The sequence below is a fragment of the Peromyscus eremicus genome, unplaced genomic scaffold (assembly GCF_949786415.1).
Source record: "Peromyscus eremicus unplaced genomic scaffold, PerEre_H2_v1 PerEre#2#unplaced_182, whole genome shotgun sequence".
Lineage (NCBI taxonomy): Eukaryota > Metazoa > Chordata > Mammalia > Rodentia > Cricetidae > Peromyscus > Peromyscus eremicus.
This window is the reverse complement of record NW_026734419.1, coordinates 136,991-404,828: the sequence shown is the minus strand read 5'-3', so window position 1 is coordinate 404,828 and position 267,838 is coordinate 136,991. Positions and strand designations below refer to the sequence as shown.

The 267,838-nt window shown below is 41.2% G+C and overlaps 1 protein-coding gene across 10 annotated transcripts; it reads right to left on the bottom strand.

Moving 5' to 3' along the window:
• Positions 1–41,823: 41,823 nt before the first annotated feature.
• On the bottom strand, positions 41,824–228,078 carry LOC131901657 (POTE ankyrin domain family member A-like). 10 transcript variants are annotated; one of them, XM_059252768.1, is made up of 22 exons: positions 227,775–228,078; positions 130,763–130,877; positions 130,431–130,604; positions 126,260–126,366; positions 125,279–125,416; positions 123,255–123,313; positions 116,785–116,815; positions 114,252–114,324; positions 107,736–107,823; positions 105,857–105,939; positions 103,928–103,985; positions 101,843–101,871; positions 101,690–101,759; positions 98,597–98,625; positions 98,446–98,506; positions 96,982–97,010; positions 96,832–96,892; positions 95,112–95,206; positions 85,509–85,614; positions 84,900–84,976; positions 80,751–80,849; positions 79,643–79,774 (listed from the first exon to the last, which is right to left on the bottom strand). In XM_059252768.1, exons 2-21 carry the CDS (start codon positions 130,781–130,783, stop codon positions 80,775–80,777), a joined length of 1,464 nt encoding a protein of 487 aa, XP_059108751.1. In that variant the 5' UTR covers positions 130,784–130,877; positions 227,775–228,078; the 3' UTR covers positions 79,643–79,774; positions 80,751–80,774. The 10 variants fall into 10 exon arrangements, with proteins under 10 accessions (XP_059108750.1, XP_059108747.1, XP_059108751.1 ...); XM_059252759.1 differs by lacking the exon at positions 227,775–228,078 and adding an exon at positions 144,465–144,881 and having other exon boundaries at positions 98,446–98,503; XM_059252762.1 differs by lacking the exon at positions 227,775–228,078 and adding an exon at positions 144,465–144,880 and having other exon boundaries at positions 98,446–98,503; positions 101,699–101,759.
• Positions 228,079–267,838: the final 39,760 nt, after the last annotated feature.

Sequence of the window (267,838 nt, the reverse complement as noted above, 5' to 3'; positions counted from 1 at the left end):
ACTTTGTTGAGTGCAACACATTTCTCTCTCTCCTGAGCTGGTTCCATTCTCCATCAGCAGCTCTCCTCTGCAGGTATCCCATGACACTGGCATCTCTAACATTGGGTTCTCCAAGGAAATCCAGGCTTCAACTTCCCAGCTTCACACAATGGCCTCTCTCCTAGGCCTCCATTCAGGGACATCCTGACACATGCCATTTCTTCTATCCTTAACTCTAAAGCCAGAACCACATGGCCAAATCTGCCAAGATCTGCTGCTTACTGGAGCTGGAACATGACCCACTTGTTCAATTGAAATCTTTCCTGGCTTTCTGTCCTTCACTGCCTAAGCTTGGCTCTTCTGAAACTGGGTCTCTAGACCAGACTGGCCTAAAACTCAGAGATCAGCCACTTGCAAAGATCAAGATCACTTATTCTGCATATCTAGTATGTTATTACTCCACTCTACAAAATTTAAAAATTATTTCCTAGTGTCTTTGGATATCCAGTACCCACTGGCCACCACTCTTTTCATAATTTGTGACAGTCATTAAGCTAAATCATCGTATTTAATCCTTTAAAATTTATGGAATCCAGATGTCCACCTCATTTTCTTGGCAAGGCTATTTCCACTCAGAAAGAGACCCCAAGTCCTGTGCACTCCCCATACCTCCAGGTTCTGCTTGCCTCTGCAGTCGGTGCCCTTGGTGACTCTCCACTGTGCTCTGGTGACTTCTGTCCTGATAGTGAAGTCAAGGACCACCCTGTACACTGTTTATTGATAAGACAGTCAACACATGCCACTGTGGTGAGAATTCTCTGCGGGATGCAATTCTCTAGGTAGAAGGCTGCTTTCTGCGAAGATGGACAGCAAATATGAAAGAGAAGTGAGAGTATTTTCTTGGCTATCTGTGTAAACACCATGTTAACAACTGAGAAGGATATATTTTTCTCTGTTTTTTGAGTCTAAATTATCACACATTCTTGACATTCATAAACATATACATAAATATTCTTTAAGACAAAGACAAGCATCTTTCCTTGAACCAGGCTATTTGGTTCTCTCCTTCTAAGATGACTTAAGGTTTCCAAAATAAATCAACAGAAATACAAAGTAATATTTAGCATACATGGCATAATAACCCTGAAATCTCATGCTGTGGGTCTTCCACTAGGTTAGGCTGAAATGCCAAGCAGGGGTTTTTTTAAGTGTATTTTTCTCCACTGCCACAGGGTGGCAGATTTGTCCTTAAAGACGGAGCTTCTTTACAAACATTCGCTAAATTTTTTTTCCTTTCCATGACTAATAGAAGCTAGAAGTCACTGGGAATGGTGTCTTCCTTTTCCTCTCTTTGGTTGGGTCCCCTGGTGACAATATTCTCTGGTTTCTTTCTGAGCAGCAGGCCTTCAGGTGAGGACGTGATGGCTTCCTGTGTGCTGAATCTGGACCTCCAGGAGACAGGAGAAATCAGCCTTGCCTCCCTTTCCTGGTAGGACTGATCATCCTCGGGGCCAGCCGGGGCATGTGGCTCCTGCCCTGTGACCTTGTGAATGCATGGTCTCTTTTGAATGACATCTCTATGAATGCTCAAACCGCAGAGATCAATCTGACATCTGTCTTCTCTCTTCATGTTCCCTATTTATACTAATAATCCTTAAATTCCCAGCCTTTTACTTCCCAGATAAGAGACCAACATTTATCTACACCCCTACCCCCAGGTCCACTTTTTCACAGGACAATAGAGAAAGGTCTCATTCCCAGTGCTCATAATCACTGCAGCCAAGTACCCATTTGCCACCTGGTGGTCGCTTTCTTCTCTTTGATACTATTCAGAGTCACCATGAAAACAAACCTCTGAGCTGTCTGTGAGAAATGTTTTAAATTAGGTTAATTAAAGTGGAAAGACCCATCCTAAATGTAGGCAGCACCTCCCCATGAGCTAGGGTCCCGGGGTGACCTAAAAGAGAAGCAACTGAATGCATGCATTCCTGTCTCTCTGCTTCCAGTCTGCAGGTGTCATGTGACCAGTTAGCTTCTCTGACTTCTCTGCCAGGACAGACCATACTGCTTGCAGTGTAAGCTGGAATTAATCTGCACCCCCTTAATTTGCACTTGTAATGTATTTATCACATCAACCAGAACTATTGTGACTGTACAAGAGCTAATGGTCTTAACATTTTAGACAAATTCCATGATGTCCCCCAAGTGTAGAATAATGTTGTATCAAAATTCTATCTAGAATTATATTTGCATATTAGAAAACATAAATCTAGGATCTGCTTGGCTGAATGTGTCTTGACTTACTTTCTCCTCTATTTGGTGAACACGTATAAAGTATTTTAGCACCAACATGTACATATTTTCTTTAAAATTAATTTACTGTATTTGAGGTCATTGAGTTTAGTACAAAGAACGGTTTGTACTGACTCCTAGGTCCAGGCAGAGGTCAATGTAATTCTGTGGTCATGGGTCAGGCTAGGTGCTTAAAAACCAGTTGAGACAGTTGAGATAGCCTTTACATATAGCCAGCAGGGACACACACACACACACACACACACACACACACACACACACACACGGGATGGGCGGGGATGGGACACACACAGCCTGATACTGTTTGTTACATCATTACTAACTCCCACTGAGGCAAGCTTCGTGGTGACGAAAGTTTATTACATTCAAAAAATGAGTCTCTGTTTAATGTAGCTTAAAAACCATTCAGCAGTGTTATAAGAACGTTCAGTTCAGATGGAAATGCCTGTCATACTGAATCTTGTATAATTTAGATAATGTTATAAAATTCTGAGTAAAATATACATTAATTCAGTGAATTAATACTAGATATTAAATTAAAAATCTAATGTAAATTTATTCCATCTGTCTTCTGAGAAGTTCTTTATTAGATTTTCATAAAGATTAAAATTAATTAGGTTCATAATGAAAGGATATTATGTGCTTGTGCGCCCTTCCTCTCATTACAACTTTTCCAAAAACCTCTGTGCGCAGAGCTGAAGGTGCAGACTTATAAAAACCAAGATTAAAAAACAACGCAGTGACATCATATGTTTCCAGAGAACTCTATCTTTGTGCCTATATTGAAGCGCATGAACACATGTGTGTATGTATACATTTGTTTTTTCAAGGACTTGTATCCAATGCTCCTTTAAAAGTTTTTAAGTTTTATGCCGGGCGGTGGTGGCGCACGCCTTTAATCCCAGCACTTGGGAGGCAGAGCCAGGCGGATCTCTGTGAGTTCGAGGCCAGCTTGGGCTACCAAGTGAGTTCCAGGAAAGGCGCAAAGCTACACAGAGAAACCCTGTCTCAAAAAAACAAAAAAAAAAAAAAAGTTTTTAAGTTTAAGATGTCATGGTCATTTTTCCAGATTAGCCTATGACCTAATTTGGTTTCCTGTTGCTGTGACGAAACACTGACCAAACACAATTTTGGAAGAAAAGAGTTTATTTGGCTGCTTGCAGGTTACAGTGCGTCATCAAGGGAAGCCAGGACAGGAAATTGGAGGCAAAAACTGAAGCAGAAGCTGTGGAGGAATGCTGCTGACAGGCTTACCCTCAGGCTCTAGGTCAGCTGGCTTCTTTATATATCCCAGGACCCAAGGCCTAGGGGTGTGGTATAGCCCTGTCAGGTTGGGCTTTCTTACACCAATTAGCAATTAAGAAGTGCCCTATAGACATGGCCATAGGCTAATCTGGAGGTAATTCCTCCATTGTTATTTCCTCTTCCCAGGTGTGTCAAATTGACACCAAGATTAGCCATTGTATTATAGAACCCTACCTAAATCCACTTTCTTGCTAAAAGCCCTTGGGACTACATGTACTTTAAAAGTCAAGATTGGGGGTAGTGTGGCCCCCAAAGAGCTGAGGTGGATATTATTATAGCATTTCTAACTGAGTCTTGGGGAGCACATGCTAATCAAAACCTTTAACATTGGTCTATAGGGACCTGAAGAAAGACACACTAAACAGAAAAAAGAAGATTATGAGTGACCGTGTCTGGGAAGCCGGCTTTATCTCCAGGCAAATCTGTGGCTAAGTCTCAGGTGGGGTGTGTATCATTGTAACTCTTTGCCTTCCTTTGGTGCAGAGCACTGGGCTGGATGAAGCCACTGGGTGAAGAAAAGTCAGTAGAATCTGGCATCCTGATGGTGTCAGAAGCGGCACAGCTCTCAGGGCAGGCGAAGGTCTCTGGGATGGTGGTTTTCTGTATCCTCTGATGACTGAGATACAAACCAGGCCCAGAGCTGCATTCGGCTTTGGGATCAAGCCCTGCCGTGGAGGCAGCACATCACATGCAGCCATCCTGTACTCCTGGGAGAACTTTCCTGAGATGCTAAAAGATTTGCTGAGTCCGCTGAAGAAGGCCGGCATGGGAATTCTCTGCCAGGCCAGAGGAGAAGTAGAGGGAACATGAAGCAGGGTATGCTGTGGCATCCCAGCCTGTAGAAACAAGCCCGGTGATGCAGCCTGCGCATGCGCCTTTCAGGGATCTGGTGGAACAAGAAAGTGCTGCCTCTGGATAGATTCCCATTCTCTGAAAGACTTTGAAAAACCTTTTGTGATTCATACATCGTGGTCATGAGAAGGTAGGGTTTCTTTGCAATCTCGTGCTGAATGGAATGAAACACATTTTATTTTTTAAATATTATATATTAATTTATTTTCTGAAAGGACCAAGCAGATGCCATAACAAGCTGCTCAGTCTTCTCTTAGAGATCAGGCCTCAATTTCAGTTTCCTGAGACTTGAGCAAGCAGTTTCTGGGAGGGCTATGAACAAAAGACATAGTCCTTGAAGTAGCTCCCTTTCTGCACGTACTCTGACTGCTCAAAGTTCAGCCAGTTGTTTACTCTCTGGGGCCCCTCACCAACTTAGAGTTATGTGCAGTACGTGCTTGACCAGCCAGCCCCCATGGTGGCTCAAGGACAAAGCCTGGGACTTGTGCTGGACTGCCCCCAAAGTAATAAATTGTAACCACCAACCAGTAAATTCAAAGGTTACATACCCTCACCCAATTAAAAGAGAACAGAGATAAAAATAAACCAATCCGAGTTGCACCCATGCAAAACTCCCCCAACCCCCCTGAAGGGCTTGTGGATTTTGCCTTTAAAAAGCTAGCCACACAAAGAAAAAGCAAGTTCCTCCTGGCCTCACGACTACGAGTGAGTGCTTTGGATCGAGCTTCCCTGCCCGCGGCTTGTAAACAAACAGAAATAAACCATGCTGTTGCATTCTGAACCTAAGGTCTGTGGTGAAGTCTTTGGGGTCCCTATCTGGGCATAACATTTTCTATGTGTATGTGCATGTGTTGTTCATGCTTGTGGAGGCCAGAGGACAATTTGCGGGAGTCGGTTCTCTCCTTCCACCATCTGGGTCTCAAAGAATCAAACTCAGGGCATCAGGTTTGGTTGACAAGCCTCTTTGCTAAGCCATCTCAGTGGCTGAGACAAGACATTCTTTTAAAAGCAATTCCATCTCTTTACTCTCATTAAATATCAGGTGGGTAAAGAATACCAAAGGCTGCATGGACTGTGTCCCAGGACAGGGGCATGGCCTTTAATTCCCCATGTAGGTTGGACAGTGGAGCCTCAAATGTCTCAGATGTGTATATATCTATGCACACAGTACATGAAGAGACTTCAAATGAACGTTCTGGAGGTTTGGGGCACTCTTCACTCAGTGACTTTTGCTGTTCCTGTGATACAGTGTACCAATGGAAGAAGAAAGGGTTGTCTGTACTCGTAGTTGGAGGGTGCAGTTTATCACAGTGGAGAAATCGGGAGGCCAGAGCTTGAAGCAGTTCATCATGATGCGGCCTCAGTCAGAGTCGAAGACAGATGAGTGTTCATGCTCAGAGAGCTTTCTTTCCACACAGTCCAGGAGCTTAGTCCAAGGAATAGTCCTCCACACCTAGGGTGAGTCTTCTCTCTCAATTAACATAACCTAGACAATCCCTTACAGGCCTGGCAGAGGCTTGCCTCACAGGTGAGTCTATGTCCTGTCAAGTAGACAACCCCTATAAAACCACATCAATAGACTATTTTATTGCATTGGTATGCTCTTACATTTTTATAGTTTATTCAACAACAACAAAACCCAAGATACTTAATAAAAATGAGTAAACAACAGATTACTCTAAAATCCATATAGGATGAAACAGAGATACCCATTTGAAACCAGAAGCGGAAATTAACTCCAGGTTTTCCCACACCTGAATCTTAGCTCATCTTAAAATTGATCCATTTCTGGGACAGTCTCCTGCTTTTCTCAGGGTTGCTGTAACATTGTTTGGACGGTGGTTTCTAGACCATTAAGGCATTCCTCAAACATTTCTGAGTCTTCCTAAGTGTTAAGCTTGCTAGTTCATAGGGCGTATAGGACAGCCCTGTAGCTGTGAATCTGTGAAGTCAATATCATTTCCAACCTCCTTTACTGACCACACCTTCACTGTCAAACGGTGGTTTCTCAGAGAAAAGGCAATGGAACCCTGGTTTAAAAAAAAAAAAAAAAAAAAAAAAGGAGCCAAGTCATGACTCTTCTGTCCAGAACTGGGGGTTCCTGTCTCATCTTGTAAAAACCAATCTTTCACTGGTTGTCAAGTCCCTGCCAGATCTGACTTGCCTCTGTTTCTGTTTCCCCACCCTCCTGTCTTGAAGCTCCCATGGGGCTCCAGTCACACAGGCCTCATCGTTCTGGGCCAGGTGACTCAGAGTGTTTGCATTTACCATATCCTCTGCCTGGAAAACCCCTCTACATATTCACACACCTGGGTTCTCATGCCCTCCAAGAAGAGGTTCAGCCGCCACCTTCCTGGTGAAGCTTTCATCATGCCACTAAAAATGTCAAATGACACCAACAGCACTCTTGATCCCCACCTATAAATTTTGATGTTGCATATTGCCTGAGCCTTTCTTCTTGTATGTAAGCCCCGTGAGGCCTTTTTTGGTCAAGTTGTTGCTCACTGCTGTAGTTTCAGTATAGACTTGAATGCATGCGTGTAGGAGGGACACCCCAGCATGAGTGTTTGTTGAATGAGAGATAGGCAAAGAGTAGCATCTAAGTTGAACGAAGTATGTACTTGAATGGAAAAAAGGAAAAGGATACATGACTGCTCCTAGGTATGTATGGAGGAGAAGGTTTATTGTAGATATGTGGGAGAGCATAGCCAGAGGCTAGAACATCCGGGAGAGCCCAGAATGGACATGACCAGACTGAGGTGGGTCATGTGAGGAGATGGAGGAGGGGAAGGGAGAGAGGAAAGAGGGGAACCAGATGCAGCAGCCAGGAGGCCCAAAGGTACACAGATAGCACTCAACCAAAATGATTGGATTAAGGAAGGGTAGCTAGGAGAAGGGCAGCCTAGCCCCAGGGCTGGAGAAGGTCAGGGTAGGGGGCCTGGTATGCCAACCAGGAAGACCCTTTAACAGATAGGGACTGAGGGATACAGGGAGAACCTGGTGGTCAAGTCTATTTTGATATAGGTATAGGCACCTCAGCCGTTTGTCCCAGGTTTGAAACCTAGCAGTACTGAGGAGCACAAAGGAGTGAGTTGACGTTACATGACATGGGAAAGACCAGATGTGACATTTGAGAATGCTATTGGCTGTCTCTGTGGAGATGCTGAGGAAACTGTCACACATGCGCTTTGGGGGGAAATCTTGAGATGTTCATGCATCATTGATAGATTTAGGACTCACTGTATTAAGAAAGGCTGAGGTTAGCGAGGACTTAGAATAGACTGCAGAAGATCCCTTAGACTAGACATGGGCCATGTGAACATCAAGGCAGGCTGAGGATGCTCAAGGACACCAGGCCAGATAAACACACTCAAGACTGAGTGCCATCTTCAGATCCTAAAACCTGAAGACGCTGGAAGAAACCTTGAAAACAAATGCAGGGAGGAGAAACACCTTAGGTGTCTAGAAGCGACAAGAGGCAGACCAATGTGAAGAAGCCAAGCAGAGGAGAAAAGTGGGGTGCAACTGCTAAAACAGTGTGGAAATTCGCTGAGAGGACGAGCATGGCAGAAGGAATCTATGAGAAGGAAGTCAGTGTGTTTACTGTTTCTGTTCTAAAGTGACCTAGTGCAGCAGGAGGAGACAGCATAGCATGGCCACCAGCAGCCTGAGACTAGGGTTAGGTTTCTGTCAGAAACTGGAAAGCTGCAGGCATTGTTACCACAAATACCTCTTCTCCTTCCTCCTCCTCTGCCATTTCTCCTACACCCGTGTAATTCTTCAGTAGCAATATGATGCCACATCACTTATCCTTTCTCTGGGGACATGTCTATGAACCCGTCTTCAGGCTCTCTGACCACTGCACTGCCTGTCTGTAGTATGCTAGTGAGTCTACATCAGTGGTGTTTTATATTCTAGGTTGCCTTAACCATCAGCCCTCTCACCCTTGAGCCTCACTCAGAGTGTCCATCATCCCTCTGGTGTCCACTTGCTCTGGAGCTGTTCTTGATGTTCCAGTAGTTCTCCTAGTAAGTAATCAATTTGACCTTCCCTGCCTCTGTGTTTTGAAGACTGTCAGGGAAAGAGGGAATCACGGTTTTAACAGAAGCATCAAGAGCTCAGATACACAGTACATGGTGCTGCCCTGCAGATGTGTTTAAACTTAGAACAGGCACAGGAAGAAAACTATTAACAAACGGCCTGCACACAAGAACAATGGCATATAAACATTCCAAGAGATAGGTTTAACTCTGAGTTGTGGTCATCAGTAAGGTCAACATGTTGTCTCAACTTCAACTTGACACCGGAAGTCATTGAGGCTGTCAGCCACACTGCTAGACCAGAAGAGAGGATAACTGTGATGAGCAGGAATCAGTTCAAGAAACAAAGTCAGAGCTGGTGTGAGGTGGCGCACACCTTTGATTCCAGCACGCCTCAAGAAGAGGCAAGCGGATCTCTGTGAGTTCAAGGCCAGCCTGACCTACATATCAAGTTCCAGGCCAGCCAGGGCTACACAGTGAGACCCTTTCTCAAAGAAAAGAACAAGGAAACGAAGCAGGAATGAAGCATGCTCCAGGCATGGATGCGAGGGTGATTCCTTTCAGACATTTACTTTTGAGTGAAATATCTAATATGAGTCCTTCAGACCTTTAAGTAAAAAATATGATGGGGCCAGGTGGCTTGTCTATTTCTCACTTTCCCCTCCATCATAGGTGGATGTTTAGAGGAACTTCTGAATTTCAGGACACTACTAAAATTTATAAGAAAATCCTGATTCGTGCACAGTTAAATGCCTTTGAGCGGTAATTTAATATTCTTGTGATTATGACTTGGCTACATGCATTCACAGTTCTTTGTAAACTACAGAGTTACAAATACTAGTTCCTGTCTGGATCAAACAACATGAGTGTGGGTTTAACTCTTTGTAAAAATTCAGTTTGGAAGGAAGAGGCTATCTGCCTTTTAAACTATGAACAGTTGCCCATCCTTTTCTGACCACTGGGGGTCACTGCTACATTGTAAATATATTTCATAATTCCTGGGCAAAAGTAATTAGTTTCATAATTAGGACACTACAATTTATACATTGTGATTACTTGAAAATAAAAATGTTATTTTTGAGTAATTTTACTCAAAAATTTGAGTATGGTAATTTCAGGAGTTTTGTCCTTAAAATGGAGTATTATGAAATTCATATTAATATTGACATGCAAATATTCATCTATAAAGTGGAATTTTTATTATCAAAGCCTGTGTTCCTTAATATTTATAGGTCAACAGTAAAATTTCTTTCCATGGAATATCTTTGCAAAAGAGGACGGACCCTAAAAGGTAACAGAAATCAGTAAGAAGTGGAACATATTATCAAAGTTAGTGGCAAATGTTATTCTGAGCATTTTGCAGTCATTCAGACAATTGGCTTTTGTAAGACATCTGCATCCTCCAGAAATTATATCCTCAGAGTCTAAGCAAGGGGAAGCAGCCCAGGGGAAATTAGGTGAACAGCACATGTCTAGTGTACTGTTACCAGACAGCTGAAATGTACATGCATGTGTGCATGCAAACGACACACACAGAATTACATGCATGCACATACAACATTATCTGACTTTTAGCAATGACTTCCTGTTCAGAATGTTGTGGAATCTCAGTTCACCCTCTTGAGAAGCTAGAAAATTTCCTTTTTCATATCCAGCGCCAAATACCTGGCTCAGAGACCGGAGGCCTTCCCTGCTGTAGGAGAGCAGAAGGCAGGGCAACAGGTTGGGATGTGGCTCCCAGAAGCTCAGATGCTCAAAGTCCAGCCATAGCTGACTTTTTCTCTAACCTAGGGGAAGGACCTCATGAATCTTCTAGATTTCATATTTCCCAGATGTGTGACATCTCAGGAGCCTCCCCTCTCCTTCTGGAGGGGATATTTCAGCTCGAGGTAAATTACTAGGCAGAGCCCATGTTAGGCCATTTACATGGTCATATCTGGCACCCTCCCTTTCTACATGAAACCCAGCAGAAACGGGCTTTCTTGGCCAACTGACTTCTTTCATATGTTAGCCTTGATGTAGCTCATCCTGGTCTCTAGTTTCCTGTCACATGCCTACAAGCTGTAACTGACAGGCTATCACCCCAGAAGCCCCTATTGGGACAAGGGTGAAACCTAAGAAACAGGTGTTGAGAAGTCTGTGGCAGAGGTGTCCATGATGCTCAAATGTCTGACTTAAATGCAAAAGGACAAGGACAGAAAACAGTGAGTAAGCTAGCCTACTGCCCCAGGAGTGGAGGCCATGAACAGAACAAAAGAAGAGCAGCGTGTGTACAGAATACCCCACGAAGCACAGCTGGAGTATTCCTTGTGTTTCTAATGTTGAAAAAATTCAGTGTTTTGAATTACAATAATTGCTTTAAGCACATTTCCAGATTCGCAGTGATGCGTCTTTTGTACGACAAATGGAACATAATGTTGGGCAAAGATGAGTGGACTCCCCAAACTGCCCGGTGTCTTAAAAGCTGCTGACATTCTGGATTTTCAAATTTTGTGTGACTAGTATGATTTTCTCATGGAAATTTTATTCTTTTATTATTTTTAACAAATTCTCAGAGAGATGTTTAAAAACATGCAATTAAAATATAAAATTTAAAAACATTTTCTGAATCATGTTCTCGCTTTGTGTTCAGGCCATCGGAGTTGGCCCCAACAAGTCACCTGTCCTCAATGAGTCCATTAAAAACACAGTTGATAACGAAAAGCAGAAAAAGGGGGATTTGTTCCTTGTAGCCACATTGGGGGAAGGAACAAAGAGGTTCAGTGAGGTCTGAGTGTAAACAGAGGGGAAGAGGAGCATAGCTAAGGTGACCCATCCTGATCAAGATGACTGTCATCACTGGCCTGACTATGAAATCTCTTTCCAGTGATAAACTCCCTTTTGCCCTTTCTTTCTCTCACAGTAGGAGTCCTAGGGAAATTCCTTCAGAAGATCTCTACACAAGATGGTGACTCTGAGCCCTCCATGTCCGTGTCCATGGCTAGTGAACCTAGTCCAGCCCAGTTTTGATTGGGTTTGTATCAGACGGGTGTCAGGTCAGTTTTCTCATCAAAAGAGTGTGTATTAGTTTCGATGTTGCTGTGTCTCTGTTTCCTGCTTCAAATGAGTCTCTTAATGATAAAAGGAAAACAATAACATGGATATCTCTATACAATAAGTATAGAAACTTTAAATTGCATCGGCAATAGAGAGAATCAAGCAGAAGAACATCAGGGCTGGGAATCAAGGTGGGCATATTATTATATTAAGGCATTAATAAATTAAATGTAATGGACACATCATTCAAGATCTCTGGGATGCTGCTATTCAGATATTGCACTTGTTAATTTTCTGTTTCTGTGATAAAACACCATGACCAGAAGCATCTTACAGAATGAAGAGTGTATTTGGGCTTCTAGATCCAAAGGCATGGGAGTCTATCATGGTGGGGAGACTTAGCACAAATGGCCCACATGGGGGCAGGAAAAGGAAGCTTAGAGGTTCCATCTCAACCACACTCAGGAAGCAGAGAGCAAACACAAGGGCAGAGACTATGACCATTCAAGGCCTGTCTCCAGGGACAGATGTCATCTATTAAGGCTCCATCTCCCTGATATTCCACATCCTCCCCAATTAGTACCGCCATCTGGGATCAAGTGTTCAATTATCTAAACCTGTGGGGGACATTCTTGTTCAAAAACACCTCAGAGACTAAATATAAATATCTGGCATTGAAGATAGAGTGGAGATAATCAGAGCATAAAAATCAAGTTCTGTGAAACAATAGCAGAAATTTCCTCATATCTAAGGAAATTTATGAACCAGCTCTACAGAAGACATTTAGAACCACAACAGCCATGGCTGGATAACTTCTCCACATTGTATTGTAAAGACATTAAGCAGGGAAGAGGAGCTTGGACCTGCCTCATCTGAACATACCAGGTTCTACTGACTCCCCAGGGGAGACTTTGCTTTGGAGGAGGTGGGAATGGGAGAGTGGGTTGTGAGGGAGGACAGGTGTAGATGTAACCAACCGTCTTATTAAATAAGAAACACAGAACCGATTCAGAGAAGAAAGCCAAGAGGTCGGAGCTAAGAGCCTCACCCTTCCTGCTTCAGCGATCCTCTTCAGCCAAGAGAGCTCTCCAAAAAAGGGACCTACTTCCTGTGTGTATGTCTTTATACAATCTAGCTGTTCTGCCTTCTCATTGGTTGTAAAGCCATGCCTCGTCCCTGCCTGTCTGTAAAGACTTCCAGGTCTTCTATGGTTGGGATTGAGATTAAAGGCATGTGTCTCCAATGCTGGTTGTATTCTTTTACACAAAGAGATCTACCTAGCTCTGTCTACCAAGTGCTGGGATTAAAGGCATGTGCCACTACCGCCACACACTTGATATGGCTCTAATAGCTCTGATCCCTGGGCAAATTTATTTATTAACATACAATTAAAATCATATTTCAGTACAAGTAAAATACCACCATATTTCCCCTTGTCTATTTTAATAAAAAGGAAAAAAGAAAAAGGTTATAACTAACAAAAGAAAAACTATATACAAAAGTACAAGAACTATATACAATATATACAAGTAATAAATGTCTAAACAATGTCTAGTCCATTTGTACTTGACAAATTCAGAGAAAATAATTTCATTATCTATCCTATTTTGGTAAGTCCAAAATGTATCTAATTCACTTTCTATCCTAATTAATCTTCAGCTATAACTAACTAACCTTAAACTACAACTAACTAATCTTCAACTCCCTCAGAGACCCAAGAAAGAGTGCTCCTTTCTCAAAAGCAGAATGTGTTTCTTGTAAGGCGAGCTAGTGTTGGCTTCTGCTTCATAAATGGAGTTGAATCACATGCAATTTCTGGTCCTAAGACCAAGAGTTGTTTTCTGGTAAGGAAAGTCACTATTGCGCTACCATTGCCATACACAGTACAAATAGCACTCGCTTCTGTTCCCAGCAAATATAGTGTTTTGGACGGAAGAGAAGCTACTCTTCCTGTCAGTTTCCTAAGCAGACGTGAACTAGATATGGCCCATGTGTGTAGGAAGTACAGTTCTTTTGTTCTGAACAAGGTCACTGTTCTGGCTGTATACGAAACACAGTAGAGTGGAAGAGTGCTCCTTTCTCAAAAGCCGAGTGTGTTTCTTGTAAGGCGAGGCAGTGTTGGTTTCCCCTTCATAACTTGAGTTAAATCACAAGAAGTTTCTGGTCATACGAGCAAGAGTTGTTTTCAGGTAAGGAAAGTCACTGTTGCGCTCCCATTGCCATACACACGGCAAATAACACTCGCGTCTGTTCCTAGCAAGTGCAGTGTTTCGGATGAAAGAGAAGCTACTGTTCCTGTCAGTTTCCTAAGCCAAGTTGAACTAGATATGGCCCGTGTGTGTAGGAAGCCCAGTTCTTTTTTTTATGAGCAACCTCACTGTTCTGGCTGTATAGGACACAGTAGAGTAGAAGAGTGCTCCTTTCTCAAAAGCAGAGTGTGTTTCTTGTAAGGCGAGCTAGTGTTGGTTTCCCCTTCATAAACAGATATGAATCACATGCAGTTTGTGGTCCTACGAGCAAGAGATGTTTTCTGGTAAGGAAAGTCACTTTTGCGCTCCCATTGACACACACAGTGCAAAGAGCACTTGCGTCTCTTCCCAGCAAGTACAGTGTATTGGACGAAAGAGAAGCAACTGTTCTTGTCAGTTTCCTAAGCAGTGTTGAACTCGATATGGCCCGTGTGTGTAGGAAACACAGTTCTTTTGTTCTGAGCAAGCTCACTGTTCTGGCTGAATAGGAACCAGAGTAGAGTAGAAGAGTGCTCCTTTCTCAAAAGCAGAGTGTGTTTTTTGTAAGGCAAGGTAGTGTTGGTTTCCCCTTCATATCCTGAGTTAAATCACAAGAAGTATCTGGTCGAATGAGCAAGAGTTGTTTTCTAGTAAGGAAAGTCACTGTTGTGCTCCCATTGCCATACACAGTGCAAATAGCACTGGCGTCTGTTACCAGCAAACGCAGCATATAGAACGGAAGAGAAGCTACTGTTCTTGTCAGTTTCCTGAGCAGAGTTCAACTAGATATGGCCTGTGTGTGTAGGAAGCCCAGTTCTTTTTTTATGAGCAAGCTCACTGTTCTGGCTGTACACCAAACACAGTAGACTGGAAGAGTGCTCCTTTCTCAAAAGCAGAGTGTGTTTCTTGTAAGGCGAGCTAGTGTTGGTTTCCCTTTCATAAACAGATTTGAATCACATGTAGTTTGTGGTCCTACGAGCAAGAGTTGTTTTCTGGTAAGGAAAGTCACTTTTGCTCTCCCATTGACACACAGTGCAAAGAGCACTTGCGTCTCTTCCCAGCAAGTACAGTGTATTGGACGGGAGAGAAGCTAGTGTTCTTGTCAGTTTCCTAAGCAGAGTTGGACTCGATATGGCCCGTGTGTAGGAAGCACAGTTCATTTGTTCTGAGCAAGCTCACTGTTCTGGCTGTATAGGAACCACAGTAGAGTAGAATAGTGCTCCTTTCTCAAAAGCAGAGTATGGTTCTTGTAAGGCGAGCTAGTGTTGGTTTCCCCTTCATAAACGGAGTTTAATCAAATGCCATTTCTGATCCTACCAGCAAGAGTTGTTTTCTGGTAAGGAGAGTCACTATTGTGCTCCCATTGCCATATCCTGTGCAAACAGCACTCGTGTCTGTTCTGAGCAAGTGCAGTGTTTTGGATGGAAGAGAAGCTACTGTTCTTGGCAGTTTCTTAAGCAGAGTTGAACTAGATATGGCCTGTGTGTGTAGGAAGCACAGTTCTTTTTTTCTGAGCAAGCTCATTGTTCTGGCTCTATAGGAAACACAGTAGAGAAGAAGAGTGCTCCTTTCTCAAAAGCAGAGTGTGTTTCTTGTAAGGCAAGCTAGTGTTGGTTTCAGCATCATAAACAGAGTTGAATCACATGCAGTTTCCGGTCTTACGAGCAAGAGCTGTTTTGTGGTAAGGAAAGTCACTATTGCGCTCCAATTGCCATACACACTGCAAATAGCACTCGCATCTGTTCCCAGCAAGTGCAATGTATTGGACGGAAGAGAAGCTACTGTTCTTGTCAGTTTGCTAAGCAGAGTTAAACTTGATATGTCCCGTGTGTGTAGGAAAAACAGTTCTTTTGTTCGGAGCAAGGTCACTGTTCTGGCTGTATAGGAAACACAGTAGAGTAGAAGAGTGCTCTTTTCTCAAAAGCAGAGTGTGTTTCTTGTAAGGCGAGCTAGTGTTGGTTTCCCCTTCATAAATGGTTTTGAATCACTTGCAGTTTCTGATCCTACGCGCAAGAGTTGTTTTCTGGTAAATAAAGTCACTCTTGTGCTTTCATTGCAATACACAGTGCAAATAGCACTCGTGTCTGTTCCCAAGAAGTGCAGTGTATTGGACAGAAGAGAAGGTACTGTTCTTGTCAGTTTGCTAAGCAGAGTTGAACTAGATAAGGCACGTGTGTGTAGAAAGCACAGTTCTTTTGTTCTGAGCAACCTCACGGTTCTGATCGTGTAGGAAACACAGTAGAGCGGAAGACTGCTCCTTTCTCAAAAGCAGAGTGTGTTTATTCTAAGATGAGCTAGTGTTGGTTTCCACTTTCATAGTTGGAGTTGAATCACTTGCAGTTTATGATCCTACAAGCAAGAGGTGTTTTCTGGTAAGGAAAGTCACTATTGTGTTCCCATTGCCTTGCACAGTGCAAATATCACTCGCGTCTGTTCCCAGCAATTGCAGTGTATTGGACGGAAGAGAAGCTACTGTTCTTGTCAGTTTCCTAAGCAGAGTTGAACTAGATATGGCCCGTGTGTGCAGTAAGCACAGTTCTTTTTTTCTGAGTAAGCTCTCTGTTCTGGCTGTATAGGAAACACAGTAGAGTAGAAGAGTGCTCCTTTCTCAAAAGCAGAGCTTGTTTCTTCTAAGACAAGCTACTGTTGGTTTCCCCATCATAAACAGAGTTAATTATAGGCAGTTTTGGTCCTATGAGCAAAAGTTGTATTCTGGTAAGAAAAGGAACAGTTGCGTTCCTTTGGCCACACTCAGTGCAAATAGCACTCGCATCTGTTCCCAGCAAGTGCAATGTATTGGATAGAAGAAAAGCTACTGTTCTTGTCAGTTTGCTAAGCAGAGTTGAACTTGATATGTTCCGTGTGTTTAGGAAGCAAAGTTCTTTGTTCTGAGCTAGCTCACTGTTCTGGCTGTACACCAAACACAGTAGAGTAGAAGACTGCTCCTTTCTCAAAAGCAGAGTGTGTTTCTCGTAAGGTGAGATAGTGTTGGTTTCCCCTTCATAAACAGAGTTGAATCACATGCAGTTTCTGCTCCTATGAGCAGGAGATGTTTTCTGGTAAGGAAAGTCACTATTGCACTCCCATTGCCATACACAGTGTAAATAACACTTGTGTCTGTTCCCAGCAATTACAGTGTGTTGGTCGGAAGAAAAGCTTCGGTTCTTTTCAGTTTCCTAAGCAGAGTTGAACTAGATATGGCCCGTGTGTGTATTAAGCCCAGTCCTTTTGTTCTGAGAAACTTCACTGTTCTGGCTGCATAGGAAACACAGTAGAGTAGAAGAGTGCTTCTTTCTCAAAAGCAGAGTGTGTTTCTTGTAAGACGAGCTAGTGTTGGTTTCCCCTTCATAAACGGAGTTAAATTACAGGCAGTTTCAGGTCCTCTGATCAAGAGTTGTTTTCTGGTAGGAAAAGTTACTGTTGTTCTCTCATTGCCATACACTGTGCAAATAGGACTTGCATCTGTTCTTAACAATTGCAGTGTATTTGAAGGAAGAGAAGCTACTCTTCTTGTCAGTTTCCTAAGCAGAGTTGAACTATATATGACCCGTGTGTGTAGGAAGCTCAGTTCTTTAGTTCTGAGCAAGCTCACTATTCTGGCTCTATAGGAAACAAAGTAGAATAGAAGAGTGCTCCTATTTCAAAAGCAGAGTGTGTTTCTTTCAAGTGAGCTAGTGTTGGTTTCCCCTTCATAAACAGAGTTGAATCACATGCAGTTTCTGGTCCTATGAGAAAAAGTTGTTTTCTTGTTAAGAAAGTCACTATTGCGCTCCCATTGCCTTACACAGTGCAAATAGCTCTCGCGTCTTTTCCCAGTAAGTGCAGTGTATTGGATGGAAGAGAAGCTACAGTTCTTGTAGGATTCCTAAGCAGAGTTTAACAAGATATGGCCCGTGTGTGCAGGAAGCACAGTTCTTTTGTTTCTGAGAAAGCTCACTGTTCTGGCTCTACAGGAAACACAGAAGAGTAAAAGAGTGCTCCTATCTCAAAAGCAGAGTTTGTTTCTTTTAAGGTGAACTAGAGTTTGTTTACCCTTCATAAAAAGAGTTGAATCACATTCAGTTACTGGTGCTAAGAGCAAGAGGTATTTTCTCATAAGGAAAGTCGCTATTGCGCTCCCATTGCTAAACACAGTGCAAATAGCACTCGCATCTGATCCCAGCAAGTGCAGTGTATTGGACGGAAGAGAAGCTACTGTTCTTGTCAGTTTCCTAAGCAGAGTTCAACTAGATTGGCCCATGAGTGTAGGAAGCACAGTTCTTTTCTTCTAGGCAAGTTCACTGTTCTGGCTCTATAGGAAACACAGTAGAGTAGATGAGTGCTCCTTTCTCAAAAGCAGAGTGTGTTTCATGTAAAGCGAGCTGGTGTTGTTTTCACCTTTGTAAACAGAGTGAAATCACATATAGTTTCTGGTCCTACGAGCAAGAGTTGTTTTCTGGTGAGGAAATTCACTATTGTGCTCCCATTGCCATACACCATGCAAATAGCACTCGCGTATTTTCCCAGCAAGTGCAGTGTATTGGACGGAAAAGAAGCTACTGTTCTTGTCAGTTTCCTAAGCAGAGTTGAACTAGATATGGCCGTGTGTGTAGGAAGTACAGTTCTTTTGTTCTGAGCAAGCTCACTGTTCTGGTTCCATAGAAATTACAGTAGAGAAGAAGAATGTTCTTTTCTCAAAAGCAGACTTTTATCTTGTAAGGCAAGCTAGTGTTGGTTTCCCCTTCATAAACGGAGTTGAATCACATGCAGTTTCTGATCCTATGAGCAAAAGTTGTTGTCTGGTAAGGAAAGTTACTATTGTGCTCCCATTGCCATACACGTTGCAAATAGCACTCGCGTTTGTTCCCAACAAGTACAGTGTATTGGATGGAAGAGAAGCTACTGTTCTTGTCAGTTTCCTAAGCAGAGTTGAACTAGATATGGCCCGTGTGAGTAGGAATCACAGTTCTTTTGTTCTGAGCAAGCTCACTGTTCTGGCTGTATATGAAACACAGTAGAGTAGAAGCATGCTCCTTTCTCAAAAGCAGAGTTTGTTTCTTGTAAGACAAGCTACTGTTGGTTTCCCTTTCATAAACGGAGTTAAATCACAGGCAGTTTTCGTCCTACGTGTAAGAGTTGTATTCTGGTAAGTAAAGTCACAATTGTGTTCCTGTGGCCATGCTCAGAGCAAATAGCACTCGCGTCTGTTCCCAGCAAGTGCAGTGTATTGGATGGAAGAGAAGCTACTGTTCTTGTCAGTTTCCTAAGCAGAGTTAAGCTTGATATGGCCCGTGTGTGTAGGAAGCAAAGTTCTTTGGTCTGAGCCAGCTCACTGTTCTGGCTGTAAAGGAAACACAGTAGAGTAGAAGAGTGCTCCTTTCTCAAAAGCAGAGTGTGTTTCTTGTAAGGCGAGCTAGTGTTTGTTTCTCATTCATAAACTGAGTTGAATTACATGCAGTTTCTGATCCTATGGGCAAGAGTTGTTATCTGGTAAAGAAAGTCACTATTGCGCTCCCATTGCCATACAGGGTGCAAGTAGCACTCGCGTCTGTTCCCAACAAGCACAGTGTATTGGATGGAAGAGAAGCTAGTGTTCTTGTCAGTTTCCTAAGCAGAGATGAACTAGATATGGCCCGTGTTTGTAGAAGCACAGTTCTTTTATTCTGAGCAAGCTCACTGTTCTGGTAGTGTAGGAAACACAGTAGAGCAGAAGAGTGCTCCGTTCTCAAAAGCAGAGTGTGTTTCTACTAAGGTGAGCTAGTCTTGGTTTCCCCTTCATAAACGGAGTTGAATCACATGTAGTTTCAGGTCCTAAGAGCAACAGATCTTTTCTGGTAAGGAAATTCACTATTGCGCTCCCATTGCCATACACAGTGCAAATTGCACTTGTGTCTCTTCCCAGCAAGTGCAGTGTATTGGACAGAAGAAAACCTACTGTTTTTGTCATTTTTCTAAGCAGAGTTGATATAGATATGGCCCGTGTGTGTAGGAAGTACTGGTCTTTGGTTCTGAGCAAGCTCATTTTTCAGGCCCTATAGGAAACACAGTAGAGTAATTGAGTGCTCCTTCCTCAAAAGCAGAGTGTGCTTCTCAGAAGGCGAGCTAGTGTTGAATTCCCTTTCATAAACGGAGTTGAATCACATGCAGTTTCTAGTGCTGTGGGCAACAGTTTCTTTCTGGTAAGGAAAGTCACTGTTGTGCTCCTATTGCCATACACAGTGCAAATAGCACTCGTGTCTGTTCCCAGCAAGTGCAGTGTATTGGACAGAAGAGAAGCTACTGTTTTTGTTAGTTTCCTAAGCAGAGTTGAACTAGATATGGCCTATGTGTGTAGGAAGCTAAGTATTTTGTTCTGAGCAAGCTCACTGTTCTGGCTCTATTGGAAACATAGTAGCATAGAAGAGTCTCTTTTCTCAAAAGCAGAGTGTGTATCTTGTAAGGCGAGCTAGTGCTGAATTCCCATTCATTAAGGGAGGTGAATCACATGCAGTTTCTTTTCCTATGAGCAACAGTTCTTTTCTGGTAAGGAAAGAAACTATTGTGCTCCCATTGACATGCACAGTGCAATTAGCACTCGCGTCTGTTCCCAGCATGTGCAGTGTATTGGATGGAAAAGCAGCTACTGTTCTTGTCAGTTTCCTAATTAGAGTTGAAGTAGATATGGCCCGTGTTTGTCGGAAGTACACTTCATTTATTCTGAGCAAGCTCACTGTTCTGTTTCTATAGGAAACACAGTAGAGTAGAAGAGTTCTCCTAAATCAAAAGCAGAGTTTGTATCTCGTAGGCAAGCTAGTGTTGAATAACCCTTCATATACGGAGTTGAGTCACATTCAGTTTCTGGTCCTATGAGCAACAGTTCTTTTCTGGTAAGGAAAGTCACTATCGTGCTCCCATTGCCATACACAGTGCAAATAGCACTCGTGTCTGTTCCATCAAATGCAGTGTATTGCACGGAAGAGAAGCAACTATTTTTGTCAGTTTCCTAAGCAGATTTGAACTAGATATGGCCCGTGTGTGGAGGAAGCCCAGTTCTTTTGTTCTGAGCAAGCTCACTGTTCTGGCCATATAGCAAACACAGTAGAGTAAATGAGTGCTCCTTCCTCAAAAGCAGAGTGTATTTCTCATAAGTCAAGCTAGTGTTGAATTCCCCTACATAAACTGATTTCAATCACATGCAATTTCTATTTTAAGAGCAACGGTTCTTGGCCGGGCGGTGGTGGCACACGCCTTTAATCCCAGCACTCGGGAGGCAGAGCCAGGCGGATCTCTGTGAGTTCGAGGCCAGCCTGGGCTACCAAGTGAGTTCCAGGAAAAGGCACAAAGCTACACAGAGAAACCCTGTCTCAAAAAACCAAAAAAAAAAAAAAAAGAGCAACAGTTCTTTTCTGGTAAGGAAAGTCACTGTTGCGCTCCCATTGCCATACACAGTACAAAAAGCACTCGTGTCTGTTCACAGCAAGAGCAATGTGTTGGATGGAAGAGAAGCTACTGTTCTTGTCAGTTTCCTAAGCAGAGTTGAACTAGATATGCCCCATGTGTGTAGAAAGCACAGGTCTTTTGTTCTGAGAAAGCACACTATTGTGGCCCAATAGGAAACACAATAGAGTAGAAGAGTGCTCCTTTCTCAAAAGCAGAGTGTGTTTCTCATAAAGCTAGCTGGTGCTGAATTCCCATTGATAAACAGAGTTGAGTCCCATGCAGTTTCTGTTCCTACGAGCAACAGTTCCTTTTTGGTAAGGAAAGTCACTATTGAGTCCTATTGAGATAAACACTGCAAATAGCACTTGTGTCTGTTCCCAGCAATTGCAGTACATTAGACAGAAGAGAAGCTACTGTTCTTGACAGTTTTCTAAGCAGAATTGAACAAGATATGGCCTGTGTGTATAGGAAGTACAGTTCTTTTGTTCTAAGAAAGCTCAGTGTTCTGTCTCTATTTGAAACCCAGTAGAGTAGAAGTGTGCTCCTTTCTCAAAAGCAGAGTTTGTTTCTCATAAGGTGAGCTAGTGTTGAATTCCTCTTCATAAACAGAGTTGAATCCCATGCAGTTTCTGTTTTACGTGCAGCAGTTGCTTTCTGGTAAGGAAAGTCACTATTGAGCTCCATTGCCAAACACAGTTCAAATAGCACTCGTGTCTGTTCCAAGCAAGTGCAGTGTATTGGAAGGAAGAGACCCTACTATTCTAGTCAGTTTCCTAATCAGAGTTGAACTAGATATGGCCCGTGTGTGTAGCAAGTACAGTTCATTTTTTCTGAGCAAGCTCACTGTTCTGGATCTACAGCTAACACAGTAGAGTAGAAGAGTGCTCCTTTCTCAAAAGCAGAGAGTGTTTCCCCTTCATAAACGGAGTTGTATCACATTCATATTCTGGTCCTCAGGCAGCAGTTCTTTTCTGGTAAGGAAAGTCACTATTGTGCTCCCAATGCCATACACAGGGCAAATAGCACTCGTGTCAGTTCCCACCAAGTGCAGTGTATTGGACGGAATAAAAGCTACTGTTCTTGTTGAACTAGATTTGGCCCATGTGTGTAGGAGGCACAGTTCTTCTGTTTTGAGCAAGCTCACTGTTCTGGCTCTATAGGAATCACAGTAGACAAGAAGAGTGCTCTTTTCTCAAAAGCAGAGTATGTTTCTCGTAAGGAGAGGTAGTGTTGAATTCGCCTTCATAAACGGAGTTGTACCACATGCAGGTTCTGGTCCTATGATCAGCAGTTCTTTTCCGGTAAGGAAAGTCACTACTGTGTTCCCATTTACATACACAGTTCAAATAGCACTCGCGTCTGTTCCCAGCCAGTGCAGTGTATTGGACAGAAGAGAAGCTACTGTTCTTGTCAGTTTCCTAAGCAGAGGTGTACTTATTATGGCCCATGTGTACGAAGCCCAGTTCTTTTGTTCTTAGTAAGCTCATGTTCTGCCTCAATTTGGACACAGTAGAGTAGAAGAGTGATCTTTTCTTAAGAGCAGAGTATATTTCTTGTTAGCCAACCCAGTGTTGAATTCCTCTTCATAAAACTAATGGAATCTCATGCAGCCTCCTATCCTACTAGCAACAGTTCTTTTTGGGGTAGGAAAGTTACTATTGTGCTCCCTTTGAGACACAGTAGAAATGTCACTAGTGTCTGTTCCCAGAAAGTACAGTGCATTGGATGGAAGAGAAACTACTGCTGTCCTCAGTTTCCTAAGCAGAGTTGAACTAGATATGGCCCGTGTGTTTAGGAAGCACAATTCTTTTGTTCTGAGTAAACTCACTCTTCTGGACATATAGGAAACACAGTAGAGTAGAACAGTGCTCCTTTCTCAAAAGCAGAGTGTGTTCCTCATTAGGCAACCTAGTATTGAATTCCCCTTCATAAACAGGGTTGAATCACATGCAGTCTCTTATGTTATGAGCACCAGTTCTTCTCACGTGAAGAAAGTCACTATCGGGCTCCCAATGAGATACACATGAGAAATGGCACTCGTGTCCTTTGCCAGCAAGTACAGCACATTGGATGGAGAGAAGCTACAGTTGTGCTACATTTCCTAAGAAGAGTTGAATTAATATGGCCATGTGTTTAGGATGCACCGTTCTTTTCTACTGAGGAAGTTCATTGCTCTGGAAACATCAGAAACACATTGGAGTAGAAGAGTACTGTTTTCTCAAATGCAGAGTATGTTTCTTGTTAGGCAATGCAGTGTTGAATTCCCCTTCATAAACGGATTGAAATCAATCACATGCAATCTCTTTTCCTACGAGCAACAGTTCTTTTCGGGTAAGGAAAGTCACTATTGGATTCCCTTTGAAATACCCAGAGGAAATGGCACTCGCATCTATTCCCAGCAAGTACAGTGCAATGGATGGAAGAGAAGCTACTGTTGTGCTCAGTTTCTTATGCAGAGCAGAACTAGATATGGCTCTTGTGTGTTTGAAGCCCAGTTCTTTTGTTCTGAGTAAGCTCACTGTTCTGGCTCTAGAGAAACAAAGTAGAATAGAAGAGTGCTCTTTTCTCAAAAGCAGAGTGTGTTTCTCGTTAGGCAACCCAGTGTTGAATTCCCCTTCAAAAAAGGAGTTGAATCAAATGCAGTCATGTAACCTATGAGCAACAGTTCCTTTCGGGTAAGGAAAGTCACTATTGGGCCCCATTGAGTTACCTAGTGAAAATGGCACTCGCACCTGTTCCCAGCAACTACATTGCTCTGGACGGAAGAGAAGCTACTGTTGTGCTCAGTTTCCATAGCAGAGTTGAACTAGATATGGCCCATGTGTGTAGGAAGCACAGTTCTATTGTTCTTAGTAAGCTCACTATTTTGGCTCTATAGGAAACACAATAGAGTAGAAGAGTGCTCTTTTCTCAAAAGCAGAGTGGGTTTCTTGTTAGGCAACCCAGTGTTGAATTCAGCTTCATGAACAGAGTTGAATTACATGCAGTCTCTTATCCTAAGAGCAACAGTTCTTTATGAGTAAGGAGAGTCACTATTGTGCTCCTTTTGAGATACACAGTCAAAGTGGCACTCCTGTTGTTCACAGCAAATACAGTGCGTATAATGGAAGAGAAGCTACTGTTGTGCTCAGTTTCCTAAGCAGAGTTGAAATAGACATTGCCCGTGTGTTGGAAGCACAGTTCTTTTGTTCTGAGAAATCTCAGTGTTCTGGCTCTATAGGAAACACAGTTAAGTAGAAGAGTGCTCTTTTCTCAAAAGCTGCTAGAGTTTCTTGTAAGAGAACTCTATGTTATTTTCCCTTTAACAAACGGAGTTGAATCACATGCTGTCTCTTTTCCTACCATCAACAGTTTTTTTGGGGGTACGGAAATTCACTATTGGGCTCCCATTGAGATTCACAGTACAAATAGTACCAGCATCTGTTCCCAGCATGCACAGTGCATTGGAAGTTAGAGAAGCTACAGTTCCTCTGAGTTTCTTAAGCAAAGTTGAACAAGATATGCTCCTTTGTATAGGAAGCACAGTTCTTTTGTTCTGAGTAAGCTCACTTTCTGCCTCTATAGGGAACACAGTAGAGTAGAAGAGTGCTCTTTACTAAAGAGCAGAGTGTGTTTCTCATTAGGCAACCCAGTGTTGAATTCCCCTTCATAAACAGAGTTGAATCACATGCAGTCTCCTATCATATGAGCAACACTACTTTTCGGGTAAGGAAAGTCACTATTGTGCTCCCATGGAGACACACAGTGGAAATGGTACTCGAGTCTGTTCCAAGCAAGTACAGTGAACTGGATGGAAGAGAAGCTTTTTTTCTGCTGTTTCCTGAGAAGAGTTGAACTAGATATGGCCTGTGTGTGTGTAGGAAGCACAGTACTATTGTTCTGAGTAAGCTTTCTGTTCTGACTGAATAGAAAACACAGAAGAGTATAAGATTGCTCTTTTCTGAAAAGCAGAGTTTGTTTTTCATTAAGCAACTCAGTGGTGAATTCCCCTTCTTAAAGGGAGTTGAAACACATGCAGTCTCTTATCCTAAGAGCAACAGTTCTTTTCGTGTAAGGAAAGTCACTATTGGGCTCCCATTGAGATACTCAGAAAATGGCACTCGCGTCTGTTAATCGCAAATACAGTGCATTGGATAGAAGAGAAGCTAGTGCTGTCCTCAGTTTCCTAATCAGAGTTGAACTAGATATGGTCTGTATGTTTAGCACCCACAGTTCATTTGTTCTGAGCAAGCTCACTGTTCTGGCTCTATAGGAAACACAGTAGAGTAGAAGAGTCCTCTTTTCTCAAAAGCAGAGTGTGTTTCTCCTGAAAAAACCCAGTTTTGAATTACCCTTCATAAACGGAGTTGAATCACATGGAATCTCTTATCCTACCAGCAACAGTCCTTTTCGCATAAGTAAAGTCACTATTAGAATCCCATTGAGATACAGAGTTGAAATGGCACTCGCGTCTGTTTCCAGAAGGTAGAGTGCATTGGATGGAATAGATGCTACTGTTGTGCTCAGTATCCTAAGCAGAGTTGAACTAGATATGTCCCATGTGTTTATGAAGCAAAGTTCTGTTCTGGGAAAACTCACTGTTCTGCCTCAATAGGAAACACAGTAGAGTAGAAGAGTGCTCTTTTCTCACAAGCAACATGTGTTTCTTGTTAGACAACCCAATGTTGAATTCCCCTTCAAAAAAAAAAAGTTGAAACACATGCAGTCTCTTATCCTATGAGCAACAGTTCCCTTTGGGTAAGGAAAATCACTATTGGGCTCTTTTTGAGATACACAGGGGAAATGGCACTCGTGTCTGTTCCTAGGAAGTACAGTGCATTAAACAGAAGAGAAGCTACTATTGTGCTCAGTTTCGTAAGCAGAGTTGAACTATGTATGGACCGTGTGTGTAGGAAGCACAGTTCTATTGTTCTGAGTAGTCTCACTGTTCTGGCTGTAGAGGAAAAACACTAGAGTAGAAGAGTATTCTTTTGTCAAAAGCAGAATGTTTTTCTCGTTAGGCAACCCAGTGTTGAATTTTCCTTCAAAAAAGGAGTTGAATCACATGCAGTCTCTTATCCTATGAGCAACAGTTGTTTTCGGGTAAGGAAGTCACTTTTGGGCTCCCATTGCCATACACAGTGGAAATGGCACTCGTGTCTGTTTCCAGCTAGTACAGTGCATTGGATGGAGGAGAAGCTACTATTGTGCTCAGTATCCTAAGTAGAGTTGAACTAGATATGGCCTGTGTGTGTAGGAAGGACAGTTCTTTTGTTCTAAGTAAGCTCAGTGTTCTGGCTGTTTAGGAAACACAGTAGAGTAGAAGAGTGCTCTTTCCTCAAAAGTAGAATGTGTTTCTCCTTAAGCACCTGGTGTTGAATTCCTCTTCATAAACCGAGTTGTGCTGTGGGATGTTCTGTATGTCAAATGTGTTGCTGATTGGTCAATAAATAAAACACTGATGGGCCATTGGCTATGCAGGAAGAAGTATAGGCGGGACAAAGAGGAGAATAAAGCTGGGAAGTGGAAGGCTGAGTCAGAGACACTGCCAGCCGCCACAATGACAAACAGCATGTGAAGATGCCGGTAAGTCACTAGCCACGTGGCAAGGTATAGATTTATAGAGATGGGTTAATTTGAGCTGTAGGAACAGTTAGCAAGAAGCCTGCCACGGCCATACAGTTTGTAACCAATATAAGTCTCTGTGTTTACTTGGTTGGGTCTGAGTGGCTGTGGGACTGGCAGGTGAGAGAGATTTGTCCTGACTGTGGGTCAGGCAGGAAAACTCTAGCTACAGAGTTGTATCACATGCAGTCTCTTATCATAGGAGCCACAGTTCTTTTCGGTTAAGGAAAGTCACTATTGGGCTCCAATTGACATACACAGTGGAAAAGGCACTTGCATCTGTTCCCAGCAAGTACATTGCATTGGATGGAAGAAAAGCTAGTGTTGTGCTCAGTTTCCTAAGCAGAGTTGAACTAGATATGGCCCATGTGTGTGTGTAGTAAGCACAGTTCTTTTGTTCTGAGTAAGTTCACTGTTCTGTCTGTTGAGGAAACACAGTGGAGTAGAAGATTGCTCCTTTCTCAAAATCAGAGTGTGTTTCTCATAAGGCAATCTAGGGTTCAATTCCCCTTTATAAATAGAGTTGAATCACATGCAGTCTCTGGTCCTATCATCAAATTTTTTTTGAATAAGGAAAGACACCATTGGGCTCCCATTGGGATGGATAGACAGTGGAAATGGCACTTGTGTCTGTTCAGAGCACATAAAGTGCATTGGATGGAAGAGAGTTATTTGTGCTCAGTTTCTAAGCAGATTTGAACTACATATGGCCTGTGTATGTAGGAAGCACAGTTCATTTGTTCTGATTAAGCTCACTGTTCTGACGCTATAGGAAACACAGTAGAGTAGAAGAGTGCTCTTTTCTCAAAAGCAGAGTGTGTTTCTCATTATTCAACCCAGTGTTGAATTCCCCTTCAAAAAAGAGTTGAATCACATGCAGTATCTTATCCTATGAGCAACAGTTCTTTTCGGGTAAGGAAAGTCACTATTGGGCTCCCTTTGAGATACACAGTATAATTGGCACTCGCGTCTGTTCCCAGCAAGTACAGCATATTGTATGGAATAGAAACTACAGTTTTGCTAAGTTTCCTATGCAGAGTTGAACTTGATATGGCCCATGTTTACGAAGCCCAATTCTTTTGTTCTTAGTAAGCTCATGTTCTGCCTCAATGGGACACAGTAGAATAGAAGAGTGCTCTTTTCTTAAGAGCATAGTATGTTTCTTGTTAGCCAACCCAGTGTTGAATTCCTCTTCATAAAACTAATGGAATCTTATGCAGTCTCCTATCCTACTAGCAACAGTTCTTTTTGGGTTAGGAAAGTCACTATTGTGCTCCCGTTGAGACACAGTAGAAATGTCACTAGTGTCTGTTCCCAGAAAGTACAGTGCATTGGATGGAAGAGAAACTACTGCTGTCCTCAGTTTCCTAAGCAGAGTTGAACTAGATATGGCCCGTGTGTTTAGGAAGCACAATTCTTTTGTTCTGAGCAAGCTCACTGTTTTGGCTTTATAGGAAACACAGTAGAGTAGAACAATGCTCCTTTCTCAAAAGCAGAGTGTGTTCCTCATTAGGCAACCTAGTATTGAATTCCCCTTCATAAACAGGGTTGAATCACATGCAATCTCTTATCCTCTGAGTAACAGTTCTTTTCGGGTAAGGAAAGTCACTATTGGGCTCCCTTTGAAATACCCAGAGGAAATGGCACTCGCGTCTGTTCCCAGCAAGTACAGTGCAATGGATGGAAGAGAAGCTACTGTTGTGCTCAGTTTCTTATGCAGAGCCTAGTTCTTTTGTTCTGAGTAAGCTCACTGTTCTGGCTCTAGAGGAAACACAGTAGAATAGAAGAGTGCTCTTTTCTCAAAAGCAGAGTGTGTTTCTCATTAGGCAACCCAGTGTTGAATTCCCCTTCAAAAAAGGAGTTGAATCAAATGCAGTCATGTAACCTATGGGCAACAGTTCCTTTCGGGTAAGGAAAGTCACTATTGGGCCCCATTGAGATACACAGCGGAAATGGCACTCGCACCTGTTCCCAGCAACTATATTGCATTGGACAGAAGAGAAGCTACTGTTGTGCTCAGTTTCCATAGCAGAGTTGAACTAGATATGGCCCATGTGTGTAGGAAGCACAGTTCTATTGTTCTTAGTAAGCTCACTATTTTGGCTCTATAGGAAACACAGTAGAGTAGAAGAGTGCTCTTTTCTCAAAAGCAGAGTGGGTTTCTTGTTAGGCAACCCAGTGTTGAATTCAGTTTTATGAACGGAGTCGAATCACATGCAATCTCTTATCCTAAGAGCAACAGTTCTTTTCGTGTAAGGAAAGTCACTATTGGGCTCCCATTGAGATACTCAGAAGAAATGGCACTCGTGTCTGTTAATTGCAAGTACAGTGCATTGGATAGAATAGAAGCTAGTGCTGTCCTCAGTTTCCTAATCAGAGTTGAACTAGATATGGTCTGTATGTTTAGCACCCACAGTTTATTTGTTCTGAGCAAGCTCACTGTTCTGCCTCAATAGGAAACACAGTAGAGTAGAAGAGTGCTCTTTTCTCAAAAGCAACGTGTGTTTCTCGTTAGGCGACCAGATGTTGAATTCCCCTTCAAAAAAGGAGTTGAATCACATGCAGTCTCTTATCCTATGTGCAACAGTTCTCTTCGGCTAAGGAAAATCACTATTGGGCTCTTTTTGAGATACACAGGGGAAATGGCACTCGTGCCTGTTCCTGGGAAGTACAGTGCATTAAATAGAAGAGAAGCTACTGTTGTGCTCAGTTTTGTAAGCAGAGTTGAACTATGTATGGACCGTGTGTGTAGGAAACACAATTCTATTGTTCTGAGCAGTCTCACTGTTCTGGCTGTAGAGGAAAAACACTAGAGTAGAAGAGTATTCTTTTGTCAAAAGCAGAATATTTTTCTCGTTAGGCAACCCAGTGTTGAATTTCACTTCAAAAAAGGAGTTGAATCACATGCAGTCTCTTATCCTATGAGCAACAGTTGTTTTGGGGTAAGGAAGTCACTTTTGGGCTCCCATTGCCATACACAGTGGAAATGGCACTCATGCCTGTTCCCAGCAAGTACAGTGCAATGGATGGAAGAGAAGCTACTATTGTGCTCAGTTTCTTATGCAGAGCAGAACTAGATATGGCTCTTGTGTGTTTGAAGCCCAGTTCTTTTGTTCTGAGTAAGCTCACTGTTCTGGCTCTAGAGGAAACACAGTAGAATAGAAGAGTGCTCTTTTCTCAAAAGCAGAGTGTGTTTCTCATTAGGCAACCCAGTGTTGAATTCCCCTTCAAAAGAGGAGTTGAATCAAATGCAGTCATTTAACATATGAGCAACAGTTCCTTTCGGGTAAGGAAAGTCACTATTGGGCCCCATTGAGATACACAGCAGAAATGGCACTCGTACCTGTTCCCAGCAACTCCATTGCTTTGGACAGAAGAGAAGCTACTGCTGTGTTCATTTTCCAGAGAAGAGTTGAACTAGATATGGCCTATGTGTGTAGGAAGCACAGTTCTTTTTTCTTAGTAAGCTCACTGTTCTGGCTCTATAGGTAACACAATAGAGTAGAAGAGTGCTCTTTTCTCAAAAGCAGAGTGGGTTTCTTGTTAGGCAACCCAGTGTTGAATTCAGCTTCATGAACGTAGTTGAATCAATTGCAGTCTCTTATCCTACGTGCAACACTTTTTTTTGCGTAAGGAAACTCACTATTGTGCTCCCTTTGAGATACACAGTGAAAGTGGCACTCCTGTTGTTCACAGCAAATACAGTGCATATAATGGAAGAGAAGCTACTGTTGTGCTCAGTTTCTGAAGCAGAGTTGAATTAGATATGGCCTGTGTGGGTAGGAAGCATAGTTCTTTTGTTCTGAGAAATCTCAGTGTTCTGGCTCTATAGGAAACACAGTTAAGTAGAAGAGTGCTCTTTTCTCAAAAGCTGCTAGAGTTTCTTGTAAGAGAACTCTATGTTATTTTCCCCTTAATAAACGGAGCTGAATCACATGCTGTCTCTTTTCCTACCATCAACAGTTTTTTTTTTCAGGTAAGGAAATTCACTATTGGACTCCCATTGAGATTCACAGTACAAATAGTACCGGCATCTGTTCCCAGCATGTACAGTGCATTGGAAGTAAGAGAAGCTACAGTTCTTCTGAGTTTCTTAAGCAAAGGTGAACTAGATATGCTCCTTTGTATAGGAAGCACAGTTCTTTTGTTCTGAGTAAGCTCACTGTTCTGCCTCTATAGGGAACACAGTAGAGTAGAAGAGTGCATTTTACTCAAGAGCAGAGTGTGTTTCTAGTTAGGCAACCCACTGTTGAATTCCCCTTCATAAACGGAGTTGAATCACATGAAGTCTCTTATCCTACGAGCAACAATTCTTTTAGAGTAAGGAAAGTCACTATTTATTTCCACTTGAGATATACAGTGGAAATGGACTTGTGTCTGTTCCCAGCTGTCTTGTCAGTTTCCTAAGCAGTGTTGAACTAGATACGGCCCGTGTTTGTATGAAGCACAATTCTATTGTTCTGTGAAAACTCAATGTCTGGCTGTTTAAGAAACACAGTCGAGTGGAAGAGTGCTCCTTTCTCAAAAGCAGAATGTGTTTCTTGTGAGGTAACTCAATGCTAATTTCCCATTCATAAACGGAGTTGAATCACATGCTGTCTCTTGTCTGAGAATCAACAATTCTTTTTGAATAATGAAAGCCACTATTGGGCTCCCACTGAGATACACAGTGAAAACAGCCCTGCCTCTGTTTCCTGGAGGTACAGTGTATTGGATGTAGGAGAAGGTGTGGTTTTTCTCATTTTCCTAATCAGAGTGTAACTAGATATGTCTCGTGTGTGTTGGAAGCACACTTTTTCTGTTTTGAGCAGCTCACTATTCTGGCTCTATAGGAAACACAGTAGAGTAGAAGAGTGCTCTTTACTTGAGAGCAGAGTGTGTTTCTTGTTAGGCAACCCAGTGTTGAATTTCCCTTCAAAAAAGGAGTTGAATCAAATGCAGTTATTTAACCTCTGAGCAACAGTTGCTTTCGGATAAGGAAAGTCACTATTGGGCCCCATTGAGATACACAGTGGAAATGGTACTTGCATCTGTTCCCAGCAACTACAGTGCATTGGTGTAAGAAAAACTACAGTTCTTCTCAGTTTACTAAGCTGAGTTGAACTAGATATGGCCCTTGAGTGTAGAAAGCAAAGTTGTTTTGTTCTGAGCAAGCTAAATGTTCTGGGTTTGTAGTTAACACAGTAGTGTAGAAGAGTCCTCCTTTCTCAAAAGCTGCATGTGTTTCTTGTAAGGGAACTCTATGTTAGCTTCCCCTTCATAAACAGATTTGAATCCCATGCTGTCTCTTGTCCTAAGAACAAGAGTTCTTTTCCCATTAGGAAAGTCACTATTGGGTTCCCATTGACATACATAGTTAATCACGCCCGTGTCTGATCACAACAACTACAGTTCATTGGATGTAATGTAATCTATGGGTCTTCTCATTTTTGTAAGCAGAGTTGAACTAGGTATAACTCGTGTGTATAGGAAGCACAGTTCTTTTGTTCTGAGCAAGCTTACTGTTCTGGCTCTGTAGTCAATGCAGTAGAGTAGAAGAGTGATCCTTTCACAAGCACAGATTGTGTTTGTCGTAAGGCAACTGAGTGTTAATTTCCCCTTCATAAATGAAGTTGATTCACATGCTGTCTCTTGTCGTACCAGCAACAGTTCTTTTCGGGTTAGGGAAGTCACTATTGGGCTCCCATTGAGACACAGTGCAATAGCACCCTCGTCTGTTCCAAGCAGGTACATTTCATTGTATGTAACAGAAGCTACCATTCTTCTCAGTTTGCTAAGCAGAGTTAAACTAGATATGGTGCGTGTTTTTAGGAAGCACAGTACTTTTTTCTGAGAAGCTCACTGTTTTGGCTCTATAGGAAACATAGTTGAGTGGAAGAGTGTCCTCTTCTCCAAAGTTGAGTGTGTTCCTTTGTAAGAGAACTCAATGTTAACTTCCCCTCCTTAAACAGATTTGAATCCCATGCTGTCTCTTGTCCTAAGAGCAACAGTTCTTTTGTGTAAGGAAAGTCACTGTTGGGTTCTCATTGACATACACAGAGCAAATACCACCTGAGTCTGTTCACAACAACTACAGTGCATTGGATGTAACTTAATCTATGGTTTTTCTCATTTTCCTAAGCAGTGTTGAACTAGATATGGCCCATGTGTATAGGAAGCACAATTCTTTTGTTCTTAGCAAGCTCCCAGTTCTCGCTCTTTAGGAAATGCAGTGGACTAGAAGAGTGATCCTTTCTCAAGAGCAGAGTGTGTTTCTTGTAAGGCAACTGAATGTTGATTTCCCCTTCATAAATGGAGTTGAATCACATGCTGTTTCCTGTCCTACCAGCAACAGTTCTTTTCGGGTAAAAAAAAGTCACTATTGTGCTCCCATTGCCATACACAGTGCAAATAGCAGCTGCATCTGTTCCCAGCATATATAGTGCATTGGATGTAAGAGAAGCTACTGTTCTTCTCAGTTTCCTAAACAGAGTTCAACTAGATATGGCCCGTATTTTTAGGAAGCTCAGTTGTGATATTGTTTTCCGCAAATATTGTGTTTGCTAATAAACTTATCTGGGGTCAGACACAGTGCAGCCACAATATTAAACATAAAGTATAGGCAGTGGTAGCACCTGCCTGTAATTCAAGCATTCCAGAGGCAGAAAGCCATGTGTTCCATGATACAGACAGGCATGGTGACTCATCATGCCTTTAATCCCAGAAAGCAAGCCTTTAATCCCAGGGAGTGGTGGTAGAAAGCAGAAAGGTGTATAAGGCCTGAGGACCAGAAACTAGAAGCATTTGGCTGGTCAATCATTTGACTTGTTAAGCATTCAGACTTTTGAGTAGCAATTCAGCTGAGACCCATTCTGGATGAGGACTCAGAGGCCTCCAGTCTGAGGAAACAAGATCAGCTGAGAAGTTGGCCAGGTGAGGGTAGCTGTGGTTTGTTCTGTCTCTCTGATCTTCCAGTGTTCACCCCAATAACTGGCCTCAGATTTGTTTTTATTAATAACACCTCCTATGATTCCTGCAACACCAATTAATTTTTTTAAAAAATTTTTATTTTGCAATACAATTAAGTTCTACATACAGGCACAGATTCCCTTGTTCTCCCCCCTCCCGCTCCCCTCACCTTCCCCCCAGCCCACCCCCCATTCCAATCTCCTCCAGGGCAAAGCCTTCCCCACAGACTGAGATCAACCTGGTGGACTCAGTCCAAGTAGGTCCAGTCCCCTCCTTCCAGGCTGAGCCATGCGACCCTGCATAGGCCCAGGTTTCAAACAGCCGACTCATGCAATGAGCACAGGACCCAGTGCCACTGCCTGGATGCCTCCCAAACAGATCAGGCCAATCAACTGTCTCACCCACTCAGAGGGCCTGATCCAGTTGGTGACCCCTCAGCCATTGGTTCATATTTCATGTGTTTCCGTTTGTTTGGCTATTTGTCTCTGTGCTTTATCCGACCTTGGTCTCAATAATTCTCGCTCATATAAACCCTCCTCATTCTCGCTAATTGGACTCCCAGAGATCCACCTGGGGCCTAGTCATGGATCTCTGCCTCCAGATCCATCAGTAGTTGGATGAGGTTTCTAGCACGACAATTAGGGTGTTTGGCCATCCCATCACCAGAGTAGGTCAGTTCGGACTGTCTCTCGACCATTGCCAGCAGTCTGTTGTGGGGGTATCTTTGTGGATTTCTGTGGGCCTCTCTAGCACTTTGTTTCTTCCTATTCTCATGTGGTCTTCATTTACCATGGTCTCCTATTCCTTGTTCTCCCTCTCTGTTTTTGATCCAGCTGGGATCTCCCACTCACCCAAGCTCTCTTTCCCTCCACCCTCGCCCTTCACTACCCCCACTCGTGTCCAGGCTGTTCATGTAGATCTCATTCCATTTCTCTGTCATTGGGCGATCCCTGTGTCTTTCTTGGGGTCCTGTTTTCCAGGTAGCCTGCCTGGTGATGTGAGTAGCAGTCCAGTCATCCTTGTTCCACATCTAGTATCCTGTTATGAGTGAGTACATACCATGTTTGTCTTTCTGAGTCTGGGATACCTCACTCAGGATGATTTTTTCTAGGTCCATCCATTTGTCTGCAAACCTCATGATGTCATTGTTTTTCTCTGCTGAGTAGTATTCCATTGTGTATATGTACCACATTTTGTTTATCCATTCTTCAGTTGAAGGGCATCTAGGTTGTTTCCATGTTCTGGCTATTACAAACAATGCTGATATGAACATAGCTGAACAAGTGCTCTTGTGGTGTGGTTGAGCATTCCTTGGGTATAAGCCCAAGAGTGGTATAGCTGGATCTTGGGGGAGATGGATTCCCAATTTTCTAAGAAAGCGCCATATTGATTTCCAAAGTGAACACCAATTAATTTTGTTCTGAGCAAGCTTACTGTTCTGGCTCTATAGGAAACACAGAAGTGTGCTCATTCCTCAAAAGCGGAGGGTGTCTTTTTTAAGGCAACTAGGTGTTAATTTCCTCTTCATAAACAGAGTTGAGTCACATGCTGTCTCCTGTCCTATGAGCAACGGTTCTTTTTGGGTAAAGAAAGTCACTTTTGGGCTCCCTTTAAGATTCACAGTACAAACAGCACCATGTCTGTTCATTGCAAGTACAGAGCATTGGATATAAGAGAAGCTATGGTTCTTCTCAGTTTCCTAAGCAGAGTTAAAATAGATATGGCCAGTGTTTTTAGGAAGCATAGAACTTTTGTTCTAAGCAAGCTCACTATTATGGCTCTATAGGAAACACAGTAGAATGGAAGTGCGCTCCTTTCTCAAAAGCAGAGTGTGTTTCTTGTGTGGTAACTCAGCGTAAATTTCCCCTTCATAAACGAAGTTGAATCACATGCTGTCCTATGAGCAAAAGTTCTTTTTAAATTAGGAAAGCCACTATTGGGCTCCCATTGAGATACACAGTGAAAACAGAACCCGCGTTTGTTCCCAGAAAGTACAATGCATTGGATGTAAGAGAAGGTACGATTCTTGTCAGTTTCCTAAGCAGACTGTAACTAGATATGGCCGGCGTGTTGGAAGCACAATTCTTCTGTTCTGAGCAAGCTCACTGTTCTAGCTCTATAGAAAAAACAGTAGAGTATAAGAGAGCTCTTTTCTCAAAAGCAGAGTGTGTTTCTTGTAAGGAAGCTCAGTGTTAACTTCCCCTTCATAAACGGATTTGAATCCCCTGCTGTCTCTTGCCCTATGAGCAACAGCTCTTTTCTGGTAAGGAAAGTCACTATTGGGTACCCATAAACATACACAGAGCAAATAATACCCACGTCTGGTCCCAACAACTACAGTGCATTGGATGTAAGTTAATCTAAACTAGATATGTCCCGTGTGTATTGGAAGAACAGTTCTTTTGTTCTGAGAAAGCTCACTGTTCTGGCTCTATAGGAAATGCAGTAGAGTAGAAGAGTGATCCTTTCTCAAGCACAGATTGTGTTTCTTGTGAGGTAAATCAGTGTTAATTTCCACTTCATAAATGGAATTGAATCACACGCTGTTTCCTGTCCTAGTAGCAGCAGTTCTTTTCGAGTAAGGAAAGTCACTATTGGACTCCTATTGAAATATACAGTGCAAACAGCACCCATTTCTGTTCATAGCAAGTACAGAGCATTTGATGTAAGAGAAGCTACTGTTGTTCTCATTTCTTAAGCAGAGTTAAACTAGATAGATCCATGTTCTTAGGAAGCACAGTACTTTTGTTTTGAGCAAGCTTACTATTCTGGCTCTGTAGGAAACACAGTAGAATAAAAGAGTGCTCCTTTCTCAAAAGCAGAGGGTGTTTCTTATAAGGCTACTCGGGGTTAATTATCCCTTCATAAACAGAGTTGAATCACATGCTGTCTCTTGTCCTAAGAGCAAATGTTCTTTTCTGGTAAGGAAAGTCACTATAGGGCTTCCTTTGAGATACACAGGGCAAATGGCCCTCTCATCTGTTCCCAGCAATTACAGTGTATTGGATGTAAGAGAAGCTACTGTTCTGCTCAGGTTCCTAAGCAGAGTTGAACTAGATGTGGCCATTGTGTAGGAAGCACAGTTCTTTTGTTCTGAACAACCTCATTGTTCTGGCTATAGAGTGTGGGAGCCCGTTCTCGGGTTCCTCGTGGCTTTACCCAGCAGGTCCGCATAAAGGATGATTAGACCATGGCCCTAAGTGCAGGTGTCTGGGATGGTCTGCACTTGGCTGTGCTGGGGGAGGAGGTCTTTTGCTCCACCCCTTGGCGTCTCTATAAAACCCTGGGGGCAGAGACAGTCAGGGCCCATTGGAATAGGTTCCAGGCCCTCTCGAGGCTATCCTTTATTTTCTATCTGTTTATCTCCACGATATTCTCCGCAATAAATCCTTCTATCTAATATTTCCTGCTGCTCGCACCCAAGAAAACTCTGGGGAACTGTGGGGGTGGTTGGGTAAACACCCCACAGAATGGCGCCATGAACAGGGACTAAAGAATAAAGAAAAAAAGGGACTAAAAAAAGGGGGACTAAAAAAAGGGGGACTAAAAAAAGGGGGACTAAAAAAAGGGGGGACTAAATACAAATGAACAGGGACTAAAGACAAAGTAATAGTTTTATTACAGAGTTTTTGGCAAAAGTGCCGAGTTCAGCCCTGCCAGTGGATAAGGCATGCCGGTGTTATGGAATATATATATTTTTTATATATATTGAGAGGCAGGGGTTTTATCCTCGAGAGAAAAAGAAAGCGGACTGGAAGGATGTCCGATGCTGCAGCGAAATTCTCTTCTGTCAAAATTTTCTATCTTCTATCCCTTTCTTAATTTCTATCTGTGAAAAATAAGTATAAGATATAGCGTAGTAATAGTGTAGGAAAAACTTAGAAGTGTAAGATTATGTAGAAAAAAATAAGGCAACAAGACAGAAAAACTCTACAATTTTCTAACTTTGGTGGCTATAAACGCAAACTGGGAAAAATCTTTCTTTGGGCTTTATGAGTAGTAAAAAAGCTCTTCTCTGAGCTTTTGGGGAAGAAAAAGTTTCCTATGGAAGCTTCTTGACCTGGGGACAGCTGAAATGCTAAATCCAAGTGGCAGGAGAAAATGCTTTCTCCCTGAGGCAAAAATGGGGGTGTAAAGCCAAAAAGTTTAAAGTTGGGAAGTTTTGGGAAAAGTTGGTCTTTCTCCTGGGGAAAAAATCTTTCTCAAACTATAAAGCTTTTCTTGGAAAATTTGGGGGAAAAATCTCTTTAAAAAAGGCTTCATCTTTCTCAAATGCTCTCAAACTTAAAAACTAAAGCCTTTAACTTTCTCTCAGAAGGGCAAAAACTAGAATCACCTGAAGATATTAGTATGGGGACCACCTGAGATTAGCTCAAAGGGAAAACAACAAACCTCTTAAGACAGCAAAACCTAAGTTCTCTTTCAAGCTTTAAAAATCCTCCCTGCAATGCAGGAGGCAGGGACAAGTTTCTAAAAACCTCTTCTAAGCTCTGTCTCTTCAAGCTAGTAAAAGACAGTGGGTCAGAGTCCCCTGAGGGAAATGCTTGGGAGAGTGTGGGTAAAGAGCCCAAAAGGGCCGGAAACCTTACCTGAGAAAAGCAAAAAGCCAAGCTTTTCAGTTACAGCCAAGCTGAGGCATCAAGGGTTTTGTTTCTGAGTGAGCGTTTCAGAATAAAAAGGTACTCCTAATTGTCCTAATGCAAAGATCCCCTGAAGCAGTGCAAACTGTTAGCATTGTATCCTAGCTTCTGACCAAAAACCCAGAGGCGACTGGCCAGTATCTCTGAGTTGGAATGCATTTCGGGGATACTAGGGTTCTTGCAGTTGCAAACTTCCTGGAGCACAGAGCTGAGGCAGGAAGGTGCAGGACCCAGGGGAAGATTGCTAATGAACAAACAAAACTAAAGCCAGTGGGAACAGCACAGTTGTCTGCTTTCCTACAAGTCCCGGGTTGATAGGTCCACAACTGCAAAAAGAAATCTGAAAAAAGCTTTTCTATCAAAGTAAGGACCTTTCTGGGAAAACAGTAAAGCTGAACTGTGTCTGAAGCAGTTGTGCTGCTGAGTCAGAATGCTGTCTGAGGAAAGAGCCCAGCCAGGGCAGAACAGAACTAGTAAAGCTTTCTTTTCTGTCAGAGAAAGCACCTCTTTGAGAAAAGCTTTGTTTCAACTAACTCCCGATCAGATGAGGGAGTATAGCCCTAAGGGGTGATTGCCTCTGGCATAAGCTCTGTCCTTGAGCACCCAGACAAACACAACCTACTGGGGGACTGGACCAGGTGAAGGCCTGATGAAGCAAAACACCTGTCCTAATGGGAGTTTAGAAATGGCAAAAACCTCCCTTGTTAGATTTTCAGTCTGTACGCAAACCACACAAACCCCAAAAACAGAAACGGACTAAAGCCCCTACCTTCGGTAGCAGGGAAAGCCGCCACTGTAGTGTCGGAAACTTTCTGGGGTAGAGGGGATAAACTGAGACCAAACTGGGAACTGTCTGGGAGAAATACTCTGAAGAAACAGAGAAGGAACATAATCCTCCCCAGAAAATATATGACCTGAAAAAGCTGCTAGAATTTGAGGTGGATTCAGGGGGAGAAAAAAAGCCCCTACCTCCAAAGGCAGCTAACAGAGGAACAGAGCCACAGACAGATACCTGAAGCTCTGCATCTGGGGAAGGAAGGAACAAGCAAAATGAGATAGATCAGTGGGAGAAAATCTCTCTGAAGGAGCTATGGAAAAGCTGTTGTAAATGATCTTGTTTTTCACTGACTGGCTAAGACAAACACAAGCCCCTAGGAAAGTTGCTATCAGAAATGCCAGCCTCAATGCCAGCTAACGAGGCAGGTGCGGTTCTGATTTGGGGCCAGTGTCTGATGAAGGAGAGACATCTGTTATAGCCAGCTGAGGAGAGACCAGGAATCTCCCAACGTGCCATAGCTGAAAATGTAAAATGCTTGTTCAAATCTCCCATTGCAAAAGCAAAAAACTTTGTTCAAACCTCCCAGGCAAGAATTTGTAAGCAAGTCTGGTAAAAGAGAACCAGTTGACTCTCAGACCCAAAAAGAACTATGGGAAATGACTGAGATAAGGGACCGATATGGGACTGATCTTATTATGGACTGATATAAGGGAAATGCATTCTGGGAAAGGTAGTTTTTCTGCTAAAGATGGCGACATTGCCCTGAAACACTTTTGTCAGCTCGAAAATACGTTCATGATAAACTTAAAATACAGCTTTTAAAAGAATAAGGAGGAAAATCATCTAAGAGTTTAAGTGTCAGTTCCAATGAAAAATTGAAAGGATACGGAACTAGGTGCTTCACGGTTTGGGGCTCCTTGGTAAAATGACTTGTTTACCCTAATAGCTGTGCAAATTTTTACGGTAGTTGGATGACAAAAAGCTACCTTTAAGATCAAACAAGCCACTTTAAAATCCTTAAAACAAGAGAAAGCAGTTTATACACTGAACATTGTCTTAGATATGAAGGAGACTTACGTGAAATTAAAAACTCTTTACCTTTTGAACAAACTGCCTGCAATGAGTGATTCCTTTGCAAATCTAATAAGGAGACAAGGAAACAGGCATTCAAAGAAATGACTGCTTTATAGATGGGAACAAACTTCAGAAAATCTAGCTGTCTTACAAAAGAGTTGCTTCACCTGAAAGTTCCTTATAAAAAAATCAATGCTAAATATTACAACTGCTAATAACAGGAGTTAAAGCTAATGAAGAGAAAATACTAAATACAGTTCGGAGCTGTGCCGCTTTTGGCTTTACTAGCTCCTTTGGAAAAATACTTTATATCACCTAATAGCTGTGCGGTATTTGGCAAAGACCTTACAGCAGCTAAATACGGTAATTTCACCCTCAGTGTGAAGTGAAGTTTTTCCGTAGAACAAACCAAAAGTACTGCTGTAATAGAAACGTTTGTCTGAATTGAAGCACTTAGGGGAACTATTATGAATTTGGGTGAAGGGACAGCCTCTAGTTAAAAACCATTTACCACTGACAGTGCATCTCTGCCGGTCCGGAACGGCTGAGAGAACTGGCAACTTTGGAGTGTGGCATCATCCTGGGAAGGTTATAGTCCCCTAGCAACAACTATCACAATTCTATAACAACACTCACTAAATCCCAGTGCTTTATAACAAAGCTGACTATAAACTCTAAAATTTAGAAATGATGTACGTACTTCCTGTCTAGTTAAGAGAATCTGTCTAATAGAGATAGTACTAATAATTAAGAGTAAGAAATAGAAAAAGATGAAAATAAGATATGTGAGTTTGTAAAAATTCTCTTGTTAGATCTGTGTTAAGAAATCTTTAGGTGTTTGCTAAGTTAAATATATGCTAATAGTAGCCCTGTGTAAGTTTGTAAAATAGATCTATAGAGTTCCTTTAAGAAAATAAGCTTGCAAGAAATATCGAAGGTAGTCTTAAGACGTGTAGTAATAAGCTTGTAAGAAGTAAAGATACCCAAGAGTGGTATAGCTGGATCTTGGGGGGGGTAGTGAAGGGCGAGGGTCGAGGGAAAGAGAGCTTGGGTGAGTGGGAGATCCCAGCTGGATCAAAAACAGAGAGGGAGAACAAGGAATAGGAGACCATGGTAAATGAAGACCACATGAGAATAGGAAGAAACAAAGTGCTAGAGAGGCCCACAGAAATCCAAAAAGATACCCCCACAACAGACTGCTGGCAATGGTCGAGAGACAATCCGAACTGACCTACTCTGGTGATGGGATGGCCAAACACCCTAATTGTCGTGCTAGAAACCTCATCCAACTACTGATGGATCTGGAGGCAGAGATCCATGACTAGGATCCAGGTGGATCTCTGGGAGTCCAATTAGCGAGAATGAGGAGGGTTTATATGAGCGAGAATTGTTGAGACCAAGGTCGGATAAAGCACAGAGACAAATAGCCAAACAAACGGAAACACATGAAATATGAACCAATGGCTGAGGGGTCACCAACTGGATCAGGCCCTCTGAGTGGGTGAGACAGTTGATTGGCCTGATCTGTTTGGGAGGCATCCAGGCAGTGGCACTGGGTCCTGTGCTCATTGCATGAGTCGGCTGTTTGAAACCTGGGGCCTATGCAGGGTCCCTTGGCTCGGCCTGGGAGGAGGGGACTGGACCTACCTGGACTGAGTCCACCAGGTTGATCTCAGTCTGTGGGGAAGGCTTTGCCCTGGAGGAGATTGGAATGGGGGGCGGGCTGGGGGGGAAGGTGAGGGGAGCGGGAGGGGGGAGAACAAGGGAATCTGTGGCTGATATGTAGAACTGAATTGTATTGCAAAATAAAAATTAAAAAAAAAAGAAATGAAATGAATAGTAGAGATTTCATTGCAATGGGACAATTTTGAGTTTACTTATAGTAATGACCTAGGAACTGTTTTCTGGAATTGGGTTAAAAATGGAACTGTTTAAATGAAGAAATTTATTATTTCTACCTAGAATCAAGATACAGTTTTGTGTATGCGTATATGCTGGTTTTTCATGTATTCCGTGTTAAGAACGCAATTGTTTTGTGGAACTGTTTATGTAAAAATGGAATTACATACAGAACTGGTTTTGTGTTACAAATGAAACTGTTTAAATTGAAAAGTTTGGGTTTTCTAACTAGGCTTGAGATTTTGCTTAAATTATAAAGAAAGGGGGAAGAGTTAATATTCCTTAGTCTAATTTCAAAAGTTGTTTGAGGGATTAATGTCATGTTTTTGTTAGTAAGAAATGCAAATGGGGTATATTAAGAGACTACTTTTAAAGTGTAAAGAGTTTTATTAAGAAACTGCTTTTGGATGTTTTGCTAAGTTTTCAAAGTGTTAATGGTTATATTGAGAAGATTGCTTTTCAGTATGGGTTTGTAGGAATTGTATGAGTTTGGGTTCTTCTAACTAGGTTTTAGATTTTGTTTAAAAAATTATAAAGAAAAGGAGGAGTTATGAGGTTGAATTATGTTTGCAGAAATTATATTTACCCTATTGATATTAATGCACCCTAGTTTTGTGGAGTTAAGGAATATTTAAGTTTGATATGAATACATCAAAGTTTTTCCTATGTTCTGTTAGCAAGAAAATTCAAATGATTGAGTTAAAGTTGTAAGACGGAGAAAATTGTTAACTATATTTAGCACCATTTATGCTAATTCAAATGGCTCTGTTAAGAGTTTGCTTTGAATTGTAAGACTGAGAGAATTGTGGCTATGTATAGCAATGTTTATGTTAACCTGTTAATGGTAATGATGAAGCTAAGGGATTCTTTAAGTTTGTAGTCACCTTAAGAGTTTTTGGCTTAGAAAGGGCTTGAGGCAGCTAAGACTGCTGTAGTCACCTTGGAACTAATTCAAAAGAGAAATGCCATCTATATCATCCTCTACTCCCATACTGGGAGGTGTAACAGCTTGGAGATTGCTGTAAGCCATTAATAGTTATTTTTTATATATTAAGAAAGGGGGACCTGTGAGAGCCCGTTCTCGGGTTCCTCGTGGCTTTACCCAGCAGGTCCGCATAAAGGATGATTAGACCACGGGCCTAAGTGCAGGTGTCTGGGATGGTCTGCACTTGGCTGTGCTGGGGGAGGAGGTCTTTTGCTCCACCCCTTGGCGTCTCTATAAAAACCCTGGGGCAGAGACAGTCAGGGCCCATTGGAATAGGTTCCAGGCCCTCTCGAGGCTATCCTTTATTTTCTATCTGTTTATCTCCGAGATATTCTCCGCAATAAATCCTTCTATCTAATATTTCCTGCTGCTCGCACTCAAGAAAACTCTGGGGAACTGTGGGGGTGGTTGGGTAAACGCCCCACAATAGAGGAAACATAATAGAGTACAAGAGTGCTCTTTTCTCAAAAGCAGAGTGTGTTCCATGTAAGGAAACTCTGTTTTGAATTCCCATTCATAAATGGAGTTGAATCACATGCTGTGTGTGTAGGAAGAAGACTTTTTTTGTTCTGAGCATGCTTACTATTCTGGCTCTATAGGAAACACAGTAGAGTAGAAGAGTGCTCCTTTCTCAAAGGGCAGGTTGTTTCTTGTAAGCTAACTCAGTGTTGAATTCTCCTTCATAATAGGAGTTGAATCCCATGCTGTCTCTTCTTCTAAAAGCAACAGTTGTTTTCAGGTAATTGAAGTCACTATTGGGCACCTATTGAGAAACTTATTGGAAAAACCACTTTCTTCTTTTCCCAGCAAGTACAATGCATTGGAAGTAAGAGAAGCTACTGTTCTAGATATGACCCTTGTGTGTAGGACGATCAGTTCTTTGTTCTGAGCAAACTCACTGTTCTTGTGGTATAGGAACACAGTATATTAGAAGAGTGCTCCTTTCTCAAAGGTAGAGTGTCTTTCTTGGAAGACAACTCAGTGTTGAAATCCCCTAGTAAAAGAATTGAATCACATGCTGTCTTGTCCTAAGAGCAATAGTTCTTTTTGGGTAAGGAAAGTCACTATTGGGCTCCCATTGTGCTACACAGTGGAAATAGCACTCGCTTCTATTTCCAGCAAGTACACACATTGAATATAAGAGAAGCTACCATTCTTCTCAGTTTCCTAAGCAGAGTAATACTAAATATGACCTGTGTGTTTAGGAAGCACTGGTATTTTGTTGTGAACAATCACACTCTCATGGATTTATAGGAAACACAGTAGAGTACAACCGTGCTCCTTTCTCAAAAGCAGAGTGTTTCTTGTTAGGCTACTCAGAGTTGAATTTCCCTTCACAAACAGATTTAAATTACATGCTGTCTCTTATCCTATGAGCAACATTTTTTTTCTGGTAAGGAAAGTCAGTGTTGGGTTTCCATTGAGATACACCGTGGAATTAGCACAAACGTCTGTTTGTAGCAAGTACAGTGCATTGGATGAAAGAGAACCTCCAGTTCTTCTTAGTTTCCTCAACAGGGTTGAACTAGATATGGCCCGTGTGTGTAGGAAGGATAGTTCTTTTGTTCTGAGCAAGCTCAGTGTTCTGGCTCTTAGGAAACACAGTAGCATAGAGGAGTGCTCCTTTCAAAAGCAGAGTGTGTTTCTTGTAAGGCAACTCCGTGTAGAATTCCCCTCACAAGCCGATATGAATCACATGCTGTCTCTTGTCCTACAACTACAGTTCTTTTCGGGTAAAGACAGTCACTATTGTGCCCCCATTGAGATACACACTGGAAATAGCACCCGCTTCTGTTCCTAGCAAGTACAGTGCATTCGATGGAAGACTAGCTACTGTTCTTCTCAGTTTCCTGAGCGGAGTTGAACTAGATGTGGCCTTGTGTGTAGGAAGCACAGTTCATTTGTTCTGAGCTCACTGTTCTGGCTATATAGGAAACACAAGAGAGTAGAAGAGTGCTCCTTTCTCAAAAGCTGAGTGTATTTCTTGTAAGTGTACTCCTTGTTTAATTCCCCTTCACAAACAGATTTGAATCACATTTTGTCTCTTGTCCTATGAGTAACAGTCCTTTTTGGGTAAGCAAAGTCACTATTAAGCTCCCATTGATATACACAGTGGAAATAACTCCCGTGTCTGTTCCCAGCAAGTACAGTGCACTGGATGTAAGAGAAGTTGGTGTTCTTCTCAGGTTCCTAAGCACAGTTGAGCTTGATATGGCCCGTGTTTTAGGAAGCACACTTCTTTGGTTCTGAGCCAGGTCACTGTACTGGCTCTATAGGAAACAGAGTAGAGTAGAAGAGTGCTCCTTTCTCAAAAGCAGAGTGTGTCTTTTAAGGTAACCCAGTGTTTAATTCCCCTTCATAAATGGAGTTGAATCATATTCTGTCTCTTTTCCTACAAACAACTGTTCTTTTTGGGTAGGGAAATTGACTATTGGGCTCCCATTGAGATACACAGTGGAATTAGCACCCACGTCTGTTCACAGCAACTACAATGCTTTGGATGTAAGAGAAGCTACTGTTCTTGTCAGTTTCCTAAACAGAGTTGAATTAGATATGGCCAGTGTGGGTAGGAAGCCCAGTTTCTTTGTTCTGAGCAAGCTCACTATTCTGACTGTATAGGAAACACTATGGTGATATTTTATTTGTCCTGAAATATGAAATTATTTGTATGTTAATAAATAAAATTGCCTGGGGATCAGAGCTAATAGCAAGCAATAGCATAAGTTGGATGGTGGTGGTGCATGCCTTTAATCCCAGCACTTGGGAAGCAGAGCTAGGCGGATCTCTGTGTGTTCAAGTATACAGCCAACATGGAGACACACAGCTTTAATGTCAATACCAACCATAGAAGACCTGGAGGTCTGTCCAGACAGGCAGTGATGAGGAGCACATGTGGTTAGGTTTTCAACCAATGAGAAGGCAGAACAGAATGTCTATAATAAGACAAGCGCACAGGAAATTGTTCACTTGCTGAGGACAGCGGCAGCAGTGAAGGGTAAGGTTTTAACTTTTAGCTATGGCTCTGACCTCTTCCTTTCAACTATATATTTTGCTCTGTGTTTCTTATTTAACAAGTCAGTTACATCTACAAAACAGAGCAGAGTAGAAGACTGCTGCTTTCTCAAAAGCAGAGTGTGTTTCTTGTAAGACACCTTAGTGTTGAATTCCCCTTCATAAATGGAGTTGAATCACATGCTGTCTCTTGTTTTTCCAGCAACAGTTCTTTTCGGGTAAGGAAAGTAACTATTGGGCTCTGATTGAGATACCCAGTAGAATTAGCACCTGTGTCTCTTCTCAGCATCTATAGTGCATTGGATGTAAGAGAAGCTACTGTTCTTCTCAGTTTCCTAAGAAGAGTTGAACTAGATGCGGTCCATGTGAGTAGGAAGCACAGTTCATTTTTTCTGAGCAAGCTCACTCTTTTGGCTCTATAGGAAACACAGTAGAGTAGAAGAGTGTTCCTTTCTCAAAAGCAGAGTGTGTATCTTGTAAGGCAATTCAGTGTTGAATTCCCCTTCACAAATGGAGTTGAATCACATGCTGTCTATTGTCCTATGAGCAACAGTTCTTTGCGGATAAGGAAAGTCACTACTGGGCTCACTTTGAGATACACAGTGGAAATAGCACTTGCGTCTTTTCCCAGAAAGTATAGTGCATTGGATGTAAGAGAAGCTACTGTTCTTCTCAGTTTCCTAAGCAGAGTTGAATTAGATATGGCCCATGTGTATAGGTAGCACAGTTCTTTTGTTCTGAGCAAGCTCACTGTTCTGACTCTATAGGAAATACTATGGTGATATTTTATTTGTACTCAAATGTGATTTTATTTGTATATAATAAATAAAGTTGCTTGGGGGTCACAGCTAATCGCAAACCATACCAGAAGCTGTGCGGTGGTGGTGCATCCCTTTAATCCCAGCACTTGGGGGCCAGAGCTAGACGGATCTCCGTGTGTTCAAGGATACAGCCAACAAGCAGACACATGCCTTTAATCTCAATTAAAGTTGGCAAGTGCCAACTATAGAAGACCTGGAAGTCTGTAAGGGAGGCTGTGTCAAGGAGGTCATGTGGTTAGGTTTTCAACCAATGAAAAAGCACTGTGTATGGCAATGGGAGCCCAAAAGTGACCTCCTTACCCGAAGAGAACTGTTGCACATAGGATAAGAGACTGCATGTGATTCAACTCCTTTTTTGAAGGGGAATTCAACATCTGGTCGCCTAACGAGAAACACACTTTGCTTTTGAGAAAAGAGCACTCTTCTACTCTACTGTGTTTCCTATTGAGGCAGAACAGTGAGCTTGCTCAGAACAAATGAACTGTGGGTGCTAAACATACAGACCATATCTAGTTCAACTCTGATTAGGAAACTGAGGACAGCACTAGCTTCTATTCTATCCAATGCACTGTACTTGCAATTAACAGACATGAGTGCCATTTCTTCTGAGTATCTCAATGGGAGCCCAATAGTGACTTTCCTTACACGAAAAGAACTGTTGCTCTTAGGATAAGAGATTGCATGTGATTCGACTCCGTTCATGAAACTGAATTCAACACTGGGTTTCCTAACAAGAAACCCACTCTGCTTTTGAGAAAAGAGCACTCTTCTACTCTACTGTGTTTCCTATAGAGCCAAAATAGTGAGCTTACTAAGAACAATAGAACTGTGCTTCCTACACACATGGGCCATATCTAGTTCAACTCTGCTATGGAAACTGAGCACAACAGTAGCTTCTCTTCTGTCCAATGCAATATAGTTGCTGGGAACAGGTGCGAGTGCCATTTCCGCTGTGTATCTCAATGGGGCCCAATAGTGACTTTCCTTACCCGAAAGGAACTGTTGCCCATAGGTTACATGACTGCATTTGATTCAACTCCTTTTTTGAAGGGGAATTCAACACTGGGTTGCCTAATGAGAAACACACTCTGCTTTTGAGAAAAGAGCACTCTTCTATTCTACTGTGTTTCCTCTAGAGCCAGAACAGTGAGCTTACTCAGAACAAAAGAACTAGGCTCTGCATAAGAAACTGAGCACAACAGTAGCTTCTCTTCCATCCATTGCACTGTACTTGCTGGGAACAGACGCGAGTGCCATTTCCTCTGGGTATTTCAAAGGGAGCCCAATAGTGACTTTCCTTACCCGAAAAGAACTGTTACTCAGAGGATAAGAGATTGCATGTGATTCAACCCTGTTTATGAAGGGGAATTCAATACTAGGTTGCCTAATGAGGAACACACTCTGCTTTTGAGAAAGGAGCATTGTTCTACTCTACTGTGTTTCCTATAAAGCCAAAACAGTGAGCTTGCTCAGAACAAAAGAATTGTGCTTCCTAAACACACGGGCCATATCTAGTTCAACTCTGCTTAGGAAACTGAGTACAGCAGTAGTTTCTCTTCCATCCAATGCACTGTACTTTCTGGGAACAGACACTAGTGACATTTCTACTGTGTCTCAACGGGAGCACAATAGTGACTTTCCTAACCCAAAAAGAACTGTTGCTAGTAGGATAGGAGACTGCATAAGATTCCATTAGTTTTATGAAGAGGAATTCAACACTGGGTTGGCTAACGAGAAACATACTCTGCTCTTAAGAAAAGAGCACTCTTCTATTCTACTGTGTCCCATTGAGGCAGAACATGAGCTTACTAAGAACAAAAGAATTGGGCTTCGTAAACATGGGCCATATCAAGTTCAACTCTGCATAGGAAACTTAGCAAAACTGTAGTTTCCATTCCATACAATATGCTGTACTTGCTGGGAACAGACGCAAGTGCCAATTATACTGTGTATCTCAAAGGGAGCCCAATAGTGACTTTCCTTACCCGAAAAGAACTGTTGCTCATAGGATAAGATACTGCATGTGATTCAACTCTTTTTTGAAGGGGAATTCAACACTGGGTTGAATAATGAGAAACACACTCTGCTTTTGAGAAAAGAGCACTCTTCTACTCTACTGTGTTTCCTATAGCGTCAGAACAGTGAGCTTAATCAGAACAAATGAACTGTGCTTCCTACATACACAGGCCATATGTAGTTCAAATCTGCTTAGAAACTGAGCACAAATAACTCTCTTCCATCCAATGCACTTTATGTGCTCTGAACAGACGCAAGTGCCATTTCCACTGTCTATCCATCCCAATGGGAGCCCAATGGTGTCTTTCCTTATTCAAAAAAAATTTGATGATAGGACCAAAGACTGCATGTGATTCAACTCTATTTATAAAGGGGAATTGAACCCTAGATTGCCTTATGAGAAACACACTCTGATTTTGAGAAAGGAGCAATCTTCTACTCCACTGTGTTTCCTCAACAGACAGAACAGTGAACTTACTCAGAACAAAAGAACTGTGCTTACTACACACACACATGGGCCATATCTAGTTCAACTCTGCTTAGGAAACTGAGCACAACACTAGCTTTTCTTCCATCCAATGCAATGTACTTGCTGGGAACAGATGCAAGTGCCTTTTCCACTGTGTATGTCAATTGGAGCCCAATAGTGACTTTCCTTAACCGAAAAGAACTGTGGCTCCTATGATAAGAGACTGCATGTGATACAACTCTGTAGCTAGAGTTTTCCTGCCTGACCCACAGTCAGGACAAATCTCTCTCACCTGCCAGTCCCACAGCCACTCAGACCCAACCAAGTAAACACAGAGACTTATATTGGTTACAAACTGTATGGCCGTGGCAGGCTTCTTGCTAACTGTTCCTACAGCTCAAATTAACCCATCTCTATAAATCTATACCTTGCCACGTGGCTAGTGACTTACCGGCATCTTCACATGCTGTTTGTCATTGTGGCGGCTGGCAGTGTCTCTGACTCAGCCTTCCACTTCCCAGCTTTATTCTCCTCTTTGTCCCGCCTATACTTCTTCCTGCATAGCCAATGGCCCATCAGTGTTTTATTTATTGACCAATCAGCAACACATTTGACATACAGAACATCCCACAGCACAACTCGGTTTATGAAGAGGAATTCAACACCAGGTGCTTAAGGAGAAACACATTCTACTTTTGAGGAAAGAGCACTCTTCTACTCTACTGTGTTTCCTAAACAGCCAGAACACTGAGCTTACTTAGAACAAAAGAACTGTCCTTCCTACACACACAGGCCATATCTAGTTCAACTCTACTTAGGATACTGAGCACAATAGTAGCTTCTCCTCCATCCAATGCACTGTACTAGCTGGAAACAGACACGAGTGCCATTTCCACTGTGTATGGCAATGGGAGCCCAAAAGTGACTTCCTTACCCGAAAACAACTGTTGCTCATAGGATAAGAGACTGCATGTGATTCAACTCCTTTTTTGAAGGAAAATTCAACACTGGGTTGCCTAACGAGAAAAACATTCTGCTTTTGACAAAAGAATACTCTTCTACTCTAGTGTTTTTCCTCTACAGCCAGAACAGTGAGACTACTCAGAACAATAGAACTGTGCTTCCTACACACACGGTCCATACATAGTTCAACTCTGCTTACGAAACTGAGCACAATAGTAGCTTCTCTTCTGTTTAATGCACTGTACTTCCTAGGAACAGACACGAGTGCCATTTCCCCTGTGTATCTCAAAAAGAGCCCAATAGTGATTTTCCTTACCCAAAGGGAACTGTTGCTCATAGGATAAGAGACTGCATGTGTTTCAACTTTTTTTTTTTTGAAGGGGAATTCAACATTGGGTTGTCTAACAAGAAACACATGTTGCTTGTGAGAAAAGAGCACTCTTCTACTCTACTGTGTTTCCTATTGAGGCAGAACAGTGAGTTTTCCCAGAACAGAACTTTGCTTCATAAACACATGGGACATATCTAGTTCAACTCTGCTTAGGATACTGAGCACAACAGTAGCATCTATTCCATCCAATGCACTCTACCTTCTGGAAACAGACGCGAGTGCCATTTCAACTCTGTATCTCAATGGGATTCTAATAGTGACTTTACTTATGCGAAAAGGACTGTTGCTGGTAGGATAAGAGATTCCATGTGATTCAACTCCGTTTATGAAGGGTAATTCAAAACTGGGTTTTTTCAGGAGAAACACACTCTGCTTTTGAGAAAAGAGGACTCTTCTACTCTACTGTGTTTCCTATAGAGCCAGAACAGTGAGCTTGCTCAGAACAAATGAACTGTGGGTGCTAAACATACAGACCATATCTAGTTCAACTCTGATTAGGAAACTGAGGACAGCACTAGCTTCTCTTCTATCCAATGCACTGTATTTGCGATTAACAGACGCGAGTGCCATTTTCTGAGTATCTCAATGGGAGCCCAATAGTGACTTTCCTTACACGAAAAGAACTGTTGCTCTTAGGATAAGAGACTGCATGTGTTTCAACTCCCTTTAAGAAGGGGAATTCACCACTGAGTTGCTTAATGAAAAACAAACTCTGCTTTTCAGAAAAGAGCAATCTTATACTCTTCTGTGTTTTCTATTCAGTCAGAACAGAAAGCTTACTCAGAACAATAGTACTGTGCTTCCTACACACACACAGGCCATATCTAGTTCAACTCTTCTCAGGAAACAGCAGAAAAAAAGCTTCTCTTCCATCCAGTTCACTGTACTTGCTTGGAACAGACTCGAGTACCATTTCCACTGTGTGTCTCCATGGGAGCACAATAGTGACTTTCCTTACCCGAAAAGTAGTGTTGCTCATATGATAGGAGACTGCATGTGATTCAACTCTGTTTATGAAGGGGAATTCAACACTGGGTTGCCTAATGAGAAACACACTCTGCTCTTTAGTAAAGAGCACTCTTCTACTCTACTGTGTTCCCTATAGAGGCAGAAAGTGAGCTTACTCAGAACAAAAGAACTGTGCTTCCTATACAAAGGAGCATATCTTGTTCAACTTTGCTTAAGAAACTCAGAGGAACTGTAGCTTCTCTAACTTCCAATGCACTGTGCATGCTGGGAACAGATGCTGGTACTATTTGTACTGTGAATCTCAATGGGAGCCCAATAGTGAATTTCCGTACCCCCAAAAAAACTGTTGATGGTAGGAAAAGAGACAGCATGTGATTCAACTCCGTTTGTTAAAGGGAAAATAACATAGAGTTCTCTTACAAGAAACTCTAGCAGCTTTTGAGAAAAGAGCACTCTTCTACTTAACTGTGTTTCCTATAGAGCCAGAACACTGAGATTTCTCAGAACAAAAGAACTGTGCTTCCAACACACGGGCAATGTCTATTTCAACTCTGCTTAGGAAACTGAGCACAACAGTAGCTTCTCTTCCATTATACGCACTGTATTTGCTGTGAACAACAGGAGTGCCACTTTGACTGTGTATCTCAAAAGGAGCACAATAGTGACTCTCCTTACTCATAAAGAACTGTTGCTCTTAGGATAAGAGACTGCATGTAATTCAACTCTGTTCATGAAGCTGAATTCAACACTGGGTTGCCTAACAAGAAACCCACTCTGCTTTTGAGAAAAGAGCACTCTTCTACTCTATTGTGTTTCCTATAGAGCCAAAATAGTGAGCTTACTAAGAACAATAGAACTGTGCTTCCTACACACATGGGCCATATCTAGTTCAACTCTGCTATGGAAACTGAGCACAACAGTAGCTTCTCTTCCGTCCAGAGCAATGTAGTTGCTGGGAACAGGTGCGAGTGCCATTTTCACTAGGTAACTCAATGGGGCCCAATAGTGACTTTCCTTACCCGAAAGGAACTGTTGCTCATAGGTTACATGACTGCATTTGATTCAACTCCTTTTTTGAAGGGGAATTCAACACTGGGTTGCCTAACGAGAAACACACTCTGCTTTTGAGAAAAGAGCACTCTTCTATTCTACTTTGTTTCTCTAGAGCCAGAACAGTGAGCTTACTCAGAACAAAAGAACTGGGCTTCAAACACACAAGAGCCATATCTAGTTCTGCTCTGCATAAGAAACTGAGCACAACAGTAGCTTCTCTTCCATCCATTGCACTGTACTTGCTGGGAATAGATGCGAGTGCCATTTCCTCTGGGTATTTCAAAGGGAATCCAATAGTGACTTTCCTTACCCGAAAAGAACTGTTGCTCGTAGGAAAAGAGATTGCATGTGATTGATTTCAATCCGTTTATGAAGGGGAATTCAACACTGCATTGCCTAACAAGAAACATACTCTGCATTTGAGAAAACAGTACTCTTCTACTCCAATGTGTTTCTGATGTTTCCAGAGCAATGAACTTCCTCAGTAGAAAAGAACGGTGCATCCTAAACACATGGCCATATTAATTCAACTCTTCTTAGGAAATGTAGCACAACTGTAGCTTCTCTCCATCCAATGTGCTGTACTTGCTGGCAAAGGACACGAGTGCCATTTCTCATGTGTATCTCATTGGGAGCCCGATAGTGACTTTCTTCACGTGAGAAGAACTGGTGCTCATAACATAAGAGACTGCATGTGATTCAACCCTGTTTATGAAGGGGAATTCAATACTAGGTTGCCTAATGAGGAACACACTCTGCTTTTGAGAAAGGAGCACTGTTCTACTCTACTGTGTTTCCTATATGTCCAGAAGAGTGAGTTTACTCAGAACAAAAGAATTGTGCTTCCTAAACACACGGGCCATATCTAGTTCAACTCTGCTTAGGAAACTGAGGACAGCAGTAGTTTCTCTTCCATCCAATGCACTGTACTTTCTGGGAACAGACACTAGTGACATTTCTACTGTGTCTCAAAGGGAGCACAATAGTAACTTTCCTACCCCAAAAAGAACTGTTGCTAGTAGGATAGGAGGCTGCATGAGATTCCATTAGTTTTATGAAGAGGAATTCAACACTGGGTTGGCTAACAAGAAATATACTCTGCTCTTAAGAAAAGATCACTCTTCTACTCTACTGTGTCCAAATTGAGGCAGAACATGAGCTTACTAAGAACAAAAGAACTGGGCTTCGTACACATGGGCCATAATAAGTACACCTCTGCTTAGGAAACTGACAAGAACAGTAGCTTCTCTTCTGTCCAATACACTGCACTGGCTGGGAACAGACGCGAGTGCTATTTGAACTGTGTATGTAAATGGGAACACAGTAGTGACTTTCCTTACCGGAAAAGAACTGCTGATCATAGGACCAGAACCTGCATGTGGTACAACTCCGTTTATGAAGGCGAATTCAACACTACCTCTCCTTACGAGAAACATACTCTGCTTTTGAGAAAAGAGCACTCTTCTTGTCTACTGTGATTCCTATAGAGCCAGAACAGTGAGCTTGCTCAAAACAGAAGAACTGTGCCTCCTACACACATGGGCCAAATCTAGTTCAACAAGAACAGTAGCTTTTATTCCGTCCAATACACTGCACTTGGTGGGAACTGACACGAGTGCTATTTGCCCTGTGTATGGCATTGGGAGCACAATAGTGACTTTCCTTACCAGAAAAGAACTGCTGCCTGAGGACCAGAATATGAATGTGATACAACTCTGTTTATGAAGGGGAAACACTCTCTGCTTTTGAGAAAGGAGCACTCTTCTACTCTACTGTGTTAGCTGTAGATCCAGAACAGTGAGCTTGCTCAGAAAAAATGAACTGTACTTGCTACACACACGGGCCATATCTAGTTCAACTCTGATTAGGAAACTGACTAGAATAGTAGGGTCTCTTCCTTCCAATACACTGCACTTGCTTGGAACAGACACGAGTGCTATTTGAACTGTGTTTGGCAATGGAGCTCAATAGTGACTTTCCTTACCAGAAAGCAACTGCTGCACGTAAAACAGAAACTGCATGGGATTCAACTCTGTTTATGAAGAGGAATTCAACACTAGCTCACCTTATGAGAAACAAACTCTGCTTTTGAGAAAGGAGCACACTTCTACTCTACTGGGTTTCAAATAGAGACAGAACACTGAGCTTTCTTAGAACAAAAGAACTGTACTTCCTATACACACGGGCCATATCTTGTTCAATTCTGCTTAGAAAACTGTCAAGAACAGTAGCTTCTCTTCTGTCTAATGTACTGCAATTGCTGGGAACAGACACAAGTGCTATTTGCAGTGTTTATCTCAATAGGACTCAATAGTGACTTTCCTTACCAAAAAGGAACTGTTGCTCGTAGGAACAGAAACTGCATGGGACTCAACTCTGTTTATCAATGGGAATTCAGCACCAGCTAGCTTTATGAGAAACACACTCTGCTTTTGAGAAAGGAGCACTCTTCTACTCTATTGTGTTTCCTATTGGGCCACAATAGTGTGCTTTCTCAGAACAAAAGACCTGTGCTTTCTACACACATGGGGCATATCTAGTTCAACTCTGCTTAGGAAACTGACAAGAACAGTAGCTTCTCTTCCATCCAACACATTGCTCTTGCTGTGAACAGACACGAGTGCTTTTTGTACTGTGTATGGCAATGGGAGCGCAACAGTGACTTTCCTTACCAGAAAAGAACTGTTGCTCTTTTTTTTTTTTTTTTTTTTGGTTTTTTGAGACAGGGTTTCTCTGTGTAGCTTTGTGCCTTTTCCTGGAACTCACTTGGTAGCCCAGGCTGGCCTCGAACTCACAGAGATCCGCCTGGCTCTGCCTCCCGAGTGCTGGGATTAAAGGCGTGTGCCACCACCGCCCGGCCAAGAACCGTTGCTCTTAAAATAGAAATTGCATGTGATTGAAATCAGTTTATGTAGGGGAATTCAACACTAGCTTGACTTATGAGAAATACACTCTGCTTTTGAGGAAGGAGCACTCATTTACTCTACTGTGTTTGCTATATGGCCAGAACAGTGAGCTTGCTCAGAACAAAAGAACTGGGCTTCCTCCACACACGGGCCATATCTAGTTCAAATCTGCTTAGGAAACTGACAAAAATAGTTGCTTCTCTTCCGTGCAATACACTGCATTTGATGGAACAGACACGAGTGCTATTTGCACTGTGTATGGCAATGGGAGCACGATAGTGACTTTCCTTACCAGAAAAGAACTGTTGCTCATAGGACCAGAAACTGAATGTGACTCAACTCCGTATATGAAGGGTTATTCAACACTAGCTTGCCTACGAGATACAAACTCTGCTTTTGATTTAGGAGAACTCTTCTACTCTACTGTGTTTCCTATAGAAACAGAACAGTGAGCTTGCTCAGAATAAATGAAGTGTACTTCCGACAAACACGGGCCATATCTACTTCAACTCTAATTAGGAAACTGACAAGAACAGTAGCTGCTTTTCCATCCAATACACTGCACATGCTGGGAACAGACGCGAGTGCTAATTGCACTGTGCATGTCAATGGGAGCACAATAGTTTCTTTCCTTACCAGAAAAGAACTGTTGCTCATAGGAAAAGAAACTGCATGTGATTCACCTCCCTTAATGAATGGGAATTCAGCACTAGCTCACCTTACAAGATACACACTCTGCTTTTGAGAAAAGAGACTCTTCTATGCTACTATGTTTCCAATAGAGCCAGAACAGTGAGCTTGCTCAGAACAAAATACTTAGCTTCCTACACACATAGGCCATATCTAGTTCAACTCTGCTTAGGAAACTAACAAAAACAGTAGCTTCTCTTCTGTCCAATACACTGCACTTGCTGGGAACAGACACGAGTGCTATTTGCACTGTGTATGGCAATAGGAGCACAACAGTGACTTTCCTTACCAGAAAGAAACTGTTGCCCACAGCACTAGAAACTGCATGTGATTCAACTCCGTTTATGAAAGGGAATTCAACACTAGCTCGCCTTCTGAGAAGCACACTCTGCTTTTGAGGAAGGAGCACTCAATTACTCTACTGTGTTTCCTATAGGGCCTGAAAAATGAGCTTGCTCAGAACCAAAGACCAGTACTTCCTACACACACGGGCCATATCTATATCAACTCTGCTTAGAAAAATGACAAAAACAGTAGCTTTTCTTCTGTCCAATACACTGCACTTGCTGGGAAGAGACACAAGTGCAATTTGCACTGTGTATGGCAATGGGAGCGCAATAGTGAATTTCCTTACCAGAAAAGATCTGTTGCTCTTAGGACCTGAAACTACATGTGATTCAACTCCGTTTATGAAGGGGAAACCAAGACTAGCTCACCTTAGTAGAAACACACTCTGCTTTTGAGAACGGAGCAGTCTTCTGCTCTACTGTGTTTCCTACACTACCAGAACAGTGAGCTTGCTCAGAATAAAAGAACTGTGCTTCTACAAACACGGGCCATATCTAGTTCATCTCTGCTTAGGAAACTGACAAGAACACTAGCTTCTCTTCCATCCAATACACTGTGCTTGTTGGGAACAGACGCGAGTGCTACTTGCACCCTGTATGGCAATGGGAGCGCAATAGTGACTTTCTTTACCAGATAACAACTCTTGCCCATAGGATCAGAAACTGCATGTAATTCAACTCAGTTTATGAATGAGAAACAAACACTAGCTCGCCTTACAAGAAACACACTCTGCTTTTGAGAAAGGAGCACTCTTCTACTCTACTGTGTTTCCTTTACAGCCAGAACAGTGAGCTGGCTCAGACCAAAGAACTTTGCTTCCTACACACACGGGCCATATCAAGCTTAACTCTGCTTAGGAAACTGACAAGAACAGTAGCTTCTCTTCCATCCAATACACTGCACTTGCTGGGAACAGACGCGAGTGCTATTTGCTCTGAGCATGGCCACAGGAACACAATTGTGACTTTACTTACCAGAATACAACTCTTACACGTAGGACGAAAACTGCCTGTGATTTAACTCCGTTTATGAAAGGGAAACCAACAGTAGCTTGTCTTACAAGAAACAAACTCTGCTTTTGAGAAAGGAGCATGCTTCTACTCTACTGTGTTTCATATACAGCCAGAACAGTGAGCTTGCTCAGAACAAAAGAACTGTGATTCCTACTCACACGGGCCATATCTAGTTCAACTCTGCTTAGGAAACTGACAAGAACAGTAGCTTCTCTTCCATCCAATACACTGTACTTGTTGGGAACAAACGCGAGTGCTATTTGCAACGTGTATGGCAATGGGAGCACAATAGTAACTTTCCTTACCAGACAACAACTTTTGCTCATAGGATCAGAAACTGCATGTGATTCAACTCCGTTTATGAAGGGGAAACCAACACTAGCTTGCCTTACAAGATAAAAGTCTGCTTTTGAGAAAAGAACATTCTTCTTCTCTACTGTAATTTCTATGGAACCAGAACAGTGAGCTTGCTCAGAACAAAAGAACTGTACTTCCTACACACACGGCCATATCTAGTTCAACTCTGCTTAGGAAACTGACAAGAACAGTAGCTTCTTTTCCGTCCAATACACTGCACTTGCTGGGAAAATACGCGAGTGCTATTTGCATGGTGTATGGCAATGGGAGCACAATAGTGAATTTCCTCACCAGAAAACAACTCTTGCTCGTAGGACCAGAAACTATATGTGATTTCACTCTGTTTACAAAGGTGAAAACAACACCAGCTCGCTTTACATGAAACACACTCTGCTTTTGAGAAAGGAGCACTCATCTACTCTACTGTGTTTCCTATAGAGCCAGAACAGTGAACTTGCCTAGAAGAAAAGAACTGTGCTTCCTACACTCATGGGCCAATCTAGTTGAACTCTGCTTAGGAAACTGACAAGAACAGTAGCTTCTCTTCCGTCCAATACACTGCACTTGCTGGGATCAGATGCGAGTGCTATTTGCACTGTGTTTAGCAATGGGAGCGCAATAGCGACTTTCCTTATGAGAAAATACCTCTTGCTCTTAGCACCAGTAACTGAATGTGATTCAACTCTTTTTATGAAGGGTAAACAAACTCTAGTTCACCTTAAAAGAAACAAACTCTGCTTTTGAGATAGGAGCACTCTTTTACTCTTCTGTGTTTCCTGTAGAGCCAGAACAGTGAGCTTTCTCAGAAACAAAAGAACTGTGCTTCCTGCACACACGGGCCATATCTTGTTAAACTCTGCTTAGGAATCCTACAAGAACTGTAGCTTCTCTTCCATCCAATACACTGCACTTACTGGGAAAAGACGCGAGAGCTATTTGCACTGTGTAAGGCAATGGGAGCGCAATAGTGACTTTCTTAACAAGAAAACAACTTTTTCTCATAGGACCAGAAACTGCATGTGATTCAACTCTGTTTATGAAGGGGAAACCAACACTAGCTCACTTGAAAGAAACACACTCTGCTTTTGAAATAGGAGCACTCTTCTATTCTACTTTGTTTCCTATAGAGCCAGAATAGTGAGCTTGCTCAGAACTAAAGAACTGAGCTTCCTACACACACGGGTCATATATAGTTCAACTCTGCTTAGGAAACTGACAAGAAGAGTAGCTTCTCTTCCTTCAAATACACTGCAATTGTTAAGAACAGATGCAAGTCCTATTTGCACAGTGTATGGCAATGAGAGAACAACAGTAACTTTTCCTACCAGAAAACAACTCTTGATCAGAGGACCTGAAACTGCCTGTAATTTAACTCCGTTTATGAAGGGGAAACCAACACTAGCTCGTCTTACAAGAAACACACTCTGCTTTTGAGAAAGAAGCACTCTTCTACTCTACTGTGTTTCCTATGCAGCCAGAACAGTGAAGTTTCTCAGAACAAAAGGACTGGGCTTAATACACACACGGGCCATATCTAGTTCAACTCTGCTTAGGAAACTGAAAAGAACCGAAGCTTTTCTTCCGACCAACACACTGTAATTGCTGGGAACAGACACAAGTGTTATTTACACTGTGTATGGCAATGGGAGTGCAATAGTGACTTTCCTTACCAGAAAACATCTCTTGCTCATAGGAGCAGAAACTGCATGTGATTCAACTCTGTTTATGAAGGGGAAACCAACACTATCTCACCTTACGAGAAACACACTCTGCTTTTGAGAAAGGAGCAGTCTTCTACTCTACTGTGTTTCCTTTACAGCCAGAACAGTGAGCTAGCTCAGAACAAAGAACTTTGCTTCCTAAACACACGGAACATATCAAGTTCAACTCTGCTTAGCAAACTGACAAGAACAGTAGCTTTTCTTCTATCCAATACATTGCACTTGCTGGGAACAGATGCGAGTGCTATTTGCACTGAGTGTGGCCAAAGGAACGCAACTGTTCCTTTTCTTACCAGAATACAACTTTTGCTCATAGGACCAAAACTGCCTATAATTAACTCTGTTTATGAAGGGGAAACCAACAGTAGCTTGTCTTAGAAGAAACAAGCTCTGCTTTTGAGAAAGGAGCACTCTTCTACTCTACTGTGTTTCCTATACAGCCAGAACAGAGAGCTTACTCAGAAAAAAAGAACTGTGCTTACTGCACACACGGGCCATATCTAGTTCAACTCTGCTTAGGAAACTGACAAGAACAGTAGCTTCTCTTCCGTCCAATACACTGCAATTGCTGGGAACAGACGCGAGTGATATTTGCACTGTGCAAGGCAATGGGAACACAATAGTGACTTTCCTTACCAGAAAACACCTCTTGCTTGTAGGATCATAAACTGCAAGTGATTCAACTCCAACTATGAAAGTGGAAACCAACACTAGCTCATCTTAGAATAAACACACTCTGCTTTTGAGAAAGGAGCAGTCTTCCGCTCTACTGTGTTTCCTACACGATCAGAACCGTGAGGTTGCTCAGAACAAAAGAACTGTGCTTTCTACACACACGTGCCTTATCTAGTTCAACTCTGCTTAGCAAACTGACAAGAACAGTACCTTCTCTTCTGTCCAATACACTGCAATTCTTGGGAACAGACACGAGTGCTATTTGCACTGTGTATTGCAATGAAAGCACAAGAGTGACTTTATTTACCAGAAAACAACTCTTGCGCGTAGGATCAGAAACTGCAAGTGATTCAAAACCATTTATGAAGGGGAAACCAACACTAGTTCGCCTTACAAGAAACACACTCTGCTTTTGAGAAAAGAGCACTCTTCTACTCTACTGTGTTTCCTATACAGCCAGAACAGTGACCTTGCTCCGAACAAAAGAACTGTTTTTCCTACACACACGGGACATATCAAGTTTAACTCTGCTTAGCAAACTGACAAGAACAGTAGCTTCTCTTCCGTCCAATACATTGCACTTGCTGGGAACAGATGCGAGTGCTATTTGCAGTGTGTATGGCAATTGGAGCGCAATAGTGACTTTCCTTACCACAAAACAGCTCTTGCTCGTAAGACCGGAAACTGCATGTGATTCAACTCTGTTTATGATGCTGAAACCAACACTAGCTTGCCTTACAAGAAACACACTCTGCTTTTGAGAAAGGAGCACTCTTCTTCTCTACTGTGTTTCCTGTAGAGCCAGAACAATGAGCTTGCTCAGAAAAAAAGAACTGTGCTTCCTACACACACAGGCCATATCTAGTTCAACTCTGCTTAAGAAACTGCCAAGAACAGTAGCTTCTCTTCCATCCAAAACACTGCACTTGCTCAGAACAGACACGAGTGCTGTTTGCACAGGATATGGCAATGGGAGCACAATAGTGACTCTCCTTACCAGAAAACAACTCTTGCTGGTAGGATCAGAAATGGCATTTGATTAAACTCCGTTTATGAAGGGGAAACCAACACTAGCTCGCCTTACAAGAACCATACTCTGCTTTTGAGAAAGGAGCACTATTCTACTCTACTGTGGTTCCTATACAGCCAGAACAGTGAGCTTGCTCAGAACAAATGAACTGTGCTTCCTACACACGGGCCATATCGAGTCCAACTCTGCTTAGGAAACTGACAAGAACACTAGCTTCTCTCCCGTCCAATACACTGTACTTGCTGGGAAGAGACGCAAGTGCTCTTTGCACTGTGTGTCAATGGGAGAGCAAAAGTGACTTTCCTTACCAGAAAACAACTCTTGCTCGTAGGACCACAAACTACATGTGATTCAAATCTGTTTATGAAAGGGAAACCAACACTAGCTCGCCTTACAAGAAACACACTCTGCTTTTGAGAAAGGAGCACTCTTCCAGTCTACTGTGTTTGGTGTACAGCCAGAACAGTGAGCTTGCTCATAAAAAAAGAACTGGGCTTCCTACACACACAGGCCATATCTAGTTGAACTCTGCTCAGGAAACTGACAAGAACAGTAGCTTCTCTTCCGTTCTATATGCTGCGTTTGCTGGTAACAGATGCCAGTGCTATTTGCACTGTGTATGGCAATGGGAGCACAACAGTGACTTTCCTTACTAGAAAACAACTCTTGCTCATTCGACCAGATACTTCTTGTGATTTAACTCAGGATATGAAGGGGAAACCAACACTACCTTGCCTTACAAAAAACACACTCTGCTTTTGAGAAAGGAGCACTCTTCTACTCTACTCTGGTTCCTATTCAGCCAGAACAGTGAGCTTGCTCAGAACAAAAGAACTGTGTTTCCTACACACACGGGCCATATCGAGTTCAACACTGCTTAGGAAACTGACAAGAACAGTTGCTTCTCTTTCGTCCAATACACTGTACTTGCTGGGAAGAGACGCAAGTGCTCTTTGCACTGTGTGTGTCAATGGGAGCGCAAAAGTGACTTTCCTTACCAGAAAACATCTCTTGCTCGTAGGACCACAAACTGCATGTGATTCATATCCGTTTATGAAGGGGAAACCAACACTAGCTCGCCTTACAAGAAACACACTCTGCTTTTGAGAAAGGAGCACTCTTCTACTCTACTGTGTCCTATACAGCCAGAACAGTGAGGTTGCTCATAAAAAAAAGAACTGGGCTTCCTACACACACGGGCCATATCTAGTTCAACTTGGCTTAGGAAACTGACAGGAACAGTAGCTTCTCTTTCATCCGAAACACTGCACTTGCTAGGAACAGACGCGAGTGTTATTTGCCGTGTGTATGGCAATGGGAGCGCAACAGTGACTTTCCTTACCTGAAAACAACTCTTGCTCGTATGACCAGAAACTTCTTGTGATTTAACTCAAGTTATGAAGGGGAAACCAACACTGCCTCGCCTTACAAGAAACACACTCGGCTTTTGAGAAAGGAGCACTCTTCCACTCTACTGTGTTTCGTATACAGCCAGAACAGTGACCTTGTTCAGAACAAAAGAACTGTACTTCCTACACACATGGGCCATATCTAGTTCACGTCTGCTTAGGAAACTGACAGGAAGAGTAGCTTCTCTTCCGTCCAAAACACTATATTTGCTGGGAACAGAAGCGAGTGCTATTTGTACTGTGTATGGCAATGGTAGCGCAATAGTGACTTTCCTTACCAGAAAACAACTCTTGGTCTTAGGACCAGAAATTGCATGTGATTCAACTCCATTTATGAAGCAGAAGCCAACACTAGCTCGCCTTACAAGAAACACATTCTGCTTTTGAGAAAGGAGCACTCTTTCTTGGGTCTCTGAGGGAGTTGAAGATTAGTTAGTTGTAGTTTAAGGTTAGTTAGTTATAGCTGAAGATTAATTAGGATAGAAAGTGAATTAGATACATTTTGGACTTACCAAAATAGGATAGATAATGAAATTATTTTCTCTGAATTTGTCAAGTACAAATGGACTAGACATTGTTTAGACATTTATTACTTGTATATATTGTATATAGTTCTTGTACTTTTGTATATAGTTTTTCTTTTGTTAGTTATAACCTTTTTCTTTTTTCCTTTTTATTAAAATAGACAAGGGGAAATATGGTGGTATTTTACTTGCACTGAAATATGATTTTAATTGTATGTTAATAAATAAATTTGCCCAGGGATCAGAGCTATTAGAGCCATATCAAGTGTGTGGCGGTAGTGGCACATGCCTTTAATCCCAGCACTTGGTAGACAGAGCTAGGTAGATCTCTTTGTGTAAAAGAATACAACCAGCATTGGAGACACATGCCTTTAATCTCAATCCCAACCATAGAAGACCTGGAAGTCTTTACAGACAGGCAGGGACGAGGCATGGCTTTACAACCAATGAGAAGGCAGAACAGCTAGATTGTATAAAGACATACACACAGGAAGTAGGTCCCTTTTTTGGAGAGCTCTCTTGGCTGAAGAGGATCGCTGAAGCAGGAAGGGTGAGGCTCTTAGCTCCGACCTCTTGGCTTTCTTCTCTGAATCGGTTCTGTGTTTCTTATTTAATAAGACGGTTGGTTACATCTACACCTGTCCTCCCTCACAACCCACTCTCCCATTCCCACCTCCTCCAAAGCAAAGTCTCCCCTGGGGAGTCAGTAGAACCTGGTATGTTCAGATGAGGCAGGTCCAAGCTCCTCTTCCCTGCTTAATGTCTTTACAATACAATGTGGAGAAGTTATCCAGCCATGGCTGTTGTGGTTCTAAATGTCTTCTGTAGAGCTGGTTCATAAATTTCCTTAGATATGAGGAAATTTCTGCTATTGTTTCACAGAACTTGATTTTTATGCTCTGATTATCTCCACTCTATCTTCAATGCCAGATATTTATATTTAGTCTCTGAGGTGTTTTTGAACAAGAATGTCCCCCACAGGTTTAGATAATTGAACACTTGATCCCAGATGGCGGTACTAATTGGGGAGGATGTGGAATATCAGGGAGATGGAGCCTTAATAGATGACATCTGTCCCTGGAGACAGGCCTTGAATGGTCATAGTCTCTGCCCTTGTGTTTGCTCTCTGCTTCCTGAGTGTGGTTGAGATGGAACCTCTAAGCTTCCTTTTCCTGCCCCCATGTGGGCCATTTGTGCTAAGTCTCCCCACCATGATAGACTCCCATGCCTTTGGATCTAGAAGCCCAAATACACTCTTCATTCTGTAAGATGCTTCTGGTCATGGTGTTTTATCACAGAAACAGAAAATTAACAAGTGCAATATCTGAATAGCAGCATCCCAGAGATCTTGAATGATGTGTCCATTACATTTAATTTATTAATGCCTTAATATAATAATATGCCCACCTTGATTCCCAGCCCTGATGTTCTTCTGCTTGATTCTCTCTATTGCCGATGCAATTTAAAGTTTCTATACTTATTGTATAGAGATATCCATGTTATTGTTTTCCTTTTATCATTAAGAGACTCATTTGAAGCAGGAAACAGAGACACAGCAACATCGAAACTAATACACACTCTTTTGATGAGAAAACTGACCTGACACCCGTCTGATACAAACCCAATCAAAACTGGGCTGGACTAGGTTCACTAGCCATGGACACGGACATGGAGGGCTCAGAGTCACCATCTTGTGTAGAGATCTTCTGAAGGAATTTCCCTAGGACTCCTACTGTGAGAGAAAGAAAGGGCAAAAGGGAGTTTATCACTGGAAAGAGATTTCATAGTCAGGCCAGTGATGACAGTCATCTTGATCAGGATGGGTCACCTTAGCTATGCTCCTCTTCCCCTCTGTTTACACTCAGACCTCACTGAACCTCTTTGTTCCTTCCCCCAATGTGGCTACAAGGAACAAATCCCCCTTTTTCTGCTTTTCGTTATCAACTGTGTTTTTAATGGACTCATTGAGGACAGGTGACTTGTTGGGGCCAACTCCGATGGCCTGAACACAAAGCGAGAACATGATTCAGAAAATGTTTTTAAATTTTATATTTTAATTGCATGTTTTTAAACATCTCTCTGAGAATTTGTTAAAAATAATAAAAGAATAAAATTTCCATGAGAAAATCATACTAGTCACACAAAATTTGAAAATCCAGAATGTCAGCAGCTTTTAAGACACCGGGCAGTTTGGGGAGTCCACTCATCTTTGCCCAACATTATGTTCCATTTGTCGTACAAAAGACGCATCACTGCGAATCTGGAAATGTGCTTAAAGCAATTATTGTAATTCAAAACACTGAATTTTTTCAACATTAGAAACACAAGGAATACTCCAGCTGTGCTTCGTGGGGTATTCTGTACACACGCTGCTCTTCTTTTGTTCTGTTCATGGCCTCCACTCCTGGGGCAGTAGGCTAGCTTACTCACTGTTTTCTGTCCTTGTCCTTTTGCATTTAAGTCAGACATTTGAGCATCATGGACACCTCTGCCACAGACTTCTCAACACCTGTTTCTTAGGTTTCACCCTTGTCCCAATAGGGGCTTCTGGGGTGATAGCCTGTCAGTTACAGCTTGTAGGCATGTGACAGGAAACTAGAGACCAGGATGAGCTACATCAAGGCTAACATATGAAAGAAGTCAGTTGGCCAAGAAAGCCCGTTTCTGCTGGGTTTCATGTAGAAAGGGAGGGTGCCAGATATGACCATGTAAATGGCCTAACATGGGCTCTGCCTAGTAATTTACCTCGAGCTGAAATATCCCCTCCAGAAGGAGAGGGGAGGCTCCTGAGATGTCACACATCTGGGAAATATGAAATCTAGAAGATTCATGAGGTCCTTCCCCTAGGTTAGAGAAAAAGTCAGCTATGGCTGGACTTTGAGCATCTGAGCTTCTGGGAGCCACATCCCAACCTGTTGCCCTGCCTTCTGCTCTCCTACAGCAGGGAAGGCCTCTGGTCTCTGAGCCAGGTATTTGGCGCTGGATATGAAAAAGGAAATTTTCTAGCTTCTCAAGAGGGTGAACTGAGATTCCACAACATTCTGAACAGGAAGTCATTGCTAAAAGTCAGATAATGTTGTATGTGCATGCATGTAATTCTGTGTGTGTCGTTTGCATGCACACATGCATGTACATTTCAGCTGTCTGGTAACAGTACACTAGACATGTGCTGTTCACCTAATTTCCCCTGGGCTGCTTCCCCTTGCTTAGACTCTGAGGATATAATTTCTGGAGGATGCAGATGTCTTACAAAAGCCAATTGTCTGAATGACTGCAAAATGCTCAGAATAACATTTGCCACTAACTTTGATAATATGTTCCACTTCTTACTGATTTCTGTTACCTTTTAGGGTCCGTCCTCTTTTGCAAAGATATTCCATGGAAAGAAATTTTACTGTTGACCTATAAATATTAAGGAACACAGGCTTTGATAATAAAAATTCCACTTTATAGATGAATATTTGCATGTCAATATTAATATGAATTTCATAATACTCCATTTTAAGGACAAAACTCCTGAAATTACCATACTCAAATTTTTGAGTAAAATTACTCAAAAATAACATTTTTATTTTCAAGTAATCACAATGTATAAATTGTAGTGTCCTAATTATGAAACTAATTACTTTTGCCCAGGAATTATGAAATATATTTACAATGTAGCAGTGACCCCCAGTGGTCAGAAAAGGATGGGCAACTGTTCATAGTTTAAAAGGCAGATAGCCTCTTCCTTCCAAACTGAATTTTTACAAAGAGTTAAACCCACACTCATGTTGTTTGATCCAGACAGGAACTAGTATTTGTAACTCTGTAGTTTACAAAGAACTGTGAATGCATGTAGCCAAGTCATAATCACAAGAATATTAAATTACCGCTCAAAGGCATTTAACTGTGCACGAATCAGGATTTTCTTATAAATTTTAGTAGTGTCCTGAAATTCAGAAGTTCCTCTAAACATCCACCTATGATGGAGGGGAAAGTGAGAAATAGACAAGCCACCTGGCCCCATCATATTTTTTACTTAAAGGTCTGAAGGACTCATATTAGATATTTCACTCAAAAGTAAATGTCTGAAAGGAATCACCCTCGCATCCATGCCTGGAGCATGCTTCATTCCTGCTTCGTTTCCTTGTTCTTTTCTTTGAGAAAGGGTCTCACTGTGTAGCCCTGGCTGGCCTGGAACTTGATATGTAGGTCAGGCTGGCCTTGAACTCACAGAGATCCGCTTGCCTCTTCTTGAGGCGTGCTGGAATCAAAGGTGTGCGCCACCTCACACCAGCTCTGACTTTGTTTCTTGAACTGATTCCTGCTCATCACAGTTATCCTCTCTTCTGGTCTAGCAGTGTGGCTGACAGCCTCAATGACTTCCGGTGTCAAGTTGAAGTTGAGACAACATGTTGACCTTACTGATGACCACAACTCAGAGTTAAACCTATCTCTTGGAATGTTTATATGCCATTGTTCTTGTGTGCAGGCCGTTTGTTAATAGTTTTCTTCCTGTGCCTGTTCTAAGTTTAAACACTTCTGCAGGGCAGCACCATGTACTGTGTATCTGAGCTCTTGATGCTTCTGTTAAAACCGTGATTCCCTCTTTCCCTGACAGTCTTCAAAACACAGAGGCAGGGAAGGTCAAATTGATTACTTACTAGGAGAACTACTGGAACATCAAGAACAGCTCCAGAGCAAGTGGACGCCAGAGGGATGATGGACACTCTGAGTGAGGCTCAAGGGTGAGAGGGCTGATGGTTAAGGCAACCTAGAATATAAAACACCACTGATGTAGACTCACTAGCATACTACAGACAGGCAGTGCAGTGGTCAGAGAGCCTGAAGACGGGTTCATAGACATGTCCCCAGAGAAAGGATAAGTGATGTGGCATCATATTGCTACTGAAGAATTACACAGGTGTAGGAGAAATGGCAGAGGAGGAGGAAGGAGAAGAGGTATTTGTGGTAACAATGCCTGCAGCTTTCCAGTTTCTGACAGAAACCTAACCCTAGTCTCAGGCTGCTGGTGGCCATGCTATGCTGTCTCCTCCTGCTGCTCTAGGTCACTTAAGAACAGAAACAGTTAACACACTGACTTCCTTCTCATAGATTCCTTCTGCCATGCTCGTCCTCTCTGCGAATTTCCACACTGTTTTAGCAGTTGCACCCCACTTTTCTCCTCTGCTTGGCTTCTTCACATTGGTCTGCCTTTTGTCGCTTCTAGACACCTAAGGTGTTTCTCCTCCCTGCATTTGTTTTCAAGGTTTCTTCCAGCGTCTTCAGGTTTTAGGATCTGAAGATGGCACTCAGTCTTGAGTGTGTTTATCTGGCCTGGTGTCCTTGAGCATCCTCAGCCTGCCTTGATGTTCACATGGCCCATGTCTAGTCTAAGGGATCTTCTGCAGTCTATTCTAAGTCCTCTCGGACCTCACCCTTTCTTAATAGAGTGAGTCCTAAATCTATCAATGATGCATGAACATCTCAAGATTTCCCCCCAAAGCGCATGTGTGACAGTTTCCTCAGCATCTCCACAGAGACAGCCAATAGCATTCTCAAATGTCACATCTGGTCTTTCCCGTGTCACATAACGTCAACTCACTCCTTTGTGCTCCTCAGTACTGCTAGGTTTCAAACCTGGGACAAATGGCTGAGGTGCCTATACCTATATCAAAATAGACTTGACCACCAGGTTCTCCCTGCATCCTTCAGTCCCTATCTGTTAAAGGGTCTTCCTGGCTGGCATACCCAGCCCCCTACCCTGACCTTCTCCAGCCCTGGGGCTAGGCTGCCCTTCTCCTAGCTACCCTTCCTTAATCCAATCATTTTGGTTGAGTGCTATCTGTGTACCTTTGGGCCTCCTGGCTGCTGCACCTGGTTCCCCTCTTTCCTCTCTCCCTTCCCCTCCTCCATCTCCTCACATGACCCACCTCAGTCTGGTCATGTCCATTCTGGGCTCTCCTGGATGTTCTAGCCTCTGGCTATGCTCTCCCACATATCTACAATAAACCTTCTCCTCCATACATACCTAGGAGCAGTCATGTATCCTTTTCCTTTTTTTCCATTCAAGTACATACTTCATTCAACTTAGATGCTACTCTTTGTCTATCCCTCATTCAACAAACACTCATGCTCGGGTGTCCCTCCTACATGCATGCATTCAAGTCTATACTGAAACTACAGCAGTGAGCAACAACTTGACCAAAAAAGGCTTCACGGGGCTTACATACAAGAAGGTAGGCCCAGGCAATATGCAACATCAAAATTTATAGGTGGGGATCAAGAGTGCTGTGGGTGTCATTTGACATTTTTAGTGGCATGATGAAAGCTTCACCAGGAAGGTGGCGGCTGAACCTCTTCTTGGAGGGCATGAGAACCCAGGTGTGTGAATATGTAGAGGGGTTTTCCAGGCAGAGGATATGGTAAATGCAAACACTCTGAGTCACCTGGCCCAGAACGATGAGGCCTGTGTGACTGGAGCCCCATGGGAGCTTCAAGACAGGAGGGTGGGGAAACAGAAACAGAGGCAAGTCAGATCTGGCAGGGACTTGACAACCAGTGAAAGATTGGTTTTTACAAGATGAGACGGGAAGCCCCAGTTCTGGACAGAAGAGTCATGACTTGGCTCCTTTTTTTTTTTTTTAAACCAGGGTTCCATTGCCTTTTCTCTGAGAAACCACCTTTTGAAAGTGAAGGTGTGGTCACTAAAGGAGGTTGGAAATGATATTGACTTCACAGATTCACAGCTACAGGGCTGTCCTATACGCCCTATGAACTAGCAAGCTTAACACTTGGGAAGACTCAGAAACGTTTGAGGAATGCCTTAATGGTCTAGAAACCACTGTCCAAACAATGTTACAGCAACCCTGAGAAAAGCAGGGGACTGTCCCAGAAATGGATCAATTTTAAGATGAGCTAAGATTCGGGTGTGGGAAAACCTGGAGTAAATTTCAGCTTCTGCTTTCAAATGGGTATCTCTATTTCATCCTACATGGATTTTAGAGTAATCTGTCGTTTACTCATTTTTATTAAGTATCTTGGGTTTTGTTGCTGTTGAATAAACTATAAAAATGTAAGAGCATACCAATGCAATAAAATAGTCTATTGATGTGGTTTTATAGGGGTTGTCTACTTGACAGGACATAGACTCACCTGTGAGGCAAGCCTCTGCCAGGCCTGTAAGGGATTGTCTAGGTTATGTTAATTGAGAGGGAAGACTCACCCTAGGTGTGGAGGACTATTCCTTGGACTAAGCTCCTGGACTGTGTGGAAAGAAAGCTCTCTGAGCATGAACACTCATCTGTCTTCGTGCTCTGACTGAGGCCGCAACATGATGAACTGCTTCAAGCTCTGGCCTCCCGATTTCTCCACTGTGATAAACTGCACCCTCCAACTTTGAGAGCAGACAACCCTTTCTTCTTCCATTGGTACACTGTATCACAGGAACAGCAAAAGTCACTGAGTGAAGAGTGCCCCAAACCTCCAGAACGTTCATTTGAAGTCTCTTCATGTACTGTGTGCATAGATATATACACATCTGAGACATTTGAGGCTCCACTGCCCAACCTACATGGGGAATTAAAGGCCATGCCCCTGTCCTGGGACACAGTCCATGCAGCCTTTGGTATTCTTTACCCACCTGATATTTAATGAGAGTAAAGAGATGGAATTGCTTTTAAAAGAATGTCTTGTCTCAGCCACTGAGATGGCTTAGCAAAGAGGCTTGTCAACCAAACCTGATGCCCTGAGTTTGATTCTTTGAGACCCAGATGGTGGAAGGAGAGAACCGACTCCCGCAAATTGTCCTCTGGCCTCCACAAGCATGAACAACACATGCACATACACATAGAAAATGTTATGCCCAGATAGGGACCCCAAAGACTTCACCACAGACCTTAGGTTCAGAATGCAACAGCATGGTTTATTTCTGTTTGTTTACAAGCTGCGGGCAGGGAAGCTCGATCCAAAGCACTCACTCGTAGTCGTGAGGCCAGGAGGAACTTGCTTTTTCTTTGTGTGGCTAGCTTTTTAAAGGCAAAATCCACAAGCCCTTCAGGGGGGTTGGGGGAGTTTTGCACGGGTGCAACTCGGATTGGTTTATTTTTATCTCTGTTCTCTTTTAATTGGGTGAGGGTATGTAACCTTTGAATTTACTGGTTGGTGGTTACAATTTATTACTTTGGGGGCAGTCCAGCACAAGTCCCAGGCTTTGTCCTTGAGCCACCATGGGGGCTGGCTGGTCAAGCACGTACTGCACATAACTCTAAGTTGGTGAGGGGCCCCAGAGAGTAAACAACTGGCTGAACTTTGAGCAGTCAGAGTACGTGCAGAAAGGGAGCTACTTCAAGGACTATGTCTTTTGTTCATAGCCCTCCCAGAAACTGCTTGCTCAAGTCTCAGGAAACTGAAATTGAGGCCTGATCTCTGAGAGAAGACTGAGCAGCTTGTTATGGCATCTGCTTGGTCCTTTCAGAAAATAAATTAATATATAATATTTAAAAAATAAAATGTGTTTCATTCCATTCAGCACGAGATTGCAAAGAAACCCTACCTTCTCATGACCACGATGTATGAATCACAAAAGGTTTTTCAAAGTCTTTCAGAGAATGGGAATCTATCCAGAGGCAGCACTTTCTTGTTCCACCAGATCCCTGAAAGGCGCATGCGCAGGCTGCATCACCGGGCTTGTTTCTACAGGCTGGGATGCCACAGCATACCCTGCTTCATGTTCCCTCTGCTTCTCCTCTGGCCTGGCAGAGAATTCCCATGCCGGCCTTCTTCAGCGGACTCAGCAAATCTTTTAGCATCTCAGGAAAGTTCTCCCAGGAGTACAGGATGGCTGCATGTGATGTGCTACCTCCACGGCAGGGTTTGATCCCAAAGCGGAATGCAGCTCTGGGCCTGGTTTGTATCTCAGTCATCAGAGGATACAGAAAACCACCATCCCACAGACCTTCGCCTGCCCTGAGAGCTGTGCCGCTTCTGACACCATCAGGATGCCAGATTCTACTGACTTTTCTTCACCCAGTGGCTTCATCCAGCCCAGTGCTCTGCACCAAAGGAAGGCAAAGAGTTACAATGATACACACCCCACCTGAGACTTAGCCACAGATTTGCCTGGAGATAAAGCCGGCTTCCCAGACACGGTCACTCATAATCTTCTTTTTTCTGTTTAGTGTGTCTTTCTTCAGGTCCCTATAGACCAATGTTAAAGGTTTTGATTAGCATGTGCTCCCCAAGACTCAGTTAGAAATGCTATAATAATATCCACCTCAGCTCTTTGGGGGCCACACTACCCCCAATCTTGACTTTTAAAGTACATGTAGTCCCAAGGGCTTTTAGCAAGAAAGTGGATTTAGGTAGGGTTCTATAATACAATGGCTAATCTTGGTGTCAATTTGACACACCTGGGAAGAGGAAATAACAATGGAGGAATTACCTCCAGATTAGCCTATGGCCATGTCTATAGGGCACTTCTTAATTGCTAATTGGTGTAAGAAAGCCCAACCTGACAGGGCTATACCACACCCCTAGGCCTTGGGTCCTGGGATATATAAAGAAGCCAGCTGACCTAGAGCCTGAGGGTAAGCCTGTCAGCAGCATTCCTCCACAGCTTCTGCTTCAGTTTTTGCCTCCAATTTCCTGTCCTGGCTTCCCTTGATGATGCACTGTAACCTGCAAGCAGCCAAATAAACTCTTTTCTTCCAAAATTGTGTTTGGTCAGTGTTTCGTCACAGCAACAGGAAACCAAATTAGGTCATAGGCTAATCTGGAAAAATGACCATGACATCTTAAACTTAAAAACTTTTTTTTTTTTTTTTTTTTTTGAGACAGGGTTTCTCTGTGTAGCTTTGCGCCTTTCCTAGAACTCACTTGGTAGCCCAAGCTGGCCTCGAACTCACAGAGATCCGCCTGGCTCTGCCTCCCAAGTGCTGGGATTAAAGGCGTGCGCCACCACCGCCCGGCATAAAACTTAAAAACTTTTAAAGGAGCATTGGATACAAGTCCTTGAAAAAACAAATGTATACATACACACATATGTTCATGCGCTTCAATATAGGCACAAAGATAGAGCTCTCTGGAAACATATGATGTCACTGCGTTGTTTTTTAATCTTGGTTTTTATAAGTCTGCACCTTCAGCTCTGCGCACAGAGGTTTTTGGAAAAGTTGTAATGAGAGGAAGGGCGCACAAGCACATAATATCCTTTCATTATGAACCTAATTAATTTTAATCTTTATGAAAATCTAATAAAGAACTTCTCAGAAGACAGATGGAATAAATTTACATTAGATTTTTAATTTAATATCTAGTATTAATTCACTGAATTAATGTATATTTTACTCAGAATTTTATAACATTATCTAAATTATACAAGATTCAGTATGACAGGCATTTCCATCTGAACTGAACGTTCTTATAACACTGCTGAATGGTTTTTAAGCTACATTAAACAGAGACTCATTTTTTGAATGTAATAAACTTTCGTCACCACGAAGCTTGCCTCAGTGGGAGTTAGTAATGATGTAACAAACAGTATCAGGCTGTGTGTGTCCCATCCCCGCCCATCCCGTGTGTGTGTGTGTGTGTGTGTGTGTGTGTGTGTGTGTGTGTGTGTGTGTGTCCCTGCCGGCTATATGTAAAGGCTATCTCAACTGTCTCAACTGGTTTTTAAGCACCTAGCCTGACCCATGACCACAGAATTACATTGACCTCTGCCTGGACCTAGGAGTCAGTACAAACCGTTCTTTGTACTAAACTCAATGACCTCAAATACAGTAAATTAATTTTAAAGAAAATATGTACATGTTGGTGCTAAAATACTTTATACGTGTTCACCAAATAGAGGAGAAAGTAAGTCAAGACACATTCAGCCAAGCAGATCCTAGATTTATGTTTTCTAATATGCAAATATAATTCTAGATAGAATTTTGATACAACATTATTCTACACTTGGGGGACATCATGGAATTTGTCTAAAATGTTAAGACCATTAGCTCTTGTACAGTCACAATAGTTCTGGTTGATGTGATAAATACATTACAAGTGCAAATTAAGGGGGTGCAGATTAATTCCAGCTTACACTGCAAGCAGTATGGTCTGTCCTGGCAGAGAAGTCAGAGAAGCTAACTGGTCACATGACACCTGCAGACTGGAAGCAGAGAGACAGGAATGCATGCATTCAGTTGCTTCTCTTTTAGGTCACCCCGGGACCCTAGCTCATGGGGAGGTGCTGCCTACATTTAGGATGGGTCTTTCCACTTTAATTAACCTAATTTAAAACATTTCTCACAGACAGCTCAGAGGTTTGTTTTCATGGTGACTCTGAATAGTATCAAAGAGAAGAAAGCGACCACCAGGTGGCAAATGGGTACTTGGCTGCAGTGATTATGAGCACTGGGAATGAGACCTTTCTCTATTGTCCTGTGAAAAAGTGGACCTGGGGGTAGGGGTGTAGATAAATGTTGGTCTCTTATCTGGGAAGTAAAAGGCTGGGAATTTAAGGATTATTAGTATAAATAGGGAACATGAAGAGAGAAGACAGATGTCAGATTGATCTCTGCGGTTTGAGCATTCATAGAGATGTCATTCAAAAGAGACCATGCATTCACAAGGTCACAGGGCAGGAGCCACATGCCCCGGCTGGCCCCGAGGATGATCAGTCCTACCAGGAAAGGGAGGCAAGGCTGATTTCTCCTGTCTCCTGGAGGTCCAGATTCAGCACACAGGAAGCCATCACGTCCTCACCTGAAGGCCTGCTGCTCAGAAAGAAACCAGAGAATATTGTCACCAGGGGACCCAACCAAAGAGAGGAAAAGGAAGACACCATTCCCAGTGACTTCTAGCTTCTATTAGTCATGGAAAGGAAAAAAAATTTAGCGAATGTTTGTAAAGAAGCTCCGTCTTTAAGGACAAATCTGCCACCCTGTGGCAGTGGAGAAAAATACACTTAAAAAAACCCCTGCTTGGCATTTCAGCCTAACCTAGTGGAAGACCCACAGCATGAGATTTCAGGGTTATTATGCCATGTATGCTAAATATTACTTTGTATTTCTGTTGATTTATTTTGGAAACCTTAAGTCATCTTAGAAGGAGAGAACCAAATAGCCTGGTTCAAGGAAAGATGCTTGTCTTTGTCTTAAAGAATATTTATGTATATGTTTATGAATGTCAAGAATGTGTGATAATTTAGACTCAAAAAACAGAGAAAAATATATCCTTCTCAGTTGTTAACATGGTGTTTACACAGATAGCCAAGAAAATACTCTCACTTCTCTTTCATATTTGCTGTCCATCTTCGCAGAAAGCAGCCTTCTACCTAGAGAATTGCATCCCGCAGAGAATTCTCACCACAGTGGCATGTGTTGACTGTCTTATCAATAAACAGTGTACAGGGTGGTCCTTGACTTCACTATCAGGACAGAAGTCACCAGAGCACAGTGGAGAGTCACCAAGGGCACCGACTGCAGAGGCAAGCAGAACCTGGAGGTATGGGGAGTGCACAGGACTTGGGGTCTCTTTCTGAGTGGAAATAGCCTTGCCAAGAAAATGAGGTGGACATCTGGATTCCATAAATTTTAAAGGATTAAATACGATGATTTAGCTTAATGACTGTCACAAATTATGAAAAGAGTGGTGGCCAGTGGGTACTGGATATCCAAAGACACTAGGAAATAATTTTTAAATTTTGTAGAGTGGAGTAATAACATACTAGATATGCAGAATAAGTGATCTTGATCTTTGCAAGTGGCTGATCTCTGAGTTTTAGGCCAGTCTGGTCTAGAGACCCAGTTTCAGAAGAGCCAAGCTTAGGCAGTGAAGGACAGAAAGCCAGGAAAGATTTCAATTGAACAAGTGGGTCATGTTCCAGCTCCAGTAAGCAGCAGATCTTGGCAGATTTGGCCATGTGGTTCTGGCTTTAGAGTTAAGGATAGAAGAAATGGCATGTGTCAGGATGTCCCTGAATGGAGGCCTAGGAGAGAGGCCATTGTGTGAAGCTGGGAAGTTGAAGCCTGGATTTCCTTGGAGAACCCAATGTTAGAGATGCCAGTGTCATGGGATACCTGCAGAGGAGAGCTGCTGATGGAGAATGGAACCAGCTCAGGAGAGAGAGAAATGTGTTGCACTCAACAAAGTTGAACAGAGTTGGACATCTGAAGAACTTTCTAACATCAGACATTGAAATGCAGCATTTGGAGTTTGTCTGGCTGATTTTCAGTCTTGCTTTGATCCAGTTTTCCTCATTATGCTCCCTTCACTACATTTTGGAATGTTAATGTACGTCCGGTGCTATTATATGTTGGAAGTATGTGATCTGGTTGTTTTATTTTGATTTTATAGGGGATTACATTTAAGAGACTTATGAATTTCAGAAAAGTCCTTGAACTTTGGACTTTAAAACATTGTTGAGATAATGATAGACAATGGAGACTTTTGAAGTTGACTGTATTCATTTTGCATTATGATATTTTTACAAGTTTATGGGTACAGGGGAGTGGAATGTGGTAGTTTGAATGTAACTGACCCCCATAGTTTCATAGGGAGTGACTATTAGGAGGTATGGTTTAGTTGGAGCGGACATGACCTTTTTTGAGCAAATGTGTCACTGTGAGTGTGGGCTTTGAGGTTTCCCATGCTCAGGACACCACTGAGTGTCTTAGTTGACTTCCCACTGCCTGCAAGTTATAGGATTCTCAGCTACTGCTCCAGCACCATGTCTGTCTGCATGCTGCCATGCTCGCCATCATGATGATAATGCAGTGAACTTCTGAAAGTGTAAATGAGCTCCATCAATTAAATGTTGTCCTTCTAAGAGTTGCTGTGATCATGGTGTCTCTTTACAGCCGTGAAAACCCTAACTAAGGCAAATATGCATGAGGGTGAGGTCTAAAGTGCCATGGACATGCTAGGATGCTGGAGATGCAAGGAATGTGGGATGTATGTAAGCACTCTCACATTTAAAAAGTGGAATGAGCCTGAGAGAGGCCAGATGTACTGCAGGAGTTAAGGCTGAAAAGGGCCTCTCTATGTCCTTTGGAGTTCATTTCTTGTAATCATATTCCCCACTTTCTTGTGCTGGAGCTGCAAGCTTTGGTATTTTTCTCACTTGTATTTGGTCTCGCTCTTTTTAAGACTTTTGTGTACCATTACCTACACTTTCCTTTTAGAATGCTGGTCTTTAATTTGTGACTTTGTATGTTTAAAGACTCAATATTCATTCTGATTTTGCAAAGGATTAAAGCTTTGAGACTCAGAAGAGCCTTTGGATTTCAGACTTTTGTACATTGTTTGAATTGTGAATCACATGGGGACATTCCAAGTTGCACTAAATGCAGTTTACATTATGAGAAATTCATGAGCCTTATGTATGGAATATTCTTATTTATTTGTGAAGTGTCTTCCAGAGAGCCACCCAATAAATTCCTTCCCCAAAAATAGAGGTGCATTTTTTTTTAAAAGTTGTGGGATCTTTAAAAGTTAAGGAATGCCCTGTACAGTAGATCGCTAGAGCCACCCCTTTGAGGGATTATCCTCAATCTTTAGTTTCAGAAGTACTCAGCTAGGTCAACCATAACCGGAACATCTGCCGCCTCACAGTTCAGCCACCTTCCACTGATTTCCTACACCATGCCTTCTTCATTCACATGGACTTAAACTCTCTAAAGTGATGTGCCAAAACCATGCTTTGTTTCTCAAATGGTGTTTGTCACACGACTTAAAGAAGTAATATAGTATCATGGAACAGACAACATTTCATAGTAAATTTTCTTTCTCCTCCTGTCCTTTTCACCAATGAAAGAATGAATTCTACTGAGCAAATGTTGTCCAAAATAAATTCCCATCAGGGCTTGGTTCTGAGGCTTAAAGTATCTTAAAAACAAATATTGACATATCACATATATTTTTTTCACATATAAGACTGTTTTTGAAACAGAAAATTCCTGCATTTATATTTATCTCAAACTATAAATAATGACAGAGAAAAGTGTTCCAATGCAGCAGTTTAACTAAAGCAGTGCTTCAGTCTTGATGGACAGGGAAGGAGCTTGGCCCTGTCTCAACTTGGCATATCATGCTTTGTTGACTCCCATGGGAGGCTTCATCCTTTCTGAGGAGTGAGTTGGGGAATAGAAATGAGGTTGGGGAGGGAATAGGATGAGAGAGGAAGGGGTGTGTGTGGGAACTGTGGTTGATATGTAAAATAAACAAAAAATTTAATGAAAGAAATGCAAAAAACAAAGTGACAAGAGAGTGACCAATATTTGCTGATTGCCTTGCATGGGACACTCAACAGTCAACAGAAAAGGCTTCAGTAGGTTTTATTTTACCCAGAATCACTGGAATGGCAGTAAAAAAGACATTGCAAAAGCAATTAGGATAGCTACTATACATAAAAGGAAGAAGTGTCAGAAAGGGTGTGAGAAATTGTAACCTTTGTGCATTGCTGATAGGTATGGAGAGTGATGTAGGAGCTGGGGGATACAGTATGGCGCCTCCTCACAAACCTAAATGGGGAATTACCATATGATTTTTTTCATATATATTTATATTTACTTCACATCTATATTTATTCCCCAAAAAATTTCATGTCAGGCTTCAGATACTCATGTACTTCTGAGAAAACACACCTCTGCATTGCTCATTATGATTGAAAGATACCAAGAAGAAATCCATTCATGGGTAAAAGAATAAACAATGGATAAACTAAAAAAACTAAAACAGTGCTCATTTACATAAAGAAGGTATGGATGAACCATCAATGACCATCATCAAATACTGTATAGCTGCATTAGTAACTAGAAGAGCTAAAGGGAAATATAGCAATCAAATGGACTCAAACAACTTTGAATGGGTAATTAAATTATCATTTAATTATTATTAATTATTAATTATTCAATAACTTTGTACATTCAAAAATGATATCTTCTAAAAATATATTACAAAGCACATAAACATATATACATATAAACATATATACATATATACACATATACATGAACTATTTACATCAAGGGAAGGAAGGTAAATATAAAATAAACACTGAAGATAGCATAACATATTAACATAATATAACATAATCTAGTAAAACAAGATAAACATATGGAAATAAAAACTGAAGATAATATAATAGTGTAATATAGTATAACATAATAAAACAAAATAAATAGGTGAAGATAACACTGAAGATTATGTAATATAATACTATATTATTCTAAAACATAAAATAAAAATGTGCTTTTTCTTGAAGCAATTATTGGAGAAGAGACAGATTTTCTCCTGAGTTGTCTTATTGTGGATGGTCGGAGAAGTTGTCAGGCAATTGTCGTAGGCTTGTCCAAGTTCTAGGATGAGAATAATTCATTTTAAATACACAGTGCTCTCTTCTGCTTTATAAACTATATGGTGAAAAGAGCTAGTTAGAGCATTCATAAAATGCATTTCTAGAACATGTGTGCCAACAGAGACGTTTTTGTAAAGTTCACCTTTCATCCATCATGAACATTCCATTGAATACTTCACTTTCACGACAGATCGATATGCTCTATGACATTTGTGAACCTTAATGCTAACACCTAACTCTAACCTTAAATCTACTCTAACTATATAACAGGAAGCCTAATCTTAAAACTCAACCGAGCCTTAAACTCTAAATTGGGTCCTAGCTCTAGTATGTAACAACAGTGAGGAAAACATGGAAGATGGTTAGGAATACCTTTTCTTCTTATGAATGAAACCTTTGTGTTAGAAATCGCTTTATGTTCTTTTTACATTTTCAACACCATACTATTCCTTTTCTAAAGAATTTATTCTCTCCCTGACCACCAGACACACTGCCCCATTTTCCTCCTTTATGTCCAGTATTTGAAACTGTTCATATTCTTTAGCTCCCAGCTTTCTCTCTTCAGCTTTATTTCCTAATATTCCTGAACTTTTGAAATGTGACCAAAACATACACACACACATTCTAGATATCTATCTATCTATCTATCTATCTATCTATCTATCTATCTATCTTACTATCTATATATTCTATCTAAATAACTGTATATATATATGTGTGTGTATATATATATATGTATATATATATATATGTATATATATATATATATATATATATATATATATATATATATATATGCGATTGATGACAATCTTGATTTAGCCAGTTGTTGACTCATGAGATAATCATTCCATTGACAGTTAACTCTTTTTATCCCCCATGGTTCACTGAAATACTTATACTCCTGAGCTGGAAAACTGAGTATATATTTTAGATAAACATTCTTTCTAATACATTTAAAAAAATATAACTCTTACCATCACTTTTTTAAGTTTTCTCTTCTATTTCTTGTAGTGGGAAGAAGAGCTCCGTTTTTTGGTGAAACATGCACAAAAGCATGCTCTTATAGCATCAATCTGAAAGAGATTATGTAAAATAAGGAGTTTTTAAACTGAAAATTAAAACAATGTCACCAAAGATTTGAACCATCCATTCAACTAAAAATGGCAACTATGGCTGATTGCATATTTTACGTACATTCACAATTTTAGAATAAGTTACAATAGTATGAGAATTAAGTACTAGGACTCCTTCAGAAAGGGAGGGACTCTGAGTTCTAGGCTTAGGCTACCTCTGATGTTCCAGAAACTCCAGAACCAGATGAAAGATTCTGACTTCCCTTTAGGGCCACATAAGATACCCATGAACTTTGTCCTGGGGCCTGACTTGCATGATCTCCTACAACAACATAAGGCCCAGGGATTTTCCTCCAGAATCCCAGGCAGTATGACTTCCTACACCAAGTGAGGGACCCTACCTTCTAGATATTAGGCCCACTGATGAAGTAGGCAAACTCCATGACCAGTTGAGAGGCTCTCACTGCTCTGATTCAACCTATGTATTCTGCTCGGGACCATTCCCACAGGTGGCTAGGTTTCACCTGCCAGGCACCACCTGTATTGACACATGAACCCTGCTCTAGGCTTAAACAGAGGCTGACTCCCAGAAGAAGGATATCCTTCAAGTCACAAACATATTTAAAAATCTCCTTTGCATGTAATTCTAAAATCTAAAAGAAATGGATGTATTTCTAGATTCATTGTATGTAATGAAATTAAGTCAGGAGGAATGAGATATATATATGCACTATTGAGATTGAAGAAGGAACAAAATACTTTTCAACTAAAAACTGACCAGGACCAGATGGAGTATTTGCAGAATTTTACTGAATACCAAAGAAAAATGAATATCATTGCTACTCAGATCATTTCATGAAATAGTAAAACAAAGGATTTCTCCAAAATTTTTATGATGCCAATAATACCTTGATACCCAAACTAGAGAAAGATTCATACAAAAAGAATTAAAACCACAGACTGATTTTCATGATGAGAACAGATACAAAACTTCTAAATGTGAGATTGACAAGCTGGGGTTTGAGAAATGCCCCAGCATTGACAAGCAATGCCTATTCTTCCAGAGGACCCACTTTCAATGCCCAGCATCCACACCATATCTCACAGCTATCTGTAACTCCAGTTCCAGGGAATTGGATGCTCTTTTCTGGCCTCTGAGTATACCAAGCACACATATCATGCACAAGAATACATGTAGACAAATAAACATATATATAAAATTAAAAATGATATTGGCAAAGAGAATTTAAGACCATAACAAAAAGATTATCCATGATGGCCCTTTTGGTTTCATCCAAGAATGCAGGGTAAGAAAAATGTATGTAAATCAATCAATACAACAAATCAAATAAATGGAATAAAGAAATTCACATGATCATCCCAATATATGCATGAACGACCACTAACACAATTGAACATTTGGACCTTAATGATAAAAGTCAGGAGAGGCTAGGTATGGGTAGAGAATATGTCACAATTATACAAGCAATAAACAACAAGCCTACCATCTACATATTCTAAAATGGAGAAAAATATTAATCTAACCATAATGATGAGAAAAAAAAGGCAATCATTGTTCACTGTCTCTATTCTTTTTAATAAAGAGCTGAAGTTCTAGACAGACCCAATAAGGTAAGAAGGATATTAAAGCATACAAAGTGTGAGAGAACTCAGAATGCCCCTACTTAAGGATGGTAGGATTTTATCAGATGTAAAAGGGTTGAGGCTCCACAAAAAGTCTTACAGCTGATAAACACTACAACAAATTAGCATTTCACAAATTTAACACCAAAATCAGTGATAACAAACTGAATAAAAAAATCAATGAAAGAATCCCACTCACCTGCCCTAGGATATAGAATCAACCTTGATAGCCATCAGCAGATGAATGGATAAGGAAAATGTGGTATATACACACAATGGAATATTACTCAATAAAGAAAAATAAAATAGTAAAAATTGCAAGTAAATTAATAGAACTAGAAGAAGTTTTACTCAATGAGGACAGCTAGGATTAAAAAAGCAAATGTGATATGCTGTCCTCATGTGTAGATATTAGACTTTTGTATGTTCAAATAGGATTACACGAGGAAACCTAGAAATTAGACGTGGTCTATTATAGATGGACCCATTGAAAGGGAGGTAGTAAAATATATGTAAAATTAAGTCAGAGAAGGAGAATACTGGATGTTGACAGTTTCAATCATGGAAGGATTGGAGGATAAAGGACAGAATGATGAGTGCCAAATAAAAATGAAGGTCTATGAATAAAGCCTTATAGGAACCAAGATCTTGCAGATTAAGTAAAATATAATTTAAGGGGAGGTAGAACACAGGTGACAAGAAATAACACTGGAGCAATAAGTACTCTGGGCTAAGGTTTAAGTGGCAATGAAGGTAGACGAGTAAGTCAAAGCAGGGACTAAGGTGTAACTGAACATAAACTAAGGCTGTATGAAGGCTTGTGGAAGCGACTAGTTGGTCAAATAGTTTAAAAGACATACTAAAAAGAGTTAGTTCAGAGGTACCTGGAATGTGTTGACTTATCTCATAAGACATGAGATTTACATTGAAACTCCAAAACAAGGGACAGCATACCTCCCTTTGAGTTGTCTGTCAAGTAGGCCTCCATGTCATCCAAAATAACAATCTATTTCTACACATTCTGGTTGTTTGTCATAACTAAATGGTAAGACTCTTTGTTGAAGATACCACACAGTCTGGTTGCAGGGCATTTAGAATTCAATCCCTAGCAGACAAGGAATTTCTGCCTTTCATCATAATAAAAGTTGTAATTCCAGCCACTGGTCATGAAATACATCAAGAGTCTGTCCAGTCTTGGACCTTTCCTATGACAACAGTGACCAGCCAGGCAAGCTGTCCACAATGGTTGGGTGGTAGTTATGTAAATAACCAACCTTGTTAGGAATGGATGGGAGACCTGCACCAAGCAATGGATTAAATGCCTGATGCTGTAAACCTTGTCAAAAGCTTATGTCTGGAATAGTCATAAGCTAGTTCAGGAGAATCAACTAGTGCTATTATTACTTACATTTATACTCATAGGTTTGTTCTGCTCTCATTGTTGGTCATATGATATTTTTTTCAGAGGGTAATGGTTAATGTTAATATTAACTAGTTAACATGATAAGGATAAGCCAGTGTGAAGGTTCATCTGCAGATGGGTCATTTGCATTGACCTTCCACTACTGAAAGCTCAAGAAACAATGAGGAAGAATGGTCTGAAAACAATGTAAGAGTTTGAATCTGGAAAGAAGTACACTGAAATGTTCTTTTGGGGACATGGCATAACGGATGCACAGATCAACTCAGAACAGTTGTGTCTTACACTAGACTTGCACAAGCTCAAGCCAGTCAAGATGCCAGCATGAGTGAGGAAACATCTCTCAAGGCCCCAGCACTAGATGAGGAGCAATTGGCCATGGCTGGTTGTGAAAGGAGGAGATTAATTTATCTGTGGGCTGTGGCTTAGGACAGATTGCTCATGTCCCAGAAAGTGTCTTCACACACATTCACAGATGGTCAGCCCTACTTGGACTCAGTGGGCTATTAATAGTAATTTTAAGAGCCAGGCAGTGGTGGCACACACCTTTAATTCCAGCACTCAGGAGGCAGAGACAGGCGGATCTCTGTGAGTTCGAGGCCAGCCTGGTTTACAGAGCAAGTTCCAGGATAGGTGCAAAGCTACACAGAGAAACACTGTCTCAGAAAACAAAAACAAAAGTTAATTTTAGGAGACATTAAGCAAAGAAGAGGAAGAAGAAGAAGAAGAAGAAGAAGGAGGAGGAGGAGGAGGAGGAGGAGGAGGAGGAGGAGGAGGAGGAGGAGGATGAGTTCCACCAGCACAAGATGGAAGGAGTCAGTGGTGAATGTAGTTTTCAAAGAATAAATAATAAGAATACTTAAAAAAAACATTTACGTTCTATGTATTAATTCTAGAAGACATACTAAATTTAACCTTATTTGGCCTATGGAACATTACTGTGGAAACAGCATAAATGTGCAATGTAAACTGAAGTATATACTTACAAATGGCCGCTTAGTTTTTCTAGCACTGTGCTGCTTCTGCTCTTCTAAGGCATGCTCTTGGTCTTCCATGACAGATGCTGTTAAGAAGTGCACATATTTCACTAAGCAAAGTACAGTGAACATTTAGGGGAAAAGCTGTCCATTGCTATAATGAAGGCACATTAGGGATGATAAAATATTTATTTTCGTTTTCCCAAGCAATAGTTTGAATTAAGTATAAACTGCAGTGGAAATATTTAACTTTTCTTCTCTGCTTAATAAAGGATCTCTCTCCAAAACATGTGTCTGGGTGTGGTTTTTCTCTGAACAGAGGTTTAGGAAGCAGCCCCCACTGAATGGGAGTTCCCTTCACTTATATATTCAGATTGATCTCATATATTTCTGAAGATAAAGCAAATGAAATATGGACACCTGAGAGGTGGGAACAAGGACTCTGTCTTTGGCAAACAAAATCTTATCTGTTGCTCAGATTTGATAATGTGTGTGTTATTACCATTCTACTAATCCTTTTGCTTCCTATATGTGTAGTTGTCTGTCTATTACAGATAGTGTTCTGTTCTATACACAATCATTCTATAGAACAAGTATATTTTAAAATGTAGTACTTACTTCTCTCTTGATGCATTATTACATTTTTTTCTGCATCATTGTCCATTTTGGATGAGTTGGGACCTGTTGTAGAAGATTCCTGTGGTCCATTAGGGTCAGACACACTCTATCAAAAGGAGTATTGGTAACATATGTTAGAAAGGTCTTATTTGATTTCTAAGAGCATACTTGAATTCCTAATTTTATGACACGTGTACTTGAAATTCTATGTAGTATATATTGAAGACAAAGACATTTTAATAGCAAATCTATTGCGCACAGTAAAGTTTAAATCTATCCTTCATTTTTCATGGCACTTCACTATGTAAGAGGTACAAAGAAAAAAGGAAACACATTCAGAGGATTTGACCTGATGCACAATATTAACAAAACAAAAGCAACTACTTTTATATAAGAACTGTTAATGCTATTTATATTCCCAAATGAATTTGGAGGATATTTATAAAATAAAGAATTGCCTACCCTATTATCAGGAAAATTTCTTTGGACAGTGTGGTACTTTGAATGCAAATGGGCCCCATAAGCTTATAGGAAGTGTCACTATCAGAAGGTTTGGCCTTGTTGGAGGTGGTGTGACCTTGTTGGGGGAAGTTTGTCTCTGTGGGGGCCATTTGAGGTCTCCTGTGCTCAAGTTACACCCAGAGTAGACACAGGCTCTTTTACTGCTTGCTGATCAGGATGAGAACTCTCAGCTCCTTATCCAAGACCATGTCTGCCTGCATGCTGCCATGTCCCACCATGATGATGGTGGACAAAACCTGTGAAACAGGAATCCATCCCAATGAAATGGTTCCCTAATAGGAGTAGCCATGGTCATGGTATCTCTTCCCAGCAATAGAAACCATAACTAATACAAACAGTATTGATTTCTATTCTCCTATTTCTCTCCCTTTAATTTTGTTCTCCTGATTTATTGCTCCAGCTAATAGATTGAGCACAACATTGAAAAGGATTCAAGATGATAGACAAACCTGTCTCTTATCACCTCAATGCACTCATGTTTTCTTCCATTGAGGATGATGTTGGCTCTGAGTTTCTCCTTATATAATTGTTATTGTGTTGAGGTATTGTCCTTCTTGTCTTACACTCTCTGGACTGTTATCATGATGGTATATTGGATTTTGGCAAGGGCCTTATCTACATGTATTGAGAAGATTAGGTGACTTTTTGTCTAAGTCTGTTTCTGTGCTTTGTTAAATCTGTTGACTTGTGCATCTCTGAGACAAAAACAACTTGTTCATGGTGGATCATTGTACCTAGAGTTTTTCTTCCTGGCCCACAGTCAGGACAAATCTCTCTCACCTGCCAGTCATACAGATGCTAAGACCCAACCAAGTAAACACAGAGTCTTATATTGCTTACAAACTGCATGGCCATACCAGGCTTCTTGCTAACTGTCTTACAGCTTAAATTAATCCATTTCTATAAATCTATACCTTGCCACATGGCTCATGGCTTACCGGCATCTTCACATGCTGTTTGTCATCGTGGCGGCTGGCAGTGTCTCTGACTCAGCCTTCCACTTCCCAGCTTTATTCTCCTCCTTGTCCTGCCTATACTTCCTCCTGCCCGACTACTGGCCAATCAGTGTTTTATTTAGCAACCAATCAGAGCAACACATTTGCCATACAGAACATCCCGTAGCACTTCCTCTTTTCTTTCTTTTTTTTTTTTTTTTCAAAAAGGAAGGTTTTAACCTTAACAAAATAAAATTACATATATTTTGGGAATTTGGGTGTAGCTTCTCTTACTACTTCCTGCTGGAGGGGGCACTGTATCTTATGGAGATACAAAGAAAATTTTAGGATTATGGAATAGCCCATGAGGGTGTATCGTCTGAGCCAGTTGCCTTCAAACCATTCTGGATGTTGGATCATTTGGGCCATGGTGTCATCGGAGACCTTTCAGGGGGTCTTGGCTGGTCAAACCTGATATATCTTTTTTTTTTTTTTTTTAATTTTTATTTTGCAATACAATTCAGTTCTACATATCAGCCACAGATTCCCTTGTTCTCCCCCCTCCCGCCCCCCTCACCTTCCCCCCAGCCCGCCCCCCATTCCAATCTCCTCCAGGGCAAAGCCTTCCCCACAGACTGAGATCAACCTGGTGGACTCAGTCCAGGTAGGTCCAGTCCCCTCCTCCCATGCTGAGCCAAGGGACCCTGCATAGGCCCCAGGTTTCAAACAGCCAACTCATGCAATGAGCACAGGACCCGGTCCCACTGCCTGGATGCCTCCCAAACAGATCAGGCCAATCAACTGTCTCACCCACTCAGAGGGCCTGATCCAGTTGGTGACCCCTCAGCCATTGGTTCATATTTCATGTGTTTCCGTTTGTTTGGCTATTTGTCTCTGTGCTTTATCCGACCTTGGTCTCAACAATTCTCTCTCATATAAACCCTCCTCATTCTCGCTAATTGGACTCCCAGAGATCCACCTGGGGCCTAGTCATGGATCTCTGCCTCCAGGTCCATCAGTAGTTGGATGAGGTTTCTAGCACGACAATTAGGGTGTTTGGCCATCCCATCACCAGAGTAGGTCAGTTCGGATTGTCGCTCGACCATTGCCAGCAGTCTGTTGTGGGGGTATCTTTGTGGATTTCTGTGGGCCTCTCTAGCACTTTGTTTCTTCCTATTCTCATGTGGTCTTCATTTACCATGGTCTCCTATTCCTTGTTCTCCCTCTCTGTTTTTGATCCAGCTGGGATCTCCCACTCACCCAAGCTCTCTTTCCCTCGACCCTCGCCCTTCACTACCCCCACTCCTGTCCAGGCTGTTCATGTAGATCTCATTCCATTTCTCTGTCGTTGGGCGATCCCTGTGTCTTTCTTGGGGTCCTGTTTTCCAGGTAGCCTGCCTGGTGATGTGAGTAGCAGTCCAGTCATCCTTGTTCCACATCTAGTATCCTGTTATGAGTGAGTACATACCATGTTTGTCTTTCTGAGTCTGGGATACCTCACTCAGGATGATTTTTTCTAGATCCATCCATTTGTCTGCAAACCTCATGATGTCATTGTTTTTCTCTGCTGAGTAGTATTCCATTGTGTATATGTACCACATTTTGTTTATCCATTCTTCAGTTGAAGGGCATCTAGGTTGTTTCCATGTTCTGGCTATTACAAACAACGCTGATATGAACATAGCTGAACAAGTGCTCTTGTGGTGTGGTTGAGCATTCCTTGGGTATATGCCCAAGAGTGGTATAGCTGGATCTTGGGGGAGATGGATTCCCAATTTTCTAAGAAATCGCCATATTGATTTCCAAAGTGGTTGTACAAGCTTGCATTCCCACCAGCAGTGGAGGAGAGTTCCCCTAGCTCCACATCCTCTCCAGCATAAGGTGTCTTCAGTGTTTTTGATCTTAGCCATTCTGACAGGCGTAAGGTGGTATCTCAGAGTTGTTTTGATTTGCATTTCCCTGATGATTAGGGATGTTGAGCAATTCCTTAAATGTCTTTCAGCCATTTGAGTTTCCTCTGTTGAGAATTCTCTGTTTAGTTCTATAGCCCATTTCTTAATTGGACTGTTGGGCATTTTGATGTCTAATTTCTTGAGTTCCTTATATATTCTGGATATCAGTCCTCTGTCAGATGTGGGATTGGTGAAGATCTTTTCCCATTCTGTAGGCTGTCGCTTTGCTTTGTTGACCGTTTCCTTTGCCCTACAAAAGCTTCTCAGTTTCAAGAGGTCCCACTGATTGATTGTTTCTCTCAGTGTCTGTGCTACTGGTGTTCTATTTAGAAAGTGGTCTCCTATGCCAATGTGTTCAAGACTACTTCCTACTTTCTCTTCTAGCAGGTTCAGAGTAGCTGGATTTATGTTGAGGTCCTTGATCCACTTGGACTTAAGTTTTGTGCACGGTGATAGATATGGATCTATTTGCAGCCTTCTACATGTTGATATCCAGTTTTGCCAGCACCATTTGTTGAAGATGCTTTCTTTTTTCCATTGTGCACTTTTGGCTTCTTTGTCAAAAATTATTTGTTCATAGGTGTGCGGATTAATATCAGGGTCTTCAATTCGATTCCATTGGTCCACATGTCGCAAACCTGATATATCTTAATCTGGAACAAATCCATAGCCTCTGGCTTTCTGTGGGAACAAAAGCAGAGCCTCCTTTCCAAAGCAACACATCCTTACATCCAAATTTTGAAGTCAAGGTATCTTTAAAATATACATATTGGTTTAACTCAACGTCTTTTACAATCAAATGTTTTTCTGCAGTTAAAAATCCCAAAGACAACACAATCCAGATTCTCTGTGTAATATTCATCTTTACGTGGCTTATTTTTTATATTAATTTTATTGTCTCTTTAAAGACTTTATTTTTTAAAACTATGTATTTGTTTCTATAACTGTATATATCACCTTTTTTGTCTCTTTCAAGCCTAAGTATATTTTACACACATTGTAAACTATTACATCTGAATCTGTCTTATTGTGAATCTATTGCTTTAAATTGCAGCATTTGTAAGACTGAAACGGTGCTATGGCTGCTGGCTCTGCCCACCTCAGTTTCCCAACATGGTGGTGGTACATTTACTGCCAGCTCTGGGAGCTATCATGGTTCCATACTTTCATCCAAGCAGCGTGTAGCCCAGAAACCTCTTTTTTTGTTTTGTACTAGCAAAGGCTAAATCCACCATGCAGCTTAGTGTGCCACTTGCAGAGGCCTCATTCCTGCCATACTGCAGGTCGAGTGCGCACATCAGGAACCCACAAGTAGCTCAAATGGGCAGGTGCTGCTCATTTGAGAGAGACTATTAGGAAGCTATTTTTAGCTCCATTTTAGAATCTTTTCTCAGGTTTTAGGTGGAAACTCTTGCCAACTTGTTGGGCGCCATTTGTAGCTAGAGTTTTCCTGCCTGGCCCACAATCAGGACAAATCTGTCTCACCTGCCAGTCCCACAGCCGCTCAGACCCAACCAAGTAAACACAGAGACTTATATTGCTTACAAACTGTATGGCCATACCAGGCTTCTTGCTAACTGTTCTTACAGCTTAAATTAATCCATTTCTATAAATCTATACCTTGCCACATGGCTCATGGCTTACCGGCATCTTCACATGCTGTTTGTCATCGTGGCGGCTGGCAGTGTCTCTGACTCAGCCTTCCACTTCCCAGCTTTATTCTCCTCCTTGTCCTGCCTATACTTCCTCCTGCCTGACTACTGGCCAATCAGTGTTTTATTTAGCAAGCAATCAGAGCAACACATTTGCCATACAGAACATCCCACAGCAGATCATCATTTTGGTGTGTGTCTATTTTAGCTTTGAAAGTTATTTTATTGAGTATTTTTGAATCTCTATTCAAAGGCTCTTGTAAATTCTGTTGGTTGCTCTCCTGATCTGTAATATCCAGGGCTTAATATCACAGCATATAGTAAATATTCCCTACATGTGAATTACAACTTTTTGGTTTTATTTTAAATTTATTTATTTATTTCACATCCCAACCACAGCTTTCCACCCCACCTCTACTTCCTGTGTCTCTTCCTACACTGTCCCCCATGCACTACTCAGTTTCTATTCATAAAAAGGCAGGCTTCCCATGAATATCAACAAAACATGGCATAACAAGTTCCAGTAAGACTAAGCACAAATGCTTGCTTTAAGGCTGGGCAAGGGACCCAAGTATGAAGAATAGATCCCTAAAGCCAGCAAAACAATTAGAGAAAAGTTCTGCTTTCACTTTTAAGAGTACTACAAGAAGGAAGATCTACCCAACTGCCACTTATATGCAGCGGGCCTAGGTCAGTCCATGAAGGCACTCTGGATGTCATTTCAGTCTCAATGAGCTCCTATGAGGCCAGGTTAGTGGATTCTGTGGGTTTTCATGTGATGTCCTTGACCCCTCTGACTCCTATAATCCTTCCTCCCATTATTCAGCAGGATTCCCCCAGGCTAGGCCTAAATTTTGGTTGCAGGTCTCTGTATCTGTTTCCTTCAGGTGTTGGGTGAAGCCTGTCTGATGACAATTGAGCTAGGGCACAATCAAGTTTGTATTCTGGCTCTGGGTACCTCACTCAGGATGTTTTTTTCCAGTTCCACACATTTGCCTGCAAATTTCTTTCCTTTTTCTTTTTTTGGTTTGATTTTGGTTTTTGTTTGTTTTTGATTCTTTCATTTATTTATTTGTTTGTTTGTTTGTTTTACATCCTAACCACAGTTTCTGCTCTCTCTTCACCTGCCTTTCAGTCCCTCACCTCCATTCACTTTCTGTTCCCACCCCCCATCAACTCCTCCTCCCTTTTGTTTAAGAAAGGGCAAATTTTCCATGAGTATCAACAAAGCATTGCATATCAACATGGCATGCCAGTTTAATGATGTCAGTTTTTTAACAGATGAGTAATACTCCATTATGTAAATGTACCACATTTTCTATATCTTTTCTTGTGTTGTTGGACATCTAGCTTGTATTGAGGTCTGGTCTGTTATGAAAAAAGTAACTCTGATCACAGTTGTGTAAGAGTCCTTGTGGTATGATTAAGTGTGCCTTGGAATATACCCAAGATTGTTATAGCTGCGTCTGGAGGTAGATGGATTCTCAATTTTTTGAGAAATCCCCATAGTGATGTCCAAAGTGGTTGTACAAGTTTCCACTTCCACCACCAAGAGAGAAGTGTTCCTGTTGCTCCACATCCTTTCCATCACGAGCTGTCACTTTGGTTTTAGGTCTTAGCCATCTTGATAGGTGTAAGATGGACTCTATTGTAACTGTTTCTTGGCCATTTGAGATTCTTCTACAGAGAATTCTCTGATTAGATCTGTGTCCTGTTTTTAATTGAGTTATTTGGTTTATTGATGTGTAATTTCCTGAGTGTTTGTTTATATATTTTGGAACTATTTTCTCTTTTAGAAGTGAGGTTGGTGAAGATCTTATCTCATTCTGTAGGCTGTCATTTTTTTTTCCATTGATGGTGCCCTTTGCCTTAGAAAAGATTTTCAGTTTCTTGAGGCTCCATTTGTTAATTATTGACCTCTGTGTCTGCTCTGCTGGTATTCTATTCAAAAAGTTGTCTCATGTGCCAATGGATTCAAGATTATTTCCCATTTTCTCTTTTATCAGGTTCAGTGTAACTAGATTTATGTTGAGGTCTTTGATCCACCTGGACTTGAGTTTTGTGCAGGATGATACATAGGAATCTATTTGCATTCTTCTACATGTCAACGTTCAGTTATAGCAGCACCATTTGTTGAAGATGCTTTCTTTTTTCCACTGTATTATTTTGGATTCTTGGTTGAAATTCAATATCCATACATTTATGGATTTACCACTGAGTCTTTGAGTCCATTCCAATCAAATACTGGAGCATTATGGAGACATTATGGAGACATTATGACTCACATGGACCCAACAGATCTCCTGAGACCATTTCATCCAAACACAAATGAAAACATTTCTCAGCACCTCATGGAACACTCTCCAAACTGACAACATATTCAGTCACAAAGCAAGTTTTGTCAGATACAAATAAATTGAAACACACTCCCTGCATCCTATCAAACCACATGGATTAAAGTTGAATTTCAACAACAACAGAAACAAGAGAAAGTCTAAAAATTCATGGAAACAGAACAACTCTCCAGTGAATTACCACTGGGTCAAGGCAGAGATAAGAAAGAAATTAAAGACTTCCTCAAATTCAATAAAAGTTAATGCACAACATATTCACATGTATGAAACACATTGCAAGGGTTGTTAAAAGGAAAGTTCATAGCACCAACTGCCTTCATAATGAATTTTGAGAGATCTCATTTTAGAGACTTAAGAGAACACCTGAAAGCTCTGCAACAAGCACACCAAGAGGAGTAGACTGCAGGAAATAACTGAACTGAGGGCACAAACCAATAAAATAGGAAGAACTTATCTAATGAATTCAATTTAGAGGATAGCACTTTCACACCGTCCATTACAGAAACAGACTCAAAAACAAATAGCACATGATTATGTCATTAGATACAGAAAGGGTCTTTGACAATATTGATCGTCACTTTATGATAAAAATCTCAGAGAGTCTAAGAATGAAAAGGACATATTTCTGCATAATAAAGCCAATAAAAAGCAAACACACAACTAACATATTATTAACACTCAAATCATTCCTTCTAAAATCAGGAACCTGACAAGGATGACCACGCTTCCTCCTTCTGTTCAATATAGTACTAGAAGTCTTAACTAGAAGAGTAAGACAAGACAAGATACATTAAAGGAACCAAGAGGTGAAAATATTTTCATTTGTAATAATATGATTCTATAAAAAAACATATTTTGCCCAGAAAACTCCAATGGCTGATAAATACATTTAGCAAAGTAACAGGTTTTAATCTGAGCCTCCAAATCAGTAGCCTACCTAAAAATACTGCACATATTGAGAATAAAATCAAGAAAACCATGCTATTCCAAATAATCTCAAAGTGTAATGAATTAGGATAAATGTCACCAAAAAGTGAAACTTCAACAATGAAAGCAGTAAGAAAGTGAAAATAAGAAACTGAAGATATTTCGATAACTTGCAAAGACCTTCTGTGATCACTATTGTAGGGTTAATATTGTGAAACTGGTCATTCTAATAAAAGCGATATATGAACACCACATGATCCACATAAAATTTCCAGTTCAATGTTCATAGAAAATGAAAAAAAAATTTTAAATCCCAAACGGAAACCCAAAAGACCAAGAATAGCTGAAACAATTTTGAACCATGAAACAAAAACAAAGCAAACTAAAAAGAACAAAAACAAAAACTTATGGAAGCATCACCATTCCAGATTTCAAGTTACGATAACCAATTGAAGTAATAAATAGAGTATGGCAGTGGTCCCCAAACAAACATTGATTGGTGGTAGAAAACTAATGACCCACATATAAGCCCACAGTCCTGCAGTCTCTTAATTTTTGTAAAAGAGGCCAACGATTCACATTGTAGAAAACAAATGGTGCCAGTCACATTGGACAGATTGGACTATAGGTGGATGAATGAAGTTAGAGCCTTATCTCTCACCCTGCATAAAACTCAGCTTCCAATGATCCAGGTATCTCAACACAAGGCCCAAATGTTACAGATTAATGATTAATTCTTTGGTATAGCTAAATACTTTCTGAGCAGGTCACTGGTACAGACACTATAAACAAGTAATTACCAAAGTAATAAATGGGATCCCATGAAACTAAAAATCTTCTGTGCAGCAAAGGACACCATAAAGTGATTGACAAGGCAGCATGGAAGAATGGTTAAAAGTCTTTACACATTGTACACATGAGAGAGGGTATGTAGAATATAAAGAATGCATTGTTACTTCAAAAACCGATCCATGATATTCACATTGAGTCTTGTCTTTACCCTGGTGTGTAAATACATTAAAAATAGAGCAATTACAATTATCAGAAATTTACTTACTATACATCAAAGGAAATATTTAGCAATGTCATGGGATTCTAAGAATACTTTGTAATTAAGAATAGATTAAATGTTTTCATTTTATTACTCGATTATTAATTTTTTGACTGAATAACGTGGTTTAAAATGTAGCATGTGAGTCTATGGCAAAGTCATTGAAGCAAACAATAGGAAATGAGAAATTTAAATTTAAATTTTACGTACAAATTCTTGATTTTCTGCACTCTTATCAAAACTTCTCTCATTTTCCACTTTAAATTCTGTTATTTCTTCTTCTAGTTCTTCTGAAAATATTATATCTTTTACATAAAAAATAAGAACAACAATTAGGCAAAATAATACTCTATAAAAATAGAAATAATGTAAAGTTAGGGTTTTATTTTTTATATGTTATTTCAATTAACTACATGGTATAGGTGTATATTTACATCCTCAAGAAAACTTGTAATTGTAGACAAATCAACACTTGGACAGGTACTACATATTGGCCAGTTTTGAGTCATACATGCTTCATATGATTTGTCAGGAAACTCATAAATGACCTATATGCTTACATCCACATATGAAGGAACTGTGGAAAATAACATTTTCATCCTGTAAACTATCCTTGCCTTGCAAGAGTAACTTAAGTAACTCACTGTTCACTTCCCCCAAATGGTACTTGGTTTACCACACATTTTTCTGTGAACAGGATAACATGCTTTTGCTCTGCACTGAAACTGCTCCTTTTTTTTTTTTTTTTTGGTTTTTCGAGACAGGGTTTCTCTGTGTAGCTTTGGAGCCTTTCCTGGAACTCGCTCTGTAGACCAGGCTGGTGTCGAACTCACAGAAATCTGCCTGCCTCTGCCTCCCAAGTGCTGGGATTAAAGGCACCACCGCCCGACAAATTGCTCTTTTATGACCCACTTTATCACATGGAGTCATTTTGTACTGTACATCCTTCTTTTCCCAAGAAAAATGGGTATTGCTGTAGCTACCCTAGCTTAAGATAATGCTTAAACTCTTCTTTTGGACTTCAACATGAACCCACTTTGTTACAGTTGTATCCGTTTTTTCTCCTTGACATGTAGGAACTATATTAAAGGTTATTCTAAGATCGGAAGATCTCATTTGCTTTTGTTTCCCGTTTTCTTTTAATTACTTTGTGTGATTCTGATAGGTTTTGACTTTTAAGTTTTGAAAGTAAGTAAGCCATGGCAGACATGGTTTCTTTACTGATATAAACACAGAGAGATGAGTTTCAGACTATAGAGTACAGAGAAATGAAAAGGTGTAAAAGCAAACAAGATGTGCATATAAGTAATGAGATTTTCAGTGACTGAACTGCCATATGCAAGTGTTCCTTAATTTATTGAAATAGATTATAGATATGGTTTGAAAATGCCATTCCTATTCTTTGTAAATCAATTACAATGCTCTGCAGATGGAGGAAGGCAGTGCACTATGAGTTATAAACAACACAAAAATTGATTTTCTTTTCTGAAGAGGTGGTACATTGCTGTTTGTCCAGCCCAGAACAGAATCTCTGAGCTCAACATGTCTCTGCCCTGACCTTTCAGGGAGCTTTACTATAGGTGTGCGTTTTGAGACCTAGGTGTCCAGAAATGATGTTCAAACTTAAGGGAAGTCACATTAGTCTCATGATTGACTTATAGAAATCACTAACAAACAGGGAATTTGCACACTGGAAAGGTTAAGGTGAGTGAACCTGGGTATTAAACATTGAAGCTGTGCTTACATTTACTAATAATTCATATTGTCCTTGTGAATGTTTTTGAAGCATGTCTGCCACTAGTGAGATGGCATTGCTTATGTCAAACCCTATCATCACCATCATCAAGATATAATGGGCATCAGGAAGTCTGTGTGCATTTGAAATGTAATAAAATAAACTGATCAGAAGAATATGACATACGAAATTTACCTGGTTGAGATTGGTGTGGTAGAGACTCAGGTTTGGAGACTGGACGTGAATAATCCCTCAGCTGAATGGATTTTCAAATGAGATACTTAATTAATGTTTTGGAATTCAATAAATATTAATCATTTAATATAAATTTTAAAAGTAATTTACCTCTGAGTGAGGACATTTTTCAGCCCACACTAAAAGAAAAAGGATAAATTTATTAATCTCCTACACAATGGGAACTACAAAAGTAACTTTATATAGGCTTTGGATGGCAGTGAGTTCTTATTCCCTTCTTCCTAAATAAACACCTATTAGTTTACTGGTTAGGACAACAGCTGACAGAAATGACTGAAACATTCTAAAAGCAATCTATAGATTCAATGTAATCCTCATCAAAACTACAACATAATTAGTCAGAGAAATTGAAAAAAAAAAATAACCACACCAGCATGAAGAAGCCTTTCAGCTCCACATAGAAATAAAAACAAATGAACAAAGAAAAAACCCTGGAGAGAGGTAAAACAAACCCCAATACAAAAAGAGTTGGAGAAACCACCACCCCAGATTTCATGATTTTTACAGGTCTAGAGTAATAAAAACATCATGGTTTTAGCATCACAGTATATGTGTTGATCAATGAAATCAAACTGAACACCAAACGTAAGTCCACACACCTATGGACACTATTTTTGATAAAGAAACTAGAAAGACACGCTGGAAAAAAACAGCTTTAATACATGGTGCTCACCAAACTTTATGGCTTCAAGAAGAATGCACAGAGAACTGTATTTCTAACCCTGAATAAAACTCAACTCCAAGTGGATCAAGGATCTCAAAATGAGACCAGAGACCCTGAGTAAGACAGAAGACAAAGTGTGTAATAGGCTTGAACTGACTGGTACAGGAAAAACACTTTCTGAATAGGACACCTGTGGCACAGGCACTAAGACCTACATTTAATAAATGGGACCACATGAAGCTAAAAGCTTCTTTATGGCAAGATATGTATACCAGTTATGGGATTTTAAATAATCACTCCACCATATGATAGTGTTATTGAAATAAATTATAGATATGAATTCTAAATACATTTCCTATTTCTTGTTACTAAATTACAGTGCAGTACAGATGAAGGTAAGATATACATTATAAATTCTAGAACAAAACAAAACTTGATTTTATTTCCTGAAGATGTGGTATACTGCTGGCTGTCCAGTGCAGAACAGAATCTCTGAGTTCACATATGTTTTTGCTTTGCCCTTTCTGGTAACTTTGAGTACGACAGGTGTTCATTCTGAGACCCAGGTATCAAGAAATCATAGACATTGGAGAAATCTCATTATTCTCACGATCGACTTCTATAAGTAACTAATAAACAGAGAGCTTGCACACTGGAAAGGATAAGGCCTTAGATCATGAGTATTAAATATTAAAGCTGAGCTTATTTTGCAAATTTTTTATATTTCCAATGTAATATATTTTCCAGCATGTATGCCACTATCAGATGGCATTGCGTATGTCAAAGTCTAACATCACCATCATCAAGATATAATTGGCATCAGGAAGACTGTGTGCTTTTGAAATTTATTAAAATACCTTGATCAGGAGAATGTGACTTACAAAATTTACCTGCTTGAGATTGCTGTGTTTCAGACTTGGGTTTGGAAATTCGATGAGAATAATCCCTCTGCTGAATGGATTTTAAAATGAGATATTTAATCAATATTTTGGACTTCAATCAAGATGTAATTATTCAATATTACTATTAAAAAGCATTTACCTCTGGGTGTGGACATTTTTCAGCCCAAACTGAAAGAGAAAAATGTAGAGTCAGTCTCATGCACAATGAGATCACCAAAACTACCTTTATGTAGGCTTCAGATGGCAGTGAGATTTCATTCCCTTCTTTCATAATAAACTCCTATTATTTTACTGCTTAGGACAAAAACTGACATAAATATACCGAAACTTAGCAAAGCAACTTAAAGATTCAGTGCAAGAGCCATCAAAATTCTAATATAATTTGTCAGAAAAATTGAAAAAAAGAAAAACCAACCACAACAGCGTCTAAACACCTTTCAGGTTCATATGGAAATCCAAAAAATAAAAATAAAAAAATAAAAAACCAAACAAAAGAATGGAGAGACTCCACCAGCTCAGATTGTCCCCGTTCTCCTAGGCGCAGTTACAGGCCAGCAGGCAACACTCCTGCAGGCAGGTCTGATTCCCACCACCCCATCAGATCCTTTAATCACAAGTCCTACTCTGTCCCTCTAAGCCTACCCACTGCACCAAGACTGCAGCTGCTCCCTGAGACACACACTCTGCTAGCTCCAATTGAACCAAGAGATGAATCACTGCTCTTCCAGCCGGTCACCCAGCCTCTAGGCCTTAGGCCCAGGGGCACAACCCATGCCCCCATTCCCCTACCCATTGCAGCCCCAATTTCAGGCCAGTTGGAAAGTCTCCTGCAGGCAGAACTAACTACCTCCACTCCACATAAAACTCTGTTATCTACAAGTCCCACTTGCTCTCCCAAATCCACCCATCCCCCAAGACCATAGCTGTTCCCTGAGACACAGACTTGGCTGGCTCCCATTGGACCAAGAGGTGACTTACTGTACTCCCAGCCGGTCACCCTGCTTCAGAGGCACAACCCAAGGCCCCTTACCCCCACCCATTGCAGCCCCAGTTGTAGGCCAGCAGGCAAGACTCCTGCAGCGAGGTAACCCAGGCTCAGAAAGACAAACATGATATGTAATCACTCATCAGTGGATACCAGATGTAAAGAAAAAAAATAATCAGACTACAACCCACAGCTCCAAAAAAGCTAGGAAACGAGGAGCCTAAGAGGGACACATGGATTGCCATGGGAAGGAGAATCAGAGGAGATCTCCATGAGTAAGGTGGGGATGGGGGGCAATAAAGGGGATGGGATAGAGGAAGAGAACATGAGGGCATGATGGGATGGCTGAGCTGGGAGAGAGACAGAGTGGGAGAGCAATGAAAGAGATATCTTGATAGAGGGAGACATTATGGGGTAAGGGAGAAACCTGGTGCTAGGGAAATTTCTAGGAATCCACAAGGATGACCCCAGATTAGAAGACTGGCAATAGTGGATAGGGTGCCTGAACTGGCCTACCCTGGCATTCAGATTGGTGAATTCCCTAACTGTCATCAATCATAGAGCCTTCATCCAGTAATTGATGGAAGCAGATGCAGAGATCCACAACCAAGCACCAGGCTGAGCTCTGGGAGTCCAGTAGAGGAGAGGGAAGAGGATTCTATGAACAAGGGGGGCGGGGTCAAGATTTGTAGGGAAATCTACAGAGACAACTAAACCATGTTTGTAGGAACTCAGGAACTTTAGACCAACAGCTGTGGAACCAGCATGGGACTGGACTAGGCCCTCTGCATATGGGAGACAGTTGTGTAGCTTGGTCTGTTTGAAGGCCCCCCGGTAATGGGATCAGGATCTATACCTGGTGCATGTGCTGGCAATCTGGAGCCCATTACCTATAGTGGGATGCCTTGCTCAGCCTTGCTGCAGTGTGGAGGTGCTTGATCCTGCCTCAACTGAATGTACCAGGATTTGCTGACTCCCCATGGGAGACCTAACACTTTTGGAGGAGGGGCTGGGGGTATACTGGAGGGGAGTCGGAAGAGGGATGAGAGGGGGATCTGTGGTTGGTATGTAAAATAAAATTTTAAATAAAAAAAAAAGAGCAAAATAATGAAAGACAACACTGAATAGAGATAAAAGGATACTTAATATGAAAAGAGGATGGAGAAACCACTATCTTAGAGTTCATGTTTTGTTACAGAGGTAGACTAATAAAAACAGCATGGTTCTAGCATCACAATAGACATGTTGATCAATGAAATCAAACTAAACACCAAATGGAGGTCCACACACCAATGGACACATGATTTTTCATATAGAAACCGGAAGTATACACTGGGTAAAAAACATCTTCCACACATGGTAATGAACTAATCTTGATTGCTGCATGGAGAAAACTGCACAGAGATCTGTATTTACTACCCTAAATAAAAACTTAATTCCAAATGAATCAAGGATCTCTAAATAAGACCAGAGACACTGAATATAACAGAAGAGAAAGTGTGTAATAGGCTTGAACTCATTGGTACAGGAAAAGACTTTTTGAATAGGACACCTGTAGCACAGGCACTAAGACCCACACTTAATAAATGGGACCACATGAAGCTGAAAGTTTCCTATGGCAAGATATCTATGTAAGCTTTGGGATTGTCAATGACTGCTCCACTATATGATAGTGTATGCTGTGTTATTGAAATAGATTGTAGATAAGAATTCTAAATGCATTTCCTATTCCTTGTAATTAAATTACAATGCACTATGAGTGAAGTGAAGCAGTGTACTATGAGTTCAGGAGCAACACAAAAATTGATTTTCTTTCCTGAAGATATTGTACATTGCTGTTTGTCCAGTCCAGATCAGAATCTCTGAGCTCAAATAAGTTTCTGCCTTGTCCTTACAGATAGCTATGTGTGTGGGTGTGCATTCTGAGATCCATCAAGAAATTATGGTCACACACTGGGGCAGTCTCAATAGTCTCATGATTGACTTCTACAAGTCACTAATAAACAGAGATTGCACACTGGAAATGATAAGGCAGTCCAACATGAGTATTAAACATTGAAGCTGAGCTGACATTTCTAAATGTTTTATGTTGTCAATGTAATAATTTTGAAGCATGTATGCCACTAGTGAGTTGGCATTGCTTATGACAAAACCTTCCAACATTATAGTCAAGATATAATTGGCATCAGGAAGACTGTGTGTACTTGAAATGTAGTAGAATAAATTGATCAGGAGAAAGTGACTTACAAAATTTACCTGTTTGAGACTGCTGTGTTTCAGGCTTGGATCTGGAGACTAGATGACAATCATCCCTCAGCTATTTTGAAAAGAGACATTTAATCAATATTTTGGATTTCAACAATATATAATTATTCAATATAAATATTAAAAGGCATTTACCTCTGGATGCGGACATTTTTCAGCCCAAACTGAAAGAAAAAGAAAGTATAGTCAATCTTATGCACAATGAGAATTCCAAACCTACCTTTATGAAGGCTTCAGAGGGCAATGAGTTCTAGTCCCTTCTTTCAAAATAAACATCTATTATTTTACTGGTTAGGAAAGTAGCTGACAAGAAATATACTGAAATATATCAAAAGAAATCTATAGATTCAATTTAATTCCCATCAAAATTCAGAGGAATTTAAAAAACAACCACAACAGCATCAAAAAGCCTTTCAGGTTCATATGGAAATACAAAAAAATCTTGGATAGATTTAAGAAGATTCTCAGTACTAAAATACACTGGAGAAATCACTATCCCAGATTGCATGTTTTGTTACAGAACTAGAGTAATAAAAACATCATGATTCTATCATCAAAATAGACATGTTGATCAATGAAATCAAATTAATGTCAAAACACCTATGAATACATGATTTTTCATAAGGAAACTAGAAATACACACTGGATAAAAAAATAGCCTCCATACATGGAGATTACCAAACTTCATGGATACATGAAGGAAAATACACATAGGAGTATTTATTACCCTGAACAAAACTCAACTCCAAATGGATCATGAATCTCAAAATAAGACTAGATACCCTGAATATGACAGAAGAAAAAGTTTTTAACAGGCTTGAACTCACTGGTACAGGAAAGACTTCTGAACAGAACACCTGCAATACAGCACTAAGACCCAAATTTAGTAAATGGGACCACATGAAACCGAAAGTTTCTTTATGGCAAAGGACACCATCATCAGGCTACATAATAGGAAAAGAACTTAATCATTCAAACCTCTAATGTACAGTTAGTATCTAAAATACATAAAGAAGAAAAATTGGACTCCCAGGAAACAACTAACCCAGTGATAATGGTGTTCGGGAATACAAAGACAATTTTTAAAAGATAAAACACAAACTGCTGACAAACTTTTAAAGAAATGCTCATCATCTTTCTTTATCAGGAGAATGCAAACCAAAAGTACTTTGAGATTTTATTTTTCTCCTGTCCCAAAGGGCAAAGTTCAATTAAGCAGATGACAACTCATGCTTGTGAGGATATGACAAAAATGGAACACTTGCTCATTACTGATGAGAATGTAAACTTTTACAGCCATTAAGGAAATGACTCTGACATTTTCTCAGGAAGCTGGCTACTAATCCTTCTCTAAAGCCACCTATACATCTATCTGGCATATACCCAAAGGACTCTATATCCTACTACAATAAATACCTGCTCATACATGCTCATTATTGACTATTTACAATAGCCAGATTTAGGAAACAGTTTAGATGTCCTTTAACTGGCAAATATATAATGAAAATATGGTGAACTTACACGATGGGGTGTTTTGCTTCTATCAAAAAAAGGAAATTTACATATAAGTGTAGGAAGCTAGAAAAAAATCATCATCAATGAGGAGACCCAGATCCAAAAGTCAAATACTGTATAATTTCCCTTATATGTGAGTGTTAGCATTTAAGTCTTCAACATGTATGCTAAAATCCATAGACTCTGCATCCAGTAAGGGACTGCTTGCGAGGATCATTCAAGTAAAGGGAAATAGAATATATAATTGTAAAGAGACAGTGGGGGGAAGGGCGATGCAAGTGAGAGGTTAAGGTAGGAATATGGGGATGGACAATTTACTAAAGTCCACGTGAAAAACCATATGGAAACATACTACTGTAGAAGATTTCTAAATACATATGCATATAAAATAAATCCAAATGGAGTCTCCAAATAAAAGAGGAGATAAAGCCCCAATTAGACATCTTTTGCTAAACATGAAACCTTCAGTTATACCTAGTTGAGTCAATGGACAAAGGGGCACTTTAGGTATCTCAGGTAGAAGAGAACTCAGAGATCCTTCTGGGAGTATCTCAGTTTTACACATCGCTCATGCTTTTTAACATATGGGGCTTATTACCACTTTTGTTGTCTTTTATTTAAGTGTAAATTTATTCAGTGATTTCTTTTGGTAGCACAACATACCAGCATTTGTCTTACATAAAGTCTCTTCATGATGACTCTTACCTTGAATTATTTCATTTTCTTCTAGACCATTTCCTATGTTGGATGACTGGGCAGCTTTCTGCAGTGGATTAGGGTAAAAGACACTCCGTCACGTGATATTAGTAGTGTAATTTCAAAAGGTCTCATTTTCTATTTCTGAACATATCATGATATTGGACTTTAAGAAAATTGTTCATGAGAATATATGCAGTATATATCAAAAACCATGGTATTTGAATGGAGAATCTTATATACACAGTCAAGTTTAAGTCTTTCATTTCCCAATTACATACAAGAAATATAGAATAGAGGAAAAACATCCATAGACAGAGTAATGCCTGATGTGTATGTATCAATAAAAGTAATTATTTTATATTACAATGCATAAAACTAATTTGTTCTTCTTAGTAAAGTTGGAGGATGTTAATGACACAAATGTTCACATCTTTAGTAAGGCCATTCCTCTAGGACACGATTAATATTAATCATGAGGTGTTATACAATGACGTTATTTGTGTGGTTAGGCTTGATAGGAGATATGTATTATGTTAAAAAGCATTCATGTTATATCATGCTGATTGTGTAGTGAAGAAGGCAGAATGTGCTTAATTTCGGTAAAAGTGAACAAACAAAACTGACTTATTTTGTTAATTTCTTATAGATGGTAAATCTGGATCAAAATGATAAGCAGACAAGTTATTTCCTATGTTACCTTTAGACAATAACATTAGACCATTATGCAGTTTTAATATTTTGCAAATGTTTCTCAATGAACAGAAATCTTCCCCAAACACCATTTCACATTCTTTGCATGTTTAATAGAATAAACAAATCTTGCTTTCTCGTCATTCAAGAATTTTAAAAGTTATGAGAATATGTTGTCCACTATTCTATATGTACAGTAATGCCATCCTATTTGACAGTTACTGAGTGGACACTCCCTCATCTTCTAAAACATGTTAGGCTTCATACTTTGATCTCTGATGACAAAATACCATTCTCACTCCTACCCTGTATTAACGACAATCTTACCTAAATATCTCTCTGTACCATATGTTTTCTTTATGACAAAATGCACCTATCTGAACTAAAACAGTTGCTTTTTACTTGTTTTGTGTTCTATTACTATAGCATATTAGGCTTCCCTCTGAAATTCTCAGTTCTTGATTTCTCAACATAGAGTAGATATTGACTATACAGATTTATGTAGGTTTAAAATATTAAAAATGTCTTCAGAACATACTCATACTTCAGTAAGTACCTAACATTGTGTAAAAGGGAAACTATAGTGTCTTTAATCTATTTGAATTCTCTATATTAACTCAACTCCCAATATATATATTAATTAAGCATATTGGACAATAATGTGGAAATAATTAATTTTCTTCATTGAATTGAGCAAAATAGTTGAGTTTTTCCTTCACAACGAAGCCTCTTTTATGGAATCAAAAATTCTTTCTGTTGGCAGATTAGTTGATTATATGTCCATATTATCTTCTCAAATGAGGACCTTGAAATAACCCAATGACCATAAGGAAAAAATTTCTCCTTGACATAACTGAGTATAATCATCACATAACAAATTTAGTTTCTGCAGGAAGAATCAACTTTATGAAATAAATCCAACTCTGAAGTCACAATTTTATATCATCCACTATTTTAAATAGAGAGCCATAAGATTCTCCAGCTACGTAAAGAGCTTAACATAAAGCACAAGTAATAATCACATAATTATTTACTAAATTACTTATAAAAGACAATGATTAGCTGTGTGACTGGATTCTAAGAATACCCTGTGTTTTATAATAGGTAAAAGACTTTCACTTCAATGTTAAATCATCATTGATGGACTGAATATAGTAGCCTGAAGTGTAGTTTCTTTTGACCTATGGTAAGATCATCAAACCAAACAGCAGTAAGTGAGAAATTTAAATTTAAATAGTTACATACCAACTTTTGATAGTCTTCATTCTTATTATAAGCATTTTCATTTTCCAGTTTTAAATCCGGTATTGTTTCTAATTCTAGTTCTTCTGACATATCCACATATTTTATTTAAAAAATAAATATAACAATTAGATACACAATTTTCTATGACAATAGACTGAAATACATTCATAATTAGAATTTAGAAAAAATTTACTCTTATCAAATATTTCAATTAAATGTACTTTATACATGAATATTTACATGCTTAGATAAATGCCCAAGTTGTAGAAATACCTGTATATCACTTGTACAGAAACTGCATGTTGCCAGCTTCAAGACATCCAAATACTTGACTAATTCATCTAGTAGTAACACACCTCTCATAAATGACCAAGCTCTCTAAAATCTACATTTTCAGACGTCATCCATTTTTCAGAACATTTATCATGTGCTCACACCCACAAGCACATTCAAAAATGTACAAATTAAAGAAATTGGAGAAGGATTATGAAATAATTTTTTTATTGAAACTGGCAAAATAGTTTTAGTTGTAAGGCCCTATTGCTCAAGACTCCACACTTTAGACACAGAATTTGGAGTAATTTAGCTGGACCTGACATAGAAACCTGCTCTCCTACTATGAGAACATGCTATGCAAAGTGCCAAGGGAGATAAGCAATCAGTAATCCCACCACCAAGATGTTGAAAGGCCTGGCAAGATAACGCTCATGGTAGGATAGCGACACTTTTATTTTTGGGGTAACCAACAGCTGTCCTATCGGTCCGGAGACCCACTCAATGAGAAATTCATTCCTGGTACTGGGAAACTAATCAACTATCCATGGATGGAGAAATCATAAACACTAGGAGTCATCAATTACTCCCGTTTTCTTATAACAGTATACTTACTGTGTTCTAAATATGGTTTTTATAGTCACGGTTATACCACAGAAGAATGTAGCTGTCATTTCTTCTCAAAGAATTTACTTTACACAGTACATAAAAGTATTACAGTATATACAATTAATCAGACTCCAAGGAGTGACCATAATATGCCGCAACTCCACTTACAAAGTCCTAAATCTAAGGATCAGGAAAAATAGCAAGAATTGGGTAGATAGATTGTAAAATCAAAGTACCAGCACTCTTGAAGCTACACAGCATCTTCTATGCATGACTTAGATATTGCTACCACGAAATTTCAAAAGTATGATATCTGAAAAGACACCTGTATAAGGACAACACTTGATGAAATGCTACTGTGGGTGAAGTGAATCTCACAATGCACAACCCCTAGATGAAGATCTGTAGGCAATCAGTGACTGATAAACAAAGACAAATCAGGTGATTTTCCAGAGATGAGCTCATCCTAGTAGGATAATAGGTTGTGCAATTCCAGTGATCAGTCCTAAACACATGTACATACAAGCAACACACTAAACAAATACACACAAGCATGCATGCACTTACACACACTCACACACGCACAGAGACACAAACACGCATGCACACACATATTCACGTGCGTACGCACACACACACACACACACACACACACAAACATAGTGTGTCTTTACTAATAGTATAGAAGTCACACACATAGTTACTAAGGACTTGAGCACAGGAAATGTTGTAGGAATAGCCAGACACCTGAAAATGATGTAAATATAGTACACAAGCATGAAATTATCAAAAGCTAAATAAAATAAAAGGCAACTCTTTTACTGACATTCTTATTTCAAACTTTGGATGAAAGTTTTTCTTGTCTACCATTACATTTTTACTTTTGTTTGATTTAATATGTATTACGTGGGTTATTTTATTTGGCTAAGGTATTTGTTGCCATGTTTTAAGCAAACCTCTCTGCCAAGTGATCTTACAAGTTAAGCATGTGCATTACCTTCTTGTTCTTCTACGTTTTCATATTGTTTGGAAGCTATTGGTAAGTCATCCACACCAATTTTCAGACTATTCTCAGGAATATCTTGCTAAAATAATGAAAATAATAATGAGAATATAGTTGAATTTCCTATTTTGAATTCAACTAAACTTAAAAATAGGATAGAATATTTTCATAGATAACCTTTTGCATGCTCTTGAGATCAACCTGTCTTTTTACCCCATACAGTCACATATTCTAAAATCAAGCCTTGTAGCAGAAATAGAAAAAGATCATCTGCAGAATTCAATAAAGAACTAAACTCATAATATGAAACTTACATTCCTCACCAAAAATTAAACAGTTAAAGGATACATTTAAGTAATAACTGTTAATGTGCTTGCCATATCAAAGTATTTGATTTAAAAATCAATTCCTTGAGAAAATCAATTTAATATTATAATAAGGCCCTTTGATTAGTATGAAAATACAAACTATGCCAGGTGGAAAAGAATTGAAATATTTTAGAATCAGTTTTGTTTATGAAAAGAAGGATGTACAAAAAATAGTTTTGTTAAAATCTTAGATAGAGAGAAAATAGTTTCATAAAATTAAAAAGCAATTAGTGATTCTTCTTTGTTTATATAATGCATGTAATTATTCAATGAAATCTTAAACTCTTTCACAGTAAAAAATGGGTATCATTAGAGCATAACAAGCATTAACATGAAGGGAAGCATCAGAACATTCATTCTATGTCTGGAATGTTCCTGGTGCTTATTTATACTTGAAATAGTAGAGAGGTCCTTATGCAATTACACACTCGGCATTTTTAGTCATTTACTTGTGAGATAGGTAAGAAAATTTAAAGTTCACATAGATTCACTATTCTCTAAATGGCATAACACTAATGGTTATCACTTCATATTTAAGTCATATGAACTGGTAGTTTTAATTCAGAAAGATTCTGTGATGAAACATCAATGTCATTATGTCAGTTGGATTTGTAAGTCTTCAAATACTGTTGAAATATATGTCAGTCTGGTCCCAACATTCATAAAACACATGAAGAAAGGAATAAAAAGCCCTATTGACTATATGCTGAAATCCACATTTGAAGAATTTATGTATAGCTTATCACAATAAGACTCGAAGGACTGGGTGTGTGGTTGAGTGGTAAAGAATTTGCCTTGCATTCATTAATTTCATAGTTGATGTAATAAACGAAAAAACAAAAAAGAAAACTACAAAACTCTAATCACAAGTGATTTAGGACACCCAGAAACAGGAAGCCTAACCTCAGAGTGATTTTGGAGTTTAAATGAGTAATGAAACCATTGTGTAGACATCCTTTAAAATTTGAAGTGTTACATTATGATGCAAAGAATTTCAGGTTACTTTTAAAGATTTTGAGTGCAAAAATAAGATGAAATTGAAATTTTGCCTTTAGCATTGGTTATCAAAAACCTTATTCTAGAACTTGCTACAATTAGGGGGAAACATGTATACCTCAATTATATGAAGAGTTTTTTCTTCCGTTTTTGATTTAAAAATTTGCATGTACAATATATTTTGAACATATTTTCCCAACCAAAGTACTCCCAGATTATTCCCCATCTACCTACCCCCCAAGTTTATAATCTTTCTCTCTTAAATCTACCCCCAAATTGAAAATACAAACTTACAACCAATAAGACAAACATGCCACAAGAGAACAATCAGCCCCCAACAATACCACAAACACAAAATTGAACACTGCTTCCTTCGTGTTGATCAACTTCCCCTGGTCATAGTGTCTTCTCTGGAGTGCCTTTGATATACCCAGTGATGCTTCAAGTAGAACACTGATTTTTCCTTTTGCCAACAGCTATCAATTACAAACTGTGTCCTGGTTATGGATGGCAGCCTGTGTCTTCTTCTGCCTCTTAGTGCTGGCACCCTGTCTTGTTGGAACCTGGGCAAATCATCTGTGTATGGGCGTAGTCTTTGAGTTCATATGTGCATTGGTCTTGGTCCTGTTGTGTCTGGAAGCCAAAGTTTCCTTGACCTTATCCATAAGCACTGGCTCTTATAATCATTCTGCTTCCTTTTCTACATAAACACTGAGCCTTGATGGAGGAGGTTTGATGAAGACATCCAATTTATGACTAGGTGGTCCAAAGTCTCTCACTCTGCATTTTGACCAGTTGTTGATCTCTGTGTTGATTCCCATCTACTGCAAGAGAAAACTTCTATAAGGACGATCGGGAAAGGTATAGTGACATGTCTCTAGGACTCATTTTCTTGCTGTATTCATTCAGAAGAAGAGTAGCATTGGGTTTATCCATAGGCCCATACCCTACATTATCACGTTATTGGCCTCTTTGGCAGTGTTAGGTTTGTATTCCACCTTATGCAGTCTTTAAGTCCAATGAAAAAGTTATCTGTTATTCCCATAACATTTATGCTACTATGGGACCATCATATGTTTCAGACAGGTCACTGTTGTAGGTCACAGGGTTGTAGTTGGTGATATCAATGATTACCTTTCTCCTCTGTGAGCAGGAGGTGTATCTTCTAGCACCACGAACATTAGTTAGAAGGTGTAATGATTCTATTTGGGCACAAATCCATCTACTCTATGTTTGGTTAATTAATATGTGGTTTTTTCACCAATAGGGTCTTTCTGTTTGGTTGTGGAGTGAGACCAAAGGCCTTCACCATAGCCTGTTATGTTTGGATAATTCTATGTGCCTGTAGAATCATCAACAAATGGTTCAGGTCAAACTGGATGGCCACATGCAGAAGAACTAAGTAGATCCATATCTATCACCCTGCATACATCTCAACTACGAATGGATCAAAGACTTCAACATAAGACCATAAACTCTGATTAAGATAGAAGAAAATGTCTGGAAAAGGCTTGAATTCATTGTTACAGTCAATGACTGACTTTCTGAACCAGATACCAATAACACAGGCATTAGAACCAAAACTAGCAAGTGTAACTTCATGAAGATGAAAAGCTTCTCCTTAGAATAGAACAGTATCATGTAAAAATTTATGGCATGGAAAATGAATAAACCATTGCCAATTATACATCTGATAGGGGATTAGCATCTAAACCACAAAGAACTAATAAACTGAATATCAAGAAAACAAATAACATGTTCTAAAAAATGGGGTACAGAACAAAGCAGAGATACACAAATGCCTGAGAAACACTTCAGTAAATGTTCAACATCCTTAGTCATCAACGGAAATGTAAATCAATGCCCCTCTGAGATTTCATTTTACCTAAGTCAAAATGGTCAAGATCAATAAAACAAATGACAGCTCAGCTGGGGAGTATGCAAAGAAAGGGAAACACTTGTTCCTTCCTGAAGGAAGTGAAAACTTATACTAGGATGTGAAGAGCCTTCAAACATTCTTTTTGTACCTCATTGTATACCCATTGGCAGCCTGAGACAGAACTCATTAGGAACATCCTTGAACTCTTGGAAAGTTCAACCTGCCTCTGTCATCTGAATTTTAGGATAAAGACTGTGCCATGATGACTGGATCCAATATTTTATGAGAATGAATAATGCAAAGCTACAATTATACTTATTTTGAGAGAAAGATTTTGTATTTCTACATTTTAATCACTTTAAATAATACTTTTTTCTAGATAAAGTACCAAAATGCTGTGGGATGGTCTTTCTGTATGCTGTGAATATATGTTGCTCCCATGGGATAATAAATAATGCTGTACTGGGCTATGGCAGGGCAGGATGGAGCCAGGCAGGAAAACCAAGAGAGATAGAGGAAGAAGAAGCAGGGTGGAGTCAGGGAAGATGCTGCAAGCTGTCAGGGGGAGCAAGATGTAATAAAATACAGGTAAAGCCACGAGGCACATAGACTAATAGAAATGGGTTAATTTAAGATATAATAGCAATAAGCCTGAGCCATATATCAAACAGTTTATAATTAATATAAACCTCTGTGTTTTTATTTGGGACCAAGTGGCTGCAGGACACAGGAAAACTTCCATCTACACCAGACTTGAAAAATTGTTTTTAAATGTTAGTGTCCTGAGTAAGAGGGTGTTTTTTTTTTTTGATATTTTTATTATTAAGAAATTTTCTATTCAGGTTACATAATAACCACAGATTCCCCTGTCCTCCCTCCTTGCACCCCCAGCCTTCCTCCCCAACCCACCCCCCATTCCCATCTCCTCCAAGGCAAGGTCTCCCATGGGGACTCAGCAGAGCCAAGTACATTTGGTTGAGGCAGGCCTAAGCCCCTCCCTCATGCACCAAGGCTGCTCAGGGTGTCCCACCACAGGCACTGGGCTCCAAAAAACACACTCACACACCAGGGACAGATCCCAATTCCACTGCCTGGGGGTCTGCTAACCAGTTCAAGGCAAACAACTGTCTCACCTATCCAGAGGGCCTAGTCCAGTCCCATGGGCCTCGATAGCTATTGGTGCACACTTCATGAATTTCCACTGGTTTGGCTGGCTCTCTCGGTACATTTTCCCATCGTGATCTCAATGTCCCTTGCTCACAGAATTCCTTCTCTCTCTTATCAATTGAACTACTGGAGCTTGGTCTGGTGCTTGGCCATGGATCTCTGCATCTGCTTCCATCAGTTACTGGATGAAGGCTCTATGATGACAGTTACGGTATTCACTAATCTGATTATCAGAGTAGGCCAGATCAGGCACACTCTCAACAATTGCTAGTAGTCTAAGGTGGGGTCATCCTTGTGGATTCCTGGGAACTTCCCTAGCACTCTGTTTCTCCCTGTTCCCATGATGTCTTCATTTATCATGGTATCTCTTTCCTTGCTATCCCATTCTGTCCCTGTTCCAGCTCAAACCTCCCATTGCCTTATGTTCTCATCCCCCATTCCTTGCCCTCCATTACTCCCCCTCACCCTCAGTTTGCTCATGTTGATCTCATCTATTTCGCCTTCACTGTTTGATCTATAGGGTCTTCCTTGTTAGCCAGCTTCTTTGGAGTTGTGGGTTGTAGTCTGGTTATTCTTTGCTTTACATTTAATATCCATTTATGAGTGAGTACATACCATATTTTTCCTCTTGAGTCTGGGTTTTCATCCATTTGCTTGCAAGTTTAATAATATCATTGTTTTTACTGCTGACTAGTACTCCATTGTGTGTATGTACCACATTTTCTTTATCCATTCTTCACCTGAGGGGCATTTAGATTGTTTCCAGTTTCTGGCTATTATGAATAATGATGCTATGAACATAGTTGAGCTTGTGTCCTTGTGGTATGATTGAGCATTCCTTGGGTATATGCCCAAGAGTGGCATAGCTGGGTATTGAAGAAGACTGACTCCCAATTTTCTAAGAAACCACCATACTGATTTCCAAAGTGGCTGTACCAGTTTGCACTCCCACCAACAGTGGAGGAGTGTTCCCCTTCCTCCACATCCTCTCCAACATAAGCTGTCTTCAGTGTTTTTTATCATAGCCATTCTGACAGGTGTAAGATGGTATCTCAGAGTTATTTTGATTTGTATTTCCCTGATGGCTAAGGATGTTGAGCAATTTCTTAAAAGTCCTTTGGCCATTTGAGATTCTTCTGTTGAGAATTCTCTGTTTAGGCCTGTAGCCCATTTAATTGGATTGTTTGGAATTTTGATGTCTAGTTTATTGAATTCTTTTATATACTTTGGAGATCAGCCCTCTGTCAGATGTCAGGTGGGGTTGGTAAAGATCTTTTCCCATTCTGTAGGCTGTCATTTTGTCTTATTGACTGTGTCCTTTGCCCTACAAAAGCTTCTCAGTTTCAGGAAGTCCCATTTATTAATTGTTTCTCTCAGTGTCTGTGCTACTGGTGTTATATTTAGGAAGTGGTCTCCTGTGCCAATGCATTCTAGGCTACTTCCTACTTTCTCTTCTCAAGTTCAGTGTAACTGGATTTATGTTGAGGTCTTGGATCCACTTGGACTTGAGTTCAGTGCATGGAGACAGATAGGGATCTATACGCAGTCTTCTGCATGTTGACATCCAGTTAACACGTAGTTGACATCCAGTTAACAGTTTTTAAAAGTTAGTATCATGAGTAAAAGATTTTTTAAAAGGTACTTTAAAAACTAATGCTAATTTCTGTGCCCTTCAATACATGGGTTGGATATGTAGGCTACCTTAAGTAACACAATGAATAGGTTAGTCTACATATTTAGAGAAGCCTGAAAATTATGTAAGTCATGCTATAAGAAATAAAAATAAAACTACTAATGTTTATTTGTCCAAATATTCCCAAATTTCAAATTCCCTCCACTGTGGTAAAACTATACAAACTAATTTTTCTGTGATTACTTATTTCTTATCTCATTTTTGGCTTTCAGAACCTTAAAGTAATTATTATGTTTTGGTACTTTTCACCATCAATATAGTAATATTGTCATAATTTTATAAAACAAAATTCTAGCCAATTTTTTATCTAAAGTGATGACATTTTGACAACTGCTCTATTATACCATTTCAAACTCCACAAAGAAGAAATTCAGCACAAGAATTTACCTCAAGAAGGCATTGATTACCTGAGTTTTCAAATTAGCTGTGTCCTCCATTGTTGCACACACGGAAATCAGTGACTCAGATTCAAAGTGATGTCTTTGAAGCAAAACACACAACAACAAATAAGTGAGTAGTGGACAAAAGCATTTGTCCTGAATGTTTAGTTATTTGAATAGCAGATGGTGTTTCTGTTGTTATTAGACATCTGTTTTATAAAATTTGTTCAGCTGTTAATTTCTGTCTCCACTTCTCCTAATCTCTGCATTTGTCAAGAAAGAGTTACACATGGTTCCACATCAAATAGTGTCAGTCAATATATTTGTGGAACCTGAAAATCATTTGTTTTGAAAACTGTCCTGATGATTGCATGCAAATTACAATGAATTGCTCACATACTTTAATCATTAATTTAAATAAAGGTAATAGCCCCAAATAAAGCAAAACAATAGTGTCCTCATTCTACTCTATTAATAAAGCATAAAACTATATAACTACTAAATGGCAACCTTCATTCTTGAGCATGGAAAATACCCATTGAAAGGAAACCATCACATCCATTCATTGTAAAACAACTAATAAAGTCATGAAAAAGATGTGAAATCCTTGAACATTAAAGTTATAAGTGAACAAACAAATGTGCACATTGAGGTTTGAAATCCTCTTATCATGGGTGTTCAAACATTAAAATGTAATAATTCAGTTATTACATTGGTAGAGGCTGATTCAAAAACTACCAAGCACTTAAAAACCTTCATATGTGCTCGGTTGATGGCAGAGACTTCTGGAAAAGCAGATCCCTGGGACTTTTGCCTCTGTTTCCCTCTATGTTCTCTAGATGTCTTCCTTATATAGGATACCACTCCTCGTTCCCTCTTTTGCAGTCTTCAGTGATGCTCTCTGGCCTTTCAATATTCATCCCAGGAAGGTGCAGATTCCTGAAAGTACAGGCTCAAAGAACCTGAAAGACAGCTAGTTCCCTGGTTCAGGCAAATAAGCTAAATGGAGGGTCAGCAACACACATCCCAAGCCTAGATATATTACAAAATTCTATGATTATGTTCTGCAATTCCAATCTGAAAAGGACAGGAATTTGGCAAAGGTAACAGGAAAAGAAGCAGTGGCAGTGGATCACAGATATTTTTCATTTCAGCCCTTGGTTCTGAACATTCTCTAGCCCACCCTCTGTGATACCACATTCCCATTTTCTATAAAGACTTCAGGTTGCTCAAGTAAGTTTCAACAGAAGAATCTATTTGTCATTTCTATCAATTAAGCACAAAAGGTAATATAGTTTCCAAATTACGTTCAACCCTATCCATTCCCAGATGATTTTCACCATCCTGTGTCTATGTAAATAACTTTATTGTCTTTAAAAAACTAATCACGAGGCCAAACTCTTAGTCCTATTGGCCTCCATGATTTTCCTTTCGAAATTGCCCTTCCCCTGTTAAAGTCATTCAAATCATCCACCATTAGGCTACTTTTAATGCCATTCTTGGAACACTTGACTCATTCCCATATTTTCCTACAGAAATTCTCAATCAAATACTGGTCAGTAAGGACTGGTCTTTTAGTGAAGGAATGCATGGGAATCTAAATTGGGCCATTTGTATTTCCACCTCCATAGAATACTGTGTTTTAGTTTTGGCTTCTCCCTCAGAGCAACTGTTTATGTATAACGTTGGATCTAGTTTTCTGTGCTCAGGATATTTTTATTAGTTTTCAAAATTCCTTAAAAACTACAAATTTTTCAGATCTGAGATTTTCTAATAAAACAAGGAGCAGTACCTGGCAGTCAAAAATTCTAAACTATAGGTCAAGAAACATGAGGAAAAATCAATGTACAGTAAAAAATTTCAAAATGCTTAGTGTCATGGGGAAACAAAGACTTGATAAAATGAGAAAAAAAACTCTCCTGTACCCAGGCAGTCCAGTAGTTTGAAGAGAAAACAAAACTGAGTATAAGTTCATAACGTCTCTTAAATAGATGCTCAGTTGTATCAACATAACATGGTATATGTGCACATGGACTACCATTCCAATAATGTAATTCCAAGCCTTCTGTCATCTTGCTCATTTCAAACCTATGGCACTACAGACACAATAAAGAGAGGTTTCCCCCTCCAATCTTGATAGCAATGTAGTATCTAAGAACAACTTTCAAAAGAAAAACTATGGAGTTATAGATAGGTTTCTCAGGAAAACTCTAATCCAGAGTTGACACATAAGGAAAACTGGCTTTCTACATGAGATCATCTCAATGTAGTCACAGGAACAAGAGAGTGCACAGGCTGACAGTTCAGTCAAGAGCTGGCAACTTGTTACCTATGGGATTCATAGAATTAATCAAACTCTCTGGATGACCTTTGCTAAAGTAGTAAGACACTTAGTCACAAGGATATAAAAGCTTTAAAACATATGATTATATTAATACATCATGGACACTAAATAAATCAGATGGAATCAGTGAAGAACACAATATTCAATAAACATTAGTTCTTTTCCCTGGTTCTAATTATAAGTTAACATTCATATTCAAAGACCTTAAAATCTTACCCCGATAAAAAGACATCTTCAGGCTGATTTCCTATAATTGAATGAAAAGTAGACATATTTCAGTCGATTATATTAGTCTATAAAATACCGTAGGGTAAATCTTCTAGAGTAAAAAATCTTCTAGGGTAAATAATAACTATGGTACTGGAACATAACAAATGCATCAGGAAATCTTCACCTCCTTTGGATTTATTGAATAAAAGAATGAAAGAAATTATCAGCATTTGATACCTCAAAGTAGGTGACCATGTATACTGACAACAAGTCCAACTAATGGCAAATAGTGCCGTTGCCAGAATCAGTGCCTATCATAAATAAATAGCAAAGAGAGTAGTTTTCTGGAAGAATGGTACCAGGATCAATTTGAAGACAGCATAAATATTTTGTTATAACACAACAAATATTCCCCAGATACACGGCTGCAATCCTTTAGGTAGGGATGAAACAACCTATCAGAGAGAACCTGAGGCAATGATCATTGTACTTATCAATCTCCCCTAAAATTATGGAAACCTATCTGGACAAGGTTTCTCATAAAGACTTGCAAGGTATCAGAAAAGAGAGGTAAGGTGAAATCAATGCTGCCCACCCTCCCGATCTCCTCTGTGATTAGGTTCTAATGAGCTCTTTTAGATCTGGCTATAGTTTTCATTCTTACCTATGATGCAATAAGGTAGAACCTCAATTGCTATTGTCACCTTTGGACATAACTACTGGTAAGATCCCCTCCTAAAGAATATATCTATTCTGCACATGGCTAAAATACAGAAGATTAAAAGTATGTACTAGGAAGGCTAGGTCAGAGAAAGTTGCTTTGGAGGTTTGTTTATTATAAAACTATAAATCCATATGTAGGTATCTACATATATATCACTTAATAACTCACTTAAGATCTTTCTACTGGGATAGAAACCTAGTTCCCTATGGTGGTATTTTATTTGTGCTGAAATGCGATTTTATTTGTATGTTAATAAAGATGCCTGGAGATCAGAAGTAAAACCGAGCCACTAAGCAGAAGTCAGGTGGTGGTGGCACATACCCTTAACCCAATCCCATGGCAGGTAGAGTCTCTGTGTGATCAAGGACACAGCCAAGGAGTGGTGACCTGAACCTTTAATCCCAGTACCAACCATAGAGACCTGGAGGTCTGTATAGATGGGCAGTGACAGGGAAGTCATGTGGTTGGGTTTAGAGCCAATGAGAAGGCAGAACAGAAAGGCAATAAAAAGACAAGTCACACAGGAAGAAGGTCTCTCTCTCTAGAGAAGAGACAGCAGCTAGGTATTAAGATAAGGCTGTCTTGGCTCTTCACTAGTGCTCTGATCTCTTCAACTTTTAACTCTGTAGTTGGCTCTGTGTTTCTTATTTACTAAGACCATTTAGAATTTTGTCTACAGTTCTCCTTTTATATAAAATAAGAAAGACAACACATGGTGAGATCCTATTGACATTACCCTTGAGAAAGTATCTTCCCATGGAAAATGAAGACTAGAAATGTGCCCAAGTGGCAGAGCACCTGTCTTGCAAAAATAGGGTAAAAGATAAAACGGGATTGTGGATGGATAGTCAAATATTCTCTGGTGTATGAGTGGCTTCATATTTACTGATAAGCACTATAGATATTAACGACTCACAATAAAAACAGAATTTAAATCTGGAATTAGTAGACTAGTTTCTTCTTTTTTTCCCCAAAGAAGAGGTTCATTATTTGCTTCATCTACAGCATTCACATTCTAAAGGTTACTGCATATGGGAAAAAGCCATGTGAAAGACTTGACTACAGTTTGGAAAAGTATGACCTCCGGAGATTGCCTTTTGGCAGTCAAGAGTCAGTTTGGCAACACAAAGCAGGAAGACAAAAATAAACAAAAATAAAAATAAAAATAGGGTCATTGGAGTAGCAAATACATAGAGCACCTCCTTCTTAAAGTATGAAACCTTGAGTTCAACACCTCACAGATAAGAATATTAATTTCTAATTATACATTTAGGAACCAGACCATTGCCATACAGTAGAGCCAGAAGTAATCACCGTGTATATAAACATTTCAGTAACACTATATGATGTATTTGTTTAAATGGAAGAATTTGAATACAAAATTACCATTATTTTAGGTTTTGTGCCACCTTTATTGAATAAGTCTCTTTTGGTCTGTCACCCCCCAAAAACTGCCATCAGTAAACTCACACCTGCTCCAGATCCAAGCTGACAACCCTCTTTGTTTGTGAGCCACCATTGTTGGGCAATTCTCTTTTTCCATTTCCCATCCTATTATCCCCTACTACTATCTCCAAACCCACATGCCTTGCTTAAGAAATGCAGCAGGCATGGCCTCCATGTTTCCTAGCTACCTTTGCTAGCTAGGTGGCTACTTCATTTTCTCTGGAAGCCAACAATCCTATTCCAGACCCAAAGCTGTGAACCCTCTGTTGCAGGAATCCTAAATGTTATTTTAATTAAAAAATGGAGCCAGATATTGGGGAAAATGCTGAAAGATCAGAGAGACAAAGAAACAAGTCATAGCCAAGTCTAACCTCGCCAACTCCAGGAATCCTCTGACTGAATGCCTCTGAGTCCTCAGCTGAAAGCGCTCCAGCTGAAAAGCCTCTAGACAAAAGGGGTTCCAGCCAAAAAGCCTTTAGTTCCTGTCTCCTCATGCCTTATATACCTTTCTCCACCCAGCCATCACTTCCTTCCTAGTGTTGGGATTAAAGGCATGTGACTTCCCAGTAATGGGATTAAGGGTTGGTGCCACCACTGCTTGCCTCTCTTTCTCTCCTAGACTGATTAAATCTCATGTAGTCCAAGGTGGATATAACTCACAGAGATCCAGATGGATCTCTGCCTCCCGAGTGCTAGGATGAAAGATGTGTGGCACCACTGTCTGGCCTCTATATTTAATCTAGTGGCTTGTTCTGTCCTCTTACCTTCAAGCAAATTTTATTAGAGTACACAATATATCACAACCTTTTCTGGGTAAGTCACTTCTTCCCTGTGCTGCCCCCACATTTTTTGTTTGTGGCTGTCACCATACACAGAAGACTAGGTCCAGATCAATGGCTGCAATAGATATAATACTGAAAATTTCAGCATGCCAATTAGAAAGTTCAGAGAAAAACCTTACCAATATAACAAACCAAACAAAAAATAGAATATGAGAATGTAAAGAAAAAGTAGAAAATCTATAATTAATTAGCAAATAATATAAAAAAAGAAAAAAACCATGCTAGAAGACCAGGAAAGAAATTTGAGATACTATCAAAGGCTCACATCTTTGAATTCTATTGGCATACATGAGGAAACAGTATTCTCAATCAATAGCATAGACAAGATTAATAGAAAGATCACAGAGGAATTCTTCATCCAAGTAAGGAAATATATACACACACTGATACAAGAATCAAACAAAACCCCAACCAGACAAGATCAGAAAAAGAAAACTCCAAAGCATATAATAGTAACACCACCAAATATACAAGACTAGGAAAAATATTGAAAGCTTAAGAAAAGAAAGTATACAAGTCATTTGGAAATGAACATGCCCAGGGCAACAGCTGAATTATCAAATAAAACTCTGAAAAGCAGAAGAGCCTGAAGCAATAAACTTCAAATACTACAAGTCCATGCATGTCAACCAGGACTCGTGTGCCCAGTGAATCTGTCTGCCATAGCTGAAGAGGAAACACTTCCATGATACAAGCAGCCTGAAACAGTCATAGCAAATAATAAATTCTAAACAGACTACTAAATGTAATACTTCTAACTGAAGAGAGGAGTAAGTGTGAGAGGAGACTTTTAGAAAGAAAACAAGCAACGCTATAATTTAAGGAAATACAAAGGGCATCTAACAACACAAAACAACAGGAAAATAAAACACTGCAATCTAGGTACAACTTTCAATAACGAATCCAGATATCAATGGCCTCAACACTCCAGTCAAAAGACAAAGGCTACCTAAACAAATTAAGAAAAAAAATCCAACTATCTATTGTCTATGAAAAATCCCATCTTAGTTTAAAAGTCAAGCACCCTCTTACAATGAATGGATGCAAAATGTATTCTCAAAATGTATTCTAAGCAAACACTGTCAGGAAGCAAGCAGGTATCGGCATCCTAGTACCCGAAAAATCATTTTCAAACTAAAATGAAGCAGAAGAGACAAAGATGTGCACTTCATACTAATTAAAGTATCAACAAATACAAAATAGAATACTTACACACACACACACAAACACACACACACACACACACACACACACACACACACACACACACACGCAGGTGCACCCAACTTCACAAGAAACCTAATGGAACAAAAGGCACAGATCAACACAGACCCAATAACATTATGTGATTGCAAACACTGATTTTTCCAATTGATTGGTCATCCAGCCCAAATACATACAATCTCAGAATTAAATGACATCTTCATTCAATTGACCTAACCAATACTCAAATATTCTACCTCAACACTAAAGAATATATATTCCACTCAGCAGCACAAAGAGGCTCCTCTTAAATAGAGCATATGCCTAGAGACAAAGGAAACTTTAAGAAATACAGAAAATTGAAATAATGCCATGTACAGTATGCAACCACTGAGTCATAAAAGTTAAAATTGGCAGCAAAATAAACTCCAGTATGCATATAAACAAATAAATGACCTAATGATCCAAGTCAAGAATTTGAAGAAAAAAAACAAGAACGAACCAAACCCCCAAACAGTAGATAGTAAGAAATAATAAAAAGTAAATGAATTAAATAGAAAAAAAGAAAACTGTGCAAAGAACTAATGAATCTAATAGCTATTTTTCTGAGAAGATAAAGATGACTCCTTCATCAAGATTCTCTTGATTCCCACACCAGAATGTAGACATGAAGCAGAGATCAGCAGAGTCTAGGGATCCCAGTCTCAGCTGATAAATCAACATTTCAACTCCAGCATCTATAGCTCAGGGAACATCACAGAACAGGCAGATGGAAAGACTGCAAACATCAGGAAGTCTGCTGTGAAACAGTCTCTCATGGAAATGGCTACATTAACAAGATCTGAACAGAGACAATATCAATAGACATGCTAAGGAAGAAGTAGGGAGGAATCTCCGAGGGCCATGCTCCTGAACAAGGAACTGCAGGAAACTAATGACTGCTGAGATAGGGATAGTGAGTCTCTCTCAGACAGGAACCCCTAATTGCTTGACTGATGAAATTGTAGTCAGCACTGAAACCATGTAACTACAAACAAGAAAACTGAACTCAGTAGGTTGTAGTTACACATTTGTGTCTCTGTGTGTGAATGTGTGTATTGAAGAGTAATTATAAGGGAAGAAGAGACTATCAATTTGAGACCTGCAGGGACATGGAAGAAGCGGGAGCATGGGGAGAGTGCTGGAGGGAAGAAAGGGAAGTGGGAAAGTGATCTAATTGTACTTTAGTTAAAATCTATAGAAAAGAAAACATTCCTTTAATAACATACACAGGAAAGGAAATCATAAAAGGATTGAATATTGTGTCTTGTTTAGCCATACAAATCATGTTTTCTATGATATGTATAACAAAGTAATTGTGTTCACTTACTGCAATGCATTCATTTTTACTGTGAGAAAATAATGTGTTTTTTTTAATAATGTGTGTGGATAGCTAAGAAGACAACTTAGAAGTTAACAGCATGTTTTGCTCTTCAAGAGGACCTGTGTTCTGCTCTCAGAACCTATGTGGTATTTTACAATCACCTGTAACTCCAGTTCCAAAGAATACAACACCATCTTATCTCTCCCACAAGCACCAGACATGAACATGATGCACATGCCTGGTGTACATGCAGGCAAAAACACTCACACATGAAATAAAATAAACAAATAAAATGAATTACAATACAGTGTAGTGGAACTATTAATGAAGTAGACACTATGTTAACATTTTTAGAAAAAAAATGTATGAAGTACACTAAAATGTGCTGTGGGCTGGGGAGAGGCTGGCATCTCATCACAGTATGGTAATTTAAAAAATATTTTTACATGCAAGTATGTAATTCCGGTGCAAAACTGAGAAACTTTTTAACAAAGCAGTTTCATACAACTAATTTCTTAAACAATTCAGCCGTCAATAGACACTTGGTTTTTAAAACTGCCTAGGAGGAGCTGGAGAGAGGAATGTAAAGGAGGAAAGGATATTAATTCTATCATAATTTAAATGCATTTTAAAAATAAAAACTGCTCTTTGTGAGTGAAGTGGAAGGGGAACACTCATCCACTCACCCAAAGGTAAGGGCAGTACAAACATATAACCATTATGGAAATCTGTTTGGCCATTATTCAAGAAGCTGGTTATGGATCCACCTCAAGATCCAGCTACACTATTCTTGGGTATGTACCCAAATAATATCTAATTACAGAGAATTGAAAAATTCTAAATGCAACATTTTTAATCTAAAGAATGGCTACAGAGAAGGAAACTTCAAAAGACTTACGTGTGAAGGTATTTTGTTGTCTCCAGAGGAGTAAGTCATGCTGAATAATCACCATTTTTCTGCCAAGTATGGAAATGGTGGTAAACAACGTTATTATTTTAATATGGATGGAAAACCATTTATCAATATATTAAATATTTAAGATATTTCAAAGACAATACAAGATTCCATCAAGTCATCTGGACATACCCTTCAAATTTATTAGTTCTAAAAGATTTTACAAAGTGTCTCATTTTAGAGGGAAAGAATAGAGTGAGATGGTGTAGATTTACTATGGTTCAAATCATCTGGATTATCTTGACAAGATGGAAAGTGCCCTAATATAGGTAGGAGTCCTAAGTATACTCGCTCTGGGAAAGTGTTTCCTTAGGCTCCAACTTAAGTTTCCAAAACTCAGGATTTCCCTACTTTAGTTTATAAGTTTGCTATGAAAATTTCACCACCTAAAAACAGGCACAGAAATAGTAAAGCAGTATCTAACTTGCTTCTCAGTCTTGATCTGATTAGAATCCTAAATGAAAGCACTCTGTAATTCATGAATGGACCTATTATCAAATGCTACAGAATTCAGAATTTGATATTACTGAAATAAAGAGTAAGCCCATGGTGAGAACACTAATGAATTCCAAGACATAGGTTGCTCTATTGCTGGTCTTCCTTTAGCCAAGAAGGAAACAATGATCTGAGTTTTGTCATAATGATCCTGAATCGCCATGCTTACCATCAACCTACATGGAAGACAAAAATCATTTTTTATACATGTTATAAGTATACTCATGGGCTGTGATGGGGCTTAAATACTGAATACAGTTAATATAATTTAGATTCACAGAATTGTATTCAGTGTCTTCCTTCTGAGACAGAGTTGTGAAATATCCTGAAATCTTGAGGTAAAGATTCAAGTATCTTGAAAAATGTTCCTTTTCACAGAAAAAGCACTTAGTGGGCCAATCACTTTCTGTCATCTTCCCTGGGAAAGGCGCTAGAGATCTGTCACAAACACAGATTGTGCTACAGAGGATGATACAAAGGAAACCTTGCCTACAGATTACTATGAAAGAAAGAAAGCTCTGGCCTCTTTCTGCAAGTGCTTGGATTCATGGGATAATTTAGTATATCTGCAAACCCATTTGATGGCTGAAGAGAGAGACTCCTCCAAAGTATCGTGCCATGATGGTCTTCTAGGATACTGGAATGCTTTGAATAAGTGATAAGGTTCAGATGCCTAGCAACAGCTTTGGAGAAATCTTAAGAGTTTTAGCTGCCAGAGAACACTGTTATATTAGGAGAAAATTTGAATTTTCAAGCACATAGTTGCATTTTCAACTACCCTTTCCTCATGGCTCCATAACTATTATGATAAAGATACAGATCAGTAGGTACAACCTGATAATCAATTTTATTTAACACTGGACTAAAAGACAGGTGTAATCACATTAAATCCCCATGAATAAATGCTTGCTAAGTTTTCCTCATGTATGCCATATCTATCTGATATATGTAGGAATTTTTACTTTCTTGGACTGAGGGAGCATGTTAGATTGTTGAACATTCAGGTAATAAGTTCGATGAAATATTTGGAAGATAAGTGTGAAGATTTTCTATCAAACTACACATGTTTAGATTCAAAGAAGTAACTCAAAAACTAAAATTCTGTGCCATGCATTGCTTTATTTTTGGAACGACCAGAGCATGCTGGGATCTTGAAAGACAAAGATATTAAGGCTTCCAAAAGAGACTTTAGCCATGAAGTTGAGTGGTAAACTAAACACCTCATACATTCAAGTCCCTGAGTGTGATTCTCAGCATCATCATAGATCAGTCTTGAGATTAAGACTCTTGCACACCCGTTGCTATTCTGACCAATCTATCCCTTTGCTTGTCTCATGGCAAGTGGAGTTGACTAAAATGCTTCCATTCCAAAAGCATTTAAATAGTGAAGTCACGCTTGGTTAAAATACAACATTGGTAAATATTTCATGTCTAAATTTAGTTTCAATTAGCGTTTTAACTTCTGGACTTACGTTTTGCGTTTCCCCATAATGGCATAATAAAGAGCACTCCATCCAAATGTGTCCTTTAACTGGTGATCAACACCTTTCTTCAGTAAAATTTCAACCATATTTTCACAATCCCATCTAACAGCATACATGAGTGTTGTTCTAGAACGGCAGAGGCAATTCAATTACTTAAATGGTGAACTGTATACATTTTACCATATAAGTATAAGGCCTTTGTGTGTAGAATTGCCCATTAACTAAGTAGCCTTAAGCATCCTGAAAGCAGAGTTCAGATTGCTAAAATATGTCCAAGGCTAAAACTAGAAAACAAGCAGAAAACTTCTTAGCCCACTATGATACTTTATAGAGTAGAATTTGTATTTTAAATTGTTTATGGTGAATAACTGTTTAGAGAAAATTGACCAGAAGTACAGAAAGCTTTATATGAAAAAGAACACCATTTCCTTCCTATTCTATTATAATATAATTCACTGTTAAATATGGAATTGCAATTTATGTAAAATGATAGTAATAATGTTATCAAATAATTTTAATGTTAAAAATGAATGTTTTCAATTCCTGATACTAATATCATGCCATATATGTAACTGTACAACTACCATTCATGTATCATCCTTCTCTGCACACCACCAAAAGTATTTGAAGATTAAAGGGTGTTCACAAGGTTGTGTGATTGCAAACTTGAAAACTTTGGAACTGACACTGTAAATGTAAAATCTAACATAAATGCTATCAACTCATATATGATCATATGGCAGTCAAAATAAAAATCAATATAAAATCCTCTCATTATGAAAGGGAATATGAACCTGACTATCATTCTTTGGCATAACCATTTCATGTAATAGATATTTTTTAGATATGTAACTGATGTTTTATTGACTTTTTCTAATCTATTCCCATAACACATTTGAAATGAATGATTTTTACTATTCTAGACTATTTTCAACACAAGTAGTGTTTTAAAAATGCAAAGTGTAGTACCTTTGATATTTATCACATACGTGAAGATTCGCACCGTGTGTGATTAGGTATGCTGCCATGCGGTGTTTCCTTTCTCGGAGTGCTAGCAGCAGAGGGGTCAACCCATCCTGTAATGATATCAATTAATCATTCGCAATACCGCATATTTCACAACTAAACTGAAAATCATATATGTAGCCCTGTGATTATAATGTTTACCATAGACTTGACCGCAGTAGACTTTTCCTTATTAGCCTAATGCACCTTCTAAAGATCCTCAAGATTGCAATATTCTAACCATGGCTACAGTTGTCACAAAGTCCTCTAGTCCATTACAGAACTCATGTGACACCCATGGACCTGTGGTTCCTGTCACAGAAGTTGTCATGGTACTTTGAAGCCATGGCACTCTCCCCTCAGAGTTTATCTGAAGAGACACACACCGACACACAGTGGCAAAGGTGTTAGATCCTAAGTTGCATGGATGAGCAAAATTGTCTTTTCTATGTCAGAAATTCTCCTGTATTTCTAAAGACAGTTATGTGGCAGATGTAGCATTTCCCAACAGAAAAATTCAATTAAGGACGATGACAAAACTATGGGATTGTCCAGTATTTAAAACCTGATTTCTAAAGTACTGTTTGGCAAATCTTCTGTGGGGCAAATGTCAGCAACAGCAGAAGTTGTTTCACAGGCACAATTCTCAGAGTATTGTAATTATGTGTTATTTGCTGAGGACACAGAGGAACCTCTTCTTGATTCTCCATTCAGGAAGGGCCAAGGGTAACAATGTCTGCCTCTTGCTCTGAACAGGTCACCAAAGAAATGACCTCAAAATGAGTAAGAAATTAAAGAATCTTTTTTTTTTTTTTTAACTCACAAAGATCCGCCTGTCTCTGCCTCCGAAGTGCTGGAATTAAAGGCATGTGCCACCACCGCCCAACTCAAAGAATCTTTGATTGCTTACCTTGAAATGTATTCTGTCCTGTTACAAGTTGAAAACTGTCTTAGTGTTTAAAAATCCAGTACATTTTTAATATGTTTTTATTTATATTATTTTTAGACAATTTCCTACATGAGATCTGTATTTACATAGTTTCTACACCCTCACTCCTCCAACTCCCCCTAACTCCCTCTGAAATTCAGGACCTGTTTCTTATTACTGTCACACACACATGTGTATTATGTACAACCTACTGGTTCCATGTAATGTGAGCAGACTCTCTGTGTGCCTCTTTTTTATGTCTCTGCCTCTCCTTTTCTCTTTCCCTCCACCTCTGTCTCTCTCTCTTCCTGTATGTGTGTTGGTTTGTGTGTGTGTCTGTGTGTGTCTGTGTGTCCATGTGTGTGCATGTGCATGTGTGTAAGTGTGTGTGTTTAAGCATGGCCACTGTGGTTAGATAAACTATTGAGGAGTTTAGAGTGTATCCCTGGAGAAAATTGAATTCTACTCTCAGCAGTTATGGATAATTGGCAACTCTTTATTTACGAGTGTAGTTTTGAAGTTTCCCCTATCAAGTGTTTGCATGTCAACTGGTGTTTTCCTTGTGCACGTCTTATTTAGGCAACCATATTATTAAGATTTCATAGATGAATTATCCCTTTTGTATCTAGAAGACACTTTTCTGCAACAGTCATCCTGGTCACTGGAACTCAGAGTTTTTTGTTTGTTTGTTTGTTTAGAACTTTCTTTCTCAGTGTCACCTGAAACTTAAGTGTAGGCATTGTATTGTAGATATAGGATCGTGGTAGGCACCCATGGTCCTTTGGTCTTTGCATTTTCACTAGTTGTGGATCTCTGTTATACTCTGTATTTGCTGCATTTTAATCATCATTGCATCTAACTCCAATTTACTGAGTGACTGTACTGTACTATAGGTAGTGCATACAGATCTGTGTAATGGAAGTTTTAGAGATGGGCAAGGCATTGCTTTCTTTCTGGTTTATATTTTGCTTAGAAAACAACCTAAGCAGGAATCAAAATAGAGCAATAATTTAAAAGTATTTTAAACATTAGAATTTAGAAATGAAGGCACAACTGTAATCCCCTCAATAGAGTGCAGGGTATTATTGCAGGAGGATCGTGACTTCTAGGAGAGTCTGGGCTACATAGTGAAACCCTATCTAAAAAATTAATATTGGAAGTCTATGATGATTTTAGGATTATCAATATCAGTGAGATTAAGACGATGTATTGTAATTTACATGAAGTTATGCAACAAGGGGTGGAAAAGCCTTGCCCAACTCCACAGCTAACAAAATACACAGTGCCAGGCAGGTAAAAATTCCCTAGACTTTTTGGGAGTTCCAGAGATTTCCCAAACAATATGAGCTACTGCCAGTGCTCTTGGTTGCCTCCAGTCACTTAAGTGTAAGATCTTGCTACAAAAGACACCAAATCCTTTGGAGAAAAGACTAGCAGGAATAAAGCTGGAACTAACCCAGTGATTCCTATCCAAGTACTAGCTTCCTGTGGTGCTCTGCAAACTGCCAAGGGAGAAAAGGAATCTTCAGACATCCTAAATTTATATCAAACACTAAGAAATAAGGCTAGTAGACTGAAACACCTGTATCGGCAAAGCAGGTGAAATGGGATTTGTTAGCAAATAAAACACACTTGGAGGTTGGATTGTGGAAGTACCTGCAGGGAACCATTCCATCATAGGGGCTCAAAAGCAAAATGATTTGATTTGTTATAGTCAGGATGAAGCACAGTTTTAAAAATTCTCTTAGAGATTGAGCGTGCACTGCATTCCTGGAGAAAACGGAGGTTATGAATGGACTGCGCTGTTCCATAGCCCTTGGGTTTGTTTACTAAAATTTTAACCTCTGCTGCATGCATACTAATGGATGTGTGGAAATCAAGTGCTTGTAGTGCAATGTACCATGCTTCAGTTGCAAATATTCAGTCTGTGATAGCATTTTGAAGGTGAAGTATCACCCACAGCCTGAAGTGATTTATATCCCAGCACAGCTTGTCAATATTTTGGGTAGGTGTTGAAGCTTTTGGAATTGGATATTTGATGGGTGTGATATTGGTATGTAGGCAGTTTTGGGGTACACCTATTCTGAGTTTTTCAAGAGGCCACTGATTCTGTTTCTGTGGAGATATGAGGAGGAAGGAAGGATTACAAGTTCCTGATACCACAGACAAAGCTATATCCAGCTGCCTATAGGAAGTTATCTTGATGGCTAACCAATGAAGAGAACCCAGCCCCTGGTGGGTGGCACCACAGCCTTGTTTCAGAACACGGCTGTGTAAGACTTTACAGAGATAGCTGCAGAGTAAGCAAACAGGCATCCTGGACTCATTCATTTCTCCCTCTCTTGAGGATAGATGATATGTCAACAGCTTTCTCAAGATCCTGATTCTGTGCTTTGCCCAGTAATACACAGTAACTTGGAAATGTAAGTCAAATAATCCTTTTAGTCCATTATCTATTTTTATAAATATTTTCCATGGCTCCATAAAAGTAAGCTAAATTCTCTAATATTGATTTCAATAAATTAACATTTACTTCTCCCCCTTTGGAAATAATTTTGAGAGCTATATTCAGTGCAATTTAATCATATTCACCCCTTCCCTTTCACTACTTTCCAAATGCACCTCTCTTCTGTACCCACCCATCTTTCTAACCTTATTGATATAAACCTCCTCTCAAGTCTCTGGGGTCACTGTAGAAGATCAGGTTAAAGCTTGTAAGAGCCAGGTCCACTGGATGACCAAAAGAAAAGAGTGTCTCATGGGCACACCAGCGTAGATGTTCATATGACATCACAGTCACCGTGAAAACATTCAGAAGATGGTTGGAAGCTCAAGTGACACAAAATGTCATTATGCAAGCAGGAATTTAGCATGAAGTTCTGCTCTGAGCTGAGAACTTCTTGACAGTTATAGCTGCTAGGACTGGATAGTCATTTTCATTTAAAGGTGTGGCCTGGGTGGACTGAGCATGCTCCAGTGGATGGTCACATACCCAAGAGTATGTGGGCAGCACGAATTGGACTCAGTGGGGTAAAAAACAAACTATAACAACATATCAATACTTAGATGGATACCGATCAAGTTATTTCAAAGTGCCAGTCAAGTAATACTTCAACTTCTAAACCTGAAAAAATTGGACCAAGATATGACAACTGTTAAAGCATATAGTTTTCAAATACTTGGGGATTCAATTTAGAAAATTTTTACCTTTGTAGTATCTTCAATGTTTCCCCCAAATTCAAGAAGACTGCTGGCAATATCTGGCCTGTCTACATACACTGCATGGTGGATTGCTGCTTCTCCATTGCAGTCTTTAATATTGGGATCTGCTCCATGATCAAGTAGGACAAACACGATCTCTGTCTCCCTGCTTTGTACAGCCTGTGGATATCATTACCAGGAAAACACTGTCAATTTAAAGAACACACAAGAAACTTCCCCCAACTTTCACCATGATTTATATTTAAGTGACTTTAATTTTACTTTCATTCTAAACACTTAGATCAACTTAATTACTGAAATTGAAGTCTTTGAAATACCTTCATTAGTGGTGTGGACATTTGATTGTCAAGGGCATTAATCTCACAGTCCTTAAATAACAGTAAACAAACCAGATTGATATGGCCATAAAAACATGCAAAGTGGAGCGCAGTTCTGTGGGAATGAGAGACATTTTGAAGGAAAACTGTAAGGCACTATTATCAACATACACAATCACTCTGGTGTTTATAAATATTATATAGTATTTAAGTCCATAGACCCATAAAAATATTTAACTTCATTCAAAATTTATTTTTATTTGCTCTTATAATTTACTGTATTTAAAAATTTATTGCAACTATCATTTATCGCAGTGTGAATAATACACACAGCTGTTGCAGCCTAGATAAGTGCTCTATTAGTGAACTATGTAGTAAAGAGCAGCCTATTTGAGCAAAAAGAACATGACTATTGGGTGAACTCATTTTCAGTTTGAATCCTACTCTAGACACTACCATCAACCAACTACTTCTCAGCCTTCCTATGTTGTGAATTCTTGTCCAGAAAATGGGTGTTAAAAGGAATACTTCTATCAAATTAGGATGACTCAATTAGATTCTTTGCAACTATTCAGAAAATATTCTTCAACAACAACTTAACAATCTTTTTGGTATTTAAGTTATGAGTGTTAACACTATAATAAACATTTTCAAGTCAATGTTAGTTCCATTATCTCTATTTTGTAAATATATTAAGGAGTATAAATTTTAGAGTCTAAGGATATCTCTTCAAAACTTGAGACAAGTTCTGCAATAAACTTATGCTTCTGCTGCCTCAGCCTGCAAAGAGCGTGGATTGTAGATATGACACACCACTGAGCTTGAGATTTGGTTTTTCATGCATTTTAACTCAGCTAAAATTGAAATGTCATTTACAATTCATAATGTACAACAGTGACTGCCAAAACTTAAAGGCAATTCTTAATACATAAGATAGCATGTCATTGTGGCATGCATGGTGTCTCTACTAAGTGAAATGTGATAATATAATGTGATATACATATACATACATATATACATATCCATAAATATAAAACATTTCTAGACTTTTACTGGATTTTTTAAAGAAAGCTATGAAATGTACTATTGATAAAAACTGGAAATTATCAACAGCAAAATCTAAATGCACAGCAAACTTGGCTTTGATTTTTAAGGAACTTTAATTCAAAGGAAGTAAGTATGGAACTTCAAGTCAAATACATAAGAATGCCCATTTTTGATAATAGTTAAATTCATAGCATACAACGAAATTAGATGTATGCTATGTCTAACGTCAGTATCTAATATCAATTTCACGAGAGAGATTTAGGACACTGTGGGCCAACTCGAGTAAACCCAAAATTGGGAAAGCAAGACAGTTTGTTGATTTGTAAATCATGAAATTCACAGCAAGTTCCATTCACCTCTATCAGAAGTAAGTAAAGATGTCAGAAGTAACTTTCAGAGAATTTGGAGCTTGTCAGCACATTGTGTTATGAAAATGGTGGCTGATCAAGGCCGCACTGAATAAACTTTCAGAAACATATGAAGTAATGAGTGAAGGAACTTAAGAGAAATTTACGGAGATGGGAGAGTGATATCCCCAGGAAACTAGTGAGAAACAACAAGAAAATGAAGGAGCAGCAGGAAGAGGAGCACACACCCATCTGTCAAGTTTAGATTATTTCTGTTATTTTCAGTGAGGAATATAAATGTTAGTACACACAGATAAAAGATCCATATTGAATGTTTTTGGGTGATTTTAGGTGGGAGGAAGACATTATGAGGAACACTACTTGATCTCTGTAGTTTCTACAGTTTACACAACATTGTGTTTATTAGGTACATTGAAATTAATTCCCATTTCTTTATAGTTTGTTAGATTATTCTATTGTGTATTCGATGCTCCATAAGAAAATGCTCCGTAGGGGAATTACGGGGTGACAGTAAACCTGCTGGAGCTTTATTCTTATGGTTCTCCTCCTCCAGAAGAAGATCTGGACACTGGACCTGTGTGATCACGGGTACCAAGGAGACTGTAGTCCAGAAAGCACAGCTGAGTCTCTCCTCACCCCTATTGCCCTCAACAGAGCTAGGAAAGGTAGGCTTCTCCTATCACCCGATTTCCTCAAGGCCCCTCATCCTTATCTTCCAAGTGTTCTTACCGTTTCCCTTCATCCTCATCGTTCACATGAAATTGGTTCTTCCTGAGGAGACGCACCACCACTTTGAGCTTTCCCATGCATACTGCCTCATGAAATTGGTTTTCAGGGTCATAAGGCTGGCGGTACCTGTCTTTAGTTCCTCAGTGAAAGCAGGACAAGTATCCCGTTCCCCTGCTTGGGCCGTCACAAAACCCCAAGGGGGTTTTCGGCTCTTTCTTAAAGCAGAAGAGCTTCCTCAGGGTGGACAACATAGCTGTGACCACCTTTCTATCAACTCAACACTAAGTAATTTTAGGAAATGATGAACTTTTAACCACTGACCGTCTAACAACCAGAGCCTAACTCTGCGACTCTCACAAGTGCGAGGCTATGGTTTGACCAGTCAAACCGAAGCAGGCAGTTATAGAACAGTCGTTGCTAAGCAACACTGGTAAACAAAAGCGTGCTCGTTCTTCCTCAGGCATAACTGACAGTTTATGGAGCAAATAATGCTCACTGCGCATGTGCAATATAAGTGTGGCGGTCTCCTGGGCTTTAGTTTGTGTATATCCTGCAAGATCTCGATCTCTTTATTTCTTTATTCCCCACAACAATCTTGCTTGGTACTTACTTTCTTTGTGGGTGTAATTACTCATTATGATATCTTTTTTTGGTTTTGTTCTTGTTTTGCTGAGTGTTTGTTTTTTTATTTCCTTTTTCACTAAGAGGTCAAGGATGGGCTTGTCTTTGTAAGGAAATTTCTCTCTTGAAGCTTCTCCCTGATATTTTTGTTTCAGTGTTCTTTGAATTTTCAGTGTAGTGAAAAGCTGTAAAATTACTATTTTCTGAGCTCAGAAGTGATGGTACACACCTTAATCCCAGCCTTTGGCAGGAGACAGAGACAAATGGATTTCTGTGAGTTTGAGGTCAGTCTGGTCTAGTGAGCCAGAGCTGCATAGTGAGAACCTCCTTAAGAAAATGAAATGAAAAAATGTTTTTAATTTCACATGATTTCAATACTAAGTGGAGAAGTTTTTATCCAGTCATGTCTGTTGTGATTCTAAATGTATTCTGTGTACTTGGGTCTATTTATTTCTCTTGATATGAGGAAATTTCTGCTGTTGTTTCATAGAACATATTTTCTATCCCTGAATATCTCCATACACTATCTGTAGTGTTAGATACATATATTTGCTGTGTGAGGTACTTTTGAAAGAGAATGTACCCACAGGTTTAGATAATTGAACACTTGTTCCCAGAGGGTAGTGCTAATTGGGGAGGATGTGGAACGTCTGGGAGATGGAGCCTTGTTAGATGACATCCATCCCTGGAGACAGGCCTTGAATGGTCATAGTCTCCGCCCATTGTGTTTGCTCTCTGCTTCCTGAGTGTGGTTGGGATGGAACCTCTAAGCTTCCTTTTCCTGCCCCCAGGTTGACCATTTGTGCTAAGTCTCCCCACCATGATAGACTCCTATGCTTCTGGAACTGAAAGCCTAAATACACTCTTCCTTCTGTAAGATGCTGCTGGTCATGATGTTTTATCACAGAAACAGAAAATTAACAAATGCAATCTCTGAACAGTAGCATCTCAGAGATCATAAAAGATGTGCTCATTACTTTTAATTTATTAGTGTCTAAATATAATAATACACATACCTTAGTATCCCTGATGTTTTTGTACTGGATTTTCACTCTATTGCTGACTCTTTTGAAAGAATTTCTATGCTTTGTGTATAGAGATATATTTCCATTAAAAAAACCTGTAAAAGTGAAATTCCCAATAGCCAGCCACTCCAGTGAGTACAGGAGCAACACAAATTGTACTTGGTGTATTTGGAGCTGGGTCACAAATGTTGGATGGTGGACCTGGGAGAACTGGGAAGCTAGTGTGATTGTTACACATTTTTTTGAAATTCCCAATAAGCAATACAAATATTATGTTGGAAAAATTACTGTGATAGTTTTCACATTCTTTCTCCTGAATTTCACATCCAAGTTGTGTATTAATTTTCTTATACATTCAGTTGTTTTATGTGTATCTTCACTGTAGTAATGGATGTTTCATTTCTAATTATTTTAAATTTTATTTATATAGTAGTTATTCTTCCCATAGCTCCAGAGAAGCTAGGAAACAAGGAGAATCCTAAGAGAGACACATGGATCACCTTGAGAAGGGGAAATAAATGAGTTCTCCATGTGTAAACTGGTGATGGGGGGGCAATATAGGGGAGGGGATGGGAGATGAAAACATGTGGGAACAGGATAATCAAGCGGGGGGAGGGATGGAGTGGGAGAGCAATGAAAGAGATATTTTGATAGAGAGAGAAATTATGGGGTTAAGAAGAAACCTGGTGCTAGGGAAATTCCCAGGAATCCATAAAGACAACCTCAGATTAGACTACTAGAAATAGTGGAGAGGATGCCTGTATTACCCTACCCTAGTAATCAGATTAGTGAATACCATAACCACCATCATTATGATGGAAGCAGATGCAGAGATCCACAGCCAAGCACCAGGCCAAGCTCAGGGAGTCCAGTCAAAGAGAGGAAAGAGGGATTATACGAGCAAGAGGGTCAAGATCATGGTGGGGAAATATACAGAGACTACTGAACCAAGCTCATAGGAACTCATAAACTTTAGACAGCTGTGGAACCCACATGGGACTGGACTAGGCCCTCTGCACACAGGAGACAGTTGTGTAGCTGGGCCTACTTGAAGGGACCCTAGCAATGGTATCAGGATCTATTCATGGTACATGAGCTGGCTTTCTGATCCTATTACCAATGGTGTGACACCTTGCTCAGCCATGATGCAAGGGGGAGGGGCTTGGTCCTGCCTCAACTGAATGTACCAGGCTTTTCTGATTCCCCATGGAAGGCCTTTCCCTTTCAGAGGAGGGGATGGGGGTTGGGTCAGGGGGAGGAAGGCTGTGGGGGAGTGGAAGGAGGTATGAGAGGAGGATCTGTCACTGGTATGTAAAATGGATAAAAAAAATTCTTAAATTAAAATAATTAAATTTTTCAAATGGCTGAAAGACATTTAAAGAATTGCTCAACATCCTTAGCCATCAGGGAAATGCCAATGAAAATGACTCTGAGATACCATCTTACACCTGTCCAAATGGCTAAGATCAAAAACACTGAAGACAGCTTATGTTGGAGAGAATGTAGAGCAAGGGGAACACTCCTCCTTTGTTGGTAGGAGTTGCAAACTTATACAGCCACTTTGGAAATCAATATGGCAGTTTTTCAGAAAATTGGGAGTCAATCTTCCTCAAGACCCAGCTATACCACTCTTGGGCATATACCCAAGAAATGTTCAATCACACCACAAGGACACATGCTCAACTATATTCACAGCAGCATTATTTGTAGTAGCCAGAACCTGGAAACAACCTAAATGCCCCTCAACTGAAAAATGGATTAAGAAAATGTGGTACATATACACAGTGGAGTACTACTCAGCAGTGAAAAACAATGACATCATGAAATTTTCAGGCAAATGGATAGAACTAGAAAATATCATCCTAAGTGAGGTAACCCAGACTCAGAAGGATAAACATGATATGTACTCGCTCAAACATTGCTGTGGGATGTATGGCAAATGTGTTGCTAATTAATCAATAAAACACTGATTGGCCGTTGGCTAGGCAGGAAGTATAGGCGGGGCAAGGAGGAGAATAAAACTGGGAAGTGGAAGGCTGAGTCAGAGAGACACTGCCAGCCACCACGATGACAAGCAGCATGTGAAGATCCTGGTAAGCCACGAGCCATGTGGCAAGGGATAGATTTATGGAAATGAATTAATTTAAGCTATAAGAACAGTTAGCAAGAAGCCTGCCACAGCCATACAGTTTGAAAGCAAAAAACAAAACAAAAAAAACAACAACAACAACAAAAACAAAAACAAAAAAAAATGTGGCAAGGGATAGATTTATGGAAATGAATTAATTTAAGCTATAAGAACAGTTAGCAAGAAGCCTGCCACGGCCATACAGTTTGAAAGCAATATAAGTCTCTGTGTTTACTTGGTTGGGTCTGAGTGGCTGTGGGATTGGCAGGTGAGAGAGATTTGCCCTGACTGTGGGCCAGGCAGGAAAACTTAAGCTACAAATGGCGCTCAACGTGGGGCAAGAGTTTCTACCTAAAAACTGAGAAAAAAGATTCTAAAACGGAGCTAAAAACAGCTTCCTAATTGTCTCTCTCAAATGAGCGGCAGCTGCTGGTTTGAGCTACTGGCAGGAATGAGGCCTCTGGAAGTGGCACATTAAGCTGCATGGTGGATTTAGACTTTGACAGTACAAAACAAAACAAACAAACAAAAAAAGGTTTCTAGACTACACACTGGTTGGATAAAAGCATAGACACATGATAGCTCCCAGAGCTGGTGATAAACGTAGCCATGTTGGGAAGCTGAGGTGGGTGGAGCCAGCAGCCACAGCTGCTGCAGTTTAAGGCAAGAGATTCACAATAAGACAGATTCAGATGTAATAGTTTGCAATGTGTGTAAAAGATACTTAGGCTTGAAAGAGACAAAAAAGGTGATATATAGAGTTATAGAAACAAATACATAGTTTTAAAAATAAAGTCTTTAAAGAGACAGTAAAGGTAGTGTAAAAAATAAGCCACGTAAAAATGGATATTACACAGAGAATCTGGATTGTGTTGTCTTTGGGATTTTTAACTGCAGAAAAACATTTGATTGTAAAAGCTGTTGAGTTAAACCAATATATATATTTTAAAGATATCTTGACTTCAAAATTTAGATGTAAGGATATGTTACTTTGGAAAAGAGTTTCTGCTTTTGTTCCCACAGAAAGCCAGAGGCTATGGATTTGTTCAAGATTAAGATACATCAGGTTTGACCAGCCAAGACCTCCTGAAAGGTCTCCAATGACACCATGGCCCAGATGATCCAACATCCAGAATGGTTTGAAGGCATCTGGCTCAGACGATACAGCCTCATGGACTATTCCATAATTCTAAAATTTTCTTTGTTTCCCCATAAGATACAGCGCCCCCTTCCAGCAGGAAGTAGTAAGAGAAGCTACGCCCAAATTCCCAAATTATATGTAATTTTACTTTGTTAAGGTTAAAACCTTCCTTTTTGAAAAAAAAAAAAGGGGGGGGAAGTGCTGTGGGATGTATGGCAAATGTGTTGCTAATTAATCAATAAAACACTGATTGGCCGTTGGCTAGGCAGGAAGTATAGGCGGGGCAAGGAGGAGAATAAAACTGGGAAGTGGAAGGCTGAGTCAGAGAGACACTGCCAGCCACCACGATGACAAACAGCATGTGAAGATCCTGGTAAGCCACGAGCCATGTGGCAAGGGATAGATTTATGGAAATGAATTAATTTAAGCTATAAGAACAGTTAGCAAGAAGCCTGCCACGGCCATACAGTTTGAAAGCAATATAAGTCTCTGTGTTTACTTGGTCGGGTCTGAGTGGCTGTGGGACTGGCAGGTGAGAGAGATTTGCCCTGACTGTGGGCCAGGCAGGAAAACTTAAGCTACAAAACATGGTATGTACTCACCCAGACTACAACCCACAGCTCCAGAAAAGCTAGCTAACAAGGAGGACCCAAAGAGGGACACATGGATTGTCCTGGGAAAAGGAAATAGATGATCTCCATGAGTAAACTGGGCATGAGGGGTGGGCAATGGAGGGTAGGGGATTGGGGATGGATGAGAACATAAGGGAACTGGATGGTTCAGCTGGAAAAAGGGTGGAGTGGGAAAGCAATGAAAGAGATACCATGATAAAGGGAGATATCATGGGGATAGAGAAAAAACTGGTGCTAGGGAAGTTGCCAGGAATCCCCAAGGTTGACCCCAGCTTAGACTACTGGCAATAGTGGAGAGGGTGCCTGAACTGGCTTACCCTGGTAATCAGATTGGTGAATACCCTAACTGTCATCATAGAGCCTTTCTCCAGTAACTGATGGAAGCAGATGCAGAGATCCACAACCATGCATCAGGCCAAGCTCCAGGAGTCCAGTCGAAGAGAGAGAAGAGTGATTGTATGAGCAAGTGCATCAGGATCATGATGGGAAAACCTGCAGAGATGACCAAACCAAACTAGTGGGAACTCATGAAATTTGGATCAACAGCTGTGGAGCCTGCATGGGACTGAACTAGGCCCTCTGCATCGTGAGACAGTTGTGTAGCTTGATCTTCTTAAGGGGCCCATAGCAGTAGGATCAGAATCCATCCCAAGTGCATGAGAGGCTTTTTTGGAGAGCACTACCTATGATGGGACACCTTGCATAGCCTTGGTTCAGGGGGTGGGGCTTGGACCTGCCTCTACTAACTACCTCCCCATGGGAGCCCTTACCTTCTTGTAGGAGGGAATGAAGGGTGGGTTGAAAAGAGGAGGCTGGAGGGGCAGAGGGAGGGAAGAAGAGATCTTTGATTGGTATGTAAAATGAATAAAAAAATTCTAAAGAAAAAAATAAAATAAAATACAAATATATGAAAAAAATAAATTTCTCAGTCTCTGTCTCTCTGTGTATTTCTATGTGTTATGTGTGTGAAGGTGCTTGAGGTGGCTAGAATAAGGTGTTGTATTCCCTGGAGTTGAAGTAACAGGCAGTTGTGACCCACTTGAACTGCATTCTAAGAACTAAACTTTAGTTCTAATGGAGAGTAAGAAACACTTTAAGCACTACACAGTATCTCCAGTTCTGATTTTTTAATTCCATATTATATTTTGATTAACATATAAATTATATCACTTTACCTTTTTCTTTCCTTCCTTGATCTCTTCCAATGTTTTCACCTTCCAAATTATTCTGTTTTTCCATTACCTCTTAAACTGATAGCCTCTTTTTAAAATTATTACTGTTACACACACACACACACACACACACACACACACAGAGAGAGAGAGAGAGAGAGAGAGAGAGAGAGAGAGAGAGAGAGAGATTAATGCAACCTGCTGAGTCCACTTCATGTTGCTTTTGTGTATATGTACCACATTTTCATTATCCATCTATCAATTGAACTACATTAAGATTTTTTCCATTTCCTAGCTATTGTTAAAAGAGCAAGAATGGACATGATTGAAAAGGCATGGATGAGGAGAGGGTATGTACATGAAGGGCATGGGAAACTCACTGAGCAAAAGCCTTAGGTTCCTTCCTAAGTTGGAGGTCTGGCTATTTAGAGTGTGTGATTAAATACTGTTACATGACGACTAGGGGACTTACCCCTGGAAAAGACTAATTTTCCCACTTTCAGTAGTTGTTAGCTGTCTATTGTTCCTTTTAAAAAATTATTTTTTTAATGTTTAAAATGTTTAAACTATCAGTTTAAGAGGTAATGGAAAAACAGAATAACAATTTATTTTTTTAGATTCATATTTTTAACAATTACAAGATTACTGGTTTCCAAAATTTTATGCAAAATATTTTGACCGTGCTTTCCCTTCCCCCAACTCACTCCAGATCCTCCCTTCCACATTATGAACCTAAGCTTTTGTTTTCTCTTTTCTTTTTCTTTTGCAATAATACCACAAAACAAATGTAAAAACAAAAATGAGAAAACACAAATTCCCCCTGACACATACACAAAAAACCTGGAATTCGTTTTTGTTGGCCAACTACTCTTGGCCGTGGGATTTTGTATACACAGAGTCACTCCGTTACAGAAAAAAGGTTTTCCCTTTCTGGTAGGTATAAATTTCAGATACCTTCTTTATTAGGGATGGGAACCCTACTTCATTTTCTACCCTCCTCAATGCTGGAACTCCATGTAGTTGAACCTGTGCAAGTTTTTTGTGTACTGCCACAGTCTTTATGAATTCACTTGTGCATCAGATCCATTGTGTCTAGAAGACATCATTTCCATGGTGTTTTTTTTTTCATTTCATGACAGAAACTCGTGTTAAAATTTTGTCACGAATGAATATATTCTTTTTATGTAGCATATATTCTCTATACTCATTTTAAGATATATAACACATGAACAAGAAACATGATCTAGGTAGATTTGCACTCTGGAGAAATAGTTACCACATTGGATAATGCAGTTACATGATAGAGAAGAAAATGAAACACTGTTCTTTTCCAAAACAAAAGTTTATGAATGGTGCATTAATGAAGAAGCTGTGTGAAAAGTATACACTAACTATCGCATTTTTAAATCTTATAGCACTATGGACAAGAAGAATGTTAGAATTTTTTTGAAATTGGTTACATAAAAGGTTGGAAGACACTTCACGTTCATCCAGTATTTGATAATTGAAATGTAGTCTATGAGGCATGATTAACACAGAATGAGTAGATTCTATTTTGTGAGCACATCTTTACAACTGTCCAATATTGAGCTACTTGCAAACTTATGCAAAACATGTAGGAGAGCAGTTAAATTATGTAACTGGATAAGAATGTGGCTAATTTCTCCAATCCACAATGAAAGTTTTGTCAAATGCTGTGAAGTGGTCTTTCGGAACCCTGCGAATAGGTGTTGCTCTTATGGGTTGATGAATGAAGCTCTTTGGCCTATGGCAAGGCAGCTTAGAGCCAGGTGGGAAATCCAAGGAGACATACAGGAAGAAGAAAGACAGAGTCAGGGATGACAATGCATGCCTCTGGAGGAGCAAGATGTAATAGAACACAGATAAAGCCACGAAACACATGCAATACATAGATTAATAGAAATGGGCTAATTTAAGAGGTAAGAGCTAGCTAGCAATAAGCCTGAGCCATACACAAAACAGTTTGTAATTGATAATAAGCCTCCGACTGATTATTTGGAAATAGGCAGGTGGGAGAGATTCATATGTCTATAGTCAATATTTCTTCTATATCACACAGGTCCCATTTTATAAGCCCACATTTCCTCCAGCTCATTATAGGAATGTAAGTGTTATGGAAAAGATCTTTGGCATTACTCCTATTACAATATACAGAAGGAAGAAAATAAGAACTGTCTATTTAATTTGAAAAATTATATTTGAGGATCTTTCATCTAGAATAAAGAAATCTATTTTCCAAGAACATACTCTCCTTACATGATTATCAATCAAATGCACTGTTCTGGAAGACTTAGAGATGATTACTAAACAGAAGGTGTAAAGATGTGACATTCTTTCAGGCCATGAGAGAACTCCTATGATGAATACCTCATAAGGATTCTATTTCAGAGGAAGACATTTTCTCTGGTCATTATAGGTCTATATCATTTTATTATAAATACCTTATTAGAGAACTTGTGAAATGCATTTCTAACCAGGGTGCATGAGAATGTACATTCCGTCCCATTCCTTTAGACAAGCATTTATATAATGCATCACTAACCTGGGAGAAACAGATTCCTTTTATGAGTGCACGAACCCTGTAGCTCTTTTAGACTATTTGGATTAGTGTGAAGAAGAATATGTTTCTCAAATCCAGTAACAGAGAGTGGAGAAATTAGAGTAGAACTTTTCATTTCACATAGGAAATTTTATGATTTGCCCTGGAGAAGATGGGAATGGGGGGTGGGCTGCAGGAAGGCGGGGGTTGGGGGGGCAGGAGGGGGGAGGACAAGGGAATCTGTGGCTGATATGTAAATTTAATTAAATTATAAAATAAAAGGAAAAAAAGAAGCATAAAAAAAGAAATTTTATGATTAATCTTTCACCTAGAAAAATAAAAATCCGTCTTAAATGCACATATAATGGATAGCTCTTTATAGGTCTGTACACACTGGTATAAGGTTCTAGTTAGAGTACTCATAAATTGCATTTGTATTTACATATTTACAAAACTCAGGCTGAAACATCTACATCACAACTCTTACATCTCCAGATTTCAGGGAACATCACTGAAAAAGAGGTGGAAAGATGATAAGCGTTGGAGTATTAGTATATCTGTTAAAAGATTGTGTCTTCCAGCTATGGCAGGGAAGCTATACCTATGAAATCTCAATAATATGGCTGCTTAAATGAGATCTGAAAAATGAAACGATCAGTTGAAATGCTAGTTTGGATTAGGAAAATCTCATGAGAGCTCATCACTGGATGGTCTGTAAGAAATATTTAATGACCTCTGGCAGAGAAAGAATTAGTCTTTTCCAGAGATGTGTATCAGGAAAGATTATCCCATCCCATGTATTTAGACATAAAACATATACATATAAGAAACACTGAATGTACAGAGCAAGTATATATTTTCAAGTCTAAGGTGATCTCTTCAAAACTTGAGACTTGTTCTGCTGTAAACGTATGCTCCTGCTGCCTCAGCCTCCAGGGAGCCTGGGTTGTAGATATGGCACACACTGAGTTTGAGATTTGATTTTTCTCACATTTTAATTAAGCTAAAGTTAGATGTCATTTATAATTCATAATGTACAACAATGATTGGCAACACTTAAAAGCAATTCTTAATACATAAGGTAACATGTCATTGTGCCATGCATGATGTCTCTACTAAGTGAAATGTGATATATGATATATATATATATATATACACATATATATTACACACACATCATTATTAGTCTTTATACTGTTTTTAACATAGTTATGAAGTGTACTATTGAGAAAAAGTGAAAAGTGTCAACAGCAAAATCTAAATGCACAGCAAAATTGGCTTTGCTTTTTAAGGAACTTTAATTCAAAGGAAGTAAGTATGGAACCTCAAGTCAAATATGTAAGAATGGCCATTTTTGACAACAGTTAAATTCACAGCATACATATGAATTAGATGTATGCTATGCCTAACGTCAGTATCTAATATCAATTTCATGAGGATTTAGGACACTGTGGGCCACCTCGAGTAAACCCAAAATTGGGAAAGCAAGATAGTTTGTTGATTTGTAAATCATGAAATTCACAGCAAGCTCCATTCACCTCTATCAGAAGTAAGTAAAGATGTCAGAAGTAACTTTCAGAGAACTTGGAGCTTGTCAGCACACTGTGTTATTAAAATGGTGGCTGACCAAGGCCACACTGAATAAACTTTCAGAAACATATGAAATAATGAGTGAAGGAACTTAAGAGAAATCTACGGAGAAGGGAGAGTGATATCCCCAGGAAACTAGTGAGAAACAACAAGAAAATGAAGGAGCAGCAGGAAGAGGAGCACACACCCATCTATCAAGTTTAGATTATTTCTGTTATTTTCAGTGAGGAATATAAATGTTAGTACACACAGATAAAAGATCCATATTGAATGTTTTTGGGTGATTTTAGGTGGGAGGAAGACATTATGAGGAACACTACTTGATCTCTGTAGTTTCTACAGTTTACACAACATTGTATTTATTAGGTACATTGAAATTAATTCCCATTTCTTTATAGTTTGTTAGATTATTCTATTGTGTATTCGATGCTCCATAAGAAAATGCTCCGTAGGGGAATTACAGGGTGACAGTAAACCTGCTGGAGCTTTATTCTTATGGTTCTCCTCCTCCAGAAGAAGATCTGGACACTGGACCTGTGTGATCACGGGTACCAAGGAGACTGTAGTCCAGAAAGCACAGCTGAGTCTCTCCTCACCCCTATTGCCCTCAACAGAGCTAGGAAAGGTAGGTTTCTCCCATCACCCGATTTCCTCAAGGCCCCTCATCCTTATCTTCCAAGTGTTCTTACCGTTTCCCTTCATCCTCATCATTCACATGAAATTGGTTCTTCCTGAGGAGACGCACCACCACTTTGAGCTTTCCCATGCATACTGCCTCATGAAATTGGTTTTCAGGGTCATAAGGCTGGCGGTACCTGTCTTTAGTTCCACAGTGAAAGCAGGACAAGTATCCCGTTCCCCTGCTTGGGCCGTCACAAAACCCCAAGGGGGTTTTCGGCTCCTTCTTAAAGCAGAAGAGCTTCCTCAGGGTGGACAGCATAGCTGTGACCACCTTTCTATCAACTCAACACTAAGTAATTTTAGGAAATGATGAACTTTTAACCACTGACCATCTAACAACCAGAGCCTAACTCTGCGACTCTCACAAGTGCGAGGCTATGGTTTGACCAGTCAAACCTAAACAGGCAGTTATAGAACAGTCGTTGCTAAGCAACACTGGTAAACAAAAGCATGCTCGTTCTTCCTCAGGCATAACTGACAGTTTATGGAGCAAATTGTGCTCACTGCGCATGTGCAATGTAAGTGTGGCGGTCTCCTGCACTCGTTTGCACATATCCTCAATCTCTTCCTCAGGTTTGGTGGATCCTTCCCTTCCCACTGTAATCTTGCTTGGTGCTTCTTTTCTTTTGGTACTGCAACTATTCATTACAAAATTTCTTCTTGGGTTTGTGGCTTGTTTTTATTTACATTTTTACTAAGAAGTCATGGATGGATTGCTTTCGTAAGGACATGGAATTTCTTGAAACTTCTCTCTGGTGTTTTTGGTTCTGTGTTTTTGCAATTTTCAGTGACGTGAAAAGCTGTAAAATAACGATTTTTGTGTGCTTGGGAGTGATGGTACACACCTTTAATCCCAGTCCTTGGCAGGAGACAGAGACAAATGGATTTCTGTGAGTTTGAGGTCAGCCTGGACAAGTGAGCCAGAGCTGCATAGTGAGAACCTCCTCAAAAATGGCAAATTTTCTTTCTTTCTTTCTTTCTTTCTTTCTTTCTTTCTTTCTTTCTTTCTTTCATTAAGAGATTTTTCTATTCATTTTACATATCCACCAGGGATTCCCCTGTCCTCCCTCCTCCCACTCCCTGAGCCTTCCCTCACAACCCCCTCTCCCATTCCCACCTCCTCCAAAGCAAAGTCTCCCCTGGGGAGTCAGTAGAACCTGGTATGTTCAGATGAGGCAGGTCCAAGCTCCTCTTCCCTGCTTAATGTCTTTACAATACAATGTGGAGAAGTTATTATCCAGCCATGGCTGTTGTGGTTCTAAATGTCTTCTGTAGAGCTGGTTCATAAATTTCCTTAGATATGAGGAAATTTCTGCTATTGTTTCACAGAACTTGATTTTTATGCTCTGATTATCTCCACTCTATCTGCAATACCAGATATTTATATTTAGTCTCTGAGGTGTTTTTGAAAAAGAATGTCCCCCAACAGGTTTAGATAATTGAACACTTGGTCCCAGATGGCAGTACTAATTGGGGAGGATGTGGAACATCTGGGAGATGGAGCCTTAATAGATGACATCTGTCCCTGGTGACAGGCCTTGAATGGTCATAGTGTATGCCCTTGTGTTTGCTCTCTGCTTCCTGAGTGTGGTTGAGATGGAACCTCTAAGCTTCCTTCCTGCCCCCATGTGGGCCATTTGTGCTAAGTCTCCCCACCATGATAGACTCCGATGCCTTTGGATCTGGAAGCCCAAATACACTCTTCATTCTGTAAGATGCTTCTGGTCATGGTGTTTTATCACAGAAACAGAAAATTAACAAGTACAATATCTGAATAGCAGCATCCCAGAGATCTTGAATGACGTGTCCATTACATTTAATTTATTAATGCCTTAATATAATAATATGCCCACCTTGATTCCCAGCCCTGATGTTCTTCTGCTTGATTCTCTCTATTGCTGATGCATTTTAAAGTTTCTATACTTATTGCATAGAGATATCCATGCAGAGAGTGAAGTCGTTTTCACATTCTTTTGCCTGAGTTTCACATGCACAATCTGTGCTCTTTTTCTTATATATTCAGCTGTTTATGTTATCGTTGTGTTCTGTAAGCACATCGTCACTACTGTACAATATTGACATGCTGGTAAAGTTATGTAAAATGCATATCAGAGCATTTAAATTATGTAGCTGGGTGAAAAAGTGGCTAATTCCTCCAATCCACAATGAAAGTTTATATCATCAACATTTCTTCTACAACAAGCAAATTCTATTTTACAAGTTCATATGGCCTCTGACTCAGTATAGGTATGTAAGTGTTATGGACAAGATCTTAGGTTCTCTTCTGTTTTTTATACAGAAGAAAGTAAGGAAGAACTGTACATTCAATTTGAGAAAATCATATTTGAATATTGCTTATCCAGAACAAAGAGATCTTTTTTCAAGCACATACTACCCATACATGATTATCAACCAAATTCCTTTCTTCAAGAAGACTTAGAGATGATTCCTTAACAGAAGTTGTAAGGATTCGGCATTCTTTAAATACATGAGAGAAAGTCTATAATGAATAATTCAGCAGTATTCCATTTTACAGGTAGTTATTTCTATTGCTCATTATAGTTCTATGTGTATTTTATTAAAAATACTTTAGTTTAGAATTTATAAAATGCAGTTATTATACAGGTGGGTAAGAATGTGCATTTATTAATGCCTTAATATAACAATATGCCCACCTTGATTCCCAGCCCCTTTCCATTAGACAACAATTTGTATTATGCATTACTAACCTAGGAGAAACAGATTCCCCTTATGTGTATACATTCTCTATATCTACTTGTGATGACTTGATTTGGTGGAAAGGAGAATATATTTCTCAAGTGAAATAACAGAGATGAAACAAATTAGAAAACTTTCTATTTTGTGGGAGAAACTTTATGATGAATTTTCACCTAGAGAAAGAAAGGTGTATTTAATGTGTAATAAATAGCTCTTTATAGGTCGGTACACACTGATGTATAAGGAGATGGAGTATTCATAAATTGCAGCCTCATTTACATGTTTACATAACCCCACTTGAAACATCTACAATACAACTCCTACACCTGCATTTCAGTGAACATAGCTAGAAAAGAGGTGGAAAGATAAGGGTTGGAGTATCCAGAAATCTGCTAAAGGATTATGTCTTCCAGCTATGACAGGGAAGCTATATCCATGAAGTCTCAGCACTATGGCTTCTTAAACAAGACCTGAGCAATGAAAACATCATTGATGTGCCATTTTGGATGAGGAAAATCTCATGCAGAATCATTGCTACATGTTGTTTAAGAAATGTTTCATGACTAATGAGAAAAAATTAGTTTTTCCAGAGATGTGCACCCTGATAGTTTATCCAATACCATGTATTTAGACCTAAAACATATACATATAAGCAATACATAATGGACACAGCAAGTTGCATCTACATATTTTCTGTATATATGTAAGAATAATTAAATCAAATTTAATCAAAACACTAAAAATATAGTATAATGAAAAAATATTAAAAGCTGCAAGGGAAAAAACAAGTATCAGATTAAGGAAGACCCATTAGAATATAAACCTGGCTTCTTAATGGAAACTCTTAAGTCAGAAGAGCCTGAGCACATGTGCTACAGAGTATAAGAGACCACAGATGCCAGCCCAGATTACTATATCCAGCAAAATCTTTAGACATTAGTTTCTGCTCTGAGTTCATGCTCTGATTTCCAAGAAAATGGACTACACTACATAAGATGAAATAAACACTTTGTCCTCTGTGGAATAAAGTGCTCTACCAACTGGGAAGGCATCTGACATGCTCCTTGGTAGACTTAACATGGTGAAGAGAGCCTGAGAAAATAAGTAAATCTAAACCACAATAGAACCGGATGTGATTATCAGGAAAGGGAACAGAATATTCAAGAACTGTGGGTAACTGAACAGTGTGCAGTTTTCACGTAATCAGAATATCAGAAGAGAAAAAAGAACCCAAAAGAAAGGAAGTATTTAGAGCTGGTTTGCTTCAGACACTGAACCACGGGTCCCGGAAGTTGGGAGTGTGGGTGACGATTGGAGACTTAAAAGGAAATCCTGGGCATATAGTAAGGAAAAAAAAATCATATTCTAGAAATTAAAATATAAAAGAGGAAACATCCAGCTGTAGATGTAACCAACCGTCTTATTAAATAAGAAACACAGAGCCAATTCAGAGAAGAAAGCCAAGAGGTCAGAACTAAGAGCCTTACCCTTCCTGCTTCAGCGATCCTGCTTCAGCCAAGAGAGCTCTTCGAAAAGGGGCCTACTTCCTGTGTGTATGTCTTTATATAGTCTAGCTGTTCTGCCTTCTCATTGGTTGTAAACCTAAACATGTGACTGCCTTGTCACTGCCTGTATGTACCGCCCTCCAGGTCCTTAAAGGTGTGCGCCACCACCTCCACGCACTTGCTATGGCTCTAAAACTCTGACCCCAGGCAACTTTATTTATTAACATACAATTAAAATCACATTTCAGTACAATTAAATACCACCATATTTCCCCTTTTCTATTTTAATAAAAAGGAAAAAAAAGAAAAAGGTTATAACTAACAAAAGAAAAACTATGTACAAAAGTACAATAACTATATACAATATATACAAATAATAAATGTCTAAACAATGTCTAGTCCATTTGTATTTGACAAATTCAGAGATAATAATTTCATTATCCTATTTTGTTAAGTCCAAAATGTATCTAATTCACTTTCTATCCTAATTAATCTTCAACTATAACTAACTAACCTTCAACTATAACTAACTAATCTTCAACTCCCTCAGAGACCCTAATGGCACCCCCAGCTCCAGCCACTAAACTTATTAATTTCCAAACCTGACCCCACCCCCATCTATTCCCAGGCTGACTCTTGCTGTGATTGCGCCGACACCAGCCAAGGTTTGACCAAAAGGGAAAATAAATAAATAGAAAGGAGTTGGGGGGTGGTCGCCCCTTCTTTGCGTCTCTGCCGCGGGGCTCGCCCACCGCCCGCCCACAGCCTTGGAGGCCGCGGTGAGGAGCGTCACCCCAGCCAGTGGCGGCAGGAGGCGAGGGCGGCGGGGACTCCGGGCGGGGATGTGGCCAATGGGCTGTAGCGGGGCAGGGCCCGCGGGTGACAGGACCAGAACAGGGGAATGGCGGCCACTGGAGTCCGGGAGCATCGAGGGGCGAGCAAACTTTCTCAGTCTTGCTCGCGATCGCGAACAGCCCTCCCCCCTCCGTGTGTGCACGTGTGTGTGTGTGTGTGTGTGTGTGTGTGTGTGCGTGTGTGCGTGTGTGCGCGCAGCGGGGAAGGGGCGGGGAGAGTGCGAGGGACCCGGAGAGGCAGCGGGGGACTCGCCAGGCTCCAGATCCGCCGTGGTGCCACTTCTGAGCCCTGGCTGTGAAGGAGCGCGCCCACCCGGCGCCCCGTGCAGCTGCACCGCACCTCCGAGTCCCAGTCGTCCTCGGGGACCGCGAAGGAGGGACCCACCCCTCCCCAAACACAAAGCCTAGCGGATTACAAAGTGAAACTGACCCGGAACAATAAAAGCACAGATCCCAGGACAAGGGCGAGGCGCTCCCGGGGGCGCTGGTACCCGCTAACGCCCGGGGAAGAGCCCCTGGCATGGTGAGGGGAGGGGACTCGGGGAACCAGCGCTGCTGCTGCCGCCGCTGCTGCTGCCTGACCCCCACGACGCGGAGGAAGAAGGGGAACCCGCGCTCTGTGGATGTACAATCGATGCCGGCGCGGAGGTGAAGGATGCGGAGCAGCGCCTGCAACAGCTTGGGCTGGACCTCGGGCTCCAAGCAGCGGCTGGCGCAAAGGCAGCCTGGGCAGCCTGGGATACCAGCGAGGGGACGGAGCTGAGCGCTGTTGGAGACGCGGTGCCCCTGCTGCCTCCGCGAGGGTGCCCGATCCAGAGACGACCTCCCCAGCTCCCCCCGAGCGAAATTCGAGAAGAGTCTGCACCTCCAGTTTCAGGTTCTCCCGGCGTCCCCGCTCTGTCTCCGGGGTGCAAGGGCTTTGAGGCCCTTGGCTCTGTCCTGTTCGGCGCCACGCTCTGGGTAAGTTCTAAAGTTTTTGGAGAGACCTGCGTGCAGTGAGTGACTCCTCAGGTCCCTGAAATCCATCCCGCCTCTCGCAACTCCTATCCGCGGTCAGGACGCTCAGACTCAGGATTCCAATCCAAGTGTCTGGAGGCCTGGAAACTTTCTCGGGAGAGCCCAGGGATGCCCCGCCGCTTGTCGCCTCATCCTCCCCTGTGCTGCGCGTCTCCCTGGCCACCAGGAGCCTTCTCCTGGGCAACTGCCCCTCGCTCACTCTTCTAAACTGCAGAGATCTCCAGCCAAACTGGCTTTTTACTGGCGCCACTCAGAAGCCCTCCGGATCAGCCCGTTTCCTTCACCTTGTTTCTCTTCCTCTCGCGGTTCCTGGAAACCAGGACCATGAACTTGACCGCAGACCCGGCTCCCGGCCGAAGGCGGCTCCTGCTACTCTCTCCATCCCTGTGCCAGCTGCTGAGTTCTGGGGGTTGTTGTCTCTGCTCCCGGGCCCGTCCTGGGTCCAAGCGGCCGGCCGAACAGCGTCAGGTGTTCCAGGTGATGGAAGAGCAGCCCCCAGGGACTCTGGTGGGCACCATCCCAACGCGCCCCGGCTTCACCTACCGGCTCATCGAAAGCCACGCCCTGTTCGCTATTAACAGCATAACTGGAGCGCTGTACACCACAGCCACCATCCACAGCGAGAGCCTGCCCAGCGACGTGGTCAACCTGGTGGTCCTTTCCAGGGCGCCCACCTACCCTACCGAGGTGGGGGTGTTGGTGCGTGACCTCAACGGCAATGCCCCAGTCTTCCCAGATCCCTCGATCGTGGTCACCTTCAAGGAGGACAGTGGCAGCGGGCGTCAGGTCATTCTGGACACCGCCATGGACTCTGACATCGGCTCCAACGGCGTGGAGCACCGCTCCTACCGCATCGTCCACGGCAACAAGGCGGGTCGCTTTCGCCTGGACATTACCTTGAACCCCAGTGGCGAGGGAGCGTTCCTGCACCTGGTCTCCAAGGGCGGGCTGGACCGCGAGGTCACGCCTTAGTACCAGCTCCTGGTGGAGGTGGAGGACAAGGGTGAGCCAAAGCGGCGGGGTTACCTTCAGGTCAATGTGACTGTACAGGACATTCACGACAATCCCCCGGTATTTGGCAGTTCCCATTACCAGGCGGGGGTGCTTGAGGACGCGGCTGTGGGCACCAATGCGGACATCTGTTACCGGCTGCAGGACAAGGGAACCCCCTTCCAGATGGACCCGGAGACGGGGCTCATCACTGTGCGAGAGCCGCTAGACTTTGAGGCCCGGCGACAGTATTCGCTGACAGTGCAGGCTACGGACCGGGGCATGCCCTCGCTCACCGGGCGCGCGGAAGCGATCATCCAGCTGCTGGATGTCAATGACAACGACCCTGTAGTGAAGTTTCGCTACTTCCCCGCCACCTCGCCTTACGCTTCGCTTCGGTGGATGAGAACCCGCAGGTGGGTACAGTGGTGGCTCTGCTCACCGTGACCGACGCGGACTCCCCGGCAGCCAATGGAAACATCTCAGTGCAGATTCTCGGGGGCAATGAGCAACGCCACTTTGAGGTACGGAGGAGCAAGGTGCCCAACCTGAGTCTCATCAAGATGGCCAACGCCCTGGACCGCGAGCGAATTCCTTCCTACAACCTCACAGTCTCCATCTTGGATAACTCCGGGGCGCCCCCTACCGCCGAGGTTCAGGCGCGCTCTTCTGTGGCCAGCTTGGTGATTTTTGTCAATGACATCAATGATCAACCTCCAGTCTTTGCGCAGCAAGTGTACAGAGTGAACCTGAGTGAGGAGGCGCCTCCGGGGAGCTATGTGAGTGGGGTGTCTGCCACCGACGGTGACTCTGGTCTCAATGCTAACCTGCGCTACAGCATCGTCTCTGGAAATGGGTTGGGCTGGTTCCACATTAGTGAGCACAGTGGTCTAGTGACCACCAGTGCTGCGGGGGGCCTTGACTGTGAACTCGCCTCCCAGATTGTACTGAATATCAGTGCCCGAGACCGGGGGTCCACCCCAAGGTGTCCTATGCCCAGCTTGTGGTAACTGTCTTGGATGTCAATGATGAAAAGCCCGTGTTTAGCCAGCCTGAAGGCTATGAGGTGCCTGTAGTTGAGAACGCTCCAGCTGGGACTGAGCTGTTGATTCTAGGGGCAACCGATGGGGATCTGAGTGACAATGAGACAGTGCGCTTCTCCCTGCAAGAGGCTGAGAGTGACCAAAGGCTCTTTCGCCTGGATCCTGTATCTGGGAGGCTGAGTACTATCTCCTCCCTAGACAGAGAGGAACAAGCTTTCTACTGTCTATTGGTTCTAGCGACAGACTTGGGCTCCCTTCCCCAGTCATCCACAGCTCAGGTGAATGTCAGTCTTCTGGACATCAATGACAACAGTCCTGTGTTCTACCCAGTCCAATACTTTGCTTATATTCAGGAGAATGAGCCTGGAGGTAGCTATGTCACCACAGTGTCTGCTACCGACCCAGACATGGGTCCCAATGGAACTGTTCAGTATAGTATATCAGCTGGGGACAGGTCAAGGTTTCAGATTAATGCTAAGAGCGGGGTTATTTCTACAAGAATGGCCCTAGACAGAGAAGAGAAAACAGCCTACCAGCTGCAAATAGTGGCCACTGATGGGGGCAATTTACAGTCTCCTAACCAGGCCATGGTAACAGTCACGGTGTTAGATACACAAGACAACCCACCTGTATTCAGCCAGGCTGCTTACAGCTTCGTGGTCTTTGAGAATGTGGCTCTAGGTTACCACGTGGGCAGTGTTTCTGCCACCACCATGGACCTCAATGCTAACATTCGCTATCTCATCACTACTGGGGACCAGAGAGGTATGTTTGTTAGGAATCCTGTCACAGGGCAGCTGACCACAGCAAGTGTGATTGATAGGGAAGAGCAGTCTTTTTATCAGCTGAAAGTCGTGGCCAGTGGGGGAGCAGTAACGGGAGACACTGTGGTTAACATCACAGTGAAAGACTTGAATGATAATGCTGCCCACTTCCTCCAGGCAGTAGAAAGCATAAATGCAGTGGAGAACTGGCAGGCAGGGCATAGCATCTTCCAGGCCAAAGCCATGGACCCTGATGAGGGTGTTAATGGCAGGGTGCTCTACAGCCTGAAGCAGAACCCCAAGAACCTGTTTGCTATCAATGAGCAGAATGGTAACATCAGTCTGCTGGCTCCACTGGATGTCCACGCTGGCTCATACCAGGTAGAAATCTTGGCCTCTGATATGGGTGTCTCCCAGCTCTCCTCCAGCATCATTTTGACAGTTTATGTCCATGACCTAAATGACAACCCTCCAGTGTTTGACCAGATTTTCTATGAGGTCACACTTTCTGAGTCGGAGCCTGTGAATTCTCGATTCTTTAAAGTGCAAGCTTCCGATAAAGATTCTGGGGCAAATGGGGAAATAGCGTACACTATCACAGATGGCAACACTGGGGATGGCTTTGGCATATTCCCAGATGGCCAGTTGTACATCAAAAGTGAATTGGACCGTGAACTTCAGGAGAGATATGTGTTATTGGTTGTTGCCTCTGACCGGGCAGTGGAGCCCCTAGGTGCTACTGTGCATGTCACTGTGATTTTAGAAGATGTGAATGACAGTAGGCCTTTGTTTAATAGTACCAATTACACATTCTACTTCGAAGAGGAGCAGAGGGCCGGGTCATTCGTAGGCAAGGTCGGTGCGGTGGACAAAGACTTCGGGCCTAATGGGGAAGTAAGGTATGCTTTTGAGGTGGCACAGCCTGATTTTGAGTTGCATGCTGTCACTGGAGAAATCACCAACACTCACAAATTTGACAGGGAGTCACTCATGAGGAGACGGGGGACAGCAGTCTTCAGCTTCACAGTGATAGCCACAGATCAGGGCCTCCCTCGACCTCTCAAGGACCAGGCCACTGTGCATGTCTACATGAAGGACATCAATGACAATGCCCCCAAGTTTCTAAAAGACTTTTACCAAGCTACGGTGTCAGAGACGGTGACCAATCTGACCCAGGTCTTACGGGTGTCTGCCTCCGATGTGGATGAAGGAAATAACGGCCTCATTCACTACTCTATCCTCAAAGGAAACGAAGAAAGACAGTTCACCATAGACAAGTTCTCTGGTCAGGTGACTCTTATAGGTAAGTTAGACTATGAGGCGACCCCGGCCTATTGCCTCCTCATCCAGGCAGTGGATTCAGGGGCCATCTCCCTCAACTCAACCTGAACTCTAAGTATTGACATTTTGGATGAAAATGACAACATGCCCTCGTTCCCGAAGTCAACACTATTTGTGGATGTCTTGGAAAACATGAGGATTGGTGAACTGGTGTCCTCTGTTACTGCCACTGATTCTGACTCAGGTGTCAATGCAGACTTACACTACACCATCACAGGATCAAACAACCATGGGACTTTTAGTATTAGTCCAAACACTGGGAGTATCTTTCTTGCCAAGAAGTTGGACTTTGAGACACAGTCTTTATATAAATTAAACATCACAGCAAAAGACCAAGGGTGACCTCCTCAGTCATCCACAATGTCAGTGGTGATTCATGTGAGGGACTTCAATGACAACCCCCCAAGCTTTCCTCTGGGAGACATTCTTAAGTCTATAGTGGAGAACATCCCTCTTGGTACATCTGTCATTTCTGTGACAGTGCATGACCCAGATGCGGATATCAATGGGCAGCTGTCTTATGCCATCATCCAACAGATGCCCCGAGGCAACCACTTCAGCATAGATGAAGTCAAAGGAACCATCTACACCAGTGCTGAGATCGACTGGGAATTTGCCAATCTCTTTGAGTTAACAGTGAAAGCCAATGATCAAGCTGTGCCGATAGAAACTAGGAGGTATGCTTTGAAAAATGTGACCATTTTGGTAACAGACCTCAATGACAATGTCCCAATGTTTATATCACAAAACACCCTGGCTGCAGATCCTTCAGCTGTGATTGGTTCTGTCTTGACTACCATAATGGCTGCAGACCCCGATGAAGGTGCCAATGGAGAGGTGGAGTATGAAATAGTCAATGGAGACACAGAAACCTTCACTGTGGATCGCTACAGTGGAGACCTTTGTGTGACTTCTGCATTAGTGCCTTCACAGCTCATCTATAACCTCATAGTATCAGCCACAGACCTGGGCCCAGAGAGGAGGAAGTCAACCACGGAGTTGACCGTCATCCTCCAGGGCCTTGATGGGCCTGTTTTCACACAGAACAAATACGTAACCATCTTGAAGGAAGGGGAGCCCATTGGTACCAATGTCATATCCATAGAAGCAGCTAGCCCCAGGGGGTCAGAAGCTCCAGTGGAATATTACATCGTTTCCATTTACTGTGAAGAAAAGACTGTTGGACGTCTCTTTACCATTGGACGGCAGACTGGAGTCATTCAAACTGCAGCCATTTTGGACCGGGAGCAGGGAGCATGTCTCTACCTGGTGGATGTTTATGCCATAGAGAAGTCATCTGCCTTTCCCAGGACACAGAGAACAGAGGTGAGAGCTTGATTTCCTTTATTATCTGCTCTGGGTGGGCTTTTTCTAAATGTCTTTGTCGTTGTGATTACTCTCTATGATTTAACTGTGTTTTCATGGCTATGTTTATAAACAGGGACAACTTAGAAAACATTGTCACACACTGACAGTTTCAGAAAAATGCAGCTATAATCCAGGTTACAATAAATAATGAACTTTAAAAAAATGAATGTTCCTTAATTGCAATCATGAGTGTTAGGCTACTGACAGAGCATTTGCCATTTGCAGAAGTAATTAAAGCCCATTTGTGTGAGCAGAGGCACTGTACTCACATAGACCTCTCAGTAAGGAAATCAGCTGGGGGATGGACGGTCTCAGAGTTAGGAGATCCCTGTTCCAAGGTGAAGAGTTTTGCTAGATCCCTGATTGGGTTAGATTTCTGAGCTGGGTTGTGCTGGAGTCTGCGTGGCAGTTTACATCAGAACGGCATTGACCTCCCCATCCTCAGCAAGCTTGGCAGATTCTTTATAGACAGCGAGTAATCTCAACGTGGTGAGCCAAGTTTGTGGAGTTTCCTGATTTCTTCTGCCTGAGGAGCTTACAAACTACCTCCTGGCATGGAGCAAATGCTTCTCTTTCTTCCTAAACTAACTCAGGTAGCTGTGAACAGTTAGATCTGAAGTTCCACTCCGACTCTTGGGATGAAAGTGTGCTGTTATGCGATGATGCAGGCGCTTGTCCTGTCTCCAGGTGGGAAAGGCTACTCTGGGCACAAATCAGTCCCACGCCCATCCCCCAGAAGGCGCAGGCTGGATTTTGGCCTCCCCCATCTTACTATCCCTCATTGACATCTTCTAGGTTAGGCTCCTCCCTTCCTGGGCTGTGTGAAAATCGCCAAGAACTGATTTGGCTATCTTTTAGAATGCTTGATGGATGTTTTCTGAGTCTTCCCTCCTGCTTCCCGCTCCCCTCAGCGATGTCCTAGCTTCTGCCCCTCAGCCAAAAACTCAAAAGATCAAGTGTGGTTTCTGATGCCTGGCAGAGATCCAAACACAACACGGTGGTGAAATGGGGGCTGCTATGTTTATTTGCTTGCTTTCTCCTTGGGGAAGACCAAGGATGCTTTCATTTTGAGGGCTTGTTTTTATTGTTATCTTTTGAAATTCTCCATGATTATTTATTTTTTTCTGATCGCTAGCTGTTGTATCCTGTGGATGGGATCAGAGGGCATTAGTGCTCATTAGAAATATAATTCCCAATGGCGATGTCATTGTAAATGGATTTCAATTTTTCCTTGCACATCTTTGCCCGAGAGGCTTCAGAGTTAAATTGTCTCCTTATGTCTACTTACTTCTTTAGAGGTCTTGACATGAGAGGTCTTTGGCTTGGATCAGGTCATGATTTATGCCTAAATCATTATTTGATTAGAGCTTATTCCATCTTTCACTTTCTTCTCTGTAGTTATTTCTGAGATGAACAGCTTTGATTAGTTTGAGAACCAAAATATTTACTGAAGGCTGGCAATTAAGTCTTTCTGGATAATGGCTGAATTTGCTAAGCAGATGACCTGATTAGGTGTTTATTTCACTAAACTGCTTTTATTAGAGGAGTGCAGAGCATAGGAAGGAATGCTCATGGGTGCCATTAGAAGATTCATTATGCCTGTGATTTATCCATTCAATAGGGGAAGATTGGCTTGCCATAAATGTGCCAGACAGTGATGTCTCTGAAACAGGCATGAAGACTAAAAATAATTATTATTACAAATAACTTTTTTTAGGAATGGGAGCAATATGCCCACTATGTCTTTACTCTAACCTCAGTTAATATCAGTATGAAACATATTCTTTCCGACTTCTAGGGTCCTCTGTATTGACAAACCAAGGGAGAATTGATCTGAAGACTTGTGTGTGTATGTATGTATGTGTGTGTGTGTGTGTACCTGTATGACTGTACTTGTTTCTCTCTCTCTTGTACATACACAGAGAGAGAGAGAGAGAGAGAGACAGAGACAGAGACAGAGAGAGACATAGAGACAGAGAGGGCGAGAGAGCACACTCACTCATGGATCAGGATACCCTCTGTATACTAAAGTGTAGAAATTGTAAACCAACTTTGAGTTCCCAAGTTACAGCCACTCCTGAAATTTAAAAGCAAATATTTTATTTGTTATGCCCAAAGAATACTGAAAGCAGTAGTTTGGAGGTAAAATTCCATGTTATTCTTGATTGTGTTTTTCCAATATGTAAAGTAAGCTAGTTTTTTTCTTATGCTCAGTTGGTTTATTATGATTCTGCAATGAGAAGACATAAAGTGTCGACGGCAGAGGTGACTTGCACATTGTTCCATTCCAAGTTCAGACTTCTGAAAGTATTTGAAAACATGCATTTGTCTGACCTGATAGGTGTCTGGGCTGCTTGCTTGGGACTCAGGCCAGTGTCACAATGTCACGCATTCTATGTGATGAGAGGGTTGGACGATTGGTCTGCATTCTTTTGGGATGGGCATGGGAGATGTACCTTTGATATTGGTCACTCTGGTCACTTGCCCAAAGGACATATTCTCTCAATCTGCCTGTCAAAACTAAAGCTTGACAGGGCAGGAATGCCTCCAAAGGCTGTCTTCTGTAATATGTCAATTAATTAATGAATTTTAATTAAAATTTAGAAATCTGTTTTATTTGCAAACTTTCAGTGTAGGGCCTCAGTTAGACCTCATGATGACTTGGTTATATTGGTCCTTTTTATTTCAGTCTCATTTATTACCCAGCATGCAGTAGGTGCTGCAAACTTGTTATGCTGAGTAACATGGTAGACGAACCAAGATCAGAACACAGCTCCCCCTTTGAGGAGTGAGTCTCAGAAAAGCTGTGGGAAGGGAAGGTGTTGGTAACTTTGACGACCCATCAGTCGAATAAGGACAGAGAATAGTAATTACTTCTGCTCTACAAATGAAATGAGGATTGTCAGAAATTGGAAGGAACAGAGGGAATAAAGGGTGGTCTGACATAGGGTGACTGTGTGAGTGGAAGGGGGACTGCACCCAACCAGGGTCACATAAGCTGCTTTCCAGGCCACTGGCTTCTGGATCCCCTTATGTTCCTCTGAGACTCCTTAAGGGCCTCCTGGCTAAGGGTGCACCTTAACTAGTTTTCTTTATTAGTTGTGGTGATTTGCATGAGAAATGTCCCCCACTGGCTTCTGTACTTTGGAAATTTTAGGAGGTGGGGCTTTGGTAGAAGAGTCTTTGGGGAAGGCTTAGAGAGTTTGTAGCTCTGACCCACTTCCAGTTTGTATCTCCATTTCCTGTTTGCAGTAGAGATGTGATCTCTCAGCTTGCTGCTCCTGCGGCTCGCTGCCATGCCTGTCCATTATGGTGGACTTTGATCCCTCTAGATCCATAAACCAAGGCAGATGCTTTTGTCTGTAAGTTGCTTTCAGTCTTGGTATTATATCTCAGGCACAGAGAAGTAACTGAAGTGCTAGTTTTACCAAAACAACAGAAAAATAGAGGATACTGGCTTGTTAATATCACATGGGACATAATGTTCTTTTTTGTCTAAGGATGCTACATGTTCAAACTTGAAAATCTGAAGTAATGATATCTTGAATTTAAAAACTCTCTTTGACTCATGACTTACAGAATACAGTAGGCATCTCAAACCTTTTTTTCCTGGTAGATTGCACAGTGGTGTTTTGTTTCCTTTTATTTTTTCAGTTAAAATATCTGAGATTACTCCATTCTCAAATGGGTAGGTGGAGTAGAGTACTGGAAAAGCATTTTGGTTTGGTCCTGTCAGGTAATTATTGATTTTACCAACCCAGGAAGGACATTGCCTTGGGACTTACGGGCAACACAGCAGGATATCGATCAGCAGTTGTACCCATGTAGTTATGTGAAAATCTATGGTCTGTGCTGCCTTCCAAGTGGGTCTCTGCCTCTTTAAGATGTATCTGTCAGCCACTGGTAATTCAGAAAATACTGGTATAAATGATGGAGACTCTCTCAGACAGGATTTTTTTTGGTAGTTTATTTCATAAATTTCAAATATGCTTGTTTTAAATGATGGATAAATGAAGGTTCTGAAGACTATGTTTGTATGTGTATGAGTGTGTTTGTGTGTGTGCATGCATGTATCTGTATGTGCGTGTGTTTATATGTGTGATAGTGTGTGATTTGTGTATGTATGTGTGTATGCATGTATGTATGTATCTTTATAAGTATGCATGCACGTATGTGTGTATGTATGTTTATTATGATGTAGTCAAACCTTGCTACTCTGTCACTTTATTATGTAACACAGTTATTTTGTTATGAGAGTCCATAGCTCACACCTCCTTTACATGTTTCACAAATACACTGTATCATCAGCCGTTGTGGTTGCCTTGCTGTGTGTTAAGTCTCTTGAAATACTTTCCTCTTAATGGCAGTGGTGTAGTTGTGACACAGATCTGACCACCTCCCCTCCAAGTACACCAGACTCCGTGAATCCCACTGTACTCTCGTCTTATGACATCAACTCTCAGGTCTGAGTGAGGCACACAGATCATGTGGCATCAGCATGTGCTTGGTGAGTTCACTCAGCCGCACACCCTCAAGGCTCATCCATGGAACTGCAGATTTCAGGTCTCACTGTTCTGACAACCAGGTAGTATCACTGTACATGTGTCATGTGTACCTTACCCACTTAGCTCCTGATGCTCACAGGGCCTGGTTGGCTTTGTATCCTGGCTGCTATACAGTGCTCAGTCAACAGGGACATGGACTTGTCTCTCCAAGGTCTGCATTTCCTCTGTCTGGACACATCCAGTGATGGGTTACTGTAACCCATGGCACTTCTCTCTTTAATGTTTGTACATAAATTCTCGTGTTTTCCATGATGGAGCCACTAGTTCACATTCCACTGCTGCAGTTCAGATTTTGTTAGCTTGGTCCCTGTGGTGTCACTACTGAGGTATGGTGGAACTCTGGAGAGCTGCAGCTTTGTGGGGGTCATTTAGGATATTCAGGATGTCCTTAGAGGAGGCCAGTGCCCATGATTCCTTCCACTTCCTTTTTGTTCTCCGGCTCATGGTATAGCCAGTTCACTTTACCATGCACTTCTAACCCGATCTGTTGCCTCACCACTGGCCCAAATCGAGGATGCCAATGGGTCATAAACCAAAGCCTCCAAAACTGTAATCCACAATCAACCCTTCATCCTCATAAATTGATCAAGGGATTTCGTTATAATCATGGGGAAGCTGTCTAACCCACAAACCAATGGTCATGTGAGTAAATTCTTACAGCCTGCAGCTCTAATCTTGTCTTTAGATGGCGGCCATTCTAATTGGAGTGGAGTGTCACTGGAGTGGAGTGTCATAGCCTGGGCTCATGTTTGCCTGGAGCTCTTCGATGTTAAACATTCTTTACAGACTTGGCCATCTATCTGTGCATCTTCTTCTGGAACTGTAAGGTCTTCTGCCCACGATTTAACTCTGTTGCTCATTTTGATGCTATTGATGTGTTTCATTTCCTCGTATATTTTCGTCACTAACCCCTGTCAGATCCATCCTTTGTGGCTGTTTTCTAATCGATAGGTCTTTCTCTCACTCTGTTGGTTGTTTCTGTCATTCTGAAGCTTTCTTAGTCTGATTTGTATTTGCCTATTTGTTGTTTTATTTCATTGTCAGTATTTTTGAGCTTTTAATTAAAAAAAATAGACAATCACTATTTTGGAAGGAAGTGTACCAGGTGAAGTGATTTATTCTAATGCTCACCTTGAGGTCTGGCCTCAAGGTGAGCATTAGAATAAAAACGGTCTTCAGTCCGTTTTTACATGACAAAGAATGATGGTCTCGCCTGATTCACACTGCATATGAACAAGGCTTCCCCCAGCACCATCGACTTGTCCTTCCCCATGGTGTGTTCTTGCAGACATTTGTTACTGCACATCAGTCCACCAGTAGCCTGTGACTTTGCCTCTGCACTTGCTGTCCTCCTTCAGTGATATGTTCATCTGTTTTTATGGTGACACATGACATTTGGCTTTCAGAAAACTCTTTACATGTATTGACTCTCAACTCCCCGGGGATGATTAAAAGTTATTCACAATTCAAAGTTTTACTTGTTAGCTCAAATCTTACCACTAACATCATCAGTTATTTTGCCTGAAGTTCCAGGCTCCCTTCACTCATTATACAAGTGAGCAGCTTCTTTTAGTGGCTCTTTGTGGTGGAAATGGGCTTCCCCAGACAGCGGCTTCTGAGGCTTGTGGCACAGTCAGACAGTCCTTATCGGGGTGCAAAGCACTGATTCTCTGTGCATGTGTAATCCCGTGTAACACAGAACACTGATAAGACATTGAGACACAATGGGTAATTGTTCTGTATTCTAAAGAACATTTTTCAATTTTTAGTGAAACTAGCATTCAGGTTTACTGTGAGTACTGGTGTGAACCTGATGTTGACCTCTGACCTCACACAGGTGAAAATATCCTCATAAACACCTATGTACATGGTTGGACTGTGTTTAATTAAGACTAGAAGGAGCTTTAGCAATTGGATAATCTATTAATTTTCACAACAAAGCCATACTGATTACCAAGAGAAGGTGGAGATGCTGGGTGCTGGACAGTAAGTTAAAAAATGATTTTATTCCAGGCAATTTGGAATTAGAGTTGGTTAGTGTTAGATGAGATGGCTGAATTTGCTGGGCATGGACTTGCCTAAGAACTAAGGTAGCTAGACAGTGTATTAATGGGGGAGGTGTTACAGTCTGGCTTTTCTGAGTTTTAGTGACTAACAGATGTAGAATCCTCATTCAGGACAGTAATAACTGGCAAATGACTGAAGCCAATGTAGATTTGAATGTTCCTTAAAGTATCCATAAAATAGAATATGATGATATTTCCATATTTGGAGAGTCGTTTCAAGACAAGGGTTCTCTGTGTAGCTCTGGCTGTTCTGGAACTCACTCTGTAGACCATGTTGGCCTGGAACTCACTGAGATCTGCCTGCCTCTGCCTCCTGAGTGCTGGGATTAAAGGTGTGCGCCACCACCACCCATGATGGTATTTCCTAATGCCAGACTTTCAGTAGTCTGTATTATACAGAAGGAGAGTGGGATACAAAAGACAAGGGGAAATTAATTATTACATCAATCTCCATTATAAGATAGACACAGTGAGACATTAGGGTGACTCAGTAGGTTAAAATCCTTGCTCCTTACCCCGTGACCTGAATTAGATCCCACGAAAGGTAAAGAGAACCAGCTCCAAGGTTGTCTTCTGACTCCTACACACACTGTGGCTCGCTCCCAACTAATAATAATAATTACAATAATAACAACGATAATACATATGTAATGATCTATTAGCAATATGCTCCTATTGTACAAAGGGTGGACTCCCCCTGCCCCACACACATGACAGATTAGACAATGAAGTCATGTTGATAAACAGGGATCTGATTGGCAGATAATTTACATAAGGCCAAGAACTGGCTCTAGGTCTTCTTCACAAATTTAAGAAACACATTGAGTGAAAATCAAAGAAGTTTCTGGTTTAAGGAGATGTCAGGAGCCACTTAGGAACATGCTGGTGTGACTGCAGCCACATAGGCATTTGTTCCCAGCAGCCCTCATCCCTGCTACTTGTTTTAAGAATGACGTATTCTTTCTCACTTTTGTAGATATAGGGTTCTAACTGTGTAAAGCATTTCCATTGTTCTAAAGGTTTCCACACTGCTGAAGGAGAAAAATCACAGGGTTGCACCTGGGTGCTGCTCCAGGGGCAGGCATGTAGGGATCTGACAGTCTTGCTAAGGTTCATCATGACCTCTTCCGGTCTTATTAAACTCAAGCAGGAGTGACTTCTGTGCTTCCGGTTTACACACTCAGTTTTCCAAAGGAATCACTTGTTTTTATTTTACATCTGTAAGTATTTTACCTGCAGACATGTGTTTGTAAAAAGTGCATGTAGTACATATGGAGGCCAGAGAGGACAAAGGATCCCCTAGAACAGGAGTTATAGGTGATTGTGAACCTCCATGTGGGAGCTGGGGACTGAACAAAGGATCTCCATGAGAGGAGCAAGTAACAGGTAAGCCACCTCTGCAAGCCTATGACTCCTTACACATTTTTATTAGATTATATTTACTCATGTGTGTGTGTGTCTGTCTCTCTGTCTCTGTCTCTGTGTCTCTGTCTCTGTCTCTCTCTCTGTCTGTCTGTCTCTCTGTGTGTGTGTGTGTGTGTGTGTGTGTGTCCATCCATATGCATCTCTGTCTGTATAGTCTGTATATCAGTGGACAATCTTCAGATGTTACTCACTCTTTTTTTTTTAAATCATGTGGATTCCAAGTTTGAATTCAAATCACTAGTCTTGGCAACAAATGCCTTTACCCACTGAGACATCTCAATGTCTGCTGACTCATTTCTTAAATGTCCTTTTGAGAACACACTTTGAATGAGTTATCTATACTGCCCACTTGTGTTCTGTCTACCTCCAATGTCATTTCTACTGGACCTGAACAGTGAACAAGCTCTGATGAAATTGTTCTCACCTAGGCAGCCATGATGAGCATACCGTTTTTCACGTTGGCATTGCAGATGCCAGATTTAATCTTCTCAAAGTATATAGTCCTAGTCATTCACATCTGTTAAATGCCTCCTTCACTCAGCTTCCATGTCACTGAAACCTGTGACTTTTTATTTTATTCCCTTTTTATTTCTTAGACTACCCCCCCTCCTCTACAGCTTCTCTCCATCTTCCCACACCACGAACATGGTAAATTATGGAAGTGAAATCTGGCAGCCGGTTTGTGAATGGGAAGAGATTCCCAGGGGCTCTCCTGGGGGAATTCTCTCTCTGTACCTGGAGAAGGTCCTGTTGGTGTTTTCCAGTGGCTCTCCAGATTGTCACAGGGAACCTGACTAAGGAGCTTTTCAGAAAAACTGTAGCTTAACCTACAGGGGACCATTTCTTTTTTGTAAAGCATTAGGCAGTGGTTAAAATACTTGCTATTGTCTCTAGTCATCTGTGGCCTAGAGTGTCTCCACTCATTAAGAAATAGAAACTGCTAGAGCTGTAAGCTAAGAGAACCACTGAAGAGAGGATGCTGCTTTAGATATGTGACACGGTTTCAAACACTACAAATGACTCAGAATGACTGTTATATCCACTCATCCCCTGGAGAACGTCTGACCTACCAGGGCAGAGTGACAGTTTAGAGACAGGGGCTGAGGATGGGAGCGAGGCCCAGGCTTTGAGTGCTACCAGGACTTTGCAGCCTCAGTTGGAAACAATAGCAAGACGGGCAGTGATTGGCAGTCTGCTCACCTGACAGATGTCAGTGGCAGAGATGTCACAGAGTGGAAATCACCCACTTCCCAGCCTCCACTCAGGGCTGACCCCAAGCTTCAGCCGAGACTCCAGCAGGCCAATGAGCCCCAGAAAGACGTCTCAAATGAACACTGAGTTGAACTTGAAGCTGGAAGTTTGGCTGTGAAAATTCGGCTCACAGACAATACTTTTCTCCCCACTCTATGAAACTGTCACGGTTCCAACCAGATCACTGCTCACAAGACATCATTTACACTGAAAAAAAATGGATGTAACCCTCTTTGTACACAATAACACCTCTGAATTTTCCAGAGAATCCTCAGAAATTTACATTTCGTGTTCTGGAGAAGCTGTGTGTCTTCAAATTTAAAAGTATATTAAATATTGTCCTGATTATTTTAAATTTATAGCAATTTTCAGATTTGTGACATTTTTACTAGAGGTAGTATATAAAATGAGTCCTGTACTTTATCCATTGCTTTAATGATAGTTTTAAGTGTGATTATGTCAAACTGTGTAATAATGGAGCTTTGAACCATAATTGCCACTAAATGTTACTGAACTGCTTCTGTTTCTCTGTCAGAGTGATTTTTTTTCTCAGTAGGAGCCACTCAGAGTCTTGCTATTGCTACAAAAAGTTGAGTCATTGTCTATTTTTTAAGATAGTGTATTAAATCACCCACTAAAGCCATTAAAATAGCTGCTCATGTTTGTGTCTATGTGGGCCAGGGCTGCCAGTGTTGCAAAGCCAGCTTACTGTTTTATTACTCTGCATAATAAAAGACAGAAATTATCTTTCCGTTGAGGTTGGAATTAGTTGGAAGTAAGTAATGAATCTTTAGTGTCCTGAGCCCAGGGCCGGGCAAACTGAGAGCACCACTTGACCTCTGACTTATTGAGAAATGAAGGATGTGGGAGAGGAGTTTTCCTTTGTGGGATAAGATGGCTTTGGACAGGAGGGTCAATCTAGCTTTCCAAGAACTTGGGTCAAACCAGCCCAGATGGCTGATGAGATAGAGGTGGCCAACCCTGTGTTCTCTTCTCTGTGTATAAGCACAGACAGCTGATGAGATAGAGGTGGCCATCCCTGTGTTCTCTTCTCTGTGTATAAGCACAGACAGCTGATGAGATAGAGGTGGCCATCCCTGTGTCCTCTTCTCTGTGTATAAGCACAGACAGCTGATGAGATAGAGGTGGCCATCCCTGTGTTCTCTGCTCTGTGTATAAGCACAGACAGCTGATGAGATAGAGGTGGCCATCCCTGTGTCCTCTGCTCTGTGTATAAGCACAGGCAGCTGATGAGATAGAGGTGGCCATCCCTGTGTCCTCTTCTCTGTGTATAAGCACAGACAGCTGATGAGATAGAGGTGGCCATCCCTGTGTTCTCTTCTCTGTGTATAAGCACAGACAGCTGATGAGATAGAGGTGGCCATCCCTGTGTCCTCTGCTCTGTTCATAAGCACAGACAGTCGATGCGATAGAGATCTTGTGTCCTCTGCTCTGCGTATCTTTGGGGGTCCATCGATGCCTTTATACCCATGAAGAATATTTGTCACTGAGCATCCAAGATACACATTAGACACACTAAATGAATCCTCTTTGTTTAAGAATGGTGGTGAATGCTGGATTGGGGGGTGGTGCTGGGGGTGAGCTGTAGCAACACAGGAAAGAATGATTGTGTGGCACAGGACTTTGGCATGCTTGCTTGGGGTTAACTTCATCACGTTACACACTTATTTCTTAGGGCATTTCATCTTCCTATCTTAGGCACTGTCTGAAGGAGACACCCCAAGCAGACCCCTGGAGGTCACTGGCCAGGCTTCCCAGCCTCCTAACTCCAGCCTAAATATGAAAGTCTATCTCAAAAACTCAAAGTGGATAGCAACTGAGAAACAAAGCTGAAATTGACCTCTGACCTCCATACCTCTTAAATATGAATGGGCACCCATAAACACACACACACACACACACACACACACACACACACACACACACACACAAATGAAAAGTATTTTTAAAAAGTGCTCTAAACACATTCTATTGGTTGATATAACATGAGACAAAGTGTAAATAACTGGAGAAATAAAACACAATTTAAATTTTATCTCTTTAAGTTTGGGATTTCCTAAAGTCAATTTTTCCATTCTCCATTAATGAACTTGATATACATTTCAATTTTGGGGGGAGCCTCTCTATTGTTTTTGATATTAGGTATGGAGGCACACTGCATGGTGAAGTGTTATAGTCAACAGAATTTGAGGTTTATTTCTTTATGTATTTTATATATACACGAGTACTCTGTTTTCACATATATCTATGTGCCCCAAGAGGGCTTTGGATCCCATTATAGATAGTTCTAAGCCACCATATGGTTGCTGGGATTTGAACTCATGAACTTCTAGGGGAGCAATCAATGCTCTTAACCTTTGAGCTATCTCTCCAGTTTCCTGGTCAACATATTTAAAAAGGGGAGTAGCTTTTTCAAAGCCCTACCTGCCGTGGGAACTTCAGGCTGATGCCCAGCCTCTTTAAGCCTTGTGCCTTTGTCTGATAAAGGGAAGACAATGTAGCCTTTCAGTGAGGCTTGGGAGGAGAATGTGCCACACAGCAGTATAGACTGGGCTTGAAGGTTGCTCGGCCCACAGTTGAGGCTCCTGCATTCGACTATTTACTCCTTGTGTGGTCCAGAAGGCAATGATTTCACAAAAATGTAAACAACTACTGGTCAAGGAAATAGCTACTGTTCACACAGGGATGGTGGCGACACATCTAAGGACACTGTGTGGACAGGAATAAACCGAGCATTTAAATGTAAGGGAATTATTAAGGATGCACATCAGAGCATCTTTATGGTAATTTTCTTCATTACTTGAAATCTAGCACAAAAAGAAATACAATTTAAATGACAGCAAATGTCCAGCGAGCTGGAAGGAAAAGCTCAGAACAGAAAGGATTTTAGCTAAGAGAGGGAAATGACTCCTGGTTTTGAAATATCATTTTTTGCAAACATTTACTTTAGGTAATTAACAAAATTTGTCTTGTATTTTTTGTAATGCAAACCCAGATGGGCATTCTTTAGTTCATAGTCTGTGTGGATACCTGTTTGGCACTGAAGCCATTTTTAAGTTATATTCCATCTAGTGCTTGCTATGAAATACTGAAAGGGACATTGAAATTTCAGCGACTATGTCATAAAGGAGACTTCAGGCCATGTTCAGGCTGTAAGGACCTTTGCTTTAATTTAATCACTTATAGGGAATATTTCCTAATGGTAACCTTCGAACACCCTCGCCTGATGGCTGCACACTGCAATTTCTGAGTTGTGTATCTATGAAGAATTATGGTGGAAAGTGCCCATTCTGTTTACAGTTGTCTCACTCCCATGCTCTTTTTTGGTGCTGTAGTGGAAGAAATGAAGCAAGAATCTTCTTTTTTATTTGCTTATTTTGTTGTCCAAACAACGTCTCTCGAAATAAAAATGTTCCAGGAAAGGCGCAAAGCTACACAGAGAAACCCTGTCTCGAAAAAAACAAAAACAAAAACAAAAACAAAAAAAAATGTTACATTTGCAGTGGTTCTGAAGGCAGAGCTGGATGCCTACTGTCCTGAACAGACTTTATGGCTGACTTGACACAACCTGGAGTCACCAGGGTAAAGGGAACCTTTCCTGAAGAGTTTATGAGATTGGCCTATGGGCCTGTCTGGAGGGCACTGTCTTGGTTGATGATTGATGGAGGAGGGCCCAGTCCACTGTGGGTGGCACCATCCTTAGGCAGAAGGTCTTGGGTTATGTAAGAAAGTCAGCTAGCTGAGGATGAGCCAGGAAGCAAGGCAATAGGTACTTTTCCTCCATAGCTTCTGTTTGAATTCCTGCTATGACTCACTCAGTATTCTTCACTCAATAATGGACTGGGACCTGGAAGTGTAAGATGAATAAACCTTTCCCTTTCAATGTTGCTTTTGTTTATGGTGTTTTATCACACCAATAAAAAAGGAACTAATGTACCCTACTTCACACAGAGGTTGTGAGCAACCATGACCACAGGAGCACATTGTTTTGGATAGACTTGGATTCAAGTTCATTTGTTTCCAAAGCTTTTGCTTTCTAATACACCCCTCTGCTCTTAATTACTATACATCGTCTTAAGTCATCACATGACAATAAGATGAAAAGATGAAGCTTCAAGCGATGTGATTGACAGCACTCGGACTGGCCCATGTTGTAAATCCAACTTCCCATTTCCTTTGTAGTTGAGAGAAGATTCACCCGTTTTTAAGTCAGAAAATATATTCAACCAACATTTCTGTGAAAGAGTTAATAGTGCTCACTTTCAGAGAACGTGAATATATCACATTCAATGAAGCATTAATTAGTTGCAAAGGGAAGTATAAAGTATAAATCAACATGATGAGGGAGGATGGCCAGCTCAAGGCTTGCCTGGGCTTCAAAGGGAACAAAGAAAAACAAAGGGAGAAGAGGAAGGACATGCTTAGGGAACAGAAAATGTATCTTTTCTCTGGGTCGCATTTATAGTTAGCTAAATTAAATTTGGATGTGAAGCTGACTTTGAAGGGGCCGTCTCTACCATGAATATAACTAAATATGTCTCCTAATCAAATGCTCAGACATGAATGAGTTGGTTTTTGCTTTCTAGTAGTGGTTGTGGGGAAGGAAAATTCACCTTCTGTAGGCTAACTGTTAATGAACACAGACTTGTTAGTGGTGGAAGCGATGATAAGGAGCCTAACTGTAACTGGGATTTGTATCATGCAGACACGTTGCAGAGGCACATGCCCATCACACCAACAAAGGCCTGTGGCAACGAACCCAGACACTGTGAAGGCACAAACATGTAGCTGTAGAGAGGCCTGCCTATGGATGATTGGTCAGTAGCTTTTGGGTATGCTTGGTAGGCATGGCAGCAGGAAGCACAGAGTGTAGTGGAATGCTCACCTCAGAGCGACCAAGAAATGGATAGAAGGAAGAGGGGACCATGTCCCCTCATAGTGACCAGGGAACAAAGACGGGGATGAGGGGACCACTTCCCCTCATAGTGACCAGGGAACAAAGCAAGGGATGAGGGGACCACGTCCCCTCATAGTGACCAGGGAACAAAGACAGGGATGAGGGGACCACGTCCCCTCATAGTGACCAGGGAACAAAGATGGGGATGAGGGGACCACGTCCCCTCATAGTGACCAGGGAACAAAGCAAGGAATGAGGGGACCACTTCCCCTCATAGTGACCAGGTAACAAAGCAAGGGATGAGGGGACCATGTCCCCTCATAGTGACCAGGGAACAAAGCAAGGCATGAGGGGACCACTTCCCCTCATAGTGATCAGGGAACAAAGCAAGGCATGAGGGGACCACTTCCCCTCATAGTGACCAGGGAACAAACAGAGAGAAGAGGTGGGCCTATTTCCCCATATTCCCTGAGGACACTCAGTCAATACCTGAGACTCCCTATTGGGCTTATTTCTTACACTTTCCTCTATTTTCTCATATCCTCAAGATGAGGACCAAGAATTAGATGGTTGACTTCAGACCTGGGAAATCTTGACAAGAAACAAAGACTGTCTGAGGCTATGCAGAGTAATGAGGAAAGGAAGTGTTGGTATCTTTTTGCATCTGGGCAGGGATGCCTTTGTGCAGTCCATAACTTATCAGTTGGTTCCTTTTGGAAGTTTGTTCCACATTGCTGCTTTGAGATAAAAGGTAAGCACAGCCATGGGAATCAACTGAAACAGATTTCATCATCTCAGCCTTTAGACAGAGCCAGTGTCGAAGAGTTTCCTTGGGTTGTTTCAGCCAAGGGTGGAAACCACTTAGCATTTCCAGTTTCATAGTGAGATGGAAGACAGAGACAGGAGGATACTGGCTATACTCCCGACCCTGGCCTTGAGTTGGAGTCTGCTTGTCTGTAAGCAATAGCCGGAGACTTCAGAACCAGAGGGGTTGCATTAGAGTCTTATTCTCATTTTTATTGTGAACAGTTTGCTGTGACCTCCTGGTCCTCAATCTCACCCCATTGTTCACTCCCTGGAATACTGTTGAGTACTGTGGCATCAATCAGCCCCACTTCAAATCCACACCTGCAGCAAACAGTAAGTCTATTGTAAAGACCCTAATCTCTTGTCAGAAAACCTAGAAGACTGCACTTTGAGCAGTGTTTCCAGTTGATTTCACTGACTCATTATTTATCCCACACAGGCTTTTAGTGGTTTTTTTTTGTTTTGTTTTGTTTTTTGTTTTGTTTTTTTTTTTTTTTTTTTGGTTTTTCGAGACAGGGTTTCTCTGTGTAGCTTTGCGCCTTTCCTGGAACTCACTTGGTAGCCCAGGCTGGCCTCGAACTCACAGAGATCCGCCTGGCTCTGCCTCCCGAGTGCTGGGATTAAAGGCGTGTGCCACCACCGCCCGGCTGGCTTTTAGTGTTTATGGTAGATAATCTTAGTTGTCAACTTGACCCAAGTGGGAAGAGGGACCTTTCCTGAGGAACTACCTGTAGCATGAATCTTAAAAGTTCTTATCAATAAAATCAAACCTGAGGCCAGTTATTTGGGTGAATGCTGGAAGATCAGAGAAGCAGAACAAGCCACAGCTACCTCATCTTGCCAATTCCTCAGCTGATCCTGTTTCCTCAGACTGGATGCCTCTGAGTCCTCATCCAGAATGAATTTCAGCTGAACTGCTGCTCTAAAGCCTGAAAGCTTAACCAGCCAAAATGCTTCTAGTTTCTTGTCCTCACTCTTATATATCTTTTTGCTTTCTGCCATCACTCCCTGGGGTTAAATGCTCACTTTCTGGGATTAAAGGCGTGAATCACCATGCCTGGCTGTTTCCAATGTGGCCTTGAACTTACAGAGATCCAGAGGGATTTCTGCCTCTGGAATGCTAGGATTAAAGGTGTGTGCTACCACTGCCTATCCTCTATGTTTAGTATTGTGACTGTTCTCTTCTCTGACCTCAGATAAGTTTATTAGCGTGCACAATATTTTGGGGAACACAATACCACCACAACTACCTTCATCAGATTGGCCCTTGGGTATATCTGTGGGTCATTTTCTTAACTGCTAACCTATGTAGGAGGGCCCAGCCCACTGTGGGAGGTGCTAACCCCTAGCCAGGCCATCCTGGCCTGTATAAAAAAGGCAGCTGAGCAAGCAGGAGGGAGCAAGCCAGTCAGAATTTTTCCTACATGGTCTCTGCTTCAGCTACTGCTGACCTGCCTCAGTGATGACCTGTTCCTGCAAGTGTAAACTAAATAAACCCTTTCTCCCCAAGTTGCTTTTATTTGAGATCACAGAAGCAGAAAGCAAACTAGGGCAGTGTTAGATTTAGAGAGGGATTTCTTGGATTATTTGACCTGAGTGAAATGAAATTGATTTCTTGGTCTCCATAATGTGACTGTTAGTTTTTTGGCTGCGTTGTGTTCTTACCCAGCAAGGAAATGCCACGAAACACGACAGAATCCACTAACAAAGAGTTTTATTAAAGGTAAAGGGACAGAGAGTGAACAGGCCTGCGGGAAACACGTGTGTGGAGGAGAAGGAACCAGGAGCATGGCGCCTGATTTTTTAAAGGCTGGGCGTGGACAGATCAGCGTCACTACTACACGCAAGCGCGTAGATCACATGGCCACGTTGCACGCTTACGTGGCCAGTGAAACGTCACGCATCTCGGTCCCGCGAGATGCCCTGACCCGGAAATGGCTATCCTGACCTGGGCCTGGCTAGGCGGAAGTGTCCGCCAGGCATATGCGAACACGCCTGACCGTGGGGGCATGTTGTAAATCTTTCATTCCTGACTCTTTCTTTTTTAAAAAAGAAAAAAAAATTGTGGTTGACTGGGTATGGGGGCGACGTTTCTCTCAAAGACTGCTTCCAGCTGAATAGTGGGCGTTGGTTGGCTCTTGGGGGCAGGGGGATGAGAGAGTATCTTGTGAAGTCCTGGAATGATGGTGGGCAGGTCCTGGAATGAAGTTCTGCCGCTGTCCATCCGTGCTGTGGCTGAGAACCTTCCGTGCTGTGGCTAGGAACCTTCTGTTTGACAAGATACTGTTGACATAGAAAAGGCGCCTGGACATTGATGGTCCTTTTTTGCCTCCGGCTCTGTGTGGCCCTGGTTGGGAAATGAAGGGGTGATACCTTATTCCTCTGGAATTGGTGACAAGGCAGTGGATCCTGGTGTCCTCTGGAGCTTGAGAGTGAGAGGGGATACTGATCTTGGGTGATATACCTGGCAGGATCTTGTAGCTGGATAATAACAGGCTGATGGTGCCTAGCAATAGAAGGGTTCTGGGTATCCCAGACTTTTGGGTCTACCTGAGAAGCTGGTAGGGGAAAAGAATTGTTAGAGTCAGAAGAGTGAGTAGCTAGGAGTAAAGGAGCTGCTGGCGCGTCTGGGATGAGGCGAATGTGTGGAGTGAAAGAAATGGACGCTCCTACCTTAGCTAGAAGATCCCTCCCCATTAAAGGTACAGGGCAGCTTGGCACCACTAAGAATGTGTGTGTGAGAGGGATGCCCCTGAAAATGCAATTAAGTGGTGGTGTCTGGTGAGGTAGATAAGGCTGTCCCCCAACCCCGACAATAGGGAGACGAGCAGGAGAAGTGGGCCCCCAAAACTCTCTCAGGACACAGTTTTGACAAGGCTTTGTCGGTGCCCTTCGTGGGCCGGTGGTACAAACCCGGGCCCAATGGCCTTCTCTCCCACACTTGAAACAGGGACCAGACGGCTTTCGGGGAGCCGGTCGGGCAGTGCTTGCCAGCATCTGGCAGCTCCTTCTATGGGCTTTTTCATCTCTACCATGGTACACCTTAAATGCTATCGCCAGCATATCTGCCTGTGGAGTTAGAGGGCCGTTCTCCAAACATTTAAGTTTATCCCTAATGTCAGGGAAGCTCTGTGAGACAAAGTGGGTCATTAGCAGCTGCCTGCCCTCCGGGCTCTCTGGGTCTAAGCTAGTGAACTGAAGTAGAGCCTTGGTGAGCCGCTCTAGGAAATGAGACGGATTTTCGTCCTTATCTTGAATAACCATTTTTAGTTTTTCATAGTTTACTGGTTTTAGGGCAGCCTTACGGAGACCTGTCAGGAGACAGGTAATAAACCTATCTCTGGCTAGACAGCCACCCTGGGTGTTATAATCCCAGTGTGGCTCCCGGTCAGGAACCGCCTCAGCTCCTGGAGGGTGTGAAAGGTTAGTTTGATGGATTTCGTCTGCGTGAATCCTAGCCTGCTCCCAAACCCGCCTGCGCTCCTCAGGAAGTAAGTTATTAGAAAGTATCATGAATATATCATGAAAGGTGAGACTATAAGATTGAGTTATATATTGAAATTGTTTAATAAATGCTGCAGAATTAGAAGTATAAGAACCCAGCTTACTTTCTATCTGAGAGAGTTCTGCTAGAGAGAATGGAACATGAACTTTAACCAGTCCATCCACACCAGCCACCTCTCGCAAAGGGAGAACAGTGGAAGGTTTTGGATGGCTGGAATCCGGCAATTTAGCAGCCCGAGAGCGGGTAGTAGGAGGAGTGAAGTTTGGAGCTAGGGCAGGGCCTTTGGAACTGGCCGCTGCCGAGGAAGGAACAGCTTTAGAAGAAGAATCCGGAAGAGGAGCGGTAGGAACAGTCGTTCTAGGAGCCGGAGCTGGAGGCCGAATAGGTGGAGGTTCGTTAGCAGGATCTAGAGTCAGAGATTCCGGAGTTAGAGAATCCTCCGGTTCAGGCATAGCTAAGAGCATATGAGCAGGAGAGAAGGAATCCAGAAGAGACGGTTTAGCACTGAGAAAGAAAAACGCAATTATGTAGGGAAACTCTTTCCATCTGCCTGAGCGCTGACAGTAATTAGATAACTCCCGTAAAATATCGGGATCTAAAGAGCCGCTCGGCGGCCATTTTTTGTTGTTTTCTAAAGCATATTTTGGCCATTTTTTAGAACATAGACGAATTAGCTTAGGAATCTTTATGTGAGGCATTAAACTGAGAGGTTTTAAAGCTTCAACAAGACAGCCTAACGGAGAGGAAGGAGTAACAGGGTTGGAAGCCTTGTTTCCCATGTCTGCAGCAGAGAGGCAGAAAAAAATAAAAAAGAAAAAAAAACAAACGTGATCCAGAGCCAAGGCCCCAGGCGTCCCCAAGGCCAAGGACGGATACCAGGCACAAGCTGCTCCTTGGCTCGTCAGCCACAGAAGCAGGGGGCTCCCGCCACGTGAGGAAAGGATTCCCCGGGAATCCAGACAGCGTCTGCCGCTTCGTCAAGTCGGATGAACGTGTCAGCCCCACGTGGCCCCCAGGACGCACCCAACGGCGGTGGTCCCAACGCGAGATATATCTCAGGCTGCAGACGTGGGAGAGGGCTAGAAATCTCAGGCCTGCGATAGGGGCCGACCGTAGCCAATGAAGACCGTGGCCGGGGGTTCCCCCGGTCTCAAGAATAATTGTGAGGCGCCAGACGATCAACGGTCATTCTCACAAATTCAGGAAACCGTTTACGCTGGCCAAAAAATGGGGGGACTCACCAATCGGAGAAAGCGGTGTTGCATGGAATTTTTGCGGTCAGGCGAAATGGAGAGCGATCTGTCGCATACGGAGCAGAGTGTTGCAGTCCCCGGTTTACGGGTTTCCAGGCGCAGGGCTCCTGGAAGCGCCCATCCGAGTCACGGCACCAAAATGTTAGTTTTTTGGCTGCGTTGTGTTCTTACCCAGCAAGGAAATGCCACGAAACACGACAGAATCCGCTAACAAAGAGTTTTATTAAAGGTAAAGGGACAGAGAGTGAACAGGCCTGCGGGAAACACGTGTGTGGAGGAGAAGGAACCAGGAGCATGGCGCCTGATTTTTTAAAGGCTGGGCGTGGACAGATCAGCGTCACTACTACACGCAAGCGCGTAGATCACATGGCCACGTTGCACGCTTACGTGGCCAGTGAAACGTCACGCATCTCGGTCCCGCGAGATGCCCTGACCCGGAAATGGCTATCCTGACCTGGGCCTGGCTAGGCGGAAGTGTCCACCAGACATATGCGAACACGCCTGACCATGGGGGCATGTTGTAAATCTTTCAGTGACATCTGCTAGAAGATGCCTATCTTTGTTCTTTCTTGTTTTTCAATAATTTAATATGCAACATCATTGAGTAATTAAGCGGACACCAGCTTCATTCAAGAGGTTCTCTCCTGCACCTAGGTCTAGGTTGCAGTCACTTCGAATGCCTGTGTTTCCTTCTTGCTTGGGTCCAGGCCCACTCTGTGCTACTGTGATCACTGCCTTTTTCCTTTCCTTCCTGTTTGAAACCAGGTCCACCCTGTGAGACTATAATCTCTGCTCTCCAGAAACTCTTCTTCCCCTAGAGGCCCTGGCCATTTGCCTACTTAGATACCATATTTGTAGAGCTCACTCAGGAAATGCAATTAGTCACTGATTTTAATGTCGTTTCTAGTTATACTAGTAGTTAGTAAGCAGTTACTATGCATTTATTGAACAAGATCATTGAGCAATAATATGCTACTATTCCTGAGAAAATAAAAACTAGCATTCAGTAACAACAGATGGCTACTTATGCTCTTTCATTCAAACTTAAAGTGATGCTTAGAAATAAGTTCTGTTGCTGGCATCATCTTGCAGATGGTGAAATGGAGACACAGAGAGAAAAAAGTAACTGCCTTGAGCATATGCTAGAAAGGGGCAGGGCTAGGCTTGAGCCGTCACTCTAGACAACTGCACATTCTGACTGCAATTTTTTGTTTTTCTTTTTCTTTTTAATAACTATGTCAGGAAAATGCTTAACTGCTATTTTCATTTATTTGTCATACATTGCTATTACTTTTTATTGTATGTGTTTGTAGCATAGATTACAAATATCACTTGAAGTTCTTTTAGAATGAGTTACAATCAAAAATGATTTAAACACAGAAGTATGATTTTAGTCAATTGTATGAGGAACACAACTGCTAAAATACTGACTTATAAAAAGTACTGAAACTTAACAAAATATTTTTCTCCAATTTGTTTTAAGTCAAGGCCTCTTATTCTTTAATCTATATGTTTTTTAGTAGATATATTCAATTTAAACAAAGCCAAATTTAAGGTTTAGAAAAATATTTGACGTTTGTGTGCAAATGTTTTAATTTGATTCATTCTCAAATGTTACTATACATGAGAATCCCTTACGTGGACATCCATTTATAATGTAAATTATTCTCAAAAGTTTAAGGAAAATCCTTGGGGGGAAAATATGAGTCAGAACTTAAGCGGTGATGATGAAGTAGCACCCAGGGCATCTTAGCAAAGATCCTCTTAGGAAAGGACTCCTGCTTATTAAACAGGAGGAAAGCACATGTTTGCATATTTGGAAGAGCGGCTCAGAGAGCAGCCAGCCTGGCTCTGAAACAGCATTTGGGGTAGAAATGGAAGTGGTTGGGGCACCAGTAACATCTGCACCAGCGGTGTGGGGCAGCAACACCAGCTGAACCAGTGGTGTGGGGGCAGCATCAACAGCTGCACCAGCAGTGTGGGGCAACAGCAACAGCTGCACAGCTGTGTGGCAGAGGAATTTCAGTGGTGCCGGAGCAGTAATAATACTCGGAGCTACTGCAGAAAGAGCAGCTCCAGTACCTTTAGGGATATGGCAGCAGCAATTGCAGCAGGTGCTCCAGCACGTGAAGAACAGCCAAAGCAGAAGCACTGGGGCCTGGAGCAGGGTTTGCAGAAGCTTCCACATGGAGGCAGGCAGGAAGCTTAACCATGGCAGGAGCACAGAGAGCATGAGCATAAAGATATCAATGGGGGCCGGGCGGTGGTGGCGCACGCCTTTAATCCCAGCACTCGGGAGGCAGAGCCAGGCGGATCTCTGTGAGTTCAAGGCCAGCCTGGTCTACCAAGTGAGTCCCAGGAAAGGCGCAAAACTACACAGAGAAACCCTGTCTCGGGAAAAAAAAAAAAGATATCAATGGGAAGTTGCTTTTTCTGTTGTAAATGCTTTTCACAACTCCTGCATTTTTTCGGCATTAGCTGACCAGCTATTACAAGTGTCTGTTGTCACAATTGTTTTTGATGTCTAAGGTGAGCTTAGCTGATGAAAGGAGAGAAGAAGAGGTGAGGAGAGTGCTTTGTTTCAAGTACAGGGAACAAGGCCCTGTAAGATGCCTGAGGTAAGCATGTAAGATGGACTGAAATCAGAGCTTTTCTTAGCACTCATTAAAAATGCCACTTTAACTCCTTTCGGAATGAGCTAATGTACGCAAATGGTTTCACTGTGTGGGATGTACAAATTGTTTTAAAAAGCACATGAGGTGCCCTGAGAAAGTCACTATCTGGATTTTTTTCTAAGATTACAATTGGAAATGGGCGTGGTAGATGGAGGACTGAACTAGCAAACCCGTGAGAAGACAGTAAGGTCCATTCAAAAGGAAGATGGTTGATGATGGACGAGAACTTAATAAGACCTTATCAGAATCGATCACATCCTCAGATGTGTTTTAAAGTCTGTACCAATGTGTTAAGGCTTTGGGTTCCCTTATGTTCTTCCTTATCTAAAGAATACCCACATTTACATATAAGAATATAGTAGCCTGCAACCGTTAATGCACAAGCAGTGGTTTTTAATGTAAAGTCTGTGTGTGCAGGGGAAAAGAACACTTGAGGAGAAGCAGAATTCAGCATAATTAAAACGTGGTTAGCCATCTGGAGCACTCAGTGCAATACAAAGACATTTGGTGTTTTAAGTAGAGGATTTAGAATTAAAGCTGAGTTCGTTTGTGTCTTTCAAGAGCATTGATTTATTGAGACGATGCATGGCTTTCCATCATACATGAAAGATTAATGGTGTCCTAAATTCCTTTCATTCAGTTTATAAAATGTTCAATACAGTTAAGCAAAACCAAATCTCTGAGGGTGTGTAAACCAAAGAGATAGGAAATACCCAAAATATTTTGTTCCAAGAATTCACTAAATGGTATAAAATATGTTTTTCTCTAGAAAAACAAAACAAAAAATCCTAAAAACCAAAAAATCCTGAGTATTGTGAATATTGGCCAAATAATGAATAAATAGATTTATGATTTGTCAATATTATACTGATTTTATGAAATAAATTTCTTTTGTTGTTTTTTGAGACAGAGTTTTTAGTAAATCTAATGATTAGTCTATGAACTTCAACAATTTCATAATGGTAACTGGAGTTGAATAACTTAAGGCATAGAGTTGACATGATTTTATGTGAATGAATCCATTTCAGTAAGACATTTCATGAGTAAAAATTTTTCTAGGCTCAAAAAATTCTGGGGGCTGGAGAGATGGCTCAGAGGTTAAGAGCACCGACTGCTCTTCCAGAGGTCCTGAGTTCAATTCCCAGCAACCACAGGGTGGCTCACAACCATCTGTAATGGGATCTGGTGCCCTCTTCTGGCCTGCAGGCCTACATGCAGACAGAACTGTATACATAATAAATAAATAAATCTTTAAAAAAAAAAAAAAAAAAAAAAAAAAAAGGGCCGGGCGGTGGTGGCGCACGCCTTTAATCCCAGCACTCGGGAGGCAGAGGCAGGCGAATCTCTGTGAGTTCGAGGCCAGCCTGGTCTCCAAAGTGAGTTCCAGGAAAGGCGCAAAGCTACACAGAGAAACCCTGTCTCGAAAAAAAAAAAAAAAAAAAAAAAATTCTGAATCACATTCCCAATGATTCTAAACTAAATTTTATAGAATATGATTATCTGGAGGTGTTATTATCCTAGTCTTTGGCATTTCAATTATTGAGTTATTTTAATTTGCAGCAGAGTTTTATTACTGAAATTACAAATGTATTATTTACATGTTTTACTTAAGTCAAAGTGGAAACCTGGCCACTTCTTCAGTGGTCCACTATTATTCAAAATTTACATGTAGTTACTCTACATGTAGAAGTAAGATTTTGTTATTTCTTCTTAAAAACACATGAACCTCCACCACATTTAAATTGATGTGGCTTCCTATGGCACCATCAACGTAAGATAAGATTGGCACCAGAAAAATAGGGAGAATAATTTAAAGACACCAATTCCCAGAAAACTCACTTCAGGGTGACTGAATTTACTCATCTCTTTAAAACAATTGTTGTTGTTGTTATTGTTCATCATCAATCTCAATGACCAATATTAAAATAATCTGAATCAATAATTACATTTATTTTAGAATTTACACCTAATTGTTTTATTTGTTTATTCATAACTAAAACAAAACACTACAAGACTTTAATCTCCTTGTTTATGTTGTATGGTAAGCATACTGATTTGCTAGAGTAGTAAAAATTATTTTTGAAAATAACCAAAAATGCATAATTTTAACTCATTCTTAGGAGAATAAGTGAATTGTAAGGGCATGGTTTGAAGGTTGTATTTATGTAAGTGAGTACATTTGTACATGATGTATTTTCTTTACTTTTATAACATTTTAGTGGTTGTGATAGGAATGTGTGGAATTGAGTCTGAGGTGTGTTGTATATACTCAAAGTAGTGCTCTTTAGTGCTCCGTGGCACTCTGTTCCTAATGTATGAAATGTTGCTTTGCGGTTTTCTTCATATTGGAGTCAAATGTCAGAGCTCATGCTTTCTAAGTGGCCTCCTATTTTGGGATGCTAAGGATTACTTCTCTCTGTTGGAATTTGAAACGTCCTCATTGGAAGGGAAAGATGGCCACGTTACCTGGTTTGATTTTCTGCATTCTCTATCAGACAGCACACTCTGTTCAGCATGATAAAATACCTCATTATACTTGCAAAATATTTTTTTTCCTAAGACTTGGGGCTTGGGCTGCTGTTCTCACTAGCAAGAGCAGTGTCCAGATCTGCTAGGAGAGCTGTTTCCCTGCATCTATCTAGCAGATACAATTGTGTACATAAACGCAGACACACATCACATCTATCCCATAGTTCAAAAACATGTGGACAGACACACACACACACACACACACACACACACACACACACATACACACAGAAGGTTTTTCACTAGCTAAGTGTTGCTGTTTGGAAGATTGTAGAACCTTTTTGAGGTGCGTTCCTGGTGGGGTAGACCTGAAGGATTAAAATCTGAGTTTGTTGTCTGCTAGAGGAACTTTTGTGCTCTGTGATAGAATTGAAAGTGTCAAATATGTGGAGAGGAGCTCCTACAGTACAGAAAGACCCATCCGGCGCATGTGATTAAGGCCAGTGAGTGAATATATGAAGAACAAGTTAGATAGACTCTAAAGTCTATTAAACTGAAAATCTCCTACTAAGAAGTTTTGTCTTGTGATAATATCAATGTCATGTAAAGAGACAAAGTATGAGGCATCTTTAAAGGTGAACTCAGCCCAAAATATTGTAAAAGAAAGCAAAAGCAAACAAGACAAAACCAACCACCAGAAACTGAGCTGGTCAGTCCTCCAGTCACTCCCTGAAACAGAACTGGCAAAGACTTAGTTCGTTATATGAATTAGGAGTGCCAGAAAAAGGTTTTTGGGTGGGTTTCCTTGAAAAACTGATCAACTTAAATTTTTGCAGTTCTGGGAACTTGTAGCTCAACTGCTATAATGTAAATTTTTCTGATAGCTATCTAGCAGTGCTGTAAGTTTGGGTAGAACATGCCCCAAAGATGTGACACACTGCCCTGGAGTAAGGTGAGCTGCTTTGGAGGGTTATCCTTTCACTGCACTGTGTACATCCTTGGTTCTGTTTCCTGTGCTGAATGGATTTCTGAAGCACTTGGGGAAAATGTAGGTGAAAATTGGTTAGGTAAATGACTTTCATAAAGTACTCAGCCATACACCAACAGTTTAGTGAGAAGGAGCCTCTTGCCGTCTAAGCCCTCCTCCTGTGAGCTTGCTGAGGGAGACTGGTCAGTAGACCCTAAGTTTTCATTTACTAGAAAATCCCAGAACATGTCCCAAACAGATGTTTCATGGGTAATTTTTATTTTTCCCTTGCTCATGATGGCCAATCTCATTAACCTTCCTGTTTGGAGGATTCCTTCTACTCTTTGTGTAGGTCAAGGGTGCAGCTTCGGGGGAAACTGTCCTTGGTTGCCATTTAGATCGAATCATTTGCCCCTCAATTCAAATCTCCTTAGTTCAAATCATTTTGTTAGCACCACAAATGTTGTGAATTACACTATCTGTCTCTACCACCACCCCCCCTCCAGATTACGGTCTCTTTGACCTAGTGTCCTTCTCCATCCCTAGCTCCTTCACATCCATCCACAGTGTTGACTGCCAAATAGATGCAAAGAGACAAACACATTGAAGTCAATTGTGTACATATAAGCAGGCCTTGCTGTCTTTCTGCAGCCTGTAGAAGACTCATGTTGCGTGTATGTATGGATAGGCATTTCTCCTGTGCGGTCTGCATGCAATTTGGTCATGGTGCAGATTGCTCGCAGCAAGGAGTAGCAGGCTCTTGCCTAACACTTTATGGGTGACCAGTACGTGCTTACAGTTGCTGAGCTGAAAAAAAAAAGGCCTGGAGGGAACATCAGATGTACGAACCGTCTTCTGCTTAATTGTGTGGATGTAACTGACTGTGGTGAAGAATGAAAAAAAAAAAAAAAACTAAGAAGAAAAATACTGGTCATTTCAGGTGCTGAGTTTGCCCTGTCTGAGATTGCAGTTTGAGACATTTCATGTTTCTTCCCCTGCTGATCCACAATTTTAGGCCAGAGAGAAACATACCAGGAATACTTGCAAATGACTGAGAAGGAAGGAGGAAGATGGTGGTGACGTGTAGTATTTTCTTTTAAGTAAATTGTTTTCCTTTCATTTTTTCTTTCTGGGATTCAGAACTGTCCCCAAAGCTAGCACTTAAATAAAGGTCATTTTTCTCATTACTCCTGGTGGCACCTCTCAGCTTTCTCAGCCTGTGTACCTCCTCTCTTCCTTGCATTATTTATGAGCTTGCCTTCACATTTGCATGCTGGGATTTGTTCAGCCTCTGGTTCAGCTCCAATGGGGTGTATAGACCTGACCTAGACATTTAGCTATACTTTTTTCTCCAAAGTTTGCCCTGTGTGTGCTGAGCAAGCCTCTAGAGACCAGGCCTCTGATGTTAACCAGGTAGATTTTTCTCTGCTGGAGGTGCCAGACTGCAGGCACTCTCTGGTCTATGGCACTCTCTGGTCTGTTTTTGCTCAATGAGATCAGTTTTTGGAAGAAGGCAAAGGGGGTTTTCTTATTTAATTTTCTTCCAGCGAGCTCCCTTCACCCCTTTTCTTATATTTGAAGTAATGCTTTCTTATTTGGTCATTAGACTTCGGGAGTTACTCACTTTGTTGGCTCAGACACTAAAACCTTCTGTCTTTTAACTCTGATTAGTGACACTTTAATAAAGTCATTTAAAGTTCAGTGGACTGAATTTTCTAACTTTTCTGATGTTTCTATGGTCACAGCAAAGTGACCTGCATTGAAGCCTGTGTGCAATCTTTTACATGCAAATTTTGCAAAACCATGCATAATTTTGTATATCTGACTTCCACCCGACTGCAGAGTGTGAGGGATTTGAATAAAAGTAGCTGCAATGCTTCCTGCCTTTGTTGTTTCTCCAGATGGGGTGCAGCGGGCTGGGAAATAGAGGGGCTGTCAATTTGCTGTCAGCTGTCTGAATTTGGGTCTTTCAGGATCAGCAGTCTGCGGATAAAGACTTTTATGGTCATACTTTAGGTTTTCTTAACAAACCAATGTTGACACCACCTGATTTTCTTCCCCTTGATTGGATAATCCTGGTAATGCATGCTATTGAAGGAAATATTTCTCGGAGTCAGGTCAATGAATTTTTGGTCGAAGAGGTAAAGAGAGTTTTGTCCGATGGCTGTAATTAAATCATGCATGGTGAACTGGCTTTGGGGGAACTGACACGTTTTGTATTGCATTACAACCTGAGTGAACACTGACAACACGAGAACAGAACGGATGAAAAATTATGGTTGTTTTTTGGTTCCCAAGAAGCCAGCGAGTCAGGTCATTAACTTGATTTTCATGGGAAGCCTAGCTCTGCCCTGCTCACATATTCAGGGTCCCAGCAACCTGTATTGAGTTTGGGAGGGAGCAGGCGGCAGCATTGTGCCAGGGTTTGTTGAGGAGAAACAAGGCAAGATTTAAAACAAAGCCCTGAATAGGAACAGTAGGCCTGTGTCTTGCAGCTGAATGACTTTTCCTCAGTGCTGTTTCATGCAAGTGCCCCCTCTTTCTCTAAATAAGGCCATACTGTAGTAAGAGGAATATTTCAGATATAATCCAGTGATCTGTCAGAGTCGGAGCAAACACTACAAAAGGAAAAAGTAAGTTGGAAGTTGTGGACTACAGATGTCCCAGAGTGTGAGCCTGAGAGGGTGTCTCAGAGCCAGGCAAAGACAGAAGACAGCAGATCTAACTAAATGAATAATGGACCTTGAGCATGTTATCTTTTCTAACTCATAGTAAATCTATGCATCTAATCACATAGAAAAGACAAGTCAACATTTAGTTATTGCCTCCATCAATTTTAGAGAGCTCTGTTAATCTCTGATATTCTGTATAGATTAATTTAATAGAAACAAAATCAATGTTATCATAGACAGGATCTTGGAAGCAGTATCAGTGGAATCACTGGGGATCTGTGGTCTTTGCTTCCCTGAGTGGGAATGTCAGTGAATTATGATGGGGCAATGGTGGAGGACAGTGGCTCTTGGGAGCTGCGCTGTATTTTCAATAAATAATAGGAGATATTAGGCAATGATGGAAATGAGTATTTGTAATTAATGGCCTTTTAAAGCTGGCAAAAGCAAAAACTCTTTATTGAATATTTAGAAATTTTTTGCATCAAATAATATTTGTATGTATTCATGAAGTACAATGGAGTGTTTTGTTTTATGAGTCACTGGTTAATCAGGGCAAATGATAACTCTAGCCTCTTAAACCTTTACCATTTTCTTGTAATCAATACTAAATTCTTATTTTTTTGTTTCTTTTGAGAAAGAGTCTCATGTTATAGATCACTCTGGCCTCAAATTCAATGCAGTACTTCTGCTTCAGCTTCTCAAATGTTGTAATTTAGGTAAGCATCAATATGCTTGCCTTACATTATTAATTGTTAAGATTCATTGTGAGGAATAGCTGTATAAGAAATTCTTCATTTTTGGTTTCCATGGTTTTAATTAATGATCAACCAATGGTATGCATTATCAACAATATTGTATAAACCCTTTATTATCATGATATGTAGTTGTCATAGTTTGAGCTTCTTTTGCTGTGAAGAGACATCATGACCTAAGCAACTCTTATAAAAGAAAGTGTTTAACTGGGACTGGCTTACAGGCTCAGAGGTTACTCTACACTGTTTCCTATAGGGCCAGAACAGTGAGCTTTCTCAGAACAAAAGATCTGTGCTTCCGACACAAACGGGCCATATCTAGTTCAACTCTGCTTAGGAAACTGAGAAAACAGTAGCTTTCTTCAGTCCAATACACTGTAGTTGCTGGAAACAGACGCGAGTGCTATTTGCACTGTGCATGGCAATTGGAGCACAATAGTGACTTTCCTTACAAGAAAACAACTCTTGCTTGTAGAAGCAGAAACTACACGTGATTCAACTCCGTTTATGAATGGGAAACAAACACAGGCTCACTTTACAAGAAACACACTCAGCTTTTGAGAAAAGAGCACTCTTCTGTTCTACTGTGTTTCCTATAGGGCCAGAAGAGTGAGCTTGCTCAGAACAAAAGAACTGTGTTTCCTAAACACACAGGTCATACCTTGTTCAACTCTGCTAAGGAAGCTGACAAGAAAAGTAGCTTCTCTTCAGTCCAATACACTGTACTTGCTGGGAACAGACGCGAGGGCTATTTGCACTGTGTATGGCAATGGGAGAACAATAGTGACTTTCTGTACCAGAAAAGAACCCTTGCTCGTAGGACCAAAAAGTGCATGTGATTCACTCCCTTTATGAAAGGAAAACAAACGCTAGATCGCCTTACTAGAAACACACTCTACTTTTGAAAAAAGAGCACTCTTCTACTCTATTCTGTTTCATATAGGGCCAGAACAGTGAGCTTTCTCAGAACAAAAGAACTGTGCTTCCTACACACACGGGCCATATCTAGTTCAACTCTGCTTTGGAAACTGACAAGAACAGTAGCTTCTCTTCAGTCCAATACACTGTACTTGCTGGGAACAGATGCAAGTGCTATTTGCACTGTGTATGGCAATGGGAGCATAATAGTTACTTTCCTTATGAGAAAAAAAAAACCCCTTCCTCATAGGACCAGAAACTGCATGAGATTCAACTCTGTTTATGAATGAGAAATAAACACTAGCTTGCCTTACTAGAAACACACTATGCTTCTGAGAAAAGAGCACTCTTCTACTCTACTGTGATTCCTATAATGAGAGAACAGTGAACTTGCTCAGAACAAAAGAACTGTGCTTCCTACACATACGGCCATATCTAGTTAAACTCCGCTTAGGAAACTGACAAGAACAGTAGCTTCTCTTCAGTCCAATACACTGTACTTCCTGGGAACAGAAGTAAGTGCTATTGCACTGTGTATTGCAATGGGAGCCCAATAGTTACTTTCCCTACCAGAAAATAACTCTTGCACTTAGGAGCAGAAACTGCATGTGATTCAACTCCTTTTATGAATGGGAAACAAACAACAGCAACGGGAGTGCAATAGTGACTTTCCTTACCAGAAAACAACCCTTGTTTGTAGGACCAGAAACTGCATTGGATTCAACTCCGTTTATGAACGGGAAATAAACACTAGCTCACGTTACAAGAAACACACTCTTCTTTTGAGAAAAGAGCACTCTTCTACTCCACTGTGTTTCCTATAGGGCCAGAACAGTGAGCTTGCTCAGAACAAAAGAACTGTGCTTCCTAAACACACGTGCCATATCTAGTTCAACTCTTTTTTGGAAACTCATAAGAACAGTAGCTTCTCTTCAGTTCAATACAGTGTGCTTGCTGGGAGCAGACCTGAGTGCTATTTGCACCATTAATGGTAATGGGAGAGAAATAGTGACTTTAATTTCCAGAAAACAACTCTTGTTCTTAGGAACAAATACTGCATGTGATTCAACTCCGTTTGTGAATGGCAAACAAACACTAGCTCGCCTTACTAGAAACACACTCTGCTTTTGAGAAAGGAGCACCTTTCTACTCTCCTCTGTTTCCTATATGGCCAGAACATTGAGCTTGCTCAGAACAAAAGAACTGTGCTACCTACACACATGGGTGACATCTAGTTCAACTCTGCTTAGAAAACTGACAAGAACAGTAGATTCTCTTCAGTCCAATACACTGCACTTGCTGTGAAGAGACGCTAGTGCTATATGCACTGTGTATGGCAATGGGAGCACAATAGTGACTTTCCTTACCAGAAAAAAACTCTTGCTCTTAAGACCAGAAACTGCATGTGATTCAACTCCTTTTATGAATTGGAAACAAACAACAGCAATGAGAGCACAATAGTGACTTTCCTTACCAGAAAACAACTCTTGTTCGTAGGACCAGAAACTGCATGTGATTCAACTTTGTTTATGAATGGAAAACCAAAACTAACTCCTCTTACAAGAAACACACTCTGCTTTTGAGAAAAGAGCACTCTTCTATTCTACTCTCTTTCCTATAGGGCCAGAACAGTTAGCTTGCTCAGAACAAAAGAACTGTGCTTGCTACACACACGGGCCATGTCTAGTTCACCTCTGCTTAGGAATCTGACAAGAACAGTACCTTCTCTTCAGTCCAATACACTGTGCTTCCTGGGAGCAGACCCAAGTGCTATTTGCACTGTGCATGGCAATGGGAGTGAAATAGTGAGTTTCCTTTCCAGAAAACAACTCTTGGTCTTAGGACCAGAAACTGCATGTGATTCAACTCCAATTATGAATGGGAAAAAAAACAATAGCTTGCCTTACTAGAAACACACTCTGCTTTTGAGAAAAGAGCACTCTTCTACTCTACTCTGTTTCATTTATGGCCAGAACATTGAACTTGCTCAGAACAAAAGAACTGTGCTTCCTACACACTCGGGCCATATCTAGTTCAACTCTGCTTAGGAAACTGACAAGAACAGTAGCTTCTCTTCAGTCCAATACACTGTACTTGCTGGGAACAGACGTGAGTGCTATTTGCACTGTGTATGACAATGGAAGTACAATAGTGACATTCCTTACCAGAAAAAAACTCTTGTTCATAGGAACAGAAACTGCAAGTGATTCAACTCCGTTTATGAATGGGAAACAAAAACTAGCTCGCCTTACGAGAAACACACTCTTTTTGAGAAAAGAGCACTCTTCTACTGTACTCTGATTCCAATATGGTCAGAACAGTGAGCTTGCTCAGAACAAAGAACTGTGCTTCCTACACACACGGGCCTTATCTAGTTCAACTCTGTTTAGAAAATTTAAAAGAACAGTTGCTTCTCTTCAGTCCAATACACTGTACTTGCTTGGAACAGACGTAAGCAGAGTTAAACTAGATAGATCCGTGTTCTTAGGAAGCACAGTACTTTTGTTTTGAGCAAGCTTACTATTCTGGCTCTGTAGGAAACACAGTAGAATAAAAGAGTGCTCCTTTCTCAAAAGCAGAGGGTGTTTCTTATAAGGCTACTCGGGGTTAATTATCCCTTCATAAACAGAGTTGAATCACATGCTGTGTCTTGTCCTATGAGCAAACGTTCTTTTCTGGTAAAGAAAGTCACTATAGGGCTTCCTTTGAGATACACAGGGCAAATGGCCCTCTCGTCTGTTCCCAGCAATTACAGTGCATTGGATGTAAGAGAAGCTACTGTTCTGCTCAGGTTCCTAAGCAGAGTTGAACTAGATATGGCCATTGTGTAGGAAGCACAGTTCTTTTGTTCTGAACAACCTCATTGTTCTGGCTATAGAGTGTGGGAGCCCGTTCTCGGGTTCCTCGTGGCTTTACCCAGCAGGTCCGCATAAAGAATGATTAGACCACGGGCCTAAGTGCAGGTGTCTGGGATGGTCTGCACTTGGCTGTGCTGGGGGAGGAGGTCTTTTGCTCCACCCCTTGGCGTCTCTATAAAAACCCTGGGGCAGAGACAGTCAGGGCCCATTGGAATAGGTTCCAGGCCCTCTCGAGGCTATCCTTTATTTTCTATCTGTTTATCTCCGAGATATTCTCCGCAATAAATCCTTCTATCTAATATTTCCTGCTGCTCGCACTCAAGAAAACTCTGGGGAACTGTGGGGGTGGTTGGGTAAACGCCCCACAATAGAGGAAACATAATAGAGTACAAGAGTGCTCTTTTCTCAAAAGCAGAGTGTGTTCCATGTAAGGAAACTCTGTTTTGAATTCCCATTCATAAATGGAGTTGAATCACATGCTGTGTGTGTAGGAAGAAGACTTTTTTTGTTCTGAGCATGCTTACTATTCTGGCTCTATAGGAAACACAGTAGAGTAGAAGAGTGCTCCTTTCTCAAAGGGCAGGTTGTTTCTTGTAAGCTAACTCAGTGTTGAATTCTCCTTCATAATAGGAGTTGAATCCCATGCTGTCTCTTCTTCTAAAAGCAACAGTTGTTTTCAGGTAATTGAAGTCACTATTGGGCACCTATTGAGAAACTTATTGGAAAAAGCACTTTCTTCTTTTCCCAGCAAGTACAATGCATTGGATGTAAGAGAAGCTACTGTTCTAGATATGACCCTTGTGTGTAGGACGATCAGTTCTTTGTTCTGAGCAAACTCACTGTTCTTGTGGTATAGGAACACAGTATATTAGAAGAGTGCTCCTTTCTCAAAGGCAGAGTGTCTTTCTTGGAAGACAACTCAGTGTTGAAATCCCCTAGTAAAAGAATTGAATCATATGCTGTCTTGTCCTAAGAGCAATAGTTCTTTTTGGGTAAGGAAAGTCACTATTGGGCTCCCATTGTGCTACACAGTGGAAATAGCACTCGCTTCTCTTTCCAGCAAGTACACACATTGAATATAAGAGAAGCTACCATTCTTCTCAGTTTCCTAAGCAGAGTAATACTAAATATGACCTGTGTGTTTAGGAAGCACTGGTATTTTGTTGTGAACAATCACACTCTCATGGATTTATAGGAAACACAGTAGAGTACAACCGTGCTCCTGTCTCAAAAGCAGAGTGTTTCTTGTTAGGCTACTCAGAGTTGAATTTCCCTTCACAAACAGATTTAAATTACATGCTGTCTCTTATCCTATGAGCAACATTTTTTTTCTGGTAAGGAAAGTCAGTGTTGGGTTTCCATTGAGATACACCGTGGAATTAGCACAAACGTCTGTTTGTAGCAAGTACAGTGCATTGGACGAAAGAGAACCTCCAGTTCTTCTTAGTTTCCTCAACAGGGTTGAACTAGATATGGCCCGTGTGTGTAGGAAGGATAGTTCTTTTGTTCTGAGCAAGCTCAGTGTTCTGGCTCTTAGGAAACACAGTAGCATAGAGGAGTGCTCCTTTCAAAAGCAGAGTGTGTTTCTTGTAAGGCAACTCCGTGTAGAATTCCCCTCACAAGCCGATATGAATCACATGCTGTCTCTTGTCCTACAACTACAGTTCTTTTCGGGTAAAGACAGTCACTATTGTGCCCCCATTGAGATACACACTGGAAATAGCACCCGCTTCTGTTCCTAGCAAGTACAGTGCATTCGATGGAAGACTAGCTACTGTTCTTCTCAGTTTCCTGAGCGGAGTTGAACTAGATGTGGCCTTGTGTGTAGGAAGCACAGTTCATTTGTTCTGAGCTCACTGTTCTGGCTATATAGGAAACACAAGAGAGTAGAAGAGTGCTCCTTTCTCAAAAGCTGAGTGTATTTCTTGTAAGTGTACTCCTTGTTTAATTCCCCTTCACAAACAGATTTGAATCACATTTTGTCTCTTGTCCTATGAGTAACAGTCCTTTTTGGGTAATCAAAGTCACTATTAAGCTCCCATTGATATACACAGTGGAAATAACTCCCGTGTCTGTTCCCAGCAAGTACAGTGCACTGGATGTAAGAGAAGTTGGTGTTCTTCTCAGGTTCCTAAGCACAGTTGAGCTTGATATGGCCCGTGTTTTAGGAAGCACACTTCTTTGGTTCTGAGCCAGGTCACTGTACTGGCTCTATAGGAAACAGAGTAGAGTAGAAGAGTGCTCCTTTCTCAAAAGCAGAGTGTGTCTTTTAAGGTAACCCAGTGTTTAATTCCCCTTCATAAATGGAGTTGAATCATATTCTGTCTCTTTTCCTACAAACAACTGTTCTTTTGGGTAGGGAAATTGACTATTGGGCTCCCATTGAGATACACAGTGGAATTAGCACCCACGTCTGTTCACAGCAACTACAATGCTTTGGATGTAAGAGAAGCTACTGTTCTTGTCAGTTTCCTAAACAGAGTTGAATTAGATATGGCCAGTGTGGGTAGGAAGCCCAGTTTCTTTGTTCTGAGCAAGCTCACTATTCTGACTGTATAGGAAACACTATGGTGATATTTTATTTGTCCTGAAATATGAATTTATTTGTATGTTAATAAATAAAATTGCCTGGGGATCAGAGCTAATAGCAAGCAATAGCATAAGTTGGATGGTGGTGGTGCATGCCTTTAATCCCAGCACTTGGGAAGCAGAGCTAGGCGGATCTCTGTGTGTTCAAGTATACAGCCAACATGGAGACACACAGCTTTAATGTCAATACCAACCATAGAAGACCTGGAGGTCTGTCCAGACAGGCAGTGATAAGGAGCACATGTGGTTAGGTTTTCAACCAATGAGAAGGCAGAACAGAATGTCTATAATAAGACAAACGCACAGGAAATTGTTCACTTGCTGAGGACAGCGGCAGCAGTGAAGGGTAAGGTTTTAACTTTTAGCTATGGCTCTGACCTCTTCCTTTCAACTATATATTTTGCTCTGTGTTTCTTATTTAACAAGTCAGTTACATCTACAAAACAGAGCAGAGTAGAAGACTGCTGCTTTCTCAAAAGCAGAGTGTGTTTCTTGTAAGACACCTTAGTGTTGAATTCCCCTTCATAAATGGAGTTGAATCACATGCTGTCTCTTGTTTTTCCAGCAACAGTTCTTTTCGGGTAAGGAAAGTTACTATTGGGCTCTGATTGAGATACCCAGTAGAATTAGCACCTGTGTCTCTTCTCAGCATCTATAGTGCATTGGATGTAAGAGAAGCTACTGCTCTTCTCAGTTTCCTAAGCAGAGTTGAACTAGATGCGGTCCATGTGAGTAGGAAGCACAGTTCATTTTTTCTGAGCAAGCTCACTCTTTTGGCTCTATAGGAAACACAGTAGAGTAGAAGAGTGTTCCTTTCTCAAAAGCAGAGTGTGTATCTTGTAAGGCAATTCAGTGTTGAATTCCCCTTCACAAATGGAGTTGAATCACATGCTGTCTATTGTCCTATGAGCAACAGTTCTTTGCGGATAAGGAAAGTCACTACTGGGCTCACTTTGAGATACACAGTGGAAATAGCACTTGCGTCTTTTCCCAGAAAGTATAGTGCATTGGATGTAAGAGAAGCTACTGTTCTTCTCAGTTTCCTAAGCAGAGTTGAATTAGATATGGCCCATGTGTATAGGTAGCACAGTTCTTTTGTTCTGAGCAAGCTCACTGTTCTGACTCTATAGGAAATACTATGGTGATATTTTATTTGTACTCAAATGTGATTTTATTTGTATATAATAAATAAAGTTGCTTGGGGGTCACAGCTAATCGCAAGCCATATCAGAAGCTGTGCGGTGGTGGTGCATCCCTTTAATCCCAGCACTTGGGGGCCAGAGCTAGACGGATCTCTGTGTGTTCAAGGATACAGCCAACAAGCAGACACATGCCTTTAATCTCAATACCAACTATAGAAGACCTGGAAGTCTGTAAGGGAGGCTGTGTCAAGGAGGTCATGTGGTTAGGTTTTCAACCAATGAAAAAGCAGAACAGAAAGTGTATAAGAATACAAACACACAAGAAGTTGTTCTCCTGCTGAGGACAGCAGCAGCAGCGAAGAATAAGGATTGTAGCTCTTAGCTATTGCTCTAACCTCTTCATTTTAACTTTGTATTTGGCTCTGTGTCTTATTCAACAAGATGCTTACATCTACAAAACACAGTAGAGTAAAAGAGTGCTCCTTAATCAAAAGCAGAGTGTGTTTCTCGTAAGGCAAGCTAGTGTTGAATTCCTTTTCATAAATGGAGTTGAATCCCATGCTGTCCTTCTCCTATGAGCAACAGTTCTTTTCGGGTAAGGAAAGTCAGCATTGGGCTCCCATTGAGATACACAGTGGAAATAGTACTCGCATCATTCTTTTGTTTTTTTTGCAAGCTCACTGTTCCTGCTCTATTTGAAATACTATAAATCAGAAGAGTGCTTCTTTCTCAAAAGCAGAGTGTGTTTTTCTTAAGGGAACTCAGTGTTAAATTTCCCTTCCTAAATGGAGTTGAATCACATGCTGTCTCTTGTCCTATGAATAACAGTTCTTTTCTGGTAAGCTATTCACTATTGGGCTCCCATTGAGATACACAGTGGAAGAAGCACTCGCGTCTGTTCCCAGGAAGTGCAATCCATTGGATGTAATATCAGCTACTGTACCTATCAATTTCCTAAGCAAAGTTGAAATATATATGGCCTGTGTGTGTAGGAAGGACAGTTCTTTTGTTCTGAGTAAGCTCACTGTTCCTGTTGTATTGGAAACACTATAAAGCAGAAGAGTGCTTCTTTCTCAAAAGCAGTGTGTTTTTGTAAGGGAACTCATTCTTCAATTTCCCTTCTTAAAAAGAGTTTAATCACATACTGTCTCTTCTCCTAAGAGCAATTGTTTTCTGGTAAGCAAATGTTTTCTGGTAAGCCTAGTCACTATTGGGCTCCCATTGAGATACACAGTGGAAATAGCATTCACATGTGTTCCTAGCATTTGTAGTGCTTTGGATGTAAGAGAAGGTACTGTTTCTACCAGTTTCCTAAGCAGATTTGAAATCGATATGGCTCGTGTTTGTTGGAAGCACAGTTCTTTTGTTTTTAGCAAGCTCACTGTCCCTGCTCTATTGGAAACAATGTAAAGCAGAAGAGTGCATCTTTCTCAAAACCAGAGTATGTTTCTTGTAAGGGACCTCAGTGTTGAACTCTCCTTCTTAAAAGGATTTTCTGCTCTAACTAGCAACTAGTTCCAGCAGCCTTCATCTAAATAACAATTCTAACCTCTGCTATCTGCATCTGCTATCAAGCTACCTGCTATCTGCATCTCAGCTGTGGCTGCTAAAAATTCCTCCTTTGTTTTAATTTGGGTATTTTTATTTTACTATGCTTATCTCATTTCATGATACCCTATAAAGGATTTATTAAATTGTCACTCTTCTTATGTACTATTATCCTTGTATAAGTGCTTCTGTTCCTATATTTAAATAAATTCTGTATAAACTTAATATTTCTAAGGCTAAACCTGACAGGTATAAGACCTAAGTTCTAAGTTTATAAAAAACAACTACCTTATAAATTGTTAAGAATAAGTTTACTTTAATTAAAGATACTTAAGAAATAAAACTTATTGACGGATTGGCTGACCTAAACTGTATACTGTTAAGGATAACAGTTAAGTATAAGCCATTAGAAATAATTACTATGGCACAAATTAAAGCTTGATCATCTTGCACATGATCAGATTTTCTAATGTGTACAAAACCATATTTTACATGATGCTAAATATTAATATAATAAATCTCTTTCTTAACTCCTAGCATTTATAAAATGTTTTCAGCTTCCCACTCTACATGTGTTGTAAATGATTCATGAATCTCAGTAAATAACCTAGCGATATTGAGGATGTATGCCTAAGTTAGATCTATGGATAAAGTTTTTATTGAAATCTCAGATAGATAGATAGATGTATATATATATATATATATATATATATATATACATATATGCTTTAAGAATGGACTTATGTATGATAAAGGCCAAAGCTGACATACAGAGCAGGAGTTACAAGTTCTGTTTATTCAGGACTCATTTTATTGGGCAGAGTTCCTCATCATATGTACCGATTAACTGGCAGTTACTTTCTTCACAGTCCCCCAACCCAATAATAATATATGTATGTATGTATGTATATACATACATACATATATATCACAATACATTTATTGTACAGGTGATATTACATTTATATCAAATTATAACACTTATGATTCTATAGATTGACAGATAGGTCTACAGGATATACTTATACTTTTTTATATCTGTCCAACAATTACAATTTCTCTCCCAATGGAAGCTCACCCATGAGGCTTATGGTCTATGGGTACTAAGTATTGGTGGTTGCATTCTGATACTTCTGTTCTTTCAGTATATAGCTGTGGTATCACCTTGGAATGATATGCTGAAAATGAATTTGTAAGAAGACCTTGCCCCATTGCCACACCAACTCCAGTGTTGTCTGTGTGACATGAACAATTATGTCAATAATAGCGGATGGGCGATACGTGTCCCACGGGACTAAGCTCCCTGGAGGTCCCTGGCAAAGTGCCTGTGTTATGCTTCCTTCTTGAAGATGTACTTCACAGATCATGAGCTCTCTGGGCTATGGGTTCTTTATAACTGCTTTTCTGATAATGTTCTAATTAATCTATGAAGCACAGCCAAAATTAATAAATGCTTGGGTTGTGAACTATGGAGGAAAGGGGAAGCTGGACATGGACCTTAATTAGATATAACAAAATGAGCTATTTCTTAAAGACCCCAAACTGCTAGATAAAGAAAGTATAATAGTTCAGGTACTTCTAGGAAATGAACACTCACCCACTAGGAATCCTTTAGGAATCCCAACTAAAGTGATTTATGGGAAAAAAACCTTTATCTCATAGGAGACAGATGGTGGGCCCCTCTGTTGAGGAAGTTCAGCATGGGAAACTTAAGGACTACAACAGAACCCCTTCCCCTTACAGGCAAAAAAGTATAAGTGTCCATATCCCAACAGGTAAAAAGGTTTTATATTTAAGAGATATGTGGTGGAGAACTAAAAAAAAAAAAGACTTAGAGAGGGACTGCAGCATCCAAATTGGCTAAGTGGGCCATAAGAACCAAAAAAATAAAAACGTATAATAAACTAAAAAACTGCTGAGATAAGATAAGGAACACAGCTGCAACCACAAAAAGTCTACACAAGTCTAGGGACTGTACTAAGTTTAAAAACCACAGACTGCTCTTTGGGTCATAAAGTTCTTATGGGTGAAGAGATATGTCTAGCACCAATTAATAATTATGTGCTTGCTCTTTTTTAAAGATGATGTAATTGAATTATTGCCAAGCTCTTGTTGTTCCTTGTATGACTTGATAGTTTTCTTTTCTGTGTATAAACTACTGATTTACAGAAGTAAAATTGCAACAGATTCAAGCCACTACTGAGTGTGTTGTCTGTCTGTCATTTGCCAAATCCTTGCCTTCCTGACTACCCAAGCTCTGTTTCTCCTACGGTCATGGTACCCCTAGTGGGCCAGTCCGTGACACCCCATGACCCTGTCTACACAGTTCTGTCCTGTGTCCCCATCTACACAGTCTGGACTCTGTTGCTGGAGTTTTCTCCGGTCCTGCCTGGCCCATGGTCAGGACAAATCTCTCTTATCCACCAGTCCCACAGCCGCTTAGACCAACCAAGTAAACACAGAGACTTACATTGCTTACAAACTGTATGGCCGCAGCATGCTTCTTGTTATCTAGTTCTTATGTCTTTTTTTTTTTTTTTTTGGTTTTTCGAGACAGGGTTTCTCTGTGTAGCTTTGTGCCTTTTTCCTGGAACTCACTTGGTAGCCCAGGCTGGCCTCGAACTCACAGAGATCCGCCTGGCTCTGCCTCCCGAGTGTTGGGATTAAAGGCGTGCGCCACCACCGCCCGGCTTAGTTCTTATGTCTTAAATTAACCCATTTCAATAAATCTAGACCTTGCCACATGTCTCGTGGCTTACCAGTATCTTACATGTTGGTACTCATGGCGGCGCTGACAGTGTCTCTCTGACCTAGCCTTCCTGTTCCCAGAATTCTCTTCTCTGCTTGTCCCGCCTATACTTCCTGCCTGGCTACTGGCCAATCAGCATTTTATTTATACAGACCAATATCCACAGCAAGACTCCATGGCCATTACCCTGTGACTCTGCCCCAGTGACCCCACCCCATAACCCTGTCCACACAATCCCACCCCATAACTCTATCCACACAGTCCTGTCCCAGTGACCCTGCCCCATGACCCCTGCCACACAGTCCTGTCATACTACTCCATCTACAGAGTCTGGTCTCCATGGCCATGACCCCATGGCCCTGCCCCATGATGCCCCATGAACCCCCCCCATGACCCTGTCCACACAGTCCTATCCTATTACCCCATCTACACAGTCCGGTCTCCATGGCCATGACCTTGTGAGCCTCCCCAGTGACCCTGCCCCATGGCCTTGTCCACACAGTCCTGCAACTATGATCCCAATACCCTGTCCACACAGTCCTGCTCCCACGACTTCTGCATTACCCTATCCACACAATCCCATCCCCATAACCCCCCTTGTCCCCACCCACACAGTCCTGCCCCCATGACCCTGTCCACACAGTCCTGTCCTGTATCCCCATCTACACAGTGTGGTCTCCATGGCCATGGCTCCAGTGACCCCAACCCATGACCCTGTCCACAAAGTCCTGTATTATGGCCCCATATACACAGTCAGGTCTGCATGGCCATGACCCCATGACCCTGCCCCATAACCCCTCCATGACCCCATCCACACAGTCCTGTCCTATGACACCGTCTACACAGTCCTGTCTCTATGGCCATGACCCTATTACCCTGCCCCATGACCCTGTCCACAAAGTCCTGTTCTGTGACCCCATCTACACAGTCCGGTCTGCATGGCCATGACCCTGTGACCCCACCAGATGACCCTTCCCCATGACCCTGTCCACACAGTCCTGCCCCCATGACCCCACCCCATGTCCCTGTCCATGCAATCATGTCCCAATGACCCCACCCCATGACCCCCCATGACCCTGTCCACACAGTCCTGTCCTATGACCCAACGTACACATTACCATCTCCATATCCATGACCTCTTGACCCTGCCCCAGTGACCCCACCCCATGACCCTGTCCACACAGTCCTGCACAAATGACCCTGCCCCATGACCCCACCACATGACCCTGCCCCATGTCCCTGTCTATATAGTCCTGTCCCCATGACCCTCCCATGACCCCATCCACACAGTCCTGCCCCCATGACCCCACCCCTTGACCCCCCAATGACCCTGTCCACACAGTCATGACCACAAGACCCCACCCCATGAATCCCCCATGACCCCATTCACACTGTCCTGCCCTGATGACTCCACCCAAAGACCCTGTCACATGACCCCATCCAAACTATCTTGCCCCAATGACCCCCCATGGCTCTACCCTATTGGTTGTTGTAATAAGGCAACTCCACATAGTTAAAAGGGAAGTTTATTTTGTGGGATTACTTACAAGGAAAGGGACAGGTTACAGGGTCTGGGAGAGGTGAGGTGCTGTCCAGCGGTGTCTCTGGAGAGCTCTGCTCAGTCGACCCCCAGCATCCAGGATCCAGGAACCCAGAGAGCAGCACATCTCGGGTCTTAAGGGCTCCTGTCTCAGCCCTGCCCTATAGGCATGACAGTTACTGGAGGCTCAATGGGGGTAGTACTTCCAGGTCAAAGCTGGAACAGCTACCCACTACACCACCCCATGACCCCCATCCACACAGTCCTGACCTATGACCCCGCCGCATGACCCTGCCCCATGACCCTGTCCACACAGTCCTGCCCCCATGATACCACCCCATGACCCCAGCATGACCCCCCATGACCCCATCCACACAGTCCTATGATCCTGTCTAAGCACTCTGGTCTCCATGGCCATGACCCTGTGGCCCTGACCCATGACCCAGCTCCACGACCCTGCCCCATGAGCCAGTCCACACAATCCTGCCCCCATGACCCTCCAATGACCCTGTCCACACAGTCCTGCCCCATGAGCCTACCCCATGACCCCACTCACACAGTCCTGCCCTATGACGCCTCCCTGTGACCCTGTCCACACAGTCCTGTTTTATTACTCTATCTACACAGTCCTGTCTCCATGGCCATGACCCTGTGACCCTGCCCCAGTGACCCTGCCCCATGACCTTGTCAAAACAATCCCGCCCCATGACCCTGTCTACACAGTCCTATCCTATGACCCCATCTACACAGTTCAGTCTCCATGGCCATTACACTGTGACTCTCCCCAGTGACCCCACCTCATGACCCCATCCACACAGTCCTGTCCTATGACCCTGTCTACACGATCTGGTCTCCATGTCCATGACCCGTGACCCTGCCTCATGGCTTGGTCCACACAATCCCACTTCTATGACCCCAGTCCAGTGACCCTACCTCTTGACCCCATCCACACAATTCTACCCTGTGAACCCCATCCACACAATCCCAACCCTGTGACACTGTCTACACAGTCCTTCCCTCATTCTCCACCCCATGACCCCATCCACACGATCCCACCCCTGTTACCTCATCCACAAAATCCTGACCTGTGAACCCCATCTATACTCTCCTGCCCCAATGACCCTGACTCTATGAACCAATCCACAAAGTCCTGCCCCAGTGACTAAGCCTTGTGGCCCTTTACACACAATCCTGCCCTCATTACCCCGCCCTGTGACTCTGTCCTCATACTAGCACCCAATGGCCATGCCCATGACCCTGTCCACACAGCCCACACCATGACCCATCCACCCAATCCCACCTCTATGACACCATCTACACAATCCCACCCCCATTCTCTGCCCCATGACCTCATCTACAAAATCCTGACCCTTGAACCCTGTCCCCACTGTCCTGGCCCATGACCCTGTCCACACAATTCCACCACCATGACATGGACCTCTTTACCCCATCCACACAATTCAGCCCATGACCCTGTCCACACTATCTTGCCCCATGACCCCATCCACACAATCCTGCCCTGTGACCCTGTCCACACAGTCCTTCCCTGTGACCTCACCCCAGCGACCCTGGCCAAACAATCCTCCCCCCATGACCTTGCCCCAGTGTCCCCAACTCAGCCTTGTGACCCCATCCACACAGTCCCGCCCCCATGACCACCACCCAGTGACCCATCCATACAATCCCACACCTGTGACCCCATCCACACAATCCAGCCCATGACCCCATCCAGCCAATCCCACCCCAGTGACCCAGACCCCAAGATCCCATCCACACAATACTGCCCATGACTGTGTCCACACAATCATGCACCCATGACCCTGCCCTGTGACCCTGTCCACACAATCCTGCCCCATACCCTGCCCCATGACCCCACACACACACTACTGCCCCCATGACCATGCCTTGTGACTCCTTCCAAACAATCCCACCCCCATAACCCTGCCCCTGATCCCACTCTGTGACTCCATCCACACAATCCTGCCCTGTGACCCTCTCCATGCAATCAGATACCTGTAACCCCATCCAAACAATCCCTTCCCATGACACCATCCACACAATCTCACCACTGTTACCCTGTCCACACTATCCTACCCCAATGATCCCTTCCTCACAATCCCACCCCCATGACCCTGTCTATGACCCTGTCTACATAAATCTGCCAGTATTGGTTCCCTGAGACAGAACCCACCAGCACCCGATTGGACTAAGAGATTGCAGCTACTCCCTGAGACAGAGCCAACGAGTGCCAGTTGGACTAAGAGCTGCTCCCTGAGACAAAGAGTCTATCAGCACCAATTAGACCAAGAGCTCCCACTGGACCAATAATACTGATCAGACCAAGAAAGGCTCCCTCAGACAAAGACACTACTTGCACCAAGTGGAGAAAGAGATGGGTAGATTCCAGTGCAAAAATACAGTCAACAGCATAAAAACCAATATGGCTCCATCAGAACCTACATCAGCAAGACCTGAACATCCCAACACAGAAGACACAGAAGAAATTGACCTTAAAAATGACCTTAAGATGATAGAGGTCTTTAAAGAACAAATGAAAAATTCCCTTAAAGAATTCGAGGAAAAGTCAAACAAAAAATGGGAAGAAATCAGTAAATCCCTTAAAGAAAGCCAAGACAAATCAATTAAACAAGTGAGGGAAACAGTTCAAGATTTGAAAACTGAAATTGAGACAATAAAGAAGACACAAATTGAGGTAATGCTCAAAGTGGAAAAATTGAGTAAACAAACAGGAACTACAGATGCAAGAATAACCAACAGAATGCAAGAGATGGAAGAGCAGATCTCTGGTGTTGAAGATACCATAGAGGAATAGATTCATCAGTCAAAGAAAACACTAAAGCCAATAAAGTCATGACCCAAAATGTCCAGGAAATTTGGGACACCATGAAAAGATCAAACCTAAGAATAATAGGGATAGAAGACAAAAAGAATACCAACTCAAAGGCACAGAAAATATATTCAACAAAATCATATAAGAAAACTTTCACAACCTAAAGAAGGAAATGCCTATAAAGATACAAAAAGGTTATAGAACACCAAATAGACTGGATCAAAAAAAAGCCCCCTTACCACATAATAATCAAACCACTAAACATACAGAATAAAGAAAAAATATTAAGAGCTGCAAAGGAAAAAGGCCAAGTAATATATAAAGGCAGACCCATAAGAATAACACCTGACTTCTCAATGGAGACTCTAAAAGCCATAAGGTCCTGGACAGACATTATGCAGACACTAAGAGACCATGGATGCCAACCCAGACTATTATACCCAGCAAAACTGTCAATCAACATAGATGGAGTAAACAAAATATTCCATGATAAAACCAGATTTAAACAATATTTTCCATGAATCCAGCCATACAGAAAGCACTAGAAGAAAAAATACAACCTAAGGAAGTTAGATACACCCATGAAAACACAGGCAAAAGACAGTCCCACACCAACAAATACAAAAGAAGGGCAACATACAACACTACCACCAAAAAATAACAGGAATTAACAATCACTGGTTATTAATATCAATGGTATCAATTCACCTATAAAAAGACACAGGCTAACAGAATGAAAATGAAAACAAGATCCATCCTTCTGCTGTATACAAGAAACATATCTCAACTTCAAAGACAGACTAAAAGACTGTGAAAAGACTTTCCAATCAAATGGATTTAAGAAGCAAGCTGGTGTAGCTATCCTAATATCTAATAAAAAATAAACTTCAAACTAAAAACAATGGAAAGAGATCAGAGAGGACATTACATATTTATCACAGGGAAAATCGGCAAGATGAAGTCTCAGTTCTAAATATTTATGCCTCAAATACAAGGGCACCTACCTTTGTAAAAGAAACATTACTAAAGCTTAAATCACACATCAAACCCCATACACTGGTAGTAGGAGACTTCAACACCCCACTCTCACCAATGGACAGGTCTGCTGGACAGAAACTTAATAGAGAAATAAGGGAACTAACAGACATTATGACTCAAGTGGACTTAATAGGTATCTACAAAATATTACACCCTAGCACAAAAGAATATACCTTCTCCTCAGCACCCCATGGAACCTTCTCCAAAATCTACCACATGCTTGGTCACAAAGCAAATCTCAGCAGACACAAAAAAAATTGAAAATAACCTCCTGTATCTTATTGGACCACTATGGCTTAAAGTTAGATTTCAGCAACAACAAAAATTACAGAAAGCCTACAATTTCATGGAAACTGAATAATGCCCAAATGAATCACCAAGGGGTCAAGGAAGCAATAAAGAAAGAAATTAATGATTTCCTAGAATTCAATGAAAACTAATGTACAACATACCTAAACATTTGGGACCCTAACCGTAACCCAAGGAATGCTCAATCTTACCACAAGGACACATGCTCAACTATGTTCATTCAGCATTATTCATAACAGCAAGAACCTGGAAACAACTCAGATGCCTCTCAACTGCAGAATGGATACATAAAATGTGGCACATATACACAATGGAATACTACTCAGCAGTTAAAAAAAAACAATGATATCATGAAATTTTCAGGCAAATGGATAGGACTAGAAAATATCATCCTGAGTGAGGTAACCCAGACTGAGATGGACAAACATAGTATGTATCCACTTATGAGTATGTGAGGGAAGGGCTGGCCAGACTGCAACCTACAGCTCCAGAGAGGCTAGCTAACAGGGAAAGACCCTAGGAGGGACACATGGATGACCCTCTGAAGGAGAAGTGCATGAGATTTACATGAGTGGACTGAGAATGGGAGTGGTGGCAGAGGGTGAGGAGTGAAGGATGAGAACATAGGGAAATGGGAGGGTTGAGCTGGAACAGGGACAGAGTGGGAGGGCAGGGAGGGAGATACCATGATAGATGAGGACATCATGGGAATAGGAAGAGGCAGGGTGCCAGGGAGGCTCTCAGGAATCCACAAGGCTCTCAGGAATCCACAAGGATGACCCTACCTGGGAGTGCTGGCAGTGGTCCAGATGTTGCCCGGACTCATCTACTCTGGTGACCAGTCTAGTGAATACCCTAACCTCCATCATAGAGCCTTTGTCCAGTGACTGATGGAGGCAGATGCAGAAATCCACAGCCAGGTGCCAGGCTGAGCTCCAGGAATCCAATTGATGAGAGAGAGGAGGGATTCTGCAGGAGGGAGGGTTAGGGGGGTTGGGGGATGTTGTGATTATGATGGGAAGTCATACAGAGATGACAGGCCACACTAGAGGAAGCCATTGAACTGTAGACTAGTGGCTGTGGAGCCCCTGTGGGACTGGACTAGGACCTCTGGATGTGGAAGATGGATGTTTGGCCCGAACTGTTTTGGGGACACCCAGAAATGGGGATCAGGATCCATTCCCTGGTGCATGGGCAGATTTTTGGGAGCCCAGTGCCAATGGTGTGATGCCTTGCCTAGCCTTGGTGCAATGAGGAGGGGCTTGGACATGCCTATGCTCAGTGTGCTGGGCTACTATGACACCCTATGGGAGACCTTGAATTAGGGGACGTGGGGATGTGGGTTGGCTTGGAGGGAGGGCTGTGAGGTGGGAGGAGGGAGGAGATGGGATCAGTATGTAGAGCGAGTAGAAAATTTCTTTATAAAAAAAAATAAAATAAAATTATGCCCTTCAAACAAAACAAAACAAAAACAAAAACAAATCTGCCACTATTATCCTCTCTAAAAAATCCCACCCCTGGGTATGCATCTACACAATCCCACTCCTATCACATGTTCACACATGACCTAACCAAACAGCCTTAGGGGGTTAGGGTTAGAGTCAGGGTCAGGGTGAGGGGTCAGGGTCAGGGTTACGATCAGAGTTAGAGGATGAGGGTCAGGGTGATGATCAGGGTCAGGGTGGTCAGGGTTAGTGTTGGGTTTAGGAGTTTAGGGTTAGGGCTGGGTTTAGGAGTTTAGGAGTTTAGGAGTTTAGGAGTTTAGGGTTAGGTTTAGGGTTTAGGGTTAGGGTTTAGGGTTAGGGGTTAGGGGTTAGGGTTGGGGGTTGGGGGTTAGGGTTGAGGTTGGGGTTGTTTATTCCCAATAATGAATCTCTAACTAAGCCCAACTAACTCATGCCTGCAAAAACACTGGATTCCAAACAGAATTCAAGTGCAACTCGATCCAAACCAAAGGCACTGACGGTCCAGGTCATGTTGCGAATTCGTGCTCGCGCTTGCACTCGCACCTATAGAAACAGTGGATTCAAAACAGAATTCACGTGCAACTCGATCCCCAACGCACTGACAGTCCAGGTCACGTTGCTGACTCATGCTCGCGCTCGCTGGCGCTCGTGCTCGCACTCGCACCTACAGAAACATAGTGGATTCCAAGCAGGATTCACGTGCAACTCGATCCCAAAAGCACTGACGGTCCAGGTCACGTTGCGGACTCGTGCTCGCGCCTACAGAAACATAGTGAATTCCAAGCAGGATACACAAACAACTCGATCCCAAACGCACTCACGGTCCAGGTCACGTTGTGGACTCGTACTCGCTGGTGCTTGCGCTCGCACTTGCACCTACAGAAACATACTGGATTCCAAGCAGGATACACGAACAACTCGATCCCAAACGCACTCACGGTCCAGGTCACGTTGCGGACTCGTGCTCGCACCAACAGAAACATAGTGGATTCCAAGGAGTATCCACGAACAACTCAATCCCAAACGCACTGACGGTCCAGGTCACGTTGCGGACTCGTGCTCGCGCTCGTGCTCACACTCACAACTACAGAAACAGTGGATTAAAAACAGGATTCACGTGCAACTCGATCACACACACACACACACACACACACACACACACACACACACACACACGGTCCAGGTCACTTTGCGGACTCGTGCTCGCACTCGCACCTACAGAAACAGTGGTTTCCAAACAGGATTCATGTGCAACTCGATCCCACACACAAACACGGTCCAGGTCACGCTGCGAACGCGTGCTCGTGCTCGTGCTCGCTGACGCTCGCACTCGCACTCGCAACTACAGAAACATAGTAGATTCCAAGCAGTATACACGAGCAACTCGATCCCAAACGCACTGACGGTTCCTGCAGAAACAATGGATTTCAAATAGGATTCACTTGCAACTCGATCCCAAACGCACTCACAGTCCAGGTCACGTTGCAAACTCGAGCTCACGCTCTCTAGCGCTCGCGCTGGCACTCACACCTACAGAAACATAGTGGATTCCAAACAGGATTCACGTGCAACTCGATCCAAAACCCACTGACAGTCCAGGTCACGTTGCGGACTAACCCTAAACCTAACCTTAACCCTACACCCTACACCCTACACCCTAACCCTAACCCTAACCCTAACCCTAACCCTAACCCTGACCTGACCCTAACCCTAACCCTAACCCTAACCAACTTGATCCCAAACGCACTGACAGTCCAGGTCACATGACGGACTCGTGCTCGCGCTGGCTGGCGCTTGCGCTCGCACTCGCACCTACAGAAACAGTGGATTCCAAACAGGATTCACGAGCACCTTGATTCCAAACATACTCAAGGTCCAGGTCATGTTGCGGACTCGTGCTCGCACCTACAGAAACATAGTGGATTCCAAGCAGGATTCACGTGCAACTTGATCCCAAACACACTCACGGTACAGGTCATATTGCGGACTCGTGCTCGCGCTGGCTAGCAATCACGCTCGCACTCGCACCGGGAGAAACATAGTGGATTCCAAGAAGGATTCACGTGCAACTTGGTCCCAAACACACTGACGGTCCAGGTCATGTTGCGGACTCGTGCTCGCTACCATTTACTCACTTTGTTTTTCATTGTCTCCTACTTTTTCTTTTCTTTCTTTCTTTTTTTTGTTTTTTGTTTGTTTTTTTTTTTGTTTTTTTTGAGACAGGGTTTCTCTGTGTAGCTTTGTGCCTTTCCTGGAACTCGCTTTGTAGACCAGGCTGGCCTCGAACTCACAGAGATCTGCCTGGCTGGGATTAAAGGCATGCACTTCCACCCCCCGGGCTCATGGTCTCTTTCTAATAGACTAAAAAGTTCCTTTAGAGGTTTGGACCCTACATGTTCTCATCACTTCTGATGCCACAAAGTGGTGGCCATAAAAACATGCTTTTGAGCTGGCATATCGGCACATGCCTTTAATCCCAGAACACAAGCAGATCTCTGGAGTTTGAGGCTAGCCTGGTCTATACACTGAGTCCCAGACTGCTGTGGGATGTTCTGTATGTCAAGTGTGTTGCTGATTGGTCAGTTAATAAATCACTGATTGGCCATTGGCTAGGCAGGAAGTATAGGCGGGACAAGGAGAAGAATTCTGGAAAGTGGAAAGCGGAGAGAGGGACACTGCCAGCCGCCACCATGACAAGCCGCATGTGAAGATGCTGGTAAGCCACAAGCCATGTGGCAAGGTATAGATTTATGGAAATGGATTAATTTAAGCTGTAAGAACAGTTAGCAAGAAGCCTGTCACGGCCATACAGTTTGTAACCAATATAAGTCTCTGTGCTTACTTGGTTGGGTCTGAGCAGCTGTGGGACTGACTGGCGGGTGACAAAGATTTGTCCTGACTGTGGGCAAGGCAGGAAAACTCTAGCTACAAATGGCGTCCAACGTGTTGGCAAGAGTTTCCACCTAAAACATGAGTAAAAAGATTCTAAAATGGAGCTAAAAACAGCTCCTAGTTGTCTCTTTCAAGCTACCAGCAGCCTGCGTGTTTGAGCTACTATGGCGGGTTCCTGGTGTGCATGCTCAACCTGCAGTATCCTGGGAATGAGGCCTCTGCAAGTGGCACATTAAGCTGTGTGGTAGATTTAGCCTTTGCTAGTACAAAACAAAAAAAGAGGTTTCTGGGCTACAAGCTGCTTGGATAAAAGCATATACCCACGATAGATAGTTCCCAGAGCCGGTGGTAAAGTACCACGGCCATGTTGGGAAGCTGAGGTGGGCGGAGCCAGCAGCCACAGCTGCTGCAGTTTAAGGCAATAGATTCACAATAAGACAGATTCAGATGTAATAGTTTACAATGTGTGTAAAAATGTACGTAGGCTTGAAAGAGAAAGAAAAAGGAATATATACAGTTATATAAAGAAATAAATAGTTTTTAAAAATAAAGTCTTTAAAGAGACAGCAAAGGTAGTATAAAAATAAGGCACGTAAAAATGGATATTACACAGAGAATCTGGATTGTGTTGTCTTTGGGATTTTTTGTTTTTTTTTTTGTTGTTTTTTTTTTTTTTCGAGACAGGGTTTCTCTGTGTAGCTTTGCGCCTTTCCTGGAACTCACTTGGTAGCCCAGGCCGGCCTCGAACTCACAGAGATCCTCCTGGCTCTGCCTCCTGAGTGCTGGGATTAAAGGCGTGCGCCACCACCGCCCGGCAAAATATGCACACCCATTTGGGATTTTTAACTGCAGAAAAACATTTGATTGTAAAAGCTGTTGAGTTATGCCAAAATGTATATTTTAAAGGTACCTTGACTTCAAAATTTGGATATAAGGATATGTTGCTTTGGAAAGGAGACTCTGCTTTTGTTTCCACAGAAAGCCAGAGGCTATGGATTTGTTCCAGATTAAGATACATCAGGTTTGACTAGCCAAGACCACCTGAAAGGTCTCCGATGACACCATGGCCCAATGATCCAACATCCAGAACCGTTTCAAGGCAACTGGCTCAGACGATACAGCCTCATGGACTACACCATAATCCTAAAATATTCTTTGTGTCCCCATAAGATACAGCGTCCCCCTCCAGCAGGAAGTAGTAAGAGAAGCTACGCCCAAATTCCCAAATATACCAAGCTGACTTTGGAGATGTGTAAAGGTTAAAACCTTCCTTTTTAAGAAAAGAAAAGGGGAAGTGCTGTGGGATGATCTGTATGTCAAGTGTGTTTCTGATTGGTCAGTAAATAAATCACTGATTGGCCATTGGCTAGGCAGGAAGTATAGGCAGGACAAGGAGAAGAATTCTGGGAAGTGGAAGGCAGAGAGAGGGACACTGCCAGCCGCCACCATGACAAGCCGCATGTGAAGATGCCAGTAAGCCACAAGCCATGTGGCAAGGTATAGATTTATGGAAATGGATTAATTTAAGCTGTAAGAACAGTTAGCAAGAAGCCTGCCACGGCCATACAGTTTGTAACCAATATAAGTCTCTGTGCTTACTTGGTTGGGTCTGAGCAGCTGTGGAACTGGCGGGTGACAAAGATTTGTCCTGACTGTGGGCAAGGCAGGAAAACTCTAGCTACACCAGACTAGCCAGAGATATACAGCAGCGAGACCCTGGCTCCTAATGGGGGCAGCACAGCTGATGGACAATCTGGCTAGCCAGTCTTCTGTATCCCTTCCTCCCATATTCACATGGGGGCTGCACCTGTGAACTGTTCTCGTCATACCAACATAGGCCTATTTCTATGAGACATGGGACTTGTTTAACAGAAACCTCTGGCTGGAGAACCTGCACTGACTGGCTGAGGTTGTCTTAGCCCTACATTGCAGCCCAGTCCTTTTTCTTGCCTTCTCTTCTTTACAGGTGTGAGGCCAGCAATCTATTCTTGGGTGTTACCAGCTTCTTCTTGCTCTCTTCCTGGACTCCTCACAGTAATTCATCTAGTAATCTTTCAGGATATCTAAACTTTTATAAACACTGAGTAGACAAAATAGTGTTTGATAACCAAATGATTGCTTCTTATCTACCCATGGCCAAGTTTCCCAGCTAGACACCCAACTGTGTTGATACTAACATGGACTCTAGAAGGTATGAAGACATCTGTCCTGAGTCTGAAGAAACTGAAGGTACTGCTTAGGTCAAAGATAAAAGCTGGATCAAGTTGAAATTACAGGTCTCTAGAATTCTCTGGGATGTCTTGAAGGAATAAAGGTAGATTAATCCTCACTAAAGAATGGAGATAATATCCAGGCAGGGGTGGTGCATGCCTTTAATCTCAGCACTCAGGAGGCAGAGGCAGGTGGATCTCTGAGAGTTCGAGGCCAACCTGGTCTACAGAGCTAGTTCCAGGACAGCCAAGGCTACATAAAGAAACCCTGTCTCAAAAAACAAAACAAAAAGAATGGAGATAGTAATAACTCTCTTCCAAGTCTCTGTCTGTCTGCTGAAGCCTCCAGATGGGCACTGTGACATTTGAGTCAAGGACCTGTGTCCAGAATTTAATGGGATCTGATTTCCTCTTCTGGCACCCAGGCATACATGCAAACAGAGCACTCATACCTAAAAAAAAGACATAAATAAATAAAATAAAAAGTAGTTAACAGCACAGGTTCTAGGGCCAAATAATTGGGAAGTGATTTTCAGCTCCTTTGTTTTCAGTTGTGTGAACTAGAGAAAATTATTTCCCATCTCTGTGCCTCTGTTTCCTTATTTATAAAACAGGAGTGACAGTAATAAAACGTATCTAATTTAAGGATTGTAAGAATTACAATCTGGCCGGGCGGTGGTGGCGCACGCCTTTAATCCCAGCACTCGGGAGGCAGAGGCAGGCAGATTTCTGTGAGTTCGAGGCCAGCCTGGGCTACCAAGTGAGTCCCAGGAAAGGCGCAAAGCTACACAGAGAAACCCTGTCTCGAAAAACCCAAAAAAAAAAAAAAAGAATTACAATCTGGAAGATGCTTAGAACACGGCCTGTTATACAGTAAACTCTAGGAATTCGTTGTTTTCACTGTTAGTAGTAATGCATTTAAAGAGACACTTGCCTAGAATGAGGAAGGCTCTGGGTTTGATCCCAAGGACTGCTAAAACATAAAAACAGACACCTTGGTCTCTGAATACCCAATAACTCAAAAGTATAATGCACTTCAGATCAAGAATGTTAGTAGTCTTTATTTGTTAAACAAACTAATCATACGCAACAACAACTGTCTTAAGTTTGAACAAAAGAGAGACAAGAGTTTAGGCTACTACAGATTTCAAAAGTAGCATGGTATTCAAAGGGCAGTCGTGAGCTAGGCTGTTGGTGAGCACTTGTAGTCCTAGATTCTTGGAATATGCTGAGGTGGGTAGGATTACTTGAGCCCAGGAGTTTGGAGACCAGCCTGGGCAACATAGTAAGACCCTTTCTCAAAACCAAAGACAAAATAACTACAAAAACAACGAAGAAACCAGAATAAAATCACATGAACAATAGCAACAACAAAAACCCACAAAAGTTATATGAAGACCATAGAGAAGACAACAGAAATGTACTAGCCATACATATAACAGATATTTAATATGTGATTATTGTGTATTAATATTATCTATACTCCATTTTGAGGAGATTCTTAGTCTTCATAATAATCTTGCAAAGAGTTTTTTTTTTTAAATTTTACTGATAAAGATCAAAATTGAGGCACAGAAGTAAACCAACTTAACTGACATGTTAAGACTGAACCTACCAATATGATTCTATGATACTGTGTATGAAGTAGGCTTTCTAAGGGCTGGGGCTACAGCTCAGAGGTAGAGTACTTGCCTAGCATGTAACAGTATCTTGGGTTTGATACTCAGAACCATAAAAAAATCTGTTAATGCATACATGTGCATAAAATATCTTTTGTTTCTGAGACGGGATCCTCCTGTGCCACCATGTGTAGCTTACACACAGGTATTTGAAAATGCAGGGTGCTGTCACCATCAGCATTATTTGGAACGCTGACTGAAAGGAAGACCCCTGAGTTTTCGTTCTAGCCTTGCTAGTCAGCAGCATGATCTTGAACAAACCTGCCCCCCTCGTGACCTCTGCATGCGCTGTCATTTGAAGAGTCAGAACTAAGCACTCTCTTAGGACCTTTCAGGATCTCCTACTCCAGAAATCTCACATCCTATCCTCCTTATTCCCTTTTGTTTTGGCTCGTTGTTCTGGATAATGGGTTTAACCAATTAGCCATGAAGAATAATGTTCATTGTCCTCATCCAGAAAAGGGGTGCGGAGGCGGTAAATAAGAAAACAGTAAAGAAACGGTACGTACATTAAATAAAATTAAGGTTTTCTCTGTTTTTTAAAGTTTTACTTTCATACCATTGTTTCAATATTTAGAATTTCAGTTATTTTGGTCTCACTCCTATGAATAACGTTAGAATTTCTTTTTTAAAAATGTGTATATGGGTGTTGCCTGCATATTTGTATGTGTACCACATGCATGCCTGGTGCCTATGGAGATCAGAAGAGGACATCAGATGCCCTGGAACTGGAGTTACAGACGGTTGTGTGCTACCATGTGGGTTCTGGGAATTAAACCCCGGTCCTCTGGAAGAGCAGCCAGTGCTCTTAACTGCTGAGCCCACCTCTCTAGTCCTGAAGTTAGAAATTTTAATGCTCCTTTCCTATTCCAACAGTGCATTTCTCAAAACAACATTCGGAAATGAGTTAGAAGTGTTAAAACGAAGTAGGGTACACAACAGTTTTCAAAGTTACAGCCAAACACTGAAGCTAAATAATTTAAGTGAACTGTATCAAGATATCTATTTCTACTCATGGCCACATGGGGCTTGATATTGAAGCTAAATTCAGAAACATAATTTGAAAAATGAAATTTTCACATTTTATATTAACCTAATTAAAAAAAAGATATAATTTGGCACAGAGTTAGCCATTGTTCAATTAATAGTATGTAATCTTGCTAAAAATAGGCAGAGCCATCAAGAAGAGTCCAAGCCAAGTGTGGACTATAATCCCAGCACTTGAAAAGCTGAGGCAGTCAATCTGATGAGTTCAAGACCAGCCTCAGGTACGTGCTTCTCAAACCCAAACCAAGAAATGGTTTACAAAGGAAGTTTGGCTGAGAGTATAAAAAAGCAGGTACTCCATGGTACAGGCTGAACGAGTAAACAGAACAGAAACTGAGGCATCACTTAAAGCTGTGGGCTGCAGAGTCCAAGAGGAAGAGGAAACATGTGCGGGGAAGCAGAAGCAGATTTTCTTCAGAAATTCAGGTGCTCAGACCACTGGAAACCCAGACATCTTCCAGTGGGCAGTGAGGCTGTGGGCAATGACTTAACGTCTGGGAAGACTCTGACCTGTGAGAAGAACTAAATTAAAAACAGGACAGATCCATCCTAGGTGAGACTAAAGACTGCAAAAAGGTTAAAGTGCAAAGAAAATAAGACAAAAATTTCAGGGTTGATCCTAACTGAGAACAGAGGAATAGGGCCAGAACTCAGCCAAGGGGACGAAGGCTCCCCAAGAGCATGGATATCATGCTGGAGCGGTGTGTGTGTGTGTGTGTGTGTGTGTGTGTGTGTGTGTGTGTGTGTACTGAACTTGATGGTGATGTTCAGCGGCCTGGGCATGAGTGCAGAAGCAGAGGTGGGGACCAGGTCATCTTGACACTTAGCAGCGTCTTTAAAGCACTGCTTCTGAATGCTTCCATTCTACTGATGAGTTTAGGCACAGCCTCTGTTTTTTCATCTGTGTGCTTTTAGAAATGGCCATTTAAAAATGGGGCTGCCTCTTTCCCTTCCTTCCTTCCTTCCTTCCTTCCCTCTCTCCTTCCCTCCCTCTCTTCCCTCCTTCCTTGCTCCTTTCCTCTCTCTCCCTCTCTCCCCCTCTCTCTGTTTCTCTGTCTCTCTCTCTTTCTTTGTTGGATTTTATTTAATATTTTCTTTTTGTATTTATTTTTATTTTTACATCCTGACTGAAGTTTTACTTCCTTCCTTTCCTCCCAGTACCCCATCCCCATCCCCATCCTCATCCCCATCCCCATCTCCTCCTCCTCCTCCTCCTCCTCCTCCTCCTCCTCCTCCTCCTCCTCTTCCTCTTCCATTTCTCTTATGAAAAGGGGCAGGCCTCCTATGGATATCAGTCAGCTATGGTATATCAAGTTGGGGTTGCCACTTTTTCCTTTTTGGTTTTTTGAGACAGGGTTTCTCTGTGTAACAGTCTGGCTGTTCTGGAACTCACTCTGTAGACCAGGCTGGACTTGAACTCACAGAGATCCACTGAGATTAAAGTGTGTTGCACCACTATCTGGCTGGGGCTGCCACTTTTTAATGGTGTCAACTATGGGGAAGTATCATCTAGTAAGACTGTGATTTTACATACACATAAGAACATGTTAAACACATGTACATACAAAGAGAGGCTCTAAATAAAGTGAAGTTCTAAAATCTGGTCACATTTAGTTTTGTAAAATCAACTGTATCTTCTTACTTCTGCTTTTCATTTTGTTGTTGACTGATAAAAATTGTTCTTACCTTAGTACTGACCTAAAGGTCTGTGTTTTGAGATATCTACCACAGCTAGTATTTTCACACTGTGTCTTAGCCTTTGCAGGAAAGCATGGGAGAAGAGCACTAGGTCCTGCTCAACTTGTAGCCGTTGACTGTCTCCCTTGAAATACTCAAATCGATTCCTATTCCTATTCTCCCTTCTCAGGTAGGATCTAGTTAAAAAGCAATGCTCAAAATAGCGTTTAAAATTACTTCCAGTTTACTGTTGAAAAACATGAGATCTACACATTGAATCAGTAACAAAATTGGAATCTAACATTGAGACTTTAACTCCCAATTTAGATCCTGGATAAATGATCATATCTATAGGCTTTGTCGCATTCAGAATCCTAAGAATAACTATGTATAACTGGATGTTTAATCAGACTCAAGATTTTCAAGGACCCAAGATGACAACTTAATACAAACACCACTTACCACTAAATACAAAAATCTAGTTCTATGTCTGGTCCAAAATTAAAGTTAGACAGAACTTTGGAATCTACTCTGGCAATTCAACAATCATTATTGCCTTCCTTCATTATGGAGAATCAGAAGTCCTCCATGAATAACAACAAAAAGGAGGTGTGGGAGCAGGGAATCTCAAGTTATAGTTGGGAGCTATCCAAAGCTGCTGGGGCTGAGAATTTGGGACCAGACTGCTCCTACCTCTCAGTCTGTGGGTTTTGGCAGGTAACACTAGACTTAATCTATGCTGGCTGGCTAGGGGGTGAGGGGAAGTGTCTCGTATAAATAGACAGAGCAGGAAGAAGGATCAAGGCTTAGAATGGAGAAAGGGGTCATGTTTTTCCCAGTCACCTTTTCCTCCTCCAGAGTCTGGACTTCCCTGAAGGTCAGGGCTGGAGCCTGTTCCAGGACAATGCAGTAAGTTCTATGAAGATTTATGGAGTTTATTTTCAACTCAAGACCTGTTCTTTGAGTAACTAGACCCAGTTGTAAACAAAAATATAAGCAAAAGACTTACAAAGGAGATGTGATACTTCAGAACTACTTAGAACAACACTTAAAAAAAAAGACAGGGATTTCAAATCTGGCTGGAAACTGGTCTGGATGTTTATTTTCCTCATTATCTGAGTGGAAAAAAAGGGTGGGTGATTGAGACAGCAGCCTCCGCCTCTGGGCTGGGGCCTGGGTCAGTCTCCACCCTGCTCTTTGCTTTGCTCAACAGCTGGTTGCAGTCTGGGGAGATACTGCTTCTCACCTCCCACACTGGCTCTCAGCTTCCAAGAAGGGTCCCAAGAGAAGCTGGGAGTCTGAGCTCAGAGAAACACCACCAAAAGGTGGTGGTGGTGGTGGTGGTGGGGAACAGGGCAGAAAAGGCCTCCCAGGGATAAGGGAGACAGCACGTTAGTCTGCTAATTTAGCTGTCAGATGCCACTGTTCATGTATAATAGCACTGCACTAGCAAAGTAATCAGCTCCCAGTGACTTATAAACGTCCTGCTGCTCCTCTTTCTGGATGCCTGTTTTGTGACTTAAACGCAGCTATGCCAGACCTGTCTGTGAAGAGTTTAGAAATGAGAAGGAGTTAGCAAACATGGCCTGAGGATGCATAAAAGCCCTGGAGCTCAGCCCCAGCACCTCTGCTTTCAGGCCAGGCCACTCAGTGTTCTGAAAGCTCCTTATCCCCACTCATGCAACAGGAATAATGCCAGCTGCCTCTGTCTATCTGGCTTTGTCTCAAATGAGACTACAGAAGGGTTTGCTGACAGGAATGCTCTCTGAAAATGGTAGATATTTAAGTAACACTGTTTATCTTGTTCTATAGATATAAAAAACATCTTTACTTTATTATCATCGTCCTCACTATATGGGAAGCAATGCTTGGCAGCTACTGTTCCTACACGTTTTCCTGATGTTTCCTATATCTGGCGTAACCTTCCCAACAACCCTGTGATGCATCATTTCCATTTTCCAGATGATAAAACCTTAAGAGGTAAAGTTATGTATTTAATGTCAAATAGCAAATAAACATAAGCCCTGGGTTCCAGCACAGCTGACCTGCCAGATTCCATAGTGGCTCTACGGGCAGCAACTGAGACGTACACAAAGTAGGAAGGGGACACAGGAAGGCAGTCGTCAGCTCTCAGGATTCAAAGGGGAGAGGGGTGAGAGCTTTCTTTCCTAACATTGGCTGACTCCTCAGCACATGAATAATTCATCAAAGCTTTCTACTGAAAGCTGGTTCTTTTTGTATGTGGTACATCTGGTCGCAGACAGCTGCCCACAAATGGCCACCAATGTGAGGATCCAGACTAGTCTAGTGGTAAACAAAGCTCAGAGTAGTTATCTGATTCCTCATGTTAGTTTTGAAGATAATTTTGATTCCTAGGGAGGGAGGGTTTTAATTTTGCATATATACACAAAACAAAAGTGGACCCTACATACACAGTATGAAATCTTTTGGGCACTGTTCTTTTCTTTCTAGAGTATTAGCCCAGGTTTTCTTTTAAAAGGAGCTCTTTGTCAGGCTGATACCTTCTCCAGCTTATGTGAATATTCAGACTCAGTTTCCCTCCTGGTCTGCCTTGATCCCTCAGGTTTTATACTAGATGTTTTTGGCTGGAGAATGTGAGGAATTGCAGGGTAGCAGTAGAAAGAAGAATCTGGGGGTGGCAAGAAAGTTGGAGAGAAAAAAAGACAGACTCCATCTGTTACAGAAGCTCTTCCAGCCAAAAGTAAAAAACAGAAGTGTTCAGTGGATCCCATCACACCCCTCATGGGGAAGTGGGGAGGTGCAGATAAAGGAAAAGCAGTGTCTGCTTGAAGGAGGCTCCCATGTGGAGGACTCTCTACAGGGTCAGGCAGTAAGCAGGTGACCCAGACATGGAGAACAGTGTGCACAGTCCTGGGGAACATGCAGATGGAGTGCTGCCAGAGACCTGGGGTTTGCCTCAGGAACCCAAAGAGAAGCAGAAGCACTGGCAAGAACAGGAGACTAAGACTTGGCATCAAGCAACACTTGCTCACAAAGCTCCAGAGTGGAGATCTGAACCAGCGAGTCTTACTACAGCCTACAGACATACCAATGGAATCTGGGGACTGGACTGCTGTGGATATGGCTCTGTATGCTGTGAATCTGTTGCTCTGATTGGTTGATAAATAAAATGTTGATTGGCCAGTAGCCAGGCAGGAGGTATAGTATAAGCAGGATAAAGAGAGAGGAGAATTCTGGGAGGTGGAAGACTGAGTCAGGAGATGCTGCCAGCCACCACCGCCATGAGAAGCAAGATATAAGATATTGGTAAGCCATAAGCTACGTGGCAAGGTATAGATTTATAGAAATAGGTTAATTTAAGATATAAGAACTAGATAACAAGAAGCCTGCCACGGCCATACAGTTTATAAGTAATATAAATCTCTGTGTGTTTATTTGGATCTGAGCAGCTGCGGCCACGGCGGAACTGGAGATAACTCCAGCTACACTGGACTGAAGTCCTAGAGGTCATATATTCTAGCCCACAGACGGACAATTTGAGGTGGTAAGGAGCGACACCTGAGCCAGCTATGGGACCCCACATGGAGGGGTCAGCAGTGCCTGCAGTCTCTTCCACAATGCCAACTGGGGAAAAACTGTTCAGTTCTGCCAGATATTCCTACTCCAGGAGTTCAGGGACAAAGAGACAGAATATCATTTATAATGTGGTGTCAACCCTAGCTGAAACTTGAATCCTGGATGTGTCATTTTCCAGCTGTGTGACCATGGGTTGAAATTATTGCTACCTACAAGGATTACTATTCATTTTTAGTAGGGATTTATTTAAAGTCTCTATATTCAGAGCATATTTGGCAGCTATTATTTCTTTTTATGGCTGCTGAAGGTCAGGTTGAGGCAGTTCAGGGTGCTCTATACCTAAGGTGGGTGTTGATGCCAGGACACAGGTCCCAGCAGGATTGCTGAGCCATAGGAAAGAAGTCTCAAGGACTGACGTGCTAGTTGGGTGGCTCACTGTACTGAGCCCAGGTCAGGAGTGGGTGAACAGAAAGAATGTTTAAGTGTTGTTGATCTGAAAGTACTACACAGGGAGGACAGATTACTCACTGTCCTTATTTGAAAACAGAGCTAGGTGTGGTGATGCACAACTGTAATCCTACTGCTTGGGAGGCTGAGGCAGAAAGGACTGTAAGTTCAAGGCCAGACTGGTCTACAAAGCATGATCACAAGAGAAAAAGACAGGAAAAGAGGTAAGGAAGGAAACAGGAAGGTAGGGATAGAGGGAGGAAAAATGAAAGAAAGTGAGGGAGAAAGACAGAGAGGAAGGCAGGGAGGGAAAGATGAAAGAAGGAAAACAATAGAAATAGAGTGATTAAATGATACAGGCTCAAGCAAAAATGGATGATAACTTCCTGCTTCCCCTCAGCCCCCTGGTCTCATCTATGGGCACTTCCTGGTCAGATGATAACTTCCTGCTTCTCCTCAGCCCCAGCTCTCATCTATGGGCACTTCCTGGTCAGATGATAACTCCCTGCTTACCCTCAGCCCGCAGCTCTCATCTATGGGCACTTCCTGGTCAGATGATAACTTCCTGCTTCCCCTCAGCCCCAGCTCTCATCTATGGGCACTTCCTGGGTTTTAAAGCTATAATCCACTTAACTACTGAATGGTTGGTGAAATGGCTTAGCAGTGAGAGTGCTTGCCATGCAAGCCCAATGACATGAGTCCTAGAATCCACAGAGAGGTGGAAGGAGAGAATCAACTTCACAAAGTTGGCACGTGTCCTCCCCCATAATAATAATTAAGAAAAAGCTACTTAATATAACTCACTATGTAAAATATAACTCACTATGTAACTTGATCTTGCAGCATACTAGAGTCTCCTATGAGAAGGAAGAGAAGCCTATTGTTCTTCTTAGAAAGATCACAAAAAGAACCTCAATTCTATCAGAGACAACTATGATTCTGCTCTGGTAATAAAACCACTAGACATCTAATAAAATAATCTACCTTCAAAAAGAAGCTAAATGAAGGTGTGGCAGCACATGTCTGCCATCCCAGCACTTGGAAGGCTGAGGCCAGCTGTGGTGACAGAGTAAGTACCTGTATTAAAATAATAGTAATGATGATGATTAGAAGCTAAAGTTGAGCATGGTGGCACCTGCCTAATCCTAACACTTGAGAGTTGAGGCAGTAAGGTCTGAGAGTTGGAGGTTGGCCAGCCTGGGCTGTATAGTGGATTCAAGGCTAACTTAGGCCACTCTTGAGATCCTGTTTCAAACAAAACAAAACAAAACAAAACTTAAGGCTTAAGGGAATATATCTTTTATTTTACTTTTCATTTTTATTCTCTTTTTGAGATAGTCGTGCTTTGTATAGCCTATGAGTACTTGAATTCACTATACAGCCCAGGCTGGCCTTTAACTCAGTCTTCCTGCCTCTGCCTCCCAGGGGCTAGGATTACAGTCTTGGACCATTATGCCTGCTGTTAAGGGAATTAGTTATTATTATTAATAAACAAACACTTAACTCTGACAAAATAGTCACTTACCTGTCACCCTCTAAACATTGCCCATTTTCATTCCTTACTTACTGATAAAATTGGGATAATTAATAGTTCCATCTATTTATCATTCCTTTATGTTTGGAACCTTTAATTATCCAACTCCTTCTAGTTATTTGTAAAATATCTAACATGTTATTATGAATTAAGGTCACCCCAAAGGTATAAAAGCAATCTCATTCATGATCACTACTAATCCTACAAAACAGCTTCAAGACTCTAAAAACAAAAATTTAAAGAACACTGAAGAAGAAATTAATGAGGACACACAAAAATACAAATACATGATCACATATTCAAAGCTTGGATAAACTAATAGTTAAAATAGTCAGACTACCTAAAACAATTTATAGATCCAATGAAATTCCCATCCAACTATCAATGGCATTCTTTACAGAACTAGAAAAAGAATCTTAAATAGTCAAAGCCATCTTGGAAAAAAAAAAGAAAAAATGGAGACATTACAATACCAGTCATACTACAGAGCCATAGTAACCAAAACAACATGATACTGGCATAAAAACAGATGCACAGACCAATGGAATAGACTAGAGAGCCCAGAAACAAACTCCTATCTTCATCCACTTAATTGGCAGCAAAGGCACCAACAACATATACCAGGTTGAAAGGACAGCTTCCTCAGTAACTGATACTGGGGACTGGCTGTTCACAGACAGAAGACTGTGACTTGACTTTTACTTCAAATGTAGTAACTAAAATGCTTCTGTACAGTAGTGGGAACAGTGACCAAAATGAATAACCTGAGAGTGAGAGAAAACAGGACTAGTGAGATGGCTCATTCAGTAAAGTGTTTGTTTTGCAAGTATGAGTATGAGGACCTGAGTTTGGGTTGACTGCACCCATTTAAAAAGCTGGGTGCAGTGATACATGTCTATCATCTCAGGACTGTATGGTTGTTTTGTCTGCGCAACATGTAATGCCTATTGTAGCTTGAGTTTTCCTGCCTGGCCCACAGTCAGGACAAATCTCTATCACCTGCCAATCCCACAGCCGTCAGACCCAACCAAGTAAACACAGAGACTTATATTGGTTACAAACTGTACGGCCGTGGCAGGCTTCTTGCTAACTGTTCTTACAGCTTAAATTAATCCATTTTCATTAATCTATACCTTGTCACATGGCTCGTGGCTTACCAGCATCTTCACATGCTGTTTCTCATCCTGGCGACTGGCAGTGTCTCTCTGACTCAGCCTTCCACTTCCCAGCTTTATTCTCCTCCTTGTCCCGCCTACACTTCCTGCCTAGCCAATGGCCAATCAGTGTTTTATTTATTGACTAATCAGCAACACATTTGCCATACAGAACATGCCACAGCAGCCTATGGAGACCAGAAGAGGGTCTTGAGTTGGACAGTTGGTTAGTGGTCATGTGCGTGCTTGAAATGAAACCCAAGTTCTCTGGAAGAGCAACCAGTGCTCTTAACTACTGAGCCGTCTCTCCAGTCCTGAAAATCATATTATTTTATGTTTACCTAAAATTACATATATGATATAATATATGTGTTCATGTGTGTATACATTAAATAAAGTTATGCCACTTAGGGTGATACTGCATTCCCTCAAGAACCGTAGCCTATTTAATAAAGACCTCAGTACTGAGCATAAGAAACCTTGCTTTGAGTTGTTGTTCAGGAGAGTCCAAGAAACTCATCAAACAACATAGGCTACTGCCATTGCCCTTGGTTACCTCCCAGAATTTAAAGAGAAGCCCTTATTTCTGAAGACTCCACATACTTAGAATCGAGCCAGAGAAGGCTGGCGGCCTCCTGCCCAAGGACTAGCTTTTATAGTGCCAGAAGGTGCTATGCAAGCTGCCAAGGGGGAAACAATCGACCCCCATAAGCTCAGAGGGTGGCACTGTTGGGAGGTGTGGTTGGAGTAGGTGTGGCCTTGTTGGAGGAAGTGTGGGGCAGGCTATGAGGTTTCTTATGCACAAGATAATGACCATTGTCTGAGACCATTTCCTGTTGCCTTCTGATCAAGATGTAGCCGGCACCATGTCTGCCTGTACGCTGCCATGCTCCCTGCCATGATGATAATGGACTGAACCTCTAAAACTTAATCCTGAGTGAGACAACCCAGACTGAGAAAGACAAACATGGTTGTACTCACTCATAAGTGGATATCAGCTGTAAAATAAAGGATAACCATGCTACAATCCACAGCCCCCCAGAGAGGCTAGGTAACAAGGAAGGTTCATGGAGGGAACATCTAGATCTCCCTGAGAAGGGGAAAAAGAAGAGATTTCCTGAGTGGACTCAGGGCAGATGGGGAACACGAGCAATCAGGTTGTAGGGGGGAAGGAGGGGGAGGGCATTGAAAGAGACTACTAGAAAGGGGGGATATTTTGGGGTCAGGTAAAAAATCTGGCTCAAGGGACTTTCCCAGGAATCTATAAGGATGACCCCAGCTATGGCTCCTAGCAATAGTGGATGTGTAGCCTAAACTGGCCATCTCCTGTGACCAGATTGGTGCCTAACCTAATTGTAATCAGAGAGGCTTCATCCACCAACTGTAGCTTGAGTTTTCCTGCCTGGCCCACAGTCAGGACAAATCTCTATCACCTGCCAGTCCCACAGCCGCTCAGACACAACCAAGTAAACACAGAGACTTATATTGGTTACAAACTGTATGGCTGTGGCAGGCTTCTTGCTAACTGTTCTTATAGCTTAAATTAATCCATTTCCATTAATCTGTATCTTGCCACATGGCTCGTGGCTTACCGGCATCTTCACATGCTGTTTGTCATGGTGGCGGCTGGCAGTGTCTCTCTGACTCAGCCTTCCACTTCCCAGCTTTATTCTCCTCCTTGTCTCGCCTATACTTCCTGCCTAGCCAATGGCAACTAGCAAGTGCTGTGTGATGTATGGCAAATGTGTTACTGATTAATCAATAAAACACTGATTGGCCGTTGGCTAGGCAGGAAGTGTAGGCGGGGCAAGGAGGAGAATAAAGCTGGGAAGTGGAAGGCTGAGTCAGAGAGACACTGCCAGCCACCACCATGACAAACAGCATGTGAAGATGCCGGTAAGCCACGAGCCATGTGGCAAGGCATAGATTAATGGAAATGGATTAATTTAAGCTGTAAGAACAGTTAGCAAGAAGCCTGGTATGGCCATACAGTTTGTAACCAATATAAGTCTCTGTGTTTGCTTGGTTGGGTCTGAGTGGCTGTGGGACTGGCGGGTGACAGAGATTTGTCCTGACTGTGGGCCAGGCAGGAAAACTCAAGCTACAACCAACTGATGAATGATGCAGACCCACAGCCAAACATTAGGCAGAGTTCGGGAAATCCTGCAGAAGATGGAGAGGAAGGAGTGGAGGAGCCAGAGGGGCCAAGTACACCACAAGAAAACCCACAGAATCAACTAGCCTGGGCTCATAGGGGCTCACAGAGACTGAACAGACAACCAAGAGAGTCTGCATGTGACTGACCCAGGCACTCTGCACATATATGACAGTTGTGTAGGTTGGTCCTCTTGTGGGACACCTAACAGTAGGAGCAGGGGCTGTCTCCCACTCTTTTACAGGCTTTTGGGACCCTACTCCTCATACTGGGTCACCTTGCCCAGCCTTAATACATGGGGAGGTGCTTAGTCTTACTGCAACTTGCTATGCCATGTTTTATTGATATCATGAGAGACCTGCCCTCTCCTAAACAGAAATGGAGGAGGAGTGCACTGGGGGTTTGGAACAGAACTGGGAGGAGAGGAGGGAGGGGAAACTGCAGCCAGGATGTAAAATAAATAAATACATAAATTTATTTAAAGAAGAAGAAGAAAAAAAAAAACATGATCATGGTGTCTCTTCACAGACACCGAAACCCTGGCTAAGACCACAGTCCTACCCAGATATGACAGGTAAGGTATCCCCAAAGGTTCAATAGTGGCACTTATATCTTGAGGGCAATCAACAGCTGTCTAACTGGACATAAAGCCCATTCATTAAGAGGGAATTCATGCTTGGTACTGTGAACCTAGCCAACTACAAATGGCTGGTGAGGCCACAGAACCCAGAGAACTTAATACTGCCACTTTTCCAAACTAGTGTGTGTGAGTGTGTATGCGTGTGTGTTTTGTTTGTTTGTTTGTTTGAGACAGGGTTTCTCTGTGTAGCCCTGGCTGTCCTGGAACATACTTTCTAGATCAGGCTGGCCTTGAACTCACAGAGATCCGCCTGCCTCTGCCTCACAAGTGCTGGGATTAAAGGTGTGTACAATCACCGCCCAGCCAAAGTAGCATAATTTTAACTGCATTCTAAGTACTTGTCCTTTTACCCACAGATAAGTGTAGTGCTCATTTAAATAACGTTTTTTTTGTAGTAAACAGAGAACACTGTAGAAAGCTACAACTTTTCAAAGTAAAGAGAACAACTGACTGGGGGTGCCCAGCCCCAGTAGATATATCATTTTCCCCCTCTCTCCCTCCAACTCTTCCTGTGTCACTCTCTACCCCTTCTCTCAAATTTATAACCCCCTTTTCTTTAATTATTGTTATGGGTGTGTGTATAAATATAAATACAACTTGCCGAGTCCATTTAGTGTTACTCATATGCATATATTTTAGGGCTGACCACTTTATAATAGATAACCAACTAGGGAGCTCATCCCCGGGGAAGACTGGTTCTTCTTTTTGCTGTGGTCATTATTTACTTGTAGTTTTCATTTAGGATTGGGGCCTTGTGAGGTTTCCCCCATTCCTGCTGGCATGTCAACCATGTGCTATCAATATGCAGGCCTTGTTTAGGTGACCATATTGTTGAGATTTCATGGCTGCAGCTTTCCTGTCATATAGAGAAGACACTATCTTGAAGCAGATGTTCTGGTTTCTGGCTCTTGCAATCTTTCTACCCCACCTCTTCTGTGATGTTCCCTGGGCCTTGGATATAGAGATTGTTTCTTGAGGCAAAACTTGTTTTGAGAGTGCATGTGTCTGTGTGTGTGAATTTCCCTCCCTTCACTCTGCCATTTCATAGGTTCATATGCTAGGCTAGCAAGCTGTTAGCTTCCAACTGACTCTCCTATTTCTGGGTCCCATTTTCTATAGGTGTGCTACGATTACAGATGCTCACTGTCATATCCAGCTTGGGTTCTGGGGATTGAACTCAGGCCATCAGGATGGACTCACTGAGCTTTGTCCCTGGCCTCTTTTCGATTTTTGAGACAGGTCTAACGCTTGTTACCCAAGCTGGCCTCAAACTCATGCAATCCTCCTGCCTTAATTTCTTAAGTGCTCAGATTAAGTCATGAGCCACCACGCCCAAATGTGTGTGTGTGTGTGTGTGTGTGTGTGTGTGTGTGTGTGTGAGAGAGAGAGAGAGAGAGAGAGAGAGAGATGCATGTGTCCACAGAAATGGGTGTGCATATTATACATGTGGAGAGCAGAGGTTGCTGTTAGGTGTCTTCTTTAGTCATCCTCTACCTTCTTTTTTTGAGACAGGGCCTCTCACTGATTTGGATAGGCTGGTTGGCTGGCAGCTTCAGGGATCTCCCTTCCCTCTAGCAGCACTGCTGCCACAGCAGCTTCTTACGTGGGTGCACTGAACTCAGGTCCTCACCCTTGGGAAGCAAATACTTTACCGACTGAACCATCTCCTCCTCTTCCCAGACCCTTGGCTGTTTGTTCTGGGAGCTGTTTTCCAGTTTTCTGAGCAAGGACCTCTCTAACAGCACTGTACTGTAACTATCTACTCACACATTCTGACTTCGGGCTTTTATTTCATTCTCCCAAGTTATAAATTAACACCAACAACAGTGAGACCTTCAGCATTATTTCTATGTTTCTCTGAGAGGACCTGGTATGATATTTTACATTTAATTATTTGGTATGAACACTCACTGTTTTTGATAACCATGCATGTTTTAGCGTACACTGCTAACAGGCGTTTGCTATTTAGAATATTTAGACATTTAAATTGTTAACATTTCAAATTACATGGTAATGGTTTGGAACTATAAAATAAACTAGTAAAATGTTCATTACTAGCCAGCTCAGTGATGTAAACATAACCTCATATCTTCTTGAATCGGTTATAGTACATGAAGGAATAAAATTGTCTTTCTGTAATTTATGAGTTATAAACTTGAATTTTCACCTGTGTATCATTTACTTAAAGAATTAAGCTATCATTTTCATGACATAATTTAACATGAAGAATAAGAACCTTTGAATTATTTCTAGATCTGTGTAAATTACACTTACTTTGTAGAAAAAAATGATAAGGGCTGGGGCTACAGCTGAATAGTAGTTCTGACCTAGACACAAAGGCCTTGTGTGTAGTTTCCAACACCACAAAATGATAACCAACTAATAATTACTGTTATTATGAACGCCACAGTGAGTTTGAGGTCAGAGGACATTCCTGTGAGCTAGTTCTTTCTTCCTGTGAGTCTCTCAGACAGAGCTCAGGCTGTCAGGCGTGTGCAGCAGATCCTTACCTGAGGCTCTTTCTTGTGGGCCCAACACACTGCTTCTGAGAAGAAATGCATTCTGTCCTACTTTCCTAGATTGTAAGTCATTTAAGGTGATCTGGGGTTAATTTCCTTTTCTATTTTGCTACTGAGGCAACCACACCTTTTAATGCTAAAAATACTACATGCATGCAGATACTTGCGGCATTTTATTAAGAGACTGTGCTTAGGGATGTTGTTATAGTGGTCATAAAACTTTTGTAATTAAAAAGTCACAGTTATGACTTACAAATATGAGATACTAGCAAGTTCTGAAATTAGTGGGAAGATTAGTGGCCTACTCTGGTGATCAGATGGCTGAATACCCTAACTGTCATCATAGAGCCCTCATCCAGTGACTGATGGAGGCAAATGCAGAGATACACAGCTGGGTGCCAGGCTGAGCTCCAGGAGTCCAACCGATGAGAGAGAGGAGGGATTCTATGAGCAAGGGACATCGAGATCATGACGGGAAAATATACAGAGACGACCAGCCAAACTAGTGGAAACGCATGAACTGTGGACCAATAGCTGAGGAGCCCCCATGGTACTGGACTAGGCCCTCTAGATAGGCGAGACAGTTGTTTAGCTTGAACCTAATGTTTAGGGGGCCCCCAGGCAGTGGGATCGGGACCATCCATGGTGTATGAACTGGCGTTTTGGAGCCTAGTGTCTATGGTGGGACACTTTTTGCAGCCTTGGTGCAGGGAGGAGGGGCTTGGACCTGCCTCAACTGAATGTACCAGGCTCTGCTGACTCCCTATGGGAGATTTTGCCTTGGAGGAGGTGGGAATGAGGGATGGGTTGAGGGGAATGCTGAGGGGTAGGAGGAGGGAGGAGAGGGGAATCTGTGGTTGGTATGTAAAATGAATAGAAAATCTCTTAATAATTAAAAAAAAACTACAAAAAAGAGACTGTGCTTAGGGATGTTGTTATAGTGGTCATAAAACTTTCGTAATTAAAAAGTCACAGTTATGACTTACAAATACGAGATACTAGCAAGTTCTGAAACTAGTGGGAAGATTTTTTTTTTCCGGTTTTTCGAGACAAGGTTTCTCCGTGTAGCTTTGCGCCTTTCCTGGAACTCACTTGGTAGTCGAGGCTGGCCTCGAACTCACAGAGATCCGCCTGGCTCTGCCTCCCGAGTGCTAGGATTAAAGGCATGCGCCGCCACCACTGCCCGGCGGGAAGATTTTTTTAAGAAGAAAAGATATTTACATATTAATGAATAAGGCAGAGGGTGATAGAAGAAGATACCCAATGTTCCTTTGGCTGCTAAATGTGCATGGATATGTATTCAAACTCCTCCCACACATAAAACATAGATACACAAGTTGAGGTACTTTTTAACAAAGGGCTATCAAAACTCAAACATAAATTCAGCATTTCATCCTTTTATCTGTCCTCAAGTGGATATAAAGGAACATGAGACTATGTATCAATAACCACAAAGGATGCCTAAGAAACAAGCAAGCAAACTGTAAGATGATCTGAAATAGATGGAACAGAACAGACAGAAATGGACCAGAGGTGTGATCCAAGGGAGATCTTTCCTATGGCATGGCTGACAGGTGGCAAGGTGTGTTAAACAGGGAGTGGGAGAAATGGTTGTGAGGCGACAAATGCTGGAAGCATCAAGGCACCTGAAACATCATTAGTATCATCGTGACCCTCACCTTTCTTGATTCTCCATTTGAGCAGTATTAGAACCAGGAGGTCCCTCTATATCAGGCCAACTCTGTTATACTCTCCCCATTTGCCAATCACTTGTGCCAAAAAAGCAATCTTAACTAGGGCCAGCTTTCCTAGCTAGAGGAACCCGAGGTCTCAGTAGAGTCCTCTTGGGAAAGAGCTGTACTTGCTCTCATACCTGTGCTCTCCTCAGCCTGATTGAAGACGCAGATCTGGCAGATGCTCTGGACCCACTTATTCATGTCGGCCTCTGTCTCAGCCACCAGGTAAAAAGTGCGCTCACTGGTCTTAATATCGAACACAAAACTGTCCTGCAGCTCTTTCTTGTTGAAGGTCAGGCCTGCATCCACCTGCTCACACAAGTTCAGGTTGATGATCCGCAGGGGTTTCTTGGAGTGCTCGTTCTTGTAATATTCCAGAACATCTGGGTCGCCACTCACCCGGCCGCTCCGCAGTATAAACCAGTGTTTCTTCCAGGCCTAAATCATCAGAGACACAGAAAGAAGGAGAAAATGCCATTAGTTATCTTAAAGCTTTTAGCAGGTCCTCACATACCATTGATTGAGGATGGGTATGACAGGGTAGGGCCTGGAGAGAAAGGCTCCGAGATTATCATGTGAGGGACTCATCAGATTGCTCAGTGGATAAAGGTACCTGCCACCACACCTAATGATCTGAGTTCAATCCCTAAAACCCACAAGGTATGAACGTTATCATTTGACCTCCACATATGCATCATAGTATTTGTGCTCCAGCAAATAAACATGTAATTAAATAATTAAGATTATCATATAAAAGAAGCCAGTTGACAAAGGAAGACTGGGAACCTCTGGCCATTGGCTACATGTAATAAAACAAGAGCATTTCCTAACAAGAAAAACAAAAAACAAAAACAAAAAAACAAATGCCTAAAACTCAAGCTCTCTAAATGAGGAAGAAGGAGAGCGTTATATGTTACCTATAAAGAATCCAGACTGTCAAGGCCAGAGGGCCTGGGACCTGTGCCAGCTCTCTAGCTCACTTCATTCTCAGTGTGCCTTTCTTTTCTTAATAAACTGTCTCTATTTCTATCACTATCCTTGTGTCGCTAGTCCAGTTCTTTATTCTGGGACACAAGAGCCTGGAAATCTCAGTTGGTGCCCCCTGGACTCATGCCTATTAACCTAGGGACTGCTGGACCCTTTAGGTACTCATGGCCTACATTTCCCTTTCAGATTCCTCAGCTCAATAATGGAAGATGGTTTTAGAACATGTTAGAACAGGAGTAGTGCAGCTACTCCTTTAGACTAGATACATACTTACAAAACATCAGACTAGGGAGTACTTGCAAAGCCATAAAAATCTTAGCTTACAGATTAAGGCACTGTGAGTTAAGCAACAATGTTATACCAAGTGTAGCAGAGAAATAAATTTCCTAATTTCCTACAGTATGCCTCTTTAGTTGAAAAATCACTGCTGAGAAATCTTTGTGGGAATTCTCTGAGTATCTACCTTTAGGGCCTTCCCCTCGTCTTCAGTCCTATTTACTGACATAGTTTTCCTAAGACTCATGGTAGTTACTTGCTCATGTCAAGCATTCCATCTATATTACTGAATGAAAAAAATGTCTTATATTATCCCATATTATGGAATTTAAAACTTGACTACATATGTTCTTATGCTGTCTTCTACACTGTATCTCTTCAAAATGACTGAATAAACTCTGAGCAGAATTGATACACAGTGATAAAAAATAAACCCCTAAACAACCAAAAACTAAATACAGTTACAGAGCTTTGGGTTGAGTCTGAGCTCTACTACAGACTCATTGCATGATTTTTCAACTAAGTTACTTATTTCTTTGGATCTTTCCTTATTTACAGAATGAGAATCATAACCATCACTATTACCATCTACCCTATTTATGAGAGGGCTTTTTAATGCAAATGAACCAGAGTACTATAAATGTCAATAATTTATTATTATTATTATTATTATTATTATTATTATTATTATTATTATCATCACAATTCCTTCAACCTTCAGGGAGCTATATTAATTCTACCAATACTTCACACTCCCCTTTTATCCTTGTCCTCAATCTCTTCAGAAATCAACGCTCTTGATCCCTCCTTATAATTTCTTTGCTTCTTTTTCCATTTCTCTTGTTTACTTGGCAAAACCACAACCTCCAGCTAAGTCTAGTGTTCTGCCTACTCTACCTGTCCTCAAGTGATAATAGCTATGCAAGGTAGAGGGAAAGTAGAATAGCTAGCTGCAGATTGCCTTTCCTGGGCCTTCACACAGGCCACTCACAATGCCCAACCATCTTATTGACCTAATCCAGGACTTTCTTGTGCTCTTTGTCAACTATCTCTGATCTCTCTTTAAATCTCCAAAACTTCATGAGGAAATACAATCAAAAGAGATCCGGTGCCACATTTACCAATGCACTTGCCTCCACAGCGGCATTCTCTGGTACTGGAGAGTACAGGCAGATCTCTTAATAATTTATAGCAGCCTTCTTCCCTAGGCACACACCCTTTCACCCACCTGGAACATCGCTTCAAAAACCGTGCCCTCTCCAGAGTAGTGGCTTCATCCTTCCCTGCGAGAATCATTTCCACCATCTCAAGAAAAAGGTAGAAGGTGTCATGATTCCATCTTCATCTTTGACTAGGGCTCAGCTTTTCAATTCCTCTTCACTTAAGCTTCAGTTTCTATAGCACTGTGCTTATTGGTTTTGTCTCCTCCCATATGAAAGGTACTTTCATCGGGCTGCTCCTCACTACTTCTGGGATACTGTATCAAAGGCTGTGAAGACTCCAGTGCTGCTAACTAGTTCTTGGGCCTTACTGTGATCTCTCAGGAACATTTTACAGTGGTCTATTATTGGCACACCTTCACTGTGTCACCTTTATTGACACACTTTCTTGATAGGCTTTGGCATCCACTCTCAATTTCCCACTTGGTATTGCTTTTCCAGATGCCATTGCTGTTTTTTTTTTCCTATTCTCTAAGCCCTAGAATGTTCCAATGCTCAGTTCTCAGATGGACTGTTTCTACACTCACCATTGGATCAAAGCCATCTACTTGCTGCAATTTCCAAATGTCAGCCCCAGCCTAACCCTATCTGAGGAACCTGAGTCCTATACCCAACTCTCCATTATTAAGCATTTCAAAACTAGTATGTTAAAAATGGAACTTCCACCAGGCATAGTGGCTCACATCTGTCATCTCAGCATTTGTCTAGGACAGGATTGATGCCAGATTGACACGGTGACAACCAGGCCAGCCTAGTATACAAGATGAGACTCTGTCTCAACTCTTATCTACCTCCAAAATTTGGCCTTCTAATATCCCTCAGAATAATTTTTTTCCCTATAATCTTTCCCATCTTAATTATGGCTATAACATCCTTCCTATGTCAAAGGCAACTATTCTCATATTCAATATTTAATCTATCAGCAAATTCTGTCAGTGAAAGAGTTTAAAATATCTGTTCCTTATCTTCCCTGGTGTTCTCTAATTTCATTGTGTGTTTATGTGTCTGTATGTATGAACTGTGTGCATGTTACAATGTGTGTGTGTGTGTGTGTGTGTGTGTGTGCGCGCGCGTGTGTATGTATGTATATGTCTGAGAACAACTTGCTGGGGTCAATTTTCCCCTTCTACTATGTGCCTATTAAGAATTGACCTAAGGTCACTGGGCTTGGCAGCAAATACACCATCTCACTATCCCATAATTGCATTGATTTTTATACCCTTCATGATTCCATTCAACAATCTATTCACGAAAGTGAGGTCAGAAAGCAGGATAGGATGTAAATCAAGGTAGGCTGTGCTTCTCTGCATGAAATCACTGTCCACCCACTCAGAGTAAAAACCAATTTCCTTTATGATGGCCCTTTAGCCTAAGTTACAATTTGGGTCTTGGATAATTCCAAAGTTTTGGTCTTAGGTTGTGATGCTATTTGGGAGGTTGTAGAATTCTTAAGAAATAAGGCCAAGAGAGAGAACTTAGGTCATTGGTGACGTGACTTTGAAGGGACTATAGGACTCTCTTCTCTGTTTGCTTCCTGGCCAAAGACAGCAGCTTGCTCTAACATGTGTCTCTGTCACAAGGTACTTTCTTACTATAGTTTAAAACAACAGGAGCAACTGAAACCTCTAAACTGTGATCCTACATAAGCTGCTTTTCCCCTCTTGTTTTTTCCCTCTTCATGGTGCTGAGGATTGGACTGAGGGCTGCTGTTCTCTTTTCCCTTCTTCACAAACATAGCCTGCTATGCCTGAACCTCTTGTCATTATCTCATGTCAATCTTGTCCATTTTGTTGTCACACTGGCCTTAAACACTACCAGGCACATACCTGCCTCAGGCTCTTAATTTTAGTTGTTCTTTCTGGACACATGTGCCTTCTCCCAGTGTTCCCATTCCTTATTCTTTATTCAGGTGTGTATCCACACTTCACATTGTTGAGAAGCTGCTCCCCACCCCCTCCCCTAGCAAGCACTCACATTCTTCTTTCTCCTCATCAGGTTTCACTGGTGTCATTGGTCTTATTAGCACTCACACCATTTCTGTGGACTGTCTGCACTCACTTCCCGGAATGGAACCGCCACGAGCACAGGGACCCTTTCATTCTCCTTTGTTTTCCCTTCTGCGGGGTTTTGAATGAGAAGTGTCCCCCATAGGCTCAGAAATGTTAATACTTGGTCCCTAGTTAGTGGTGCTGTCTGGGAGGTTTAGGAGGTGTACCTTTGCTGGGGGAAGTGTGTCACTGGGGGTGGGCTCTGAGAGATTACAGCTTTGCCCCATCCCCAGTCTGATCTCTCTCTTTGTGTCTGAAGAGATAAGCATTCAGCTGTCTGCTCCTGCTACCACACCTGTCACTTGCTGCCATGTTTCCCCCACGATGGACTTTTATCCCTCTTGAATCATAGGCCCAAACAAACTCTTCCATAACTGCCTTGGACAAAGGTGTTTTTATCAGCAATAGAAAAGTAACCAATGCACCTCCTTACTCCCATGCTATAGTCACAGTATTTAGAATACTGTTTAGCACCTAAATAGCCATCAATAAATATGTCCATTACTTGATTGCTTTCTAGCATAAAGTCCTTATGGCACTTAATTGGTCAAGGGGACTATACATGAGGTCTGATAAGCCTTAGATTAAATTAAAATTGAGGTATTACCATGTATAATAAAGTTGAGGAAAAATAAAAATAAAAGGCATTTAATTATAGTCACATAAAATCTTGTCCTGGCCATTGTTTGTGAAACTCTGTATACTTGTATAGATGTACCCAGTAGGTGCTGTATACAGCTATATATAGAGTGAGTGTACGTGTGTGTGTGTGTGTGTGTGTGTGTGTGTGTGTGTGTGTACATATATGAATATATGAATACATCAGCATTTTGTAAGCAGCCGTTTATTGGCCTATACTACTCCTTGGAAGGAGAACCTGGGAAGCTCTTAAAGTACCCATAGCAAACATCATTTTCTTCTTTTTGAGATGTCTCTGTGTATTTGTTCATACTTGCACCTGAACATCAATGATTTAGGGACAGCCCTTTCCAGAGAGACAGGCACTGGAGGGAATACTTAACTCAAGCAGCAGCTGACCTATTAAACCTCCTTTTCAATGTACCATAGTATTTGTACACTCTATATTATACACTGTATAATATATGCTGTACTATATATATATCAGGTTCTCCTTCCAAGGAAGTAGTACAAGCCAATAAACAGCTGCTTACAAAATGCTGGTGTATTCATGACACAGCAGGTAATGCCGTCTCTAGCTCATATCCCTCTTCTATCATAACTGCTCTCCTCTGTTTCTTGGTGTTCTTACAGACCAGGCAACATTCTAGAGCAGTGGTTCTCAACCTTCCTAAAGCTGCATCCCTTTAATACAGTTTCTCATGTTGTGGTAACCTCCAACCATAAAATTTTTATTATTCTTAAATGTAATTTTGCTACTGTTATGAATTGTAATGTAAATATCTGATATGCAGGATATCTGATATGTGACCCCTGTGAAAGAGTAATTCAAGCCTCAGGTTGAGAACCACTGTTCTTGATGCTAAAGATATAGCAAGAACTTCTGGTCCTAAGCTTTTTTTTATGAAAAAGCTATTACTCTTTTTATTATTTTTTGTGTGTTCCTTTTTAAAATTTTTTTTATTCATTTTACATACCAACCACAGATCCCCTTCTCATCCCTTTCCCACTAACCCCCAACCCTCATTCCCTCCTCCAACAAGGTAAGTTCTCCCGTGGGGGGAAGGCTAAGCCTGGTACATTCAGTTGAGGCAGGACCAAGCCTCTCCTTGTTTTATCAGGGGTGAACAAGTTGTCTGACCATAGGTAACAGGATCCAGAAAGCCAGCTCATGTACCAGGGATAGATCCTGATCACACTGCCAGGTGCCCCTCAAACAGACCCAGCTACACAACTGTCTCCCATATGCAGAGGGTCTAGTACAGTCCCATGCAGGTTCCACAGCTGTTGGTCTAAAGTTTTTTTGAGCTTTGTTCAGTTGTCTCCGTAGATTTCCCCATCATGATCTTAACACACACCCTCACCCCACCCCTCCACCCCCCCACCCCCCACCCCCCCACCCCCCGCTCATGTAATCCCTCTTTCCTCTCTTTGACTGGATTCCCAGAGCTCGTCCTAGTACATGGTTGTGGATCTCTGCATCTGCTTCCATCAGTTACTGGATGAAGGCTCTATGGTGACAGTATTCACCAATCTGATTACTGGGGTAGGCCAGTTCAGGTACCCTCCCCACTGTTGCTAGTAGTCTAATCTGGGGTCATCCTTGTGGATTGCTGGGAACTTCCTTAGCACCAGATTTCTTCCTTACCCCATAGTGTCTCCCTCTATCAAGATATCTCGTTCATTGCTCTCCCACTCCATCCCTCCCCCAGCTCAACCATCCAGTCCCCTCATGTTCTCATCTCCCATCCCCTACCCTCTATTGCTCCCCCATCCCCAGTTTACTCATTGGGATCTCCTCTGTTGCCCCTTCCCAAGGTGATCAATACATCCCTCTTAGGGTCCTCCTTGTTTCCTAGCTTGAAAGACTTGCATACAAGAACTTTAAGTCCTTGAAGAAAGAAATTAAAGAAGATCAGAAAATGGAAAGATCTCCCATGCTCATGGATAGGTAGAACCAACATAATTAAAATGGTAATCTTACCAAAAGCAATCTACAGATTCAATGCAATCCCCATCAAAATCTCAACACAACTCTTCACAGACCTCGAAAGAATAATACTCAACTTCTCATGGAAAAACAGAAAACCAAGGATATCTAAACTTCTAATACTGTGGACTTGGGAATTTCTTTCTCCAAATCTGCATTTCAATTGTTTGTACGCTCTTATTTACTTTAAGCTTTGAGTCTCTTGAGGCTACTACGTTCAGCGTGGCCACCAGGTACCTGGCACAGTGTAAACATATGGGAACTCAGCAAAAATGTATTGGCATTTTTTCATTCAATGAGTACATAATTTATTCATTTTACTAGGTGTAATTTAAAAATAACTTTTTATAACAGAAAATAAAAAAGGTATGCAAGAGGATCACAGAAAAGAGAATAAGATAAAAGTATGTGTTGGAATCTCCATGATTTGAGTTCTTTAGCTCTGCCCTTTCATTCTGAGCAGTGCACATAATAAATATTTTTATGAAGGGGTTTGGGAGCTTTAGCTGAAAATGCCCATGACACAGATATGAAAAATTACTCTTGGATTACTAACACATAATGCAAAGACAATATGGAAACACAAGTCTTGAATATTCTGTAAAAAGAAAGTTTTCCAGGACTGTTCTCATATATACAAAATCTTGAAAGAAAATTAAAGTGGATTACGGACTTAAATGCAATTCAGTAACCCAAAGAGCCAGGTAACTAAGTGGGGCTTAGTATGAGGAGGTAGAGCTGATTTGTACATGCAAGACATACTTGAAATTAACAAACATAACCCACCATATAGAAAGGCTAAAGCTGAAAACAATGTTGCATCAATGCAGAAAAGAATACGCATTCATTTAAAACCTCAGAAGACAAGAATATAGTTGAACTTGTTGAATGTGATAAATTGCATAAAAAGACCAGTATCTAATGTTATAGGTTACAGTGAATTCTGAAAGACTGACAAAATTGGAAGCAAGACAAAGACAATCACTTCTAACACCGTGCTGGAAGTTCTAGTCATGTGACAAAGGAGGAAACAGATATAAGAAACATACAGACCAGAAAAAGAGGATAAAGACAAAAGAAAAGAAAACCACTGTCTTATTTTCAGATGACATGATTATTTATGCTGAAAATCCACAAATAATTCCAAATAATTCTGAGAACATGGTGGTCACAGGATACAAGATTAAGTAAAAAAAAAAATCTATTTACTTTTAGACTACTTATTCTCTAGTCTAGCAATGAATGTTAGCATAGACAATAAAAAATATACATTGGAGCTGGGTGGATACCTCAATGGTAGAGTGCTTGTTTACCATGAATAAGACCCTGGGTCCAACCTTCAGCACCAAAAACAAGGAAAAAAGAAAAAAAAAGCAACAACACAGGATCATTTATAATCAATTTTTAAAAAAAAAATAAAAAGTATAAATCTAACAAAACACTGTGCATGCAGAACATTTATGTTACAAACTATATAATGTTGAAAAAATTAGTCAAGTAGTCCTAAATGTTTCAACAGACATACCACACATTAGAAGAATCAATACAGTACATCTTCCAAAACATACACACACACACACACACACACACACACATTTACCACAATAATTATAAAAATCCCAATGGAAAGTTTTGTTGATATAGGCAAGCTTATTCTATAGTATATATGGAAAGAAGACAGGATGAAAATAGATAGGACAATTTTGGAAAAGAAGATTAAAATGGATAGAATCAGGACAATATATTTTAAAAAATTTATTTTATGAGTGTTTTTAGTCTGTGTACCATGTGTGTTTATGTGTGTGGTGCCCTTGGCTGGAGTTGTGGATGGTTTTGAACTACCATGTTGATGCTGGGAATTGAAACTGGGTCCTCTGAAAGAGCAGCCGGTGCTCTGACCACTAAGTCATCTCTCCAGCCCCAGTGCATGTATTTTAAATGTTCTATAGCTCTAGCAATCAAGACTATATGTACTGGAGGAGAGCTACAAACATACAGAACAAGGAAACAGGACAGAGAACCAAGAACTAGAACCACATGACATACCCACTTATTTTTATTTACTTCTATATTACATTTATTTGTTGGGGGGGGCATGTGTGCCACAGTGAAGAGGTCAGAGGACAACTTGTAGGAGTTGGTTTTCTCCTTCCATCATGTAGGGTCTGGAGATAAAATTTGGGTTGCCAGGTTTGTTAGTAAAAACATCTTTATCCACTGAAATATCTTACTGGCCCCACTGATTTTGATAAAGGTATAAAAGAAATTCAATGGAAGACAGACAGCCTTTTCAACAAATGGTGCTGGAGAAACCGAGAATCCATGTAAAAAGGGCCTGGGGAAGGAGTGGTAGTATAAGCCCATAATACCAAATGCTCAGGAGGAGGCTGAAGTAGTAGGATTATGAGTTCTGGGCCAACTTGGCCCACACAGGGAGACCTCCCATGAAAAACAAATAGGCTAACAAAACAGTAACAAAAGATGAATCATGGATTTGAAAGTAAAATGTCAAAGCTATAAAATATTTAAAAAGTAAATAAAGAATGGGATGGCTCAGCAGTTAAGGGTGTTTGTCACTTTCCCAGAGGACAGGAGTTAGGTTCTTAGCACACACAAGGTGACACATAGTCCCCTGTAACTCCAGCTCCAGGGGATCTGACCCTGACCCCTGTGGGCACTTTTGTGCACATGTGCATGAACACATACACAGATCCCCCTCCAAATAAAAAAAATAAATCTTTAAAAAGAATGTAAATATGTGGAAATTTTTGTCTTATGACGAATCAACAAGGTTTTTTGTCGTTTTTAAGTAGTCAGTGAAAACAAAGATGAACTGTGGTCTATGCTATGTGGGATAAAGAAGAGAGGCAAGACACAAACATTCCTTTTAAGTGACTTAAAATATTTATCAAGTTTCAGGAAGATAAGGCATTAATGTACAGCCCTAAAAGAAGAAGCAGTGTTTTAAAAGTATCACAAAAAGAGACACAATGTCCTAGCAGATCACTGAAACAGAAACTCAAACTTCTGGAGACAGTGGCAGACAGGGGGGAAGGGAGAGAAAAGGGGGAAAGGGAGGGACACAGAGGAGAGAGAAATGAATGACTATAAACGACCAGGAAGGCTGTAAAGAAAGGAGAAAGTCTTCTTTAAAAGATCACACAGTACGAACAACGCCTGGGCATGGGAAAAAAGATAAGACAGGTTTGGAAAATTCGGTGAGTCTCTTAACTGCAGAAGGGAGGAAAGGAAGGGCTTGGAGGCCCTGTAAGGCCTTCAGAACCACCCTAAGAAGCCCCATCTTTATCGGTATTGGGGGCCACTGCAAAGTGCACAGCAGCAAGAAATGTTAAATAGTGCTCTGTACCTACTTGTTCAAATGTCAAATAGTGCTCATCTAGCAACGAGGAAGGTGAACCAGAGAAAGATAAATAAGTAAGAGAAAAAAAGAACAAAAACCAAAAAACCCAACAACAACAAAACCCAATCTATTTTGAAAGTTGAGAAAATGGCAATCTAAATGAGAATAATGTGACAGTAGGGTCATTAGCTTGGGCAATACAGTCAAGACCTTGCCTCAAAACAGTCAAGACCTTGCCTCAAAACAAACAAACAAGCAAACAAACAAACAAAACCAGAAAAGCCAAACTCAAAAACCACCAAAATGAGTATATGAAATAAATAGAATAGTAATAATCAAGACAGAGAGGAAGAGATAATGCTTAAAGAAGTACATAAGATAGATACACTGTCAAAAAAATAAAGTTAGAATTTGTGTCTAGAATCAAGTAGATATCACCACTTGTTCTGATGAAACAGAAGTGACTGTTTTCCTTTTGTGCCCAAATCTAGTCAGAAAACAAAGCATTTCACAATTTCCCAGACCACAGAGACACAAATGTGGGTATACATGACCTGGAAGTTGCATCACACTCCGGCCGTTGAGCAGAGTGCATGTCATGTGATCCTGTCTGTCCTTTGGGTTAGGTCTGTACATGTGCAGAACAAGGTTATGACTTCCTCCTATTGCTCTTTGGCAACTAGAAAATTAAAATAGGCCCCAGTTGAGACTTAGGGTGGCTAGATCACATTTTAAGTATTCTGTTGATGGTGAAGGATCTAAAAAAAATCCTAGTATATCAGCCTCCAATGAGATTCCCTGGAATCACCCATGAGTGTTCTGTTTTACACATGAAACAAGAACTTGATTGGTTTTTAGGTTATTTCACACATTAAAGTTGAACTAGGCATGTTCCTGCAGGGGAGTTGTCTTTTGTTTTAAGGAAGAACTTCCTAAAGGCCCTTTTAGCTTCAGCCCTGAAATTTTTTTTGTTTGTTTTGCTTTTTAAAATAAATTTATTTATTTATTCATTTTACATCCCAGCTGCAGTTTCCCCTCCCTCCCTCCTCTCCTCCCAGCCCTTTCCCCCCCACCTCCCCTCTGCACCCCTCCCCATCCATTCCTTCTCCATTTCTATTCAGAAAAGGGCAAGCTTCCCATGGATATCAACAAAACATGGCATAACAAGTTTCAGTGAGACTAAGAATCTCCCCTTGTATTAAGGCTTAACAAGGTGACCCAGTATGAGGAACAGAATTCCAAAAAGCCAGTAAAAGAATGGGAGACAGCCCCTGCTCCAACTGTTCAGAGTCCCACAACTGTCACATATATGCAGAGGGCCTGGGTCAGTCCCATGCAGGCTCCCTGGTTTATCGGTTCAGTCTCTGAGCCCCTATAGCCCAGGTTAGTTGATTCTGTGAGTTTTCTTGTGGTGTCCTTGAACCCTCTGGTTTCTATAATCCTTCCTCCTCATCTTCTGCAGGATTCCCAGAACTCTGCCTACTGTTTGGCTGTGGGTGTGCATCATTCATCAGTTGGTGGATGAAGCCTCTCTGATGACAATTAGGTTAGGCACCAATCTGGTCACAGGAGATGGCCAGTTCAGGCTACTTCTAAAACTCCAGATTCTTCTATTCTTCCTTAAGTATTATACCAAAGAAAACAGAACTCTTCTTGAAGTACTAAGGATTTTCTTAGACCCTCTCTGGAAATTAGAGAATGTTTAATACTGGAAATTCTGAAAAAGAGACAGCCTAGAGTAGTGATCAACAAAGTTTCCCATAAAGGGCAGACTATAGGGCATATAGTCTTTGGTACAGCTACTCAAATCTACAATAGCATGAACACAGCAATTTACAAGCAAACAGATCTAGCTTGAGTATTCACAAAACTATTCCCAAAGAGTGGTGCAGGGCTGTTTGCTAAGCCCTGGATTAGGATAAAGTAGAAGGGATAGGAAGAGAGGTAGAAGGTGTTCTAGGAGGATGTGCTTAACAAATGGGTGAGAGACTGAAGTCTGTTCCATCCTGGACAGCCTCTTATGGTGTTCATTAAGACAATCTGATATCGCAATACCTTATTTAACCAGATTACTCAGATTCTTGGAAGCAAGAGCTGTGTTCTTCTGAATAGCCAAGCTAGGCAGAACCTTCACACATTACTTTCTTTCCTGGCAGTTGAAAATATTTCTTAAACTCCACAATCTTCTGCCTTGCCTTAGGTACTATACCCCAGATAACAGAACTCTTCTCTGATGACTACAATTTTCTCAGTGCCTCCAATCATCTTTCTCCAGATCCTGCGGCTAAACTTGTAGAAGGGCAAGTCATTTCTTGGAAGAGAGTTTTGCATAACTTCTAGAAATGGGTGTGTCCTTTTAACTTCCCTCTTTCTGATGAAGGTAAAACCAAAAACTGCCAATAAGCCAAGAGATGCCTGTCAAGTTAGGATTATAGTCCATCAAAACGTAACAGAGGCTACCACACCTCAATACATCAACTCTAATACATATAACTCAAAATACTTTATCTTTAAAAATCTCCTTGCTTTCCTAAAAAAAAAAAATCACCATAACTAACTCTAAATCTACCCCCACCCTCCAGACTTCCAAGTAACGACAGGGTTGGAATTCTACTTTAAGCAATCATAGACACAGCAGATTTGATCATACTTATGAATACAATTACATACTAATTTATTTTAGTGTAAAGTACATCAGGCTAGTCTTCTGTCTTATTATACCCAGTATAAGCATGGAGAGAATACATTCCTGGAGGAATTCTTCCCGAGAGCAGAACGGCTCTAGAGCTATGTTCTTCTAGGAATCTTTCAAGTGCTCTGGACTCCAGGGACTTCATACTTTGAGGGAATCAAAGAAAGCATTTCCTGAGCTCCTGCAACATACCATGTGCTTTCTGTCCCTTATAATATTTAATTATTAAACCAGTGAGGCATGGTAAACATACTTCCCTTTTCATAAATTGGAAAAAAAAAAGTTCAGATGCTATACAACTAACAAACATCACAGCCTCAGATCTTCTTATCCTAGAGGTCTAGTGAGAGCCCAGAAAAGAGCTTAAGGAGATAGAGACAAACTTCTGATAAACTTTGAGAAACACTGGTGTGGTGGTATTTTACTTGTACTGAAATGTGATTTTAATTGTATGTTAATAAATAAAGTTGCCTGGGGGTCAGAGTTATAGAGCCATAGCAAGTGCGTGGCGGTGGTGGCGCACGCCTTTAAGGACCTGGAGGGCGGTACATACAGGCAATGACAAGGCAGTCACGTGTTTAGTTTACAACCAATGAGAAGGCAGAACATCTAGAGTATTTAAAGACGGACACACAGGAAGTAGGCCTCTTTTTCGGAGAGCTCTCTTGGCTGAAGCAGGATAGCTGAAGCAGGAAGGGTAAGGCTCTTAGTTCTGACCTCTTGGCTTTCTTCTCTGAATCGGCTCTGTGTTTCTTATTTAATAAGACGGTTGGTTACAACTACAAATGGCGCCCAACGTGTTGGCAAGAGTTTCCACCTAAAACCTGAGTAAAAAGATTCTAAAACGGAGCTAAAAACAGCTCCTAGTTGTCTCTTTCAAGCTAGCGGCAGCCTGCGGGTTTGAGCTACTATGGCGGGTTCCTGGCGTGCATACTGGACCTGCAGTATGGCGGGAATGAGGCCTCTGCAAGTGGTACATTAAGCTGTGTGGTGGATTTAGCCTTTGCTAGTACAAAACAAAACAAAGCAAAAAAAGAGGTTTCTGGGCTACATGCTGCTTTGATAGAAGCATAGACCCACTATTTCTGAGAGTTGATGGCTCCCAGAGCTGGCGGAAAACGTGCCACCTCCACGTTGGGAAGCTGAGGTGGGCGGAGCCAGCAGCCACAGCGCCAGCACCGTTTCAGGCTTAGAAGGCTACAGTTTAAAGCAATAGGCTCAAGCTAATATAAAAAAATAAGCCACGTAAAGATAGCTACCACACAGAGAATCTGGATTATGTTCTCTTTGATATTCGTAACTGAAGAAAAACATTTGATTACAAAAGCTGTTGAGTTATGCCAAAATGTGTATTTTAAAAGTACCTTGACTTCAAAATTTGGATGTAAGGATATGTTGCTTTGGAAAGGAGACTCTGCTTTTGTTTCCACAGAAAGCCAGAGGCTATGGATTTGTTCCAGATTAAGATACATCAGGTTTGACCAGCCAAGACCACCTGAAAGGTCTCCGATGACACCATGGCCCAGATGATTCAACATCCAGAACTGTTTCAAGGCAACTGGCTCAGACGATACACCCTCATGGACTACTCCATAATCCTAAAATATTCTTTGTGTCCCCATAAGATACAGCGCCCCCCTCCAGCAGGAAGTAGTAAGAGAAGCTACGCCCAAATTCCCAAATATACCAAGCTGACTTTGGAGATGTATAAAGGTTAAAACCTTCCTTTTTAAGAAAAGAAAAGGGGAAGTGCTGTGGGATGGTCTGTATGTCAAGTATGTTGCTGATTGGTCAGTAAATAAATCACTGATTGGCCATTGGCTAGGCAGGAAGTATAGGCGGGACAAGGAGAAGAATTCTGGGAAGTGGAAGGCTGAGTCAGAGAGACACTGCCAGCCGCCACCATGACAAGCTGCGTGGGAAGGTCCCGGTAAGCCACGAGCCATGTGGCAAGGTATAGATTAATGGAAATGGATTAATTTAAGATATAAGAACAGTTAGCAAGAAGTCTGCCACGGCCATACAGTTTGTAACTAATATAAGTCTCTGTGTTTACTTGATCGGGTCTGAGTGTCTGTGGGACTGGCGGGTGAGAGAGATTTGCCCTGACCGTGGGCCAGGCAGGAAAACTCTAACTACAAATGGCGCCCATTGTTGGAGAATGGCTCTCTCCTTCTTTAAACTCAAGCATGTTGTTAAAAGGAAAATGCAAACTCCCTGTATCATGCCAGAATAAAAGAGCCATCTTCTGCTATGAGACAGGAGAAAAGCCAAATTAATTAAGGGACTATTCTATTACTAATCTCAACTCTTTGATTCTATTCTGATTCTTTAAATTTTCTTAAAGTATAAATTTTATATCAAAACTTACAAGATTAATATATATAGATATATAGATATATATATACATTTTAAACTTCGCTAAGATATGAATGGTCATATAGAGTACTGATTAATTCTAAAAAAAAAAAGGCTTCAATTGGCTGCATATATATGTCTTTGTGTTTGAGTCTCTTATCAGTTTTCTGCAGGAATTCACGGCCAGGCCTAACATCAACTGAAGTCTCCAGGAAGAAGTTGGGGCGCCACAACAACAACAATTCCACGTGGACAATAATAACATCACTAAGCTGACAAACATCATCTACAGATCAGCTTTGAACTACAAGGTGCTCAGAGCAATTTTGAGATGACTAGCTGAGATGATCCAGTCTCAAAGACTACTTGAATAAGGACTTGAGATAAACCCTGAACTTTGGTATTATTCACAGAATGGATAATGAAGGATATAGTTACCTTTCCTAGAATTTGACAATTAACCTAAAATTTTTCTTTCAGGATAAAGATAACTTCGCCCATACCCAGCAGGAAGCAATTTTAAGAATACGACGCCCACATTCCCAAAGAGGTGGTGTGGGGTGGGTGGTTTTTTGGTCTTTTTAATGGGTTTTGGGTCTGGGATAATTTTCATTGTTTAGGGGGGTTGGTTACAAGTTGTTGTCAAGGGTTAGGAAAAAGACTAAGCAGATTAGATTTAAGGTTCTTATTTAAAAAAAAAAGAGAGAAAGAAAGAAGAAGAAAAAGACAATTACTAGTTTTAAATACTTTACATTGGATTGGATTGTTTTATATTGTATACAAATTATATATATTGAAATTGATATTGTTAGAAAATGCTATATGTATATTTCTAATTGTACTTATATCGTTCATTTAACAATGCAATTTTCTGATCCTTGAATATTATTATTACCATTAGGATATAAAGAAATGATAGTTAGTAGTTAGACATTACAATAGAACTTGTAGTCATATTAGATATGTTTTAAAAATTGAGCAGATATATTTTAGATAGGTCATCTTCAAACCCTTCAGAGATCTACAGAATATGGCATTTAAAATGTTTTAATAACTTAGAAAATTTTTCTTTTTTGTTATGACTATGAGACATGTCGGCTCCTGGCAGTACCAATCTACTTCAGAGAAAATATGGGCATTGAAGAAACTGCGTATGGAGTTAGCTTTCATTGTGGCAAAAGTTAGCCACTGGACAACAAAGTATCCTCGAATCAACTGATGACAAAATGGACAGACAGGACATGAAACAAAGGACTGCTGATTCTTGCCTAAACAAGCGTGGTTATGGCTTTATCAAAAGGCATCTTCTGAGGCCAGGACAATATGGCACCATCCCTGACGTGGCCTTCGCAACGCGGAAAAGGTACAGTGCCCTTTTCTTCGAAGGCAGCTGAACAGGCAGTGGGCCGATGGCTTCTGATGTGCTATGGAACAGCAGCTGAAACAGTTATTCTTGAAGAGTAACTAAGCTCACGCCTCTCAATAGTAGACTGGCATTTGATAGAGAGATGTGGAGAAGAACGGGATGCTGAGATGAAGCCATATATACACAGCCAAGAAGAATGGAGAGCTGAACTAAAAAAACCATCAACATTTTCCAGAATTTAAAATCCTGAATCATGACATGACATTAGTGGAATTCAGGTGTTTCTGGTGCATGGACTGCTCTCACCCAATGTGAGGTTGAACTGTTGACCTTGTGTACATCCTACTTCACAAATGAGTCTGTCAGATATGCTAAGCCTATATAGGCTAAAGATGATGCCCCAGCATTGCAGAGAAACCTCAGGTGACTGTCCAGGCAGTTGGCTGTTTCTGTCAACTCACAAATTTTTTGGAAGTTGCTTGCATGCACTTTCTGTTTTTATTTTTGTTAGCTAATATTATTTCCTTCTTGGGTCTCTGAGGGAGTTGAAGATTAGTTAGTTATAGTTGAAGGTTAGTTAGTTGAAGATTAATTAGGAAAGAAAGTGAATTAGATACATTTTGGACTTAACAAAATAGGATAATGAAATTATCATCTCTGAATTTGTCAAATACAAATGAACTAGACATTGTTTAGACATTTATTATTTGTATATATTGTATATAGTTATTGTACTTTTGTATATAGTTTTTCTTTTGTTAGTTATAACCTTTTTCTTTTTTTTCTTTTTATTAAAATAGAAAAGGGGAAATGTGGTATTTTACTTGTACTGAAATGTGATTTTAATTGTATGTTAATAAATAAAGTTGCCTGGGGGTCAGAGTTATAGAGCCATAGCAAGTGCGTGGCGGTGGTGGCGCACGCCTTTAAGGACCTGGAGGGCGGTACATACAGGCAATGACAAGGCAGTCACGTGTTTAGTTTACAACCAATGAGAAGGCAGAACATCTAGAGTATTTAAAGACGGACACACAGGAAGTAGGCCTCTTTTTCGGAGAGCTCTCTTGGCTGAAGCAGGATAGCTGAAGCAGGAAGGGTAAGGCTCTTAGTTCTGACCTCTTGGCTTTCTTCTCTGAATCGGCTCTGTGTTTCTTATTTAATAAGACGGTTGGTTACATCTACACACTGGCCAGAGAGTTTTGGAGAATATTCAAGTTTATAGTTAACTGATGATTACAGAAGACAATAGCAGGACTAGAATTCAGGTGTTAGCTCTCAGTACAAAGTTAACTGGCACATGAGAAGTGAACCCCCAGGAGAAGGCAGTATAGTTACTTAATCCTGACTTATTTGTTATAAAGGTTCTCTCAGGCTCCAGATGAACACAGAATTAGCTTTATCTAATCACGAGACTGTTACACTGAGGTCAGGACTCTTTTTATCTCAGCATTTAGCACAGTACTTAGAACTCATAGTATACTAGATAACAGTGATAGTCATAATTAAGGAGCAAAAGGAAAGAATATCTGTTTGCTTTTCTGTTGGTAAAAACAGGAAAAGTGAATAAAGCCAAAGCTCTCAGACAGTTAACCTGTTAATGTATTGTCATACCTACCCTGGATGAGGTAGTATTTCATAGACATCAGAAACACAATGGACATCCAGGAAAAGCTCATGTTCTATATTTGAAACAACAATAACGATAGGTTATAGTGGTAGACCATAAAGTATGGGAAGAACTTCCAATGAGCCACAGTGGTTAGCTTGGCAATCAGCACACAACCAAGTTAGTTCAGTGGTATTAAGATCCAACTCCAGCACCATTTTATATGTTAACACAAGCTCTCTCTATCAATGCACAGGGGGCTGTGGTGATTTGGGCTTGAAATTCAGGGACTGCTATTTGCAACCTAGGAACAGTTAACCCAGAGAGAGCAGAGTTCTACGGTGAATCCTGTGCCAGGTATGGTAAAGAAGTAGGAAAGAGGATAATCAAAAGTTCGGTTAGTCTAAGCTACATAGGGATGGAGGTGGAGATAGGAGGGGGGCAGTAGGACAGAAATGACTCCTGATGAAATCTGAGTCTTAAATCAAACTCACTCTTGAGCCAAGTCTCTCCTTGGATCTGTTGGCTCAGGTAGCTAGATTCTCATTTAAACTTCTCTCACCTACAAAAATCTTCCTCTCCCTTTCTTCTAACAGTTAACCACATCTATCCAATCTACTAGTGTCAGGCTTTTTAAGATCTTAGGGACTTCAGAAAGGATAGGCAGGTGCAATCTGTAGTGTAACTCATTATATACAGGTTGGTGCTGGATCAGTGACATGAACAAAATTTGTGGGTTCTCAGAGCCTATTCTGCCTGGGAAGAGTCAGGGAAACTTACATTAGAGATGATATTTGGGTTGGACCTTAAAAGATGGAATGTTCTACCAGTTAAAGAAAAATGTTACAGGGAGAAATTTTCAAGCAAAGAGAATGAGTCAAATTGACTCTTGATACTCTAGGAAGTTATGGTTAGTAAAGTCAGTGCAATGAACTAGTGACTACTGAATCATTACTCTAGGGGAAATATAGGATTATGCTTCTGTGAGCCTGTACTTACACTTCTTGTTTGTTTGTTTTTGAGACAGGGTTTCACTATGAAGTCTTGGTTGTCCTGGGGATTCCTATGTAGACCAGGCTGGCCTGGCACTCAGACATTGGCCTGCCTCTGCCTCCCAAGTCCTAGGATTAAAGGCATGTACCAGCTCTTTACATTTAAAAAAAAATGATCCTTGTTCTCAGTGTTTCTTTTCATAGACACCTTATTTAATATATATTGTTGATTTATTAGCACAAAACTCAGGGTCAACAGCATGAACAAAGCTTATTGAACATAATTCTTTTCTCAGTAAAACATATCCCAGTCTTCTGCTTAGACACACATAACACCTCAGCATTGGAAGTATTTAATAGAATCACTAACAAAAAGCGTAAGAATCACTAACAACACACACACACACACACACACACACACACACACACACACAACCATTGTACTAAATGGACCATGAAGAAACATTTATTTGAAGTGGAGAGTTAAATAACAAAGCAGGGTATTGTCTTGTTCCGTATCAGCAGGGAAAATGCATATCAGTTAGCTCTAATTTTCCACTGCTCTAGACATGTGCTTGTAGTCTAGGATTGACTGTGAAAGCAGTGTCTTACTCCACTTGCACTGATATAACATAATACCTGTGACTGTAGCACAAATTTATTGCTCACAGTTTTGCAGGCTTGGCAGTCCAAGATCAAGATATCAATAGTTTGGGTGTTGTGGGCCTGTTCATAATAGATTGTACTTTCAATGTAAAAGGGGCTCAGTAAGTTCTCTCAAGCCTTTTTACAATGGCATGGCTACCATTTGTGACTGCTTTGTCTTCTGACCCACTTAATCACTGTCCAAGGGCCCATCTCTTAACACTAACATACTGGGGATTAGATTTCCATAAATGAATTTTCAAGAGGCACAAATAATCAGGCACATGGTACAGATTGATTTGAAGGATTCAAAAATTTAGTGAGTAGTATAATTAGTGAACACAGAATCTAAAATATATGAATATGAGAATGAATGCATATTTAAAAGTCTGGTCTGCTCAAAGTATAAAGCCAGGTTTGGTGAAATTGATGGGGAAAGGAAATCATTGACATTAAGGCTAGAAAGGTAGTTGGGGGAATTTAAAAAAAGGGTCTTATATGCTGGCTCAATTGTTCTCAGTGCCAAATATTACTATGCAGTAAAATATGAGATTTCTTCTACAGAACAATATACTTTTTAGTGTTTGCTAATAACTAAGAAAAGCTACTATGAGTCAATTAACCCAATTATTTTATTAATCAGCATAACCACATATTTTGTAGGGGAAGGGAGTTAAAAATTCATGGAAAACAGTCTATAAGATGCTTGGTATGATAGAGTATGTGTGTTGTGAAGGACCCAGGACATACTAGCCCACTACATGGGAATTAGTGTCATGTAGTGGGGAGCAGCCTAGGCAGAAGGGAACAGCATATGCAAAGGCACTGGAGAGAAAGCAAGCTTGGCCCAGGGAGAAACCCACAGGGGTCACGGCAGGAGCACAGTAAGCAAAGAGAGAGGCCGCAGGAGGAAAGGAAAGGAAGGTGCAGGCCTTGTATGCATTTCATGAAGTTTAGACTTTAACTTGACAGAACACAATCCCTCAATAGGGATTAGGAATTAATAAATCCGTATGTTAACAACCAAAGATGCAGGCTTGAGAACAATGCAGTACAGTTTTTGTTTATAATAAATACGCATTTTTATATGCACATAAACACATATGTACGTGTATATAACACATACGCACAACTTACAAATACTTAAAAAAGCACTCTAAACTAATTACTAATAGTTTCCATTGAGAGGAATATAAGACAAAAGATATAAGGGAATTTTCACATATTAATACATAATCTTAAAAATTCATACATTATGAGACCAGAATGGTTTTCCATGTTTTTCTACCTACAACTGTGAAAGGTCACTCTGGCCTGAAGCAACTGAAGCAGCGACAGAATGTAAGTATGCTTAGCTAGACTACTACTGAGGAAATAATGGCAGTTTGGACCAGGACAGGGGCAAAATGTACAGAATCCAGGATAGACTTCAGAGACTGCAATGCCTAATCCTGGTAGTGAACTGAATAGGAGGGCTACAGAAGAATACAGAAAACTCCATGGTTTCCAGCTTGAACGACTCGGTGGGCTACATTACGACTTTCAGATGGGAAGAGAATCCTAGCTATCTTTCGGAGACAAGGCTATTATAACACCACATCAAAGACAAAGAGTCCAGGTGAATTGGACACATATGAAGGGGAGCAGATCATATCTGGGAAGCCAAAGAGCCTTCTGTCAGTAACTACATTGCATCCTAGGAGATTGATTTTTGAAAGACCAGGTCAACCTTCCTGCACAGGACTCAAAACCCATTAATGGAATTACCTCTCCCATTAACAAAGCAACACATAAGCTGTTGCCAGTCATTTGAGTTTTGGAGGAAACAAAGGTCATTCCATTGAGGAACACCACTGTCGTGTCCTTGAATGGTCTGATTTAAGTCATATTTTAAAAACTGAATTAAGCAAAGGTTACCAGGAAAAACTGGGCAAAGTTAAGTGAAAAGCAGACAAATAATGTCCATAAATACAGCTAAATAGTTCCCTTGGGAACAGAGACTTCTTGAATCAAACCCCACCCCCACATCAGACTCTGTATTTTAAGTATATCTGATTGTGTTCTAGCCTTGTCATAATCCTCTCACTAGTGCACTGTCTGCAATAGTGGTATTTAAAATTTGGTGTGAATCAGGATCAGAGACCTACCCAAAATGCAAGTAGGTACACTGAATTCTCAGTCCTGGTAGTTCTGGAGTCCATGAATACAAAACTCAAAGAATCCAGTACAGAATATCCGAGGACTGTTGTCAGTGATGACTGCTGGGATGTGGTTCTGAGAATGTGGTCAGGAGGTTGGAGGTTTGGGTTACACTCTAGCTTTGTCCCTAGAATATGAACCTGGGAAGGAAAACAGTTTCCTGCTCTGGCCTTTGTTTTCTCATCTATGTCAAACCCATGTTTGGCCTGTTTAACTTCTGACACTGTAAGACTACAAGTAAAGACAAGGGTTGAATTACGTAAGGGAGAGCTTCTGCATAGTCTCTTAAGGTGTCTAGACTGCATATACATGAACATATCACATAATCCAATGTTTTCTGGACACCTTTGTATTGCCCACCTGAATACAATACACAATGGAATGTACTGGTCATGAGCAGGTATTAAAAAGTGCCTCCAAGGTACAAATGAACTGGGCATGGAGCTCTTCGGGCGTCTGCTTTTCTTTGCTGGTCACATTGGTGAAAATGGAGGTAGTCATTCAAAAGATGGAAGGAGGGATTGAACCTAATTCCAGGTGATTAAGTCAGGTAATCAAGTAAATGACCTGACTCTGTGCAACCCCAATTTACTGTACTCTGACTGTTGGAGTGTATACATAGTTAAAAAATATTCCCATCCAGGCTATTCTACAGCCCTTCTGAGAGCAACTGAAGATTTTTGTTTAGTGTATAAGGGGAGAGCTATACACAGAATTAGAACAGCCCCAGGCTCATCCTTCCTTTACTGGTTTTATTTTTTTAATAGAGGTATAATTTGTGTTCAATAAAATTCAGCCATCTTAAGAGTTCAGATTCCTTTCTATGTTTTGTCATATTACTGAATTATACAAGATTTCTAGGGGCTAGAGAGATTGATCAGTGGTTAAGAGACTAGACAGTCTTACAGAAGGCCTGGGTTTGATTCTCAGTATCCACATGGTGACTCATAATCATTTGTAACTACCATGGGACCCAACATCCTCCTCTGACTTCTGTAGGTACCAGCATGCCCATGATGCACATGCATACACACAGGCAAAACATACATGCAGGCAAAACACTCCTTCACATAAAATCAGCCTTTAAAAGTTTGTTTTTACATGTTTTGTATAGAGCCCATCCTTAGGATTAACAAAAACTGCACAGGGGGTGTGTGTGTGTGTGTGTGTGTGTGTGTGTGTGTGTGTGTGTGTGTTTAAAGGGGACTAATGTTTTATTTCAACCTTGGCTTGCCTTTTGGTCTTCTAATTAGTTTTTTAAATTTTTAATCAACAATAAATGCCTATATTCATTTTGCCATTGATATCCTTTAAAGAAAAATGTCTTTGACTTCGATGAAGCACCCTTTCTTTCCTTTCCTCTTCTCCTGGCTCCTTTTCCCCACTACCCCATCTCTCAGACAGGATCTCATTCTATAGTCAAGGCTGGTTTAAAACTCACTATAATTTTCCTTGCCTCAGTCTCCTGAATGCTGGGTGAAGACTAATTTAACATTTTAAAAAAAGACTTCAAGGTTTTATCTGTCTTATTTGCCTTATCTAAGAACCTTTTCCGACCTCAAAGTCAAAGCCTTCCTGCCTTATTTTCTTATATATCTTACAATTTTACCTTTTATATTTATCTGATGCACATTTGTAGATAATGTAAAGGATCATGTTCTTTGCCCCCCACCCCATATCCAGCTGTTCCAGAACCATTTGTTGGAAAGAAATTATCTTCTTTATCAAATTACCTTTGCATTTTGTTGAAAATTCATTGATGAAATGTATGTACATCTATTTCTAGACTCTACTGTTCAATTGATCTTTCTCTCTATTTATACCTGTACCACAAGTATATACTTATACCAGTACCACAATATCTTACTGAAATTTTATAGCAAGCCTTAAAATGGATAGTGTTGGGTCTTCCAGCTTTCCTCTTTTTAAAAAGTTGCTTGGTTATTCTAGATCCTTTGCATTTATTTCCATTATTTTGGGAATGATTTCTTTCTCAGGTGCTGGCTAGAATTCAGAGAAGCTATACATGCCTGGAGTTTTCTTAATGGAAGTTTTAAAATTGGCATTAAATGATTTTAAACAGTGCTATTTAGATTTTTAAATAAGGCTATTCAGAGTTTTATTCTCTTTTGGTATTTTTTTTATTATTTTTTAACATTTAAAAAATATGTGTATTATGTGTTTATGTGCCCATGATTGCATGGGGGTGGGGTGGGGTGGGTAGATTGGGATGCATGTGTGCCACAGTGCTGTGGGATGGTCTGTATGTCAAGTGTATTGCTGATTGGTCAATAAATAAATCACTGATTGGCCAGTGGCCAGGCAGGAAGTATAGGCGGGACAAGGAGGAGAATAAAGCTGGGAAGTGGAAGGCTGAGTCAGAGAGACACTGCCAGCCGCCACGATGACAAACAGCATGTGAAGATGCCGGTAAGCCACGAGCCATGTGTCAAGGTATAGATTTATAGAAATGGACTAATTTAAGCTGTAAGAACAGTTAGTAAGAAGCCTGCCATGGCCATACAGTTTGTAACCAATATAAGTCTCTGTGTTTACTTGGTCGGGTCTGAGCGGCTATGGGACTGGCAGGTGAGAGAGATTTGCCCTGACCGTGGGCCAGGCAGGAAAACTCTAGCTACACCACAGTGCATATGCAGAAGTCTCAGGACAACATACAAGAGTCAATTCTCTCCTTCTACCATGAGGGTCTCAGGGATAGAACTGTTTGCCAGTCTTGGTGGCAGGTGCTTTTATCCGGTGAGTCACCGTTTGTTTTTTGAGATAGTTTCTCCCTATATATTCCAAACTGGCCTTAAACTTCAGTCCTCCTAATTAGAGACATATCACCATATGGTATCAGTTTATTTAATATGTCCTCTACAGAACTTATTAATCTCATACATTACCAAACTTACTTAGGTAAAGTTATACATACCATTTTCCTATTATTTACAAAATGACATAAAACTCATATACCATAAAATTTACTCCATGTACCATAAAATTAAAGCATATAATTCAATTTTGTTGAATATTCACAATGTTACATAAATATCTCTATTATTTAATTCCAGAACATTTTATCATGCCCCCCAAAAAAACCCGTGAATGACCAATCACTCCCAAACCCCCTTCTCCTAGTCACTAGAAACTACTCATCCATTGCCCTTTTAGTGTCCACATGATATGCAGTGATGAGCTGACCCATTCTGCAACAACTCCCAGTGCAAAATCCAAAGAGCTCGAGTCTATCACACATACTCCGAGGCTCTGGAGAGAAGAAAGGAGAAAACTTTTCCATAAAGTTTGTTAACCTTGTTGCTGCACAGAACTGTTCACTGACAATGTGCCAAGCTATTAAATGCTTTTTATTCCTTTAGTGCTGTAGGGTCAGTCCCCTCTAGCTACCTGGTACCTGCAGCTGACAATAAAATATTATTTTCCTGATGCAATATGATGCAAAGTCTGGGAGGCACTAACCTACAGCACCAAGCCTCAGCTGCTCAGAACAGCACTCCAGGGCCTCCTTTCATTTGGCTGCAAAATGCTTCCTGGGGTGGTTTCCTGTCTTTTCTCACTGTTTTTAAACAGCTAAGATCTTGTTTTTAAAAAGTGAACAAAGTCACTCACAAAAGAGACAGTGAATATCAAAAACATGAAGTAGAGAAAAGGAATCAGGAGTGAAAAAATGTGGTTTATTTTAAACATAGTTCAAAATCAAAATGAACAGTATTGCTCAAAAATTTACACTTATGGTAAAACTATAAACAAACAAACAAACAAACAAACAAATAAATAAATAAATAAATAAATAAATAAATAAATAAAACCAAGCAAGTGACCATAAAAATTATGATAAATGAACGGAAGAAGAATGGGGGTAGTAAGAATTAACTGAGAAGGGACATACAGAGTTTCCTGGCTGCTGGTGACAGTTATGGGTCTTTCCTTTATGGCATAGTATATTTTATACAATCATTGTATGCATATTATATTTCACAATAAAAAGTTGAGGACATAATTGAAAATATCATGGGGGCTGGAAGAAACTGGGAATAGTGAGAAATTAAGAGAGGTCATAACAGTGTTGGGCAAGGGAACGGCACTTCAGTAAAGTTAGTGGCAGGGCAGAGAGGGGAAAGGGAGGATTTGAGAATTACTTAGGAATTAGGTCTTAGTGATATATTAGAAATGGAATCTGAGAGAAAGAGGAACTGCAAGTGACTGAGAACTCTTTTAAGTTCTAAGCCTGGAAAACTGAAATAAGTGGAAAAATATTGAAAGTAGCAGACTTTTAAAATTTAGAAGAGATTAGTATCTGATCCACATGCCATAAAATGTATAAACGTGGAGCAGTGAAATGGCTCAGAAGGTAAGAACACTTGCCGCCAAGACTGAATTCAATCTCCAGAAACCACACAGTAGAAGGAACAAACCAACTCCAAGTTGTCTTCTGACCATGTGCACGACCCCTACACATACCTACACACACATGATAAGTTAATGATAAATCACATAAAACAGTGTATGTATCTGTGGCTTTTAGCAGCATACTTTCAAGGATGTGTAACCATTACCACCATCAATTCCACACTATCTTCCACTATTCCCAAAGAAACCCTAGTCTCATTTACAGTCACCCCCTCTCACACCCTGCCTCCACTCTTAGCCCTCGTGCAATTTGAAGAGAATAAAACCTTGTGATTAAAAACTGTCTTGACAGAGTGATAGAGATTTTCAGTTGGTGTCACTAGCCCAATTCTCAAGGAGATATGATGTCAGTGCCTTAATTGCTTTTTGGCTTTACAAAGGTAGGAGCTGTACTGTACCTGAAAAGCATCTTTTCTCAAGACTTATCTAGTTCCAACATGAAGAGTCAAGCTATCAGGATACAGTGGCTTTCAACCAGCAGGAGTATTATCCAGGGTGGGTGGAAACATGTACTGTGTGTGATGGTACCCTCTGGAGCACTACAAGCATCAGTGGTCATGGGACAGGTATACGAACAAAACCTGTATGGAATAAATAGTCTTTCATAACAAAGAATTGTCACTTGGCTCCCTCAAACATCAGGTGGAGCCCATTTCTCCTTAGAGAAATGAAAAAGGCTGAGATCCTATTATTCCTGCAAGTGCAAAAACCAAAATGGAAGTTATGATCTCTTAACTAGAACCAGGCCCATGCCCAAGAATGTGTGGTTAAAAATAGCCTAGAGAACAGCAGATTTAAATGAGCTCACATTGAAAAGGGAGTATTAATAGAAACTTGAGATATTTATAGCAATGAATCTCAGTCAGCTAGGGAGGTTGGTGGCCTGAAGCCTGCAGTGTTCTGCTTCTTTGCCTTGGAGTCTATGCTGTATGCAGGAGTTGCAGCTTCAAAGATGTAGGAAGGGCAAAGGCTGTACTCAATGGTACAAACCTGGGCCTCACATAAGCCAGCAGAAAGAGGACCCACAGGGCTATGTCCTACAGTCCAGCTTAAGAACAAGTGTTAGGGAGCTCTCTACATTAGACTTGTGTACAATCTAAATCTTTTTCTCGCTCTCCAATTACTTTGTATGGAATTCTACCATTGATCATTTCTTCAGTTCTAGCATGGAATACTAAAATTGATAATTTACTTTCAGTATTTATTGTAAGTGATACTCTATGACACATGTACAATAGTAGGAGACTGTTCTCAGATAAAAAGGGCTTCATTCTTGTTGGGGAAATAAAAACCTGAACATAACTAAATCTGTATAATACATTAACCCAGGAAAAAATTTAACAGCCAAAAGTAATTAGGAGCTAATTTGGTGCTTAAGAATTGTCTAAACTTGGGCTTTTTTATGTACCTAAGCCTGTTTCTCCAATTTTAACATGAAGATGACAATCTTAATAGGACAATTGTGAGAGTTGGGTAATGGAAATGAAAGGTTGTTTTTATTTCTTTGTCTATATGAAGACTATAACATAAACTTTCCTATTCTGTCCTGCTATCGAAGAAAAAAATTGTATTTGATATAAGAACAGTTTAACAAAGTAGGCAGCTTCAAATTCATGCTTACAATAGTAAATCTATTATATCTAAAATGATAATTTATTCAACAAAATCTCATTGAGCTACTGCATTGTGCCAGGCCCTGGGCCAGGCATGGGTATTATTAGTATTGCTCAATGGACTGCTTTCACATCACCTTCATATGTTTGTTGATTCTTTCCATAAATACCCAAGGTACAATACATTTACCAGAGGAGCTAGACACTTAAGCCTGTGCCCACGGGCCTCATGGAGGGCAGTCACTTAGGAGGCAGTAGCCCCCTTAATAGAAGTCAACTAGCAGCTCAATAAGGTTGGGTCAAACAGAGGCTAGAGCTCTGCAATGGATGGTACATAGCAGAAAGGAGGCATGGGAGAGTTCTCTTGACAATTCTACCAAAAGAATAATGCTGTCCAATATTGGATTTATTGATAGAAAATCCAAGTTCATGCTTTGCTACAAGGACTGAGAATACTGATTTCCCTATCAGCTTTAGACCTAGAAACAATTTGGGGAGGGGAGGAATTATATCAAAGCACAACATCACACAAGATGCCCTGAGTTGAGGCAAAAGCAAGATGGATGCCTGCTGGTGTTTACAGAAAACTCTATCTAAGTCAGCCTGACCTAAGAGAAAACAACATCATCACCATCAACAGCAAAACCCAAAAGGTTATACTGCTTCCCTATAGTTCTTCAATAGGAAAGCACTGACCGGGAAGCAGGAGGGAGATTTTTGAGATTCCTAAGCTGTGCGGTCTTTACCTTGTCAGTATCAATGGATACACAGGAACTATAGTAATCACTCCATAATATTTGCTCATTTCATCTTTACAGTTATACTGAGTAGTCACTATTATCCCATTTGAACAGTAGATATACAAAGTTATAAGATGTCAGAATAGTGACTTCTTTCTCCTTACAAGTTCTTTGCTAACTAAGATACATCTCTGACCAACAGAAACCTGCCTCAGACAAATCACACATCTCTCAAAGATTATTGCAACTTTCTAGGTCTTAAATCCCTAGCCCCAAAAAGAACAGAAGAAGGAGCGAGAAATAATAAACGGTTACATTGATAAATAGTTTTATGTTAAATTTTGTGATTCAAGCACCGCTTTTGGGTTTAATCTATAACCCATGGTTTATTGGATGATCCCCCACCCCTTGTAAATTCTTTGACATAATGTTCTGTTTATTTTAAAGGTTGTCCTAACAATCAGATACACACACACACACACACACACACACACACACATATATATACACCTTGGTATACAGGCTTTAGAATTTCTGTGAAATTTTATTTCACTCTTCCCCCTTTTAAATTCTTCAAATGGTTTGGATAAATGCAGATGTGAGATAGACAGTGTTACCTACACAAATAAAGCACATGATTCACTGAATCAGAATCCTGGGCTGTTGTAAATATTAATGGCCAGGTCTGCTTTACATTTTTGTCTCATGTCAAGTGCCTCATATGATGCTGGCCAGATTCAGATGCTGGTGAATGGTCCCTTTACTTCTCCTGCTGGCTTGGTGCTTTTGTGAATGACTGAAATAGACAGAATTTGATACTCCTGTCGGGAGACAAAAGAATAATTGCTAGAGACAGAATAGAGAATTCTCTGGTATTCCCTTATCTGAGGATCACTGGGGATCATGTGACCTACAACCTTCTAGTGATTCAGTTTCCCCAAACCCCAAATAGGCTGATTCATTTTATTCAGTGTATACCATGGAGCCCTGCCAAATGCAAATGAGAAACATGTGCCAAGCTTTTCTGGGAGCCAGATCATTCCTGCCATAGTCATTAAAACAAATAACAACAAAAGCCTCTAGGTGCAAATTATCACACATAATACACTTAATTTAAGAAACACTGAAGCCGGGCGGTGGTGGCGCACGCCTTTAATCCCAGCACTCGGGAGGCAGAGCCAGGCGGATCTCTGTGAGTTCGAGGCCAGCCTGGGCTACCAAGTGAGTTCCAGGAGAGGCGCAAAGCTACACAGAGAAACCCTGTCTCGAAAAACCAAAAAAAAAAAAAAAAAGAAACACTGAAGAGATCTTTAGTTGCATTTTAATTTACACAGTACCATTTATCACGCAAGTACCCTGGGGCCACTACAAAGTGAAAACAAGACATCAGTATAGAAGAGTTTTTGCATGTTTCACTGATCCCACCAATCTAAATCTACCTACCCGCTGCCCCCACCCTCAAGTGACTAAGAACACAGGGAAGATTGTAAAGAACCATGGTCCAACATACTGTGAAGTTCTAAATTCTGTTTCTAGCTGGATCAGTGGTTATGGCTTAGATCTGAAATATCCCTCAAACGTTCACGTGTTGAAGGCTGGTCCAATGTAGCAGTGTTTAAAAAAAATTGTACCCTTTGGGAGGTGACTAAATCATTAGGTTTCCCAGCTTAATGAGCTGTTGAAAGGTAGTAGGCACTTCAGGAGGTGGGACCTAATTGGAGGAGGTAGGTCACTCAGGATGTGTACCTGAAGGGTGTTATTTTGTCTCCACCCTTTCTACTCTCTGCTTAACTTTCTGGCCACCAGGATGTGAACAGCCCTGCTCTACCAGACACTTCATGCTGTAATGTTGTCTCACCACAAGGCCCAGAGTCAACAGTGATCATGGTCTAAAATCTCTGAAACTGTGAGCCAGAATAAGTCTTTTACCCTTTGATTTTTATCTCAGGCATTTTCTGACTCGTTCAGCTTCAAGATTTAAGTTCACCTACAAAAGGACCGAGCTTGGAGGGGGGCTGTTAAAAAGGACCGTTCGGAATCAGGCTGGTATCACATGAGGCACTTGACACAGGGCTTGCAAGTAAAGCACGCTTAGTCACTAATATCACAACAACCCAGGGCAGAAACACAGCGACGGTACTTGCTAGACTTTCTCCCCTAATACCTAGAAAGTGTGTGACAGCAGTGACAAAACCATGACACATGAGGATAACGACCAGCATCTGAGAACCTCATTGACATGTCAGTACCATACTACATTCTCCAGTACTGGTTTTTAACGCTCATGGCCCTTTATTTTACGGATGAACTAATTTGGTTGATAAAGTAGTTAAACATCTTGCCTAAAGTGAGTCAGATAGGTATAAATGCCACTTTGATCTCAGGTTAGCTACATGGCCTCTGGCAAATCCCTCAATTTTTCTGGGCTATAGACTCCTAATCCTAAAACGAAGATAAACAAAGTTTCTCTCTTCACTCATCAAATGTTGTCAGGGATTACATGATATACAGAAAATTAAAATATAAAGTGCTTATAAAAATATTATGTCTTGTTTCAACTTCACTGCAGTTGCTAGTAAGCAGAGACCATACAAATTTTTTTTAATTCCTAAAATTAAGACTATCTTGTGTATGCTGATAAAAAAATTATCTAGCCATTTTTTTTACCCATTTCCGTACCAAATGGCATGTGTGAACTTGTATGCCAACCATGAAGTCTTAGAGGGAAGTAATTCATGAGAGGGATGGTGGTTAAATGAATTAAGAGGCTCGTGGTCACAAGAGTGGGAACTAACCCAGCAGCAGGAGGGGAGTGAGAGCAGATAAGCCCAAGACAACAGACTTGGGACAGACAGCAGAATGGTAAGATGAATAGTAGGAAGGCCATGTTGGCAGGAGTGCAGACAAGGATAAATTAAAGGATGCAGGCATCTGTTGCCATAGCTCAGAAACAACAGAAAGAAGACCAAATGAAAGTAGTGGCAGCAGGGAAATTGGAGAGAAAGAAAGCTCTTTGTCTTCAGTGGCTCACACAGACAAAGGCAGGAATAGAGTGCAAACTCCAGAAGGTTGGCTCCTACACACTGTGAACCTCAAGCCACGTTCTTATTTCTGAAGAGTTTTTTACTAACTCTGAATGCCTCACATCCAGGGCTTTTACTCAAAGGGAGGAAACTGGCACAGCAGTTAATCTGTCTCAGCTGCTGTGCTATCCCCCACCCCTTCTCCAGAAATAATGGGAGGCAGCACTGGAAAAAGGAGCATCTGGCTGCAGTGAAGATCCATTCCTCTCTGGGCTGGAGCTGTTGGCTCATTCTTGGAAATTATAACAATAATAACAAAAAAGAATGGAGAATCGTTCTTTTCATCCCTTCTCACAGCATTATCCCAGCGACCCCATCCCCTATACGCCTTCCCTCCATCCCTCCCCTCTCTACTCTACACAAGGGAGATGCTATGCCCCAGGGGCCACAGAAGTTGTGATCCCTTATAGCTTCTGACAGTCTACAAGAGTCAGGACGCTCCTTCAGAAGGAGCTGTAGGCACATAAGATGGGAAAAGATCTAGTATTAACTAATAGGGATGGAAAGGACTATTTTTTTTCAACCAGCAAAAGATTTTAATGACTTCCAGGGTAGAAAGTGAGATTTAAAAAGATATCCTTGTATGTTGCTCAAGGCTATTTGTTGGCACAACATGCTTGAAAAACAGTCTGGAGTTATTTCAAGAGCCTTAAAGATGTTCATTTCTCCTTTTAGTCAATAATTCTTATTTCCAACAACTGATTTTAAGGAGGTAATTCAAACGAAAGAAAAAGACATATACATAAAAATCCTCATTATAACACACTTAGGGAGAGAATGTGGCAGTTTCTGTTCTTTGTGTTTTCTCCCTCCTGGGTACCCCCCTCTAACTTACCCTCATCAGGCTTTAGAATGTTTAGGTGCTGAGGAGTTGGCTCAGACAGTAAAGTGCTTGTCCTATAAGCATGAAAATCTGAGTTCAGATTTCTGGCACCCATATAAAAGCTGGGTGTGGTGGCACAGGTCTGTAACCCACAGCAAGAAGATCCCCTGAGGTCACTGGCCAACCAGACTAGCTGAACTGATGTTCCCCAGGTTCAGTAAGAGACTTTGTCTCAAAAAACAAAAACAAAAACAAAAAAAAACAAACAAAAAACAAAACTGCTGGAGCGTGATCAGAGAAGATATCTAATATTGACTTCTGGCTTCCACATACACCCAAACAAACACATACAAACACTACACTACACACACACACACACACACACACACACAGAGACAGAGAGACAGAGACAGAGATACAGAGAGAGATACAGAGAGACAGACAGACAGACAGACAGAGAACATAATATTGATCGCTATGGCTCTTGACAGAACCTGATATGACAAAAATTACAAACTTTTCCCCAATCTAAAGAAGATGTTCTATAAATATAATTTACTTATATGTTTAACTGCGCTTAGGAAAGACCTATGTTAGAGATTTTATACTAATTTGTCTAGAAGTATTATTAAGATGCATTTTAAATGAACTCACATATTCAGTATTCTACTGAATTCTAGGCACTGTGCTGAGGATAAAACAGCAACCAATACAGACAAGGTCTGAGTTCTCTCTAGCAGAGATATCAAGTAGAAACAAATAATCATGATAAAGCTTGGCCTTTATTGTAATAAAGAGGAAAATGGTATGCTATGTAGGAGTTAGAAAAGGATAACGTAAGAGAAGAATGCTGAGGCTGGATTTGTGTTCTGGTTAGATCATTCTGTTGTAAGAAAAGCTCAAGAGCAAGACCAGGATTCATTAAATCAACTGGGAGACAACTATGATCTTAGGGAAAACCCATGTGGCTTAGATTGCAGTGGATGTCAAGAGGAGAGAGAAGATAATGAAGAGATAACGGCCACAGCCAATTTCTCAGAGGTTACTGGGCTATGGAGGATGACACAAGCAAAGAATAATCCGGGGGCTTTTTAGCTGAACTAAGCTGTGGTTCGCACAGAGGAGGGAAGATACAATCAGCATGTAGGGAGGTAGCACTGAAAACGAGAGTGAATCTTCCACCTCTGTACGAGGATTTACTAATCTTGGCAGAGTACTAAGTGTAACGAGAGAGGGAGGAAGGGAAACAGAGTTTTCCCTTATCACTGTGCACAGGATGCTTTCCCATAAACTTCCTATTCCTAGCTGATGGAAACAACTCTCATCTATGATCCATTAAGCCTTCTGCCTTCCTGTTTCTGTTTGCTGTTATCACCCTATATTATACTGCTGATTAACTTAAACCTCTTGCCTCTCAGATTGTAAATTTCTTACAGGTAGGAACCATGTCCTCCATCTTACTACTGCTAACCCACAGCAGTGTATAGAGCTTGGCTGTGTGTTTACTAAGTATCTGGAGAGTAGATGCCTGTATTAAGGAGGTGCAACACAGATTATATAACCTTTAAAAGTAGTTCTCGTTTTGCAAATATTATTCTGGAAGAGGGAGATTATATGTATGTTTTTTTTTTTTTTTTTTTTTTTTTTTTTTTTTTTTTGGTTTTTCGAGACAGGGTTTCTCCGTGTAGCTTTGCGCCTTTCCTGGAACTCACTTGGTAGTCCAGGCTGGCCTCGAACTCACAGAGATCCGCCTGGCTCTGCCTCCCGAGTGCTGGGATTAAAGGCGTGCGCCACCACCGCCCGGCTATATGTATGTTTTAACCAAAATCCAGACTTCGGACAACTTTTGAGAATTACTTCACTTGCATAAGAAAAAAAAAGGTTTAATTTGAAAAATATTTTATTTATTATTTGTATGTGTGCATGTGTGTATGTGCAAGTATGTGTGTATGTTACATACAAGCATGCTATGGAATGTATGGAAGTTAAAGGACAACTTTTGGGGGACAGTTCTCTCATCACGGATTCTGGGCACTAAACTCAGGTTACCAGGCTTGTGTGGCAAGCGCCCTTATAGCTAAGCCATCTTTCCAGCCTAAAAGCTGTATTCTTAAAAATGTAACATTATTTCTGTGTGTTGCCAGGTCTTTTGTCATGAGCATGTACTAGCAGATGTGATATTCTCAGCAGCCTGCTCTGCTCACATAGGAGATTCTCCCTTTGGTGAGAGCCTTCACGTAAGTTTTATTCCAAGAGTGAGGACTAACTAGTGTTTCCTCATGGGGATAGTTCAACAGATAGGTCTGATAACTTCAGACAGCACTAAGCTAGGACTGGATCAATAATAAATTTAAATATCAGAAAATCATAAGATTAAATATTTATATTTCGCTCAGAGAGAAGATTAAGTACATCAGAGGAGAGAAGCAAATGAAAAGGGAATGTCAGAGAAGTGTAACAGGAAAACAAAGGGATTGGAGAAGAAGCAATGGCTAGTCTTTCATGAGTATGGGAAAGGCAAAAGACACAGCCTAACCAGACAGTCTTCCACTCTGTGAACAGAAAAGGAATAGTGTAAAGGCAAAATGACATACTGGGTCCTGGGATAAATGCTAACATAGTTTTTGTCTTAGTTAGGTTTCTATTGCTGTGAAGAGACGCCATGACCACAGCAAACCTTGTAAAGGGAAACATTTAATTGGGGTGGTGTGCTTGCAGTTCAGACTATTATCATCATTGTGGGAAGTAAGGCAGCATGCAGGCAGACATGAGAAGGAGCTGAGTGTAGTGGGTAGCCATTCCAGCTTTGATCTGGAAGTTCCAACCCCCATTGAGGCTTCGGTAACTGTCATGCCTACAAGGTAGGGCCAAGGGAGGACCCTGAAGACCCGAGATCCAGATGCGCTGCTCTCTTTGTTCCTGGACCCTGGACGGTGGAGGTTGACCGAGCAGAGCTCCAGAGAACACCGCTGGACTGTGATACACCTTCCCCAGACCCTGCAACCTACCTATCCCTTCATTTGTAAGTTACGCCACTAATAAACTTTCCTTTTAACTACGTGGAGTGGCCTTAATAATTTCACCAATAGCTGAGAGTTCTTACATCTTGACCCACAGGTAACACAGGAAGTAGTCTGAGACACTGGGCATGGCTTGAGCATATATGAGACTTCAAAGCCCACCCCCACAGTGACTCCAACAAGGCCTTACCTACTCCAACAAAGCCACACTTCCTAATATGCCACTCCCTATGAGCTTATGGGGGCCAATTACATTCAAACTACCACAGTCATTCATTATTTACTACAATTTTAGGCGAATTTTCTTATTCCCATTTCCCAGGCAGTATAACCAAGGTCCATGGAAGTAGCATCATTTCACCAAGGTCTCATAACAAACATGTATTTCCATAGTTGAAAGATTATACAGGATCAAAATTACACTCCTGGATATAATTACTAAAAAAAAATGGTCTTTTTCATTTTAACCTCTGGATGTGACTAGTTTAATTCAAACTTATCAATTTGATGATGATGAGCCAGATTGTCTTCTCTTGCCTTAATGAAAACTGCTTGATAAATTTTCAAGATTTTTGCAACCCAGAGGACTTCATAATGATAGTGTGCAATCAGTCACAGTGGGAATATTGACACCATGAAAGTTAGTAAATGCTGCAAATTAGACCTGCTGCTGCTATTTCCCCTGATAACCTATTGCTAAATAAATACCAGCGCACTACTGTTTGAGAGCCTTAGAGATGCAAAGGAATGACTCCCATTTTACTGGTCAAGTTCTACCTGTTGGTTCTAGCTGTGATGAAGACTGTTGAGAAGGTTTCTGAGACATCATTTGTAGTTATCTTTCATAAGGAACACACCAAAAGGTTATTTATGACATACACACATAATTAAATACTTAGAAGCTAAGATGGAGGAGTCAAGAGTTCAAGGCCAGCATAGGTAACTAAGTGAGACTCTGTTTCAAAACAACAAAATGAAAAACAAAATCGTCCAAAACCAAGAATCGATGAAAGGAAAGTGTCTTCACTTATGCCATGTACTTATATTCCCTAACATTGCCTAATTTGAGAGATGAAGAAAAAGCCCCACAGAGGGAAAGTAACTTCGCTGAAGCCACAGAGTTAATTAGTTGTAGGACTGAGGTTGAAGTAGTTTGACTCCTAGTCCAGTGGTCTTGAGAGCTGGGGGAGCACAGAGACCATGGGGTTGAACTCTCCTTGATGTGGCTCACATCCCTATTAACCACATTTAACAGCATCAAGAAGTCCTAACGTGCTAATGACCACTACGTAGGAGTGCTGCTACAAAGGGAATGTAAATACAGTGCAGAGCAAATGGGATGTGCTTTTGGCTCTCAGCCCACAGTGTTCCTGTCTACTCTCTGACATGTCTTCCTCCTGACTACAGAAACAACTAGCAACCTAAAGTGTGGAGTTTCTAAGAATCTTACACAACTTAGCAACTATTGCATTGTACATGATTAAATCACAAGATACAGAGATTATACTGGAAGGGTGATTTCATCAGAAAACATGATGTTAACAAAACCATGAACAACAACTCAAACACAATGAAAATTTGAGAACATTTATTAGAAATGTACCACCTCCAAATCATATTTTGTTCACTTAAAAACATTTCTTTCTTTAAAATTTTTTATTAAATTAAAAAAAGTCAGGGTGTGTGAGATGTGCACACATGTCACTGCATGGAGGTCAAAAGACCATTTATAGGAGTTAATTTTCTCCTACTCCATGACTCAAACCCAGGTTGTCAAGTTTGGTGGCAAGTGCATTCACCCCTTTACCCAGCTTACCATCCTGATTTGTTTTTCTTTTTAAAATTTGTTGTTTTTATTTAAACACATGTGGGGGGGCACACGTTAGTATGTGTAGGTATGCCTGCAGAAAGCCAGAAGAGGGTGCTGGACTTAGAGCTACAGATGGCTGTCAGCTACCCACTGTGTGTGCTGGGAATTGAACCAGGTTCTCCTAGAAGAAGAAAAGCTATTTTTATATAAAGGTCTCACTATGTGGTCCAAGTTGGCCTCAAACTGCTGGAAAGTAGCACTTTCTGCCTCAGCCTCCTGAATAACAGAGACTACTAGAGTGGGCTACCATATCTAGCTTAAATACAGGTTTTTAGAAAGCCACAGTCTTATACAGCAGAGGATAACTCTGAATTTCTGATCTTCCTGCCTTTACCTATGGAGTGCTGAGATTATAGGTATATGCCACGATATCTAATTTATGTGGCACTGGGGATCTAAACTTGTAGATGAGGCAAAGTACCACTAACTGAGCCACATCCCCACTCCTAAACATTGTTTTATGAGGAAAAATGTTTAAAAATCAACAGTGGAGGGTGGTAGCGGAGAGATGGCCTAGCAGTTAAAAGTGCATACTGTCCTTGCAAAGAACCTGAGTTCAGGTTCTAGCACGCATGTCAGGCAGCTCACAGCTGCCTGTAATTTCCACTCTAGAGGAGCCAATACTTAGTGTGAGCATACATACACACACACAGAGACACACACACACACACACACACACACACTCTTAAAAAAATAAAAAAGAAATCTTTTTAAAAATGAATCAATAGAAATAAGGAACAGGATGTGGGAGATCTGTAATCCCAGAACTAAGGAAGATGGGACAAGAGAATTTTGGATTCAAGGCCATCGTAGGTTATATAGTGAGACCTTGTCTCAAAAAAAAACCCACCAAAAAGAAAAAAAGAGATGTATATAGAATGGCAAACATTAACAAGTTTCCCTCACCTTAACCCTAGCATTCTGTTCTGTTTTGTAGAGATAATCATTGCCATCAGTTTCCTGTGTTTCATTTTGAGATATCTAATGGGTATAACAGTAAATATAGATCATGTTTCCCATTGTATATCACATGCATCTTGATTTTTTTCCATTTAAATAATGTCTTGGGGGTTATTCAATATCAGTATCCAAAGAACGTCTTTGTTACTTTTCATGGAAGATAGAGCGTTAAAGCCTCATTGTCACATAAATGTCTCATTTAAAGTTGTATCACACCTTGATACCAGAAGTAATCATCATTCAAACAAGAAGCTAAAGTAAGTTCACACTGACAAACTTGGCATGTAGTTCAGGATGATCTTGAACTTCTTATCTTCCTGCCTCTTGTGTTCAAGAACGGGGATTATAGAAGTGAGCCAACACCGCTAGTTTAAGAGGACTTATTTTAATATTTTGGATTTCCTTAAAGAAGGAAACAATATTTTAGAGATCACGTCAGTAAGAGAAATAAGCAAGTATATCAAAGATGTGCTAATAGAAGAGCAAATAATTCACACACTTGTCATGAAAGCATTTTGAAGGGCTTTCTTGTAGGAATAACCAACTTCAAATTATTTCTAGCCTATGATGTGGTTTTGTGTATGTCTGTGTGTGTGCATGTGTGTGAGCATAAAGGCCAGAGGTCAATGTTAGGTGTCTTCTTCAACAGCTCCCCAGTCCCCACTCCCTGTTTTTAAAGACAGGTTTACCACTGAACCTGGAGCTTGTTGATTTTGCTAGAGTGGTTGCCCAGCAAGCCCCAGGAATCCTCCTTCTCTGCCTCCCAAAAGCTGGAATTACAAGCATGTACTGCTGTGCCCAGTTTTACTTGGGTGCTAGGGATTAAACTCAGATCCTTGTACAAACTTTACTGACAGAGCCAGCTCCCCAGCTCACCCCTCCCCTCTCCTTGCCACTCCCACTCACTTTGGATTTTGAGTCAGTCTCCTGGTATAACTCAGCCCGGCTTTGGATTTGTGATCCATGTCCTCAATGTCATGGGGCACCATCACTGGTAGCTTCTAGTCCCAAGAACACAGCTATGAAATTGGCAGGATGTTGACCTGATCATTCCAGTGGTATTCTGAGAAGTCCTTCATGGGATTTTAGACTAGAGAACACAGGTTTAGCTCTTTGACCATTCAGTAAGCATTGAATTTCTAGTGTTAAACCCTTGCCTATTTAAAGTATCTGCAGTGAATTCCATTTCCTGCACTTATCCTGGAATATAAAAAAAAAAAAAAAAACCGAAGAAGTAAGTTTGGGTGATGGAAAAAGAAGGGTACACAAAGGGTTACATTTT

Excerpts from the sequence above, each read along its gene's own strand:
- LOC131901657 (XM_059252758.1), bottom strand. The coding sequence starts at position 144,715 with ATGCTGTCCACCCTGAGGAAGCTCTTCTGCTTTAAGAAGGAGCCGAAA. Across the intron at positions 126,367-130,430 it reads ACATTGAAGATACTACAAAG|GATGGGTTGACCCCTCTGCT; the intron begins GTAAAAATTTTC and ends ATATCATTACAG. Across the intron at positions 114,325-116,784 it reads GAAGATGTCTTTTTATCGGG|ACATCACTTTGAATCTGAGT; the intron begins GTAAGATTTTAA and ends TTTGCTTCAAAG.